General features: G+C 50.1%; 2 protein-coding genes and 1 long non-coding RNA gene across 12 annotated transcripts; 1 reads left to right on the top strand and 2 right to left on the bottom strand.

The window, feature by feature from the left end:
- Nucleotides 1-6,709: 6,709 nt before the first annotated feature.
- On the bottom strand, nucleotides 6,710-77,078 carry LOC102455565 (uncharacterized). The gene is made up of 28 exons (XM_075920042.1): nucleotides 76,695-77,078; nucleotides 72,114-72,215; nucleotides 66,792-66,890; nucleotides 58,703-58,816; nucleotides 58,376-58,480; nucleotides 56,134-56,232; nucleotides 50,781-50,882; nucleotides 49,557-49,658; nucleotides 48,448-48,546; nucleotides 46,476-46,676; nucleotides 42,276-42,377; nucleotides 42,070-42,168; nucleotides 38,419-38,547; nucleotides 37,456-37,584; nucleotides 36,578-36,694; nucleotides 34,823-34,921; nucleotides 30,192-30,392; nucleotides 27,896-27,994; nucleotides 25,572-25,778; nucleotides 24,329-24,430; nucleotides 23,437-23,535; nucleotides 21,895-22,041; nucleotides 19,081-19,188; nucleotides 17,971-18,168; nucleotides 17,376-17,582; nucleotides 14,411-15,776; nucleotides 9,651-9,803; nucleotides 6,710-7,362 (listed from the first exon to the last, which is right to left on the bottom strand). The coding sequence occupies exons 1-28, from the start codon at nucleotides 76,845-76,847 to the stop codon at nucleotides 7,154-7,156; spliced, it is 4,947 nt and encodes a 1,648-aa protein (XP_075776157.1). The 5' UTR covers nucleotides 76,848-77,078; the 3' UTR covers nucleotides 6,710-7,153.
- A 17,653-nt stretch (nucleotides 77,079-94,731) lies between these two features.
- Nucleotides 94,732-266,009, bottom strand: PTP4A3 (protein tyrosine phosphatase 4A3). Of its 9 annotated transcripts, none has more exons than XM_075920037.1 (8): nucleotides 265,853-266,008; nucleotides 257,448-257,560; nucleotides 219,522-219,645; nucleotides 142,046-142,780; nucleotides 128,655-128,747; nucleotides 108,357-108,487; nucleotides 105,835-105,909; nucleotides 94,732-102,947 (listed from the first exon to the last, which is right to left on the bottom strand). In XM_075920037.1, the coding sequence occupies exons 4-8, from the start codon at nucleotides 142,148-142,150 to the stop codon at nucleotides 102,830-102,832; spliced, it is 522 nt and encodes a 173-aa protein (XP_075776152.1). In that variant the 5' UTR covers nucleotides 142,151-142,780; nucleotides 219,522-219,645; nucleotides 257,448-257,560; nucleotides 265,853-266,008; the 3' UTR covers nucleotides 94,732-102,829. The 9 variants fall into 9 exon arrangements, with proteins under 9 accessions (XP_075776152.1, XP_075776155.1, XP_075776156.1 ...); XM_075920040.1 differs by lacking the exon at nucleotides 257,448-257,560 and adding an exon at nucleotides 145,277-145,477 and having other exon boundaries at nucleotides 265,853-266,002; XM_075920041.1 differs by lacking the exon at nucleotides 128,655-128,747 and having other exon boundaries at nucleotides 265,853-266,009.
- Nucleotides 217,396-227,688, top strand: LOC142826919 (uncharacterized). Of its 2 annotated transcripts, none has more exons than XR_012901182.1 (3): nucleotides 217,396-217,530; nucleotides 225,014-225,079; nucleotides 227,452-227,688. It is a non-coding gene; the product is annotated as an uncharacterized LOC142826919 (long non-coding RNA). The 2 variants fall into 2 exon arrangements; XR_012901183.1 differs by lacking the exon at nucleotides 217,396-217,530 and adding an exon at nucleotides 220,231-220,360.
- Nucleotides 266,010-287,760: the final 21,751 nt, after the last annotated feature.

Here is a 287,760-nt window from a genome sequence, read left to right as displayed (position 1 = left end):
GTAGTCTAGACATAGCCTGGGTGACAGGGTAACGGTACCTTCACTGGTTTTGCAGCGTACATTGGGCCCACAGCTGAGCAAGGCCTGCTGTAGCTGGTTTTCCCCGTCACACTCCAGCAAACACAACACATTCCGTGTAATTATGTAGTGATATTTCCGTTTCTTTTGCAAAGTTTAAAAATGTCACTGGCACATGGTTGTTAATTAGGGGATGTAACAGCGCCTAAGAAAGACTCACTGATTTTTTAAAAATAATGCTTATACAATGTAAGCAAAACATTATTTTTCTATTATTATTGTAAGTCTCGGTAGTTAGAAATGGCTTGGTTGCTTCCAGCAAAAGTAGTAATCAATAATAAGTCAAAGGCAGGTAAAATCCCCTTGCTGCAGGTGGGGGACAGAGAGAGTAAATGATTTGGCTAAGGTCACACAGGAAGTCTGTGGCAGAGCCAGGAATTAACCCCAGATCTCGAGTCCCCCTTCTGAGCCTCGACCCACTCAACCATCCCAGCGTACTGGGCGGTCTTGTGGTGCTGCATTCCCATGTTTCTGAAGTGGCTCTGGGCCGCGAGGTGCAGACCCACCACACACCTTGGCACGGAAGGAGCACGGCAGTGAGGTGGTGGACCCAGGCACACTTTCCTGCTTCTGCCCAAGGGCCTGACTACATCCGGCCTCCAGCATTGCCTCAGCCTGGAGCTTTCTACACATTGGAACTCCTCGTTCTGTAGCACAGTGATCTCCCCCCTTCCCCCCCCCCGTGTCTCCTCAGCAGCCCTCCAGGGTGGTAGGCAGGTGCTGTCCCGGCCACCCACAGACAGGCAGCCTAGCTGCTTGTGGGGAGGGGAGAGGAGGTTCGCTCACACAAAGGCTGCTCAGACAGACCACCAAGGGAAGGAGGCAGATTTATGGAGGCCAAAACCTCGCTACCGTTCTTTAACCTTTGCCTCAATCCTGCTGCTGCTGCCATCAATGAGGTTTTTTTTTTTTTGGCCATTAATTTCAATGAGAGTGTGGCTCTGTCCTGAAGTGCCAGCTCTCCCAGGACCTCAGAGCGCTGCAGCATTCCCAGGAGGGAGGTGCCATTGATAGATGGGGAAACTGAGGCACGGGACAGCTCCGCGGCTGGCCTAAGAGCACAGATGAAGTGTCAAAATGCTGGACCAGAGAACAGAAATCCAGATTCCCTGCCCCCTCGTGCTAACCAGGCGTCCTGGCGACCATCCGGGCTCAAGCCCTATTTTGCCAGCTAAATTGCATGGCACTTCTTCCTGCTGCAGCTGCTCACGCTGATAAGTCCCAGTCACTGGATAGATTTCAATGAAATGCCGGTTCCTGGAGGCACAACCCCTGGACTGTAGGATGCAGCTCTGCTTGGTGGGGAGGGCGGGGTCCTGAAGCACATGGGGCTGCACCTTCCACTTCTCTTTCCTGTGCTGTCGTCTCTTCGCTTTGGGCTAGACGCAGCCACGAAGCCAGAGCAACGTGGCAGCAGGGCTGCAGAGGAGAACTGCATCGCACAGGGCTGTCTCTAGGGGGGTTTCGGGTCTGAGGCAACCCTTTCCTGCCCCCCTATGCCACCAATTCCCACCCTTATTGCACCCCTTCCCTGAAGTCCCTCTCCTGAGAGACACCACCCTGGGGATTACCGGGGGGGGGGGGGGGCCCGCACTCACTGGTTGTGGTGAGAAGCGGAGTGACCCCAGCCTGCTTCCTGCTCTGCTTCCCGCCACTGTGGTACCAGCTGGGAGATGGTATTGGAGCAGAGCAGGCTGCTGGGTTGCTCTGCTTCCTTGGTAAATGCGGGGGGGGGGGGGGAGGGGTTACCAGATGGTTTAACCAAAAATACCGATGATCCCCCCCCCCCCAAAAAAAATCTGTTGAGGGGAAAAAAAGTGGGAGGGGAGACTAAAGTTGTTGAGCAAAAAGAAGAACCCCGAGAGTTAATAAGCAAAAAATAAATAAAACAGCATGGCGTGCAGAGTCAGAACAGGGATAGGAATAGAGGAGAGGTTGAGCACTAAGACCCAGGGAACACATTGCTTCCCCTTGCTTCAGGTTTTTTCTGGTGGCCATCTTGTTTTCTTGATAGAGCCAGAACACAGCTTCCCTGTGGAACCTGGTAAGCAGGGGGACGAAGGGCCCGGGGGCTGGGCCCAGTTGCTGAGTGTGTCATAGGGTTGCCAGGTGTCCGGTATTTTCACCTCCTGGCAGGAAAAAAAAACAGAAAATACCAGACATTTCAGGTGTCCAGTATTTTCTGAATTTACCACCGGAGAGAAGGTGCAAATACTGGACTGTCCGGGTCAATACTGGACACCTGGCAACCCTAACATCAGCCCCCCACTTCCAGTGTAACAACATGTTTTCCTCCTGCCAGGAGACGAAAATACTGGACACCTGGCAACCCTAAGACACACTCGGCAACAGGGCCCAGCCCCTGGCCTCCCCCGCCCCCAGTCCCCCTGCTTACCGTGGGGGGAGGGGTCGATCAAGAAAACAAAATGGCCACCAGCAAAAAGACGTGAAGCAAGGGGAAGCAATGCCTTCCCTGGGTCTTAGTGCTCAACCTCTCCCCTCTCACACTTGCTGTCATGCTGTTTCTGTTTTAATAACTCTCGGGGCCTTTTTTTTTTCGCTCAACTACTTTGGTCTTTCCCCTTTTTTCCCCCCCTCAACAGAATTTTTTCCCCGTGTCTTTTTTTTGGGGGGGGGGGCAGTGTTTGCTATTTTTGGTTTAACCATCTGGCAACCCTAGACACTGGGGACAAACAGGAAGAGGTGTGTGTGTGGGGGGGGGGGGAGGTTAGGGGATAAGTAACAAAAGGAGAAAAGGAAAGGAAAAAGAGCAAAAGAGACAGAAATGAGGAAGAGGAAAGACCTGGAAGGGAACCAACTCCAGGCCACAGTTCCAAGATCAGAGATGCCAAACCTCAGCTCTGTGACAATGACACCACGCTGAAACTGGAGTCCCCCAGATGGACCTGATCCTGACTGGCCATCAAGCCAAGTTCATGTCTCACTGAGAGTGGTGGGATGGAATCTTCTTCTTAACAGCTTGGCATGACACTATTGTACCGCAACGGAGGGTATGTCTACACTACCCTGCTAGTTCGAACTAGCGGGGTAATGTAGGCATACCGCACTTGCAAATGAAGCCCGGGATTTGAATTTCCCGGGCTTCATTTGCATAAGCGGGGCGCCGCCATTTTTAAAACCCCGCTGGTTCGAACCCCGTGCAGCGCGGCTACACGGGGCACTAACTAGGTAGTTCGAACTAGGAGGGTAGTGTAGACATACCCTCAGAGAGGATGGTGAGTAGGTGACTCCAACCTTTACAGCTAATGGCTGCTGCTCTACACTCTCGTGGCAGAGGAAGGCTTTAGACCTTCCAATATGGCTACAAGCCTTCCAATGTGGCCATATAAAAACCATATTGTTACACCAGTTAATCCCTCTGAGTGTCCTAGGCCCTGTGGGTCCCATTCATAGTATGGTTGAGGTGGCTGCTGCAAGGCCTTCCTAAACATGGGACTGGGGTGGACACCCAAACTGTCATAAGAACGGCCAGACTGGGTCAGACCAAAGGTCCATCTAGCCCAGTATCCTGTCTGCCGACAGTGGCCAATACCAGATGCCCAAGAGGGAGGTAATCCTCAGCTGATCCCTCCCCTGTCACCCACCTCCAGAGAAACAGAGGATAAGGACACCTGACTAATAGCTATCGATGGACCTAACCTCCATGAATCTATCTAGGTCTTTTTTACCCTTTTAAAGTTCTAGCCTTCACCGCATCCTCTGGCAAGGAGTTCCACAGGTTGACTGTGCTGAGTGAAGAAAAACTTCCTTTTGTTTGTTTTAAACCGACTACCTATTAATTTCATTTGGTGGCCCCTAGTTCTTATGTTATGGGAACAAGTAAATATTTTTTCCTTATTCACTTTTTCCATACCAGTCATGATTTTAAAAACCTCTCTCATTTCCCCCCTTAGTCTCCTCTTTTCTAAGATGAAAAGTCCCAGTCTTTTTCATCTCTCTTCATATGTGACATGTTCCAAACCCCTAATCAATTTTGTTGGCATTTTCTGAACCTTTTCCAATGCCAATATATCTTTTTTGAGATGAGGTGACCAGATCTGTACACAGTATTCAAGATGTGGGTGTATCATGGTTTTATACAGAGGCAATAAGATATTCTGTGTCTTATTCTCTATCCCCTTTTTAAATGATTCCTAACATTCTGTTTACTTATTTGACTGCTGCTGTACATTGGATGTTTTCAGAGAACTATCCACAGTGATTCTAAGATCTCTCTCTAGAGCAGTTGTAGCTAAATCAGTCACCATCATATTGTATAGATAGTTGGGATTATTTTTTCCAATGTGCATTACTTTACATTGATTGACATTAAATTTCATTTGCCATTTTGCTGCCCAATCATTTAGTTTGGTGAGATCTCTTTGCAGCTATTCACAGTCAGCTTTGGTATTCACTATAGTGGACTACAAGCTAAATATGAGTCAACAGTGTGACGCTGTTGCAAAAAAAGCAAATATGATTCTAGGATGCATTAGCAGGTGTGTTGTGAGCAAGACAAGATAGATTATTCTTTCGCTCTACTCTGCGCTGATTAGGCCTCAGTTTAGAGTATTGTGACCAGTTCTAGGTGCCACATTTCAAGAAAAAGAAATTGGAGAAGGTCCAGAGAGGAGCAACAAGAATGATTAAAGGTCTAGAGAACATGACCTATGAAGGAAGACTCAAATAATTGCACTTGTTTAGTTTGGAAAAGAGAAGATTGACAGGGGACATGATAGTGGTTTTCTGGTATCTAAAAGGGTGTCACAAGGAGGAGGGAGAAAGTTCTTCCTGGCCTCTCGGGATAGAACAAGAAGCAATGGGCTTAAACTGCAGCAAGGGAGGTTTAGGTTGGACATTAGGAAAAAGTTCCTAACTATCAGGGTAGTCAAACACTGGAATAAATTGCCCAGGGAGGTTGTGGAATCTCCATCTGTGGAGATATTTAAGAGTAGGTTAGATAAATGTCTATTAGGGAAGGTCTAAACAGTGCTTGGTCCTGCCATGAGGGCAGGGGCCTGGACTCGATGACCTCTCGAGGTCCCTTCCAGTTCTAGTATTCTATGATTCACTGTTTGGTATCATGTCGCTGTCCTATGGAAGGGACAGGAAACTAGCTCGGATCTCACAGCTCAGGAAGCCCCAGAGGACGGCAGATCGGAGCTGGTCCCTTTTCAAGGCGGCGTTGTGTGGAACGTCCTCCTAGCTAGCCCAGCTCTCCTCATGTCATGAGCCTCCGACAGTCCTTGTCCTCCTGTAAAGACTGTGGATGGCTGCTGGGCTTAACACAGGGGCGGGCAATAACTTTTCTATGATATTAATGGAGGTGGTGCAGGGTCTGAGAGGAAAGGTGGGGTGCAGAAAGGAGCTTGCAGTAAGGGATTGGGGTGCAGGAGGGAGTATGGGGTCTGGGAGGGAGTTTGTATGGAAGAGGCCGTGGTGACCTGGGGCAGCTAACTGGGACGCAGGAGGAGGTTGTGACTTGGGGCAGAAGCCTGGGGTGCAGGATCTGGGAGGGGGTCTGGGTTCAGGAGGGGGGCAGAGGATTTGGGTGATGTGGGGTAGGAGGGCAGGAGTGGGGAGCAAAGGGTTAGAAGAAGGGAGGGGCTGGGGTGTCAGAGACAGGCTCTGGCTGGGATACTTACCTGGGTGACTCCCGGCCAGCAGCCCAGCAGGTTTCTCAGGCAGGCTCCCTGCCTGCCATGCCCCTGCACTGGCTGCAGAGCCCATGTGGATTTGACAATAGCTGCAAACCTGAGGGGTGAGTGAGGAGTGCTTCGCTTGCTTCCTGTTCTTCAAACAGGCAGCTTGTATTGGCTGGAAACCAGCCAATGGGATTGTGCTGGGGGCGGGGGCAGCGTGTTAAACCTCTCTCCTTCCCTGGAATTGCTGATGTGCACAGACAAACAGGGCTCCACAGCCACTTTTCTGAGCAGGTGCAGGGGCAGGATAGGCAGGAAGCCTGCCTCAGGCTACCCACTGCATCCATAGGCCGGATCTGGTGGCTTGGCGGTCCGGATGTGGCCTATGGGCATTATTTTGCCCAGCCCTGGCCTAACCCCTGATCAAGGGAGCAAAAGCGTAGGGGCGGGTGGGTTTTATAGCCCTCACACTTCTGGCCACCCGGAGTGTGTGTGGAAGTAGTTTACCCCATTGCATCATGGGATGACAATGCAATTTTGTTTAGGCTACAGCTGGCAGCCTGTTAGGGCTGGTTTTTACACTGGAGAACATCTCTCTAGCCTGAGCGATCCTGCCCATCTGATTCCTGGTTATTCCTGTCCCCAAAGCCCAGTGATTCTCTCTACCACGTGCAGAACAGGCACAGTGAAACTGCCACAACCACCGAGTCGTGAGAAACCAGAAGCTAAAGCTAAACCTTCCGGGGAAACACCTTTCTCGAGGGCACGCCACGTGACTGCCACATCCTACGGGTACTGAAGAAGGTCATGTCTGATCAGCCAGACTCTCCATACTAGGTACCAATCCCCTGACATGCTGAGCCCCCTCGGCGCTGGGTTCCAGCCAGAGGTATGCTGCTCCTCTTACCAGAGACACTCCGCACCTCTCAGGATCAGGCCCCAGAGGGAAGATCACGGGAACAAAAAACCCAATGGATCTGGACATGGAAAATAATGTTTATCGTATTCCGTTTGGATATACAACACGTCATTGGTAACTCCAGAGAGGACCCATGTCACGGCAATTGCTGGGTACTGGGGAGCGGGGTACAAATAGGCTAGATCAGGTTGGCCAACCCATTAAACGAAGAGAACTGAAACAGCGGCGGAAAAAATGCGAAGAGCCACACTAGAATTGTTAAGGGGGGATGGGGAAGGGGGGCGTTGCCCCTTTAAAAAACACGGGCTTAGGCTTTTTGGCCACATCAGGCTCCCGCCAGCTGCCGCCATCCTGCGGACACCAGTTTGAATCGCTGCCGGACTGCTCCCCTGCCCTGGTGAGCACAGGGAGCTGGGGGCCATTTGGAGGGGTGCAGGGGCAGCTTTGCGAGCTGCACTTTTGGGGGGGGAATAGCCGCATGCAGCTCGTGAGCCGCGAGTTGGCCACCCCTGGGCTAGATCCTGCACATGTCCTGGCAGTTCACCAGCATATATATGGGCTGCACAGCCTTCTTCTCCTCACTGTGCATGGACAATTCCCTCTCGAGCAGTGCTTTGTCCAGACGACCTTTCAAGGAGTAATAGCGGAGAGCCACATTGCGCCAGTCTACTGCCTCCTCAATGTGCACCGGCCCTGCTGGCAAAGGGCTTCGAAGGTGCCCGCCTAAGGACAGAACAAGAGACAGTTAAGAGGGCAAGAAGAGAAAGTCACCCATGCGTACCAAAGCTCCTCTCCTTGGAGTCCCTCTACCTGAGGGAGTTGGGTCAGCGCAGGTATCCGACACCATTGCTCTCTCCTGGATGAAATCAGACTTGCTCAATTGTTTGCGATTATATTGCCTCCTGGTGCCTGGAGGACTACACGGATCTGCCCCACAATTCTGCTATAACGGAAATGAGATTTCCCATTTTGTTCCAGTGGTGGAGGTCTCAATTAACTGGCAATTACGATGTCCGCGTGTGTTTGTTTACAAAACGTCACAAACTCAGGGCCATAAAATCTATTGGTTGATATTATTTGTAGCTGAGTTCTTAACTCTCAGGCTCTCAAGATTAAAGAATCTTCTGTAAATTACTAAATTATCCAGTAAACTATGATTCTTAGAGTTACTGAGAGTTAGTGGGTTGGTGCATTATATTTTGTATTTGATATGAATTTCTGTCAGTGATTGCAGCTGATTTAATAGCATAGCTTATGGAAAAGAGGCTGCTAGCAGAATACACACTTGACACTCCGATTTAGAGAGCAGTTGTTTGGTAAGGGGAGATAGAGCCCTTCACCACTAGTTTATGGGTTCAAATCTAGCCTGTATCAGACTGAAAGCTGTCAGCGGCCATATAAATTAAGCTGGTCTTAGTCTGGTGCGGCAGCTGCTCAGAGAAAACCAGTACAAATCAAGAATAAATGTGTCTCTGGTTTTCCTCTTGCTGCGATGCCAAATGTATTCCGTCCCACCCAGCCACAGCCCCTCCTGTCTGTCTCTGTGATAAGAGCAGGCTCAGAATGGCCCGCGGCCACTTCTCTCATTCTGAACCCCGTTCCTGGTGACTGTGTAGTGAGACAGCAAGGAGTGATGGAAACACCCCATCCTCTACTGCTAAGGCAATGAAAGAGCAGGAGACGCCCACTCACCAAATATATGCCCCCTCCCCTCTCCAAAATTCACTCAATGTGCTGCGGAATTCCATTGGGCTTATCTGATTTGTCGACGTCTGGTTTCCCCTCTTCAAACTCACAGGGTTGGCCTAACCAATGGAAAAGAAACCTCCCTTCCAGGCACCTCCAACAGCTGTTCCAATAGCAGTTCCAAGCCAAGCGGAGTTAACAGCAGAGGGGGAGGAAGAATCTTTGTGGAGAGTCATGTTAACGCAATGTTGTGTTACACTGATGGACAGTTTGGCCTCTCCAGACAAAACACAAGCAGCACTCTTACTGCTTTGCAAACTGACTCCTAAAGGCCTGAACCAACAGCACTAAAGCAAAGACAGGCAACTTAACAAACCCACTCTTGGCTCATTCTGTTGTGCCTAGATATGGTAGCACATGCACAAGCTCATTCTGCAGAGCATCCTTGAGCCACAGTATTTCCCAAAAATGGACAATACTCTTAGGACGTGGAACAACAAAGGACAGCAAAGGGGGACAAAACATTCAGATGCATAGATAAGGGAGAAATCATGAACAAATACGGAGAACTAGCGTGCTGGAGGGAGAGAGGAAGGCAATTGCAGCAGACAGGAAGGCGAGGATTGCAGAGGAAAAGGAGATTTGCACCAACGGTACCGACGCTGTACAGAAATAACAGAAAGGAAACGTGGCATCAGCCCACCCACACAATCTGAGGATCCCGGCAATACAGAAAAAAAACAACAGGATCGACTGTTCACCTTCCTGAGGGAAAGATTTAGAATCGAGGAGATGGAAAAGATCCACTAGGGTATCAATGGAGGATTGTTCCATGTCTGGAGCCCTCCAGCAATGGGGTTTCTTTCCATTTCATTATCAAATATCTCTTCTGATTGGCACTCCCCTGATATTTATTCTGGCCACATCTACTCTATTGGGAAGATTGATGCCGCTGTGGTCGATCTTCTGGGTTTCGATTGAATGGGTCTCGTGAAGACCCACAAATTTGAATTGAGAGGGCGCCCCTGTTGGCACTGGTACTCCAGCTCCTCATGAGGAGTAAGGGACACTGATGGGAGCGTTTGCTCCTGTTGACCTCCCGCGATGTGGAGGGTGATTTACAATATGGCGACTCCAGCTACATAATTAATGTAGCTGGAGTTACGTACCTTAAGTCAACTTTCCTCTTTAGCGTAGTCATGCCCTCTGCATTTTCCTTTGCTCAGTCTCAGAGGCACACCCTAGTGGTCCACCCTATGTAATTTGGCCCTCTTCGGGAGGTCAATGGTGGATTTCCAGCATACAACTCAGCAAAGGGTCAGTACCTTCTGGTGATACTTGTGCCATCCTCTTGTCAGCGACCCTAATCCAACCCATGGACGTGTGAGCCAGCATATTGATGGATCGTGTGTCGGAAGCACTGTCCAGGTCTTCCTCTTCATTGATCAGATCCTGCCGTGCAGTGGAGCACAGTTTACCTGGGAGGAGCACAGAACCTCAGATGAGTAGGACTGTGTACACACATGATCAGAACCTATATAGTGAGGACTTATCTTCATGTTTTCCCATGCTTGTCTGAGTATTTTGTTTTTGACACAAATGTGCTAGCAGGTTTGTGAGATACACGTAGTTTATGCTAATAACCCCCTTCCCCATCCTTACACCGGAAATTAGTGATGGACAAACCTTGGAGATTTGAGAGGTTCAAGGGTCCCAAAGTTTGGATGTTTATTCAAGGCTTACGTGAGTCTTCTGGGCTTGGACATCTCCAAAGACTAGGCTCTCCAATGAGATTTCCACAGCTGCTTGATAAGATTTAGATGAGACTGGAAATATCTCAGCAATGACAGGACCTCAGGTCAATTTGGGCACAGGGTTGTTCCAATTATTATTGACAAATGATTAATTAACAGATGCAACAGTTATTATTATTTTCTAATTATTTTTTCACTACGGCTACGTCTACACTGGCCCCTTTTCCGGAAGGGGCATGTAAATTTCACCAGTCGTCGTAGGGAAATCCGCGGGGGATTTAAATATCCCCCGCGGCATTTAAATAAAAATGTCCGCCGCTTTTTTCCGGCTTTTAAAAAAGCCGGAAAAGAGCATCTACACTGGCCCCGATCCTCCGGAAAAAGTGCCCTTTTCCGGAGGATCTTATTCCTACTTGAAGGGCACTTTTTCCGGAGGATCGGGGCCAGTGTAGACGCTCTTTTCCGGCTTTTTTAAAAGCCGGAAAAAAGCGGCGGACATTTTTATTTAAATGCCGCGGGGGATATTTAAATCCCCCGCGGATTTCCCTATGACGACTGGTGAAATTTACATGCCCCTTCCGGAAAAGGGGCCAGTGTAGACGTAGCCTACATGTCCCCAGCTGTGGTGCTAGGCTACTAGATTATATTGGAGAGGTCACCGAGACTCAGGATTGGAATGATTGGATTATCCTTCTTCTTGACCCCAAAATAGAAAACCAATATCCATTTTTAATTTTTGTCTCTGAACAACTGTCAGATAACATCTGAGGGTTACTGTAATTTTTGGAGTCAGTTTTCAAGCCATGGTGCCTACAGTTCAGTTCATGAATATGCATTTAGGTTCCTAAAAAGAAGCTCCTATTTGGATGTCTAAATGTGGATTTTTAGGAAGTCATCTTTAGGGATCTGAGTTTGTAAATATCATAGAGCTTTATGGGAAATGCCCCCTCACTAAAAAAAATGGTTTTGGATGAAATTTAAAGAAAAATGCATTTTTTGTCAGGGTTTTGGGTTGGTTGGGGTTTTTTTTGGTCTATGAAAATGCCTCAACGTTTACAGTTTTCAAAAATGAAAAAGTTTCTGATAGGCAAAAATAGTTGGTTTTACTGAAAATTTTCCTCTGATTGACTTGAAAAATTTTTGGTTTTCAGTTACAAAACCCCTTGAATTTTTCAATTTGGCAGTGGGCATTGTTTTTTTTAAAAAAACAAAAAACAAAACAAAACAAAAAAAACAGATTTTTGAGGGGGTGAACAAGCCTTTTGTCATGGAAATCTCCAGTTTTCCCAAACAGACATTTTTCATTAAAAAGCAAAACAAAAACTTGTCCAACATCTTTCCCATTACCGCATGCCCTGTACTAACATGCTGAAGAGGAGACTAAATTCAAAATAAAAACCACATTTGCTGATTTTAACCTCCTTTCCATTTGTAAGTTGTCCGTTTTCTTGCAGTTTTCTTGAATTTAATACATTATTAGATTTTATTTGTCAGATTAGTTTTGGTGAATAATTCTTGTCCTGTAAAAGTTTAATATCTGGTCAGCTTAGGCAGGTCACAGAGCACTGATTCTGATCTTTGGCAGGCTGAGTTTAACACTTAGAACTGTGGTTACAAAATTCACGCTCCAAAAATATGTTCTCATCTTCACTTTAGCATTCGTAGCTTGTACCAACTTTCCCACTATGAACATGCTCTCTGGGTACAATTCACCCACCGAGCGAGTGAACACAGAGAAGTTAGATTTTCATTTGAGCAGCATATTTTTTCAGATGTTGTCTCTGTAGGACATTGTTCCTTTGGCGGGCCAGGGGTACTAAGCACTGGGTCACATTTCTGAACCAGACAGCTGGGAAAAACATGGAAGGGAACACAATCCATAGTTTGCTGGAAAATCACCACTTTCAATGCCAAGAGGGTCTGAAAGGACTGAGAACGGGGCCCATGCCAGTAAACGGCCCTGACACAAACCTATTTATAGTAGGTCTGTCTAGGGTGAAGTTTAGTCCATTGACTTCATTTCTCAGGATCAGGCCCTCAGTCTCCTGGGATTAAATTTCTCACAGAACCACAGAAACCGGAGATGGGAAAGATGTATAAGCTTATCTTGTCCACATAACCAGGCGAGAGTAGTGCAGTCTCTAATGGTATATTTTCAAGTGCCTAGTCCAGTTTACATTTCAATATCTCAAGCAATAGGACTGTTTGTTTTTACTATTGATGTTAGTTCTTAATGACAGCATGAAGGGGGAAAGGGAAGGAAAGAGTCCAATGTTATACTGGAAATCAGTTTAGTCTGTTCCTCAACGCTATTATAAACTAATCCAGATTGTATGGTGATTCCACAATAGTTAAGGTTGTTTGGATGCTTGGCATCCCTTAATGTAACTTGATTTCTTTCAAATTTAGCTTTAATTGAATTTCCTGTGTTGGTAATGCTTGGTTTGAGGATAATTACTACATTCCTGTAATTACCCTTAAATTATGGTCACATGCTCCACCTCAATGCCAGTTCGATATCCTTCTTATCTTATGTATCCTGGTTCCAGAGCTACTTGGGAAATACAACACTATCATGTTTATTACTTTTAAATCATGCATGCTTGGTTCTGGGTTTGGAGAGGAACTGTCCACGTCCCACGCATGTAGGACAGGGCTATATGTATATGAAAACCCCACCAGTACAATTATACCACGTTTCCTGAAACATTCCCCCTCTAATTGGTGTCCGTGGAATAACAAGGCAACAAGCCCCCAAATCTTTATTTTAAAATAAATTAAAACTGGTCTCTTTGGAGATGTAATGCAGCAGCCTCAGGCCACCTTCTACCCCATTCTCTTGTATGTCTGTGAAAAGGACCTATCTCAGAAAGAGGACCTACCTCAGAAAACCTTAGGCTTCCAGTTTCATCCTCTTTTCCCTTTAAATATAGTTCCATTAGACTTGGAAACATTTTCCCCTTACTTATCCTGCCCCTTATCTACCCCACTGAGGTCCAAGGCAGGACGATCATTGCAGAAAATGATGGGCAAAGTTGTGTCAGCATACACAACGTTCTATATCATGATAGGGGTTGGGAAAGTGGAACAGATAGACCTATGAATTTGGAAGGAAAGGCAATCCAAGGTCGGAGGGGCTAACTACCCCTCTTGACCGTAGCAAATGATGCCCCAGGGCTGAGGTAGTCTCGTTCTTGATTGGCAAGGTTTTTTGGCGTATGTGCCCAAAACCTCCGTATTGCACATGACTAGCCCACATTTTGGTGCAGATGTAGGGAAAGTGATTTGCTGCATTGCCTGAAATGCAGTACAACGTTAGTACAGTTAGTACGTACCGTGGTAACGCACATATTACTGAGAACTACACTGGAGGTTCTGAGTTCTCCAGATTAGACACCCACTGCTGGTTCGTATGGAGTGTATTTGGGCTGTTATAAACTGGTTGGAAATTTTCTGATGGAAGGAACCCTTGTTGGAAAATCCGGATTCACTGATGCACATGTCAATTTTGATGCATTTCGTATAGGGGAAGAAAAAAAGGATTTGGATTTAAACTGAAACTTTCCATTTTGACCCTGCTTACTGGAACATTTGGGGTTTTTTTCTGTTTTGAAATAATTTTTCACTTAGAAATGTATTTTAAAATATAAAAATCTCAAAATTGGAATGAAATGATTTGATTCACCTGAAATGATCCCTCCCCCTCCAAATTGATTATGTTTTTGTTCTATTTTGGAAAGGTTCTTTTTTTCAAACTCACCAAATTTCCCTCGATCCCACCCCCTTTGACCCTCAGCCCCGTCCCTCTGAGAGTGCAGAGCTGTCCCCGCAACTTTCCTGGGGGCCTGCAGACACTGTCAGCTTCGCTGGGTACAGCACAGACTGTCCCCTCAAGGAAGACCTTCATAAATCTAGATACTGCCATCTGACATGATCCCACTTTCCAAAGTTCCTCTAAAACCCCTTACAGCTGCCGATATTCAACCATGTCATTTCATTTCTGAGCTTAAACTGCAGCAAGGGAGGTTTAGGTGGGACATTAGGAAAAAATTCCTCACTGCCAGGGTGGTTAAACACTGGAATAAGTTGCCTAGGGGGGTTGTGAAATCTCCATCTCGGGAGATACTTAAGATCAGGTTAGACAGACCCCTGTCAGGGATGGTCTAGATGGTGCTTGGTCCTGCCATGAGTGCAGAGGACTGGACTCGATGACTCTCGAGGTCCCTTCCAGTTCTTCTATTCTATGATTCATCAGAACTTTGGGAACAAACGCAGGACTGCAAAGTAAAAAACATTGTGACACACATCTACATATGCATGTGCCGTCGTACCTCTGTGTTTGCAAAGTATTTTGATGTAATAGAGAAGATTTGTGAAGAGGTTGAAGGGGGAAGGTGTTCCAGACTTCCTAGTCATGTCCCTGATGAGCACGGCCCTGCCAAATTTCCACTCAGTGTCAGAATGGGCCTGTATCCTCTGGTAGGTGTCGCTCATCATGGCGATCAGCAGGTTGATCAGCACAATCAAGGTCACAATCAGGTAGACCCCAAACACAAAGCGGATGATGACGAAAGTGAACTGGGGCGTGCGGGTGAGCGAGGGAAGAGACTCCGGGTCAACGAGACCAAACAAGGAGAAGAATAACGTGACCATAATGACAACAGGATCCTGGACAGCGGTGCTCACAGTCACATTCCCATCCCCCGCTGAGAGGTTGGCCTTTGGCTCAGGGTAGACTGGCTGGTAGATGGAAGACAGCTGCATGGTGAAGGCAAGGTGAAACAAGCCTAGGATGACCGCGAACCTGGTGAGATCCTTCATGAGGTTCCGGATTATGACCGCCCAAGGGCCAAAGAGGTGGTGGAAGGTAAGGAACTCCAGGAACTGCACAAAGGAAAGCGTCATGGCCACCCCTAGGAAAATATTCCTGGCAAACAGGCAGTGCAAGCGATCTGTGTCAGTGAACATCGAGGCCAGCAAATGGCAAAGGAAAGCAACGGACGAGAAGCTCAAGACAAAGACTCTGATCCAAGCCAGGCCAGCCCTTTCTCCAGAATGGCTGACCTCCGTGACCAGTGTCCCCATCAGCCACGCTAAGAGCAACCACTCGTTCCAATATGGCACCATGTGACCTTCATAGATGGGGCTAATGGGGGGATACACGATGGTTAGGATGAAGAGGATGAGCAAGAAGATATGAGAGGCCAAGTGGCTCATGAACTTCATGATGGGAATTTTATGGAACCTGTGTTTCAGAGGCAGGGAGAAAACCAGCCACATGGGGGGACATGCTAGGAAGCAGAAGAACACGAGGGCTATCTTCCAGGAGGCCCACTTCTGGCTGCCATACCAGACTTCGGTCAGGTATTTTTGCACAGCCGGATGCGCTACTACGTCCTTTTGTTCACACTCAATTAACGAGTCCAGCATGGTAGTGCCTCTGTGGTCCACTGCCCGGAGAAGGTAGCCAGCGCTTCTACCTCCTGAGGCCAGCGTCAGGAGCTCTGTGGCCATGCTCTCGGTGTACTTGGCAGCGGTCAGCAGGTCTTTGGCACGTTCCTTCTCCTTCAGGGCAGCCATGTTGAAAGCCCGGGAAAGCTTGATGGCAGTGTCTAGTGGAGCGGAAGAGTGAAGGACAAATTCCTCAGTCACCTTGTTGTTGTTCACTTTCCCACACACCATAAGGTCAAAGATAAACTGGAAAAAACACACACAAAGATCTCAGTTAATAAGAGAAAGAGGAAGGATTGTTTCACGCATAAGGCACTGGGTTCAATTCCCAGGTCTGCTACAAGCTCGCTCTTCAACCTTGGTCAGCTCATGGAATCTCTCTGGTGTGTCAAACCTTATTCTGTAAAACGGGTATAATAATACTGTTTGTGTTGCCTATTTACAAAGTAAACTCCTCGGTGCCGGGATCATCTCTTCCTATATGTGGATTTAGCACCTGGTACTACTGTAATGCAAGTCACAAAACAATGCGTAACACTTCACAGACAGACTGACCCATAACACGTCCCTGTGTAAGGCAAAATCATCATCGCTGCTTTATCTGTGATGAAACAGAGGCAGAGATTAGGTGACTTCTTAAAACCACAGAAGGATCATCTGAGCTGGGATTAGGACTCTACAGTCTGTGCTCAGGGGTCATAACTAAACTCTGGATTTAGTAGAAAAAAAATCCAGTTTGAGATTGAGTATTCTCCCAAATGCCAGGAATATTCACATATCTTCCACCAGAGACGGAGAAGGCAGCATCATATAAAAGCTGGTTGTGTGGAACTAATGTTCAGTGATGTTTCTTTCAGCTTCTAGAAGAGTTGGATGAATAGTGGATTTCTAGATTCATTGGCAATCTTGACAAATTTTTGCACATGAAGAAATCCACTACATTTTCAATTTGGCTTGAACAAAACATTTCTTGCCAACAAAATCAAACTGTTTCGTTTCAATTTTGACTGTTTTTAACACTTCTGAAATTTTGTAAAATAAAAATGAAAGGAAATTTTAAAACCAACAGTCATTTCCAACTGAAAAATTGAAATGTTTCATTTTGAGAATGTCAAAAGGAACCATTTTGATTTTTTAAAAATTTCTCCCCCTAACCAAACAATTCAGCGAAATGGTCCCCTCACGAAACAATTAGGTGAAACAGTCCCCTCACCAAACAATTAGGGCTACATCTAGATTGCAAGCCTCTTTCGAAACAGCCTTTAGAAAAAGCCTCTTTGGAAAAAGAGTGTCTAGACTACAACCAGTATGTTAGAAAAAGCAAGCTGCTTTTTCGAAAGAGAGCACCCAGGCAGTCTGGATGCTCTCTTTCGAAAAAGCACAGTTTGCATTACATAGCGCCTTTTTTCGAAAGAGCGCTTTTGAAAAAAGGCGTTATTCTTCGTAAAACAAGGTTTACTGCGATTGAAAAAACTGCCACGTTCTTTTGATTTACTTTCGAAAGAACGCGGCAGCAGTCTAGACACAGGTAAAGTTTTTTTTTAAAAATGACCACTTTTTTTTGAAAAAAGCCTGCAGTCTAGAACCACCCTAGGTGAAACAGTTTAGTATCACTAAATCTGCATTTTTCTTCCCCCCAAAAAAGTTTTGGCTGAAAATTTTTGCCTCTCTCTAGTCTTTAGTAACCTATAACTCTAAACTCCGGGAACCACACTCTCATTGCTACCACAGATGTGACTAAGGACTCTATAAACACCTCAATTACTGGGTAGCAAGGGTAAGATTTTGCAAATAAGAGCAGGACCTATGAGGGTTTGCTCACGCCACTTTCCAGAGCTCCCCTACCTTCCTGTCCTCAATCAGTTTCAAAGTGGTGGTATTTTTTTTCAGGAGGAAGCTCACTACTTCTTGGTGGTTCTCAGCAGCTGCATACTGGACAGGGATCCTTCCCTCCTTAGACTCGAGAGTGGGTGTGGCACCGCTCTCCACCAGCAGCTGAACACTGGCCAGGAAACCCGATTTGGCAGCCAGGTGCAGTGGAGTCCAGCCTTGCTGTGGAATTAAAGGACATTCAATGAAAACGTGGCATCTACTGGCTGCAGGAGCCGGGAAGTCACATAATAGGGAGTGGCCCAGGAGGGGTGGAATCCCCTTTAACCAGAATCGCATGACACTTTCCTGCCTGGCAGGTGATGGGCATGTTAGAAATCCATTGTCTGCTAGCTGGTGTCATGTGACAGCCACGCTGCTGTCAGGAATTCAGGGCAGAGGGGTTTGGAGACACTGTATAGCATCCCTCATGACATCAGGTATTATACATGGCACTGGCCCAGACCCAGGCTTGGCGTGAGACTCTCCAGGAAAAGAGATAGCCCAGAAAGTCTGATCACCGCTCACTTTTCCAGCAGGCTGACATCTACCATGCGAGCAATCCTGGTACCTTGTCGGTGACATTGATCTCCGCTCCCTGGCCCAGCAAGGCCCGCACCATCTCAACGTGGCCATTGGCGGCTGCCAGGTGGAGGCACGTCCGCCCTCTCTTGTCTCGGAGATGCAGCTGGGCGGTGGATTTGCTCAGGAGGAGCCCAGCGACGGCAGTGTGTCCGTGCTGAGCCGCCAGGTGGAGAGGGGTAGAGCCCTACGCACAAGAGTGGGCTGGTGAGTGTTTTACAGGGTCGGGCACTGGGATGGGATGGCTCCATGGTTACGAAAGGGAACTAAAATCACTGTCGGACGCGGCAGGGAGGGCATCTCTCTCACAGCAAGGACAGAGGCTGAGAACTAGGGGTCAGGAAGAGTGAACTATCCTGCACGGCTAGAGGGGACTCCTCCAGGACAGAGCTGGGGACCACTGGCCGAAGGCTAGGTGGACAGAGCTTGCATTGCAGCAGCTTCTTCTGCAGAGAGAAAAGCTGTTTCCGGGGGTGCAACCCGGCACCGTTCGGTAGCGCTACGTTCACACAGAAACAACCTGCGTGGACGGGATGGTCTGAACCAGCCTGCGCTGGAGCAGCCCAAACGTGCATCCCATCCCAAGAGACGGATGCATCACGGTGGCCTTGCTGGCCTCATAGAGGCTAGGCCCTGAGAGTTGCCCCACAGGGCTTGGTTAGCCTCACCTTTGGGGGAGACATAGGGCAGCCACAGAAGACATGGAGTTCTGTGACACATGCCCTGGGTCTGCCCCTTTCCTCCCCACCCTTGCCCTGCGTCTCCTATCTTCTTCCCCCTCCCATCCCTGCTCTGCCCCATGGACCCTCCTCCCTGAATCCAGTCTGCCTCCTGTATCATCTCCTTCTCTCTTCCGCTTGTGGGGCTGACCCCCTCAGGGTCACCTTTCTGTCATTGCCAGTGCAGAGTCAGAGCAGCCTCTGGCGAGGGAGGTGGAAGCTCCCGGAGAGACCGTTACCCAAAGTCAAGGCTCAAAGCCGTCCGCCACCCCTGGCAGGCTGCAGCCTTCTCCCGGTCATAGCCAGCCCAGAGCAGGGTGGCCCCTCCGTGCGTATATCGGCCCCAGGCCGAGTGTGGCAGAGCTGGGCCGGTTTCTTACCTGCAGGCTGGTCTGACAATCCACCTGTATGCCGGGGTAGTTGAGCAGCAGCCGGACCAGACTCTCGTGTCCCGACTGGGCAGCCAGGTGCAGCGGTGTGAACCCTGACTGAGATAAATCACACAGACGGTGGCAGGGCCTCTCGGATGCCCTAGACTCCTGGGCACACCGTGAAGACAGGGCAGTTCCCAGACGTTTCCCCTTAGAGTCAGGAACCAGAGCAGCTGGTCCCCATTTTCTGCTACTCGTGCCTGCAGGCAGGCTGTAATGATCCGCATTCCTCTCTCTCTCAGACGCCCTGAACCTGCTGCAGCCTTCCCCATGTGTACCTCAGGACTTGTGGAGAGGTGGCTTGGTGCCGAAGGCTCATAGTGGGGGCCTTATGCTGGCTCTCCCGAAGCCCCTTGTGGACAGCTCCTGCTGTCACCTGTATGTGTTGTTGGATGCTATTTGGCCTGCCCCGGCTGACAGCAAAGCTTTCCTGCCTCTTTGCTGCTGGCCATCACCCACTCCTGTGATCGGAGCTAGGTGTGCGATGATCTGGGGGAGCAGATCAAATTTGGATCTAGAAACTACGGCTCTTCTGGCCCGTTCCTCCACTGGGGCCAGCTCACTGCAATGCCTTCCCCCGCCTCTAGAGCTGGCTGAAGGGTGGCAACTCCATTTCGTGGCCGTTTTTGAGGTTTCCAAATGTTTCTGTTCTGCGTTGGAGCAACCCTGATAACGTTGAAAGGTTTTCACGGGACCGTGCCTGACTGTGTAGCCGTGTGGCTGGGGCACTGCCGTGGGAGACCCCTGCTGTGCCTGATTCAGAGGAGCAATTTTAATCCCAGAGAACCCTAAATCAGATAGAGCAGGGGGTTGAATCTGGGGGTTGAATCTGGATCTCCCAAATTTCAGCCCAGTGACCTGGCCTTCAGCCCAAAGCCTGCCTAATGGAACTTCATGGAAACCAAAATGTTTCTGCTTCCCACAACTAGTATATTTGGGCAGGAACGTTCCAAACAGCTCTACCCACCTCCCCAGTCCTGGCACAAGAGGCCCCGTGGGAGCCAGGGTGCAGCATTGGGGTCTCTATGCCATGCAAATTCCATGTACAGCCCAGCTCTTTCAATCGGGGCCTTGGAGCTATAAGGCTGTCACCTTGTTACTTGTCCTCCCGGCCTCCAATTTCTGACCCTTCGAAAAGCCTTCCTGTGAAGCCAAATCCATGCCGTGCTCCTAACCAAGGAGAGCAGAGATGGGAAGAGGCAAAGGCAGATTTCCCAGGGTGAATACAGGGGTAAATCCGTCTCCCGGCTCCCAAGGGAGAGAGGAACCAGGGTAGCTGTGTCACACAGAGTGGAGTGACATAATGCAGGGAGTTTGAGGAGGGCTCTTCATAACCAGCCTGCCTGCCCCAGGGCTAGGGTCCTTCCATCAGAACATAGAAGAGAGTTGTGGGCCTAGAAGGGAGTAAGATTCCAGCTGATGTGGAAATTACTTGCACAATTTTGATCTACAGTAGCAGTGCCACCAGGAACCAGGACTTGGTCCCCAGCAGAAGACCCCTCTACCAAACCTGTTTATAGAGGAGAGGCCTTGCGCCTAGTGTAACCACCACCCGGCAAATTTGAACCTGGGACCTCTGAAGCAGAGTATAGGAGCCTCTACCCTCTGAGCTAAAAGCCACCTTGCTCTCAGCCCATCCCGTAGAGGTCTCTTGGTCTTAACTGTTGCTGTGATCTAGGTACCACTTGCATTGCTCAGTAACCACACTCGGGCTATATCTACACTCGAGGCTTCTTGCACGAGAAATATGCAAATGAGGCTAAGCATGGAATATCGCCAAGCCTCATTTGCGTACCTGATGAGCCGCCATTTTTGCAGAAGAGGCTCTTGCGCCAGAAGGAGCTGTCTACACTGCCCCTTCTTGCGCAAGAAAAATCCTATTGCGCAATGCCACTACGCCGATTATTTTAGGAATAAGGACATTGCGCACAAGGGTTTTCCTTGCACAAGAAGGGGTAGTGTAGACATAGCCTAGGTGTGTGGGTTACATACTTCCCCTAAAAAAGGAAGCACGTCCTGAGCTTCAGAGACCCACTTGTAACCACCACGCGACGGATTTGAACCTGGGACCTCTGAAGTGGAGTATAGGAGCCTCTACCTGCTGAGCTAAAAGCCAGCTCGTTCCTAGCTCATCCTGTAGAGGTCTCTTGGTCTTAACTACTGCTGTGGTCTAGGTACCATTGGCATTGCTCAGTAACCACACTAGGGCTATGTCTACAGTGGCGGGTTCTTGCGCAAGGGTTCTTGTGCAAGAAGTCTTGAGCAAGAAAACATCTACACTGCCATGTGTGCGCTGTGCTTTTGCTCAAGAGCTCCCATGGCAGTGTGGACACTTTCTTGCGCAAGAAAGCTCTGATGGCCATTTTAGCCATAGGGGTTCTCTTGCACAAGGAATCCCTGCCGAGCGTCTACACTGCCCTCTTGCGCAAGAGCTCCTGCGCAAGAGGGTTTACACCTGATAAAAAAGAACGTAACTCTTGCGCAAGGAGCCCTCTCTTACCACGCCGTACTGAAAATTTACTTGCGCAAGAGCAGGCGGGCAGTGTAGACGCTCTGCGGATTCTTGCGCAAGAACAGCCGTACTTGTGCAATAACCTGCCAGTGTAGACATAGCCTGCACGTGTGGGTTACACTAGCACACAGAGAAATCAAATGATTCAGTTCCACAAGCCCCCACGTTCTTTGGCTCCATGGAAATGCACAAGTAGATTTGGGACACGGTGTCTCAGCTTGTCCCTTAATCCTGGCCGGCTGCCGTAGTACCTCATTGCTTTGCTCCTTGACCTGCTGTCTGTTGGAGGTGAGTTGAGGAGGCTCGCTGCGCATGGCGGCCAACCCCCTGGCGAGCATGTCTCGGACGAAGTCCAGCTGGCCATAACGTGCTGCCACATGAAGGGCAGTAAATCCTGTCTTGGAAGGGAAAGAAAAACACAGCCACAGTTCAGGGAAAACAAATGAAGATTTGCTCTTTTAAACGAACCAGAGCGCTCCCATTTAGCATGCGATCAAAGCATAGTACGGGCTTGACAGCTGGCAGGAAGAAGGTTAAAAAGGAGAGGTCACGGAAGACATGAGAATGACAGGAACGAAAACAAAGAAGGGGAGGGGGAAGAACGAGCGAGTTGGAGGAGGAGGAGAAGGCGCTTTTGGGGTTACACAACATTTCAGGAAGCGTCCTCTGCTTCTGGCATCTGTAAGCGATACTGCAAAGGCTCTGCGCAGCATCAGGAAAAGACGGCCCCTGGCAAAGCAACAGAAAGCGAGCTCTGTGATGGGTGCCAGGGCGCTTGGGGTTCTAGGCCTTTCTCTGCCAGAGGCCAAGGTTTCAGAGCAATTTCCGGTCTCTCTGGTAGTGGGGGCTCAGCTTGATAAAATAAGCCTGATTTTGTGGAAGTCCTGAGCACCTACGCTCCGAAAATTAAGGCCCCTTTAGGGCATCCAAAAACTGAGACCCTCAAAATTCACTACAGGTTGAACCTCTCTGGTCTGGCAACATCCGTAGTCCTTGTTTCTGCACCAGAATTGTCCCGGGACCAAAGAGCCCCTGAAGTAGAGGTTGCCGGCACCTGGGAGCAGAGCCAATCTGGTCAGCTAGGAGCAGAGCCCCAGCGGCAGCCTGGGGGCAGAGAGCCCGCAGGGCTGGCTGCTGGGCGTGGAGCCCTGTCGATAGCCATGTGGGACTGTTGGCCAGGAGCAGTCAGAGAGCCCGGTCAGAGACAGGGAACATGGCCAGCAGGGGAAAACGAAGCCTGATGACCAGGCACCAGGAGGGAAGCCTGGCCAGAAGGCTGGAGCCTCCCCAGGAGAGCCTGGAGGCCTCACCTCCCTGGTTCAGAAAACTCCCTCGTTTGGGGCCAGTCAGGTCCCAGGATGCCGGACTAGGGAGGTCCAAACCTGTAGTCACCTGTGGAAATCTTGTCTTGGTCTCTCTGGGCCCCTGTTTCCCTTCCGTTCAATGGGGACACTAATGCTCCTTTTCTCCCACTCTCTGTCTGCCTGGGCTCTTTGGAAGCTCGTTGGGGCGGAGCCTGTCTCTCATAGGGGTACACACAGTGCGCGACACAGCAGGAACTAGCCATGACCAATGACTGTGTGTCCCATGCACTTCCCTGCTTTGAGGTGTGGCCCTATCTCCACTGGACACAGAACCAGGTCGCGACACTCACCAATGACCCCATCACGACAAACACCGGCTGCGTTGTGTCCACACCGTGGCTGCTTTCACGTTAAGCGCACCTGCACCGCCACACCCACGCCACAGGCGGCAGGCCCCCCGCTGGGCACAGCCAGCGACTGCTCACTTACCTTGGTGCTGGCGATGCTCAAGGAGACGCTGCCCTTTAAGGCCTCCAGCACGCTGAGGTGCCCATGTTTGGCGGCCAGGTGAATTGCCGTCATTCCTTCCTGAGGAGCAGAGGAAAAGCATCGGGGCCGAGTGCAAACCCCAGGGTGCTGTCACTGCAACGGAGGAAGTGGGAGCGAGGGGCAGAGCTTTTGAGCAGGCCTCCTAGGGTCTATCCGTATTCTCTGGGGTTCTGACACTCACATCACAGCCTGGCGCCATGCTGTGGTGATTCAGGTTGTCACCGGCTGACTGGGCAGCCAACACACCAGGCTACCCAATAGAGAGCTACCATCTTAGCCTGGAATTGTTCGAAGCGTCACGAAGGAAGAGGAGGCTGGTTGGTTACAGGTGAAACATCACAGCCCTGTCACAGTTTGGGGCAGAGGGCTTTCACCCGGCCTCCCTGAATTAAACAGCTCACCAGTCTCAACATGGCGCCCACCTGGGACTCATCTACAAGAGACAAACCGGAGGAGGGAAGAGGTATAAAGGACCAGGGCAGGGCTGCTTTTACTTGAGCATCTCAAAGAAAGGCTAGTGCTTCCCTGGAGAGGGAAAGGCTCAGATGCAGAGGCGCCCATGGAGGATAGCGGCGAGGATGCCTGTACGTTTTTTGGATGCGACTCTCCCTGCCAAAGGGAGATGCTCTTCTGAGCACGCCCCTGGAAATGAGGGAGGGGCATTTGAACCAATAGGCGAGTGGGTGTTACAGCCCCCCCCCCGTGCTGATCACAGAGTTACAAGACTTCATGCTCTTGACTCTGCCGGCCAAAGGAGACAGCCACCCCACACTGTGTTCACCCGCTCTGCCGTATGGGCTGGGATCTGCCCGGTGGAGCCCTGGGTACGTACGCCGTCCTCCTCCACGGCCGAGGCTCCTGTCTGCAGCAAGACCGTCACCACCTCGCAGTGCCCCCCGGCGGCTGCCAGGTGCAGGGGAGTGGAGTTGTTTGTCTGCAACACAAAGACAGACCGGCGGGGTAACTAGCCCTGGGCAGTGCCTCTGCTAGTGCGCACACGAGGGGTGGCACTCGTCATGCGGGGCTCACAAGAGCGGTGAGGCGAGGGCACCAGAACTTCTTCTCCAAATGCCTCACGCCTGGCTCTCTTCAATGCTACCTTGGCCTGAGGGTGCAACCTGCGATTCTTCATACAGGCCACGGAGAGCAGAGGGGCAAACAGCTGTGCCGAATCGCCTGTGGGGGGTGGGTGGATTGCTAGCAGCTATGACTGCCAGGCTTCTGCTTGGCCCAACAAGCCAGGCCCCAAGAGAGCTGCAAGCAACCTCACAGCAAAGGACACCTTGCACTACCTTGTGCAGCCAAAGCCCTTCCTACTGTAGCTACATGATCACCAAAGAAAAGGGAGAAGCTGCAGCAAATGTATTGCTGAAAATCAGCCGAGAGTTGTCGGAAGGCCTGCCCATGGCTTGGTACAAAGGGGAAGGGGAAAACATCCTTCACTAAAACCGGCACGTTCCCCTTAGGGTCTTGTCTAGACTCCTCTGTCTCCTGAAGGATGTGAGGAAGACAGAGGGGTTCCCTTATTGTGTTATCACAGCAAAGAGGCGGAGTATCAGGTCTGCGCTGTGACTGGGGTTATCCAGCTTCTCCATGTCTGGATGGTGATGTTGGAAGATGCAACTAATGTGAGTTCTGGCCTCTTTGCACCCACCCTCCGGGAGAGCTGAGTCCATAGGGGTACATCAGCTGTCCCCCGTTTTCTTGGGCAGGTCTGAGCTTGTTGCATTTCTGAGGTGGCCGCAGGGAGCAGAGCAACGACACTCCGGAGGCCTGCTGTCCGCGGAGCTAAGACTCTGATCACGTGGCCACGCCGAATCAATGATCCACCAGGTCCTAGCTGGGCACTGCATGAGCTTTCACACAGATGGGAGACAGATGGTGCAACACCCTCTTCCTCTACACAGAATCCTCCCTGGAGAGCTCTCCATTCCCCCCTGCTCACTCCTGCATGAAGGTTTAACTCCCAGCTTCCTAATCCCTCTGGGATACCAGAGCAGGCGCAGATCTAGGCCGTGGGGTCAGCCCGGTGTGACACGGCCCAGCCGGACAGGGCCACCGCCACAGGGACTCACCTTGTTGCGTGCCGTGGTCGCCCCCACCTTGTTGAACTTCAGCAGCTCCTTGATCACAGCAACGCTGCCTTTAGAGGCAGCGAGGTGGGCGCAGGTCGAGCCTTCCACGTTGGCGGAAGTCACCAGTTCTGGCCTGTGCTTCAGAAAGAACTGAACCACCTCCGAATGGTCGTTCTCCGCAGCCAGGTGCAACGGCGTCTGTCCGTGCTGAGGGGAAAACAGAACCAGGCTCTGTGAAACCCCAGCCTGTCCGGGGCTTGGCTGGGTCTCCAGTCCTCTGAGGTGCTTAGAGGCCAGGGCAAAAGAGGGGACATTTTTCAAATTCACATGTTCAGATTTGAAGGGAGAAATTTTCCCCAAATTAAAGGCTTCCCTTAGAGAGGCGGGAAATTCAGCCCTGAGCCACCTGGACTGTATCCAAAGGGTCATGTTTGGGGCTAGATCGGGCCTTTTTTTGATCAGGCAGCTGGAGACGGAAAACAAAATCAACCACTCGACTGTGAGGGTTGAATGGAAAAGTATTTTAACCTGCCAAGACAGTTGTCTGAGATCCTGCGTCCCTGCTACCACCGAAGCAGGCTCCAGGCTGTGGGGCACAAAGTCCCTGCTTTGCTTTGGGCATTCGCAAAATCAAAACCATGAGGGGAATTTTGCTTGTGTTCTCTGGCTCTTGCCACTGCTCCCTAAGGTACCTGTGAAACTGCAATATAGAACTACGGCACCGAAGAAGCTTCCTGGATTGATTCCCCATGGGCCCTCTCTAGCCTGCTGGCCAACAGCTGAACTTGCGGTGAAGATGGACTAAGGGCAGGGGTTTAGAAAGCTAGAACACCTGCTACTCAGCTGAGAGGTATAGGGGCGAGGGACATCGGCGGACGGGTGTGTGCATGCAAGGTGGAGAAGAAAGCCTGCAGGGCCACAGGGGTAACACAAGCAGTGGCAGCATGAGTCTCTGCAATCACATCTTCAGAGATGGCCGTCTGGCTCCTTTCACCAGCACTGAATTCTCACACTCACTCGCACACTCATCCGCTTGCTCGCTCTCACATGGTGTCCCTGGCCGTTCCTGCTCCCCAAGAGGTAAGACAGCTCCCCCAGCGTGCTCCCAACTGTTATGTTTAGCAGAGGAACCGACAATGAGAAAGACACAGCAATCAGCCATGGAAAGAGGCCAGCAAGTGAAATATCCGGCCGTAAAAAACAGCACGGAATGTTTGCAATAAAATATCCGTATGCAGGGGGGAAAAGCAGCAAGGGACACAAAGCAGAGCAGCAAGCGATTAAAAGTGACGTCTGGCACAGACGCAGGGAGGTGTAAGCACTCCTGCCAATTCAATAACAAGCTGTGGCCCCTCTAACTCATCTTCCACTGGAGGAGATCATATACGCCAATGTATTAAGCCCCATCAGAGCCTTGTGAACAATCCCTGACCCCAGTTTACAGATGGGGAAACGGAGGCACAAAACAGTCAAGTGATTTGCCTATGGTCACAAAGTGAGTCAGTGGCAGAGCCAACCTCCTGTCCCCCGCCGTCCGTCCCCCCAGGGGAAGTCACAGGTACTTCATGGGGTACTTCTGCCATCTGACCAGTGGCAAGCGGCTGAACACATTCAATTCAGCAATAGATTAGCAGAGCAGTGGAGCAGGATGGGTGAAAGTTACAATCCAAGGGATGTCCTGCCCTCTCTGCACTTGGAGAGAGCCAGCTGGATGGCAGTTATAGCAGCGCCCAGTGGTGAGGCTTCTTTTGGGGAGAAAGGACAATCTACGGGCTAAGGCACAGAGCAGAGATTCAGAGGACGGGAGCTACAGTCCCAATCCTTAGACAACTTGCTACCTGCCTCATTGCCTCCAAATGGGGACGATACCACTTCCCCGTGGGGCTAAACCACTCCAGGCCTGCAGGAGGGGCAGGTGGGGGGAGAGCAAAGCATCACGATCTGGGGGCGTTAGGAGATTTCTAGGGGCTGGGAACTTCGGAAGGGACATTCTGCCGACGGAACGGCAGTAAGCGGGGAAGGGGAATCTAGCACCCAGCCACCATGGCATGGGGTCCCCCTCTCCAAATGGCCTTAGCAAAGGAAAACAGCAATCAAACTGGGGTGGGGAGAGACAGTTCGGGGATGACCATGAGATTCCGTGTTGCATCCATCCAGAAAGAGCCTAAAAAGCCCAAGGAGAAAGCAACGGGTTTTGTCTTTGGCAGCAGCAGCTGAGGCGGGATGTTTTGTGCTGAGATGCACTTGTTTCCACCGGGCTTGTGAAACACCCTCCCCAGTGCCCTGCTGCAGGGCCAGGCTGGCCGCACGCGAGAGAGACTTACGATGTCGGTGGCGTTGACGTCCGCATTCATGCTCAGCAGGCTGGTGCACACGTCCAGCTGGCCGGTCAGCGCAGCGAGGTGCAGAGGGGTTCGCTTGGCCTGCCCGAGGACAAAAGCCACACACGTTTCAGTACGAGGTGCTGTCCCGCCGGCTTCCCCACAGGAGGCAACACCACCCCCGGCGAGGGGCCAGCCCTATAGGTCTCTCTTCTCAACAGGCCATCTTACAACTGTCTTCCGCAGGGGACTGCTCCCCCAGGCTGATAAGGGACTTTGGGGGCCCTTTTACATCCCTCTGACCCATCTACCAAACATGCATCCGCATGAGAAGTGAGAACCTCGCACCATGTATCCGCCTGAAAAAAGCAGCCTCATGCTGGGGTGGAATGGATACAGTCGGAGTTGAAGGGAAGTGCTGGTACGGGGTTGGAGACCACGTGGCTGGTACATTTGTTCCCAACAGCCCCTAGCATAGCAGCCTTTATTTTGGTAACCGCCTTTGAGAGAGGCTCATGTTATTGGAGCTCTAAACATATCCCAGGCACCTTAGCAATTGTCCCTTGGAAGGAAGCAGACTTGGTGGAGCAATCAAGGCCTTTCTTCCTAGTTTTTTGTGTAGCGCTGTGCCTCATCTCTGCTAGGCCGGGCCCCTGGAGCCATTGAGTTACCAGCTGCAACTTAAACATTCTTACTGACATGGAAGCTCAGATTTCAGAAGGGTGGGCAAAGGCCCTAAGGAGAGCATTTGGGCCAGCAGGGTCTAGCTGAACCCCTGCTTTTACTCGACTCCCTCAGAGGTTCACCAGGAGGTCATTTTTGTCCTTACTGCAGAAGGGTTTTGCGTCCATCCATTCTCCTCTACCCGAAGCCTCTTTGGGGCAGAATGAGAAGGCCTGTTTTGGAATCAGCACATCGGGTTTCTACTGCTTAAGAATTTGCCTTTTGTTTTTAAAAGTGCCCTGACCTCTGGCGGCGGTTGTTTGGTTTCCGTCTGCCACAGAATTCGGGCCTAGAACGCTGGCCCCGTATGGCTTCCTTTGCCACTCTTGTATTGGGTGGCGACACTAAGGCTATGTCTAGACTGCAAGCCTCTTTCGAAAGAAATTCTCTGCACGGAGAAATTTCGAAAAAGCGGCTTGCTTTTTCGAAAGAAAGCATCCAGTGAGTCTGGATGCTCTCTTTTGAAGAAACCCTATTTACATTGAAGAACGCCTTCTTTCGAAAGAGGAACTTTCGAAAGAAGGCGTTCTTCCTCGTAAATTGAGGTTTACCGCCATCGAAAGAAAAGCCGCGTTCTTTCGAATTAATTTCGAAAGAACGCGGCTTGAGTCTGGACGCAGGGGAAGTTTTTTCGGGAAAAGGCTACTTTTCCCGAAAAAACCCCTGAGTCTGGACACAGCCTTAGAGGCCTCTATCAGAGACCGGGGTGTCACTGGGCAGGGTGCTGTACACACATCTCAAAGAGATGCTCCATGGCCCAAAGATCTTACCAATCTATGCACGTGGCAAGACACACGAGGGAATAAACCTAATAAAGGAGCAAAGGACCAGGTGAGCGGTGAGTTACTAGTGGTTAGCGTAAGTAGCTACAGTCCAACACCACCAAGGGCAGTGGGGGCCCTGCAGCTCCTCCCCATCCAGCTGAGTCCCCGCCCTTCTATGCCCACCAGAGCCCAGTCCCCCTCACTGTGGCCGCTGCTGGCCCCTGCCCAGCCCTCTTCCAACATGGCTGCCGGCCCTTGCCCCGGCCACAGTGTAGCACCCCCAGCTACAGAGTGGAGGCGGGTGGTGTGGGTGCAGCCTGGTCTGACCCTGAGCTCCGATGGGCAGCACGCTCCCAGCCTCCCCCTGCTGAGTGCCAGAGAGGAGAGCCAAGAGGCGTGGCCCCAGGCCGGCCCCCTGAGTGGGAAGCCCCGCCCCCACAGCTGAGCTGCCAACTCTAGCACGGGGAGGACAGGCGGCGTGGCATGGACCCCAGCCTGCCTGCAACAGCTTCTGATACCGCAACAGCCGGCTGGGGGAGGGATCCGGGGGGCTCCAGTGGAGCACAGGTGGGATCAGGTGAGGCAGTCTGGGAAGGCAATGCCTCCCCTTGCCTATGGTACCTGCCACCCATGAATACAACCTAGTCCGATACAGTCTAAACCCTGTCTGTGCACTGGTCCAATCCCGCCGACTGTGCAGGCTGCTCACTGCGCAGCATTTCAGTCGGCCAGCGTCTCCCCTCAGAAAGCCACCTTAGTAGCCACCCTCCTACACGCGTGCAGTGGAGTCTCACCCAAAGGCCCCTCCTTACCAGGGTCATAGCATCAATGCTGGCCAGGTGCGTCTCCACGAGGCGCTTGACTAGATGGTTGTAGCCGTTCTGGGCGCTGAGGTGAAGCGGCGTCAGGCCCAGTTTGGTCTTGGCGTTGACGAAGGCCTTGTGCCACAGCAGGACGTCGGCAATCTGGTCGTGGCCGTTCTCTGCGGCCAGGTGCAAAGCGGCTTTCCCGTGCTGCGAGACAAAGCCACCAAGCCACCTGCTGCGGTCACCCAGGGAACCAGAAAATCAGAGCGACTGGCCACCGGAACCATGGACACGTCCCACCTCCCATTCACGGGGGCTTCCCACAAGTACTGTGCCACGAAACCGTTGCTGCGTGGTTCTTCTGGACCCTAGTCAAAGCCGTCAAGCAAGTTTGTGTGTCTGTGTATAGGCGTGACTGGTCAGAAGAACGGTCAAGAGGTTTGGGTGCGAGACGAGTGATCGGAAGACCTTGCTTCAAGGCCCCACTCCATCAACTGCTTCTGACTCTGGGCAAGTGACTTAACCCCACTAGTATGGCTAAGCAGAAAAAAAGAAGACCCAACACGGTGAGCCTCAGAGCCAGGGCTGTCTCTGGGCACACACGAAATACGCAGCTGTGTAGAGCACCTGGAAATTTGGAGCACCAAATTTTCAGGTGCCCCATGGCAGCCGTATTTACTTGTATGCCTAGAGTATGGCCCTGTCACCTCTGCTGCCTGGTTCCTCTCCAGCCCCTCCCCTGGCTGCTCTCTCCTGCCAGCAGTGGCAAATGGGGTGGGTGGTGAGGGGAAGCCCCAAGTGAGCACGAGCCAAATGGGAGGAGGAGAAGGATTTCCCAGAGCCTCAGCAGAAGCTGCACAGCGGACGCTGTGTGCGTGACGGGGGAGGGAAGCCCTGAGCCTCAGGCTTCGGGCAGAAACCGCATGGGACCGAGGTTAAGAAGCCCTTAGGCCCAGCAGAAGCCGTACAGTACAAGAGGGAAACTCTGAGCCCAAGCGAGGCAGGCCCTGCTCAAAGCCTGGGTCAGCTGACTTGGGCTCGTGCTGTGGAGTTACAAACAGCAGCACAGAGGTTTGGGCTCAGGCTGAAACCCAGCAAGGGGGAAGGGGCTGAAAACCTGGGCTAGAGCAGCTCCACTCTTATTTTTAGCCCAATGCTGTGAGTCCACAGGGTGATCCTGGCTTGAGTCTTGAACCCAAGGGTTTGATTTGCAGTGTAGACGTACCCTTGGCCTCTCCGTTCCCCACTGGTAAAGTGAGGATCAGAGCAGTGCCCGACTTCCAAAGGGCTCTGAGATGCTCCGATACCAGGGTGATGGGAACCATGCAAGTGTCTTAGATTGGTGCTGCTCTCCAGTGGCAGGACCACAGTGAGCATCTAGAACAGGAGTGGGGAACCCCGGATGCAGCCGCTGGCTTGCCTGCATCCAACCCCTGAGGCTCAGAGCTTTCCCCAGCTTTGGGGAGCCCACACCGGCACTGCAGCCCCCCGTCACCTCCCCATGAGGCTGGAGCACACACACAATCTACTAGCTGAGGCTGCACTAGGCTCTGGTGTGCCAGGGGAACGTGGGGAGTGTCTTTCCCCTTCTCAGTCGGGGGCCACGTCAGTGGTTTTGGATTTTTGTTTTTGACCTGTGTGCATCCCTTAATGGGTTTTGCTGTGGGTCAGCGGCCCCCAACCCAAAAAAGGTTCCCTGCCCCTGGTCTAGAACTTACTACTACTGGCAGCCAAAGGAGCTTTCTTTTAGAGCAAATGCTAGAGGCCTGCGTTTCTGGAGCTGCAAGACATGAGTTCTAGTCCCCTCTCTCCTGCTGTGGGAGTTTGCGTAGTCACTGTCTAGTGTCAGGCAGCATATGAAATTATTGTAGGATCTTTACTATGACAAGAAAGAGTTTGAACACCCTCTCTAGCCAGACACGTTACAGAGATTTGCCTGCAGACTAACAATCCCTAGATATTTCGACAGCATCCCAGGTACCCCGTGTGTTACAAACCACGTCTGGCCCCCACGAACTTCCAAACGAATTAATCCAAGAGGCCGCTTGGGAGGAGAGAGTTCTAAGGGGGGGGGCATGACCAAGCCAACACGCTACATATATTTTAACTCCGCAATACTCCCACATGCCTCTCGCCACTTTATGACCATTAAAAGGATGAGCCAGTGTGGTGTCTGGAGAACAGCAAGGACAAAGACTAAGGAATCTGCAGGTGAACTCTGCATAACCACCAGACCCAACACAACACATGGAACAGTGAAGAACACCACCGTTAAGTTATGTTAAAACAGTTAAGACCAGGTTCTGGAAGAGACTCACGGCAGATGTATGTGAATTCAGAGGGCATCGTTACCTAGTAGTTGTGGACAATTTTTCTGAGTATGTAGAAATAATGTAGCTGAAAGATGTAACATGTTGTGGAGTTATTGAGAGCAGGAGGGGAGGGGACTGGACTTGATGACCTCTTGAGGCCCCTTCCAGTTCTAGTGTTCTATGATCCAATGATTTCTGCTTTTCAGACAACTAGTGATAGACAACGGACCACAATTCACTGCAGTAGAACAGGAGTAATTCTGAATGAAATATGAGTTTGGTTATATTATTAGTCGTCCACATTCCTCACAAGTGAAGAAGAGGCTGAGAAAGAAGCACATACAGCCAAGAAAATCCTACCACATAAATATCCATTCCTTGCTCTTCTGACTTACAGATCAACACCAATAGCAACTGCTGGATATAGTCCCACACAGATCCTAGTGGGAAGACAATTAAGTACTGTTCCAAATTTGGGAAAAAAAATCTGTCTCCAAATGGGAAGACATGAAGAGAGTAGCCAAATCAGATAAAAAGGCTAAAAGGAAACAGTCGTGGGATAAGAGTAAAGGTCCTCTCATGGATCAGAAACTGGTTAAAAGACAGGAAACAAAAGGAAAGAAAGAAATAGCTGTCCCCCAAGGATCTGTACTGGGACCTATACCGTTCAATATATTTGTAAATTATCTAGAAAAAAGGGTAAACAGTGAGGTGGCAAAATTTGCAGGCAACACAAAATTACCCAATATAGTTAAGTCCAAAGCAGACCGCAAACATTTACAAAAGGATCTCACAAAAATAGATCACTGGGCAATAAAACATCAGATGAAATTCAATGTTGGTCAATGAAAAAATAATGCACATTGGAAAACATAATCTCAATTATACATACACAATGATCGGGTCAAAATTAGCGGTGACGATTCAAGAAAGAGATCTTGGAGTCATTTTGGACAGTTCTCTGAAAACATGTGCTCAGTGTGCAGCAGCAGCAGTCAAAAGAGCTAACAATGTTAGGTGCCACTAGGAAATGGATAGATAATAAAATCAAATATAATGGTGCCAATATATAAATCCATAGGACTCAGTTGGAATATTGTGTCCTGTTCTGGGCACCACATTTCAAGAAAGATGTGGAGAAACTGGAAAAGGTCCAGAGAAGAGCAACACTAATGATGAAAGGTCTAGAAAACAGGACCTCTGAGGGAAGACTAAAAGAACTGGGCTTGTTTAGTTTAGAAAAAAGAAGACCGAGGGGGGACATGATAGCGGTTTTCAAGTATCTAAAAGGGTGTTACAAGGAGGAGGGAGAAAAAAATGTTCTCCTTGGCCTCCGAGGATAGGACAAGAAGCAATGGGCTTAATTGCAGCAAGGGAGGTTTAGGTTGGACATTAGGAAAAACTTCCTGCCAGGGTGGTTAAACACTGGAATAAATTGCCTAGGAAGGTTGTGGAATCTCCATCTCTGGAGATATTTAAGAGCAGGTTGGATAGACACCTGTCAGGGATGATCTAGATGGTGTTTGGTCCTGCCGTGAGGGCAGGGGACTGGACTCGATGACCTCTCAAGGTCCCTTCCAGTTCTAGTATTCTATGGTAGTATGCTTCCACCTTGAATACAGCATGAAACTCTAGCACCGACAGCTGGAGTTTGTTCCTCAGAAAGAACAATCATCAGAGCAAACTCTACTCCTGGAGGATGAAGACCTAGAAGACAGTGACTCAAGGATTCTAGATTGATCACAGGCAGTTATTGCAAACGCAGCGTTTGAGTTTGTGTAGTTAGAAAACTGGTACATTTCAGACACTCCCCGACCTTCCAAGATAGCCTGCTAGTGCAAATATTGGAAGGGGTAGGAACGTAGAACTGAAAGGGGAAGGTGTAATGGAATACTAAACTGTCTTATGCCATGTGTCAAATACCTTCTTTAAGTTCTCCTCGGCCCTACCGGACGGTGCATCAAAGGATCTTATGCTGACCTCCTCTGGCCTGTATTTGCTCAGAAGGAAGCTCTGTACAGGAATATTGCAGCCGGCTCTCGTTCTCCTTCATTCCCTTCTGTCACTGGCTGGCACTGCTCACACCTCACTGGAGCACGCGGGTCTGGAGACAGCAGCCAACAGTGGGTTTGGCTGTGCAGCCTCTGGCCTCAAACGCTCCCCTCATACTCTGAGGTCAGTCATAGCAACTCTGGAATGAGGCCCATGCACCGGAGAGGGATCTCCCCCGCCCTCTCCCACAGCCTCGGTACGTACGCAAAGCACCGGGGCCCTGCCGAGGACCGGGATTGTCATGATGCTGAGGCGGCGCTGGCGGGTCCCTACCTCGTCGAAGACGTCGACGCGAGCATGGTGCTGGAGCAGGATCTTCACTATCGCGGTGTGTCCTTGCTCCGCCGCCACCAGCAATGGGGACCAGCCGTTCTAGGAATGGGAGGGAGAGACGGGACCTGCTTAGCTCTTTGGCTCCTTCCCTGCTATTGTCACAGCCCTGGAGAGCCAGCGCTCTCTGAGGTTCACAAATGCCGTCAGTTCAGTGGTGGGCAAAGGTGCTGGATGAACAGCCCCAGGAAAAGCTCCGTGTAGCCCCCCCGACGGGCACCGGCCGGACAATGACAGCACCAGATTCCTCACACACCTTCCCTGCCGAGGGCTGACGCGGAGGGACCCACCTCGGCCAAGCCTTATGGCACCTCAGTCTCAGCGTCCATTAAGTGCCTGCCCTCTTTTCTGAGGTGACTGTCAGCCAATGCCAGCCGTGCTGGAGGCTCTATGACGTGGCCACCCGTCTCCTCAAAAAAGGCCTGAGGCCACCAGCTCACGTCACGTCGGCCGACGAGCCAGCAGAGGGCAAGGACCCTTTGCCACTCCCCAACCCGCCTGGGGGCGAATGAGTCCTCAGCCAGTCGCCATCCCCTGGGACAATCACTCCCTTAGACCTTCCCATTTCTCTCGTCCAGCAGGCCGCAGCTCTCCTACGGGCACAGGGGAAGGATTCCTGGCCCCTAGGGAAGATGCTCTGGGCTGTGAGTGCTTTCCAAGCCAACACGGGCTTATTTCAGGGGTTAAATTGACAACACGCCAGAGGAACGCTCCAAGGGCACTCAGGGGCCGGGCTTCACACAGGCAGGCAAAAACAGAGCAGGCCTACCCTGGAGGAGATTGGGCAAGGGTGGTGCCGTTAGGGCCGAGATGGGAACCTATGGCCCAAGGGCTGAATCTGGCCCTGGCTTGCCTGGATCTGGCCCCCGAGGCTCAAGGTTCCCCCCACCAGCATTGGGGAGCTGGCACTCCAGCCCTGCCGGCCCCTTTCCGCCCAGACCTGGCACCCCCCCCACTCTGCTTCTGCACCCTCCCTCCCAGAACCCCCAACCCACTCCTACACCCTCCCTACCACACCCCATACTCCAAGCCTGCTCCCTCGCAATCCCTTCCCCCACACTGAACCCCTCATTTTTGGTCCCACTCCAGAGTGTAGGGCCCCCCCCCCCAAAATCTACTAGCCTGGGCTGCCCAGACTCTGGTATGAGGGGAATGTGTGTGTGTGTGGGGGGGGGGTTGTATCTCATCTCATTTGTGTGCAGCCCCCGACTGATTTTTCTGTGGGTCAGTGGCCCCGATCCAAAAAAGGTTCCCCGCCCCTGCATTCGGGAGCTGGACTACTGCATGCTGCCGGCAGGGGACAAGCAGGCCTCCCAGCTCTGGGTACCCAAGAACCATCCCACAGAGCTCTAGCTTAAAGAGTTGAGCCTACAAACCAGGCGTCTGTCTATCCCTGGTGTGTGGGTATTGTTCTCTCTGCAGACTGGTGCATGTGGCCTGCCACTCACCAAGGAGTTGGGAAGGGCTTTTCTTCAGCACCCCTGTCAGTTCAGCAGCCCTAGGGCACGTTGGCCGCTCACATTTCCCCGGCCATTCAAACGAAAGCTGCTGAAGGATGCAAGGTCTAGATGTTTGCACAGGCTGCCCAGAACTAGCAAGGAACTCTCCGGAGCTATCCTGTCTGCCGGTCATTGCTCCTGCTCAGAAATGCTCCCCTTGGAGACCCAGGGGAGAGGTCCCAGGACAGGACTGAAATACCTTGGCTTGCTTGTTAATGGTCTGCTGCATTTGGCTGGTGCTCATGTGCTTCAGCATCTCCAGCAGGATGTCCGAATTGCCCACCCGGGCGCAGTAATGCAGGGGGGTCTCGAGAGACTGTAACACACCAACAACCAAAGGGACTCGGAGAAACCTCTCTCCATGCACCCTGTTAGCCTGAACAACTTCACCAGCCCCCCCCCCCCCCCCCCCCCCCGTCAAGAGTAAGGAGAACTTATGGGGGACTCCTTACTAGCTAAGATCTTGCCTGTTCCGGGTAAACCTATGAAGGGAAGGGTTTGTTCTGGGGTCCTTACCCCTCATTCTGTCTTTACCACTATGGTACAGCATGTGTTGCACTGGTTGTTTCCTTTGTAGACATGTTCTGCCTTGTATATTTCCATGGCACGGTGCATACGCAATGGGGGAAGTGCTTTGGGACCCACCAGGATGCAGATAACTATAGGTCTCATATATAGGTTTTTATTTTTAACTATTTTCAGAAGTCTGACAGCTAAGCCAAGCAGTATCCAAGCCGCTGCATTGTGAGGGTTGTTTTCAAGAGAACTAAGCACATAGCTGCTTCAACAAGGACATTATTACTAATTATTATTATTAAAAATAATAATCAGTAATAATAATTTTGCAAATAATTCTCCATGCAGCCCGCTGAGTAAATGACTCTTTTACTGGGAACCTTCAGGACAAAACAGGACACAAAATTAATTCAGCTTCCTAGGTCTGGGGAAACCCATGCCCCCCACACTGCTAACTGTGGTGGAAGGTGCTTGGCAGATGGCCTTATATGCCTGTAACGCACAGTGATGTCAGGCATCCACCGAGTCCTTTGCCCCAGTGGACCCCAGGCTTGTACGTACCAGCCGAGTGGTGCGGGAGATGTCGGCATCATACTCCATGAGCATGGCGATGATCCTGGTCTCCTCCTCCTCCAAGTGCACCAGGTCCTTCTTCACGGCTGCAGCCAGGTGGAGGGGCGTCTCCCCGGTCTGCGCACGGGCACAAGCCAAAGCACAACACGTGAAGCAGCGCATGACCCCCGGAGTCCTGATCATGCTCCTGTGCAGCGCTGCTCTGTAACCACGCGGGCTTAGCACAGGGCCAGGGCAAGCCCCGGAAACCTCTCCCAGCAAGCAAGGAACCTGATTCTTCCCTGTTCAGTCACTGCTCCTGCACGTAGAGGCGACCCTCGGTTACTCCTGCACTGGGCTCCAGGCTCTCCCGTGCCAAGGATTGCGAGCCATCAACGCTCTTTTCCCATGCGAGGCCCCTGATCTCCACAGAGGGTCTCAGCAAGCGCATGTGCTTCTGTCTCAAGTCTCCCGACGAGCTCAGGAGGAAGGTGGGGACCGAACCGCAGCCCATCTGCCGTTTTAGGGTCTGATCCAAACCCCCCGGGTGTCCGGGAGAGGCTTTCAGTGACTTTGCATCAGGGCCAGAGAGAGGAGCCCGGAGCAGAGCAAGGTGAGGGGAGGAGAAGAGGCAAGAGAGGGCGGGAGGATTGCAGGGCAGTCTGGGTAGAGGTTTCTAGCACCGTCCCTGGAAAGCAGCTTTTTGCTCCAAACCTTCCAGCCTTGGAAGGAACCAAACATCCCAACGGAGGGGAGCAGTGGCAGGGGGAGGGAGCAAAGGGCCCTGCTCTGATGGCATGTGAGTGCCTCTGGCTCTCCCTGGGAGAGGGTGACAAGTTTGAAAGGTGTCTCCATGGCTTGGCTGGAGGGGTTCATTCACCCGTGCCATGTCTCCCCCCCCCCCCACATACACGTCCCTAGCACGCTCTGCCCATCTCACATACAGGCCCCTTCCTCTCCCCCCCCAGTCACCTTGTTTTCCTGGTTGACGCAGGCAGTGGCCTCTGCGTGGCCCTTCTCCGTGGCCAGGGAGTTGAGGATCTCCTCCACCACGGGCAGGTGGCAGTGCTGGACTGCGATGTGCAGGGGGCTCTCTCCAGCCTGCCAGCAGGGAAGGGGCATTGAGATGGGCGTCTGCCTCGCTTGCAGGGCAGCACCCAGGGCGGCTTACGCCATCGGCCAGCACCGTCCAAAGCAAACTCCTCCGGCCTCACCCTTGTGGCCTCTCTCCACCCGGAAACGAGTGAACTACCAGGCGCTGAGAACCATCCCTCAACCCTGACCCTAAACGCCTGCCCAGTCAGCCTCTGCACTTCTAGGTTTATCACCAAGTAAGGCTAACAGAGGATAAACCACCCCATTAGACTCCCAGTTCCCTTCAGACGCCCACTGACAGCCCAGAGAGTCAGACGGCTCAAGTGCATATCAGGACTGTGCCTGAAATTTCAGATCCTTCAAGTTTCAGGGGTATTGTCTATGGTTCCTCCCTCACCGGGATGAGCATTCAGGATATGTCTAGATTACATGGCTCCATCGACGGAACCATGTAGATGAGTTATTAGACAAAGGAAAATGAAGCAGCGATTTAAATAATCACCGCTTCATTTACATCAAAATGGCCGCCGCGTTGTGCCGATCAGCTGTTTGGCGGCACAGCGGGGCAGTCTGGACACTCCGCGGTCGACAAGGTAAGCCTTGTGAAATGAGGTTTACTGGAGCAGTCGACCACAGAGTGTCCAGGCTGCCCTGCTGTGCTGGCACAGCTGATCGGCACAGCGCGGCGGCCATTTTGATGTAAATGAAGCGGCGATTATTTAAATCGCCGCTTCATTTTCCTATGTCTAGTAAACTCATCTACACGGCTCCATCGATGGAGCCGTGTAGTCCAGACACACCCATAGTTACTGAGTCTATGCTAGGGATTTCCTGTTGGCCCCACATTCAACTTCTAAGTAGGATTCATCTCTACCACATCAGCCTTTCTAGCTGTGAGGCAGTAAAAGCGACCTGGAAAACAAACCAACCAAACAATTGGGCTAATGAGTCATTTAAAAACATGCCCCCCCTCCACTTCCCCAGCTCAACTTTGTGATGGAAAAAAGTGTCCTGAATAGTCCCCAAGCTGCCTTATTTGTTTTTTCCCACAGGATCTTCCTGCCCTTCAAGACTCTATAGTGACTGGGCAGCTAGAGAAATGGCCAGTTCACAAGAGTCGTGAGAGTAAACCTGAGCCATCGAGAGGGGAAGAGACTCCTTGGAAGTCTTTGCTGGCTGGTTTCTGACAACACCTATTTCTGGTCTATAACTAAATAACATTCTGGAGAAAGGCAGTCTCGGTTAAATTTCCACCCTTCCTTCACTTGCTCTGTTAAGTCACAGTGAACATGCTCGGAGATGCAGCAGACGTTTTGACAAGCAAAATCAAGGAGCAGCCGCACTGACATTTGTGATATTTCTAAGAACAGGCATTCAGAAAAAAAAAAGAAAAAAAAAGATTCAACCCTTTCAGGCTGCTTTTGTAACCGGAGAGAAGCCCCAAGGGCCCAAACTCAATGGCTACAAAAAAGCCTCTTTTCCCATGAGCAGGAAGCCAGACCCTGAGAAAGGCGGTCTGAGGATGCTGGCAAAAGCGGAGTCTAACAGGACAAGCAGCACCAAGCTTCCTGCCCACCCAGCTTTGCATTTCTATTACCTAACCCGGGGCCCTCCCTTCATCAGACACGGATCATCAAAACAAGTCCGACCCAGCAGTGGGGGACGGGAGCAACAGAGCTGGCTGGGAAGCGGCGGCCAGCACGTTTAAACACCTGCAACCTAATTCCTGCGTGAGCCCAGCTGTCCGGGGGGACAGCCTCACTCCATCACCTGGTTATTTTCCTTGGCCTCATAACTGGCTAAATAATGAGCAATCCGGCTTTGTTTGACAGCCTGGCCTAACCCTTTGCGCGTGTTAATGTTAAAACATAGTTTAGCTCTGGCATAAGTCCCCAGGGGAGAAGACAGAGTTTGCGGAGAGGATCGTCACTGGCCTACCGCGGGCTGGATGGTCCCTGCGGCTGGGGAGCACTGCAACAAGTGCTCAGGATTGGTGCCACTCCAGGCTACTCCAGACATAAGGGACTTGGATGAGCCAACGACTCTGCTCTGACCAGTCTTGCGTTCTGGGTCCTTCCCAGAAAGTTCCTGGGGCATTTGGCACCGCAGGCAGGTTCCTGATCCCCTGCACCCCTAGGGGAGTCCCCAGCCTCCCTACCTTCAGGGTGGCTGTCTTGTCACAAACCAGTTCTACTAGTCACATACACAGGGAGGCGTTGGAATTACAATTCCTCCGCAAGTTCAGTTCTCACTCTGATCATCATCTCCTCAGTCGGGACAATGAATGACTGGGACATTACCTACCTAACATTCAACGAAGTTTAATAGAGTTTAAAGAGAAGCTAGATAATTTCATGGAGGTTGGGTCCATAAAAGGCTATTAGCCAGGGGATAAAATCGTGTCCTTGGCCTCTGTTTGTCAGAGGCTGGAGAGGGATGGCAGGAGACAAATCGCTTGATCACTGTCTTCGGTCCACCCTCTCTGGGGCACTTGGTGCTGGCCACTGTCGGCAGACAGGATACTGGGCTAGAAAGACCTTTGGTCTGACCCAGTACGGCCGTTCTTATGTTCTTATGTTCTCCAGCCTCTGAAAAACAGAGGCCAAGGACACCATTTTATCCCCTGGCTAACCTCCATGAAATTATCTAGCTTCTCTTTAAACTCTATTAGAGTCCTAGCCTTCACAGCCTCCTCTGGCAAGGAGTTCCACAGGTTGACTACACGCTGTGTGAAGAACTTTCTTTTATTCATTTTAAATCTGCTACCCATTAATTTCATTTGGTGTCCTCCAGTTCTTCTATTTAGGGAACTAATAAATAACTTTTCTTTATCGGCCCTCTCCACACCACTCATGATTTTATAGACCTCTATCATATCCCCCCTCAGTCTCCTCTTTTCTAAACTGAAAAGTCCCAGTCACTTTAACCTCTCCTCATATGGGACCCGTTCCAAACCCCTAATAATTTTAGTTGCCCTTTTCTGAACCCTTTCCAAGGCCAAAATATCTTTTTTGAGGTGAGGAGACCACATCTGTACACAGTATTCGCTTGCTCATTGTCTTCGGTCCACCCTCTCTGGGGCACCTGGTGCTGGCCACTGTCGGTAGACAGGATACTGGGCTAGAAGGACCTTTGGTCTGACCCAGTACGGCCGTTCTTATGTTCTTATGTTCTAAGGATAATAATAAACAAATGCTAAACAAGGTCATGAGATCTACAATTAGTTTAATTACACATAATTTAAAAAAATCACATTTAATGTGTACAAAAATATTATTTTTTAAATCATAAAATGTTCTTGTAATGGAATTTTCTCATTGAACCCTTATGTTCACTTTGAGGAACCCCTGGGTTCCGCGGAACACCATTTGGGAAACACTGGTCTATACAGAGCTACCAGACCATTTGTTGTGTTACAAATGTATCCTGTACAGACTAACTTGGCTACCCCCTGAAGATTCCTTCCTGTGTTCAAGTGCTCCAGCTCTGTCCCTCCCGTGTGTGTCTTGGCTGCTTTGGGTCACCTACCTTGGACTGCGAGGTGAGCTCCCCTCCTTCTTCTATCAGGGCCTGGATCATCCGCAGGCTGCCGTGGCGAGCTGCAACATGCATGGCCGTCTCGCCGTTCTGCAGCCAAAGCGCAGCATTGAAACCTCTTACGTGCCTGCTGGACCCAGCAGCCTGGCTCATCCCCGCCCTCCGCTCCGCCCTGGAAGGTGGCCCATGTGCTTTACCTCTTGTTCCACATTGACATCGGCACCGCTCTTCAGCAGCATCTCTGCCACCTTCTCCCCATCGCGGATGCGGGCGGCCATGTGCAGGGGCGTCTCCTGGGCCTGATGGGAGACACAGACGAGGACTCAGAGCCCGGGGGAACAGCGCTGGCTTTTCTTCTGACTTCCACTCAGCTGGAGTCTCCCTGCTGTCTGGCAGCCTGTGTCATCACTCACCCCCATGCAAAGGAGGCGCAGCATGGAGGCAACATCTGCCCTTCTGGTGGGGTAGATTGCACCCCCACCTAGCACACAGGCTGCAAAGCAGGGAGACATCAGGTCTGGTATATTTCATCCACGTCTCAAAGCCCCAGGATGTCAATTTCAGTCTCTCCAGAACACTCAAGAGTCTTTTTAGCCTTTCCTACCTCCAGGATCCACTTTGAATGGCATGGACCCCTTCTGCTTAATAGCCAGGCCTGCCCCTACTCTAGGGCTGCCACCTTCAAGCTTCATCCCACGGCACAAGGTCACCGAGTCAGGGGCGTACATGCTCTAAGTTTGTACTCTGTTATGAGAAAAGTGTTTCCTGTCCCCTCCCTCCTTCCTTTTTTATCTAGCCCTTGTCATGAGCACGTCACTGAAAAATTGTAGCATCCTCACCACATCATGGTAGGATGTCACACATCGCAGACACTGCATCTGCCCGGGAGATGTGTTGGTGCAGAATCCACAGTCAAGTGCAGGGCATGGGGTTGTCACCTTGAAATCCACACTGATCCACAAGGACCAGTCAATATTTCCTTACCTTCTCCTTCGGGTTGGCGGGAAAGTCAGCACCAAGGTAGTAGGAACTCTCCCTTTTGCCTTCTCACACCCCAGGTCTGGATGCTTTGCTTTAGATTCAATAGGATTTAATGTAGCCAGAAGTCAAAGGAGAATGTATAAAGCTGTTACGTGACCTACCCAATCCAGCCAGCACTTTCTTTCCAAAATAAAATCTCATAACTAGTCACTAAATGGCAATTCTATTTTATCTGACAAGCTTTCGAACCACTCTGGCTTTCTGCCTTTGTGACAGTCAGACTTAACTGCAAGATCCCCATGGCTACCTTGCGAGGACACTGCATCTCTAGTTTCCACCTGCTTTTTATACCTTGGTTTCTGAGAGCTGCAAGGTTTAGACCAAAGAGAATCACACCAAAATCGAGGTTACAACTGAACACCATTTTTCAAATAAAACTTTTTTTTCCAAGTGAGAAAAACCTAGAGCCAGGCTGACAAACAATTCGCACATTTGTGTTGAATTTGCTTAAATGTTTGGATGGCAAAAAACACCACATTTTCTGAAAAAATGTTTTGTGGAGCTTTGTCTGAAATGAAACATTCCACCTTTTCAATCCCAAACAAATTTCATTTTGAATTTTACTTCATTTTCATTTAAGGACATTTTTTTTAAAAGGCAAAACGCCTGGAAAGCAAAGCAAAATGGAATTAGGTTTTGATTTTTCAGTGTGGCCTCTGAATCGAAAAATCAATCCCAGGTCTGTCAGAGATGGCAGAATTCTGTTTGGGCCATCGCAGGATTTGCTGCCTACAGCACATGTGTACTAGACCCAAGAGTTCCTTCCATCTCAGACATGTAAGAACCCACCTTTAAATGTCTTCCATGTACATTATTACCGACATCGTTAGAACAAGACATCCTGGAAGCACGCAAAGGCCAGTGACACCTGAGAACTTCACAAGTCATCACACAGCCATTCATTAATAATTTTGTTATACAGATAAAATTATGCCACAAAACGCTGAAACGCAGCAGCAGAGAGAGAGAGAGTGCGGTTTTTAGTCTTTCAACTCAGGCCACATTTTAGTCATGGGTATTTTTAATAAAAGTCATGGACAGATCATGGGCAGTAAACAAAAATTTATGGCCCATGACCTGTTCCTGACTTGTACTATAGACCCCGGACTAAAGGTTGGGTGCTTTGTGGCAGGGAGCAACCCAGGGGCGCTGTGGGTGTCTAGGGGCGCGGGGATTGGGGGGAAGGAGCACTAGGAGAGGGGAGGCCCGGAACTACTGCAGATGATCTGGGGGAGGGAGGAGGGAGGAGGGAGGAGGGAAGAGGTGGGCAGCAGTTAGCATCCTGGGACCCCTGCTGCTACTAAGGAGGTGCAACAGCATGCAGCCTGGGATCCTTGCTACTAATGGGGCATGTGGGGGGTACATAGGTGGCAGATTCCTGCTTCTGCTGGGGGAGGGGGGGTCAGAGGACAGTGCCCCAGGTCTGCCCCTGCAGCAGCTGGTGCAGCCATCCCTGGGCCAGCCACACTCATTGCTGCTGACGTCACAGAAATCACGGATCTGTGACTTCTACGACAGACTCACAGCCTTCATTAGGATGGATCCCTCGCCTCTCTTCCTGAGGAACCGTGGAGCATCGGTCATGATCTTTCCTATTATCCTCTTTGTTGTCATCATCGCTCGCGGCTGACATCCTGGCAGTGCCAGCCCTAAGCAGGACTACACCTCCCACGTACACCTACGAATCATTAATTGGGAGGGGTCCTAAACTATTGCTTCATTTCTTTGCGTCTGGCTCTGCATCCTGGCATCTCCCCTGTGCATTTTCACCACAGCCGGACCATGCCATCGACCCCAAGTTCCACTCTCACACACTAAGGCTCGTACGTGCGCATGAGGGGCTCCAGCCTTCTCCATGCTTCCTCACCCTGCTTATTTCCAGGTGTCCCATCGCGAACTGGCTGTTCCCTTACTGTTGGTACCATCGTCCATGAGTTACCATGGCAACTGCCATAGCGACTAGAGATTATTACAGAATTCCCCAAAATGTTAGCATCAGGCACCTGTTGGTTAGTGAGGCAGACAGAGTTGCCGGGCTCCTGGCCAAGGTGGGAGGGGGGGCAGCTCAATGGAAGGGGCGGGGCCTCTGGCGGAAGGGGCGGGGCCTCCGGCAGAAGGGGCGGGGCTGGGGCTAGCTTCCAACAGCTTCAGCACTGCCTGGAGCGCACTGTGTGGGGGGGGGGCTCCAGCGATGATTTAAAGGGCCCAGGACTACGATGTCGCCATTGCCTTTTGAATTGCTGAGACCCAGAGCAACTAACCCTTTGCCCTCCCCCCGCAACCCCAGCACGCCTGTTGGCAGTATGACCTACTACACTGTGGCACAGCGTCCAGTGATTGCTGCATGGTGTCCCGAACGACTGCCCTTACCACATCTTCTGAGATCTTACCCTTTGCCGATACTGGGTTCTCTTTCGGCCAACTAATCATGCCAACCTGCTTCAGGCCTCTCCGCTGAATATCTGACCGGCCTCTAGGCCCTGTGTCACCATACTGAATAACAGTTACATTTCACCTCTCTGTCCCAACTATACTTACTATCTTTTATTTGTGGCTATAAAGCCTCTGCCACTTCCCTTGGGCAAATATATTACATCCTCTAGATCTCGCTGTAAGGAGCTTTGCCATCACTCCGGGTTATCAATCGCTAACACCCTCCATCCCTTATAAGTATTTACATCGTGGCTGGCGGCTTTTGTGTCCCACAGAAGTGGTCCTTCACTGATCTGTACGGTGCCTTTCTATTTCTTCCTGCATCATACAGATAACGAGGAATATCTCCAACACAAAGGCCCCCTTAGCTTTATTGGGGTACACACTGATTACTCTTCTCCCCTCCCCCGGCCCGCCCCAGCCAGTGACAGTCCATTCCAGGGTGTCCCCATTTCAGACGGGTCTCCCTTTGTGTGTGTTCAGGGCTCACACATCCCGGCTGGCCAGAGAACGTGTCAGCCCGTCCCCCCAGTTCAGCATGGAGCCCAGGTGAATTTCCTCACTGTTCTTTCCTGGTGCAGAAAACGCTGTTGGCAGGTGGTGCTGTCACGCCCCCTGGTGTGCGTTTGCAACACCACCGCCACAACCACCGGGTTCAGAGGGAGCCTGGTGTTATAAAACCAACCGGTGCACAGAACGACTTCGAATTGGACACAGCAGGGCTCGGGGCCAGGGAATGAAATCCTAGCAGAGCCCACAGAGATCCTGCTCATGTGGCAGTCGGGGCTCCCTCTGTGGGGAGTACCGGGGGGAACAGGGAGTGTCTCTACAGCAGAGGGAGGAAGGAAGACGTTGATTGTGGAGGCGGGAGCGAAGATGACACAGCCCGCAAGGAAAAGTCACACCCCATGTTTCACCCCTACCTTGCCTCCCTTGAGCTGGACGTGGGCCCCAAAGCCCAGAAGAGTCTGTACCACCTGCGGCTGGCAGCGCTGGGCAGCAATGTGCAGGGCCGTGTAGTTTTCTTTGGTTCGCGCATCCACCTCTGCCCCCCTCTGCAGCAGGGCCCTCACCACGGCCGCATGGCCCCTCCCGGCTGCTGCATGCAGGCAGAGCGCCCCACTCTGAAAGAGAGCAAGCGGTGGATTCAGGGGCGGATGAGTTTTGCGGAGCCCAGGATCTATTGAAGCGCGAGGCCTGGGGCAGCACAATTTCGTGCATGCGCCACGGCCACAGCCAACAGGTGGTAGCGTGTGCACGGGGCCCAGGGCAGCCGCCCTGCTCGCCCTGCTCGCCCTGCCCTATATCTGCCGCTGGGTGGATTTGCAACACGCGCTCGCTACAGCCACTCTGAAACCTTGAAGGGTGTGTGTGCAGGGGCAGGGGGCGGATCCCGACTATGGGATCTGGGATTGCAGGGAACTTCGCCGGAGCCAGAGGCATAAACTGTGCCATAGGAGCTGGTATGGCCACTCTGCATAGCTGGGTCTGTGACAGACTCACAGCTGCCATGGATCAGGCATGAGGCGGGGGACGCAACACACGTCGAAATGGGGGGTTACGCTGACTCATTAAGAACAGCTCATATACAGCAAGCTAAGGAGGGTATGAAAGTGCCTGTCATCAAAACATGAATGAAAAGGTGTGCTGAAGTGAGAACCATGTCGGCCAGTTCACTAAACTAATCAAGTTCTGGCAAAACTGAAATATTGTTCCTGGTGCTCTCCTTGCGCATGGGAGATGCTCGGCTCAGAAAAAGGTAGGGAAATGCACAAAGAAGTGAACATTTGTCATTGGGTTTGAAATGTTCAGTGACATTTTCCTCCTCCCACCCAAATCACTTTGTTTGGGAGGCAACAGGTTCCCACCGTGGGATCTGGGATTGCAGAGAACGTCCCTGGAACTGGGGCATGCAGCTAACAAGGCGGCTGCTCCATCATCTTGAACCCTAGAGGCAGCCAAAGGTGAATATATTTCCCCAGCATCAGGCTGTTTTATGCCAGATTTATTGGGGCGGAAAACGCAGTTTTAATAATGCTGATGCAAATCGAGGCTAGGAAGAAGGCAGCTGGGAACCCGAGGCAGCAGCTAAGGCCTGGCTAATGGACGCAGTTTCATGGCTAAGTTGCACAGCGATAGCATCTTGGAACTAAGGACCTCAGCGTGTTTTGGAAGCAGTCTCTTACCCCCTTCCCTAGGAGAAAGGTAAACGTTGTCATCCCCATTTCACAGATGGGGAAAGTGAGGCAGGGAGCTATTAAATGACTCATGTGAAGCCACATAATTAAATCAGTGACAGCTGAGTGGAGACCTGTCCCGCAGTCCACAGAGCTGATATTTGTCTATCCCAGGCGTGCTCCAGTCTGGGGTGGTTTTATGAGACCACAGGTTATTAGGCTGGTGGGAAATATACACCTCATCTCAATTTTTACTTTTCCTTTTGAAAAATGAGGGTGGGAAAGCAGGGAGGAAAACTTCAACTCTCCTGTTTTTTTTCTTACAGCAAGGGGAAATAGTAAACAATTGGGGTTGAAGGGCTCCCTCTACTGAAACAATCCTTGGTGTTCCTCAATAAAAAAAATTATTGTTTGGTCTTCCTCGGTCTTCAAAAGTTTAAGAAACACGGCTGATGAGGATCTGAAGACCAGCTCTCTGCGGCTCAAAAGCGTCTCTCTCTCCCCAGTAGAAGTTGGTCCAATAAAAGATATTATCTCGCCCTTCCTGTCTCTCTCATATCCTGGGGCTGACTTTGCTACAACACTGCGCCTTCTTCCTGGACATTTCTGTTTGGGTTGAAAAGGCATTTTCCATCCCCCCAATCCCAATTTTGCACTGACATTTCGGAGCAGCTCTCCCGGCTGTCACTGGTCCGGCCTGCCCTCCGGGCGGGGTTACCTTATTGGGCATGTGCAGCAGGACTCCTTTCTTCAGGAAGGCCAGCGCAGTGTCGGGGTGTCCGTGTGCAGCGGCGACGTGCATGAGGGTGCTGCCGTCCTGCCAGGAGCAAAGATGGGCAGCAAGTAAAAGTGACGAGCATCTCTGGGTGAGGCAAGAAGCTGGGCAAAAGACCCACACGGGCAGTGGTTCGGATCAGGACCCTGCCTTCCACTCGCTTCTGCACGGCCCAGCCCCGTCTCTTCCATCTCATCAGTGTAAGATTTCTATGCCACTGCTCCCCCTTGCTTTCACCTGCCCGCTGTGCCCTAGAAAAGGGCTCTTGCTGGTACGGGGCCCTTGTGTGGCCTGTGGCTGACATTACAATGAAGGCTGGGGGCCTGCGGGCGACAGGCCCATCACAGCTACCATGGACAGAGCCAGCACTGGGGCTTTTCGCCGCTCAATGGCCAGGCACCAGGGGGCAGCCTGCGCTGTTGGTGCACGAAAGGGAAGTGTCGCCATGTGGCATTCCAGCGGGAGTCTGGGGAGCGTTGTGCCCCGAACCATGGGCAGTGGGTGACTGCATGGTCTGGGAAGGCAACCCCCCCCCACCGTGCCCGCCAGAGCCCATGCTTTGTTCCCCACTCTGTGGCCCGCTGGCCTCTGCCTAGCCTCCTCTCCCCCCCCGCCCCCGCAATGTGGCTGCTGGTCCTTGCTCCCTCCCTGCCCCGGAGTAGCACCCCCTAGCCTCCCCAAGCCCCGGAGCTCCAGAGAGCTGGCACAGGTGCAGCCCCCGCCTGCCCTGGAGCTCTGGAGAGCTGCCACAGAGCTGGACATGGGTGGGGCCAGGTGAGGGTACCCACCACCCATGCCCAGAACCCCAATATGTTTGAACAAACCAGCTCCCCACACAGAAATGCGCTTGCTCTGCCCCGACTGGGAAAGTGACTTGCTTCTGGCCTATTGCTTTGCTCTATGCTTGGTCTCCCCCGACTGTATATGAACCGGCTGCCTGAGGCTGTGTGTCTCCAAGCTAAGCCAGCAAGGGTCTGTCCTGGTCCTCCCTCTGGCCTGTACACTCAGTTGCTTTGCAGAGAAACATGGACCCGCCCCTCCCCCCCACTCACCTTGGTGCGAGCTAGCACGTTGGAGTGGAACTTCTCCGTCAGCACCTCCACCACGTGGGTGTGGCCTCTTTCTGCAGCAATGTGCAAGGGCGACCTGTCCATCTGCAACCATCAAAGAGAGAAATGCGGGCTCGGGAGGGAGGGAGGGAGCCGACGCGGAAGCCTAACCGGAATGCAGCCTACACTGGGATGCATCCACATCACCATCGGTGACTTACTGAACCTCCCAGAACACAGACCCAGGTCACCTCTAGAGCAACACAGCCACCTCCCACTGGACCAGCTGTGGACAGGGAAGGCAAATGGACAAAAATGCTGAACACCATGGGCGATCCCATCCCTGGAGAGTCAGTGCCCGCCTCTGGTGGGTTCACGTGGAACCTCTGTCTCTGCTACACTTTGTACGGCCAGAGTAAGTCTGGAGCAGAAACTATGGAAGGGCAGGGAAGCTGGCATGGCGGCTGTCTTTGGGGTACTTGCTCACTGGCTAGAAGACTTCAACCTCCAAGGCTCTTGCCTGGTACCCGCACTATTCCCCGCCTTGACATTTGTCTCCACCACCACCACAGGCCACACCACAAGAGTGAGTGACATTTGCAGCCGGCTGCACAACGGCTTGTGCCTCTTAGTTGTCATAGAGTTGCATCAGTGAAAACAACAGGCCCTTAGTGAAAAGGTTGTTATCCCAGGCTGGTTGGAATGGGCCCATGGAAGTTTCTCTTCCCTATTCCTTTCCACCTGTCTGGATGGGGGAAGGGAGGACGACATGCCATTTTTACCAGCTTCACCGGGAAGTTTAATGAATGGAGGGAAGTTCCTGGTTTGGACTGCCGCTCTCCTGGGCAGATGTATGTTTCACAGTTTCCAGGTCATTGTCGCCAGAAGCCCTGTAATCCAAGATGCCCCTCCAGGTGTGGCATTGTGTCACGGGTCTGTCTCTCCACTAGCTGCCCCCAAATGGCCCAAACAGGGCCCTCAGGATGCTCTGTAAAGGGCTATTCAGCTCTCTGGCATTTCTAAGCAGCAGGGGTCTCCACCTCGGGATGAGCCAATGGCCGTTTGCTCTCATGGAGCAGGGCTGCATGCTGTATGTTCTGTTGGTTGAAGACACCGACCCATCTCCTACAATCCTCCGTTGGGTGTGGGCATGTCAAGCAAAAGGACTGGAGAGCCCCAGTAAGCTGTCCCTGAGTCAGCCAGTTCCCTCTCCCCGCCCCCTTTTACCTTGTCTGCTAGGTCGGGATTGGCCTTGCAGTGATGGAAGAACTTCAGCAGGGCTTGATCGCCCTCCCACGCAGCGACATGGAGAGGAGTCTGGCCTTCATCCTAAAGCAAAGGGCGTTAGAAGAGCCTGGGTTATACCAGGGTAACCGAGCAGCCTAGCGGCTACACCATTCACTCAACAGACAACCTTCTGGGCAGGAGAATTTGGGTACCAGAGATGGCCACCTTGTGTGGCACTAAAACATCACTGCTCTGCCTCGAAAGCGTCTCCTCCTGGAGCGGCATCACCAGATCAGGAAATGTCACCATACCCCTCCTGGAGATAGTCCAGGTGTAGCTTCCTGTAGCTTCAGGGCTGCTGCAGTCTGGAGAGCAAAGTCCCGCCTTACAAAGCCAGCTCAGCTTTCAGAGACACAGCACTGGGTAGGCCCAGCCCCCACGCTTTGCGGCCTGAGAACGGGTTTTCCAGCAAATGGGATGTATTTGCAGCTCGGGCAGAGAAACCCCTCAGCCCTTCATGAGTCTCACCCAAAGTCCACTGAAAGATGTCTTGGTTTCAATGAGCTTTGGAGGAGGCTCTCTCGGAGGGACAGATCAGTTCTGAATTATTACTGATCATTCGTACTACACCTAGGAGCCTTGCTCTCAGATCAGGACCCTGCCATGCTACACGGCATACGAAGACGGAACAAGAAGATGATCCCGGCACACCAACCCACTATCCACTACCTAACCCCACTCCCATGGCTGCCACGGGCAACGTCCCATGTTCTCAACGCCTTGAAAGTCAGTACACGGCGACACAGAGAGAGACCAATTCATGTTAATTCCTTCCATTTCTTTCCTTTTCTTGTATTATGTACAGAATCGATGGCCCCTGCTGAGGACTTCCTGGCTCATAATTACGGATGGAATTCAGAGCATTTTGCTGCAAAGATCCTACCTCTCCGGCCAACACAGACTCTCCTTGGGCAGTGGGGGTGCTAGAGCTTCCAGCATACACCTCAGAGCACGGCCTAGTGCAGCTACATCTCCTCAGAAACCATTCCAATGAACCGTATTGAATTAGGTCACAAGTCCCCAACCTGCGTGGGGAGGTAGGTGAACAAGACTCGGCAGGTCTTGTCCACCCTCCCTTTCTTTATGACTAGACCCAGCGTTGCTTGGGTCCTTAATACGTTTTTATTTTTTCATTTAAATTATTGGGGTGTTGAACCTAAGGCCTGGGGGCCAGATGCAGCCCTCCCCTTGTCTGGATCCAACCCCACTCCCAGCTTTGAGGAGCCTGTGTTGGCTCTCCAGCCCTCCGCCGCCTCTCCGTGGGGCAGGAACACACAAAATCTACTAGGCTGGGCTCTACTAGGCTCTGGTGTACAAGGGGAGTTTGGGGAGTATCTTTCCCCCCTCTCATGTGTGTGACCCCCGACTGATTTTTCTGTGGGTCAGCCGGGCCCCCGACCCAAAAGGTTCCTCACCCCGGATTTAAATCATCATTCTGTGGGTGGGGCTGGGAATGAGGGGTTCGTATGCAGGCTGCCCCAGGTAGAGAGGACAACCCTAGCCCTCTGTCACTGCAGCAGTTTGGGGATAGGTGAGAAGCACCTGTCCATGGCAGCTGCAGTAGGCACAGATGGGGGAGGGGTTCATAGACACACAGACAAACAGACACACAAGCAGACAAGCTCTCTAAAATATACAATAGATACCTGCCCTTTCTCCACCACTTTCCCCGCCCTGTGGCCCAATGGGGTTATAGCTGTTCCAGTCCATTTCTCTGGCCTCTTCCTGCCTCCTTGTGGTCATTCTACAGTATAACTGTCCCCCCTACCAGACCTCTCCCTTTCCATTTTATGAGAAACAATCAAATTCCAGACGCATCCCATTGCCCTGACATAACCAAACCAAACCAAAAAAGAGAGATAATCAGAGAAGAAGCACAATAGGGATTGTTCTACTGATCATCTGAACCATTTCTAATTAGCCTGTTTGAAAACAGGCACCTGTCCTTCGAATCAATGTGTTCCTTTTAGAACCAGTCTCCTTACTCTGCTAAATTCTGGAAGGAAGAAGAGGATTTGGACACTAATGGGCCTTTCAATATATTTCAGCACAAAGCTGACAAGTGCTAGTGCTAAGTCTGCCCTGGTTCTGGAATGCTAGCAGACCAGATTTATCTTGGTGTTTTGCCTGACTCACTTAAGAGTCCTTTATAAATAACCCAGGACCTTTGGGACTTGCAGTTCTACAGAATTTCTGTGTTTATTTGACTGTTTAAGTTGGTCCTTATATGTTGAAAGAAAATAAACTTCTTGTCAGAGATCATTTTCTTCTGCGATCCCTGACAGGACCTTGAAAGGGTTGTGCAGCTCTTGAGAACAGGTTTTTCCTTCTTTCTGGTGCCTTTGGGTTCATTAGAGAAGATGACCGGGAAGAGAACAAATCATTTGGGGAAAGGTTAGTAGTCCCTACCTGGTTACACACTTCTTTTTACTCACAGAGCCTGCCTCCGTCCCCGACTTTGTGCCCCTGACTCTAAACCCTGCTACGTAAAACTGTACTGCCAACACCCTTTTCACAATGGTGGTGCTAGCAGAATTCAACCCATAGTGTAGCTAGAGAGAGGCCAGGTCAACACTAGACCCGGAAGGTTGCCTAAAGGTACGCAACTCCAGCGGTGCAGACTACGTATCTGGAGGTGGCTTACCTTAAGCTGAGCTTGGTGATGTTCTCACAGCAGGAGGCTGATGGGAGCAAACATTCCCATCAGCTTTCCTTACTCATGTTGGTAAGGAATTGGGCAGCTGCTGTGCTGCTAACAAACTTCTACCAACGTGCCCTTGTAGCCAAGAAAGCTAATGATATATTAGGCTGCATTAGGAGGAGCACTGCCAGTAGATCCAGAGAAGTGATTATTCCCCTTTATTCGGCACTGGTGAAGCCACATTGTGTCCAGTTCTGGGCCCCCCACTACAGAAAGAATGTGGACGCATTGGAGAGGGTCCAGTGGAGGGCGACCAAAATGATTAGGGGCTGGATCACATGACCTACAAGGAGAGGCTGAGGGATGTGGGCTTATTTAGTCTGCAGAAGAAAAGAGTGAGGGAAGATTTGATAGCACCCTTCAATTTCCTGAAGGGAGGTTTCAGAGAGGATGGAGAGAGGCTGTTCTCAGTGGTGGCGGATGGCAGATGCAGGAACAATGGTCTCAAGTTGTAATGGGGGAGGTCTAGGTTGGGTGATGAAGCACTGGAATGGGTTACCTAGGGAGGTGGTGGAAACTCCGTCCCTAGAGGTTTTTAAGTCCTGGCTTGACAAAGCCCTGGCTGGGATGATTGAGTTGAGGTTGTCCCTGCTTTGGGCAGGGGGTTGGATCTGATGACCTCCTGAGGTCTTTTCCTGCCCTAGGATTCTATGATTCTATACCGAGTGCAGCTATGGTCAAGGAAATGTGAAAATAAGTGTGAAGAAAATTAATTCAGTATTAAAGCTGCACAGATTTAAAGTCATGCAAAGGGTAGGTTTTTAAAGGGTAATTTAGACTATTATTGAGCTGGTAAACTTGGTGAGCCAAATACTTCTATGTTAAAGCTGCAAGCCTAGGAGCCTTCACAGTTTAAAAACTCCTCAGGAGAGAAGGCCAAAAAGCTGAAGAACTTGTGGTGTAAGCCTTAGAGTCAGGTATTTTAGGATCCTCTGGTAGCGCTTGTGAGAAGCTCCCACCAGGCAACAGCTCTGGATTGCTTTGGACTTCAAAAATTATATTATATTAAATTAAAATCATAGTGCAATGTGGAAATGTCTAGCAACCACACTGTGGATATCTTCTATTCCAGTTTTCTTTGTTAAAGGTAAAATGTTAAGTATTATTGACCATGTTATTTATTCAATAGACAGGAAGTACACAGCGATCAAGAGGATGTTGCTGGAACACACTTAGCCTTGGGAATGCCCTGCCTACGAACACATAATCATTCTGAATTTAATTTAATATTACAACTTGGACAGTATATGGTGGGAAGGGACAGGCAGATTCTGCTTGGCCTCTCAGATATAAACAGGAGCACTGGCTTTCCAATGACATATGGTGACCACTGACTCAGCAAATCGTTTTGGTCTTGGTCTTTCATTAGATAATTACTAATCTTCACCCAAAGTCTTTGGCTCTCCAACGTTGTAGGCTATAGAACTGAGCAAAGAATTCATAACAAACGACTGACTTCTTGAGCTTTCATTAGCACAGTGTTTCCTGATTTTATTTGACCACGGAACCCTTTTCAGATTAAAATCATTTCAAGGAACCCCTAGGGTTCCCAGAGTAAAATTTGGTAAGCAAAAAAAAAAAAAAAAAAAACCCTACCAGAGCAAAAAACCCTGCAAAATACTCTGTCTTTTTAAGAGGGGGCGGGGCAATGCCACGTTCTCGCGGAACCCTTACTTTCGCTTTGCGGAACCCTGGGGTTCCACGGAGCACCAATTAGGAAACACTGCATTAGCAGATCACAACCATCTTGAATGCCTCCTTTGATTTCCCTCATAGGGACCATTCACAATATTAAACTTTGAAATTCATGCTGTGTTGGTTGGTTACATAAATCACATGAAATTCTTTCTGTTTCGTGACTGGATGACTTGTGTAACTAACTAATACTACACCGATTTTGAATATTACTACTAGAGATGGGCAAATACATGTTTTTGCCTGAAAGCTCTTTTCAGTGAAAAAATATGGATTTGGCAACATTGAAACTTGTTGTTACTTTGTATTGATTTTACTGAACTGCCTCACTCAAAAATATTCTACATTTTTTTAGACGTTTTCAAAATGAAACTTTTCCATTTGGGGGGTTGAAATTATTTTTTATTTAAGAATTTCTTTTAATATTTTTAATAAATATTAAAACATAATGTTTCCATTTTGTCAAAATAAAATATTTCGTTTGATCTGAAACAGACTTTTTCTTTTTTCTTTTGGTCTTTTCCATTTGCTGAAAAATGCCATTAAAACTATTTTGGGTCAACCCAAAAATGATTTCCTCCCCCAGTTTTTCAGAATTGCCTATGAAATGAAAAAAAATCTATTATCCTCACAGCTCTAATTAAAGCCAAACGTATAGTTTGGCATTCATTTTTGGCAACTATTCAGGGACTGAGCATAAAACTTGCTAGTAAAACCTAATCACTCCAAGTATTTGTACAAAGCAAACACAAAGGAGTCACAGACGGAGAGAAACAACATTTGTTTTTTTCAGTTGATCAGATTTGGGAGGACTTTTCCCAGCTGTCTGCTCAGCTCCAATGATAGCAAGGCCAGACCTGTGCTCACAATACTACGCCTCGTGTATTTCATACTCACATTCTGACAATCCACCACAGCTCCACACTCCACTAGGGTTTTGGCCATTTCCACATCTCTCTTCCGACAGCTTGCATGCAGCACAGTGTCGCCGTATTTCTGGAATGAACAAGCCTGTCCGTCAATCTTAAACTGTGCAGAAAAGTACGACCGACTCCTGTATAGTCACTATCCCCAGGGACACTGACCAATGGGGAGCTATGGAATAGATGACTACGGTTAACTGAATAATAGCATTGTCTTTGGTATTTTTTTTATATTGGTCCCCCATTATCTGGGGCTCACATTGCTCCATTCACACTCCTGCCACCCAAAGGCAGAGGGAGATTTACTGGGGGCCAGGGCACAAAGAACATCTACCCCCCCACACACACACCTCCCAATGGGTGTCCCCTGATCCTCCTCACTCCCCCAACCCCGTCCCCTAAAAGAGATCCAGGGAGTCTGGGACACTGTGGGGAGCCCGGAAGCCTCCACCAACCAAGGGTGGTGTGCCCTAATGGGTCACGTAGACTGGGGCCTGCTGTTGGGCATCCCAGCACCCCACCCTGGGCAGGTGGAGGGTCCAGGGCTTCCTACAGCAACTCAAGCTTCCTGGGTGATTCTTATCAGGGCTCAGCTTTGGCTTTCAGCATGGCCAGGGGGTGGGGCCTCAAGAGGAAGAGGAGGAGCAGGAGGTGGGGCTTCAGGAGGAAGAGGAGGAGCAGGAGGTGGGGCCTCAAGAGGAAGAGGAGGAGCAGGAGGTGGGGCCTCAAGAGGAAGAGGAGGAGCAGGAGGTGGGGCTTCAGGAGGAAGAGGAGGAGCCGTGGCAGGGCCACAGTTCTGGCAGTAGTGACCCTCCCTCTCATATGTTCTGGCATTTCTGGGACCCCCAAATTTGCTGGAACCCGGTGGACAAACCCCATGGATCTGTGTATTAATCCACTATGGCACAGATTTTCATTTTGGATAACTACTTAGTATCCAGTGCAGAATATTGAAGGGTTGTCTTGTTCTGGGCAATCAAAGGGCACAGCCTGTCTCTGAGGACAGGCATTGTGCAAGCTTCATGCAGCCACAGTTCCACCAATGCATCTTACTCCTAACTTTCAGCCCCTCCACCGCCTCCAGACAGCAAGTCTCCGCACACAGCCCCGCGTGACTGCAACTCCTCTGCTATTCCATTTCCATCCTCCCCACAACCCTATCCGTCATCTCGGCCTGGGGCACTTTGACACTCCGGCTATGTCGAGACTGCAGGCTTCTTTCAGAAGAAGCTTTTCCGGAAGGGATCTTCCGAAAAAAACGTCTTCTGAAACACAGCATCTACACAGCAAGAACGCATCGAGAAAACAATCTGCTTTTTTGAAAGATAGCGTCCACACTGAATGGACGCTATCTCGCATGTCAGCTGTGATTACTATGGATGGAGCGACCACCAGGGCACCTATGCTTTTTCCTCTTTCCTCTTCTTTCGAAAGATCTCCCTCTACCCCGTCCTCGCATGCCATTTTCTGAAAGAGCTCTTTCGGAACAAGGCTTCTTCCTCGTAGAAAGAGGTTTACCAATGTCAGAAAAAACCCTCTGTTCTTTTGATTTTTTTTCGAAAGAACACGATTACAGCGTGGATGTAAGTTCAGAAAAGCTGCAGTGTAGACATACCCCAAGGCACTTAGTAGTTCTGCTAAGTTGGGGGGCTCTTTCCCCCAAAAGTTTTCTTTCTGCTCTCCACTGTATTGTTTAACACAAAGAAAATAAACTTTAATCCCCCATTAGCCCCTTAAATGTTTCTATTTGGCAAACACCAGTTCCCCCCTGAATGGGGCCCCGAATGAACACAAGCTCTTTTCCCTGTCTACTCACAGGTCTGTCCGCACCCGAACCCTGGGAACAGAGTTGGTTTGTTAGTGGATTCTTCAGAACTACCAGAGGGGGCCCAGAAGCAGGAAAGAAACATGCACCCAACATGCTGAGGGGTTTAGTTCCTCACACAGATTGTATGGGCCAGCTGGTGTAAATCAGCGTTGTTCTGCTGGTGTCAGTGGGGTTACATTGATTTCCACCAGCAGAGACTCTGGCCCCAGCTGCATCCATTGCAAGGCTGGTGGGTGGCGGATGGAGAGTGAATTGGTAGGACTCGGGCCAGCTCTTAGACAGAGTTTGATCTCCAGCCCCTGGTGATGCAGCAGTGGGGAAGACACAAAACAAAGTGCCCGGAGGACGTGCTATGGTGTCAGCGGTGGGATGGGCATGCGTCCTGTACCTTTTCCCGTGCGCTCAGCTGGGCCATGGCATGTGTGGAAAGCAGTTCCCTGCAGACTCCCAGATTCCCAGCTTCCACCGCAAGAAAGAGAGGAGTGCGGCCGTCCTGCAGAGAGGGCAGAAAGGAACCAATGCCTCAGAGGAGCTTACACGCGGGGTCCCTGAGGAACAGAAGCCTCGGGTATGAAGTTGGAGACACGGTTCAGGCTGCCCCAGTCCAGCCCCGCAGCCCGCGGCATTCACTTAGTGCTACATCTGGCCTCTAAGCCGGGCCTGTGTCGTGAGAATTTTCTACCCACACAACATATACGGAGAGGCCCCTGCTCACCTTGTCTTGGCTCAATCGAGCATCTTTGTGAGAAGCCTTCAGCAGCAGCTGCATCACACCGACGGCCCCGACGGGACGGAGAGCTGCGTAATGAAGGGGCAATTGCTCCTTGGGCTGCAATGGGGAAGGAAGGCAAGGGGCAGGTTTAGACTAACCTCCTTAGGAGGCAGAGAGGAGATTTCTCCTATAATCTCTTCTCCACCTGCAAAGCCCCACGCACACCTCTGGGGCCATAGAAATAACCGTGGAGCCTGGTGCTGACAGGGCCTGAGCCTAGGAGCAGCTGTCTCATTGCAGAACGGAGCTGCTCCTGCTCCAGGACGGCACTCCTGTTCCACAGGCAGCCTCGGGTGCAGCTGAGCTAGCAGCTGACCATCCACTCCTGAGCAAGACCAGGGAACAAGTCCTCAGGGCAACCCGGACCAGCCAGGCCTATATCCGGGGGCGCGGCTCAGCTGTTTTCATAAGGGATGTTGGCTCCATGGACACTGTTGTAAAGGCGGTTTGGCCAGCTACACCCCCCCCTCCCGTGGCACCGAGCGATGAAGGGAGACAAGGGCTAGACGTGGAGACGTTGTTTCCCCTCCCCCCACTGGCTTTTTCGGGATGTTTGCAGCGTGGAGCCAAGATACTGACAGGCCACGCTCTCGGTCACAAGGGGCATTGTCACGAGGGGCAGCCGGACAGAGGGAAAACACTTGGCCTCCTGTAGCCCCTCTGGATCTCAAAGTGTGCTCTCGGGCATGGCGTGCCGGGCCCTGCTTTGGGCATAACCACGTCCCAAGGAGCCGTCCCACGTGGAACAAAGGTGAACGCCCAACGGGAATATTAGAGACGACCTCCCCACACATCTTCCCAGGGAACTGGAACACCGTCTCCCCACTTCCCTTAGCTGCCGCTCCACGCGTGGGGTAAGGTCGGAGGGGTCCGACGACAATAGCTCAGACAGGAAGCGGCGGGGGGGGGGCGGACTTCTAGGGAACAGCAGCTTTCTGTGAGGGAAGATTAGCGCTGCGTGGGTAGCCTGCCTTCCTCCTGTCATTCACAGCCACCATTCAGAGGAGCCAGCTGGCAGGTACCAACCCTCCGCACGGCCCTTTACCAAGCTGGGCCGCTTTTCCTGCTCTCCTCACTGGCTCTTGTCCAGGGAATGGGTCCAGAATTTAACCCCATGTCCCCTCTGTGTGAGGAGGGGTCTCCACTCAGGAGCCACTTGGTCTCTGCTGGTGTCCTCCACGGGTGCCTCTTTCCCAGAGAACGCCTGACTCTCACCCACATTTCTGAGCTCTGCACAAGAGCAGCTGATGCTTCCCCCAAACGTGCAGTGGATTTAACCCCATGGGACCCAGCACATGCTGCACCACAGGCCCCTGCTTCTCACAGCGCCCTCGGTGAGGAGGTGATGGAGAGGGAAGCTGCCCATTATTCCTGCACCCTGTAAAGAGAGTGATACTGAAGCATCCTTTGGGTTGGACCCTCCCAGCCATCCTACTGCTGGAAAAGAAGCTAGAAAATTAAGGGAAAACCCAGACCTCAGCCAAGGATCAACGTCACACCCAGAAGCTGTTTAAGGGACAATCTTGCTTTGCCTTGATGATTTCAGAGGCTACCCTGAACTCAGCTTGACGTCCTGTAAACAACACTGAGGGTGCGTCTAGACTGGCAAAAAACTTGCCAGCTGTCTACACTGGCTGCTTGAATTTGCACAAGAGCACTGACTTTGTAATGTACAAAATCAGTGCTTCTTGTGCAAATATTTTCACGCTCCCGCTCGGGAAAAAGCCCTCTTGTGCAAGAATACTTGCGCAAGACGGCCAGCGTAGACAGGGAAGAACTGTTTTGAGCAAAAAAGCCCCGATGGCTAAAATGGCGATCAGGGCTTTCTTGCGCAAAATTGCATCTATACAGGCCATGGATGCTTTTGCGCAAAAGCACTTCTTGCGCAAAAGCATCCGTGCCAATCTAGATGCTCTTTTGCGGAAATACTTTTAACAGAAAAACTTTTCCGTTAAAAGTATTTCTGCAAAATCAAGTCAGTCTAGACGCAGCCTTAGGGTACACCTAGACTACATCCCTCTTTCGGCAGAAATTGCAAATGAAGCCAGGATTTGGATTTCCTGCACTTCATTTGCATAATCGCGTTGTGGCGCTCTTTCAAAAAAGTGCTATTTCAAAATAGAAACCGCAGTCTAGGCGTGGTTCTTTCGAAAAGAGAAGGCTTTTTCGAAAGAGCCTGTAAACCTCATAAATCCTGTAAATTCTCTCTTTTCAAAAATTCTCCTTTTCCTCTTATTCACAGCCCCTTTGTCCCCACGCCGCCCATGCCGAGGGGTAGACACAACGGAGCCGCTGTGCCGGCAGATTTCCCATCCCACCCTTGCAGCTTTCTCCTCATGAATCGGGCATGGCCACGGAGGGTGGTCTCAGTCTTTAAGGGCAAGGGTCTTGGTCCCAACTGGCGCTACCCGCGGGCAGCCGGAGCCAAGCACGGGAAGGGAGCCCTGAGCGGGTCAAGGCACATGGGCACCCACTTCACTAGCAGAGACCCAGGCGGGGGGCGATTCAGAACGCACCTCGAAGCAGGGCTGCCCCAGGGATCGCCTGGCTATCCAAAAGCGACACGGGGTGTTCCATTGCGGCGACTCCTCGCCCATGACCACGCCTCCCCCCACCTAGAACACACGCCTGGACCTGTGTCCCCCACCCCAACCATTGTGGCTGCCTGGGAGTTGCCTTCCCCCTCCTCTCCTCGGCTGACACCGCCCAGGCACCCGCTGAGGGAGAATGTGGGACGTTCATGCTGAACAGCAACACTGTCGATGGAAGAGGAACTCGGCGTCAGCCATCCCACCGGGGCCAGGTCAGAGGTGACCATGGGGGGCTAGGGGTGGCTTTGCCCCTCAAAACAGGTACAACATGGGTTGGATCCTGCACAGCTCCTGTAACCCCAAATGCCTCAGCCCTGGCCTGGATGGGCAGGGTAGGTCGGCCGCCATGGTCTTTGTGGAGGGCTCCAACAAGGGTATCAGTGGGGTCATAGCTTGGAAGAGGACCAAGACCTCCATGAGGTCCCCTAAGGACTGGGCGATTGCCACTGATTTTACATGGAAGGCGGTTGGATCCTGTGGCGATGGGCAGCGGAGATGGACTCCCCCCCCCCCCCAGTTGAGCCACACAAGTGGCAGGACAAATTGCAGCTGGTTAAAGGTTTGGGCCCCTCCTGGTTTAGTGAGCTGGGGTCAGGTCTCGGATCCCAGCAAGGCTGCTGTACGTAAACGTGAAGGACAGAGCAAAGGCCTGCAGCGTGAGGTGCGGCTCAAGGCCCGGACGAACACGCATCTCCCCTCTTTATTGCCACTCCCTTCCCTCAAAGGGTCACGAATACACAGAGGGAAAGGCAGAGAGCTCAGTCACATTGCCCCCCCTTCCCTTCTGCAGTGGTACAGTCGCCCCAACACCACGATGGGTCCTGGGCACAGGGAAGAGCATCTCCTCCTGGATCACCAGCTCAGCTTCCTTCTTGCGCAAAAGCCCAATGCAAATGGAGTGCAGATGAGCATGCTTCCGCACTTCATTTGCATAATTAATTAGGGGCGGGTTTTGCGCAAAAATACCCTCTTGCGCAAGAGCTGTTCTTCCTGAAAAAAGGAGGAAGAACGGCTTTTGCGCAAGAGAGGGGGTTTGCGCAAAAAGGAGCCGTCTACACAGCTCCTTTCTGAGCAAAAGCCTCTTGTGAAAAAACGGCCCCTAATTAATTATGCAAATGAAGTGTGGCAATATGCTAATTCATGCTTCATTTGCATAGGCTTTTGTGCAAGAAGGAAGCAGTATAGTCATAGCCCCCCACTTCCTGCAGGCCCTGGGAGGTCCCCCCTCTGCACCCTGACCCCAGCTAACAGCATGTGAGAGGGGGACTCTGCTCACTCTTATTCACCAGGGGGACACAAACGCGTGTTATACTGAGGTGTTTACCGGTTTGTTAAGTGCCCCGCACCAGGACACGTAGCTGCCTACCAGCTTGTAGACACCGCTGCCCATAACAGGCAACCCATCCAGACAACAGCGGAGACCAAACAACTCCTCCGCGGCCCATCCCCGGGGTCTCGCGGCACCGCTGTAGGTCAGGAGAATCGTTTCCTTTTCACGCTTGTCATCATCGCTGGCTGGCTACGCTCACAAAAGCGAGCCGGGGAATGCAGGTTCACGTAGGAAACCAGAGGAGCTCTCTGAGGAATGCAGGCGAGCGGCCAGCTCTGGGATCCGGCCTGCACAAAGCAGGCGGCGGCTCATTTCATGCTCTCTGGGAAAGGGAGGGTGGCGTTAGAGCCCTCCCGGAAAGGCACGAGGCATGGCTCCCTCGCTCGCACTCCAGAGTTAGGGACGGGGTTTTCCGCCCCTTGTCACGTTCCACTTGCGAGAAGCAGCCCGGGGGCCTCAGCGTTATTAATCTAATCACTGCTCTAATTGCGGACAGCTGGTATGCGTGGGCTTGGAACTCATGCCCGTTCAGCAAAGGCAACAGAGGCAGCCCGGCTGGAGAGCGGGGAGAAAGTCCTCTACCCTCCTGGGAGCTGCAGGGCTTCGGGGGCAACCGCAAATGTGGCTCTTGGCCTTCTAACCTCAGCCTCCCACGAACAGGCTAAACAAACCAAGAGCACGGACGTCTCCCTTCTCCCTTTCCCCCTCCAAGCGAGCCCAAGGCAGAGACAAGCTCTCGTCATTTACAGTCAACGGGAACGATGAGAAAGAAGCCTCGTGTGTGACTGAACGAGGTGAAGACTTCAGACCTTGAGTTACATTGTGATATGAATTCCTTGGAGGACTCAAGGAAGGAAGGTTTGAAAACTGTCTGTCTGACTCTGCCTTGCCCAAGAGACAGCCTTTGGCCTTACTCTTCGGGCTCGTCTGCACTGGCCCCTTTTCCGAAAGGGGCATGCTAATTTGACAGGTCGTAATAGGGAAATCCGCGGGGGATTTAAATATCCCCCGCGGCATTTAAATAAAAATGTCCGCCGCTTTTTTCCGGCTTTTAGAAAAGCCGGAAAAGAGCGTCTACACTGGCCCCGATCCTCCGGAAAAAAGCCCTTTTCCGGAGATCTCTCTCTCAAAGTAGGAATAAGAGATCCTCCGGAAAAGGGCTTTTTTCCGGAGGATCGGGGCCAGTGTAGACGCTCTTTTCCGGCTTTTCTAAAACCTGGAAAAAAGCGGCGGACATTTTTATTTAAATGCCGCGGGGGATATTTAAATCCCCCGTGGATTTCCCTATTACGACCTGTCAAATTAGCATGCCCCTTTCGGAAAAGGGGCCAGTGTAGACGTAGCCTTCGTGGTTGAAGCACTAACAAGCCAACCTAACCACTAGATATTTACAGAAAGCCAATCACTGACATAGCTATGAAATGCTGGGATGCTGCAAAAGGTGGAAAGAGAAAGCAAAATCCACCCTAGTCTGTATGAAAAGCCCCAGAGAGGGCTCGGAAAAGAATTAGAGCTGGATTTCTGTCCCACAAAATATTCCAATATTAAAAAAAATCATCTAGAACAGGGAAGAAAATTCCAAATATTTGGAAGGAAAAAAAGTTCAGTTCAGAAACCTCAAAAGAGTTCATGCCAGTCGCGTCAAAGCCATACAAAGTATGATGCCTGTAACATTAAAATATGATCATACAGAAGTCCACATAAATTGTTTGACATCATCAAAATGAAACCAAGCCCCAATCAATCATTTCAGATTTTTTCAGTCAAAAGTGTAGTGCAAATTGCTGCCTTCCGGTGGGAGGTTGAGATTTTGACATTTTCAGACAGAAAACTATTCCTCAAAGTGTGTTGCAGCCAGCTCAAACGGGGCTGCTGGAGGGTTAGGAAGTTCTCTAGTCATGCCCAGTCTGCCTCAAGAGAGAGAACAGTCCTTCCCAGAAATGGTGTGTCCGTGTGTGAATTCTAGGCTACCGTCGACTCAGGGATACACCCACTCTGTAGCCTGAGGTGCGATGGGAGCAGGATAGAAACAGCCTCTCTAGCAATGAAGAGGTGGTGACGGGGGATTCAATGAGGGTTGTACATGCCCTTTTGGGACACTCGATACATATTCAAAGGGCTCGACTATCCGGAAGCCCAGCGTCTGTGATTTAAGTGCGATTTTTACCGGGGCTGGCACAGAGGAAGCTAGAACCATTGCATCTACCCGGGCTGCACTAGCATTTCGGCTTGGAGTTGTAACCCACACACCTACGGGGTGTGGGTCACTGGTTTTTTTTTTGATCTGAGGAAGTGGGTCTGGCCCACGAAAGCTCATCATCTAATAAACCATCTTGTTAGTCTTTAAAGTGCTACATTGTCCTGCATTTTGCTTCAACTACCCCAGACTAACACGGCTACATTTCTATCACTGTTCTATCTAGTGGCACTAAGACTACGTATAGAGAGAGAGAATTAAGTGTGCTCCATAGCCTTCGCTGAGAGCCAGCTGGCTTTAGCTCCCGTGGTAGTGGCTCATCCACTGAGATCCAGAGAGAGCCTAGGTTTGGGTCTGCCAGTTGGCTTTACGCAGTAGATATAACCCTGGGCCATATCTGCAGTGACAGACCTGTGTGCAAGGCCACCATGGAAAAGAGAACACTTGGAACCGTTGAACGGAGCCAAGAAACATGCCCCGTCTCCCGGAGAAGATGCGCTAGCCAGGTCTCTGCGAGTGGGATGGGGAACCCAAAGCCCGGGGTGGGGGGATGAGGGCCTCCCCCAGCATTGGCGATACCGCACTGGCACTCCAGGCCCCCACATGGTGCCTCCCCACAGCCCCCGGTCCCCCACTGATTTTTCTGTAGGTCAGCGGCCCCCAACCCAAAAAAGTTTCCTCAGCCTTGGTCTAGCTAGTTCTTGCCTCTTTGCTTACGACTTAAAGGGGCTTGATATTATACTAATTCCCAGTAAAGGAATCGGTGCTAGGAGAGGCGCCGGCTATTGTCTGGTACGTGTATTACTCTGAGTCATAGGCAAAGAGTGAAGGTAGGGCCGGGGGAGGCATGCCCCAGTCCCACCCCTTTTGCCCAGGCCCCGCCCCCAGCACCATGGGGTGGGCAGATGTCATATGGCTCCAGCCTCCCTGGCCCCGGAGCATGGGGAGGGCGGGTGTTTGGGGTCAGCAAGGCTCTGCCCCCAGTACACCTTCAGTAGGAGTTCTGGGGGCAGAGTGTGGGCGGGGCCAGGCTGGTGGTTTGGGAAGGCAATGCCTTTCCTTGCCTAGCATATTGGCCACCCCAGCTCTGAGTCATCCCGCGCTCACCCAGAGACGGGACAAGAGAGACCCGAGGGTGAGCAGAACTCAGCCAATTTTACAGAGTGCGTTTGGGGTTTTTCTACTAGCCCCGCAGACCTTTGAGGGGGTCAAGGTAATGTAAAAAAACAGCGCAGCCCACAAAGGAATGGCGCAGTCCGCCTCTCTGGGCTGCATCTGGCAGACCTCTGACCGAACTGTAGGGGAACCACAACAGAACAGAGGAGTATCTCCCACCCTTCCCAGCGGACAGCCAATGCCGTCGAGGAGGAAAGCCCCCGTCATCTGGGAGCTGGAATCGCGCCCATGCAAACAGCAGCCGGCACCCAAGAGCCAATTGGTCTCGGATGCGTTTCCCCCATTCTTGTGGTGGCAACGATTCCCTTGCGCTCAGGTGGACGGAACTCGGCCCTCTGGGCCAGCCTGGCTCAACGAGAGCACGGATCGGCTCCAGACTGAGCGAAGTCTGAAGGGCAGGGGGAGGGAAAGGGCGGAGTCCTGGAAGGAAGAGGGGTGGGCAAGAACTTCTCCACCTGGAGCACTGCTTGGCTGTAAGACGGTTTCCCCCAAGGGAAGGGATAGGAGCCCCGTTGCTTGGGGCAGTTGAAAATAGCCTATGGGGAAGAAGCCTGGATGGAGGGGAGCACAGACGACAGCTTCTCTGAGATCCACAGTGGCTACAGAAGGTCAATTGGCCCCTTTGCCCCTCCATTGGTGGGCCTGGGTGGGGTTGGAATGACCATTCTGCTGGAGAAATGGAAGGAGACTTCAAGGGTCACTACAGTCCCCCCAACACAGCCCAGCATGAGCACGTACCCCTCCAGGGAGGTTGGGATCTGCCTTTCCAGCCAGCAGCAGCCGGACGATCTCCTCCTTCGAGTGGGCAGCGGCCACGTGTAAAGCGTTTTGGCCATGCTGGAAGAGGCCAGAGAAAGAGCGGTTAGCAACGCGCCTTAAAAACCTCCCCCCCGGCAGCCGACACCGCCAGCGTCGTTTCAACCTCAGGCTATGTCTAGACTGCAGGAATGTGTCGGCAGAGGCAAAAAAGCAGCGTGGACGGGCAAAAAATCCCTTTTGTCCAAGATCCCTTATGCCTCAAAAAAGGAGGTATACAGGATCTTGCACACCAGGGTTTTTTTGCGCAAAATGGCCCAGTCTACACTGCTTGTTTTTGCACAAAAACCTCTTCCGCAAAAAGGATCAGAAGAGACTATGCAAATGACAGCATGAGAAATGCTAATGAGCGCCTCATTTGCATTGCCTCTGCCAACAAATTCCTGCAGTCCAGACGTAGCCTCAGAGTCTTGCAGAGATGGGATCGACACAAGAGGCGTCGAAGAGGCCACCTGCAGGAAGAGCTGTGCTTATCCATTGAAAAGGTACAGCAGAGAGAGAGATCTCCCACCCAGCTCTGCTACCCTCCCTCAACGCTGGCCAGGAGCGATCGCCTGTCAGGCTCCTCTGTGCATTGACCTGGAACCGTCTCTTGCATCACGTGTTAGCTTCCTATGCTAACACCTTGGGTATGTCTAGATCAGTGGTCCCCAACGCGGTGCCCGCAGGCGCCATGGCGCCTGCCAGGGCATTTGTGTGCGCCCGCCGACAACCTGGGCCGGCCCCCGGCGCGCAGCGTCCAGATCATAAAGATGTCATCGATGTAGCATAAGTAGAGAAGGGGCAAAAGGGGACGGGAGTTGAGGAAACGTTGTTCTAGGTCAGCCATAAAGATATTAGCGTACTGTGGGGCCATGCGTGTACTCATGGCTGTGCCGCTGATCTGGAGGTATAAGTTGTTCTCAAACTGGAAATAATTGTGGGTGAGAATGAAGTTACATAGGTCTGCTACCAGGTTGGCAGTGGTGTCCTCTGGGATAGTGTTTCTAATAGCTTGTAATCCGTCTTCATGTGGGATGTTGGTGTATAGTGCTTCTACATCCATGGTGGCAAGGATGGTGTTATTGGGGAGGTTATCGATGTTTTGTAGTTTCCTTAGGAAGTCAGAAGTGTCTTGGAGATAGCTGGGGGTGTTGGTTGTGTAGGGTTTGAGGAGAGAGTCTACATAGCTGGATAGACCAGTAGTGAGTGTGCCAATACCAGAGATGATGGGGCATCCGGGATGACCAGAACAACTTTATGGCTATCTTTATGGCTGACCTAGAACAACGTTTTGTTCTCACCCATAATTATTTCCAGTTTGAGAACAACTTATACCTCCAGATCAGCGGCACAGCCATGAATACACGCATGGCCCCACAGTACGCTAATATCTTTATGGCTGACCTAGAACAACGTTTCCTCAACTCCCGTCCCCTTTTACCCCTTCTCTACTTACGCTACATCGATGACATCTTTATGATCTGGACGCATGGCCAAGAAACACTGGAGACATTCCACAGAGATTTCAACAACCTACACCCCACCATTAACCTCAGCCTGGACCATTCCACACGAGAGATCCATTTCCTGGACACCACAGTACAAATCAACAATGGAAAATTAGACACCACCCTCTACAGAAAACCCACCGACTCATACAGTTACCTACATGCTTCCAGCTCCCATCCAGAACACACCATACGATCCATCATCTATAGCCAAGCCCTTCAATACAACCGCATCTGCTCTAATCCCACAGACAGAGACCAGAAACTTCAGGATCTCTACCAAGCATTTATAAACCTCAACTACCCACCCGGAGAAATAAAAAAGCAAATTGAAAGAGCCAAACGAATACCTAGAAACCATCTACTACAAGACAGACCCAAGAAAACCAACAATAGAACACCACTTGTCATCACCTACAGCTCCCAACTTAAACCTGTCCAACACATTATCAATAGATTACAGCCTATACTGGAACAGGACACTAAACTCCAAGAAGCTCTGGGAGACAGACCCATAGTCTCCAGGGCTGTGTCCAGACTCCATGCCTCCGTCGACGGAGGCATGTAGATTAGCCAGCTCGGAAGAGGGAAATGAAGCCGCGATTAAAATAATCGCGGCTTCATTTAAATTTAAATGGCTGCCCCGATCTGCCGATCAGCTGTTTGTCGGCAGATCGGGAGAGTCTGGACGCGATGCCCCGACAAAGAAGCCTTTCTTCATCGACACAGGTAAGCCTCGTGAAACCAGGTTTACCTGTGTCGATGAAGAAAGGCTTCTTTGTCGGGGCATCGCGTCCAGACTCTCCCGATCTGCCGACAAACAGCTGATCGGCAGATCGGGGCAGCCATTTAAATTTAAATGAAGCCGCGATTATTTTAATCGCGGCTTCATTTCCCTCTTCCGAGCTGGCTAATCTACATGCCTCCGTCGACGGAGGCATGGAGTCTGGACACAGCCCTATAGACAACCACCTAACCTCAAGATGATTCTTACCAACCACCACAGGACATACCACACTAATACCAACCCTGGTACTTTCCCTTGCAACAAACCCCGCTGCCAGCTTTGTCCACATATTCACTCTGCTGACACCATTATTGGGCCTAACCAAGTGAGTTATAAGATCAAGAATACATATTCCTGCGCCTCCAGAAATATAATCTATGCTATCATGTGCCGAAAGTGTCCGTCTGCTATGTACATTGGACAAACGTCTCAGACCCTTCGCCAAAGAATCAATGCCCACAAAACAGACATTAGACAGGATCACAAAGAAAAAACAGTTGCTTGTCATTTCAACCAGAAAGGACACTGTCTGAATGACCTGCTAACCTGCATCCTACTTCAGAAGACATTCAAATCTGCACTTGAAAGGGCATTCATGCTAAAATTCGACACTCTCCGCACGGGACTTAACAAAGACCCCAGCTATCTTACCCATTACAAAGATAGCTTCCCCCATTATCACCTCTAATTCTATTAACTCACAGACATCTCCCCTTCCCCACCTCTAATATCATTAACTCACTGGCATTCACCTTCTTCCCCCCCCCCCACATCACCCTTCTGTTTTGTAATGTGATTTGTCCTTTTCATGTGTGTTCATTTTTTTTAAAATTGTATCCTTTGGTATATATGGTTGTGACTACTTTCTTCCATTATTTGATCTGAGGAAGTGGGTCTGGCCCACAAAAGCTCATCATCTAATAAACCATCTTGTTAGTCTTTAAAGTGCTACATAGTCCTGTATTTTGTTTCAGCTACCCCAGACTAACACGGCTACATTTCTACCATTAGCTAGGGGGTAGGAGTGGTGTCCCTGCCCAAGGTTTGTGGAAGGCTGGAGATGGATGGCACAAGACAAATGGCTTGGTCACTGTCTTCGGTCCATCCCCTCCAGGGTCCCTAGTGTTGGCCACTGTTGGCAGACAGGCTGCTGGGCTAGATGGACCTTTGGTCTGACCCAGGACGGCCATTGTAAGCTCAGGGCTCAGGGTCGGGGGTCTTAGTGGACCACCTTGATTTTCATGCAAACCTGCTCCTGGGTGGCCAGGCTGGCAGCTCTCCTGCCCTAGCCGGCCACGTTCCTGTGCCTAGTGCGGAGATCGTGGAAGAGGTCCACGATGTCCGCACTAGCCCAGGCGGGTGCCCGCCTCTTGCGGTCCTGGGCAAGCTCCCGGGAGCCGCCAGCCTGGTCCCGGGAAGAGGGGGAGGGCTGGGTGGCAGCGGGTGGCTGGCTCGAGCCGTGTCAGGTGCAGGGTCTGCTGGCTGGGTGCTGGCAGGCTTGCACCTGGCACGGGCACCGTAGCCAGCCCGTGCCCCTTTAAGGGGTCCGGGGCCAGGAGGGGGGCAGACGAGTTTCCCTGGTGTTGGCCAGAGTGGCCACCAGGGAAACCTGGGGAGGGCTAGCATCCCACTAGTTCGAATTAAGGGGCTACACAGCCCTTAATTCGAACTAGTAAGTTTGAACTAGGCTTAATCCTCGTGGAATGAGGATTACCTAGTTCAAACTAAACGCTCCTTTTAAATTCGAACTAACGGAGCGCTAGTGTAGCGCCTATGAAAGTTAGTTCGAACTAACATCCATTAGTTCGAACTAACTTTGTAGTGTAGACATACCCATAGACCTTAACACTGGGAAATATTTCCTGATGTTTGATGCGTCCATGTTTTGCTAAGCTCAGCTTCAATCCCTTGCTCTTTGGCATACACCTCCCTCATGTCTGTTTTGTTCACATGCTGGGACACAAAAGGATGGACCTGTTGTTAAGTCTCTGGATTGGTTCTCACAAAATGTAGGTTCCAATCTCAGCTCTGCCACAACCTTGCTGTGTGCCCTGGGGCACGTCACTCTGTGCCTCAGTCCCCCACCTTTAAAAGGGGGGTTAGCAATTCTTCCTTTGCCATGAACGTAAGAACGGCCATATTGGGCCAGTAGAAAGGTCCATCTAGCCCAACATCCTATCTTCCGACACTGGCCAGTGCCAGGTGCCCCAGAGGGAGTGAACAGACAAGGTAATCATCAAGTGATTGACAAAGTCCCTGACAAATAGAAGCCAGGGACACCATTCCTACCCATCCTGGCTAATAAGTACTGATAGACCTAACCTCCAGGAATTTATCTAGTTCTTTTTTGAACCCCGTTAAAGTCCTGGCCTTCACCACAGCAAGGAGTTCCACGGGTTGACTGTGCACTTCATGAAGAAAAACTTCCTTTTGTTTGTTTTAAACCTGCTACCTATTAATTTCATTGGCTGACCCCTAGTTCTTATGTTATGTAACTTTTCCTTACTCGTTTTCTCCATACCGGTCATGATTTTATAGACCTTTATCATATCCCCTCACCACTTAGTCTCTTCTTTTCTAAGCTGAAAAGTCCCAGTCTTTTTTATCTCTCTTTATATAGCACCCGTTCCAAACCCTTGATTATTTTTGTTGCCCTTTCCTGAACCTCTTCCAATGCCAAGGTATCTTTTATGAGATGCCAGTGTAGCTACTCATCTAGCTGGGCAGGTTTTTGTTTCTCACTAGGTGTTTGTACAGCTCCCAGCACATTGGAGCCCCGATCTCACTTTACCATGGTATGAACAATGAATGAGAATACTGGCAGCAGACAGTTATCAGATCTTCTCCTAGTGGTCATGTAGTCTATCACGCCATACTGTATGGAGTCCTCTAACATGAACCTTGCTCTTCTTGCTCTACCCACGCCCATAAGGGCTCTGGCAAGCTAGTAAGTAAGTGGTTTCTTACTTTAGTCTGGTCTGAAAGATTCACTCCCAGCTCCAGCAGCCGCTCGACAATGGACAGCCTGTTCTCTCTCACGGCGATCAGGAAGGGGGTCAGACCCGACTCCTGGAGGACACAAGACAGGCATCACCGACTGAGAGCCTAGATGTCTCAAGTTTGCCCACACAGGTGTCCGTGTCATGATGGGCTTTTGTTGCTCATTTCTTCCTTAGCAAGGTCACCTTTTAGGCAACCATCACTTTAGCAGCTGATCTTAGCTGTCATGCTGGCTCATGGGGACAGAGGCGAGAACTCAGGTAGCAAGGGCCTGATCCCACACCTTGCTGTCTACACACGATCAGTTACCCTCAGAACCCACCTTCTGGGGATCTTCCAAGAAGTGCGAAAGGAACGACTCAAGCACAGTTCTGTTTGGCCCAGTTTCCGGTTAGAGTGGAGTCTGTCAGGACCATAAGAATTACTGGGTGTGACATGTCCCAGGCATGGAGTTTGACTAGTTTGCAGCCGATTTACGGTTGAAAACTCAGCCTTGCTCTCCTCTCCCGAGGAAGCACCCTGCCTCAAGCACCTCCCAAGGATCTCTGGGGGGTTTTTCTTTTCTTCAGCCAGGTCTGTAAACCCTGGGCAATCCAGTGTGACCCAAAGCATGCCTGCATCAGTCACACCCTACCCCAGTGTTTCTTAAACTTTTTAAGACCCAGGAACACCAAACAATACTTTTTTTTTTTAACGAGGAACACCAGGGTTCAGGGAGAAAGTTATTGAGGGGAGAAAAAAAAAAAAAAAAAAGCTGCCTGCCCTTTTAAGGGAGGCCATTTTGAACTCTGTTCTCCATGGCACACCTCCGACTGCCTCATGGCATGCCAGTGTATCACTGCCCTACATACCACCAGGGGAGCTGACAGCCACACTGGGCCCCTGGGAAAGGTGTGGAGGAGGGGCTGGCTTTGCACTCCCCAAAGGGGTGGGGCCTTGGGAGGAAGGGATGGGGCCGACCAGCCCCAATACCTTAGATCAGTGGTCGCCAACCTTTTCATGCATGAGATCACTTCTTGAATTTAAGTGAAATCCAAGATCTACCTCGAAGCGAAATACCCTTGCCCCCACCTCCTTTGTGCCCCTTCTCCGAGGCTCCACCCCTGCTCACTCCATCCTCCCTCCCTCTCTCCTCCATTCTCCTTCACTTTCACCAGGCTGGGGGTGCAGGCTCCAGTCTGGAATTAAGGGGTTTGGAGTGCAAGAGGGGCTCTGACCTGATCTTGGGGCAGGCAGTTGGGATGCAGGAAGGGGTTCTAGGTGCAGGCTGGGAGGATGTTTGGATGCAGGAGTGCTTGGGGCTAGGGCAGGGATATGAGGGGCAGGAGGGGGCTCATGACTGGAGTAGGGTTTCAGGATGTGGGCTCCGACTGGGCCCTGCTTACCTCAGGTGGCTCCAGAGTGGTGGTACAGTGGGGGGAAAGCAGGCTCACCCCTGCCCTGGCTTACCACTCCCCAAAACAGCCAGCAAACTCCGTCCCAAGTCCTCTTGTGCCCCCCGCCCTGCTCTGTGGATGTAGGATACAGGGTGGGAGAGTGCTTGACATTAGTGCTCCTCTTCTCCCTCCCCTGCCCTGAACAGCAGGAGGCTCCCAGGGATGGGAGGAGGCAGCCCCAAGGCAAAGGGCAGGAGATGCGCAGCAGTAGGGAGGAGGTGCAGCTGAAGTGCTGGTACTCAATAACCTCTTGGCCAAACCAGTCAGGATCACCTGTCAGAGGCTCCAAGATCTACCAGTAGATCCTGATCCTGACCACTGCCTTAGATCCTCCTGGAGCACGCCACACGGTGCTCCAGCGGTGATTTAAAGGGCCAGGACTCTGTGCACCGCTGCTGCTGCAGTAGCAACAGCTGGGAACCCTGCACCTTCTAGAATCACTGGGCTCCGAGGCACTTGCTCCCTTCACTCCCACTTCCCCCATCCGTCGGCAGGCCTGCACCCTACTGTAATAATCTTCATACAAAATACACCTTGGGAGGCATCCACTAAAAACTAAACATGCTAGTCAATAAAATAGCATGATGAAAAGTGAGTAGGAATATTACATGTCACATTATGAATTCCCCTGTCTGATGTTATTAGTTGGTAGGTTCAAAACCAAGCAGACCCGCCTAGGCCAAAGTTGTCAAAGCAGGTTGAGCATAAACAAAGGGATGGGTGTTTACCTCAAGCTGCACAGAAGCAGCAAACAGGACACACAATACAGCAGGGGGCAGAAAGGAGGGGAGGGATAGCTCAGTGGTTTGAGCATTGGCTTGCTAAACCCAGGGTTGTGAGCTCAATCCTTGAGGAGGCCATTTGGGGCAAAAATCTGTCAGGGATGGTACTTGGCCCTGCTGTGAAGGCAGGGGACTGGACCCAACGACCTTTCAAGGTCCCTTTCAGCTCTAGGAGATAGGCATCTCCATTCATTAAATTAAACAGCAGGAAACAGAACAATCAGCATTTCCTCAAACACAAGTGGGGAAAGAAGGGCATGGAGCCTCCATGCTGCCTTCCTCCCAGCTTGGATGAGCTTTACTTTGAAGGGGGACCTTCAGAAGACTCCATTGCAAAGGTTCACCAGACTATCCAAGCAAGGGGCAGAGAACCCCATGTTCTCCCTTTCACCTCAGACGGCAAAGACACTCGCACTGTTTCAGAGGGGTAGCCATGTTAGTCCTGGGTAGCAAAATCAACAAGGAGTCCTGTGGCACCTTCAAGACTAACATGTTTATTTGGACACAAGCTCTCATGGGCCAGAGCCCACTTCGTCAGACACATCACTGTTATAACTTGCACTGGTATGTCGCTAGAAGAGAATCTGAGGAGGGGGTCCGTCCACCACCATCTTGCGGGAGGACTAGGGGTGAGAAAGGCCATCTTGACCAAAGCTTTGAACAAACACTTGCCAGATTAAGACTGAGACTTTCAGATGCAGGTTTTCACTTTCATTTGCTGGTGACCATTTCTAACTTTCTCTCTTCTTCTCTGATTCACTTAACATCCTGTCATCTTTTGTCCGTAAACTCATTTTACTGTTAATGTAAACCAGCCGCATTGGATTTGTACTCCAGCGAGTGTCTGCTCCAGCGAATGTCGCCAACGGCAAATAGGAGCAAATAAATCCTTTTCTTTCTGTGAACTGTCCTGTAACAGGCTGGACATTATAGAGCACATGGTTTGGCAACAATGCAGGACTGGGAGTGTGTTGGGGTCACCCTGCATATAGCAACCCAGGCTGGTGGAAGCCAGAGAGGGGCTGCGGACAGGCTGTGGGGGTCAGAACAGCTGCACAAAGGCCGTCCAGCAGACAGCCCTTCAGGGTGTGACCTGCATGCTTGTAGGCTAGTCGTGAGTGGGCCCAGGTTGGGAGCTACGGTTCCAGGGCAGGCAACGACACAAGGAAACAAGCGCTATGTTTGTTGATGAAGCCCAAAGCTCTGGAACCTGACTGGAAAAATGCCTTCTACGCCTAGCACCACCTGCTGTAGACTCCAAGTCTTTTCCGTGCCCTCTGTCTCCACCAGGGAGGCTCAGCTCAGATGGAGTTTATGATGCAGTTAAATGATTCCTACTCCTCTGTCCCAACGCACGGCTGGTGTTGTAGCTAAAGGCCCTAGCTTAGGGCTCAAGCAGTCCGAGTTCAGTCCCCTGCCCTCCCTCAGACCCTGTGTGTGACCTGTGTGTGACCAAGCCTCTCCCTGCCTCAGCACTCCCATTTGTAACGGGGGGCAGTCATGCTTCCTTACTACCACGTGCGTTCAGATGGCAAACTCTTCCAGGCAGGGACCGCCTCGCTGTGCGTTTGCACCACGTCGGGCACCATGGGGATGGGGGCGCTGCAAGCTACTGTAATACAGCCAGTAATGGTGAAACCATTGGCTAGAACATCCCTTTCCTCCCAAGGAGAAACCACTAAGTGCTGGGAAGGAGACTGGGAGCAGGGTGGCCAGCTAATGCGGGCACTACAGAATTTACCTGCCCATTCCAGCAAGTGGATTACTCTGGGTCCAGAGGGGGTGAATAGTAAATGGCACGGACAGAAACAACCCCTGCTCCTAAGGCACTTGGGCATTTAAGAACAGCCAAACTAGGTCAGACCAAAGGTCCATCTAGCCCAGTGTCCTATGCCAGGTGCCCCAGTGGGAGTGAACAGACACAGGGCATCATCAAGTGATCCGTCCCCTGTCCTCCATTCCCAGCCCCTCACAGAGGCTAGGGACACCCTCCCTACCCATCCTGGCTAATAAATTCATGGAGGTTAGATCCATCAATGCTTATCTGGTTCTTTTTTGAAATCCTGTGAAAGTCCTGGTCCTCACAACCTCCTTTGGCAAGGAGTTCCACAGGTTGACTGCGCTGCTTGAAGAAAAACTTCCTTTTGTTTGTGTTAAGCTTGCTACCTATTAAATTCATGCTGTCGAAAGAGCCACGATTAGCTCCGGTGACTCCTGCCCGTGCCTCCCTCACAGCCCTCCCCAGAAATCATCATGGCACCATTTATTCTTTTAGCTCTGTCATAATACCAGGTGAAGCCAAACCAGCATCCTGGCCATTGGCTACTTACTTGGTCGGTTTGGGAGAGGGCCAGGTCCCCCTTGTCAATGCCTCGCAGGGTCTGCTCCAGCACGATCCACTCCCCTTTGGTGGCCAGCCGCAGGACTCGACCGCTGGACGTTAATGATCCCGGGGGGCTAAGGGACGAACTGGACTCAGACATTTTCCTTCTCTTCCCCCAAATCCGATTCTTTCAAGGGTCAGTCCTGGTGCAGCTCCTCATAAGAATCATTTCTCTGCTCTGCTGGGCACAGGCGTCTCCGGCAGCGACTGATGCCAATTTCTCTTTCTTTTGCTCTTGCTTGGTAGGAGGCAAGAGCAGGCTGGGCAACGGATTGCCCCCCTTGGCTCTCCCTCCCACCCCCCTGCCATTCTCTATTGATTCAGACTCTTCCAATCAGAGGGACCTTTCAGCTCAGGCTCTGGGTTAAACTTTTCTAGCTCCTCCTTTGTGTCCTGGTTACCTTGACATCAGCCTCCTGCAGGGAGATGGGGGGGGGGGGGGGGGCTGTTTCTGCCCATTTAAAAGCTGCTTTGACTGGTTTTTCCTACAGGGGCTTAATTCAGTCGAGTTCACGGGCCTGTGGCAGGAAAAATGCAACTTTTTCTAACGCCACATCCAACAGGGCTGGCCCTACCATGAGGTGAACTGAGGTGGCCGCCTTAGGTGCCAGACTGTGGGGGAAGACCACTAGGACCCAGAGTGTAGAAAATTGTGTGCATGTAGCAGAGCAGCACCACGAGAGGAGTAGAACAGAAAGAAAACTTTTCAAAGTTTTGGCTCACGCGAGGGGGCATGGGGGCACCATTTGAGCGCTCTACCTCAGGTGCCAAAATGTTTTGGGCCAGCCCTGCATGGGAAGGGTTACAGCTGCGTGGCCTGTCTTGCTAGAGCCAGGCCCAAGAAACAAGATGTCATGTCACCCTCTAAGACAAGAGTGGGGGACCTCTCTTGGGTCGGGGGCTGCTGACCCACAGAAAAATCAGGCGGGGGCCACACGCACGTGAGAAGCAAAAAACAAAACCAAGCTCCTTCGTGGACGTGGGCCCACTTTCCCCTCACACACCAGAGCCGAGGGAGGCCCAAGCTAGTGGGCCACTATGCCACTGGGGGGTGGGGGGAACCCTGAGCCTCCGGGATTGGGCTCAGGCAAGCCAGGGGCTGCATCCAGCCACTGGGCCTTACGTTCCCCGCCCCTGCTCCAGGAGCTGAATTTGCCTCCATGCACTTGAGAAATGTCCCCCTGACTCGGAGCCCACCTGCCGTTTTCTTGAGGTTTTTGTGGGCGTGCTCCCAAAGCTACCATGGTCCGAAGTGAGCTAACGACGGCAGATTCCTACAGGCCTGGGAATTTTGAGGGGGGAGGGAGAAGAGAGGGGAAGGCAGGAATTCAGGCCATAGGACTGGACAGGGCATCCTGTCATATAAACGTGAATGAACGTGTTTCACACCATTGTAAAAAGCGTACCTGTGGGCCTGCCTGCAGGCAGTAAGAGCTGGGCACAGTGTGCCGTCCACCCACAGCTTTTTCACACCTGCCTTTGTTGCTCATGGCAAATAGACCCTCTGCCCCTCCCTCCAAAGGAGCAGAGAGGGCCCTGCCCGGACAGGAGCTGGCCAGTTAGCCCAGGACACGCTGCACGTATCTAGGGGGATTTATCAATCTGTGGGAGCGGCCACACTGTCAGCTGCTTTCCAGCCATACAAGGGACGCTCCTTGCCTGGAGGAGCTCATAGTCTAAGGACATATCCAAAAAAAGGATAGGGACATAATTCAAAATGACCTTAGCAAGTTAGAGAAATGGTCAGAGGTAAACAGGATGAGGTTTAATAAAGAGAAATGCAAAGTGCTCCACTTAGGAAGGAACAATCAGTTCCATACATACAAGATGGGAAGCGACTGTCTAGGAAGGAGCATGGCGGAAAGGGATCTAGGGGTCATAGTGGACCACAAGTTGAATATGAGTCAACAGTGTGATGCTGTTGCAAAAAAAGCAAATATGATTCTAGGTTGTATCAACAGGTGTGTTGTAAGCAAAACTCGTGAAGTCATTCTGCCGCTCTACTCTGCACTAGTTAGGCATCAGCTGGAGTACTGTGTCCAGTTCTGGGCGCCACATTTCAAGAAAGATGTGGAGAAATTGGAAAGGGTACAGAGAAGAGCAACAAGAATGATTAAAGGTTTAGAGAACATGACCTATGAAGCCAGGCTTCATGAACTGGGCTTGTTTAGTTTGGAAAAAAGAAGATTAAGGGGGGACATAACGGTTTTCAAATATCTAAAAGGGTGTCACAAGGAGGAAGGAGAAAATTTGTTCCTCTTGGTTTCTGAGGACAGGACAAGAAGTAATGGGCTTAAAGTGCAGCAGGGGAGGTTTAGATTGGACATTAGGAAAAAATTCCTAACTGTCAGGGTGGTCAAATATTGGAATAAATTGCCAAGGGAGGTGGTGGAATCTCCCTCTCTGGAGATATTTAAGAACAGGTTAGATAGACATCTGTCAGGGATGGTGTAGACGGAGCTTGGTCCTGCCTTGAGGGCGGGGGGCTGGACTCGATGACCTCTCGAGGTCCCTTCCAGTCCTATGATTCTATGATTCTATGACACAGATGTCTGGGAAGGGGAAGAACAAAAAGGATTGTCAATGCATGTCTAGAATCAGCACTCGTTCTCCAGCCACGTTACAGAGAAACCAGGCCATCAGCACAGTGGGCTCTCACAAATAAATTCATCCTGAGATCTATGTTCCCTCTATTTGTTTCCATCCAGGTGTGGAATAAATTTTGTTTTGTGCACTGAGGAATGGATGGATGTGCACCACCAGCAGAAACCCATGCTGGTGGCTAGGGGCACCCTGCTAATCATCTGGGTGGCATCAATTTCTCCCGGGTGGCTGTCTATGCGCACAGCTTACAGGAAACGCTGCTTGAGTTTCACGAGACATTTCCTCCTCCCAGCTTAACTTACATGAGAGATTAACCCAGCCCCAAACCCTAGAACCAACTCCCCTTGGACAGTGGTAGGGGATCAGGCACTGAGCCTCCATTCCCAATCGATTTCCACACCTCACCCACATTTCCACAAGGCCCTGGACACCCCTCCCCCCTGGGATCCCTATATCCTGGGATCCCTATATCCTGGACTTTGGGGTCATTGGGGAGAGGAAGGAAGGTTGGACGTAAGAGCCAGATTCCAAAGGGGGCATGGCACATTCTACAGCCACACCCCTTTAAGGCGGTTTGCAGACAAGCCACGCCCCCAACCCGCTAGGTGCTCCCACACAGTCAAGCTCCTGCCCCAAAGAGCTCTATGTAAGATGAGAAGCCACTAGAGAGGCAGGACGAGAGAGAGAAAAATGTAATCCAAATAGATAGACAACAAATTGAGCCAAGTGAGCCTCAACCCAGAGGACTGGCCCAGTGGTAAAAGCAGGGGCCGGAGACATGGAGACTAAGGGTCTCATGTCCCTGCTTTGCCACAGACATCCTGTGTGACTGGGGGCCAGTCACTTATTTCTTTGTGCCTCAGTTCCCCATCTATAAAATGAGAGTAATAGCTGGGCCTGCCTTGCAGGGCCGTGGGGAGACAAACACAGCAATGACTGCGAGGGGCTCAGACACTGATGTGATGAGGACCATGTAAGTACCAAAGGCAGACAGACAGAACCCAGGCCAAATGAGCTGGCTGGCATCTTGTAGGTGTCCCAGTAGAGGCGGGGCTTGAGGACGAGAGGGGCGTGGCTTTACTGGACCGGATGGTTCACGTAGAAGAAGGTTGAAGGCAGCTGTGAGAAATGGGGATCGAGACTGGCATCGTGGCCCAGCCTCACAGTGGCATTTCAGAGCAAAGCTGTGAAAGCCTTTGAAGTTGAGGGCAATCTGACCTGCTGGCAAAGAGACTGGAGCAGGGGAAGAGGAGTTCAACCCATGGGCAGGTGATCTGAGCGTTTGGAGCGGGCCAGCAGATGGCGCCCAGGTTGCAGCAGGAAGGAACACGATTGATCTCAATCGTAATAGACGGGGCTAGTCACAACATTTTTCCCATCAGAGGGTGCCCAGGGAATGTGTCTGATTTTGGAAACACCAAATTAGTCCTGTGGTGGGAAAGTCTGAGTATTTGTGAGAGGAAACAGGGCAGGATTTCACCTCCAGGGAAGAGGCTGCGGTGTCAGCTTTGCACCCTGAGTGTGTCGGGGGGAAACATTTCCAAAACATCAAAACCGTTTGCAGAAGCGAAATTCTGTTCCCCCGCCAGCTGTAGCCAGGAGCAAGGTCTGTGAGTTCGGTCTGAAGGCAAGTGAACCCGCTGGAGAGGTCAGAGACCGGCCTGAAAGGTGGGACTGACCGGAGGGGGCTGATGAGGAGAGGAGAGGAGAGCAACTTTTACATCCATTCATTCAATAATGGCGAGTTTCAGATTGATCAGGTCCAAGGGCGTGCTTAGTCACACCCCGATTTCCGGATGGTTCTTTGATATTCGCATTTCCACATCACAGGCTATGAACAGGACACATCCAGCCTGACTTAATTAGCTCCATTAACACTGGTCCTGCAATTGACAGGCAGCTGCTTTTGCTGTCAGATACCCCCCGGATTCTATCACTTCTACTCCAATTCATCTGAGGAAGTGGGTTCTACTCACGAAAGCTCCTGACCCAGTAGATTTGCCAGTCTCTCAGCTGCCCCGGAGCCGCTCGTTATTTTTAACGTTGCAGACTAACACGGCCACCCCTCAGACTGATTTCCCAATGGTTCCCTCTGCTGAAAATAACCTTTTACAGTAGTTACCTTAACAAAGAAAACGCTCCAGTGACCCCTGGTGGCATCCCTGGGAATTAGTGGACACTACAATTGATTATTGAGCCCCGCCGGCCCGTCCTCAGGCCCAGACTTGGCCAAAGCAGAAGACAGGACCAAGGGGAGGTTATGCTGAATGGCTTTATTTGAAGGGAAGTTCACAACAGGAAGCTGTGATTACGGAGGAGAATTTTAAGGCTGATTCTTTTGCTGTTTGGCGTCCATGACACACAGCCTGTGTCAACACTGGCACTTTTGGCGCTCAGGGGTGTGAAAACAACCCCCCCCCTCCCGGACAACCAAAGTTTTAGCAACAAAAAGCACTGCAGGGTTTGTTACCTGGACAGCTCTCCCCCCGGCGATGAATAGAGACCGTTTCACGAGGCATAAGGGATCGGTTGGAAAAGGCTTCCCCAGCCGACCGATCCGCGTTTAGACTACTGCGCTGTGCCAGATCAGCTGATCGTCGGCACAGCGCGGCAGCCATGTTTATTTTAATGAAGCGGGGATTATTTAAATCCCCGCTTCTTTACCTATGCCGGGTAGCCTAATCGACATGCCTCTGTCGCTAGAGGCATGGAGTCTAGACGTACCCTCTATGCTTAAAAATGAGGCAAAACAGAATCTTCTGTTCTGTCAGAAACCCCCACTGAATTGCCTTGTGAATTCATAGAATCATAGAATTCTAGAACGGGAAGGGACCCCGAGAGGTCATCGAGTCCAGTCCCCTGCCCTCACGGCAGGACCAAGCACCATCTAGAATCTAGATCATCCCTGAGTCTCTAGACAGCCCTTGGCTCAGGGCAGCATGGACTAATAGCCAGAGTCAGTATATAGCCCTCTGTTCAGAGCAGTGTGGCCTACGGGCCAGAGTCAGTACACAGCCCTTCATTCAGGGCAGTGTGGCCTAGGGGCTAGAGTTTGAGGGTTGGGGCTAGCACACTAATAGGGGGACCCAGGCCCTCCCTGCTCCACTGGATCCCAACCCAGGGCCCTGTGAGCAGCTGGACGGTCTGCCACTCCCTCGGCAGGGAATCCAGCTGAAACACGCCGGGGATGCTGGGTGGGAGAGGACTCTCCTGCACCCTCCCTGGCTTACTTCCTACCCCGTTGGCTGGGTTGGCGTTCCACGTAGCAGCCGGGTCTTCCGGTTCCCTGGCAGCAGCGCCTCCCTGGGACTCTGTGGGGTTTACATCGTGTCCGTCTCCTGGGGCTCTGGTTCCTGCTGGCTGAGCCAATGGTGGCTCCGGCTGGAGATCCTTCTCCTTCACTGGCCAGCCCAGACCAAGCTGCTCTGCTGCCTTTTATACGTCCCCAGCATTTGGAGCATGCCCAGTCTGGGAGCGGGGGCGGGGGCAGGACTTCCTCCGCCCACAGGGTTTTAACCCCCCTGCTGCAGTGCGGGGTATGCACACCCCATTACACCCTGCCACTGAGGACTTCTATGGTGATCCGCATGGTGATAATCATGAACTCCATAGCACAGGGAAGAACTCGGATTGTTTTCTGCTCCCAAAACAAGCTCCCTAACACATTACATAAGGGGAGAATCACCATTCACTGTTAGCAGTATATAGCCCATGTCACACTGTTGAGAACTCCTGATGTCATGTATGAAAAGGCAGTGTCTCAGAAGGGAAGGATGGTCCAGTGGTTACAGCACGTGTCTAGGTGAGACAGCCTGATTCAATTCCCTGCTGTGCCACAGACTTCCCGTGTGATGTTGTTACAACTTAGATGGAATGGATGAGGCCAAAGGTTTAAGACAACCGAATTACGGGTCATCATTAAACAGCGTTAATGGGCTTTGGCATCCAGAGACCTCCGCCTGCTTAGCTGCAGGGCAAATCAACCGCCGAAACCCCTTTTAACCTTTCTGTAAAGGAGGAAAAACAGTAGAAGCAGTTGGATGGAAGGTTTTTATTTGAACGGCTGTTGGTCTCTTTCTTTTGAGCAGAATGAGGTTTTTAGAAAACAGCCCCCTTGTTGAACTGTCTTTTAGAGGGTAATCATTGGCCTTTGGGGTGGGGGCAGTTTGGTGAGAGGGCTGAAGAGGTTTTAAAGTCTGACCCTGTTTCTTAAAAGAGAAAAAGAGGAGAGAAAAGAACATCGGAGACAGAAAACGCAGCTTCTGTGGCTGCTGTTGACTCTCCTTGGCAATCTCACAGCTGGGGCCGGGCTCAGGGCATGGGAATGCAGCACCCGGAGAACGTGTGCTGGGTGCCGTTGGGGAGCAGGCTTTCGGGCCGACCACCCAGTTCCCATTCCTGCCACTGGGGATCTTTGTGGTGACTGGGGAGACCTAGCAAAAAGGGGGGGGGGGGGGGGTTAATGTTTCTGTCATTCCCAGGCTGTTCCTGCAGGTGGCGCCCATACACCATAATGCTCCACATCAGAGGCAAAGGACCAGAGGGGGTGTGAAAAGCCTTGATGCTTTGGTGCAATAGAGAATTTCTCTGTCTCCTGTCCACACACTCTGTTTCTTGTCTCTATTTCGGTAGCACCTACAACTCGCAGACCAGGGCCCCACTGTACTAGGTGCTGCACAGACACACAACAAAGAGGGGCCAGCCCCAATGATCTTACAAGTGTCGTCAAAGCGAACGAGTCTTTTAGGCCACCAGGTCCATGCCAGGGAGCCAATGCGGAATTCTTCTCGGGAGCGTGTCCCTTAGTGCTTTGCCCTCACCCGTCTGGTGGGCGGTAGCAGACCCCTGGCACAAAGCGTGCCGCTGGCTCTCCTGCTGGTAAAGCAGTCTGAATTCCTTCACGGTGTGTAAGTCTCAGAGGGGCAGCCAATGCTACTCTGAAGCGGGGTTTGCCCATGGAAGTTCATGATACTTTTAATTTTTGTGAGTCTCTTAGGTGCCCCGGAACCAGTTGTTGTTTTCAAACTTTGTCATGTTTCTAGTGGCTCAGTTCAAAGATTTGGAATCAGTAGTTTTCACTGTGATTGCAATGGAATCAAAATGAACTTTTCATTGGGGGGGGGCTGTCCCTCCCTCCCCCCACACACTCTCATCCCAAAAAGAGGGGAGGAAGAAATGTTTTCATTTTGCTGGGGGTGGAGGGTTCCTATTTCATTTCACTGGAGAGTCAGAAAACTTTACCCAGGACAAACATGTTCATCAAAAAGCCATTTTAAATTCAAAGTGTCCAGGAGGTTCCCTGGCAGAGTTTCCTCTTCTCCATGTTAGTAACAGCACCCAGCCTTCACCAGATCACCATCTGCATCCACCGCTGTGCTTGGGTCAAGAGGAAGGACAGTGTCGATGCCTCAGTTCACGTGACACCGTGTGCATGTGGAGGGAGAGGTCTTGAGTTGTGTAACTTAGTTTTACTTTCACTATGTAATTAGCTGGCAATGACCCAGCCATGGTGATGAGGTTGCAACATCAGAAACGCGGCAAGGAGTTGTTAAGATACATTGTTAACCCCCTTCCTAGCCCCGTGATCCAGGCAAGGCCCAGCGTTCTGTGTAACTGGCTGAGCTGCAGCCGCAGTCCTGGCACGGGGCAGAGCAGAAGTCTCATGCGGTTCTGTTTCTAACGCTGCCACGCACCCACAGCCAGTACATGGCTGGCAGTTCGACGCCTGGCTCCACAATGACGCTGGCAGGGGCCGAACGGATTCTCCTGCTGTGGGAACAGACAACTCGGCCCGTGAGCGAGGATGTCGGCTCTTTGGGTAGGGGCTGGCTTTTTTGTTCTGTGTTTGCCGAGGGCAATGGGGGGGCCTGGTCCCTGACGGGGCCTTCCAGCTGCTTTGCTAATACCAATAGTGCATAAGAAAGGAGAAGCCCTGTTAGCAGTGCGGGGCCTCTGACACACAGCCGAGCTGTTCTGATTCCATCCAGCAGAGGGCAGTGCCACTCAGACGCTCCAGCCATCACGCTGTAACTCTTTGTCCTTCGGCGGCCCAGGAGAGCACGTCAAGCCCCTTAACAAATGTCGGGTAATGAGGCGCCCTGAGCACAGGCATAAGGGACTGAGCAGAACGAAAAGGGACGTGGGGAGGGGAAAACACACTGCAGCTCGCTCTCCTCCGGCGCACAGCAAGCTATCCCCCACCTCCATTCTGTGGTGGAGCAGCCCCAGCCACACAAGAGCCACCTCCGCTTTGTCTGCTGCGGAGACCTGGCTGCGTCCTTCAAGGCAGGAAGGGCCCAGCCCGTTTTCCTCACACGGCCATCAAGGAGAAGGGCTCTGAGGGATTCATGGGCAGTTTCCATTCTCTGTTGCGGCCTGGCATTCGAAGGGGCAAGGAGAAAACCCCACAGGAATGAGGCAGGCAACAACAACGGCAAACGCAGCACAGAGCCAAGCTCTCCCTGTGACACCGGACATTGTCCCTTTTCAAGGGGCCCAACCGGCCTTTGGAGAGGAATGATTAAACTTGCCCTTTTGCCTCCCACTCCTTCCACGGGCAGGAGCCCCCGTGCACGAGCTGGTATAAGAGCTTGACTCCTCGTTCAATTGCCCGGAGACAATAATCCAGTGTTTCTTAAACTGTGTTCCATGGCACACCGGTGTGCCGCGAGGCCATTGGAGGTGTGCCATGGAGGACAACAGAATTCAAAATATGCCACCCTTAAAGAGGCAGGCAACTTTCTTTTTTTTTTTTTGCTCAATAACTTCCCCCCAACTCTTTCCCCCCCCCTCAATAACTCCCCCCACCCACCTCCACCAACCCTTTTTGTTTTGTTTTTGCCCAACAAAAAATCCTTGGTGTTCCCCATAAAAAAAATATTGTTTGGTGTTCCTTGGTCTTACAAAGTTTAAGAAACACTGCAATAATCCCCACCCTGTTTGAACAGCTGGAGGGCCCCCCCCCTGTTTGAACAGCTGGAGGGCCCCCCCCCTCCCCCATGGGATGGAAATGACACAGCCCTGCTCTGGTTTCTGGCTGCCGTGAGGAGCGGTGAGTGTCCCTGCATTGCCCCTCTCCTGACTCAGGCAGAGCAGTGACTGAATGAGACTCGCCCGGGCAGTGAGCCTCTGACTCAGCCAGGGAAGAATCTCTGACGAGCCCTCCCTGAGGTAATGAGCGGGAAGGCGCACAGCCTGAGTGCAATTGAGTTTGGCAGCTCTTTATGGACCATCAAAGGTCAGACAGGGGGTCACTTGTTTTTCCCGTCTGTTCTGTGGCTTTTGTTCAAGGCTGCGTCCGTGAGGACACGGACCCTCTGCCCCAGTGGAGAGAGAGCACCATGGGTGGGCAAGCAGTGCTTTGCGACAGCAGCACTTAGCCTGCAAATCGCTTTGCCCTTGCACCAGCCACGGAAGGTGGAGTCCCCAGCAGAGACGTGGTGGAAACGGACAGGAGATGGAAGAGGGCTGATCCCGGCCGGCCCTGCTGCTACGCAGGATGCCTCTTTCTTGAGCTTCCCATGTTTATTATATTTGTAGGGTTCATAGGCGCCCCGGTCACGGGCGAGGTCCCAGTGTGGGAAGTGCTGTACAAACTCAGAACAAAGAGACAGTCCCAGACCCATCCAAGCTGACGTGAGAGAGAACTGGGAGATCCAGAGATCGATGGGGGGAATACAAGAAAACATGGAGACGATATTCATCCGCATGAGAGGTGATGGCCTCCGCACACACCCAGTGACCTATCAAGATTTTGGAGATATTTAATATGTTAATAACTGTGTAGCCATTTTATCTGTTGGGGCAGGGGGAGTTTCTATGAGGGAGCCTGGTTACTGTCCCACCTGCTTCATAGAATCATAGAACTGGTGGTAAATGCCTTAAAAACTGGCCAATTAACAGTTCTCAGAACACAGCCAGCAGTGGGGGCTCACCATGGAAGGGGGGTTTCTTGGGGGAGGGGAGGTTGCGCAGGGGTTAATATTAGACCCGAATGCAATTTCACATTTTCATCAAGACGTAAATATATAATCCCTGCGGCTGGCACCAAGACCGGCCGAGTGGTGCAGAGTGCGCCGGGTGAACAGTTACGCCGGTTCACGGGGTGCGTTGAGATTTTATAATGCTCCAATTTGGAACATCCCCTGCCTCAAATTCAGATGCTGTCTGGGAAACAGAGCTACTGGCTCCGGGCAATCTGCATGGGGGGCTGCCCTGGCGCTGGGGACCTTGGAAGACTGGATTGTGGAGGAGGCATGAATCTGGAAGCTTGGGAACTGGGATTCTCACTTCCTGATGGCCCACGAGCCAGGCAGCAGGGGAGGGATGGGTGAGCTGGCAGGCAATCAGGCCAGGCTCAAAAGATGCCTGATAAGCAGCGTGCGGTAGGAGAGTTTTGTCAGACTCAAACCAGCTCTGCGGAACCTTTTGATTTCGAGGCATTGACAAATTCCCACAAAAACGTTGAGTCTTTTGGCAATCCCAAAAGACACCTGTGGCCATGGAGGGACAAGAGGAAGCTTCCAGGAGCTGCTTGTTTGCAGAGAACTCCCTGACTACCAGAGCCCCCGCGCCGCTGAGGGATGGACTGTGACTGACAGCGGTAGGAACAATGGCCCCTTGGATACAAAGCAGTTTGCAGCAGCACATGGCACGCATGCGGTGTCAGCTGTGTAACACAGCAGTCCCAGAACTTCTCGCCGGTAGCTGGATGGCCAGGGTGCGAGCAGACACCCCACCCTGCTCTGGTAGAGAGAAGAGCCGGTGTGTCAGCCGGAAAGTGTCCTGGAGAAAGACTATTCCCATGGCCATTGGTGCTTGGTTGTTTAGGGAGGCCAGGAAGAGGATTCAGAGGGAGCAGTCTTGTCCCCCGCAGCTGGCACTAGCCAGAATAACGACTCTTCAGGTCTCCACGGAAGCGTCTTCCAGCCTTGCTGCTGACATGGTTTCCCTCTCCTTTGGCAATCAAAGGACGCTAATGGCCCTCGCCAACTCTTAAGCGCCCCAGGATGCAGGTGGAGAGAAGCTGCATGCCATTGCTTCTTTGGGAGTCCAGAGAGCTGGGTTCCCACCACTGACCTCAGACCTTAGAATCATAGAATTCTAGAGCTGGAAGGGATCTCGCGAGGTCATCAAGTCCAGTCCCCTGCCCTCACGGCAGGACTAAGCACCATCTAGATCATCCCTGATAAATGTCTACCCAACTTGCTCTTAAATATCTCCAGTGATGGAGATTCCACAACCCCCCTAAGGAATTTATTCCAGTGGTTAACCAACCTTGGACGAGTCGTTTCTCTGGGCCTCTTTCTCCTCCCATCCTTTGCCTGTTCAGGTTGCAAACGCTTCGAGGCAAGGGACTAATCTCTTCTGTACAGTGGGACTCTCCCAACGGGGGCCTCCAGATATTAATCGCAATACCGCCCACTGCTGCTTTGACATGTCATCTCCAGTCAGGAATCTGCATATAAAGATTTCATTCGAAGAAGCACTCCACCCCCCAAGAGGCCCTCTCCGAGCTCTAGCTGTCCTTGGCGTACTTTGCAAAGAGGCGTTCCCAACCAAAGCAGCAGCCCTGCTCTCCTTCAGGCATTCTCAAACCCCAGTTCATCGCCAGTCATGGAACTCATTGTGCTTTCTCCGCTGACCCAACGCCTGCTCACTGCGCAGCCTGCCCAGCCGGCCAACAGACGGAGGGCGCCGTGCTTACCGCCAAGGGTGGAATTCCAAAGGGACGGAGAACGCGCCGCCTGTGGAGATCACCAGAAGGTTCCAGAAGGCCTCGACCCTTCAGCGCTTCTCTTCCATTTGCGCAATACACGCACTGGCCAGGACTTGGGGTATGTGGCACTGCCCACGTGAGCCAAAGCAAAGCCCCTTTTGGGGTTACGGCGGCTGTGGGCAGCAGGAAGGGAGTGGTGGTTGCATTTGTTTTTGATTCAGCAGGAGAGACCGTGTCTCAGCTTGTAGAGGAAGAACACCCGGGATAAAAGGGAACCAGCGTTTACTAGCAATCAGGCCAGAGCCAAATAACAGTGATGGTCATAGAAACCTAGAACTGGAAGGGACCTTGAGAGGTCATTGAGTCCAGTCCCCTGCCCTCACAGCAGGCCCAAGTACCATCCCTGACAAATTTGCCCCAGACCCCTAAATGGCCCCCTCAAGGATTGAACTCACAACCCTGGGTTTAGCAGGCCAATGCTCAAACCACTGAGCTATCCCTCCCCAAGGCTCAGCTCAAGGTTAAATGGTCAAAGGGCAATGAATATGCAATTATGCAAATACAAAGTTGCCGGTCTGCCAAAGGTTTGTGAATGTGTTTGCCAGTCCCCGGCATAAGAAAGGTTGGGAACCCCTGATCTAGATCCTCCCCGACAGGTGTCTGTCTAACCTGCTCTTAAATATCTCCCATGAGAGAGGTAATGACTCTCAGCACTTATCCCTCCAAGTGCCTTGCAAAGGATGGGTTAATCATAGATTGGAAGCTCTTAGGTCCAGAGCCTGAGGTTTGTTCTGTGTTTGTACCGTGCCCAATGCAACCAAGTCCTGGGCTGTAACTAGAACCTCCTACGTGCTACAGTAACACACCGACACAAAAACTTCCTTCACAGGTGGGGAAACCGAGGCACAGAAAAGATATGTGACTTCCCAGAGGCCACCCAGCAAACCTGTGTCAAAGATGAGACTAGAACCAAGATCTCCCGATTCCAAGCGCTGGGTCACACCAACAGGCGGTACGTTTTCAAACCGCCCCCTTTCCTAGGCAGCCCTACAGACTGATGGCTGCCTGAAATGGTGTTTTCGGGCTATACGCAGTAGTGGAACACGGGAGCAGGGCTGTTCTGCGAGGTGGCGGTCAAGCCAGAGGTGCGCGTTGTATGGCCTATAATCGGAGGGGCAGGGTGGCTCCTTCAAACGCAGGCTAGGCCTGGGCGGAAGCTAAGCTCCGGTGGGTGAGTGGCAAGGTAATTGGGCCGGCCTGGTACTGCCCAGACCTGTAGGCAGCATATCTTGCAAAGGTAACATCAAATGCATGCTTCAAAGCCAGTGGTTAGATAACCATCGTAACGGCAGAGCCTAGGGCGGACTCCCTTGCTTGTGCTGCCCCAGCGCTCTGCTATCAGGAACTCTCCCTTCCTCCGAGTCAGTGAGTCACTTTGCTTCATATAAAAAGCTTCCCTGAGCGGACTGCTGGCCAACTCCAGCTTCCCTTCCTCTGCCCTGCTCACCCCCCGGCCCTGGTTGCCAGGGAAACCACCATTGGGGTGCCATCATTTTGTTCTGCGTTTGGCCCGGCACAACCAGGTCTTGGGCTGTAATGAGACTGCCGACCCGCTACGGGAACACACACAACTTCCTTCACAGGTGGGGAAACCGAGGCACAGAAAAGAAATGGGATTTGGGCTTGTCTACAGACGAGGGAGGGGGGATTCGATAGCAGCCTTCAGCAGCCTGAAGGGGGCGTCAAAGAGGCCGGAGAGAGGCTGTTCTCAGTGGTGACAGGCGGCAGAACAAGGAGCGATGGTCTTACAGTGGGGGAGGTCTAGGTTGGACAGTAGGAAACACTGTCTCACTAGGAGGGTGGTGAAGCACTGGATTGAAACAGGTCCTCTCAGAAACCGCATGGCCTGGGATCTGCTCGCCAACCACCCCCCTGGATGTCTGCCTGGCCAAGCGGCCTTGGCAAGACGGCTCTCAAGCCCGGCAGTAGCACTTGGTCAGCAGCTGCTTAACCCTGGCCCCTCCAGCAGCGACCCCTCCTGGGCCTGCCTAGCTCCAGCCCTGGGGCCCTGCTCGGTTCCTATCTCCAGCTCTCAGCCCCGGCTCCTCACTCTGATCACCAGCGCCTGCTCCATGACCGTTTGAGCAGCCCACACAAAAAGGAGGCGGCAGAGAAGAGGTGTGAGAACAGATCAGTTACCCCTTAGCCAGGAGTGGGCAGTAATTTTTACAGAGGGGCCACAATGAATGTTAGTATGTGGTCACGAGCTGACTCCAGCACCAGAAGGGGCGGGGCTTGGGGTAGAAGGGGTGGGGCTTGGGGCAGAAGGGGCGGGGCCAGGGGCAGAAGGGGCGGGGCCGGGGACTAGCCTCTCTCTGGAGTTGTCTGGGGGCAGAGGCTTTGAATTAAAAACACAGCAAAGGCCTTGGCTCCCGGCCCTGCTGCTACCAGGCTGCCTGGCAGCCACCCAGGGTTGCTGTGGCTCCTTACAGGGCTTGTGGCTCCAGCCTCTGCCGGGGTAGCGCTGCAGCTGGGAGCTGTGAGCCAGTTCAATAGGACCCTGCTGGAAATTCGGTGGCATGGGCAGCAGGCTAGAAATAGAAAGCAGCCATATGCAGTCCGTGGGCCGGATCAAAGTGTTCAGTAGGCCTTGGGCCGCATCTTGCCCAGCTCTGCCCTAAGTCCAGGGTCTCTGTCTGAGATGGCGGGGCGCCTACCGAACCTGCCCACGCCTTGCTGGTGCAGAAGGTGAACGCTGCAGGGGCAGCCCCTGCTCTGCAGGGCTGCTCCTGTCGGGAACTTAATCCCTGCCAGGCAAGTGAGGTGCCTGCAGCCTGTTCTGTGCTTTTATGAACCGGCTCCAGCTCCCAGCCCTGCTGTGCCTGCCACACAAACCAGCCATTATCTTGGCTTGGGCCTCCCCATTTCTGAGCCAGCGTGAGGGCTTGGTTCAAGCGGCGGCTGTAATTGCTGACGACCTGAGCTGGTTGCACGCAGCCGAGCTGCCACCAGAGCCGTGTGCAAGGGACACCGGCTAGTCACTATCTACACTGTGGAATTTCAGCATCCGGCAGCTGACACCGCATAGAATGTAGCTCCATGAACTTACGGCGGAACGGCTGCCCCACACCGTTAAAAGCAGCACCAGGGAGGCTGTGCCCAACCCCAACCAATCAGAGGAGGACTTTTAGAGAGAGCCAATCAGGGGAAGGCTTAGAAGCAGCCAATCAAGGCCAGCCTGGGCTTTATAAGAAGGGCTACAGAGGCATTCTCTCCCTGGCCTCTCCCTCTCGGCCTCAGAGAGATCGAAGATGAGCTTATGGGAGTAAACGCTGGCACTTATCTGGACGCCTTGATCCAGATCGGTATTAAGGGGCTGCTGACTGCCCGATGGAACGTTGCCTACAAAAGTCAACCTCCTGATTCCCACCAACCTCCCCAGGTCTGGTGCCTTCATCCCAGCCAAAGCTAAGTAGCACAAACAACTTATCCACATCTCCCCCACCTCACCCCAGGACACAGCACAAACTCCACCCCCCCCACCTGACCACAATACCAGCACCCACTCACCCCCTTTCCCCCACCTATCCTATGCTGTCTGCCTCTTACCACCCTTCCCAGCCCAGAATGGTTGAGGAGACTGCTGGGTTTCTGTTTCTGCCTCTCTCCCCACACGGGTCTCGCCAAACTCCCATCTGACTTCCCCCCAAACCAATTCATTACGCACTCAGCCCCACCAGCCACTTATTCTCTTATCTTGTGCTTACCAGCTCTGGGAGCTCCTCAGCTGAAGCACACAGCTAGCTCCATTTAGCTGTTGCTTAGAGACGCCCCACTCTCTGCCGGTCAGCTGAGCTCCCAGTCTGCGCGGGAGCTTTGAACCTTTGAGCAGGGCTCAGAAAATAGCAGCAGGGCCACGGTGCAGGCACGCAGCTTACAGGGAACTTAGGTCTGGACCCATGTTGTGTCAGACTGTGGTGTCCTCTTCAGGGCACAGCTCTCGGGCTGTGTCCCCGACTCCATTCTCCCCTCTTCCAGGGAAACTGGCAATTATTCACCCAGCCTCTGCTATTGCCTCCTTTCTCTGGGACACTTCCCTGTAGCTCCAGTCCTTACTCTGCCCTGTACCAAGGCTTCCGTTTGGCAGCCAGGCTGGCTGGAGCTCCCTCTTCTGCTCCTGCCCAGCACTGCTCTGTCCAAGGTGCTGCTCTTCAAGCAGTCAGGCTTTCTCCCACGCCCTCCAGAGACCGGCTGCTCTCCTCACCGCCCTGAAGCCCTTTTTTAGAGTCCAGCCTGGCCCTGATTGGCTGCTTCTAAGTCTTCCCCTGATTGGCTTTCTCTAGTAACACCTCCTCTGATTGGTTGGGGTGCCTCACAGCCTCCCGGGTGCTGTTTTAATCTCTCTTTACCCTCTGTGGGGCAGCTGTTCCACCAGGAGTTCATGGAGCATCGGTCCATGAATGGCTATTAGGCAAGATGGCCATGGACACTACCCCATGCTCTGGGTGCCCCAAAGCCTCTGACTATTGGGAGCTGGGACTGGATGACAGGGGGAGGGATCACCTGATAAGTTCTGTTCATTCTCTCTGCATCCTCTGGGACCTGCCACCATCAGAGCCAGGATGAACCACCGCTCCGACCCAGCGTGGCCGTTAATGGATTTTTCCTTCCCAAGCGTAGGACCATCAGTAACTACTCTGAGTACATTGTTTCCAATTAATTGTGCAGCCCCCTTATATCAATTGCCTCTGGGCCACATTTCCTGTGTTTGCCTATGAGAACATCCCATGGGACTGTGTCCAAGACCTTACTGAAAACGGAGACCTTACTGAAAACGGAGACCATACAACATGTGCTGTGCAGTAGGGATCTCCAGAGGTACTGCCTCCAATCTACAGCCTGTCAGTAGTCCTTCCTCTCATCCACCTTTCTTGGGGGCAAAAAGGGAGAGGCTGGACATCCCTTATTTTCTTCCCATTAGGCCTTATGGAAAGTTTCAGGAAGATGCCAACATGCTGACAATAACGCATCCATTCTTCGCTGTCTGCCATGAAGGACGTAGTAAGCCAGGTTCGATGGCTATAAAGGAGGGGTTGGTGGTAAGAAGTAAGAGAGGAGACAGAAGTGGGGTGGAGTGGGACCTCATAGGACAGGCCAAAAATCCATGAACTAAACCTGGATTCAATTCCTGTTTCTGCCACTGACCTTCAGTGTGATCCGGGCAAGTCGCTTCTCTCTGGGACTCTCTGTCCTTCCTCCCATGTCTATTTGGGGTAGGACCTAATTTCAATGTGTCTCTTTAGTGCCTAGTAGAATGGGGCCATGATCTCACATGGGGCTTCTATGGGTACGTCTACACAATGAGAAGTAGCGAGTCTCAGAGGCTGGCTTAACGACTTGTGCTAAAATCAGACGTGTAGACTTCGGGCTCTGAAGCGCACCCCCTTCCCCAAGCTTCAGCGACAGAGCTGCAGTCAGAGCCAGGCCTGCACAGCAATTTTGCCTGAGCCCTGCGAGCCCGAGTCTATTACCCAGTTTCTGAGACTTGCTGCTGTGTAGACATCTCCTCCACACCTGTCACACAAGCCATACCCCTGCACGGGAAGCATGTGATCTGCACAAGCGCTAAGGCTGGCAATGAAGAAAAGTCCACAACACATGGTACAAAACAGTGAACCCTTTTATTTTGCTGTTGTAGCTGGGGGCAAAACCCCCTTAATCCACTTTAGGAATTTCATAAAACTCAAAAAAGTGATTACTAAAAGGCATACGATTTTACACAAGACATAAGTAAACAGACTTTTCTTTTAAAAAAGGTTATAAAGTGTCAAGATCCTATACCTCATCTGCGTATCCCAAGTGATGCTGTCTGGTATAAAAGCACTGGATATAATAATTTAGCTATGGCTCAGACCAAAAAAGATGTTGGGCTTAATCTACATACTACTAAGATTGCCCATGGAGATTAAAAGGAAAAGTATTTGCGCTTCTTTGTTGCAGAGAAAGAAACAGGGAAATCAAGAGCTCCTTTGGGAGAATATTACCTAAAGGAAAGCAGAACACTTTAAAAAAACCCTAAGAATGTTTATTAAATGCCTGAAAATGTGATGCCCAGTATCCGGTGACCCCACACTGAGCAAAGACAGCAGGCGAATTTTTGCCTCACCAGACAGTATCCATAAGAAACCCAAAGGCAGAAGCTGCTCCTATGTAGCCAGGTGGTTAGAAGCAAATGGGATAGAAGAACTTGTAAACTGCAGTGTAAAAAAGGAACTGCCTTTTGCTACTGTGTCAATTTTGAGGAATAAAAGCAATTGACCCCGTTTTGTTTGGAGACATGAGACTCTTTGCCTCTTCCCCAATCGGCTAATAGTAAGAAGCCTGTTGTGGAAAGCTCTTTCAGCCCCCGATGGTGGCGGTGGCTTTATCTCCATGCACGATCTTTAAACAGAGACACAGAAGTTTAAAAGGTGGCCATTTACACAGGTGTTTCACGCTCCTCATCACTGATGCCCTTCACTGTCCTCTCTCTTGTTTTTGAATCACAAAGCACTGAGAGCAGAAGGGAAACATGATCATTTTAAGCCAAAACATTGTCTTACACACACAGGAAATGCCCTTCCCGGCCTCCTCCCTCCCGTAATATATCCCACCCCCCACTCAAGCTCAGACAGACAATCCCTCGCCTTCATGAGCAGCACAAAGGTTCTTCAGAGACTGGTCAGGGAGCATCTGTTTACAGTGATCCGGCTGAATGTCTGAACTACAGGCTCAGGTTTGGCGCAACGGCAGTGCTAGGAATTTAAATATTGAAGTCACTTTAAAGGTGTGGGGGGAAAAGGGTGCCTACAGCCTATGGTGTCTACAGTTCAGTTTGTGCCTTTTTTGTTGTTTTCTTATGGTAGATGGAGACATGAGGGATTCATTTCTCCTTTGCATTTAATTTGACTCCTCAGGAAAATCAATGTTTCCTCCCTTATTTAGCAAGCACAATCCAAACAAGCGGTTCAGGAACTGTCTTGATGCCATGGCCAATTCAAGTGAGGCCAATTCTTTAACGAACAGTTCTTTTCTTCCACGCGTGTGTTGTGTGTTTGAGGTAAATAAGGGCTGGCAAAACCAAACCGGAATACAAATCACTTCCACCGGCCAACAAGTCTCACTTAGGACACCTCTAACATGAGAAACCTGCTTGCTTTCCAATTGTCTGGGGAGTCCCCCAGGAAGAAAGGGTGGCCAAAGCAGGAAAAATCCCAGGATGGCAGGCCTTTCAGAATTCTTTGTGGCCAAGCTGCTCAGAAGTTGGTACTGCAACTCCTACGTCCACAAAGAAAGTGCTCAGCATCCAGCAGCTCCCACAGGAAAATCTGAACGCTTTCTCTGCTTTATCTTGTTAGCTCTCACTAGACCAGTGTTTTTTAAACTGATGTGCCGTGAGGCAGTCGGAGGTGTGCCACGGAGAACAACAGAGTTCAAAATGGCCACCCTTAAAGGGGCAGGTGACTTTTTTTTTTTTTGCTCAATAACTTTCCCCCCCAACCCTTCCTCCCCACCCCCAATCTTTTTTTTTGCTCAACAAAAAATCCTAGGTGTTCCTCATAAAACAAAATATTGTTTGGTCTTCCTCAGTCTTAAAAAGTTTAAGAAACACTGATCTAGACAATCCTAACCATAGGCATTAAACCTGCATCTTTAAGACTCCATCCCTTTTCACATTAGACACCCACATTTGGAAATCTTGGACCACGAAGCACAAAAAGGCACAAAGTTGTTTTGTCCCTTCTTTGCAGGTCACTGTGAGGATTGACTCAGCCCTGGAGCTGGGGGCAGGAGGAGGGATGTGGGGGGTGGGTAGTCACAAGCAAACATCCTCCAACTAGCCCCACGTGACTGCTGAAATGCTTCATGCACGAGGCGAGAGGCAAAGACAGTCTGGTTTGAATCAAGCCACTGAAATGATAAAGCCATGGCATGGGCGAGAAGGAGAAATGGCAGATCTCATCCGTTCCAGTGTGGAGGTGGAGAGGGAGATATTGTCAAACTGCCGCTACTAGCCAGAAATGGTGGCCAACGTTAGAAATAAACAGGAAAATCTGAGCACTTTCTCCGCTTTATTTTGTTAGCTCTATCTAGACAACTCTAGCCACAGGCATTAAACCCGCATCTTTAAGACTCCACCCCTTTTTCTGAACACGTGTTCCCCATCTCCATCTCTGCTCCACTCCATTTCTTTTACTTGCAAGTCATGAGTTTTCTTCAGAGAACTTCTTCTGGACTGACACTCCTTAACCAGCTGTGAGTCGGAGAAACAAGAACCCTCCCTGCTCCTAGACCAAAACCATTGGTGTCTCCTACACGGAGCTACACGCTTCGGCCTTGGCGACACTATTGCAGGCTGTTTACCTAAGCCACACACATGAACAATGTAGCTGAAGTTGATGTACTTAGGTCTGCTCGCTGCGGTAAGTCGACAGCTGATGCTCCTTCATCGACTCCGCTTACTCTCCTCGTTTTGGGGAGTACTGGAGCCGACGCAAGAGTGCTTGATTTATTGCATCTATACTAGATGGGATAAATTGACCCCTGATGGATCAATTGCTGCCCATCGATCCAGAGGGTCATAGAGACACGCCCTTAGCTCCGTTACAGCAGAGGTGTATCCATCTAAAACCAATCGCAGCAGCTAAGGGATGAATGGCTTTGCAGTGACCTGGAAAACGGGATACCATTTTAACACACAGAGGTCTCCAGAGGGATTACATGGTACCAGTTTTCAAAGCAAGGCGGAGACAGAGGTCTCCTCTCGCATCAGTTTCTACATGGAGGGAGCCCCATGACGTCAATGGAATCGATTCTGCTTTCTCCTGTGATTTGCCCCCTCCAAAGAATGCCCCCCACATCCAGATCACACACACAGCTAGAGATAAGAGCCCCGTTTCAGTCTCAGAACTCTGAGGGGGCTGGGGGCGCAAAGGGGCCCCCATCACTGAACCCGCTAAGCTCTCACATGCCCCCCTTGTGAACACACTAGATTTGACCCTCTGGCCGCTGTGTCCCGTGCCACCGATCAACACTGAATGTGCTAACCACGTGTGACGATGCACACTCCTCCTCAGCCTGGGCTGCAGGGCCATTACCCTGAGAGGGAGGGAGGGAGGGAGAGAAAAGGAACCTCATGCCATGAAGGTGCGGATAAAGAAACATTTCCATGCGTGCGGAGGAGCGCGCAGCATTGGCAGCATCCTCGATCTGCTGCTGGCCTGGCACCCCTGGAAAGTGGAAAGCTATGGGGTGCAGCACTCTCACCGCTCGCCCTGTGATGGAAAAGAGGGTTGATCAGCAGGGGATGCTGGTTGCACTAGGGCAGCAGCCTGCTGTGATCCGGGGGTGCACTGAGACACTCCAGGCATTTGAGTCAAGAGGAACCGGGGCTGTCTGCATGGCTGGGTCGAGTAGCCTCGCCCTGCTGTTGGACCGAAGCAGGAGTCTGCTGGCTTCTTGCCCAGGGGAAACGTACCACTGAAGTGGAGTGCAGAGGAGATGCCCAGGGTGACAGGGAGCACACAGGAGCTGGACGGGCATCCCACAGAGTGCAGGGGACGGGCTGGGTAGAGACGCGTGTACTCCTAGGGCCTGGTACAGAACTAGTGCAGAAGCCACAAGCATAGAGCAGATCCTCAGGGGTGACTGAGCACCTTTCGTTACCGCTTGCAAATAAACGCCCCGGGAGGCAATCAGAGAGAACGGGAGCATCCACGCCACCCCACCCATGATACACCCACGACAGGGTCTCTACCTGTCCTGGCCCCGACACCACACCCTATCCCTGCCGCTCCACTGATCTCTCACCTCCCCGGTAGTCAGACACACCCTGCTCTACTCTTCTGGCCCAGGTGGCTTTGTAGGACACCTGCTAATGTCAGAGGAAACCAAGATGGGGATTTCTGCGCCTTGGACTCTGAAGTCTGGGGACACTGGAGGACTCCCATGGGCACTGCTATGCAAATGTAGGGAGTTCCTTTGTGGGGAGAAGGCATCCCCTACTGGGCCGGTGAGAGAGCTCTTATGCAATGCTGGAGGGGGAATGACAAAGTTACTGGCCCTTCGAGCTGCACACAACGATCCTCAGAAGCTTGAGAGCGGGGGCTCACCGGCAGTGGCCAGGACCCGGGATGTTTGTCCCACCCCATGGTAGACGAGCCCTGCAGGGCTGAAGCCCCCAACCCTGTTGAGCAGAAGCACCTACCCCACCATCCACGCAAGGCGTGGATCCCAAACTTCTCCTGCTCCAGTCGAGTAGGTGGAGAATGGGGGCGGGAGCGTGGCGGGCTCCGTGAGCCGCACTTCAATGGTAAAAGGACGTCAGGTGGCTCGCAAGCCGCAGCTTGGCCGCTCCTGCTCTATGCTATCCCACCGGAGGGTACCTCAATGTCGTCTCCGCTCCCTCCAAAGGCGCCTTGCGGGACCTGCTTGCCAAGATCCCGAGGTGGATGGGAGAAGAAACCAGTGCACTGCAGGTCGCGCGGGGGCACCACGAAGGCGCCTGATCGCTCTGTGTGGGGCGCCCCCGAGGTCGCACGGTAGGGCAACAGCACAAGTACCAGCTGGATGAATCACGCTACAAGCCCTCCCTCTGGGTGTGGCTACAGGGCGAGCACTCGGTGAGGTGCTGCTGGTGACTCGGGAGGTGGCGTTCCAGGCGAGGTAGTGCTAGGGAGGGCTCTCGTATAAGGCAGGCAGCACGGATGCAGTAAAGCTACACTGGCTCTTTGGCAGACACTTGCAGAATCCAGAAAGCCTTGCTCAAGAGACCCGACATGAAAAAGATCCGCAGGGGGTTTCGCTCAGAATGTGAGACTTGGAATGATCCGTGGGGGGGTCGATGCTCAGCAGCCTTCGGAAGTCAAGGCCCTTGAACAGCAGCTCCGCATTGCGCCCCCCCCAAATGGAGGCGCTCAAGATGGCGCAGCATTGTTGATCATCTGGGCCCATCCACTCTGACAGGATCTGCCCTTTGTTTCTATTGACCAGGAGTAGATGAAATCAGCATCTGCGGTCCCCAGTGACGATCCTCATAGGACGTTCACTGGAGACGTGATGACGGTGTTACAGTGACAAATGACACCGAGAGGCCCCAGTCCTTTCCATGCAGGGCTTTGTGTTTCTCCAGATGAGCAGGTCCCACGCCCAGATGCTGTTTTCAGTTGTGGATGCCAGACGCATGAACCACTTGGGGTGGCTTCCTGGAAGGCAGGTTTTGCACTGGGCTGAGGATCATCTATCATAATTTCTTTGTGTTCTGCTCAGGAAGGGGACGTTTATATTCCCCTTTCCCTTCGTGGGGACTTCCAGCCCCCGTTCCTCCACAGACGAGCCGCGCCGCCCTGCGGCACTTGGGAAGAAAGCTTGACCAAGCCCTGGCTGGATTGATTGAGTTGGGGTTGGTCCTGCTTTGGGCAGGAGGCTGGACTCCATGACTCCTGAGGTCTCTTCCCCGCCCTAGGATGCTGGGACAGGCCAGAGGATCTGAGCAAGGCAAGTACGTCCCATTGTTAATTTGAATTTCCTCCTGTGCTTGCGAGCCGAAAGCCCATTTTAAAAAGCATATTGGGCCGGGTGCAGCGATAATACGTCGCCTCTGCCACTGGCGAGCCGCCCCCTCGGCACACCCCGCTGTGCTTATGAGGTATTTATCGCCATTGTTTACACCCCCACGCTCCGGCGTGTCTGCGCTACGATTGCAGGGTGTGTGGAGAGCCAATGGCCCTGCGCTGGTGTGGAGATTCCCCAGCCAGGCACTGTGGAGAGGGACTCTGGAGCAGGCCCTGGGCGTGCTTGGTGTTCTTTGGGCACCAGCGGCTCTTTCTAGACCGGAGGGCGCCCCCTTTACTCCCGGCTGCACGGCTGTGGTAGAGGTGGGCTGGGAAGAGGACTTGCTGGGCCCACCTCTGCTTTGAATGCCTGACAGGGGGCGCCTGCTCGCAGAGAGATGGGACTGGGGCCCGGCAGAGGTGCGCGCCGACACCTGCCGTCGAGGAGCAGCGCGAATGGCAGGTCTCCCCTGAACTCCAGTCGGCGGGAGGAAGGGGGAAGACAGAACAGAGGCAGCAGAGGCCCAAGCCCCGGGTCCCCTAGGAGGCTGCAAGTTCTGGGCATAAGCCAGATTCTCCGGGAGTCACCACTTCACCCACATGCCAGGCCACGGGTGCCAACGAGCCCAAGGTTTTAGCAGCAGCTGCCGTCCTTAGGAGAGCCCCCAACATCTTTTAGCCCCTTGCACGATGCACACCCCCCCCCCAGCACAGGGGTATCTAATCCCAGCAATGGGCCATGGTCGGAGGGTCACCACAGAGGGCTGTCTGCCTACGTAGGATGCTGCTGCAGAACATGCTGTACTAAGGGTGAGACTGGACCCAGCCAGAGGGAAAAAGACCACACATCCCAAGAGAAATAGCATGTCCCTGTGCTCCCTCAAGGTTCACTCGGTGTAGGAAGCTGCTCAGTCCTCCAGCGAGATGGCAGCTAGCAAGGTGGAACAAGCAGATCCTGGCAAGTTACACTGATGCGGAACCAGACGGGAAACTCCCACCAGCCAAGAACGAGGCTAAAACTTGGCACTCTCCCAGTTCACATGCACACGTCACCTCTGCGACATCAGGTTGTCTGGCTGCCTCTTCCCCCTCCCTGTCAACCCCAGCACCAACACGGTTTCGGAGTCTATTTGTCAGTTGTGAATATACTTTAGGATGCACCTGTCCAACATCTGGCTAGCGCCCACCCCTGCTAGGCCCCTCTCCTCCGAGTGAGGAGACCTTTACTGGCCCTAGCTCTGCACCCTCCTATCTCCTCCTCGCCCCAGGGTACAGCCCACTGCCCGAAATGCAGACCGCTTGATTTCAGAAGGAGAAAAGGAATTCTAGAGCCAGGTTCTTCTCAGGCAGAGGAGGGAGGGAGCCGGGAGGGGGAAGAGAACCTCTGAAATCTGATCGAACCGGGTTCTCTGTCGGAGAGTTAAGATCCCGCGGGATAGGGGATATTCAGCGCAGGCTGGAACTCAGTGACAGAGCAACACCCTGCCCCGAGGGACTGACTGGAGCCAACTCCACCGAAGCCCATTCAAGAAATAAACCAAGCCACTTGCCCGTGATCCTACAGGCCCCGCCGGCACATGGAACGTGGCTGCCCCAATGAAAAGCAGCCCAGGGAACAGGGAGGGGGAAGAATGCCTGTGATTGGCGCCAAAACCCAACCTCTGAACATGGCTTAACCCCCGATCTGGCAGACCCAGTGGAAGGCGCTGGCCCGATGCGAAGCTGTCACCGGGTCAGACTGCAGCTGTCACATGTCAGGCAGCAGGCAAGTTCTCAGCATAACCCCCCTCCCCGGGCAGCGCAGCATGGACTGATCCCTTCCTGCTGCTGGGTTCAGGCTTACGATGCTTTTCGTTCTCGGTGCATGGAGTTCAGATCAACTCACGTTACACCTGCCTGCGGGGCAAGGGGCGAGGAGGCGGAAGGGAGATTTTTGTGGTGGAAAGAATGATGGGCGAATTATTTGTCCATTAAAATCAGGAGTCAGATGCCCAACCACCTTCCCTCCTCGGCCTTAGTGGGCCACGGGGGCAGGAATTCTTTAAGGGGAGAGTGCTTCAATACCAAGGAAAGATCAGTGCTACTTTGTCCGAGCTCCCTGCCACCGTCCGACCCCGCGTGCCCACGTGTGTGTGTCTGCGCGTGTGTTTTGGCAAGAGGTTGCTGAGGTTACATGATGCAGCATTTGTTCTTGTGGTTGTGAGGGTCCTTGAATCGGAGTCTCTGCTTTGGCCGGTATTTTTCCAAGTACATGAGTTGCTTGCTGTTGATAGCTCCTCGGCGCTTCCTGGAACACAAAGAGAAAGCCATCAATGCTCCCAGGCCGGGGAGCGTCTGCACACAGCCCTGCCCTCCCCCCGACTCTCTCTGCCTTGCGCCCATAACTCAGGGTGCGTCTAGACTACAGGCTTTTGTCGACAGAGGCTTTGTCGACAGCGTCTGTCGACAAAGAGCGTCTAGACTACATCCAGTTCTGTCGACAAAGCAAGGCGCTTAGTCAACATGACAGTGTAGACGCAAAGGACAGTGTAGACGCAATAACGCCTTTTGTCGACAGAACTCTGTCGACAGAAGGCGTTATTCCTCGTAGAATGAGGTTTACCGCCGTCGACAAAACTGCCGAGTTTGTTGACAAAACCCTGTAGTCTAGACACACCCTCAGTGTCCATGCAGCAGAACCCTGACAGACTAACAGGGCCCATGGCCAGCAAGTGGCTCTAGAGGCTCTGGGGGAAACACCACATTCCTCAACAGCGGGGGGGAAGGGTAGGTTCAAAGCCAGAGGCTGCATTTCTCCCCCTTCCTGCCTCTTATGCTTAGTGATGCAGTAAATCCAGCTTTGACTTCAGCAGGCCTGTGTGCCTCCCCCACCATTAATGCTGTTACCCGGGGAGCTGGGAAATATGGGAGGGAGCAAACTCTCGCAGGCTGAGTGTAAGCAGAGAGATATTTAGATCAACAGCACGCTTGCAGGGAGGTCTATTCAGCTGTGGGTTATCTCCAGGGAAGTGGTGGGAACGAATGTTCCTTCTAGGGTTTTTTTCCACCCATGTGCAGAATAAATTTTGTTGTATGCACTGTGATGTGTGCAGATGTGCACCACCACTAGAAACAGATGCTGCTGGCTGTAGGTGCTCTTCTAATCAGCTTCATGGCATTTGAAACTCTCCCGGGTGGCTGCCCATGTGCTCAGCTTTCAGGGAACACTGGTGGGGACAGCATGTCTCAGGGGCATTTAAAAATGGACTAATAATGATAACCCAAGGATACATCTCCAGGGGAGGGAACTCCAGTCATTAGGAAAAGTTATAACGTGTTAGTAACGGGGGATTCAATCATTAGAAACATAGATAGCTGGGTTTGTGATGACCAGGAGAACTGTATGGAGCACATGGATAGGACAGAGACATCTCTTGGGGAGAGTCTATGACTAGAGATGCTCTATATTCTAGTCAGGAGGAGAGGATGGAAGTATGGGTCAGATCAGATGAAACACAATCAAATGAAAAAGAGTCTAACACATTGGGAAATGTCAGACAGATAAATAGAGACAAATTATTTAAGTGCTTATACACAAATGCTAGAAGATTAAATAATAAAATGGGTGAACTAGAGTGCCTAGTTTTAAAGGAGGATATTGATAAAATAGACACCACAGAAACTTGGTGGAATGAAGACAATCAATGGGACACAGATATACCAGGGTACACAATATATCATAAGGACAGAACAGGTTGTGCTGGTGGGGGAGTGGCACTTTATGTGAAAGAAAATGTAGAATCAAATTAAGTAAAAATCTTAAATGAGCCAAAATGTTCCACAGAATCTCTATGGATAGCAATTCCATGCTCCAATAATACGAATATAGCAGCAGGGATATAATATTGACCACCAGATCAGGACAGTGATAGTGACTATGATATGCTAAGGGAGATGAGAGAGGCTATAAAAATAAAAAAACCTCAGTAATAGTGGGGGATTTTAACTATTCCCATACTGACTGAGTACATGTCACCTCAGGATGGGATGCAGAGATAAAATTTCTTGATACCTTAAATGACTGCTTCTTGGAGCAGCTGGTTCTGGAACCCACAAGGGGAGAGGCTATTCTTGATTTAGTCCTAAGTGGACCGCTGGATCTGGTTCAAGAGGTAAATATATCTGGACCGCATGGATAACATAATTAAATGTAACATCCCGGTGATGGGAAAAACACCCCGGCAGCCCAACACTGTGGCATTTCATTTCAGAAAGGGGAACGACACAAAAATGAGGAAATGAATTAAACAGAAATTAAAAGGGACAGTGACAAAAGTAAAATCCCTGCAAGCTGCCTGGAGACTTTTCAAAGACGCCATAATAGAGGCCCAACTTCAATGTACACCCCAAATTACAGAACACAGTCAGAGAACCAAAAAAGCGCCACCATGGCTTAACAACCACCTGGACCCTCTGCAACCCTTGTTTCATTTACTGAGTAGTCGTCAATGCCGCCGCACGGAAGGCGCGGGCCTTTGCCTGGGGATCCTAGCTCTGCTCACGAACTGCTCCTCACTCCAGAACGAAGTCTGCATTAATAGGTCACTAGGAGTTTAGCAGACCAATAATTCCTTGATCCCTCTGGTCCACAACCACCCACATAGCTGGGGAAACAATAACTGATGATGAGCAGCAAAAAAGAAAAGAAAAAAAAAAAGAGGAGGGCCGGGTCTGCTCAGCCCTGGCTCCAGATCTGTATACACAGACTCCCGCGAGACTGCTACACCCATGAAACACAGGGCAGCCAGGGGGAAAGCAAAGAAAACTCTAGCGCCGGCTTTGTTTTTAAAGCTTATGTGAAGCTGGTGTCTAATACAAAGCTAGGATTATGACAGGCTTCCTTCCCTTTCTCTCTGAAGCCAACAGGCGCGTGAGACTCATTTTCTCCATCTCCCGGCAGCTGTGGGGAGGACACAGCAAGCATCTGAAGGCTGTTTCATCCTACTTGCACTCAGTCACTCAGAGTTCACGAGCTGCTCTCCAAAGTGCATGCTCTGCCGGGTGCAGCCCTGAAACAGGACCTGTCCCTTTCGTAATCACGGGTGATTTGTTCCCGGGAGCAGCAAGAGCCCCGGGCCACTCTGGATGTATGAGGCGGTCAATTTGCTGCTTGGCACACAGTGGAGGGGACTTACTGTCGGATGAACTGAATGGCGTCTTCATACTTCATCCCGCTCTCGATCAGAGCCAGGGCTACGAGAACAGGCGCTCTGAAAAGTCAATAAGAGAGGAGTCACTTCCTGCTTTAATTAAAGACATGCCAGCAGAGCCTTTACCAAAAAACACCCACATCGTCATGGACTCTTTCCAAAACCTACTGTAATCACATCAACCCCACCTCATGCTAAACCCACAGCGTCATGAACACATGCACAAAATCAATAGTGTCACGGGTGATACAGCCCACAGACACTCCTGCGTCCACGGTCTTCTACCGGATGTACCCAGAACAAAGCCCAGCAGCACAATTGTAATTGTGTGTTCATTGCTCCTTCCCACCTGCTAAACTCCGCCTTTTGGACCTTGTCATTTGGCCACAAATATTAACCTGAATTTGGAGCTCTGAGGCACAGGGTATATCCAAGCCTATAGAAATCATGCTCCTGTTAAAGCGAGGATAAAATAGAGAGGGGCCAGCTGGCTGCTCTCCCTATAAAACGCAACTTTGATTCCAGAGGAATCTGGCAAATGATTTGCAAGGAGATTAATAAAAGAAAAAAAAAAACCTACCCCAAAACAAACAAAAAACCAAACCAGATCCAAATGAACGAGATACGAAGTATCTCAAAAGTGGTTTCTAATTTTAATGGGGGAGATTTTACAGGCCACACTGACATGGCAGAGAGCTCAACTGAAATCAGTGTGACAATCCAGCATGTGAATGACACAGGATTCCAGTATCAGGGAGGTAGCCGTGTTAGTCTGGATCTGCAAAAGCAACAAGGAGTCCTGTGGCACCTTACAGACTAACAGATGTATTGGAGCATGAGCTTTCATGGGCAAAGACCCACTTCGTCAGATATATGTCATAATGCATCTGACGAAGTGGGTCTTTGCCCACGAAAGCTTATGCTCCAATACATAGGATTCCAGGCGCATATTAAAATCTGTTGCAAACAAGCATGTGACAACTTGCACTTGGATTTCTGCTCTATTTCTGGGGTGCTTTTTAAACCAAGAGAGAGACTCATTCCCAGGCAAGGAAGACAGACAAGCCCACATCATGCATCACTGCAAGGGAACGACAGGTCTCACCTCTAGACAGAGGGGAAAGGTACAAAGTTACTACTCTCTTTAGCCTGCTCAGGGTTGAGCCAGGAAGTTGATTTACATAATGCCTGAGTTATGTAGTTTCCTTATTAAAGGACTTTAATAAGTGATGGAGTGAGCAAAAGGAATGGTCTAATGCACTCCACATCAATGGGCCCTATATTTTTTCCATCCATGTGTGGAATAAATGTTGTTACGGACACTGGGCAAGTGCAGATGTGCACCACCAGTAGTAACACATGCTGCCGGCTGCAGGTGTGCTGCCAATCAGGTGGGTGGCATTTGAATCTCTCCAAGCGCTCGGCTTACCGGGAATACAACTCCACACGCTCAGACCCGCTGTTGGGCTTTGCTCTTCAACGCTGCTTCATGGATTCAGATGCCCAATTCCCATTAAAGTCAAGCGGGTGGCATTTGGGAGATGCCGTTTTATTTATTTAGCCACCCAAACTGAGGAGCCAGGCCAAGCCTCTGGGCACAGTTAAGTCCCACTGAGGGATGGCCAAGCTCGAAGAGTCTAGCAGCGACTCTATTCTGAACTCCGGCCATGAGTGATCTCTCGTCAGGTGACTTGTAGGCAGAGCTCACAAGAGTCCCGCCCACTGCCCCTACTCCAATCTGACCCCCGGGGCTGCAGCACAAGTTTAAACTCCACTGACTTCAATGGTGTGCTGAATCGGGAGCCTTATCGGCATCAGCTGAGGAGAGGAGACTGCTCATTAGCCCCTCCCCCAGTCCCCGGCCTGCCACAGCTGCTTTAGGTAACGTCCACTGAGGACCAGCGTGAGGCATAGCTTAAAGAAAGAGGCTGCCGAGTTGAAATCAAGGGCATATTACCCCCCTGATACCCCGCAAGGAGTTAAGTTCTCTTCCATTGTTGCGTGCAGGAGCCGCGCTAGACACAGGATACGAGAGAGACAAGGCAGGGGAGATCAGGTCTTTTATTCGCCCACCTGCTGTTGGGGAAAGAGACGAACTTTCAAGCTAAAGAGCTGGAGTCTCTCGAAGGTTTGTCTCTTTCTCCACCGGACGCTGATCCAGTAAAGGATCTGACCTCCCCCCTCTCGCCTTTCTAACCTGCCTTGGCTTCTCCTCCAACATCAGGACTTTTACAACCCCCTTCTCATCTTAAAAGATTGTCGTTCCCCCCCACTTTCTGGCAAGTCCCCCCCAGTCTGACAATATGCACAGCCCTGCCACCTGCTCAGAGGAGGAGCTGGGAAAAAAGAGAGAATTTCCCTTCCCTGCAGCTCATCAAGCAACAGGGGTCTCAGCGGCCACCTGGAACAGGAGATGTGTCCCTTTGACAAGCTATTTACACCTAGCTCTGCTTTCTCTGAGATCAATGTTAAAGGCAGCTCCCAGGTGCTTTTGTGCCCTTGCTTACCGGCCCAGGCCAGCCACACAATGAACTGCCACGCAGCAGCCGGGGTCTTCACAAAACTTTGTTTTCAGCAAGTTGAGCCAGTCTTCCACTATTTTGCTGGGAGGAGGAGCGCCGTCATCAAAGGGCCAGTCCTAATGGAAGGGCAGGAGGGGAGAGGGAGTTAGCAATAGACACGCAACGTTCGGACATGACAAACAAACACCGAGGGGAGGCAGGACCGTGAAGCTTTCCCCTCCCCCCAATCTCCCATTTTACCAGGGCTAGATCTCTAAAGTATGACAGACGACACCCCAGGCTCCCGAGAACAGAGCTGTTCCCACTCGAGATGTTTCACGTCGCTCCGTGACGCAGTTTGCTCAGCTGTGTTATGGACACGTCGCTATGGATTACTACGAGGCAGCGTGACTTTGTGACCAAAGCTGGGAGGCAGGAGAATGGAGTTCTATTCCTAGCTCTGCTCCTGGCCTGCTGGGTGACCCTGGGAGAGTCACCTCCTTGATTCAGTTTCCCCATCTGTAAAATGGCAACAATGACACTGAGCTCCTTTGTAAAGTGCATGCAGATCTACTCAAGGGACATGCTGGCTCAGAGCTAGCTATGATTATTTCTAGCTTCGCCAGTTGGGGCTGTGAGGCTCATATTTACATGCTTTGAGATCCTTAGGTGGGAACCTGTAAATGTTTAGCAGTAAAAGCCACACAAGTAACAAAGTGGAGCATGAGTTTCTCAGCAAGTTCAGCTATAAGGGCACCTTCCCTGCCGGAGGGAATTTTAGAGTGCTGCCCGAAGAAGGTAACAGATGTCACTTCCAAAGGTTCATTTCTAGGGTGCAGCTCCATCTCCGAGTCTCACTGCTGCAGCGAGAGACAGCGGCCAAACTCCGGCCTCCCTAAACTGGAAACACATGCAGGGTTTGGCAGATGTTGCAGTTCAGATGTTTGAGCTGAGTGTGGGTGGGAAAAGTAACTGCTGGTTCCAACGCTGCCAGCTACAGCTACAGGGAGTGGGAAATCGCAGGAAAAACAGACGTCCTTCCTGAGCCAGAAAGTTACAACTTCCGAAAGGCCCCCCTCATCCCGACCATGGAAAGAGCCTATGAGCTGGCCTATGTCCCAGAGACTGACACCAATCAAAGTGCAATTAAACAGCCGGCGGAAGGCCAGCCCTGCCTGATCTGGGAAAAGGGCGTGCAAGGTAAAAAGGACAGTAAAGCTAAGAGGCTTCTAACCACAAAGGAGCTGGATACGGAGAGCGAAACCACAATATTCCCTTGTTGAACTTGTAACAAGCTCTCCCTGTTCCTCTCCTCCACTGCCCCTTCCCGGCGAAACTAAGTTGTTGGCAGATGCAGTCTGCTTTGCAGAAGGACTCTCGGGTGCACAGGTGATGGATTCTAGAATTAGCGTGTGCATCCACAGCTGGCTTGGATGCGGAAATAAAGCCACCCAGCAGACAATGCACATGCCACAAAGCAGAGGAAGCAACAAACCCACAGCTTCCCCATTCCACCACATCCCAAGCAGCCAGTGTGCAGCTGAAAAGTCATTTGTTGACATGTCAATATTCGGTGCCCTTTAGGAGATCAGGTTACAGCAGGGGGCCAAAAGGCCACTGATTTCAGACACCCCCGCTTGACACACCTGAAAGAGGCCTGATTTTTAAGGGCCAAGGGCTCAACCCTTCCTGGAAGAGACCCCCTCTAAGATGCCTAAAGTTTGGGACCCAACACTGAGGCCAGCCAAAACTACTACTCACTTTTCATAGAATCACAAAAGAGGTGGGTTGCAAGAGACCTCAGGAAGTCCTGTTGTCCAGCCCCCAGCCCAAAGCAGGACCAACTCCAACTTAATCTTTTGGAAACCTCGTTTGAGAGATTAGGAATGGGCTGCTTATGTTGCCCAAGGGGACATCAGACTAAACCTAAGAGGTACGCTGCTAACAGTAAGGCCACGGACCATGGGGACGGCTGACTCAGGGATGTGGTCTCAGTCTCGTCTGTACCTCAGGACTGGCTGTCTTTCTAAGGCTATGTCTGCACCAGCGGTTCCCAACCTGTTCCAGATGGGGACCCATTCTGTCAATTCAGGAAAACTTGGTGACCCAAGGCAATTCAAAAACAGGAGCAGAAGCGGGGGCACAGCCACCTGGGGAGACACTTGGCGACCCATATTTGGGTCCCGACTCATCGGTTGGGAAACCTTGGTCTACACTATCACTTTTGTGAGGTGTAACTTACACGGCTCTGGGGCGTGTGTTACATTGACAGCGGTGTGCGCACAGTGCCGTCGCTGGGAGATGTTCTCCTTCGGCACAGAGCGGCCACGCAAAGGAGCTCACAGCAGCACCGCTGCGTCGGTACGACCGTGCCGCTGTAAGCGCCCGACTGTAGCCATGGCCTCAGAGCTCTGGGCCAGCTTAGTCACAAGCTGCAGGCACGGCCCAGAAAGTGGAGCGCTCCGGCCTTTATTATGCTGCAGCTCTGATGAGATCATTAGGGTTACCAGGTAGAATCCCCCCAAAATACTTGATCGTGGGCGGGGAGGGGGAAGGCGGACCAGCTGGGAGGAACGGGGGGGAGAGGTGGGGCTGGCGGGGGAAGGCACTCGGGGGTCCCAGCTACTGCCCCCGCCCCACCCGGCTTTTGCACACAACCACAGGGCTCCCGGCACCAATCGCGGCCCCACCTCCCAGTCGCTCCCCCGCCAGGCTTCCATCCAGCACCCAGCCGGAAATTCAGAAAATACCAAACATTGCACATGTCCGGTATTTTCTGCATTTTTCTACTGGACAGAGGGCGCAAATACCGGACGGTCCGGTAAAAAACTGTGTTCCGAGGCAGTTGGAGGTGTGCCACGGAGAACAGAATTCAAAATGGCCACCCTTAAAGGGGCAGGCAACTTTTTTTCTTTTGCTCAATGACTTTCCCATGACCCTTTTTTCCCACTCAATAACATTACCCTGACCCTTCAGGCCCCCCTGACATTTTTTTCCCCTCAGCAAAAAATCCTTGGTGTTTCTCGTAAAAAAAAAATGGTTTGGTCTTAAACTGCTCTGGTGAGTCAGGAGCAAGGGCTTTTAGTCTCTCAGGAAGCGGGAAGGCCAGGGCTGTTCACACAGCTCAGGGCAGGGCTGCTGCGAGGCAGGTGAAGACCTAGTGAGGGGACAGGGCAGACCCTGACCCATAGGAGCCTAGCCATGGAGCACAGGGTAGGTAGGGGTGCAGCAGCCTGGGCTACACGGGAAGCAAACCTTGTGTTACAAACTAGCCTGCTGCCTTCCCCCCGACCTTCGTAAAGGCTGGACACACAGTTCACCCTTGCAAGCGTTCACATCACCCCCAGCACTTTTGTATATAGAAAAATGGTAGGCAGGAGTGGGAGGTGGTGTCACTGCTCCGCTTGCTCACAAGCGGTCTTTGCTACTTTTCCCATCCCGGGTGTCACCCCTTCCCACCGCTTGCTTGCCTCAGCCGCCTGTTGTCTTGCAGGCTCTAGTCACACAAGTGATGTTGCATGGGCGAGTCAGCACAGCTGCACAGGATCTGAGCCCTCGTCCTTCAGGCTGGGCCCTGGCCTGGCTGAGTCCTCTAGGTACGACCCAAGCCCAGCAACCAGAGAACGTACGGCCCTGGCTTTCACTTTCGTTACTGGGGCAATGCACAATATTAGCAAGCCACAGAGGTAAGAAAGAGCATCTCCCTTGGCTTTGGCCACACACACACACACGCCCTTCAGCATGGAGCAGAGCATGGCCCAGCAGCAAGCCAGACAGCAGCGCAAGCTTATCGTACGCTACGCCCAGGATCTGTATCCGATGGGCTCCGGGGGTTGTGCTCAGAAAAACAGCTGGCCTGGGATGCGTGCGGCATGGGAACCGGCTAATTCCCGCTCTGAGTGGGCGTGGGGACAGGGAGCTGCTGGGCCAGGAAGGAGGGGAAGTTCCCAGCGGCTGAAACATGAGACCTGCTTTTCCCACCTCACTCCCATTGGGGTCCCCCAAGAATCCAACCGCGAGCTGCGAGGGCCCCGGCGGCGTGGGTGCAGCCACACAGAACAAGCAGTGTGGGGGAGGGGGAGGGATTGGCGGCCCTAGGGCTGCTCTCTAGGGAAGGGAATTGTGGAGCTGTAAGAGCAGGGTGCAGGGAGGCAGGCGGACACTGGCTCTTCTGGGGATGGAGAAAGTCCTCCCTCCTTGGGGGTGGGCCGGAAGGGTCTGATGATTGACGGGACTCGGTGCATTGGAAGTATTAACCGATCGAACTACAATGTGCTGCCCCTCCTCCCCGCAGCAGCCTCAGCCCAGAACCCTCCAGTTTGTCCTCACACAAGGGAATCGCTCACCTTGCAGCTGCTGTCGGCCAAGCTTACTGTGCATGAGGCTCCTTGCCCCCCGCCATCCTCCTCCATGTGCCTCCCGTCCCCCTCTAGTTCAGGGTCTCCCCACACTCCCCGTTCCCACAGCAGGGCTCTGAGCACCCCCGAGTCTCCCCACATCAAGGGCTCCTCCACTGGTGCCTACAACCTTCTGTGACACTTTGGAATCCGTTATAGACCGACAGCGAAACACTGTCATCACCTTAGGAGCCCTATAGAGTTATCTGCCTTGCTCAGTGAGGGCTATTTCATCTCAAGGCAGAATGGGGGCTAATCCCACAATGCTTCAGAGAGCCCCCTCCATGGCATGCACCCTTCTGATCTGTGGTCTGGGTGGTGGCGGACACACAGCGTTAGACACTGGCCTCCCCGTTAAAGCCTGTCAACTCCAGCACAGCGACCCAACATCCCCTCTCCTCACTGCTACGGGCATCCGACAACACACAACATTTGCCAGCTGGCCATTCCTCCACTGCCACTGCCTGTCCTCCTAGTTTCAGATCATGGCAGGTCCTCCTGATGGTAGAAACGCTCAGGTAGATCGGCCACGTGAGCAGGGCTGACGCCCCTATCAAAGCAGGCTGTGTGTCTCTACATGGCTCACCACATCACTTACAACCCCCTCCCATTGTGGCCAGGTCTACGCTACACCCAGGCGGTCAGCTTCAGGTACGTAAATAACGTAGCTGGAGTTGACGTACCTTAAGCAGAGCTTGGCGCCGTCCCCACAGCAGGAGGTGGACGGGAGAAACGCTCCTGTCAACATCCCTTACTCCTTGTGAAGCGAGGAGTACCGGCATCGACGGGTTCACCTTCAGCGCTCGATTTAGCAGGTCTAGTCAAGACCCACTACATCGAACACCAGAAGATCGATCTCCAGAGCGTGGATCCTCTGGGACGCGGAGACCTGGCCTGTGTCACTGCACTGCAAGAGTAACTGAATTAAAGCTTTAGGCATGTTTGAACCCTGTCTTGAGTAGAAAGATGGGTGGGGAACCTGTTTTGGGTCAGGGGCCACTGACCCACAGAAGTGGGCAGCACACAAGTGAAAAACCAACCAACCAACCACTCCCTGCATTCCCAGTGCACACCAGAAGTTGGGGGGGCCCAGGCTACTAGATTTTATGTGCTCCACCTTCATGGTAAGACAGGAGGGGGGCTGGAGTGCCAGTATAGGCTCCCCAATGCAGGGGGGCCCCTGAGCCTCCGGAGCCAGATCCAGGCAAGCTGGCAACCGGCCCCCAGCCCCGAAGTTCTCCATCCCGGTTTAGAAGCACACGTCCCGAAAGATTTACAGTACAGTCCTTCTCTGGAAAGCACCGGTGGCTGAGAACTGAAAAAACGACTAGTTATTTTTGGGCACCCAACTTGAGGCAATTTAAAGGGGCTGGGTTTTCGGAAAGTGCTGACCCTCTGGAGATCAGGCCCTGATGAAGCATCTCAAGCGGTGCACCCAAAGTGAAAGAGAAAGCTGCAGGGATGTGAAAGGCCCTGAAACCTTGACTAAGTGGTGTAGACTTGCATGAAGAAGAGAATACAATTTGATTCAGAGGCTGTCTAAACTCACCTTTGCATTGGTTCTGTTATAGGAGTGCAAACCCAGGTGGATGCTTCTTTTTGGTTCAGAACAGCTTACTTTGGTTTAGCTGAAATATGTTTCTGACCGACAAGCTAAGCTGAAATACACCTAGTTTATCCACAGTCAGAGTCCACACAAGATTTTGCACTGATTCAGGTTAAATGGGTTTAAAAGGGATTATACTTTTAGGTGGACTGTTGTAACCCTGGCGATAGACAAGCCCTCAGAGCAGTGGTGCTCAACCTTTTTTAATTCGTGACCCCCCAGAGCCGGGAAAATTTTTGTTGAGGAAAAAAAAAATTGTTGCAGCCCCTTTAATTTAAAGCACCAGTGCGCTCCCCTGCACCCACCCCCCGCCCCCGCCCCTGCCGCGCTTACGTCGGACGCCGAGCCGGGAAAGCAAAATGGTGGCCGGCCTGGTGCTGCAACCCCTCCAGGAAGACAGCCGCGACCCCCAAAGGGGTCGCGACCCACAGGTCGCGCACGGCTGCCTCACAGCCCCAAATGTGTTTTGCAAGGCTGCTGGGTGTTTCGCTTGTAAATTATTTCAAAACAATCCCTGGGACACTGCACAATGCTAGTTTGCTGAGCCGAATTTCAAAGCAGAGCCGCACTGAATCCATCACGCCAGAAGTACAGCAGGCAGGGGAATGTTATGAACACAGCACTGTGGTTTAAACTTAAACAGTTTGTGGCAGAATTTCTTAAAACATTTTGGCATCTTCCAAGTGCTATGTGGGGTTGAACTGCACCCCCTCCCACCCAGCAACTTCATGGGCCTCCAACAGTTAAAAACCCAAGCGGCACTTCCAAATAAAGACTTATCCGCAAATGTACAGACAGAATTCACAACAGATTTTACTGCAGAACAAATATTGACAGAAGCTGGTTCTGCAGTGAGCTTGACTCACAACAGCCCCACCGCTAAAGAGACTTCCCAACATGCATACAACTGTGAACTCAATGTGGCTTCTCATGCGTTTAACCTAAAAGCACGTGCACTGATGGATTTTAGTCCAGCTTCATTCACTCCCCTTTGTCATTTTCTCCCCTTTTTCTGAAGCATTTAATTCCTTCATAGAATTATAAGGTTGAAAGAGACCTCAGGAGATCGAGTCCAACCCTCTGCCCAATGCAGGGCCAATCCCAACTAAATCATCCCAGCCAGGGCTTTGTTAAGATGGGACTTAAAAACCTGTAGGGATGGAGATTCCACCCCCTCCCTAGGGAACCCATCCCAGTGCTTAGGGAAATAGTTTTTCCTAATATCCAACCTAGGCCTCCCCCACTGTAACTTGAGACCGTTGCAACATGGTCCAGTGGTAAAAATGGCCAAAGTCAGGAAATCTGGAGTCTAGTCCCAACTCTGCCAGTTACTTGCTGCATGACCTTGGGCAAGTCACTTCACCTCATTCCCCTCCATCCCATGTCTACTGTAAAAGCTCTTTGGGAAAGGGACTGTATCTTGCACAAGGGGGTCTTGATCTTGGGTGGGACCTCTAGGCGCTAGCATAATATACTTCATACCATATATTTTAGAAATGTGCATCTGTCTGTCCATCCAGCTGTGAGTGCATTTGTTCAAGGACTCTTCCTATGCTAGAACCACCAAATTTGGAATGCAGCTTCCTTTTATCATAACTTAAAGCAAGGTCAGGGTTTGGTTGTGCCTGGAATGGGACTGCTTCTCATAAAATGGAAAAGGAGTCTAGTAGCAGGGACAGTTATATTGCAGAATGACCACAGGGGGCAGCCAGGGGCCAGACACGGGGACTAGGACAGCAATAACCCCATTGGACTAGCAGCGTTGGAGAAAGGGAGCGCTATTTACTGTACATTTCAGAGAGTTTGTCTGTGTGTCTGTCTGTCAGGCACCCCTCTCCCAGCTGGGCCTGCTGCAGAGGCCATGGACAGACCCTTCTCGCCTGGCATCATGCTGCTGCAGTGACAGAGGGCTGGGGTTGTCCTCTCTCCATGGGGCAGCCTGCACACTGAACCCTCATCCCCAGCCACCCCAAAGCAATGATTTAAATGAAGAAAAACAAAACTTATTTGAGTTAAGGACTCAAGCAATGCCTAGCAAAGCTTCCAGTAGAATATACAATATCTACTTAGGGAGTTAATTATTGGACACCACGAGTTGTAATGTACGAAGAGCCCGTACTCCAAGGAGCAGCGCACAGAAACATTACTCTGCAATGATGCAACATTGCAAATGAATACACTCCAGCACAGAAGGAATGCATGTGGTCATTAACGCTTTGTGCTGAAATCACCACAGATATAAGATGAAAGAAAACCCTTGAGACTTACAAAAAACCCAAACCAATGATGCAACTTCACCAGGCACTGGCGTTCTGTGCATCAGGGAATCCTACCACCGGAACCATCCCCTCTTTTGGGAAGGGGTGCTGTGCAGTCTGAAAACTCTTTGCCTCTTCACCATGCCGCAGGAAGCTGCGGTTCAAGAATGGACAGTGACCACAATGCATAACTTACCAGGCTGCTACGCCTGACGTGATTTGGGGTCAGAACTGGTAAGTGTAAGTCACACACGCTGTATGAAACTGGCATTAGGGGACTGAAAGGCACGTATCCTATTGCAGGAATTCTGGGCATTTCCTTCATCTGTACTGCACGTGTACAACTCAGAACGTCCCTTCCCCCCCGGGAATGGGCTGTTCCCCTTGGACAGTGCGTGTACAACTCAGAACGTCCCTTCCCCCCGGGAATGGGCTGTTCCCCCTGGACAGCGCGTGTACAACTCCGAATGTCCCTTCCCTCCCCGGGAATGGGCTGTTCCCCCTGGACAGCGCGTGTACAACTCAGAACGCCCCTTCCCCCCGGGAATGGGCTGTTCCCCCGGACAGCGCGTGTACAACTCAGAACGTCCCATCCCCCCGGGAATGGGCTGTTCCCCCTGGACAGCGCGTGTACAACTCCGAATGTCCCTTCCCTCCCCGGGAATGGGCTGTTCCCCCTGGACAGCGCGTGTACAACTCAGAACGTCCCTTCCCCCCCGGGAATGGGCTGTTCCCCTTGGACAGCGCGTGTACAACTCAGAACGTCCCTTCCCCCCGGGAATGGGCTGTTCCCCCTGGACAGCGCGTGTACAACTCAGAACGTCCCTTCCCCCCGGGAATGGGCTGTTCCCCCTGGACAGCGCATGTACAACTCAGAACGTCCCTTCCCCCCGGGAATGGGCTGTTACCCCTGGACAGCGCGTGTACAACTAAGAACGTCCCTTCCCCCCGGGAATGGGCTGTTTCCCCTGGACAGTGAGTGTACAACTCAGAATATCCCTTCCCTCCCCGGGAATGGGCTGTTCCCCTTGGACAACGTGTGTACAACTCAGAATGTCCCTTCCCCCCGGGAATGGGCTGTTCCCCTTGGACAGCGCGTGTACAACTCCGAATGTCCCTTCCCCCCGGGAATGGGCTGTTCCCCCGGACAGCGCGTGTACAACTCAGAATGTCCCTTCCTCCCGGGAATGGGCTGTTCCCCCGGACAGCGCGTGTACAACTCAGAACGTCCCTTCCCCCCGGGAATGGGCTGTTCCCCCTGGACAGCGCGTATACAACTCAGAATATCCCTTCCCCCCGGGAATGGGCTGTTCCCCCTGGACAGCGCGTATACAACTCAGAATATCCCTTCCCCCCGGGAATGGGCTGTTTCCCCTGGACAGCGCGTATACAACTCAGAATATCCCTTCCCCCCGGGAATGGGCTGTTTCCCCTGGACAGCGCGTGTACAACTCCGAATGTCCCTTCCCCCCGGGAATGGGCTGTTTCCCCTGGACAGCGCGTGTACAACTCCGAATGTCCCTTCCCCCCGGGAATGGGCTGTTTCCCCTGGACAGCGCGTGTACAACTCCGAATGTCCCTTCCCCCCGGGAATGGGCTGTTCCCCCTGGACAGTGTGTGTACAACTCAGAACGTCCTTTCCCCCCGGAATCGACGGGGTTAGAACATCGTGTACGGAGCTCATACGGGGCTCGCGAAGGCCTGAGATGCACTGCCACCTTCCATCTTGCATGGCAAAAGGGTCCCAACACTCTTCTCTCCCACAGCTCTCCTCCCGAACAGAACCAAAAGCCTCTGAATCTCCGCCTGATTGCCCATAGGGCAAAGTCCCGCATGCGGGTGAGCTCGCAGAACCAAAATTTATGTGCCTTCAGCGAGACACCCACAGTCCTCTCCACACACCAGCCGGTTTTCACGGTGCCATCCCACAGTGAAGATCACCCCATTAGCGCTTATTTGAGACTGCTACGACCCCGGCACGCCCTCGAACTCGACCCATCCAAACCTGGGCATTCCCTCTCCATTTGAATGGCCAGTGCCAATCAGCACTGGGAGCGCGCTGCCGGAGCAGAAGGGCTGGAACGTACCTATAACGCAGAAGCAGGTAGATTGTGAACACTCCTCTGCACTGAACAGATCAGGGTGCAGACCCTGAGCAGATAGGCTCTCTTGCCTATAGTGGCTCATACACGGCGGGGAACAGGGGCCGAATGCTTTGCAGCAGTGGGCACCAGTCAGCAGAGCGGGATCTACTGGTAGATCTTGGTGCCTCTGACAGGGGATCCAGACTGGGTTGGCCAGGAAGCTATCAAAGTTGCCCCTCCACCTGCTGTCATGCTGCTCCTGCCCTCTGCGCTGGAGCCGCCCACCTCGGAGCTTCCTGCTTGCAGTGCAGGATGTGGGAGGGAGAAGAGGAGGGGTGCTGAGGTCAGGGTGTCCTCTCCTCCACCCGCTCCTGTACTCATCTCCACACAGAGAGGTGATGGAGGGAATGTAAATCTCTGTCTCTCACACATCCCGTGTGTGTCTGTCATTCTCTCTCTCTCTCTCTCTCTCTCTCTCTCTCTCACACACACACACACACCCCTTCCCTCTCATCTCCCGACCCAACACACGCCGGGGGGTGGGAGGCGGTTGTTGTTATTACTTCTACTGCTTGGAAAGAGGGTTAGTTTGGGTTTTTGACTGGTCTGTGGATTTCATAACGTTCATTTCTCTAACACTTAATTCTTTGAGCAGTGAGTTCTAAAATGCCCAACCTGTCACAGCTGGAGTCATAATCCCTGTGGGAATTGCTGCTCCTGGAAGCAGCTGACATGTCCCTGCAGCCCCTGAGAGAGGCAGAGCAGGGGGTCTCCACTGCTGCCCTTGCCTGCAGCTCCCATTGATGGATACCGGGGAACCGTTACCAGCAGAAGCTGTGGGCTCTGTGCCTGTAGATGAGGGCAGCACATGGTGCCATGGAGCCATTGCTGTACATGCCAGCTGCTCTGAGGAGTGGTGCAGGGCCAGGGCAGGAGAAAGCTGCCTTAACCCCACTGCTCCACCACCCGGAAGCCATCTCAGTTAAACAGTGCCCAGCCAGAGCCTGCTTCCTGAACCCTTCCCAGCCCTGAACCTCCTCCTGCCCCAGACGTGTGTCCCTCTGCTCCCAAACTCCTTCCCAGAGCTTGCACCCTGAAACTCCTCCTGGACCCCAATCCCCCACCCTGGGCTGAGCCTGGAGCCCCTCCCACACTCCCAACCCCGTGGCCCAAGACCAGAGCCTGCATCCCAACCTCCTACCCCAGCCCGGGGAAAGCGAGTGAGGATGGGGGAAAAAGAGGGGTGGAGTGAGCAGGGGCAGGGCCTCAGAGAAGGGGCGGTGAGGGAGTGGGGCCAGGCATTTGGGTTTGAGGTAAGATTTTACATGGTCCTTACACTGAAAAAAGTGGCCTTGTGGTTAAAAAGGCTGGAGATCACTGCGGCACAACAGCCTCACGGAGCACAGTGCGGATGGAGGAAAGATCAGCAGCAGCCCCAAAGAGAGTGGGCACTGCCCCTTTCCCTGACAGCTGCACGAGCGTTTAAAAGGGAAAGTTGTTTGACAAGCTGGGAGGGGGGGGGCTGAAAACAAGAGGGTTTCATGGTCATTTAAAAGGATTCCTCCCACTCCAGCCTCCTTGCAACTTATTCATTCTGCCTCTTTACGGACCACTGATAGGGGCGCCAGCTTCTCATCCTAGCCAGCTGGTTCTGTCCCCGGCTCCCTTGTCGGACTGCTCGCCAGGCAATGCGGGGATGCCTGCCTTCAGCTGGCCTGGTGCCCATGGGCTAATGCGTAAAACACACCGTTTCAAAAGCTGCTGGTGCTGCAAACTTTGTCTGCTCTCCCAGCGAGACCCACAGCCTGGATCTGCCTTTCCTAATTCAAGACTGCCGCTTTGGGGAAACAGCGTATGCATTTAAAGAGTGATAAAGGGCATCCCCAGAGACGCCTCTCTCCGTCTCCCCCAGCACCTTCTGTTTTTAACTTCATTTTGCCTTAATTCTGGTCTAGAATCTGCCTGAGTGGATGCTTCCAGGCTCCGAGTCCTGGCTCACCGCCCCCGGACAGCACACTGTATTACCAAGACGCACACAGCCCCTGTCCTGCTCTCCACAGGCCCGCCAATGGGTGGCACGTGGAGTTCTAATGCAGCCATGCTCCCCCCCCACAACCTGTGTGGATTAGGAGTCCTGGTGTGAGATGCTCCTGTCACCTGGAAGATGGAACAGATGCCCCAGGACCTGTCCTCTCCCCAGTCACACCTGAGTGCTCCCAAGAAGGCAGGGGTGGGGAACCTTTTTTGGGGCGGGGGCTGCTGACTTGCAGGCAAGTAGATTTTGTGTGCTCCAGCCCCATCGTGGGATAGGGACGGGGAGGAGGAGGAGGAGGCTGGAGTACCAGTACAGGATCCCCAATGCTAGGGGGAGCCCTGAGCCTCAGGGGTCAGATACAGGCAAGCCAGCGGCCGCAGGTTCCCTACGCCTGCAATAAGGGCAACTTGCCATCCGCTATGTTTTAAGCGAGCCAGGCATGCCATCTTCGCACTAGCAGCTATACGTTCCATGTCACGCGTGGGGAACAAAACTCGTTGCCTGGGCTCCCTCTCTCGCCTACACCCCCACTCTCTGTACCCCACGTGCATCCAGAACTCAGCGAGAGCTGGCGTGCGTTCTGGAGAGAGGACGTCCTCCTCGCTCTAATTGTTTCAAGCATCCTACCGAGAAAAGAGAATTTAACAGATTACCTGGCAAAGAGACCTGTAAGAATTCCGGAGCGTTACTCTCCCGCCTGACCTCATCCTCAATTATTTATGATTAAAGACACAGCCCAGGCATTTAGAAGAGCGAGGCCCGTTTTTTGCTGACTGGCCTGAGTACTCTCTGGCTGCATCATGCAACTGCTGAGACAGCCAAAAAAAAACAAAAAAAACAACGTAATTTTCATACCCTCTGGATGAGCTAATATTAGCGGGTAACACGAGCAGCTTCGCTTGTGTCACTCCCTGAGGAATGGAACTTTAAAACTCTGGAGACGTTATGGCTCCCCGTGGGGGTCATATTAATACCATTCACACGGCTGGATTCTGCCTTCTCCCCTTTCCCAGTTCTGAGAATGGGGGGCAGCTCTCTGGCAGGAATCGTCAGCCTGAATTTCATCTATTTCAGTAGGACTTTGGGTGTTACCAACGGTGAGCGACCGGCTCTGCCAGGCATATTGTCAATTCCAGATACAGAGGTGAACATCTGCATTTTAGAAAGGGGCCTCTCAAAGGGGCTCTCAGTTTCTGAGTTGGAAGGTGCGGTCTGCAGAGGAGACTCTGCTTTGTAGGAGAAGCGCTGGGCTTGTAGATTCAATCCTGGCACTAGGAGACTGGCAGCCACAGGATTTCCCATGATGGCCACTGACCTCTAATGGGCAGGTCTCTCTTGAAAGCCTCTCGAGAGAGAGCGGTGGAGGGAGTGAGGGTGGAACCTCGCTGTTCTGGACAGCAGTAATTGAGTAGCTGTGCACTCTGCCTCCATCACCCATCAGACAGCGAGGGTGGCCAGGCGCCTAGCAGGAAACATGCAGAAAGGCCGTTTCACGGCCCTCAAAGCTGCAGGGACTGAGCACAGCTGACTCTCAATACCCCTGGGAATCCTCACACATTGTCTGTGGGTATTAGGGCTGCCTTGAACGGCGTTTGATCAAAGCGGGTGCCAAACCAAACCGTTTTCAGCATAATGAGTTCGAGTCGGAAAAAAGGCTTGCAATAAGAACTACACCCAGAGTTGATCCAACTCCTCCCCCCAACCCCTTGCTTAAAGAGGCTGTTTCCCAAAAATCCAAGATCTGAACACACAGCATTTGGGGACAAAAAAGGACATGCAAACTTTGGCTTGCAGGTCCTTTTCTGGAGGGAATAAATAAATAAAGAAGCCATTATTTCATATGACAGCCTCTGAAAGCTGCATTCAAGACAATCCCCAGAAAGTCAAGAGGCCCGCTGCCTCCCCTTTTACAGGGTTTTTCTTTTCCCTTTAATTAAGTGCAGTTAGATCTGCTTCCAAGAACGATTCAAGGCTTTGCTTTTTCTGGAATTTCCCTCTCATTAACCCCCCCCCCCCCATGCTGTTTTGGAAGCTTGAGTTACAACTCTGACTAAGGAGATGGAATTTTCGCTTTATTGGGTGAGAAAGGATCAGCTGCCATTCCAACAGCTCCGACAGCTGCCAAAGCCACCCAACAGGGACATTAAAGCTAAATTAGAACCTGGGCCAGCTTTGAATGGCTCCACGATGCTCTTAAAAAAAAAAAAAAAAGAAGAAGAGCTAAATACGCACAGCCTAAATGAACGGTCCCTGCTGTTCCCTTGCCTCCTCTGCTTATCCAGAATGCAGACATCCTTTAGGATGTCTCTGAAAGGGGGAGTTTGCTGAGTCTCTGATCAGGACACGCTGAGGTCTGGATACAAAGCAGCACGCTGCTGTTGAAGAATCACACCGAGCTCCCCTGCAGCTGAAGACAGAGACATTAAAAGTCCCTCTTCTCTTTCCGGGAGCACGTTCGCAGTCACGCCTCCTAGCAGGCTGCCGGGCGAGAGGAGGGGAAGCTACAGAAAGAGGCTGTGGATTTCAGGATCTCCTGGGGGGGGCGGGGGTATTTGATACTGAAAAAAGAGGAGCAGAGGTGGATGCCAAGCAATCTGGAGCTCACAGGGAAATACTGGCTGGCGTGTGATAGTGCAGCTCTGACAGCGCCTCCTGACACTAGCGTGTGGCTCTCGTATAGTCGACGAGCACTGCGATGCAGAGCCGCAGCGAAGGTAGCTCCAGGAGCCGGCTCTGGAGCCAGCCATGCAGCTGCTCTGCATTTTAAATGCAGTAAGGGCCGCTGGGCTCTTGCTACATTTAAAATGAAGCGGCGCAGCGATCAGTGCAAGCCAGGACTTGTGGGGAAGAGGCAGGGCGGTGGGGGCGTTGCTCCAGACCTTCCCCCCGTCGCCCCTCACCAGTCACCTCTGGATTCAACTCTTAGAAAGGAGTGTACATATTTACTGGTGCGCCAAGTGTATTCAACCCCGTAACCCAGAGCTGGCAGACTTGGGTGGTTTCCCGATTAGGGCAGGATGGCTCCCTACTCAGTCAACTTTTCAGGGTGCATTCCAAACCATACGCAAAGCTGGAACCCTACTCAGAGCGACAAACTCCAGCATGCAGAGTTAGGCATTCCAATGAGCTGAGGCAGTGGGCAACTTCATTCCTCGTTTCCCTCTGGTGTGTTGAGAGGGTCACAGAGCCAGGTCCCCCTGCACCACTTTTGAGCAACTGGTGGGAAGGAGCCTCCGGCAGCCGTGAACTTTGGTTCCTCCCCTCTCCTCCGCTGCTAGGACTGAGGCTTGCTTGACACACACCACTTGCACTGCTGAACAGGCACATCTTTGTGTTGAGACAAGCCCTGAGCACGAAGCAGGGCATGTCTGATGAGAGCCTGGCATGATCAGCACTGAGGTAGCACTTTTCAACTTCAAAAAGCTTGATGAAAACTAACCACTTAACCCTCCAAACACCAATCCCTGGGAAGCAGAGAAGGACCCTGTGTTACAGATGGGAACACACACACCCAGGCCAAGTATTGTGCCTGAAGCCACAGAAAGAATCAAGACTCTGGGTTAGAAGTCAGAGGCCCAATGCTGCACAAACAAACCTGTGAAAACGAGGACTAACACGATCAGCGTCTAGACGTTTACTCCATAAGAACGTAAGATTGGCTGTACTTGGTCAGACCAGGGGCCCATCTAACTCAATATCCCGTCTTCTGACACTGGCTGGTATATTTCAGAAGAAATAAAGAGAACAAGGCAATTTAGTGAGTGATCCCTCATAGAATCCTAGGGCTGGAAGAGACTTCAGGAGGTCATCAAGTCCAATCCCCTGCTCAAAGCAGGACCAACCTCAACTCAATCATCCTAGCGAGGACTAGGGAACCCATCCCAGTGCTTCACCACCCTCCTAGGGAAATAGTTTTTCCTAATATCCAACCTAGACCTCCCCACAACTTGAGACCATTGCGCCTCGTTCTGTCACACTGAGGGCATGGGATTGCATCCCTGTCCATGTTGGGTAATTATAAGTGATGGGCCTGTCTTCCATGAATGTGTCTAATTTTTCTTTTGAATCCAGTTATGCCTTTGACCTTCACAACATCCTTTGGTAAATGAGTTCCACTGTTTTTATTTTATTTGGGGCACACATGCAATTTGAGCTTCTCTCATTGTGCTTTCCAGAAGTTCCTATGCAGTTTGCAGGCATTTCATTCTCCTGGTTCTTCCTTTTAATTTCTGTATAACTAGACTCATTCATGTGTCGTTCCCTTTTTTGAAGTTAAGTGGTACTGTGGTGGATTTCTTTGCTAGTTTTTCCTCTACAAAGATGTAGAATTTAATTACATGATGGTTGCTATTACTGTGCAGTTCAGTTCTATTTACCCCTGGACCAGGTCCCGTGAGCCACTTAGGACTAAATCAAGAATTGCCTCTCCGCTTATGGGCTCCAGGATTAGCTGCTCCAAAAGCCAGTTATTAATGGTGTTGAGAAATTGTCTCTTGGCAGCCTTTCCTGAAGTGATATGCACTCAGTCAATACAGAGTGGTTGAAATCACTCATCATTATGGACGTTTTTTTGGTACTTTCTCTGATTTCTCTTAGCATTTCATAATCACAGTCACCCCCCTGGTGAAGCAGTCACTCGTATATTCCTGCTGCTATGCTGCTATTATTCAAGCATAGCATTTCTATCCTGAGATTCTATGGTGCTCTTTGATTCATGTAGGACTTTTACTCTATTGGATTCTATGCTTCTTTCACACACAGCGTCCCTTTCTGACCCTGCCATTTCTATGCATTTTGTAAACTGGTGTTACAGTGTACCACTGAATCATTCTGTGATACCTATTACATCCAGAGCCTCATTTAGAACCAAGTGCTTAAGTTAGGGATGTACGCAATTAGTTGAATCTCCAATAAGCATAAGCTTATCGGATAGTCGACTAGTGATGTGACTAGTGATGTGACTAGTCGCTTCCCCCCTCCCTGCTGCCTCGATCAGAGAGGGAGCAAGGGGGAGGGAGCAGGAACTGGTGCTGGGGGGAGCCAGCTTAAAAGCCAGCACTGTCTCCGTGGGGGGCAGGGGAGGAAGAGGCACAGAGGGAAACAGCATGAACAGGGACTGAAGATGTCTCTGCTCACGCAGGTTCTGCTGTGATTCTGCTTTTGAAACGTACCAGAGATCCAGTAGGGTTCTTGCACATTTCAAAGGCTCAGGTGTGGGGCCAGTCTCCTGCTGGCCCCATGCTCCTTGCGGGGCTTCCGCTTTTAAACTGTAGCAAGAGCCTGGCAGGCTCGCTCAAGTCCCCCCACTTTTGTATTTAGACTTCTAGCATTTGTGTACAAGCACTTACAAAATCTGTCAGTATTTAGTTGCCTGCTTTCATGTGATGGAACTGAAGGGGACTCTCATTTGAATGCTTCTCTGCAGCTCCTACCTGTACTTAATCTACTCCTCATTCTCCTTTTTAATACGATCTAGGTAATAAATCCTCCCCTAAGGGTTGTGTCTTTCAGAACCGTGTGCTCCACCATACCGGTTGGCTTTCCCCCCCTCCCTCAATGTAAAAATTCCTCTGTGACCTCTTCAATGTGCCACGCCGGCGATCTAGTTCCATTTTGATTTAAGTGGAGCCCATCTCTCCTGTTCAGGCTCCTCCTATCCCAAAAGGTTCTCCCGTTCCTGATCAACCTTAATCCCCCCTCTCAACACCATCATCTCGTCAACACATTGAGACCTTGACATTTTGCCTACCTGGCCTGATGGATGGTTCTGGAAACATTTAAGAGAATGCTGCCTCCCATGGACATCCTGGACTTAGCAGCCTAAATTTGTCCTCCACCATCTTTCTGCCACTTTTCCCTGTGCCGTGACTAATGGCTCCTCCCCAACACTCCATGTAAGTCTGTCTAGATGTCTCAAGAGCTTCAAGGGGTAGCCGAGTTAGTCTGTTACAGGAAAAAAACAGCAAGCAAATGGTCTGGTAGCACTTTATAGACTAACAAAACATGTAGATGGTTCCTAATGGCATCCTTCCTGCCTTATCCATCCATTCACTTTGATCTTTATCTACTCAGGTTTAACACCCTTTCTCCTGATACTTTATGCACAGAGGTAGGGGGGTGAGCGACAGAACATCTCCCCCCCCCCCTTCCCTTCTCCTATTTATTTCCAGTTTCCTTATCCTCTAATCATAACTCCGGTCATCTAAAGAAGTGGGCTGTGCCCATGAAAGCTCATGATACCATCTACATGTTTTGTTAGTCTTTAAAGTGCTACCAGACCATTTGCTTGCTGTTTTTTTAGATGTCTCAAGAGATCTGTAATCTTTGCACTTGGCAGGCAATTCACAATGAGGTTCGCCTGGTCATCACAAACCCAGCTATTTATAGTCTAATAGTCAAATCCTCCATGATTATTATTGGTCTCTTCCTAACAACAGGGGTTCCCAAGACAAGTATCAGAGAGGTAGCCGTGTTAGTCTGAATCTGCAAAAGCAGCGAGGAGTCCTGTGGCACCTTATACGCTAACAGAAGTATTGGAGCATGAGTCTTTCTGACATGCATCTGACAAAGTGGGTCTTTGGAGCATAAGCTTTCGTGGGCAAAGACCCACTTTGTCAGATGCATGTCAGGAAGACTCATGCTCCAACACTTCAGTTAGTCTATAAGGTGCCACAGGACTCCTCACCGCTCCCCAAGAGAGAGAACCTCAGTTTGAGGAGATACCATAACACCATCTGGAAGGAGAGTCCCTACTACGGGATCCTTTCCCTTTGTTCCCACTTCATATTCTCCTTCCTCAAGGGTTTCATCTTTCTCAACAGCAGAGGCTGTCCCAGAAAGTCTCTTCTGTGTGTCCCTTCACTCCTGCTGGTCAGCCACTTTGGTCTCAAGAAGCCATATTTGGTCTCAAAAGTGGCATGAGCTGCTTGCACTGAATGAGATACAGGTCGCCTGCCGACAAAGTAGGCAACCACACATGCTGCATTAGTGCAATAAATTGTACAGCCTCCCTTCTGCTGCTCGACTTCTACTTGCATTGTTTTCACTCTTGTGGGGAGGAAGGGGGTTGTGCATTTTGGAGCTCTACGATCATAACAGGATTGAGTTCCTGGCTTTCCATCCTGTGCTCACTCCATCCATCTCTCAGAAGTGGTATGCTCCCCTGGAGGAACTTGCGCACATTACGAGATTCAAGGCGGCAGCTGGTGGCGAAACACGGGGGTTTATTCCTTTCCACTTACGGAGCTTTACTGCATTGAGTCATAAAACAACTACACACTTCATGGAAGCCATAATAACGGCCAAACTGAAGCATCAATTCCAACGGCAGTCGTTGGCGGATGAGTTACTGGAAGGGTGGGAGAGGGCAGCAAAGCAGATATTTACAGAAATGAAACCTATGGGAGAGACTGGGGCTAGTGGGTTCTATCCAAGCTTGGGCATCAGTGCCTTGGGAAGGGAAGGAACTCCCAGCGGTGGCATCTGCTCCCATCGCTCTCAGCTTAGGGTACGTATTTCAGCTGTCACTAGCTGTCTAGCCTCTCTAGTCTTTACTGTCTATCTAGACTCCCAGCTGGGCTGATGTCTTGGTGTGGCCCGCTTCTTTCAGCCCAGGTGGGAGCCAGATTGCTCTGAACCCCACGGAGTTTGGCGTGGCCGTGGCTCCGCTGTGGTTTATAGCGGCACATGTTGGAAAAGGGAAGCCAGGAAAAAGTGAAGGTGGCGCCCGAGAGAGGGCAGACAGTAACTCCAGAGAAGAACGGATCTAGCAAGTTCCCCCCGTACTGTAACAGGTCGGCTTCCGCAGGGCTTTCACACCTGAGGGAGGTTTGGAAGCCTCCCAGGGCGGCTTTGGCTCATCCCCGAAGTGTGGGACAAAAGAGGCTCCCTGGCCAGGAGCAGCAGCCCTGAAAAGGCTACATACCATAACTGTGATGCCGTCCTTCTCCAGGGGAGTCTTGTCATAGGTCACTTCGCACACCCGCACGACTGTCGTGGCGCCATACTTCTTCAGATCCTGGGAAGGGAAGGGAGACACTTGACTTACACACATCTTCTCTAAAGCACCTCTACCAGTGGGCAGACAGGCACATGACCTCGCTTCGCACCTGGGCTATGTGTGTGGCTCTCCTTCCAGGTCTAGGACTCAGCCAGGCACTGAAACATGTCTGAGCACCGGCCTAAGAGCCTGGCTGAATAAGGGCCAGTGCATGGTGACATGCACAGGGAGGGGTTCAGGGCTGCAAGAAGTCATTTCACCCTCTCTCTCCTTCTCTACATTTACATTCATTACTCCCTTCATCCTCCCACCAGCTCCTTTAACACAGCTGCCCTGACAATGAAATTCTCCACCGCATACAACTGCCCTTGTGAGGGCAGAACCCGGACGTGGTTGGAATGCAAACGCATACGCCAAAACGTCCGAGCAATTCTGGCAGAAACCAACTCTCAGAGCCCTTGGGCAAGTCTGCACCTGCGTGATGCTTTGGGGGTTCACCCTAAGGATGTTAAATATCGATGAAATTTCCATCGACTACTTGATAGGCACTTCCGCATTCCTCCTTTGAAATTTCAAAGTTGGAACTCCACATGCAGGGAAGTTCCACTGACCCCAGGCTCCATGTAGCACTGCTGCTTTGAAATGCCGTGCAGAGCCCGGGATCAGCTGGGGACTCCCCAGTTGACTCTGGGTTCCGTGGAAATGCCGCACGCAGCCTGGGGTCAGCTAGGGAGTCCCCAGCTGACCCCAGGGCCCACGTAGCACTGCCACTTTGAAACACCGCCACAGCCTTTCAAAGCAGCAGCCTGGGCTCTGTGTGATGCAGCCCCTTTGAAATGCCACCACGGCATTTCAAAGCGGCAGCACCACATGGAGACTGTACCAGGAGTCTGTGCGGCGCTGCCGCTTTGAAGTACCCCATTTCTCCCCTCTATCTGACAGAGGCAGCAGGGATGGGGGGGGGTGAACAACTAGTTGACTGATTATCCAATAAGCATTTGCTTATCGGATAGTCAACTTGTTGACTAGTCCTTAACATCCTTAGTTCACCCACCTCTATAAGGGGGTCTGTTCCTACCTGCCTGGAAATGTCAGGTGCCCATGGGCTGTGATGCTCTTGCTTCGTGAACTCACACCCAGCACCATGCCCAACAGAACAAGGTTTCACCCTGCGCTTCCATCACCCAGTTTCTCCTTTGCTGGATGACCCTAAAAGACCTTCCGATCCTGAATCTCCTCAAATCGCCTGAATCTCCTGCAGTATCCAGTCACGGCTTTGACGCTCCCCACACCGTCCCTGCATAGAACAGCTAGATCTCTCAGCTGGGTTAGACACCTCCCGTTACTACACAGTGCATTGGTCTGCAGTAAAACTAAGTTTATTAAGAACACAGAGTCAAGTGATTTCACACTAGATGGAAGGGCAGCAAACCAAACGCACACAGTGTCTAATCCTTAACTCTCGCCAGGCCGTATAGCTTCTTATTCACACCATGTTGTTAGCATTCTCCAGCATGATGGGCTGTCGCAGCCTGGATCCACCCTTCCCCGCTACGAAATGGGGATGGGGCCACATGTCTGGCAGAGGTGCTGTGAAGATTCATTCATATTTGTACAATGAGGCAGAAGAGCTACGTAACTGATAAGTACTGCAATGATGAAGCCTCCCTCTCCCTACGCAGGAAAATACTTTTCTCTCTCTCTCTCTCTCTCTCTCTCTTTCTTTCTTTATCTTGTGCTAGCAAGCACTTTGCCATGCGTAACCTTCGTGCGACTTCACTAGAAGCTCTATCTCCCTACATAAAAGCGTGTGTCAGTAACAGCAACATCTGTCAAGTCCGCCAACAATTAGTCTTGCACGGACGCAGCTCAGCTGATTAAGCAATGAGAGGCAGGGCCAGACATTCTGTTCTCTGCTTATACAGCACATAGCTGAGTGGGGCTTTGGCATACTTGGGGCTCCTACAATAACGTGTGGCAGTGTAGTTCCGTGGTTAGAGCAATAGACTGTGATTCAGGAAGACTGGGGTCCAGTCGCACCTCTGCTACTGACATGTTTCATGACCCTGAGCAAGTCACTTCACTGTTCTGTGCTCTCTTCTGGGCAGAGTGTGTGCCTTGTGCTCTGTTTGTACAGCACAATAGTCCCCTCATGTTACTGGATCTCTTTAAGCACGGTCATAGTGCAAATAAATACTTTTAGGATAGTTACCGGCGTCTAACCTAGCTCAAGGTAAGGCTACGTGACTGGCAGAATGCAGCCCCTGGCTTGCCTGGATCTGGCTCCCAAGGCTCTGGGCTCCCCACCAACACTAGGGAACACATGCTGGTGCTCCAGCCCCCCTGCTACCTCAACACTGGGCTGGAGCACACAAAATCTACTAGCCTGCTCCCCCCCCCCAGCTGCGGTGTGCAAGGGGAATATGGGGAGTGTTTCTCTCCTTCTCAGTCAAGGACAACGTCAGTGGGTTTTAGATTTTTTTGGCCATTTATGGGTTTTAGGTTTTTTTGGCTTCTCACTTCCGCACAGCCCCCAGCTGATTTTTCTGTGGGTCAGTGCGCCCCACCCATCCCTGCTCTATGGCCAAAAGGCCTGAGTCTTGCCTGGAGAGACTTGGATTAAAACCTTCATGTAAACAAGGTTTAAGAGGCCATCAAAGGTTAAATAACAGGGCAGGAAGATAGAAAACGTCATGTAGGCAAGAGTGGGATTTTTTCTGGGCTACAGCCAAAGAGGTTAGACACTTTCACTGCTCCTTCAAGTCGTAAACACAAGCAAGGACATTTATTTTGAATCCAAGGTGGTATGCAAAGCTCATCTTGTTGCCCACGAAACCAATCAACATCCACGGACAACATAGCCAATTCTAGGAAAACAGAGGGCTAAAAACAGCATGTTGGCTGCGGTCCCAAGCGCTCAATAGAGCAATACCAGAGAGGAGATAAAGGGAGTGCTCTTTAATCTGGCCTCTGCTCCAGTGTGTTTTCATCTTGTTCTGAATCACACAGGGCTTTGCCCCCAAGACTCTGGCGCGACTGCACACTGCAAAGACTTCACCAGTTTTCTCCAGCAACTGTCTGCAGCAGAAAGGAGGCAACTGGTCCTGGTCTTGGATAGGAAGTCAGAAGAGAAGTTTATTCATGACTCTGCCACTGACCTGCCAAATGACCCTGGGCAAATCCCTCTATTTCCCCTGTTACTCTTTGTCCTATCTACTTTTGGGGCAATAACATCTCTTGCTCCGGGTTTATACAGTGCTAGCAAAGTGGGGCCAGAATCTCACCGTGGGTTACTACGTGCATTATGGCAGCACCTACTTAACAATATAAATGAACTATAAAATGCCACAAGCTTCCTCCTTCCACAGGAAACTGCTGGCTGTGCACAAGAGGGTGAATTCAGACACACTGTAAAAGGGAGAGATGGAAGAGAACATCTACTGGATTAACAGAGTGTCATATGTAAGACACGGGGGGGAAAACTGGCTCACTCTATCTGGCCCTGGTGATGCCTCAGTTGGAGTACTGTATTCAGGTCTGAACACCACACTTGAGGAAAGGTGTGGAGAGTCCAGAGGAGAACAAAAACAATAGGTCAGGAGTAGGGAACTTTTTTGGATTGGGGGCTGCTGACTGACAGACAAATCAGTCGGGGGGTCACACACAAAACCAACAAAACACTGAGGTGGCCCCCAACTGAGGAGGAGAGAGACGCTCCCCACATTCCCCTTGCACACCAGGCTAGTAGATTTTCTGTGGTCCAGTCCCACAGGAGAGATGGCAGGGGCCGGGGGCTTTCCATTGCTGGGGGGAAGAGCCCTGAGCCTGGGCCGGATCCAGGAAAGCCAGTAGGGATTGGGGTCGGGGGTGTATCTGTCCCCCAAGCCTTAGGTTCCCCACCCCTGCAATAAAAGGTTTAGAAACCTGACCGATGAGAAAAGGTTACAAACTTGGGCATGTTTAGTCTAGAGGAAAGATGACTGAAGGGGTACTCCGATAACAGTCTTCCAATACATTATGAAGCTCAATTGCTCTCCATGTCCACTGAATGTAGGACAAGCAATAATGAGCTTAATCTGCAACACAGGAGATTTAGGGTGGATAGTAGGAGAAAGTTTTCTGAGCAATGTTACGCTCTGGAAGAAGCTTCCAAGGGAGGTTGTGGAATCCCCGTCACTGAAGGTAACTAAGAACAGGTTGAACAAAAGGCTGTCAGGGACGGTCTAGGGTTTTTTGGGCCTGCCTCTACATAGGGGGCTGGACTTGAAGACTCTGAGGTCCCTTCCAGCTCGCCATTTGTAGGATTCGAAATGATCCATCTTGTCTTCTGCCTGTGCAATTATTGCTTGTAGTATATTCCTCCAGGGCTCTTTCCAGTCCCATTTTTTAACTTCTCAAGCAGTGGGGCTTGAGAAACATGCAGAAATATTTGCGTATATAGATAGATGTAACACTGGGGGTGGGGAGAAAAAAAAGTCAACCTCGCTGGCATTTCAGAACACAACAGCAAGCATCTAGTAAGCACTATCCAATGCATTCTGCTTACTGTCTACTGAGCTTACACGGCGTCCATCACCCCATTACCTGTGCACCTCCCAGCTGTTAGGGTACGTCTAGACTACAGGCTTTTGTCGACAGAACTTTTGTCGACAGATCCTGTCAACAAAACTTCTGTCGACAAAGAGAGTCTAGGCTACATCCTGTTCTGTCGACAAAGCAAGCCACTTTGTCGACATGACAGTGTAGACGCAAAGGAGAGTGTAGATGCAACAACGCACTCTGCCGACAAGAGGCGTTATTCCTCATAGAATGAGGTTTACAGTCGTCGACAAAACTGCTGAGTTCTGTCGATGTTATGTTGACAGAACTCAGCGGTAGTGTAGATGCAGGTATAGTTTTGTCAGCAAAAGGTATAGGCTGATCACCATATTTGGGGTCAGGAAGGAATTTTCCTCCAGGGTTAATTAGCAGAGGCCCTGGAGGTTTTTCACCTTCCTCTGTAGCATGGGGCACAGATCACAGCTGGAGGATTCTCTGCATCTTGGGGTCTTTAAACTATTTGAAGGCTTCAATATCTGAGATATAGGTGAGAGGATTATTCCAGGAGTGGGTGGGTGAGATTCTGTGGCCTGCACTGTGCAGGGGAGCAGACTAGATGATCATAATGGTCCCTTCTGACCTTGAAGTCTATGAGTCTGCATCCTTACAGCATCCTTGGGAGGCAGGGCAGTGCTATTCTCACCATTTCATAACAGAAGAAGACAGAGACTAAGTGATCATCCCATGGTTACAGAGGATGTTTGTGGCAGAGCAGGGAACTGACCCCACCTGCTGCAAGTTCTAACCACTGGACCAAAGCTCTGTCCCTTCTGCTGTAAAAGCGTGTGACCGCCCTGTGAACATGCAATTACCCAATGTTAGGAGCTCAGAGGATGGAGTAATTTTCTTCCCCAAACGAGGGCCAAATGTATGGTTACTGTTTATGAGTTCAGCCGCTAATGCATTGCAGGTTCCTCACATCATGGCTAGGTTTTCTAACAAGCGCAGGTGACATCTCCTGTCACATTTTATTCCACATCCTGAACAGCTCATTAAAAAAAAATAAACCTGACAAACAAAGCTGGCTGCAGCCCAGGAGTCATGACAGTGGCATCAGATTTCAGGGCAGTAAGCAGTGAGCCAATCTGTGCTCACACTCCTGAATGACACATGCAACCCCACAGAGCCAGCTGGGGAGCCTGACGCTTACCCCGTTAATACACTTCTTGAACAGCTAGCTTGAAGTTATTTTTTAACCTACTATTGTTGCAAGTAACTCTGAAGATTACTACAAATAAAAAGAGAAAATAATTATTTCTTTATCCTCGGCGCATCGAACAGCCTTTTGTGTCGTCACTTTCACCGCTGTCCTTATTTTGCCGGTCAGCTGGTCCGTTTCCTGTACTGTTAGGGTGCTTGCCTTTCACACAGCAAGAGAGGAGAAAAACGCTTTTTAATGAAATAGAAAAAAGGAAGTGTAAAGCCATGGAATCTGGTTGGGGGAGGGAAGGGGGGTTTCTGTGTGGGAGTACAATCTGAAGCTACTTTAAACTCTTTTTGAAAAGGACCGGATTTAGTAGATTGCATCCTTTTGAGTGACACATGCAGAACTGGAGCGTCCTGCAACATAAAAGTGGTTATTGATACTAAGGATGTGAATGGGTAACTGGTGAACCAGTTACCTGGTAAGCATCACCTTTAATGGGTGAAACTTACCGGATACCGGTTAACTGATACCCGGGGAGCAACCCCACGGTTGCTTGGAGAAGCAGTCTCATCTGTAGACACCAGAATCTCTTCCTAACATAGTAACAAGGAAGGAGAGTGACTTGATCACTCGCTGTAAGTAACTACATGGGGAACAAATCTTTGAAAATAGCATCTTCCATCTAGCAGACAAAGGGATAACATGATCGAATGGCTAGAAGCTGAAGCCAAACACATTCAGACTGGAAACAAGTTAGCCCCCCACCCATAAACAGTGAGATTAACCACTGAAACAAGAGTCATGGTGAATTCTCCACCACAGACCATGTTTATATCAAGGCTGGATGTTTTTTAAAAAGATCTGCTCTAGGAATTATTTTGGAGATGTTCTGGGGACAATGTTCCTTCTAATTGTTCCATCCATGCATGGAATAAATTGTGTTATATGCACCAAATCATGCGTTGATGTCAGCATTTGAATGTGTCCTGGGTGACCACACCGGCACTCAGCTTACAGGGAACTGACTCGGGCCTGTGCTATACAGACCAGTGTAGATATTCACAGTGGTCTTTTCTGGCCTTAAGAGTCTACAGATCATAAAAGTTGGGAGCCAGACGGCATGGGACATGATGTGGAGGCTAACCTGTACGCTGCCCAGTTGATCCCAACTGCATTTTAGATGGTTGATCTATTTCTAAAATAAACTGCATCTAACCACCAGTGCTCCACCATGCAGGTGCAAGTCTGTAAAAGGAAGGATTTGAGATTTGTTTTTACGAAGCGGTGCAAAAATCCCCACCTCTGGTGTGAGAGATGATTCTCTTTCAGGTCTGGACCCACTACTGGTTTCAGTTTCACTCACCAATGCACTAAGGATTTTGTAAGTTACACAGGGCGTTTTGTTGCCACATCCTTCAATTTAGCTGGATGCCAGAGGCAATCAGAGACTTGGTCCACTCCCAGTATGGCTAATGGGATAGCCTGGAGCTTGGACTGACCAGCTTACACTTTATGCAAAGTCATCTGAATTGCTTCTTGCTTGAATGTGGCAAATGTATTCTCCTACCAAAATGTGTCACAAAGTTATGAGCAAGTGGAGAACCCAAGGTTAAAGGTGCTTTCTCCCCTCACACCATGTCTAAATGTTCCCTTTCCTTTTCCCTCCCACACATGGCGAATGTATCTTCCCTCCTTCAAAATCTGTGAAGCTCATACTAGTTTTGGTGGGTCCTTTGCGCCTGTGAACAGGAACTCTCTAGAGTCGTCAGGCGCTTGCTTACCAGGCTCTAACACGACTATTTTTCACATCTGGGACAAGCAGTTTCTTCTTTGGCTCAGATGGGAGCATGCGCCATCTCCTGGGCTGAGCACTGGCAGACTGTTCTTCCTAGTGCCTGGTATACTGAATGGCAAGTCATTACATCTGAGTAAGTCAGCTCCGACTCATAGACTTTAAGGTCAGAAGGGACCATTATGATCATCTAGTCTGACCCCTGCACAGTGCAGGCCACAGAATCTCACCCACCCACTCCTGGAATAACCCTCTCACCTATATCTCAGATATTTAAGTCCTCAAATGATGGTTTAAAGACCCCAAGATGCAGAGAATCCTCCAGCTGTGATCTGTGCCCCATGCTACAGAGGAAGGTGAAAAACCTCCAGGGTCTCTGCCAATCTACCCTGGAGGAAAATTCCTTCCCGACCCCAAATATGGTGATCAGCTGAACCCTGAGCGTCCTTTACAAGGATACCACCAGGACGCCTGAGAGGGTGGCACCTAACAAGTTTTAATTTTACACCATCAACATGGCTTGCGATTAACCTCCTCACTTCCAACCTGTCACAAACCAGTTGTTCGATACCCCCTGCCTCAGGCCGGCAAAGCACGTGAAGAGTTCTGTTCAAGTAAGTTCTCTTTGTGCTGCTTCCCAGCGAGCAGGGACTTGACACAGGGAGCTCATGCACAGTTGATACTAACCTCACACCAAACCCGCCCATAAAACGCTCCATGGACAGGGCAGAAGGAGGAACAGGAGGCTAGATCGCACGCCATGTGTGATCTGCTGCATATGAATACTCCACACATGGGCTTGCTTCAGATGGCGGACGAAGTCCGTTTGCATTTTAAATACCTTCGGGAATGGAAGATGCTGTACAAATTTAATGGAGGGCGCCATGTGTGAAATCAACAGTAGAACAGGTGCATGTGAGCACAGGATTCAATCGGCATTACTGCTGATGCTGGCCAGCCTCTTCGCCCAAGGCACCTCTGCAGTTTGGACGAGGGAAGGTGATTGGGAAGGTGTGAATCAGAGCAATCCTCCTTCTCTCCAGGGAGATGCCCAGCATGCTGCACACACCACAGCGTGCTTCGGGATGGACGCAAGGCGATACGGTGCGCTGCACCGGCGCAAGCGCTTCCAGAAGGAGAAATACAGACCTCTGAATGGAGAAGTCAGAGTCGCACAAACGCTGCCCGCAGGTGAAGCAAACTCAGCCCTCGACGAGGCTTCGGTCTCTGGAGGACGCAGCTTTCAGACCGACGCCTTTGGCGTTTTGCTGAGCGCCGACCGAAAACTCATCCCTTGGTGGAGGAAGGCAGCTCTTGTGGAAGCAGCACCCCCGCCTGCCTTGTGCAAGTGGGAAGCAGCAGCAGACACCAGACACACCGCTTCTAATTTTACCGCCTTGCACGCTGCAATGACTTGCTCCGCCTGTGTGATACTGAGCCTAGACAGTGAGCTCAGGAAGTCTTATCTGCGAAGCATCACCAGACAAGCACCTCCATCAGCGTGCGTCTGCTAACTTTAACGAGGCATAAGAACTTCTGCGCTGTGGTTGCAGGAATGTAATCTACAAAATACCTCAACTGAAGGGAGTGGCTGGGAAGGGAGGGCGTGCGCGTCTCGACAGAGAGGGGAGTTTAGGCTGAACGCTGTGGCAGTCAGGTGCTATTAAATAGCAGTTTTGCGCTCTTGACTCAAACATGAGCTTAAGAACGTCTCAGTTCTGCCTCCAGTAAAAGGTGAGATACAAGAGCAATGAAGTAAGGCAGAACACCCCAGCTGAGGAGTGTCTTAGGCCAGGCGGCTAAGCATGAACTGAGTGGCTTCACAGCGATCTGGAGATGGTAAACATCACGGATACCCTCCCACAACTGTGAGGTTTTGACCTGGGGTAACCGACTATCTCCCAGCTCCTCCCCTTGGGTTTCCTGCAGAAGCAGCCGCAAAAATATTCAAAGAACAAGGTAGTCAGCCAAGCGTAGTCATGGAGAATACAGACAGCAGCTTGAAAGCAGGAACCTAGGTACACCAGATTGGGAGAGACGTTCTCTACTGTGATCCCTGGGCGTATAAACCAAGAGCAGGAATGGGAAGATTTATTGCCTGCATTTGGTACTGATGGGGCGGCTGCTGGAATGCTGTGTCCAGTTCTGGTGTCCACAAGTCAAAGAAGGTTGCTGTGAAACTGAAGAGGGTTCAAAGAAAAGCCAGACTCAAGGCGCTTACTCTATTTAGCTTAATGGAGAAAAGGCTCAGGTGTGAGAGTCCTTCAACCTAGCAGACAAAGGAATAATGAGATCCAGTAGTTGGATACAGGGAGACTAGAAATACAGCACACTACAAAAAAATTACACACAAGGGAAATTAACCATGGGAAAAAGATTCGAATCACAAGGATGCTGCTAGGTAAAACCCTGGTGAATCAGTTAACCAGCTAACCTCTAGTTTTCATCAGTTAACCAATTAAGCGGGATCCAATTAAGGGGGACAGCTCCAGCATGGATGGAACAGCCCTCAGCACAGGGCTGCCAGATCCTGCTCTTGAACTCCCTGCATGCAAGGCTGCTGCTCCTGGTCCCCCGTGTGCGGGACTGCCACTCCCAGCCCCCCTGTGCATGGGGTGGTCAGCTGTTGACCCCTGCGGGGTTGGAGCAGCCCTCTGCCAGTGACTGGTCACGGACGGGGGGCTGCCCCTGGGTAGCTGGTTAACCGCTTACATCCCGACATGATGATGGATTCTCCATCAGTGGCAATTTTTAGATCCGGGTTGAATGTCTCTCTCAAGGGTCTGTCTAGTTTTGGCAGCAATTACGCCAGGGGTGTCCCATGGCCTGCGTTATGCCCGAGATCGAAGCGGTGACCTGTCACCAGCCTGTGGCTCAATGCCTTTGTTCAGATAAAGGGCCTGGGAGGGGCACAGGCTCTCCCAACGGCCGTGAAGATGGCGCTGCATGGTATGAACAGCAGCCTAGCGGCGAGCCCTCGCAACAGCCAAAGCTGCCTCCATTTCCAGACATTACAAGACACTCGCCCTCTCTGCATGGATCCGGAGCAAAACCGGTGTAAGGCCCTGCACTCAGATCTGGCCCATCATTGCCAACGAGCCCCAAACTAACTGGTAGTGAAAGGCTCTGAACTCACACACCTGCAAAGGAGGAGCATGAGAGTCTACATTACAGCACCAACTCTAGGCCATAAATGTCCGAGGACCATTTGTGCTGGGAGCTGTGTGCACACGTCGAGTGGGGCTGGCACGGCTGCCTAGCGGGCTGAATGCCCAATTCCCTTTTATTTTAAATCCCAGTCAGAGATCTGAGTTGTAGTCCAGCGAGTCACGAGAAGCCATTCTTCCGCTTTATGCTGCGCTGGTTAGGCATCAATTGGAGTATTGTGTCCAGTTTTGGGCACCGCACTTGTGAGAAATTGGAGAGGGTCCAGAGAAGAGCAACAAGAAAGATTAAAGGTCTAGAGAACATGACCTATGAAGGAAGGCTGAAAGAATTGGGCTTGTTTAGTTTAAAAAAGAGAAGATTGAGGGGGGACATGATAGCAGTTTTCAGGTATCTAAAAGGGTGTCATAAGGAGGAGGGAGAAAACTTGTTCATTTTGGCCTCTGAGAATAGAACAAGAAGCAATGGGCTTAAACTGCAGCAAGGAAGGTTTAGGTTGGACATTAGGAAAAAGTTCCTAACTGTCAGGGTGGTTAAACATGGGAATAAATTGTCCAGGGAGGTTGTGGAATCTCCATCTGTGGAGATATTTAAGAGCAGGTTAGATAAATGTCTATCAGGGATGGTCTAGACAGCATTTGGTCCTGCCATGAGGGCAGGGGACTGGACTCGATGACCTCTCGAGGTCCCTTCCAGTTCTAGTATTTTATGATTCTATGAGTCCCTGCTCCAAAGACTCTACAATCCAATCCTCACAGACAAGGCAGGGTGCAAGGAGAAGGGAGAGAGTATTACTGGCCTTATTTTCCAGACAGGCAACTGAGGCTCAGAGATATTAAATGACTTGACTTGGGCACTTGCAAAGTTTGTTGCAGGGCCAGGAACTGAACCCAGGTCTCCTGAGTCCCAGTCAAGTGATAGGCTAGACCCATGGTGTCCAATCAGTTATGAAGCAGTAGTCACTAGTGGCTACTGCAAAAGCGAACTAGCCACATTGCAGCCAGCGAAATAGCCACAAGTGGCTAGTGGCTAAAGTGTTGGGCACCATGAGGCTAGACTGAACCAGTGTCTCTGTGAGATCAAACCTCTCTATCCAACTACAGGATAATTGCCCGTCAGTACCAGGCAAATTAGTTGAAACAATAGTAAAGAATAAAATTGTCAGACACACAGAAGAACATAATTTGTTGGGCAAAAGTCAACATGGTTTCTGTAAAGGGAAATCATGTCTTACTAATCTATTAGAGTTCTTTGAAGGGATCAACAAACATGTGGACTAGGGGGAATCCAGTAGATATAGTGTACTTAGATTTCCAGAAAGCCTTTAACAAGGCCCTCACCAAAGGCTCTTGTGTAAATTAGGTTGTCATGGGCTAAGAGGGAAGATCCTTTCATGGACTGAGAACTGGTTAAAAGACAGGAAACAAAGGATAGGAATAAATGGTAAATTTTCAGAATGGAGAGGGGTAAGTAAGTAGTGGTGTTCTCCAAGGGTCAGTCCTAGGACCAATCCTATTCAACTTATTCATAAACAATCTAGAGAAAGGGGTGAGCAGTGAGGTGGCAAAGTTTGCGGACGATACTGAACTGTTCAGGATAGTCAAGACCACAGCAGACAGTGAAGAACTTCAAAAAGATCTCACCAAACTGAGTGATTGGGGGGGGGGGGGGAAGGCAAATGAAATTTAATGTGGATAAGTGTAAAGTAATGCATATTGGAAAAAATAACCCCAACTGTACATACAATATGATGGGGGCTAATTTAGCTACAGGTATTCAGGAAAGAGATCTTGGAGTTACCGTAGATAGTTCTCTGAAAACGTCTACGCAGTGTGCAGCGGCAGTCAAAAAAGCAAATAGGATGCTAGGAATTATTAAAAAAGGGATAGAAAATAAAACGAAGAATATCTTACTGTCCCTATATAAAACTACAGTACGCCCATATCTTGAATACTGTGTACAGATGTGGTCTCCTCACCTCAAAAAAGATATTTTGGCATTAGAAAAGGTTCAGAAAAGAGCAATTAAAATGATGAGGGGTTTGGAAAGGTTCCCAAAGGAGGAAAGGCTAAAGAGACTGGGACTTTTCAGTTTAGAAAAGAGGAGACTGAAGGGGATATGATAGAGGTATATAAAATCACGAGTGGTATGGAGAGGGTAATAAAGAAAAGTTATGTACTTGTTCCCATAATATAAGAACTAGAGGACACCAAATGAAATTAATGGGTACCAGGTTTAAAACTAATAAAATAAAGTTCTTCTTCACACAGCGCACAGTCAACCTGTGGAACTCCTTGCCAGAGGAGGCTGTAAAGGCTAGGACTGTAACAAAGTTTAAAAAAGAGCTAGATAAATTCATGGAGGTTAGGTCCATAAAAGGCTCTTAGTTGGGGGGTAAGGAAAGGTGCCCCTGGCCTCTGTTTGTCAAAGGCTAGAGAAGGATCATTGTCTTCGGTCCACCCCCTCTGGGGCACCTGGCACTGGCCACTGTCGGCAGACAGGCTACTGGGCTAGATGGACCTTTGGTCTGACCCAGAGTGGCCATTCTTATGTTATGTTCTAACTACTAGCTCCCTGAGCCACCCCTCCACCTTTCCTGCAGTTCCGACTTACCTCTATGAAGGTGCTGAGCGTGGCATTGGTGGGGTTGTGGGTAATCAAGAACCGCATGTTTTTGTAGCAGACCTCCACAGGTGCTGGCCGGTTCATACGGGCCATGGTGAAGGGAGAGAGATGTAAATACGAAAAAAGAAGGACGAGAAGTAAAAAAACCCCCAAAAACCCCAAAAACCACTCTGGAGTTTTGGAGGAGAAAAGGTAATTTAAAAAACACAAGTGTTGTGCAAATATTGCCAGCTCTTGGGAGTGTGTTAGATCCCCAACACACACAAAAAACCATGTGCTTGCAGCCAAATAATAATAATAAAAAATAATAATCTCCCTTTGTAGTGTCAGTCTCCTTTGGGTGTGCAATCCGGAGCCGCCACCCTCTTTCCTTCCTGTGCCAGCCTGTTTCCTGGCTCTCCTCTCTAGAAAGGCCTCTGCATCGGGGAACCTCCTCGTGTGCCCGTTTCGCTCCGTCACGTTACCCCATCTGGATAGGTGGAGTACTTGGGAGCAGTGACGGAGGCCCGAAGTGGATCAGGCTTTGGCAGCAGCCAGCAGAAATCCCTTGGCTGCGAGAGCCATGCACGGGAGATTTGAATGGTTAAACCCGAGGGTGCAGACCCAGGGGCAGCCGAGCCGGCAGAGACCCGTCTTCAGGGGGCACAATGTTGCGCGTGGCAATACTCAAAGCTGCTCCCCGGCGCCTCCATAAATCCACAGCCAGTCACCGGCAGAGAGAGGCTGAAAGGGAGAAACAAACAGGGTGAAATCACTGTGGGGATGGGACCAAGCAAACAGAGCCGCACCGGGCCACGCTGTGCCAAAATTAGTGGGGGACTGCCACAGCTTTTTCCCGCCCTGACCCCGAGGGCAACACCTCAGGAATTCTCACCTGAGGGCCAGCTAAGGTGGACGTAATGAGATCAGATCGCCTGACAGCCAACGCTTGCCACAGAAACCAAGCAGGCACCCAGCCGAGCAGAGGGCGGGTTGCCAGGATGCCTGGGCGCCGTTCCCAGTTCTGCCTGGAGCTAAGCAGGTAACCTTGGGGAAATCACTTGTCTATTCTCTGCCTCCATTTAGCAGCGAATAGGCCACCTGCCCGGGGGGGTTAGGTGGCGCTTTGAGGCTGAGCGACTGATGTGACGGTGTCGGGTGCAAGGTGTTAGAGGAACACCCCATCTGCACCAGTCGCCTTGTACTTCTTCTGCAAAGCCCGCCTGACCAGGCTCCGCAGGGAAACCTGAGCATGGCACGTCTTTGGGGAAGACCCATTTCTAATGCGGCTGGCCAGCTCCCTGGCTGTCTTGCAATGTGGTGCCAACCTCCAAATGCCCACCCTAGTCGTGAGCAGCTGTGCTCTCGCACGGTTGCTCGGGATACCCAGAAGACGGACAGGCCCCGACTGACGATCCACAGTGGAAGCTTGTCAATGAAGACAGGCCCCTTCAAACGAAGGCTCCTTCCCCTCCCTGAGCCCAGCAAAACATGCCTGAGGGCAGGACAGGGAGGAAGGGGTGCAGAATCTAACGCCCTACACCAGAAATGGCCCCCCCACTTCCAGTGCTGCTATACGAAGAGAATGTCCAGCACCCTACACGTGGCTCTGCAAAGCCAAAGTTGCGTGCTTTGAACTGTGCTGGCAGCCCGACCGTGCTTTGGAGAAGAAGCAGAGGGGCATTCTCCCCACAGTTCACAGTCCCAGACAACTGGGCATCTCCTGGGGCTTTCCTGTGACTGCCCACTGCAATTGCCTTAGCAGGTGCAAATGGAACCACACACGCTGGGGCCTACACCACTTAGGAATCTAGCAGGAAACGGGGCACGCCCCAGCTCTCTGAGCAAGCTGGGATCTGATCCGAGGATGACTGCAGCAACTCCTTGCAATGCAAGGATTGTGAGCCGTATTCCCTGTAAGCTGAGGACTTGAGCAGAGATTCAGATGCCGCCCAGTGTATTAGCAGAGCACCCGGAACTGGCAGCCTGTGTTACTACTGGTGGTGCACATCTGTGCATGCCTTGGTGCACATAACAAAATTATTCTGCACACGGGTGGAAAAAATTGGAAGGAATACTGATTGTGAAGGCATTGAAAGGGAGTGTCCGGGGAGAGGTAGAGCAGTTCATGGGAGAGGGGGCTTGTCTAAGACTAGAAGGATGGTCAGTGTGTTGCCCGTTGAAGTGAAACTGCCTAGCTTAGCTGTGAGAAGCTCACAGCAAGGGATTTCTAGCTGGCTCTGTCTGAACGCGAAGGCTTCCTTGGGAGACACACCGGCGTCTGCACTCTTATGCAAACTGTTTCTATTAAAAAACCTGAGACAGCTGCAGAGAAACCCAGCTGTCGGCTCTGCAGGGAGAAAAGCAGAGTGGATCCGTCCCAAGCGCCCTGGAAGCATGCAGGGACCACTAGCTACACCCGAGACCCAGTCTGCATCCATGGGGTGGGAGGGCAGAGGCTGCACTGGAGCCTGCAGGAGGGGGTGGGGGTTGTAAGCTCAGATGCTGGATTTCTTTAGCAGCTTTGCTCGCCAGAAAAGACCCTGATAAGGTAATAACCTGCGTTGCTGTGTAGCTTCCCCCAGCAGGAGCAGCAGCGCAGGAAGGCAGCTGTTAGGAAACCAACTCTCGCCCTGATATGATTTCTCACTTGTGTGAGTTAAAGGGGCAGCCATGAGAGCTAAACATCTAGTTTGTGCTGCTGTTTTCCCATTAAACTTCCCTGCTACCTTGGAACACTTCAGGGCTCCAGCATCGCTCTGTCCTCCGGAGCCCCACCCCGCAACAGTCCCTGGATAGACTCAATACTGGAGCAGGATTGAAACCTGGGCTTGGGTATGGCACGACAGCATCACACGGGCCCTTGTAAAAAGGCCTTCAGATTCACAGCTGCTTTCCGCTTTTCACGGACCCGAAAGCACTTTCCCAAGCGGCTAAGGGCTGGCTGACAAATGCACCAAGGCGGGGCAAGAGCTGCCCCCGGGCACCATGTGTTGGGCTAGGAATGGAATGTAACTCTCCTGGGCCCCCATGCGCTGCCTCCTCGGCTCAGCTGTGTCTGGCCTTGTCTAGAGGAGGACACCAAAAGGTGTGATGTTCACATACGTTATCTAACCTGCGCTACGTGCACCTGACACACGAGTTAGCACATGTTAACCAGCATGCGCTAGCAGTACCCCCTTCCCGCCTAGGCCAGACAGGGGTGCCGAGGTCACAGCAAAGGATGACAGAAGAACTTACCCTGCTCTCTCACCATGGACTCTAGGCTCTGCTGTCACCTCCCCGTAGATACACAGTGCAATGCCACTGGCCATTATGGGTGTATCCCCTGCCCGAGGCTAAAGCCACGGTCACGGTGAAAGCTCTGTGCCCTTTGGTCTGTGCCTGCACTGCCAGATCTGACGTGGAGGAAGTCTGCGTGCCCCAAGGCAGAAGGCCAATCTATCAAGGAAAGATGTGGGGTTACAGCTCAGGGAAAACACTGGTTGAGGGTTCACATCTCCCGGAGGTGGAAGATCTCACAGGGTGGATTATTTTAAGTGCAAAGAAGAGATCAGATTTTCTAGATCCACACGCTCCAGAGGGATCACAAAAGACCAATGAGCCCCCTGTAAGAGGAGCGGTCCTATAGCACTTTAGAGACTATCCGAAAATTAAATAGATGGTACCATGAGCTTTCATGGGCACCACCCACTTCTTCAGATGACAAATACGGCGCAAGAGGCACAGAGGTTGAATTATAAAGCAGAAGAAGAGGGGAGAGGCAGTGACTCTACGGTGCCTCAGGACCACTGTCGTTTTCCAAGGTTTTTTTTAGTTACAGATTAACACGGCGACCCCTCCGAGACGGTAAGAGGAGACTTATTCATCCCTAAATTGTACCAGCCTACTGAAGAGCATGTAAAGCCTGAAGCTTCCTTCTAAACACGCCCCTCGCGCCTTCGTCTCTGAGGCCTCACTCGCTGAGCCATTTTACCGTCACAACACCCCCAGGAGGAAAGAAGCAGCTCAGTTTTATGGGGGTGGGGGGAGGTGAAGGCAGACCGGATACATCTATGTCCCTCTTACCCACCCCCTAAAAAATCCCACCTCACGGCAGCACGTCTCAGAGCCCGGGTTAACTGACCGGGGCTGGTGTGACAGGGCTCAGACACAGTACAGTAGATATTCCCGCCCCGTCCTCTGAAACCTGGGGAGGGGCTGGGTCTCCGTGCCTGAGCGGGAACATCGGCATGGCTATTTTTCATGTCCACGGGCATGGTTACGTGCACCACTACGTGACGGGTGACGTGACATCTCCGTCTCGGCGCACATCACCGATCTCACGCCGCACGGGGTCGGGGTGTGGGGCAAGGGGCTAAGAGTGTGGGAGGGAGCTCAGGGCTGGGGGGGATGAAGGGCCTGCTGGGGGTGTGGGCTCCAGGGTGGAGCCAGAGATGCAGGGCTTGGGGTGCAGAAGGGGGTTCATGGCTGGAGAAGGGGAGGCAGACTCTGGGGTGGAGCTGGGGATGAGGGATTTGGAGGGGGGTGCGGATTACTCCTAGCCCTCCCTCATCACAGCAGCTCAGGGCCAGGCGAGAAGCACCTCTCCATGGCCTCAGCAGCTTCAGCTGGACCTGGCCGGACAGGGAGAGCACTGCCATTTCTCTCCCAGTCACGGCAGCTCCGGAATGGGGCTGGCAGGCAGAGGACACAGCAGGTCCGGGGCTTGGAGAGAGGCATCTCTCTCCACCGCAGCTCTGAGCCCCTGCGCCGGGCTTACGAGGCAGCTGCGCCGCTGCGGCAGGGCGCTTGGCTCTCACCTCAGCGTCGCTGTCTCCAAGCTCCGGGAGCGGACAGCACCTCACGGCTGGTGCTCCGTCTGGAGGGGCAGATTGTCGGCAGGTTATGCCCTGCGGGAGACTCCTCTGCCAGGGGGAGGAGCAGTCCTAGTAAGGAGGGGAGGGGGAGCAGACAGATCTGGGAACAAGAGACACTCTAGGCATCTAAGTGGGATGCCCTTTTCTACGCCCAAATTAAGACAAAGAAGAGGACGCTGCTGATTCCCCGATGGACTCGCTCCTACTTGGGCCCGAGAAGGGCCGTCATTAATAAATGCTACTTGCTTTCATTAAGGTCTCCCCTCCCTTTTACATTGTTCTGCATCTGCACCACATGGAGCACAATGAGGTCCTGGCCTGCGATAAGGGCTCCCGCAGCAACACAAATGAACAATGCCACACGCCCCTCCCACCCTGACACACCATCTCCTGGCAAAGAGTGCTTCAGGCTTCAGCTGGATATATCCTGCGCATTTCCACCATCAATACTGTATTCCACTCCAAAGTCAAACCAAACTAGGGCCGGCTTCGTTGACTCTACAAAGGAAGGTTGGTCCAGTGGTTAGGGTGCTAGCCTGGGACTGGGGAGACCGGGGTTTAATTCTCTACTCTGCCACTGACTGTGTGTGTGACCTTGGGAAAGTTACTGAGCCCCCTGTGGGCCTGAGTTTCCTCCTCTGTACAATGGGGACTAACAGCACTGCCACACTTCACACATGGGCACCATGAAGACCAATATAGTAAAGCCTGTGAGGTTCTCAGATACTTGTGATAACAAGCAACAGACCGATCACTTGGCCTCACTCACCCCCCCCCAACTCTGGCTGATCGATGCTAGTTAGAGCGAGCGCATTGGGCTGTACAGAGCTGCTTCTATGTGTTTCTAGAGGATACTAAGAAACACAGAAGATCAAAATTGTACAACATGCCTGCTGAGTGCCAGGTACTTCTGCTTCAAGATCAGCTAGGAAGGATTAGCTTGTGGTTCAGGGGGCAGTTTGCAATTAGACAGCGAGGCAGGGTAGGGGGAGAAAGAGAACAAACCACGGAGGAGGAGGATGCCTTTCAGCTGGCAGCTGATTTAGTAGGGCAAGTTTGCCGGGAAGCTGGTTTGTGACAGTCTGCTCACAAAAAGCAGGGAGGAAGAAGGGCGAGAGTAAATCTGCCTGGATTTACAGGATCGGCAGGAGATTAAAAACCACCACCGTGCGATTTAAAGAGAGCTGTCACTGCGAAGTATCAGCAGTGCTCGCGATGCAAGGTATGGCAGGAAAGCAGCTCACACTCACCCCCTTTTTATGGCTCGCGAAGCTGGACGCGAAAGCTTTCCAAAAGCGCAGTCAACAGCTGGTGCAGTGCCGCGTCCCTGCATGGCTCATGAGCTAGAAAACTAATCCCTGCCCAGCGCAGCCGCCTACTGCCCGAGACAGAAGGGAAATGGTTAAAAGCCATTTTACCCACGACACCAGGAGAACTCTGCGCTTGTCTTCCCCCATCAGTAGGGCAAATACAACAAACTAACACACAGCCAAGACAGAACAGCTGCCCAAAACATCACAGAAAAGGTGGGATTTTTCCCCCCACATACAAGTACCATCTGCTACAATTTAAGCTGACCTGAGCCAGAGATCTCAGAGGAAAACCCTTCAGCATAGTTTGCTGCTAAAGCTCTGTAACAAAACATTTGAGATTAGGGACTTTCTAGCCACGTCCGTCTATGTTTCCAAGCAACCGCTTGCAATTTATTACACACACGCATGCACGCACGGAACAAAAGAGTATCTGCAATGTCTATCCATACCTTACCTTTAAGTTGCTGGTATCCAAGCAAACACAACACGGCGCGGTAGGAAAACCACACACACTATTTCTGACCTGAATAACTCAGTCCGCTTGTAACCAGTCAGGTTGCCCTATGCAGCCACATGACCCCGACATCGCTCAATGGTTAATGTCAAGCAAATGCACCTCTAATGCTCTTAGGTCAACTAAGCTTTTCTACTCTCTTTTTTTGGTTCGGCAGCCTGCGCCTGCTCCTGAAACATGAAATCAGAGGCGCATTCCACTTAGAAACCTCCTGAGGAGCTGGAAACCTATTAATAAAGCTATTAGTACATGGGAGGGGGGGGGCGAGAGCATAGAAACGTTCCCCGCGTGTGAAAATAAATAACTGGCAGCAACAGGAAACATCCAGGTTGTAAGAAGGCGCAGGAGGAATATGCAAGGAGCAATAGCCATCCTAGGGCAATTATAACGAGAAAGAATGTAAAATCCCATTTAATTGGGTAACCGATTAAACATGATGTTTAACCGGTTAATTGATTAAAGGGGGGGATAGATGGGATGGCTACTGGGTTGGAGCAGCCCCTGTCTGTGATGTGCCTAGACCGGCTGTGGACAGGGGCTGCTCTGGCCGGGGTGGAGTGCCCCTGCCCACTTTAGGCCCTGCGAGGCTGGAGCAGCCCCCTGCCCGCGATGGGCGGGGAGCTGCTCCAACCCCCACTGGCTAACCAGTTAACCTTTCACATCCCGAACAACAAGGCTTTTCCTGTTGAAAGTTTAGCTGGTGCACGTGCACACGTGTGACGTAGTGGGGGTGCTGTCCACGCGTGTGGCCCTGGATCCACTCAGCTTTTGCATTCACTGGTTGCTGTGTTGTGCTGGGTGTGATGCCCTATGCTGCTCTGTAGTGACGCGGTGGGCGGGTGTGTGCGTGCCTCAGTTTCCCCAGGCTCTGCAGCAGTAGCTGCACGAGGAGAAACAAAATACAGGACTATGTAGCACTTTAAAGACTAACAAGATGGTTTATTAGATGATGAGGGAGGGGAGAGGAGTGTGACTCATTGAGGCCCAGGTGACAGAACATAACACCTTGGACCTGGAAGGAGGACAATGGAGGAGGCGGGGTTGCCTGGGGCAAGTGAGCAGTGGCTGGGGGGTTGAGTTAGTCTCCCCTGGGTAGGATGAAGAGAGCAGACTGGGAGCAGGAAAGGGGAGTTCAGGACCCAGGAGCCTTACCTCTTCTCCCCCAAGAAGAATAAGTCTGCCCACCCTGGCTCCTGTGCTAACCTAAGCTATGCTGAGTCTCTGTGAACCAACAAACCTTCTGTTCTACCTGCCAGCTGACAATCACATTTGGCTGGGGATGGGGTGTAGGGACGGGGGCTCCCCGACAGGCCGTCACAGCATGTATGTGATGGATGCAGGTGGCTTCGAGAATAGGAACGGATCAGACCTCTCCAATCAGCTTCAAGCGCCTAGGGGTACACGGTAAAAGGTACCCTGGAACAGCTGCACACGGGTTGTATCTGACAGCTGTAAAATCGATAGGGCGGTACAGTGAACAGCAATGGGAGACGCAGAAGGAGAAGAAAAACGGAGCTACAGATCCCTTCCACGGGGGAATTTCTGGCTGTGAAAGAATCGCCGCCCAAGGGAACTGGCAAAAGCCCCCCGTGCTTTGACCTCTTGAGTCAGACACATTTCAGGGAGAGAGAAACCGGATCCAGTGAAACACACTATTAAAAACCACCCACCTTCAATGGCCCCTCATTCAAGCCACTTCCGTGCAACAGCCCTGAACCTAGACACACCCCTGGTGTCTATTCCACGTGGAACAATTGTGACTGGTCGGGAGATTGTGAATGTGGGAAAAACAGAGGAACTCCCCACTACTTTCTAGGACATGAGGCTCTGCAACCTGCCTGGCAGGAGGAAACCCTTCCCACCACCCCAATCCAAGGCACAACCTCCCTGCCCCCATGGCATCATCCCAGTCAGCCACTAGCAGACGATGGATTTGAAAGCCTCACCTTCCCAGATCACAGGCGGCTTTGGCCGGAGACTCAAAATAGAACATAAGCCCATAAGGAACTGAAATGGGAGGCGGCAGAGCAGAGCAGCCTCTTCGTCTTGTGCTCTTGGTGTAGACGCGGCACAAAAAGCCATGGGAACTGGCACAGCACACCGCAGAACACCTGAGGGAGGAGGCTGCCACCGGCAACTTAAACTCAGCGCCGTCCTCTCCCCTTAGCGCTACGGGAGGGATGGTGCTAATGCCCCAGCAAAACCAGGGCTAGGCACAGTGTAAACCCACATTAACAGCCCATCTCCACCTTCAGAGACAAAGGGGACAAGAGGAAGGCTGGGGCAAGAGGGAGCAAGGAAGTACAATCACCCCATTTTACAGAGGGGAAACCCAAGCCCAGAAAGATGAAGGGCCAGATCAGTGTTTAGCTGTGCGCTTGGGCAGCCGCCCACCTGATTAGCAAAGCACCCACAGCGAGGTGTTTTGTTTCTACTGGTGGTGCTCATTCATACGTGCCTTGGTGCACATAAAAATTATTCTGCACCGGGATGGAAACAATCCACACGTGGCTGGAAAGAGGTTAGAGGAAACACTGGGCCAAACTGTTGAGACAGCTCTGCATGTTGGGAGACGAATGGGTCTGGAAATCTAAGCTCTCTAGAAAAAAAAAAAATCAGTCAGTTGGACTTCTGAAGTCCTAATCCCTCCTTTCCTATTTAGACTCTGTGTCGACGCAGCCAGGGCCAATTTTTCCCACTCATGGGCCTCATCCCAGGTCCCGAAATCCAAACAGACTTCCAGCTTCAACAACAGCCCTTTGAAAACTGCTGTGGTTCTCCACGGTAGGAAGTATCCTCGCCGGGCTCCCCAGTACCCCACCCACACACCAGCCTAGGAAGCCTCAAGAGGGCAGAAAAATAAACAAGACACGGAGAGACAGCAGATTTTCCTCCTCCCCTGAGCTCCTAAGAATGCCACCGCCTGTGAGCCCTGCGCACGGAAATAGCCACCAGCCACTCCTCCAGAAGGGACACAGGGCAGCAGCGCTAGAAAGGGCGACACGTACAAATGAGCGTGGGGGGAAGCGGGGGAGGGAACTGAAAGGCAATGTTTTTCCACACACTGTGAGAGGGAGTCTCTACTTGAGCTGGAGTTCTCCCAGATGGAGACACAATAGCAAAGGATCTTTGCTGATGAATCATAATTGGACAGATCCCCTCCCAAGGAGGGGAACCTCAGGGCAAGCAACTTCTGGGGTTGGCGGGTGTGCCTCGCAGCTCGTCCCGCCTCCACAGTGTGATGACACAACATAAGGAGATCCTTGCCCTGCCTTGCCTTGAAAACCCTCTGACATTTGGCATTGCACCATGACGTTAGGCAACGTGGGCCTATAAAACCGTGTTGTGCGTATGCAGCACTCGGCATGTTTAAGACACTGCCCACATCCCGACTGACAGCTCATGACACAGCTCCTATGAGCTGAGGAAGGATTTACCAATCTGTGAAATGGGGATAACAGACTCGGGTTAACTAATGGCCAATTTCCACACAGCAAGTCGGAGGCACTGAAGGGAGCAGAACCCTCCACCCCCGACTCCTCTCCCAGACCAATGGGCCACAAAGTTTCTCTCAGGCACTCGCCACAAACCCTCAGTGGAAATCTGGTTCTCTGCCTGGAAAATCTGGTTTGTGAGAATTCCTTGGTGCGAACTTAAGGTTGTTGGGAGGTTTACCCTCCAAGCGCAGCATGTGCAAACCAGACAAGACCAACTGGATACCACGCTCCATGAGAACTTTCAGCAGCCGGAAACATTCCTGCGCCATCAATGATCCCATGTCCGAACTTATCAGTGCAAAGTTAGGTGACATGTGCAGGCTATCCTCTTGCTCCCTGGAGATCCCCATTTGGAGGAACAGAAGGCGGTCTCCTTTGTCCGGCTAGTTTTCCAAATTTTCCTAACCTGGCACAGAGGAACCGCATGTTGGCAGAGGAAAAGCATTGCTGCTGCCTAGACCAATTTAGGATGGGGAGAAGCTAGAATCTATAGGGCAGCCACGTAAGCTAAGAACACATTCCATTTGCACCCTGAAAGGACACCCAGTGACTGACATTAAAAAAACCCCAAACAACAAATAACAAATCAACGCTCCGTGCTACTTAACAGAACTCTTTCCCTGCTTACTACAGAAAAGAGCCTCGCCAGAGAGACTGTGCCCTCACGTTACATCTTGGGAGATCTCCCTCTAACATATTGAGGCCCCCTGACAGATTTCAGAATGACAGTGCAGCCCATGCATCTCCAACCAATGCGGGAGAGGGGACGATTTTGTATCCGAGTCTGTAGTGAGGGGCGGCAGCTGGCTCCCTCGGAGCGGGACGCGCTGAGAGACAGCTTAAAAGCCAGCTTTGGGTGCGCACCTGCTCCCAGGCACTGGCTGCCACCCCTCACTGCGGGCTCTGTAGTATAAAGCGTATAGTGCCGAGCCCACAGCACAGCCAGGACCCCAGGAGTGGGACCGGCAGCCAGGAGCCGGACTCTGGCACACACCGGCGGCTGGCTCCGCTCCCGGGGGAGCCGGCTGCGCTGTAGGCTCTCCACTATACGCTTTGTACTACAGAGCCTGCAGCTGAGATTTTCAGCGGTGCCACGCTTACCTACTTAACCACTTTGTAATATCCCTACGGAGACCTCCTCAAGAAATGCAGAGGACCCAAGTCACTCCGCCGTTTCTATCTGAAAGCCCGCAGCCTGAGTAAATCAGCCGCGCTTTCCAGGAAGCGCCAGGAGACTCGCGCGTAGCTACTGCTTTCCACCTCATGGCCTGAAGCAAGCGGAGACGCAACTCACCTCACATCCGAGTGATGCCCCACAGCACCAGCGGGGCTCAGAGAAGCTGAATTTCTAGGCTGTAGGGGTCCCCCTACTGCCTTAAGCCTGGTGCATCGAGAGATGCCTTGCCTGCATTCGCCGTGGGGAACTCAGCAGCTGGAAATGCATCTGGTATCTACTCAAAGGGAGGAGGCTAGCCAGCTAGCGCTTGTGGTCAGGATGATAAAGTCCTTCCTTGCGCGCTGGAGGTGAGGAGACGGACACAGCGCCCTGCAGCCGAAGTTCTATGTTATTCTCTTCTCCTCTCCTTTTAAAACCTTCCCGGAGGAAGCGACCGGGTGAGGAGCAGACCCCCGCACCCCGCTGCCCTCTCGGGAAGTGAAGTAGCTGAGTAGCACGGCTGAGGGCTATTAATAACCTGTCACCTCACCCAGGCTCGCCTGAATCCCCCGTCAGGATGCAGCAGCTTTGACGGGCTTGTTTTGAAAGGAGCATCCGGTGAAAGCCCCTCTGCACTTCAGATAAGCAACGGGCACTTCTCTGTCGCTGCAGCAGACACCTGCTTTCTATATTTAAAACCCTGCATCTGCTGAATGTGTTTGGATTGGCCAAAAACAAAGCGGTAAAAGGCTACAAAGGGTTTTTTGGGGGGAGGGGCGTTCACACAGAGAGACAAAGCTGGTCATTTGCACTCGCTCCCTGCTCTTAGGAAAAGGAGAGAAATATATTCAGCCTTTTTGTGGCCACTGCATGGGGAGGAGGGGAGAGAGAGAACAAGCGAGGAGCTGGCCACCATGTAGAAGAATACTGACTATGAACAGGCAAGTGCAATTGTTATTGATGGCGGTTAATATCAAGAGTCGTCTTCTTATTAATAGATGATTATTTGCATCCTACTAGCATCCAGAGGATGGCTACACCATGCCAGGTGCTACACATGCACCTAGTAAAAACAGGCCCTAACCAAAGAATGTACAGCGTGGATTTTTCAAAAGGTGTCACCAGCGCTGACATTCCAAGGAAATGCCAATGGGATTTGGATTTGAGCTCTCTTGAAATCCCAGCCTGCTATTTTATTTATGAAAAAATGAGAGTGTGGAACAAGCAGGGAGAGGGGACAGCCTGGCAGAAACCCGGGCATGCTTTTAAAGAACCAGGGTGCATTCGCAAAGTCTGTAGGGTGCGTGTGCGCATGCACTGGGGCATGTGTTATCGAAAGCCGTAACCACCTGACTTTCTGTTATCAGCTGGCCGCAGTTTGTAGGCATCACAGTAGAAATGAGTCGTAAGAAGGGATTTGAAGGAGGATCACAGCGCGATCAAACTCTTAACAGAGACAAATCCAGATTTCAGTCACATTGAAAGCTAGAGTGACAGCGTGACCAGAATAATTTCCCCTGCACCGCACAGGTTTACTACCATGCTGCTAGCAATGGGAGTGTTCGGAATTTGACTATAAATAGAGTTTCTCATATCTGAGCACACTACAACCAGGCCCAGTTGCTCTTTTTTTAGACTAGGAGCTAGAGTACAGCACATGCTTAGTACATATTCCCTCTGTGCTGGAACAGCCCGCCGGCACAGCCCAAATGGGGCTAAGTTTCAAGAGGCAAAGGATGGTCTCATGGCTAAAGCACAGGATTGGGACTTAGGTATGTCTAGACTGCACTCTCAAATCAAAATACGATGCATCTTATTTCGATTTTATTTCAAAATTGGCTATTTCGAAACATTCCTTATTCCTCGTGGAACAAGGTTTACCGGGATGTTGAAATAACGTGTGTGTTATTTTGAAAATTATTTCACAATAGTGGACGCGTTCCTGGGATGTGGGGCAGCTATTTCGGGATACCTCCAGTATTCCGAAATAGTTTTGCAGTCTAGACGTACCCTTACATCTACATGGGAACTGCTCGACTGGATCCGTACTCCATCTAATCCAATATCTGTTTCGGACAGTGGCCAGCCTCACAGGCTGCAGAAGAAGGGGCAAGTAACCTGGTATATAGGTAGACGTGATGGGATAATCTGACCTCCTCGTTAGGTGGTCTCCTGATCTCGAATAGTTCAATATTGGTTCAAACTCTGTAGCATGAGGTTAAACGTCCCTTCCAAAATGCTAGGATTAATTATAACAACTCTAGCTTCCATTATCCATGTAAATATCCTGGCCCCTTTTTATATCTCTAAGCTTTTGGAATGAACATCTTGTTCCACAGTGCATTTCCTCTCATTGGTGCTCAATCGCCCACCTTTTAGTTTCACTGAATACCCAGTTCTTGTGTCACAAGACGGAGAATTGAAGTTCCCAGTTTACCTTCCCTGTGCTACACTGTCTATAGAATCATGCCCCTTCTTAGCCAGCTACTTTCTAAAGCGAGCAATACCAAACTTTTCCATTCCTCACACGAGAGCACCTCCTTCCACTCTATCCTGTTCACCGCCACTTTCCCATTCCAACTTCTACCACACACTTTCCAGACAAGTCACTTCACTTCCAAGTTTTCTCATCTGCAAAAATGGAGATGACGTGGTCTGACTTCACAGGGAGGCGTCAAGGCTAGATTCATGTTTGGAATGAACTTGGAAAACCCTGGATACAAGGTGCCATATCCGGACAAAATTAAATTACTGTTACACCTAATGATTAGAGGTTTTTTTTTTATGATAGCAACGATGGGTTTTGGATACCATTTTTCTACAAGGTCACGCACTCATCCTTGAGATACAATGTTCTGATTTGAGCATACTGTCTCTAATATCACCAAGGACTCTGGTTTCTGAAAACACATATGTTGGCAGGCAAATGTGGCCTAAGCTACCAATAAGGGCTGATTTCTATGATTCACCAATATTTGTGTTGCCAGCTGGTTATATGCCACTCCTGTCTTAGCATCAGCGCTCCATGAGAGCATACTGAAGAGCTGCAAGAACACACACATCCTGGTATTCTATGAGAAATTCACTGTTTTCATTCCACATCTCTTCACATTGTGATAATTAATTTCTAAGACTCTGGGGTTTGCTCTTTGCAAATTCCAAAGGAGAATTACTGCATAGTGACAGTCTCTGTTTGGAAAGCTTCAATCTGCCACCATGAAAACTACGTAAGCCTTTCTATTGGGGGACTTGACATCACTATAAATGGAGCCTTGCTATACACAGAAGCCAGGACTTGTAACTGATCAAGGTTAAAAAAAGATTCTGAGTGAAGAGTGCAAATGAATACATACATTCTGTTAAGAACAAAAGCTATCATCACCAAGAACTAAAATAAGCCATGAACGTTTTTCTCTCAGTCTCCACTGGTCTGTATGTCTGTTTCATAACTGAGATGGAAAACAGACATTTGCAAACAAAGCTGAATTTTTCTTCAGGCTAGGGATGAAATAGTCTAGTAGTCAATTAACCGATTAACCGATAAACAAAAGCTTATAGGTCAATGCTATAGACTTCACTCATTTCCCTCCTCTCCCCCTGCTGCCAGTCCATTTTCTCGCAGGCTGGCCAGCAGCACAGCGTAGCGGCAGGGGGCTCCGTGGGAGTGGGGCTGGATTGCAGTGGCTATAGACTATAGAATAGTTGAGTAAGCGATAAGAATTCATGAGTTTAATTGACTATTCAATTAACCGACATTTAGCATCCCTACTTCACGCTATACAATCCTAGGTGATGGCGTTTACTTTGATTTGATGTCTGAGACTTGTTTCTGTCCCGGTTGAATCTGGTGACGTTTCATTTTTGAAGTCACTAAGGGGCCAGGTTGCAGCCATGCCAGCCTGGGCCCCTTCTCCTCCCCCCCCCCCCCCATCCCCACTGCTCCTACAATGCCTGCCTGGCCCTCTTCTCCTTCCACCCCCACACCTAGCCCAGCCACACCAGCCTGCGTCCCTTCTCCCTCCCCCTCACCTTCTATCCCGGCTGCACCATCCTGGCCCTTACTCCTCCCCCGCCACCCCTTCTCCTTCTTCCACCCCCACTACCATGCCAGCCTGGGCCCCTTCTTCCTCCCCCCCGCCCAGCCCAGCCCCCTTCTCCCTCCCTCCCCCCCCCATGCCAGTCCGGGTCTCTTCTCGCTCCCCTGCCCAGACCCCTTTTCCCTCCCCCTTCACCACGCCAATCTCTGCCTCTTCTGTCCCCTCTGCCCCCAGCCAGCCTGGGTCCTTTCTCTCCCCCCGACCCACCTCCCACCCAAGCCAAGGCCACGGCCAGGCCCTGCTCTCCTCCCCTCCCCCGAGGGGTTGGGCCAGGCTGGGGTGAGGCCCCCTGCGCATGGGGGAAAGGGTCAAGCCACTTGGTTCGAGGCTTTCCGCCCCCAGCACGTGGGAAGGGGGAGGCCACGGGGCTGAGAGTGGAGGGAGGGGCTACGGGACGGAGTGATGCACGACGTTTCTCTGTTGTCCCACAGGAAAGTATTTTTTTAATATACAGAGAGATTTTGAAAGTATCTTTAATTTCTGCATTTCTGTGTTCCGGTCTTCATGCTTGGGGTAAAATCTGAAATAGCTTCACTCCAGACACAGAAGTGCTCCAAAAATGTACAAATATTCAGCCATGAACCACTAGGGTTTCTCACCACTATTTACTCTAGCGATTCTTCCCCTCTTGGGCGGGATCCACACCAACAGGCCACCAAAATCATGTCCTGGGGTTACCGTCTTTACAACCCACATCCATCTAGTCACTCAACTGCCACTGGGTTCTCCAGACTGTGAAAGACGCATGAAAGACAAGGAGCCGCTCACAGTCTGAATACACCAATCTTGTTTTAGAGGCTGCTACCCCAACCACCTCTGGAGCTAGAAAGATCATTAAACGTTTCGCCTGTTGAAATGCTTCATCCCCAACTGTGAGACAGCAAGCGCTTCAGTTTCTAAAGTGACACCAGAATTATAGCGGGGTGAGAAGGAAGTAAGCCGTACAAGCCTGGCAGGCGTCGTAGCGTCGGACACGTCACAACACATCCACATTCAAAGCACTTTGGAAGACCAACTGCTTTTAGGACCAGCAAAGCTTTCTAAAGGAAGGCCCTGAATGAGGAATCAGTAAGAAAACACTGAGATCCCTGATGCTTGTGTTACGCATTCCAATGCCATCGCAATATTGCCAAGACACAACTCAGACACCTAAATCATCAGAAGCTAATTCGGATTTTATCCCAAGCATTAAGAGCAGTACGCAGAGTCTCCAGGGCCCAGTCCTTGCTCTGGAAGAGCTGCCAGTTCATAGTCTTTATTTACTCCCTCCAGAGAGTGCTTTGCTGCAAAAAGATGATCTGTTTGTTGACAAAGTGTTAAGTAGCATGCTTCACATAAATCTCCCTATTTATTATCAAGGCTGCATGTCCATTCATCAGCTACCGCCGAGCGCTTTTCGAGCGCTCAGCAGCTGCTGCATTCCCCTTCAGTGTTACCACACTACTGGTGTTTATCCTTGGGCTTCCCAAAGTGCTTTGAAAAGCTCTGGCGTATAATCTACAATGGCTACCGTATATAAAACCAAGGTGACTTGTGGTTTCTCTTCAGAGCAGCGTCGTCTAGTGGATACAGCATCGACCTGGGACTCAGAAGATCCGGGATCTATCCCTAACTCTGCTGTTGGCCTGCTCGATGGGCTCATAGGTCATGTTATTTCTGTGCCTCAGCTTCTCTCCCCGTAAAACCGAGATACGATAGCGTTTCCTTCGCATCATACTCGCAGATTTACTGCTGAGATGGGCTATACAAAGAGCTAAGCAGCACTATTAGTTCTACTTCCTATGGTGATTGGCGAACCTGGAACTCAGTGCTGCTAGAAGAGGTACCTTGACCCATATCTGAATGAATAGTTTGCAATTACATAGCACTATCCAGGTAAGTACTTTAAGCCCCCACACAAGCACTGGGACAGCATCTCTGAGCGGTAGAAACACACCCACATTTTACCCGGCGGGGCAGACATTTGGGTCCTGATTTTAAAGTGTTGAGTCCCTACAGCTCCCTTTGAGCTCTGGGAAAGCTGGGGATAAGGATGCAAGCGACCAGTCGAGTAGCTGACTACCTGATCAGCATGAGCATATCCTACTAGTCACTACGCGACTAGTTGCTTTCCCCCCGCCTTGCTGCCTCCATCAGGGTGGGGGGGAGGCAGGAGCCGGTGCTGGGGGAGGAGGGAGCTTTCCCCGCAGGGGGGAGGGGACTGGGGAGTCAGAGGCGCAGCGGGGAATTAGCTGTCCCGACTTGCACCCAGTCCCAGACGTTGTGCCTTTGAAATGTATTACGAGTCTGGCGGCCCTTAACACATTTCAAAAGCAGAGGTGCAGTGACTGGGACTGAGCATGAACCGGGAAAGCTTTCTCCTGGCTCGCGCCCGATCTACCCCGCCGCACCTCTGCAGTTTCCCCCTTTATCAACTAATCGATGGAAATTCCCTAGCTATGGGTACTGCATACCTTCGAAAATCGAGTCAGCAATTCAGACTCCAACTTCAACAACCCCCATTCAACATGTCTGGCCCAAGGCCAAGCCTGGAGATATCTTCGGCTAAATCTACACTGGCACTTGACAGCGCTGTAACTTCCTGCCTCAGCGGTGTGAAAAACCACCCCCCAGGCAGCGAGTGACAGCGCTGTAACGGCCTGTGTCAGAGGCAGCAGCCGGCTCCCTGGAAGGGAGGCCAGAAGGCCGGAGCTGGTACATGCTGGGAGCCGGCTTAGAAGTGGGCTCCCAACACGCACCAGCTCCTGGGGAACCTGCTGCCACCTGATACAGAGCTAGCATTGCGGGGCAGCAGCGGATGTGCGCTGGAAGCCGGCTTGAGTGGCCCCAGGCTGCCCTGGAAGGGGCGGGGCCGGGACACGTCCATGCTCCCCCTCCCACAAACCCTCGATTGGCCTGGGTTTGGGGGAACACATGAAATCTTTGCCCACGTCCTCCACATGCCCAGAAAGAGCTGCCAGCTGTTCTGAACAGTTGACGGTTCCCTCTAGGCACCTGCCCCCTTGCAGGGCAGGAGGAGATTTCGCAAGCTGCCCCCTACCTCAGGCCAATCAGGGCTTGGGGGTGGCAGGAGTACGCAAAGTCTCCTCCCACCTTGCCCCTGCCCTGCAAGGGGTGTTTAGAGTGAAAGCGCTGTGTGCCCCTTGCAGAACGGGAGGAGACCTCACACACTTCCTGCTCCCGCCCTGCAAGGAGCACACGGCGTTTTCACTCTAGGTGCCACGCTCACCTTGCAGGGCAAGAAGAGACTCTGCATGCTTCCCCCGCCCCTAGGCCAATCAGGGCCTGGGGACAGGAGAACGGCAGGATCTCCACGGGCTGAATCAACTGCTTGACCAGCCGGCCCCGGCCCGCGGAGGCCCCTTTGCTTGACTAGCCAGATCTGCCCATGGAGGCCCCTTTCTTGACCAACGTGACCCCTTTGTTTGACCAACCTGCTTGACTGGCCAGATCTGCCCACGGAGGCCCCTTTGCTTGACCAACTTGACCCCTTTGCTTGACCAACCTGCTTGACTGGCCAGATCTGCCCACGGAGGCCCCTTTGCTTGACCAACTTGACCCCTTTGCTTGACCAACCTGCTTGACTGGCCAGATCTGCCCACGGAGGCCCCTTTGCTTGACCAACTTGACCCCTTTGCTTGACCAACCTGCTTGACTGGCCGCATCCGGCCCATGGAGGCCCCTTTGCCCACCCCTGAGCTAGAAGGTAAAGGAAATACAATTTCTTGTCCATCGGACCGGACCTGCTCCCAGAATCTCACACCTGCAGCGGAGGAAATAAGCACATTTCCTCTCGAAGGAGACATTTCTATAACCCTGCCCCCAAAGGCTGCCCCCTACTCACGGCCTATTCCTTAAAATAGCCCAGCTGGAGCAATGTGGAACGAGAGCAACTGGAGAGCTCTGAAAAGGTGTCTCGGTGCGTTATTGACATTTAAAGGTGGTGGATAGGAGACCTGCCAGTTGCAGCCGGTCTGGGCTACAGAGTAGCCAAGAATTCCACACACAGACCATCTCATTTACCCCTTCTCATTCCTGCACGATCGTCAGCACACGCGGTGGTCTAGAGTGGCGCCGTGATCGCCAGTTCTCAGCCCAGTGGCATTTCTGAACGTTAGCGTTTCAGATATTGGACAAGTGTCTCTGCTCCACCCCCCTCCTCCGCCCACTGTGCACCCTCGCTGGCCAGCCTGCAGCCAGGGAAGTCACGTAAGAGATATGGGTGGTGGGGTTTTTTTTCTCCCCAGAAATAGATCTTTTAGGGGGATCAGATGTCGCTTGGCTTTTTGGTTCATGCCAAGAACACTGGGCTCCAGATAAGCGTGGTCGAAAAGAAGGGAGCCAAGAACCCGAAGAACAAATGTTTCCCAAGAGAAAGTCGCTGGCATGCTCTCCGACAAACTGTTTTCTTTGTTTTGTTTGCTTACAGACAAGAGGCTAACGCTGAGGCCCTTTAAAGAGAGAGGGAAAACGAATCCTGCCCAGCCCTTGAATTCCTGGGTGTTGTCCCTGGTGGGGGACAACCCAGGCAAATAAATATTCCATTTCACGCAGCCTTTATTCACTCCCTTCATGCCACCCCACTGTACCTCTGATTATTTTGCAGGCTTCCAGCTTCTGACACACGTAGGGGATTTCTCGTTCTTTTATTTGCAATGCCTTCTGGCTATTTGCTCTTCACACTCCTTAATTCTCATCTTACATGGCATCTATCACAGTTTAAGTTCCTTTCTATGGCTTTGCGTGGGCTGGATTTTTCGCTCCCGAAGGATAGCTGTCTGGCTTAAACAGTCTCTGAAATCTTGGCCTCTAACCCAACTCTATTTTCCCTCTCCATTTTGCTTCCTTTTCTGTTAGGGGCACGCATGACCTGTGAGACTAGCAGTGTCGCACTCATGCTATGTCGAGCCCAAGGATTTTCATTTCCGCAGTTTGGATCCTTTGTAACTCGCTTCCTGCTTTAAAATCTTCCTTTTGAAAGTTATATGGTCAAGGGGCAGTTTCCAGGAGCATCCTTCCTCAAAGGATGCTGGGGTTCATTAGGTGGTGGTCCAAGTTAGTTGCTTAGTGCTTCAGGACTATCTTGAGCCAAACGAGGCACGTTTGTGACTCAGGATACAACCGAGAAAGGGATGGGCCAGTATTTAGGGGTGAGAATGGTTAACTGGTAAGCATCACCCTTAACGGGGGATGTTAACTGATTCTCGTTAACCGGTGGGGGCTGGAGCAGCTGCCTGCCCACTGTGGAGAGGGGTAGCTCCAGTCCAGCCGGAAAAGGCTCCACCTGCAGTGAGCCTGGTACATGGGCAGGGGCGCTTCCGCCTGGCCGGAGCACCCCCTGTCCATAAGGACAGGGGGGCCGCTCCAGCCTGCCACCCCTTTAATTGATTAACTGGTTAAATATTACGTTTAACGGACTAACCAACTAAATGGGATTTTACATCCCTACTTGTATTTAAGGCACTACATCAGTGACACGCAAACAGCACTGGGGAGCGGGCCGCATGACCCGTCGAGAGCATCCTGCGGCCTGTATTTCCACTGGGGTTCCACCTGCAGCCCGCAGGCCCCCTGCCTGCCTCATGTGCCTCATGGGCAGCTAATTCGCAGTGATCCAGCTCTGGGAGGGAGTGGGAGGAGCAGGGACAGAGCGTGACTCAGCGGATTTGCGGTGCTCCAAAAGTGCTGGGAGGGAGGGGGAGGAGAAGGAAGAGCAGGGCTCCAGCGATCATGCACAAGAGGTGAGTTGGGGGGTAGACGGGGGAGGTCTGTGGGCCGCAGGTTGCCCACCATTGCACTCCACGAAGACACGAGAGATCTGGGTTTGAGACCAGGCTCTACCACATGTTCTCTGACTGGCAAATCGCTCCTGCTCTGACTCCACTCCCAACTGTACAACGCAGTCCTCTTTCCTTTCTTTCCCCCTGGATCTCCCCCTCTTTCCCCTCTGTCTCATCGAATCACGATGCAGGGCCCCTCTCTCACCATGCACACGCCCGGGGTTCTGCACAGCAGGGCTCTGCTCTCACGAGGGGACCTCTGGCCGCTGCGGCACACCACGACACACTTGCATACTGCCCGCTTCCAAGAAGCAGTCATTTAAGGTTGTGCTGAGAAACTGCTTCCCTAAACCCTGTCCTAGCTTGACCTACAACCAGCTCACATGCTGCCAACTGGAGTCACCCCCCTTGCTGATTTATGAGACCGAGTTGCTTCTGATGTCCCTTCCCGGTGCTCACTCCATCCTCTCCCCCAGTCGTGTAACTCCGGGAGCGTATCCACTTTCCTACAACTTGGGTCTGAACCCCCCTCGCCACTCAGAAGCGAGTCGAGATTTACAAGGAAAGCAGGACGGAGGCGGCCAACGCCTCCACAGAGCTGGGCCAGTTCGCTCCCTTTATCCCTCCCAATCCTGCCCTCCCCTCGGCTCAGGCTGCCTCTTCCCGGCCAAGGACGGGAACAGAACCGCTTCCCCAGGCGCTGAGCAGTGCCCAGAGATGGAGAGCTGTCTGCAGCGCAAAAGAGCAGCCACCTCGGCCCACGCCTTCACGGAGGGGGAGGGAGTCGTGCCAACCCCGTGGCTTCAAGCAGAGGAGAGGGTGAGTAGCCCTGTTTGGCTGCCGAGTCGCAGCTGGGTGAGGCACCGCTCGGCTGCAGCACCAACAGCGGCTGGCTGGGAGCTTTGCTCTCCAACATCACTTAGCAACGGCTCCAGGTAGAGCCTTCCCCGCTGCGGGCCACCTCCCCTTCTCAACGGTTCACAGACCAGCTGGTGTCCCAGCAGCCTCCGTCCGCCGCAGCCCAGAGCGGGCGGAAGGCGGCAGCTTGGTGCAGCCCTTTGCCCGGACCCCTGAGCATGGTGCTGGCTTCCCCGACACCAACTTCATTCTCCAGCAGCGCTGACGCCTTGTGTGTTCACTGCCAACGGCACCCCCGCTATGCACGTGATCAAGGGACCCTTTGACTACGGTCCAATAGCCTCACATCCCGGGGGGAGAGGGTGTAGCCCCATTTTACAGCCAAAAAGACAGAGGAAGAAAATACCCACATTTCCCGAAGGAATCATTAATTCTGGGTCCGGGACTTAGGAAATCACCAGCCTGGTTTTCCAACAGGTTGGCACCTACCACTCCCACGGACATCCATAGAATTGCCAGCACCTCCGAATGTTAGGCCCTAGATCAGCGGTCTCCAAACTGTGCAGCAAGCCATTCTAGGGGGGCACAGAGGAATGTAATCAGGATACCCTTCTAGGGGGGCAGAGAGGAATGTCTGGGGGGGGGTGACACTAGCGGTGCATAGAAGAATGTGCCGAGGTACCCCTCTGGGGGACAGAGGAATGTGTCAGGGTACCCCTCTGGGGGGCACAGAGGAATGTCTGGGGGTGCCCTGGTAGGGGGTACAGAGGAATATCTGGGGTGTGTATAGCAGGACATGGGTCACCCACATGGGGGCAGAGAGGGAGTGCCATGAATCCAGCCCCACTCGGCCCCCAACCCAACTCCGTCCCCACTCCCAGAAGCCCAGTCTGGCTGGAGCAGCCCCACCCCCTTTAATCGGTTAACCGGATAAACAGTACATTTAACCGGTTAACTAAACAGGATTTTACATCTCTCATTTAAACCCCCTCTGGGCTCCCCTTTTAGAGGAACCACACTGGCGCTACCTGGAAGGACATCAGGGCCCCCGCTTGACTCTGCCACCGTTACGCAACAGATTGCAGGGGAAAGGAAGCGGGTGACACACGCGCGTCCATTTTGCAGCTGAAGGAGCTGGAAGTAATTCTGGCCTCACCAAACCCATCTTTAGCTGTTGAACAGTGATGGGACAAAGCCACTGAGCCATTGTCATATGCGATAAGGCAGTTCTAATCCAGCAAAGAAATGACAGCCTCTAGCCATCCGTCAGCTCATAGCCCTGTCTGTGCATCCGTCCATCCTGCGGCGTGGTCCCGTGCCATCTGCTGTCATCTTTAGCTTGCTGCCTAGCAGCACCTGGCCCCATCGTGATGTTATTCTCGTTATCCCACAGGAAAAATTAAAAAAACAACAACAAACCAACACCACAGCACAGCCGGTACTAAAAACGATACTTCCCGTCTCACACCCAGGGCTGTCATTAGGAATCAACTCTGTGCTGTCAAGCCTCAAAGTATCAGACTATAAAAAATAAAGAGGGGGACAGAAAGAGAAGAACAAGTGTGGGGTTTATGAGTAGGGTGGCCAGGTGGCCGGTTTTCTACCAGACAGTCCAGTTTGGGGCCCTCTGCCCGGTAAAAAAAAATCCAATGTCCGGTATTTCCTAGTTTTCCGGCTGGGCACCGGACAGAAGAGGGGGTGGGGGGTGGAATCGGCGCTGGGAGCCCTGGTTGCGTGTGAGGAGCAGGGGCAGCCCGGTCCATACTCCTGTGCGCTGGTCAAGAGCGTAGTGGAGCCGCAGCCGGACTGACTCGCGCAGGATGGGAGCACCCTGGGATCTGCGCAGCCCGGGTCAGTCCTGCTCCCCGCTGGCTGATTCGCTCCCCCACCCCCATCTTAGCCGGCCGGTTGGTTCCTGCTCCAGATCCTCCCCGGCCAGCCCTGCTTCCGGCGGCCAGTTCTCCCCTCTTCCTCCTCCTGAGCTCTCCCGGCCAGCTCCGCCCCCCCCCCCGCCCTCCTCCAATATCCTGCGGCCAGCCCCCTTCCGCCTGACCCCCCCCCCCCCACCGACCAGCTCTGCTTCCTGTCAGCTCCCCCATCTCCACCAGCCAGCCCCGTTGCCCCCATTAGCTCTGTTTCCTGCCACCTCCCCCACCTCCGGCCAGCACCGCTCCCCTGACTACCTGGTAACCCTATTTGTGAGGAAGGAGTGAAACTTGCTCTCTCGGCTGCTGGCATACTGGTCATCAGCTAAGTCAGAATTCATGTCCACATGCAAGAGCCTAAACCAGCATGGATTTAACAAGGAGATATGCTTAGGCATGAACTTTATACGGTTTGTGTCGAGACTGACCGATTGCCTTGTCCCATTTTAAATACAGTCTGAATAACGATTGGCAAGACACCACCCCGAGCGGCAGAGACTGACAGCATCCGAAACAACGCTGCAGCCACAGCAGCTGCTGCCAGCAGGAGTTCTAAGCAACGTCGCGCTTAATTAAAAACATCGTTTTGAAATACACTGCACAACTTCTCCATGTGGCGAGAGGTTTTGCCCACCGCAGGAGCGAGACGCCATGCAGAGCTGAACAGGCAAGCTTTCCTCCAGGCCTGAAAGGTCAGATCCAAGTTCATCCGTGCACAAGAGGTGCAAGGTATTATTAAATGGGGTATGCAAAGAATTGGGTAGTGCTGTATCATTTGTGTTAGCAACTTTCCTGAGCTTCTGGGAAACGCTATGTGAAAAAAATGGCATGGAACAGAGCTCTTTGTATGCTGTAAAGCCCAAGCCACTACTGCGTTTTCATTTGGTTGCTAGTGCCAGGTCAGAGATTTTCAAGAGTGACCACAGATTTTAGGTGTCAGTGTTTGGGTGCCCAATTACAGACATACAAAAAGGATCTGATTTTCAGAGGCTTGATTTTCAGTGCTGGCTGAAAACAGGTCCCCCTCAAGGCATCGCAAACAGAGCCCCTGAAATCTACTACTTCCCTCCTGAAGGTCAGTCCTGTGTATTAACCTGATATGCCTAGCACACCTAGCCAAGCACACCTAGCCAAGCTATTATTATTAGGAGGCAGAACCAGAGCATTATAATATTTGAGGCATTAAAAGGAGGAGTGATGCAAAAGCACTTCTTCCTTCTCGCCAACAAAACCCAACACCCCCGCTCATATTTTAGCTGGTTCCAGCTGCCCGGCAGCCAAAGCAGCAAGAAGGTAGAAAAACATACTCCAAGAGCTCTTGAGAGGCTCAAACACAGCCCTGTATAACGGTCTGAAAAACTGCAAAACAGCATTCAGAGAAATTGTATCACATCAGCTGCAGCATCACTTGAAATTCCGTTGGAGGAACAAAAAAGGGTCTTGCGAACTGCCGAGAATGAATGCTCTGCAATGCGTTTTGGGAGGCAAGGTTCACTGGGAGCTCTCTCACCATCGTCATCGGGTAGCAAATGTCAGACACGTGATCCCTATTTTATACACATTCAATATTTTTTATTGGCTTTGATCCAAGGCTGCCAGGGATCTGGATTCAGTGGGAACGGACTGCACATGAGAAAAAAACATACTAATTTCCCACAAGGTCTAATTTTCCGTGGAAGCATTTCAAGTATTTTGGCAAATCCATGTTCTGGCAATTTAGCTCTAGCCCACAAATTCTTAATGGGTTTTCAATCACAATGCATCCGGCAATACAAGCTGCAACACCGATTACCATATTAAGCATGACAGAACAATGTAAAAAGGGTTTTTCAAGCAATATTAATAACCTGTCAAGTGAATAAATATCCTTCCCACTCAAGAGCTACAGGGGATCTGGAAGCTGTGAAGGAACATGCTGTATATAACCTCGTGGAGGAGAATGGCTTCTCCGCAGCACGCAGCCCTAGGTTTCTTTGGCACAGATGCCCATCTAGCAGGGATGATTCAGACTCGTACTCTGCAAAGACCGATGCAACTACTCTATCAGATGAAGTCCAAACAAGGGAATCCAAAATGAGGGCTCTACAGGGAGCTTTGTGTGGCCTGGCAGATAGAGAACCGGACTGGGAGAAAGGAGGCCTGGTTCTAGTCCTAGATCTACTGCAGACTTCTGTTGAGTGGCCTTGGGCACTTAACCGCCCTATGCCACTGCACCTTCTCCAGCCCTTTGTCTGCCTTATCTATTTAGTTTATAAACAGTTGGAGGGCAGGGGCAGTCTCTCTCACTACATACACATCCACAGTCTCTAGCACAATGGGGCCCAGACCACTAGACACTGCTCTAACACAAACAACAACAGGAGAGCAACTGCTACGCAGGATAAGTAGCCCCCTACCACCACAGTTTTATGATTCACCATTGTCTGTAATAAAGACGAAAGAGATAAGTGACAGGCAATTGCCCCGAGCGTGCAGCAGGGAAGTAGGGATCACTGCTGAGCGAGCACTGGTCTGGAGCCGAGAGCCACCCCTCTGTGCCTCAGTTTCCCTCTCTGTCAAACCAAGATAACGCTTACCCGACCTCATTTGGAAGGATACCAAATGCCACCACGTGCAAAGCACTATTCGTAGTAACAATAATAATCACCCGGACCTAACTGGCCTCCTAGGCTAGTGCTGACTCCGGCTCCAGCAAAGGACAGGTGCTCCAGAAAGGGACACGACCACAAGCTCCGAAAAAGAACGCATCACAGAGTGAGTGGTTACAGCACACACACACACCTTTTCCCCTAGCGAAGATGCAATCCAGCATTTCATGACTGTCGGGACTGTGCCGCATTGCGACCCTTTGGCACTTCCCAGCAGCAAAGGGGGCCGAAGACAGGGCCTTCCTGGTCCATGGCTGTAGCACTTTAAGGGCTGAGCTAAAGGAAAATCTCTTTGAGCCATACGCCGTATAGCAGGGATGGCCAGAATTGTATGCTGCACCAGAATTGTTGCGGGGGGAAATGAAGAGCTCTCCATCAGCCAGAACTGTGGAGCGCCGGAGGCCATTTCTAGGGATGTGAGGGGGAGGCTTCGTGAGCCGCACTTTCAGGGGTGAAGAGCCGCACGCGGCTCGCGAGCCGAGGGTTGGCCACCACTGCCATACAGGATCTGCGACGTTGCTGAGCAAGTCTGATTTCAGCCAGCAGAGGGCAGCGCAGCAAAGGTCGCCGACAGATCCGTGCCAAGGCCCCGTGTGCCTGTCGGAAGAGGAAAGCGCCTCTTCTTTTAGTCACATACCTAGGACCATTGGCTCCACGTATGAATCCATATTTCAAAGTGAGTACATAGGCCAAAAGAGGGCGTTACTCACCAGGAACTGCCTACCACATGACCCTCCCCTTCCAAGTATAACCTGGGTATGTGTAAAAATACCACCCCCGCACATATGCACAGGATAAGCTTACAGCTAGCTGCAATCTGCCTACCTTGCTGTGCCTTGTACCCACGCAACCCTCAGCAAAGAGCACGTTCTGTTATGCGAGGCTACCGAAAGCCCCCAACCCTTGGAAAGGCCAGCGTATGTGGAGCCCGGTAGCATTATGCTAAAGAGTTTCAAACGCCAGCACAGAGGCGAGCTGGGCAGCTAAGAACAGAAGAGCAAAGCGTGGCATCCCCCACCAGTGGAACTATTCCACCATCAGACCAGGCATCCATCTAGCAGCTGGGGGCTCAGGACGGGCGTGCGGCCCCGCTAGGGCGCTCTTCTCAGCTACCCAATTTATAGGACTAGTATTAATTACCAGCTTAGATCCAGCTTTTAATCAACAGCATTATTTCAGGGCAGGGCAAAAGGGCTCAGGTGCATCACATGAGTACACAATGGCAGAGGGACAAGGGTGTGCAGGTGGGAGTCTCAAACCAAAAACACGTTCAAGCCCAATATCATTGCGAACAAGTGGCTAGGGCTAATCAGTGCCAGACTCCCCTCGGCTGTGTCTGCAGGGTTCAGAAATCCAGCCAGCAGTTTTGTCTCTCAACCAAGGCAGGCAGCCACCGAAACCTGGTCCATCAGGTTGCTTCCAGCTCACTGGCTAGTTAACATTCTGCACAGCATGATGGCTTAAGCCTGCTGCGATCTGGCTTCAACACTGGGCTTTGTTTTTAATTCACATAGGCAGCAGCCCTCATTTTCAGGTCTGTGCTGTCTGAAGCTCAGGAACACAAATGGTTCTGCCCCGCCCCAAAGGCCCCAAAAGAAACACATACCAAGCAAATTGCAATTTACATTTTGCCACAAGCATCTTTTGCTGAAACCAACTGCCAGGAATTGTAGGATACAAGAGTGAGTGATCAGCAGGCGTTACCAAGCGCGTTTATGAGGGAGCCTCGTTAACCCTTTGCTGGTCTCCTGAAGGAGCCCTGCATTACTTAAGACAAAGAACTGCATTGCTCCCACTTCTGCCTCTTGCAACTTGACCTTGAAGCAGCCAATTAACTGCTCTCTATATATCTCAATCTATCCATCTGTAAAAGGGGTACGAATGATACTTTTCTAAGAGCCAGCAGAGCTAAAAGATTTTAATGACAATTTAGCCATCAACTTTACCCTTATTTTTGTGCTGGTAATTCAACTACAAACAGATCATGAATTACTAATTTATTCTCCATTCAAAACTGGACTTATCAGCCTATCGTTTGATCACAGACAGTTTGCAGCTGCTACACGAGTTGTATGACCGGTTACCTACGTCCCATGGCTTTAAGGCTCACCACAAAATCTTTCAAAAATGTGGGACATGCACGATGGGGGGCTGGGGAAGGTGGCAAGGCCAAATCGGAGTGATGGTGAAACCCTGTACATTAGGTGACGCCACCACTCAACTTTGGCCAAGCTGCCCTGTCGTTAGCCTTCTGAAGCAATACAAGACTCATTTATTTTGTATTTGAACCATTAAGTGTAGAGCTGCCAGAGACCTGATTTAGTATGAGATGGGCTATTTTTTATTTAAATAGAGGACATCTCTTATAATATAAGACTGTTGGCAGCCCTATATGGCATCGCTCCCCAGTGGGATAACCTAACCTTTCCGGACTCATTTTGTTTCTGCCTCCAGCTGACTTTTGGTGGTAGTCATTAAACACTTTTCTTTTCTGAATTAAACCCAGGCCTGAAATCTGACATTCAAACACCTTTGCAAGAACAAAAGCTCACCCCAAGATCCGTGAGAAAGGTGACTGCAACAGAGCTAACAGAGTATGTTTCTGAAAAGCGTTATTAAATACTCCTCGTCATGCTTTGCCCAGCTCTAGCCCGAAGTATGCCTTGGGTTTCAGAGCCTCACTACAGGTTGAACTCTCCAATTCAGCACCCTCTGGACCCAACCGGTACCAAACCAGAGAATTTGCCAGACCACTGAAGGCAGCATTACCAACACTTCCTCTGCTTACTGGGCTCTTAGAAGACTTGTAGGGGTAAATTAGAGCTAAGTAACAGCACAGAAAACTGAGAGCCAGAGTTGGTGGCTGGAAACCAGTGTTTCTCAAAGCGGTCAGCGAAACCCCTTTGAGAAACCTTTTAACGGGCCACTCTAGTGTGTTTATTTACTGGTGCCGTGGCCACAGGGCAAAGGGGAGCTGCAAGAAGCGGTGTGGCTGGGCTCCCGCCCCCCGTGGCTGCAAACAGCAAATCGGAGCCAACGGGAGCCACAAGGCTCTGTGGCCATGGTGCTGGTAAATAAACACACTGAAGCGACCAGGTAAAAGGTTTCTCAAAGTGGTTTTCATGGTGCTGGTAAATAAACACACTGAAGTGACCAGTTAAAAGGTTTCTCAAAGTGGTTTTGTGGACCACATTGAGAGACACGGCTGTAAGCTAACTTTATGGAACTGCGGGAAACTTGGCCACACCCGTAAGTGGACATCGGACTAAGTAAAATCATGCTGGACCACAGGCGTTGCCCGACCAGAGAGTGCCAGACTAGAGAGTCACAAGCTACACTGCAAACTGTAAATATACTAAAAAACAGAGCTTATGAGCAAGCGAGAAACCGATGGCCTGGCCCAATTCCTTGAAGGCACATAGCAGGCGGCTGTAGCAACACAGACACAGAGCCCTTTCAGCAGAAGCTCAGTAACCTTTGTGTGTTTGTAGACACAACCCCATTGAGAAACCTGAGGGTGCACGCAGGACTGAGGCTGAAAACACAAAGCAAATCAGCGCCTTGGACGGGGCGCTGCGCTGCTTCCGACTGACGGAAACGAACAAGATTCCCATCCAGATCTGGGTGGTGAGAAAGACTCCCTGTAGAGAATGCTTCTGTGAACAGATGGGACTGGATTATACCCTTGGATGTCAACGGATTCTGGCAAGCAGAATAGGGGAAATAAAGAACTCCTGGCCAATAAAAAGATTTTTTAGTTCCAAAACCCTGAGTGTTCAAATCTGAAGTTACCAGAAAAGCAGGGGGGGAGGAAGGCTTGTTAAGTACAAGAATCCATATTACATGAGGGTTTGCAGATTTAGTCAACTGCACTGAAGCAGCGTATAGAGCAACCAGAAACATCCTCGAGATCCCCTGCACCACTAACACGGTAGGCTGTTGCTGTCGGCCCTGGCTAAAGATTTGGTGCAGTAATAGTGGAAGCTGCCCTTTGCAGCAGTTGAACCATCAATCGCCATGGGAAGGTGGGCAAGGGTGGGTGAGAGAGATTGTGCTAAAGAGAGACTGACACTCCTGGCTACTGGCCCCAACCTGACAGTAGGGCTGACCTGCTCATTAAGAACCCCTAATCTGCATGCCTCCCACAGCTCTCTGCAACGCAAGTCATTCATTTCAGACGCATCATCCCGTGTGGGGAAGACAGAACATTTAGTGCACGGCTTGTGAAAAACGAGAAGCCTCAAACAACGTGCTGCCGTTTTACAGCTTCTGAACCAAGGCGCAAGGTGAAGGGTTGTAAAAGTGCCTCCCTCCCATTTGGAAAAGGGACTTGAGACGAGGCCAGCGAAGAGGACACTGCCAAGCTCATAATGGCAGCCTGCATCAGAGCCGGGAACTGAACTCCCAGCCAACCTCCCCCCAGCCTCCGTGCACGAGACCTCGACGGGGGAACGCGCTTCCCTCAGACCCTTCGGTCTGGCAGAGTTTGGATTCATGAGCCTTCCACACAGCCTGCAAGACCCACCGTGGCGTCCCGCTATTTGGGGCGAAGGCAGTCCCTGGATATCGGGCAGGGCTCTGCACCGATGGCGGGATGCTTTGTGACAAGACTGTATGGCAAGGGTGCCCAGAATGGGATGGGAGCCTCCGGGTGAAACAGAGAGCTGCACTGTATGGATCAAAAGGCCAATTTAAGTTCACAGCTGCACTGACTGAAGAAAGGCACATGACAGAATCCTAGGGCTAGAAGGGACCTCAGGAGTCATCGAGTCCAGCCCCCTGCCCAAGGCAGGACCAATCCCAACTAAATCAACCTAGCCAGGGCTTTGTCAAGCTGGGGCTTAAAAACCTCTAGGGATGGAGATTCCACCCCCTCCCTAGGGAACCCATCCTAGGGCTTCACTACCTACATGGTAAAAAAGTTTTTCCTAATATCCAACCTAGACCTCCCCCACTGCAACTTTTTATTATAGACTCTAACTTGAGACCCTTGCTCCTTGTTCTGCCATCCATCACCACTGAGAACAGCCTCTCTCCATCCCCTTTGGAACCCCCTCATCAGGAAGTTGAAGGCTGCTATCAAATCCCCCCTCACTCTTCTCTTCTGCAGAATAAATAAGCCCAAATCCCTCAGCCTCTCCTTGCAAGTCATGTGCTCCAGCCCCCTCATCATTTTTGTTACCCTCTGCTGGACTCTTTCCAGTGTGTCCACATTGTTTCTGCAGTGGGGGGAGGGGAAGAGGGGGGAGAACTGGACACAATACTCCAGAAGTGACCTCACCAGTGCTGAATAAAGGGGAACAATCACTTCCCTAGATCTGCTGGCAATGCTCCTCCTAATGTATCCCCACATGCCGTTAGCCTTCTTGGCTACAAGGGCGCACTGTTGACTCATACAGACAGATCTGCTTCATTCTCCCAGGCACACCCGCCCCAGCGCCCGTCTCTTGGGACCCCTGGTTCCTACAGGCTCCTGCTCCTCCTGAAGATACTGAGGCCCTCTGTAAAGTGCTTTGAGATCTACTGATGAAAAGAGCTATTTGAGAAATAGACATAGTTATACATAACGAATCACATAGCCATCAGACATTAACAGCCTCCTGCCACGGCTACAGCATACCAGTCAAACTTCTGTCTCAGAGCTCTATGGATCCCCTAGCAGCCCTATCTACCCCAAATAAACAAGGAAAAAGGGGAGAGAAGCCCACAGCTCCCTAAAACTTATTCCGGAGTCCGCACACTCCCACTGGTCCGATCGTCGTGCTACATATGCCCTTAGCAAAGCGTCAATAGAGCCATTTAAGCCAAAGCTCTTGTGTAGTCTGACTCATGCTCCTTGCTGACAATCGAGTCCTTTCAGTCTGGAGTACAGTCCCCCAAAAGCCTGCCGCTACTCTGTGCAGAGTAGGTGTGGTTTTGTTCGATGCCACACATGCAAATGCAGTGTCTTTTGATAACAGAACCGCTGTACGGGGCTCTCTGAATACAACGCCCCCCTTCTCCCTGGATGAGGACCTGAATTTCTGTGTTTTCTTTTATAAAGTGAATGAACGATTATGCAAGACAGGTTCTCGCCCCATCTGGGGAAATATCTGAAGGGTCTAATTTCCATCTTAAAGCTCCCACTTCTCCAAGTTGCTAAGTTGTCCTTGGTTACCAGAGGTTTTTCAGTAGTTGAAGGATCTGCAGCTTTTTCTGTCATCTCTGAACAAACTGGATGAAGCCGGTTTTTTTCTCATCAGCAGGCTGGAAATGCCACCCCTAGCTTGGTGTGACTAGGAGGTCCCATCTATTTCCTCAGAGTTTTGCAAAGCTATCAGAGCACTCCCGTTGCAATTACAACACATCGCATACAACCATGCCCAGCCTCTTCTCTTCAAAAACAGGTATGTAAAACCTGTGCAGGGCAGAGAGACTGGAAAGAAATCTATACAGTCTTCCTTTGATAAATGAATCCATATTAAGCTATTATCACTTATTTTGGCATTGGAAAAAGTAAAGAAAAGGGCAACAAAATGATTAGGGGTCTGGAATGGCTGCCATATAAGGAGAGATTAATTAAACTGGGACTTTTCATCTTAGAAAAGAAGAGATTGGGGGGGGGGAAATACGATAGAGGTCTATAAAATCATGATTGGTGTGGAGAAAGTATGTAAAGAAAAGTTATCTACTTGTTCCCATAACACAAGAACTAAGGGTCACCAGATGAAATTAATAGGTAGCAGGTTTAAAACAAATGAACAGAAGTATTTCTTCACACAATGCAAAGTCAACTTGTGGAACTCCTTGCCAGAGGACATTGTAAAGACCAAGTCTTTAACAGGGTTCAAAAAAGAGCTAGATAAATTCAAGGAGGACCCGTTCATCAATAGCTATTAGCCAGGATGGGCAGGAATGGTGTTCCTAGGTTCTATCAGGGAAATGGGCAACAGGGGATGGATCACTTGATGATTACCTGTTCTGTTCATTCTCCCTAGGGGGCGCCTAGCATTGGCCACTGTTGGAAGACAGGATACTAGGCTAGCTGGACCTTTGGTCTGAAAAATTATGGCCGTTCTTATGCTATTGTTCTTAGAAAGGGGAGAGATTATTCCCTCACTCTGCTTTCACTTTAATTATAAAGTCCAAATGGCACAAAATTAGCACACTTCACCTTTGGACAGAGATTTTTTTTAAGAGGTTTCATAGCAAGTTATATTACAGGAGAAAATAGGTGGGGGGTTTTGTTTTTCTTTTCTGCTATCTTACTGAAGACAGCTAAAATTGAACATTACTGAGTGTAACAGATGATGGAGAACTGATCATGCCTATTCAGGTTTAGTTTTATAAAAAAAAGTCTTAAAAAAGAAAAGCATACTTATTAACCAGCTTTAAAACAAAACAAAACCTGGCTCTTTGGAGGGAATTTCTACACATGGTAATTCCACAAACATTAATTACACTGTCAACATTTTAAAAATCCTTACCTGTTTTCGTTATTTCCTTTAAAAGCCCGAAGATTTTAACTGAATTTTCATTATGCTGTTTGTTTGATTTCTGCTCCGGGTTCAGTTTATACAGCAAAAAATGACTGTTCAATTTCACTGTGTTTCCAGTCCATTTTACTTGCTGGTTTTCCAACACTAGCACTCTATATTCCTCCCGGCCTTCGCACCTACCCTCCAAGAACATTTCGATCCCCAAACTCTCAAAACTTAGTGAAACTAAAAGAATATCACAAAAATATTCCTATTCATGTTATACAAAATGCTTTCCTTTAAACGAGGCTTATATTTTAACCTTTAAAAATCTTACCAGATATAAACCCATCAGTGGTAGAGGGTCAAAGAAATGAGGGAAGAGAGGATTCTTTCCTAGGTTGTGACTGAGGATTCACCTAAAGTGTATCACCACCAATAAAAATTCTCCTGCAGAACTGAGTTTTGGAGCACAGCTCAACTGACTCAGGCTCACGCTACAGAGCTAAAAATAATCATGTAGACATTCTCGCTTCAGCTGGAGTCTGGGCTCATACCTAAGTGACGGTGGCAGGTCTCAGAAGCCCGGGTCCTGCTTGAGTGGGAATATCTACACTGCTATTTCTAGCTCTGTAGCACAAACCTGACTCAGAATCCTGACGAGGGATCTGAGACCCTCTGCCACGGGATTTATTTGCAGTGGAGACGTACCCTGAATTGCAGTGGTAGGGGAGACGACTGTTGAAAGGTGGAGTTTGGCCAAGATTTTAAAGAGCGCTTAGTAATTGTTGGTGTTCAGCTTGAAACACCTTGAATGGGACATGTTGTGCACAAATTATCCAGCACCTGGATCTCAAGTTGGGCACCCAAAAGACTGTGTCATAACTGCGAGTCACTTTTGAAAATCCAGACCATATATTTTTTCCTATCATGCAAAACAGCAGATTAAAGGAAAGGTAAAAGGTCAGCTACAGTAGAACTTAAAGCAACAGCAGCACATGGCATACCGCTCAACTAGAACAGAGGGTGTCTGGATGGATAAATATATGAATTTGTGATAGACAGGCCTGATAAATACAAAAAGTTCCAGTGCACAGACCTCATGGAATGCATCATAGTCCTCCTGCCCAGCCAGGACTCCAACGCCACTGAGAAAAATTGAATCTGACAACGGAAGAGACACTGTATTGGTCACAACCCATAATCACAGCCAAAGGAAAGAAAAGTTCAGAAATTCCCAGTGGGAGTAAGGGTGTGGAAGGAAACAGGAACTAAAGATGAAAGGGCTAGAGGAAAAAAAACAACCCAACATCTGCACACAGAGCTTTAAGTGGTGACTGGGAGGAGACTGACCCAGGTGCTGTGCTGCCAAGCAGCCGGAAAAAGCAAATCAGTGTCACCAATTGAGGCCTCGCTGTCTTTTAACAAAAGCCATGAGACACCATGCAATCTGACATTGAAGGCAGGACAGATCCATTAGTCAGTAGAGGGAAGAAAGAGATGCATGGTGTAGGTACATCTGCCTCCTAGAAGCTCCTTGAGAAATGAGTAGAACTGAATGGGAAAAGCTGTCTCACGTGCCATGACAAATTCTGAAAGATTTTTCAGTTTTTGAAAACTGGAGGTTTGGGGGGGGAGGAGGGGTGACAGAAATCTGGACATTTTTAAGAAAAATGAAAATTTCCATTTAGAATACAAGAGGTCACTTTTCATTAACACTATTAGAAAGACACTGACCAGCGCTGGCAATAAGCATGAAAGCAAGAGACAAATCCAGTCAGGCTGCTGGAGGAAAAGAAGGGTTAGGGGAGTGTCATTCAGGAACACATACAGAGCTCTAGCTCATCACAGAATATCTCCTACTCTCTCCTTTGCAAGACATGCTGGCCACATCTGTGTCACCAGCCTGAGACGCATGGAGGGATGGTGGCAAAAAGTATAGAAGTGGATGGGCCTCCCAGGATAAATGCAAAACCTACTCCGGGTTGAGAGTTCTGACCAAGACAACCAGCCTCACTCGAAAATAGACCAAGAAGCTGTGTGTCCTCCAAGGAGGAGTGCAGCTGGAGGCCCGACACTCTGTAGGAATGGTGGGGGAGACATGCAACCAGTTTCTAAATGAAAAAAAGCATGGCCCAGTGGTTAGAGCAAGAAGACTTGAAAGACCTGGGTTCAAATCCCTGCTCTTCCACAGATGACTTTGGACAAATTGCGATCCTCTTTGCATGTCAGTTTCCCCGTCTGTAATATGGAGCTAACTGCACTTCTAGATCTTACTGCTGGGAGGATTGAGGTGTTCAGACATTACAGTGGCCATATGACTACTTAAGAGAGCTACCTGCGTCCACAGTACTGGCCAGTGTCCACGCTTCCCTGTAAACTGCACGCTGAATAGGGAGAGATTAGCAGATTAGCAGAGCGCTGGTTAGCAGAGCATCCACTGATTAGCAGAGCGCCAACTGTGAGGCTTTTTGTTTCTATGGATGGTGCACATTTGCACATGCCTCAGTGCAAATAAATTATTCCGCACATTGACGCAAAAGATTAGAAGGAATATTGCTTACCAAGTCACCTGTATTTGTTAGAAACTACAGACCTCAGGCTGAATACCATCACATGATCCTGTTTTAGCCAGCTATCTGAACCATGTTTTCCCAACGGCTTCAGGCATCACAACCCACCAATGGCCAGGTCTCCTCTAATGGTCACAGCAACACACTTTACACAAGAAACTCAACTCCACTTCAAGTCTGCATCTCAGTACACAAGGTAGCAAGTGCAAGTTGTTTACCAATGGTTTTGGTCTCAGTTTACTGCACAGCTTGATTTGCAATGATGCAAAGACTTGCTTGTAATGAATTCCCCTTTCATTTAATCCACACATTGTATGAGGGGCAACAGCAGAATCTTACAATCAGTGTCTGTGTTCTGCAGGGCAGATGAAACATTAAAAAAACATAGATCAGATTTAACTAACAGTTTAGTTGCTGTGGAATGCATCCGAAGCCCAGAGAAGTTGAAAATTGTTATTAATTGCCATTTAGTTTGTTATTTCTTATTGAACTACAACAGTTTCTGCCCATAAGAGAAAGCAGAGAGCTTACCTTCATGGCCTCAGGGTTTATACTGAAGTAGCTATTCGAGGATAAGCTTCTAGATGGACACTCATATCTCAGAATAAGAACACATCCAAATGGCAACAGTGGAATACAGACTGACCTCTCTAGTACAGCACCCATGGGACCTGGCCAGTGCTGAACCAGAGAATTTGCCAGACCATGGGAGGTCAGTATTGTCTAGCAGAATTACCAACACTTCCATGGCTTACTGGGTACTTAGAAGACATTTAGGGGTAAACTGGAGCTAAGTAACAGCAGAGAACACAGAGCCAGAACTAGTGGCTGTAAACTATGGATGTTGCCGGACCAGAGAGTGCCCGATTAGAGAGGTTCAACCTCGATTTGTGTTGGAAGAGTTATTCTGGTAAGTTACCAAATGGCCACAAGCCCTTAGTTTACTACATCATGTAGAACAGCCTGTCCCTGCACAGGTTAGCTGTGCAACCAAACGCTGATGGAAGCTACACAAGTCTGGAAGCCCTGACTTGACTGCTGCATGAATCAAGAACGAGCGTAGAGAACAAGCTATCCTTGGCTGTGCTGACGCAGATGACCCTCCATGTACTGCACTTTCACAACAGTTTGTCTATCTGAGCAAGGACAGCTAATAAAAATTACCTTGACAGTAGCCTGAAGTCTAGCACATGGCTTGCCATGAACCAGACACGCAGGAAATCAAAGAAAAATTCCAAACTCGCCTATCTGCTCTGAAGAACGCACACCATTAGGATTTGTTTTATTAACGATCATGTACCTACAGGCCGCAAGGAGGAGCGGAGGCCCACTGTGATGGGTGCTGTAGAGACAGTGAGAGACAGTATAATCTAAATAGCGTATAATCTAAATAGACAAGACAGGTAGAGGGTGGGAAGGGAGAGGTTTAGCTTCCTTAATGTCATCCAGCAGGTCAATAACTACGCTGGTAACAGACTCCGGGTCTCCTGACTCTCTGTCCAATGTCCTCTGCGCAAGACCATCCTGCCGTCCCTAAGCACTGCTTGGCCAACGGATTAAATTCTGTATTTCCTTGAAGCTCACTGAGGAACATGCGACTCTAAATTAGAATCTGTCTATAGACTTCCTCCGAGAGTCACATGGCTGAGAGGCACATGACAGCTACAGAGCATTTGCCTGACTGTTACACTATGTGCATGACATGTTGAGCAACACTGCCTCAAAGGGCGGTGGCTTGGCATGAAGGAACACAGGGGAGCAGTATGCCTCCAACTCCGGAGCAGGACACCCCCCCTTCCCTCTTTACGACTCGCTTCTGAGCCTCATATACACCCCAGAATCCCTGCCACCACTCCCCATCATTAGGTGGAAGCCGAGGCTCAGAAAAGCATCAGGGGTTGGAACATGGCATGTCACAGGCCTTTGGAGGAGCTCAGCTACAAAGCAAACTCAGGGTAAGGCACCAGAGCGCTGCACTCTTGAACAGGTTTCGTCCGCACAAGGCAAAAACATCACAGCACCGAATTCAAATACTAACGATTATACAGAACCACCACAATCTCTTCGGAGGAGAAATTTCAACCCTCAGAAAGTGCTGAAGAACCGAGAGAGACCACGGCCCCGACGCAGCAAGGTACTTTACGCATGTACCTAACTCTAGTGTGACTGTTGGCGTGCTGGTTGGGCTCGTGTTTAAATATCATGCTGAGATTTCGCAGATTCGACTGTCAGACAGGACCACCGGGATTATCTAGACAGGCCTCCTGCCTAACTTTGTCCATGGCAAAAGCGATCGTTCATACTCAGAGCAGGGATATGAATGGGTAATCAATTAACTGGTTATCCGGTAAGCATCACCCTTTACCAGTGCCCTGGGGTTAGGACTGAGAGAATCCTGCTGCCGGTGGCAACAGCAGTCCCAGCACCGGGACTGGATCCCACTTACTTAAGTAAGCAGTTAAACATGAGGTTAATCAGTTAACTGATTAATTGGGATTTTACATCCCTAAATCAACAGAGTTTGCTGAGGGCCAGTAAAAGAGCCAAGAACTGAACTCAGGTGAGTATCCGAGTTCCAAGGCTACAATGAACGACAGCCTCACAATGAACAATAAGCCCCAATCCCCAGACCTTCTGCAATTTCATCTGCTAAAACTCAGGGACACCTCTGCCCAAAGCCATTCTGAGCAGCCCCAGCTGCTAAGCCCATGGCTGGCCTTGTGTAATGCCAGACTTCTGGATGTCTAGCAGTAATCCAAGTGCAGTCACTGCTTGCCTGTCCACATCCTTTATTGTATTCCTGCCTCGATTCCTGGGAACAGTCCAAGAACTACCAAATGCTCAATCTATAAGGCAACTGGGTTGGATTATCCATCTCCTCTAGGGGGAGAGGTAGCCCCGCATCTCTTGGCATGAAAGCAGGGCTCTGTTAGTCTTCACATAGCTTCCTTATTATCAAAGAAGGGCAAGAATGTTGCCCTCCCCAGATGTTGAGAGCGTGACTCTTAAAAAGAGAGAGAAACAGAAACTCAGTATCAAGCATGAAATCTGTACCAAAGAGCCAACACAAGAAGCTCTCATGACCCTGACAAATTTAGTTTTATAAAGACTGCACTCCTAGTACCAGGCATCTGGTGCAAACTCAGATGCTATCTGGGAGGCTTAATAAAGGAAATGTTTACACAGACACGGCTATGCTTTAAAAAAGCAAGGCCTTTCTGAATGTGTGTCTAAAATCCACTTCTCAGGAAGACACAGATCAGGCGAGAACTCAACAGAAATGCTCCATTTCTCATAGAAAAGGTGGGTAAGACAAGGTTGAACTACTTGGTTTCTCAAGACACAGGAAAAAAGGTTACCCCAAGGACAGCCAAAATACATTGCTAGCAGCCCCCTTTCCCTGCACTGCTGTAAATCTGGGTACTTGAGAGAATTAGCTTAAGATTTATTTACTTTTCACACTCACTGCACGCATCACATCAGCCTCTCCCACGTGGCACTGAACTACTACTCCAGCTTGAAAGAATTAGCCCCGTACGCCAGCGCAAGGAGCCGGAAAGCTTTCAGTATTTCAGGCTTTAAATGCAAAGAGAGACATGACAGCGAATACAAGATAAGAATCAGCTACCGACAACTCACTCGCGCTAGAGGCGGTGACTCCTTCTGCGTGCTCACCGGGGGCAGAATGAGCTACCCCCCGGCCTCAGCGTGAGATCCGGGTTTGACTTTCTGCAATATCCTCTCGCCAGCAGCTCGGAGCTCTCAAAGGCTGCTCCAACGTCAGAGGTTTTCCTTACTTGGATTTCAAGCAAAGCTGATAAATCTTACGGAAGAGGGGGACACCCCCCCCCCCCAGTAATACAAGCCGTACTCACTGGAAGCAATTAGTTACCCTTTGGCATGCAGCTCAGGTTGCTTCCAGACTTACCTTCAGCCTCCAGACAGCAGCAACCCCTTGCCCCCTGTTTCAGTGAACAAGAAAGCAAGCAAATCCAAGGCTTGGGGAAGAGGGGGGAATGAATCAACGTGCTCCCTGCTGTTGAGCGCTGCAATGTCTGTGTTCAATTAGTGAGCTCAAATGCCAGTTCGGCGCAAGAGGGGGGTCGCGGGGGGAAGAGAGGCCAACTCCACAGGGAATCGTAATATAATCATTTAAGCTGGCTGCCTTGCAAATCACAGAGCTCCAGTTCTGCCCTGGCGTGGCACCAAAAGCCTGAAGGGCTGTGAAAAGAGGCCTGACTGGAAAGCAGGGAAGCTAGCAAGTGTGGCTTGGATTTTCAGTGTCAGTACCAGCCCCGCAGGAAGCGGATCCTGATCAAACGAGAGGATTACATGCCAGGCTTTCAGCAGGAGAGGAAGAGGAAGGAGAATCTGAGGTAGTTTCCTATTCCCCTCCCCCCACCCCAATTATTCTCCGCTGGAATATTAAAGGTGGCGCGCTGGATCGCTGCTGGCCAAATGCTCAGCGATGAGGTAATTCAGGAAGCAAGCCAATCCCCCAGGTTACAGAAGGTTGGTGTGGTGGCCGAGGTGCGGGACCAGCCTTCATAGACCTGGGCTCAAGTCATTGTCCAGTCACAGGCTCCCTGCGTGGTCTTGGCTGCATCGCCGAAGCCCACAACGTTTAAGCTTCTCTGTTTCTCAGCCAGGGAGAACGGTACGTGCCGAACTCACAGGACCGCAGGGAGGGCTCAACCCTTCATGAAAATCTGTCATGGGCTCCGAGATCGTTGGAAGGAAGGTGCTTCGCTACAGGAAGCACAACAGTATTCTCAGGGGGTGGAAAACTGGCTACAAGGCAGGATGAAAAATACTGTGGGTGGGGGGCTGGAGCCATGATCCTTCCTGCCAGACTACCTGCCACAGTCTGAGGACTAATGGGAACTAAATGGCCAACTTGAGTGCTCTCTTGTCCCAGGTGGAGAAGCTGGTGGCTCCAAAGTAAGCTGGTGACATTAGCACTTCCTGCTGGCCCTATTCCTCAGCTTCCCTGACTTATTTCCCCATCTTCCTCCAGTCAATTCAATACTTCAATGTCTTTCTGGGTTGCTGCTCTGTTGGGAATACTAGGATTTCTACTGGGCAGCTCAACACCCATCGCTGGAGGGGAGACCAGCGAGGAGAGACAACAGCCAGGATGTTGGAGGGAACATTTCTATTTTTAGAGCATCCTCCTGCTTAGCAACCTGAGTCTGGTACCCACTGTCCCTAGCTCAGGGTGCCACGTGCTACCAGTGGCCGATGCACAAAGGGACCACAACGACAGCCACCTGTGGCGGTGGCGGAAGTGGAGGGATGTTCGCTGGACAGTGAAATGCAAATAGGTTGTGAAATAAATGATTTCATCGTGGGAGTGAATGAGAAGCTGGTTTACATAATAGCTGATCTCTAAGAGGAGATTGTTCTCCAGGGAGTTTTGAAGCAAAATCCATCCAGGGTAGAACAGTTCAAGCGTGCACAGGAGTTTTTGGGCCACCACTGTTCTTTCTCCTCATGATTTATATATACACACACAGGGCTCGCCGAGCCGCGGTGAGCCCCGCTCGCCAGCTGCGCTGTCCGGTGATCTCTGCATGCGCAGATCACCTGAATCTGGCTCTTCCAGGTTGTAATCTACTCGCCACGGACGAGTAGGTTACATAGATTGTCGAGCCCTGTGTGCCTATACACACACACACAGGGCTTGACAAACGGTTGCGAAAGCCGCTCGCCAGCCCCGCACTGCGCATGTGCAAGAACCACATTACGCATGCGCGCACCACCAGTAAACGGGTTGCACGGCTGAAATCTACTCGCCATGGGTGAGTAGATTCTATAGTTTGTCGAGCCTTGTGTGTGTGTGTGTGTATATATATGTATATATATATATATATATATATATATATATATATATATATATATATATATATATTTTGTTAGTCTCTAAGGTGCCACGGGACTATTTGTTGTTTTTAAAGTTACAGACTAACACAGCAACCCCTCCAAGACTTTGGGTACGTCTAAACTATATGGCTCCGTCGACGGAGCCATGTGATTTGTTTGTTTGGCAAAGAGAAATGAAGCCGCGATTTAAATAATCGTGGCTTCATTTAAATTTACATGGCTGCCGCGCTGAGCCGACAAACAGCTGATCAGCTGTTATCTAAGGCTGACTCTGCTTCTCGGGGGCAAGAGTCTTCTTTGGTACTTCCCTATTCTGCACCTAGCACAATGGGTCCCCACTTTTGGATTCGGGCTCTGGACCACCGTGGCCATCCAGTCCGACCTTGTGCATAGCCCAGGCTGGAGGATTTCAGCGATTCCTACTCCACCAAACAGCCTGTGGCTGAATTAGAGCATCTCCTTTAGAAAGCTGGTTAGTGATGGATTCTTAATGATAGAGCTTTAGAAAGCTCCTATTTCCATAATTCCTGCTACAATAGTTAATTACCCTCCTTGTTAATTAGCACCTTATTTCCATTTGGAATTTTGCTGATTTCAGTTTCCAGCTACTGGATCCTGTAACAGCTTTGTCAGCTCATGCCTGCTAGTATCCTAACTTCTCACTATGGTGGTAATTAAGACTACTGGGAAATACTGTATGAAGACACAGTCTCTGCCCTAGGGGAATTACAGGCCCACAGCCCCCTTCAACCACCATGCCTCCACTCTCTCACCAGTGGGTACAAGCAGCTGTGTGTGGGCTTGTTCAAATTCCTTGGCCTTTCTGCCCAGACGAACAGCAAATCCAGCTGGTCGCAGAAGTAGTTGTGAAAATCTGTTCCCTAGGAACTCGACTGTGCCCACCATACCATTTTATCTACTGTACATGTCCATCAGAGGGCAAATTTCTGCCTTGGTTGGAATTTGAACGCTCAGTCTCAAGAGAAGAGGGCTGCACTACTGTTCATGGGCTGCCCACATTTTAATAATGGGGTCCCACAAAAATCTCTCGGTCAGCCTGTGGACAGGCCCACACACACACAACCCCAAAATGCCCCTCAGACTAGTTGCACAGGCAACATCATAAAACCTGCTCTTCAGAAGCATTTTGATGAGCCTCGGATACATGTCATCTCTGGCAGGGTTTAACACAACCACAGAAGAAGGGGTGAGCTTTAGTGATAAAGGAACCAATCCAGTTTAGCAGCAGTATTTTAACAAGGAACTCACATGACACCCTAGCCCAGTGTTTCTTAAACTTTTTAAGACTGAGGAACACCAAACCATAAATATTTTTATGAGAAACACCAAGGATTTTTTGTTGAGCAAATAATTTAAAAAAAAAAAAAGTTGGAGGGGGGAGGGGAGGGAGTTATTGAGCCAAAAAAAAAAGGTCGCTTGCCCCTTTAAGGGCAGCCATTTTGAACTCTTTTGTTCTCCACAGGACACTTCCGAGCCTCGCAACAAAGTTTAAGAAACACTGCCCTAGCCCCTCCGGCTCGGTATCCCTGTCCTACAGCCTACTGTAACTTCCCTCAGTCATCAAGTTCTCCCCGCTCCCATCTGGTATTCCTGTCTATCTTTCTGCACCCTGTTGGCAAGGGTCTTCCCCACAGTCCCTATGACAGATCAGTATTTCTGAAGGGTCCAGCCTACACTAGGGCGTGACTTTTGCCATGGCAGCTGACAATGGGCCCATAGGTTTTTGTAATGCTGCAGCACAGGGATGGGGAATCTACAGTTGGGCCGGATTCAGCCCCTGGCTTGCATGGATCTGGCCCGAGACACGAGGCTCTCATCCCCAGCATCGGGGAGCTGGCATTGGTGCTCCAGCCCCCGGTCTCCCACCCCATTCCCGCACCCCCCTTCCCACACATACACACACACCTCCCACCCCCAGCCTGCTTCTGCACCCCTCTCCCACCCAGACCCTACACTCCACTTTACTCCAGCATCCTCCTCTGCCCAAACTACTCTACCCCCACTTTGCTCCTGCACCCTCTCCCGCCCACACACCCCCACTCAGCCCACTCCTGCCCCCTCCCTCCTGCCCATTTCCCACACCCCAAGTCCACTTCCCGGCAGCCCCCTCCCAGACACTGAACCCCTCATTCTGACCCCACCCCAGAGTCTAAGGGGACCCAGAAAATCTACTAGCGTGGGCCCCCATTAAGCACTGGTGTGCAAGAGGAATGTGGGGCGTATCCGTCTTAGTTGGGGGCCATGTCAGTGACGGTGGTGGTTTGTTTATTTTGGGGGGCTTTGCGCTTCTCACTTCTGTACAATTTTTCTTTTTTCTGGGGGTCAGCAGCCCTCAAGCCAAAAAAGATTCCCCACCTCTGCCCTAGCATAACAGAGGCATTAATGGATGTGTATCGCTCTCCTGCAGCCACTGTCTCTTTCTCATCACTGGCATTGAGCAGCTTTTGGAACCACCCAAAGGCTCCTCAGGATAATGTATGACACAAAATCCCAGCTTGCTGGCAGGCTGTTCCCTCTGTAGAGGCTGAGGGCGTTTACAAGAGAAGGGAAACAGGAACAGCAGGGAGCGGGTTAAGTGATTTCAGCATCAGATTAGGAGTGTGAAGTGCCTAAGCTGTAGCCACCTTAGCTGCCTCAGTTTCCCTATCTATAAAATGGGGATACCACTGGGTGAGGAGTCATTAGCTGAAGTCTGTACAACGCCAATGTGGAAAGCATCCTGTAGGCACAAATGGTCATTGTACTGCTTGGTCAAGTAGGCTACTTTTCATGGGGGAAAAGCCAAATGGCTCACCAGCTGCAATTAATCTAGCTTTTCCAGGACTGCTGGGCTCTTCCCTGGCCATGCTCACTGGACTCTGGCAAGGTCTGCACAGAGACTGCCACACTGGTTTACTCACTACCGAGACAGAAGGGGCTCACCCATCCAGACAGCTAACCCACTGGAGGTAGCCAGGCCAATAGAATACTTCCACTGACCTAGGGCAGTCTAAACTAGGGGCTGGGTCAGCTTATCTATCTCACTTGTGGGGGGCGAGGGGGGGAGAGCAGGTGGATTTTTTCACACTTCTCAGTGATGTAGCTCTGCCAACCTAATATTTTAATGTAGGCCTGGCCTGAGGGTTATAACTATTCTCATTGCTCACCAACCTTCAGAAAGACCCACAGGCATACCCATCACTGAAAAAGTCCCAGAGAGGTCTCCCTGTTAGTCTGTAACTTTAAAAACAAAGAGTAGCCCTGTGGCACACTAGAGATGAACAATATATCCTATCACACCATCCTGGAAAGTCAACCTCCTCTGAGAGGGAACACAACAGCCACTCTGTTTCAGGAATACAAAGGGTTAACCAGTAAGCATCACCCTTCCCAGGTTAACTGGTTAAATGTAATGGTCAACCGGTTAGCTTTTTAAATGGGATTTTACACCCCTAATCTGTTCACAGGAACTCTCACTCTTTAAACCCAGGATGTGAAGAATTCTGAGTGCAGGTAATCCAATATGCCCGTCTAGGGTACAAACTGTATATGTATTTAGCGGGGGGGGGGGGGGGGGGGGCAGGGGAGAAACTATGCTTAAAAAAGAACTTGATGGTCTGTGCTGGCCAGCAAGTCAAAAAACTTTGACTCCCCCTCCCTCCCACGCGCCACCAGGAAATCTCTTTCCAGTTTTCCTGCCTGCGCTAGCTGTGCTGTTTAAGACAACACCTAGACTACCACACTCGTAAATAACAGCTATCTTGCACCATATAGTATAAGGCTATCAGCTACAGCTGAGCAATACATCACAGACTAACTTGAGAGACTGCACAAGCACGGCCCTGGCCCTTGGGGAAAAATGCCAGGAGCTCTTTAAATGAACCCGTCTGGTCAAGAGCAAAAGTACTGCGCCTCATCCAGAAACTGTAAGGATGGTGTCAAAGACAAAACCCTATCTGCTCCCAGGGGCACCTGGGAGTCTGGAGGGCAGCAAGGAGTTGAGCCAGTGAGCACTCTGCTCCTCAAGCCCCACTGCCACCCGAAAGTTTAAACTCCGAGTGACAGAATCATGCGTCTCAGCCACTGTGCACAGAGCTGCATCCCAACCAGTTTTCCAATCAATCCCCCACAACACTTCCAACTCCCTGTTCTCCTTGGAGCTTACAGCTTGTCCTTTACATTATTCCACAGCGAAAACTCTGGAACTAACTCTCCCTGCTGGGCTTCCCAGTGCATCCCGTCCTCCTGTCCCAGCGGTTTTCAAACTAGGGGTTGCAACCCGCTATGTGAGGCATGGAGGCTCTTTGCTGCAGGAGGATCAGATGAGTAGTGGGAGGGATAAGGCAGCTCCCTGCCTGTCCTGGCACCGCAGACCGTGCTGTGCCCTAGAAGCGGCCGGCAGCAGGCCCAGATCCTAGATTGGGTGGGGAAAAGGGGGGAGAGCGTGCACAGGGCTTCATGCATTGCCCCGGAACTGAGCACTAGTTCCGCACTCCCATTGGCTAGGAACCTGCTGCTGGCTTCTTCTGGGGTGCAGCGTGGTCTGCGAGGCCAGGAGAGGCAAAAAGCTGCCTTGGCATCCCCACTGCACCACTGAATGGGAGCAGCTCAACATAAGCCCCTCCTGCCCCAGCCCTGACCTCCCCTAAGACGGAGTCCCCTCCTACACTCCAAAGCTCTCCTGCTCAGCCCTCACGCTCTAATCAAATTATGTTGGGTCAAGGGCATCAATTTTCTTCCATCAGGTCATGAGAAAAAAAAGTTTGAAAACTACTGGTTTACCCTGTACGTTCTTGTCTCTCTCTGGGTTGTTTGGAGGCGCCTACCACCATGGTACTGAACCTCTTCACTTTTGCACATTTTACATGTGAGGCTGCAGGCTTACAACCACTAATGTACTGCCGCACAGAAAAGAACAAGCATGACCCACCACTATGTTATCGCCGTGGCAGCAAATTCCCTCCTGGGGATATAAGAGGAAGACAGCTGCAAAGATACAGGAGATATGGAAATGCTTAATGCTTCCCCTCCCCCATACCACACCCATTATAAACAGAAATAATTACATCACCAATAGCTACTTACTGGAATTCAGGGTAGTATTTCAATCCTTTGATGCGAGTGTCTCTGCGCACAACATGCTTACCTTGATATATGCGTGTCTCCAGTCTAAGCAATCTTTACTGGCCTATCTTGTTCAGCTCTTGGGGGGAGGCTTTGCATGCTGTCCCCACCCCCATAAAATCTTTCCGCTTCTATTGGCCAACAATTGGTGGGTGGAGGCAGTGCAGCACAATTTCTCAGGTCCCATTGGCCGGTTTTCAGCCAATAGGAGCTGAGAGATTTTGTTGGGGTGCTGGGACAGTGCCCAAAGCCTCCCCACCCACAGCACAGCCAGTCAAATGGAACAGCCAGCCAGGGGCTGCTGGCAGGAAGGGAAACCTGCTTGATACCTAAGCAGCTCCTGGCCAGCAGCAGTAAGCCCAGCCCGGCCAGCCTGCCTCTGGCACCCCACCTCCTCCTGCACCCAACTCCCTCCTAGTCCCTGCATCCCTCCCTATACCCCTCGCCCAAGCCAGAATCCTCTCCTGGACCCATACGCCCTCCTGGACCCTGCACCTCAATCCCCTGCCCCAGGTCACAACCCCCTCCTTCACTAAAATTCCCTCCCATACCCCACACCCGCTCCTGCACCCCAGTGCCGTACCGCAAGCTCCCTTTTGCACCCAACCTCTGCTCTACATCCTGCACCCCCTATTGAAAAGTGTGGCCCTTGATCTGTTGCCAAAATCTTGGAGTAGCCCCCGCATCAAAAATTATTGCCCACTCCGATCTAAGGGGATGTCTACACTAACACTGCGGCTGTAATTTCCAGTTCAGGTAAACATATGTGCGAGAGTTCTGAATGACCTAGTGTACCAAAACTAGCAGCATGATTGCGGAGGTGCAGGTGACTTGACGGCTATCTGCCCCAAACATGTATCAAAGGTCCTGGACATGACGGCGTTCACAGAGGCTAACCAGTCCCACCGCCCATGCCGCCACACCTACACTGCTATTTTTAGTGCACTAGTTTAATCAAAGCTAGCACATGTACCTCTACCTGAGCTTGAAATCACATCTCCAGCTCCCGCATAGACTAGGGATATTAACTATCAGTTAATCGAATAGTCGATTAACCTCATGAATTCTTATCGGTTACCCGACTATTCTATAGTCCCCGGGGTAAGGCCAGCAGACAGTGTACTCTGGCCCCACTCTCGAGGAGCCCCCTGCCACTGCCTCTGATACAGCTTAGCTCCTAATACACTTTAAATGTGGAACCGCAGCAGGGGTAGGTCCCAGACCTGGCGCACTGGCCAGGATGCTAAAAAATGTACTGACGGGCGGGGAGAGAAGGAGGGCAGGAGAAATGAGTGTAGCCTATAGCATTAACCGCTAAGCTTTTGCTTATCGGTTAATCGACTACACTATCACATCCCTAGCACAGACACACCCTAACTAGACATGGAAAGGCATAAGATGGGAGGGGAAATAGACACATAGATAACAGGACTAGCCCAAAATCACAGCACATCAGTGGCAGGGCTGGAACAGAATCTACATGTCTTGATTTCCTGTCCCATGGGCTGTGTCTGCTAGAGGGGTCAGCAACTTTCCGAAGTGGCGTGCCAAGATTTAACCCTCTTGCCCTGGGCCACGCTGCTCTCCCAGAAGTGGGGCAGAGGCTCTCTCCACCACGCACCCCACTTAGTCTCCTGCCCTGGGCTCTGCTCCTGCTTTTCCTGCAGGGAGAGGAGGAACAGTGCGCGCGCGCGCTTCCCTGCAAGCCAGATCTAGCATGGAGCCTTAGGACTTCCTCCCCTCCCACCCACGCAGAAAGCCAGCACTGGCTCCAACCTTGCAGGGGGTGGAGGGGCATGATGCTGGATCACCAGCAAGGGCTCCTTGTTGTAGAGGGGAGCAAGGGGGAAGACTGTTCGTTGCACATGCCACTCAAGATCACCCTCTGTGCCACTTACGGCACATGTGCCGTACACTGACGACCCCTGGGCTAGACCATATGAACCTGCTGATCAGCCTGCCAAAAACACTGTAAGGTAAAGCACAGCTTTCCCTCCTCAACCAGCCCCCTCTGAGAGCCAACCTTAATACCTCAACAACAGAAAGCAAGGATAAACTGGCTATATCAACAACAACAACAAGAAAATAAAGATCAAGAAGCTAAGGACGTGGTTTGAGAGCAAGAGTTTCAAGAGTCAATTGTTTATAACTTGGTTAAAATGGGTCTTTCCTGCTGCCTATACCTGTCTGTATGGTGCATACGTAGGAGTAGTGCATCAAAACAGAGAAAGCTAACATTGAAGTTGAATTGAGGAGCGACTGCCTGGCAGACGTCCTGTAACACTGGAATAGTTTCCCAGAATAGTATGGAACATGCAACATTGGACCGGACAAGGATACACTAAGTACCTGGGTGTGTTCTCACACGCAGCACCACACCACGTATCTGAGAATTAGCACAGTTGAAACTGGAGTGTTTTACACACATTTAGCTATGAAGAAATATTTATCTACTTCCTTCCAGTTCGGACAGGACTATAGGGTGGTGAACTCACTTCAGTAGTGGTTCTCACACTAAGTCCTAGCAAGCTGCAGCTAAAATGCAGAAGTATTGGGTTGTACTGCCTGTGTAATCAATCAGGACAGCAGTAATGGATTCTTAAACTGACACGGCACATTCCCGCATTGCCCGATCACGGTCTACAAACCACAGTTCAACAACCAACTGTACTAGAGAGTCTGGTGTGGTCTGCTGAGGAGTGGGCTAAGGTGCTTCAACAAATCTGTTCCTTTACTCTATATTGAAGGTTCCCATTTATCCAGTTGCCTGACTTCCAAAAAGAAGGGTATGAGAGAGACAGCCTTTAGGCAGGTCTACACAACCACTTAAGTCAATGTAACGTATGTCGCTCAGGGCGGTGAAAAAGCCACCCCCGTCTGAGCAACACAAATGACAGCTACCTGCTGCTGTCCACACCAGCGGTCTGTTGGTGGGAGACACTCGCCTGACAATATAGTTTCCATCTCTCACGGAGGTGGAGTAATTATGCTGACGGGAGAGCCGCATTCGAGCGGCTGCTGGATGGATGTAGCGCTTCTCATGCAGGCTAGTTCTAAGGCTCTCTTCAGCAGCATATCCAGCCCAATGAGATGTGGGGTCGGCCTAATGCAGAAGCAGCCAAAAATCAGGTCCACCTCACCTGGAGGATGGGTCACATGGCAAGAATGGGGGGGGGGGGGGAAAGAGGGCAGACAAATCAGAAAAGACTTCTCCCTCCCAGAACACAGCAGGGATTCAGTCAGCCTCTTCGTGGTACACAGGGAGGTCCATGTTGACAGAAGGGAAGGCTGTCCCTCGGGAACCAGCATCCCCTGTGAGCTGTGCGCTTGCCGGGCCTCTCAGGAGAGATTCAAATGCTGCCCAGTTGATTAGCAGAGCGTCCACAGCTGGGTTCTGAGTTTCTGCGGGTGGAGTGCACTCACACATGCCTCAGTGCTCATAAAAAACGTATTATGCACATAGATGGAAAAAATCCTTAAATCGAGGGAACATCGTCAGGAACCCGGAACAGGGTCTTATGCTAGAAAGAAGTGAAATTCCTGCCTTCAGGGAGGCCAACAAGCCCTTGCAGGACCTGGGGCAAGGTGTGTGTGTAGGGGGGCTCTGTGTCTCAGGTGGAAGGGGCGGGGCTGGGGACAGGCAGCCCTCAGCGCTGCCTGGGATGTGGCACTTGGGTCCCACCACAGACCTAAGAGCCGCACGGAGCAGCACTCTAGTGGCAATTCAAAGGGGCCCAGAGCTCCAGCCGCTGCTGGGCTCTTTTGAATCACCAGACTCCGGGGCAACTGTCCCACTCTCACCCCATCGGCAGGCCCACCTCCCTTAAACCATATCTATAGCTTATGAATTGGAACCAGTTTCTCTATTGAGGGAGCACAAGAGAGCATGTGGGGGGAAGGAGAAGAGGTTTGGAGACAGAGTATTATTCACTAGGCCGGTCTCCCCTTCTGCCAGCCAATTAGCATGTCCCAGCTCTCGGCACAACAAAACGGGAACAGCTTTGGCTCCTTCCCACACCGCTGGCAACACACAGGTTTTCTCATCTCTTTCTGGGCTGTGAACCAGGAGCAGAAAGTAGGTTACTGTCTCAGCAGCTGCCACGGCACATGAGTGTTTTAAACACCATCAGCGTATCCGCACGCTGGGACTCAGCAGCACTAGTGCATGAAACCAGCTGTCGAGGCTGGCTTTCAACATTACTACGCGCGTTACTGGGAAACTGTTCAATGCCCCTGAAGAGGTTTTTATTTTAAAGCTTCTTTTCTCACCCATGAGTCGGTAGGATAATCTCTAAGAATATAAGAGCAGCCATCCTGGCCTCAGACCAATGGTCCATCTAGCCTATTATCCTGTCTTCTGACAGCAGCCAACACAAGAAGCTTCAGAGGGAATGAACAGAACAGGGCAATTAGCAAACGATCCGGCCCCTCATCCAGTCCCAGCTTCTGATCTGCTGAGGTTTAGGAACAGGCAGAACATTGACCATCTTGGTCAAAAGTCATTGATGGATCTATTGTCCACTAATTTATCTAATTCTCATTTGACTTTGTTATACTTTTGGCCTTTGACAACATCTCTAACAAATTCCACAGGTGGCGTGTGTGCTGCCTGAAGAAGTACTTCCTTAGGTTTCTTTGAAAACTGCTGCCTCTTAATTTCATTGAGTGACCCTTGGTTTGTGTTATGGGAAGAGAGAGGTAAACCACATTCCTGTAATCAGTTCCTCCACCCCATTCATGATTTTATAGATGTCTATCATGTTCCCGCTTGAGTCGTGTCTTTTCCAAGATGTACAAGATCCGCCTTTTTTAACCTCTCCTCATATGGAAGTTGTTCTGTACCCCTAATCATTTTTATTAGCCTCCTTGGTATTTTTTTTCAATTACAATGGATCTTTTTCGATGATTCTATTATATTTGTGTTCAGTTGTAAATTTTTTGAAAGAACAATCAGAACATTTTATTCAGAGTTAAAGACAACCTTCATTTCTAGGTGTTCTTAATGCTGAGATTCTTCTGTAGCCATTACTACACAAGAAAGAAATTTTGGAGTCATCATGGATAGTTCTTTGGAAACATGATCAGAACTGCATGCAGCATTCAAGGTGTAGGTGTAGCATGGAGTTATATAATGGCATGATGATATTTTCTGCCTATTATCATTTATCCCTTTCCTAATGGGCCCTAACATTATTAGTGTTTTTGACTGCTGCTGCGGCTGCAAACTAAACAAATGTTTCCAAAGAACTATCCATGATGACTCCAAGATTTCTTTCTTGTGTAGTAATGGCTACAGAAGAATCTCAGCATTAAGAACACCTAGAAATGGAGGTTGTCTTTAACTCTGAATAAAATGTTCTGATTGTTCTTTCAAAAATTTACAACTGAAAACTAATATAATACATCATCAAACTTGATTATGCAAAAAAACGCTGCTTTTAATCATCTTCATTTAAATGAACCAAGCATAGAAACACAGTTTCCTTATGCTGTCAAATCATGTTTTAAACATTCCCTTTATTTTTTAATAGTTCATGTTTAACATAATACTGCACTTGCTTTTTTGGGGGGGGGGGGGGGTCAATACTGTAATTCAGACCCCATCATTTTGTATGCAATACCTGGGATTATATTTTCCAATGTGCACTACTTTGCATTTATCAACATTCAATTCATCTGCCATTTTGTTGCCCATACTGCGAGATCCCTTTGTAACTCTTCCCTGTCTGCTTTGGACTTAATTATCTTGAGTAGTTTTGTTATCTGTAAACTTCACCGCTTCACTTATTATTGTTTTTTCCAGATCATTTGTGAATAAGCTAACCAGCATTCATCCCTCTCCAGAACCTTGGGACATTTTGCTATTCACCTCTCTACACTGTGAAAATGGACCATTTATTCTTCTTGCATCCTATATTTTAATCAGTGACAGATTCATGAGAAGTTTTCCTCACTTAATCTATGACAGCCTACTTTGCTTAAGAGCCTTCGATGAGGGAAACGGTCAAGGCTTTCTGCAAGTCCCAAGTCCACTATATCCACTGATTACCCTTCTCCATATGCTCATTGACACCCAGAAAGAATTCTAATCCATCGCTGAGGCAAAAGCCGTGTTGACTCTTCTCCCACATATGTTCATTTGTGTGTCTGATCATTCTGGTTTTTTACTGTCGTTTCAACCAATTGGTACTGAAGTTAGGCTTATGGCCTGCAGTTGCCAGGATCACTGCTGAAGCCTTTTTTCAAAAAAATCTGAGTTAACATTAGCTGTCAGTCCATTACCTGGTTCAGAGGCTGATTTAAGCATTAGGTTACATATCACAGTTAACAGTTCTACAATTTCTTACTGATGTTCTTTCAGAATTCTTGGGTGAATACCATCTGGTCCTGATAACTAATTGCTATTACATTTATTATAGACTCATAGACTTTAAGGTCAGAAGGGACCATTATAATGATCTAGTCTGACCCCCTGCACAGTGCAGGCCACAAAATCTCACCCACCCCTCCTAGAATAATCTTCTCACCTATATCTCAGATATTGAAGCCTTCAAATACTTTGAAGACCCCAAGATGCAGAGAATCCTCCAGCTGTGATCTGTGCCCCATGCTATAGAGGAAGGCAAAAAACCTCCAGAGCCTCTGCCAATCTACCCTGGAGGGAAATTCCTTCCCGACCACAAATATGGCGATCAGCTAAACCCTGAGCATGTGGGCAAGACTCATCAGCCAGACACCCAGAAAGTTCTCTATAGTAACTCCTATCATCCCTCCATTGACCTATTTCCCACTGATAATGAATAGTCAATTAGCTACCAAGATCATGTTATCTCATCAAACCATCCCCTTCATAAACCCATCTAGTTTAATCTTGAAACCAGATAGATCTTTTGCCCCCACTACTTCCCTTGGAAGGCCGTTCCAGAACCTCACTTCTCTAATGGTTAGAAACCTTCGTCTAATCTCAAGTCTAAACTTCCTACTAGCCAGCTTATATCCATTTGTTCTTGTGTCCACACTGGTATTAAGCTTAAATAATTCCTCTCCCTCCCTGGTATTTATCCCTCTAATATATTTAAAAAGTGCAATCATGTCCCCCTTCAGCCTTCTTTTGGTTAAAGTAAACAAGCCAAGCTCCTTGAGTCTCCTTTCATTTATTAATGTCTTGCAAAAGTATTTCTACTGACACCTCAAAGTGGGACAGTTCCTCACATCTGTCACCTAACAAGAATGACTTCTTGCTTTACATGCCCTGTAGGGAAGATTGGTGCACAGAATTTACTTCGCTTCTCAAGAACAGCCTTGTTCTCCTTGAGTACTCCTTTTGCACCATTTGTCTAGTGGCCTCATTGATTGCTTGGCAGGCTTCTTGTTTATGGTGTACTTAAAAATGTAGCTGTTAGTTTTTGTATCTTTTGCTAGTTACTTTTCACATTCTTTTTTGGCCCACCACATTATACTTTTCAATTGACTTGCTAGAGTTTATTTATTGACTTGCTAGAGTTTGTTTTCCTCAGGAGAATGTGACTTCCAATTTTTAAAAGATATCCCTCTCTTTTAATTGTTATTGAGCCATGGTTGCAATTTTTTTGGGGTGTGACGTAGTGGGGGTACCTGGCTGGTTTCTATGCTGCTGGCTCTGGGGGATCCCCCACTGGCTGCCGTGGGTACCACGACCCAGCAAAACAGGATGAGTCACTATGCAAACCAGTGGCCAGACACCCCCCATGGAGAGGAACAAAGGAAGGTGGAATGCTGCCTTGGCTGGGGGGCAGGGCTGGAAGTGAGGGAGTTGGTTGCTGGCTGTCGGAGGGCATGGAGGAGAGCCTAGGAGAAGGGGCTGGAGTTTAGGGGCCCAGTCTCCCCCATCTCAAGGGGGCCTGAGGCATCCTAGCCCAGTTCCTGTGACCAGACTACATCTGTGCTGCGCTGTGCTGGAGGAGCAATAAACCACCCTCAATTCCACTGGCTGGTGCAGTCTGTTTGTGCCATTTCGGGGTGCAGGAGACGGGGAACCCCCAACGCGCCGTCACACTGGTGTCAGGAGCGGGATGCACTGCACCCCGTGGATGGAGCTTCCAGCGGCAAGCGACAAGGCGCAGTAGAAGCAAGAGCCCTGGAGCCAGGCGTGCTGGAGACAGAGCGAAGCGGTTCCTGGGAATCGTGGGGCGCTGCAGCACTAGACTGGTGAGTCTGCACCGAGGGGCCCAGCGGGCAGATGGCCTACGCCCGACTCTTGAAGGCAGAGCTGGTGGGGCTGTGCAGAGAGAGGGGCTTGCCTGTGCAGAAAGCAACCAAGGCCCAGCTGATTGCCCAGCTGGAAGATAATGACCAGCCACAGGGCCAGGATCTTGTCCCCAGGGGAAGGAGCGCTGGAACCCAACGGAGAGATGAGACAGCGTCTCCCGGGAGGCCTGCAAGTAGCCCATCTAGGGCAGGGGCCAGCCCAGCGGAGCTGCGGCACCTGGAGATCCAGCTGCGGATCAGGGAATTGGAAGTAGAGGACCGAGAGAAGGACCGCCAGGACCGAGAGAGGGAGCGCCAAGATCGAGAGAGGCAGCGGCAGCATGAGCTGGCCATGGCAGAGCGGAGAACCGGCGGGGCACCGGCTGCGCCAAGTGCGGATGGGCCCCAGGGTCCCAGGACTGCCAGACGCTTGGAGAGGCTCGTGGTGGCCCAACTGAAGGACATGGGTGACATAGACGGGTTCCTCAGTGCCTTTGAGAGGGCCTGTGGACTGCAACGGGTCCCCCCAGCTGACTGGCTGCAGGAGCTCATCCCCGCACTGAACCAGGAGGCCGCTGGAGTGCTCAGTCAGCTGGAGGACCTACAGCCAGGGGATTACAACCGAGTCAAGGAGGCCCTGCTGCACAAGTTCGGGCTGACCCCCGAGATGTACAGGAAGAAGTTCCGGGGGGTACAGAAAGGGCCACGGGAGACCTATGTGGACCTGGCCTCCCGCCTGGCGCAATACTGCCGCAAGTGGGTGTCTGGAGCCGGAGCCCAGACCGCAGAGGAGCTGCTCAAGCTGGTCATGATGGAGCAGTTCTATGAAGCGTGCCCACCCAAACTGAGGCTGTGGCTCAAGGACCGGAGACCAGAGAACCCCCAGGAGGCCGGGAGACTGGCGGATGAGTTCACGGAGAGCCGGTCCGGGTGTGAACGGGAGTCCCGGAGAGAGAGGGAACCGCGCAGAGATCGGATCTCGGCTGAGCGACGGAGGGAGTCAACTACGGGGCGAGACCAAGGAACAGGTCGTCTGCGCCCCAGAGAACCAGCCAGGGCCTGGACAGAGACAGCCCAAAGCCTAACTTGCCATCGCTGTGGGCAAAAAGACCACAAGAGGGCTCAGTGCACCAGGTCCCAGGACCGGGGACTTTCCAGGGTTAACTGGCTGGGGCGGGAGGAAGGGCAGGCTGCCCCAGAGGCAGGGGCTGGCAGGCAAACCTCAGCTCAGAGAGAGGGGAAGGATGCTCAGTGCACCTCCCCTGGGAGGTCTGATTCTCAGGAGGCGGATTTCTCCGTGTACCGGGTGGGGGCAGGACGGCCCCTGCGGAGCGAGTGCCTCATACCCCTGGAGGTGGATGGTAGGAAGGTGACGGGCTTCTGGGACACGGGGGCGGAGGTGACTCTGGCCCGATCCGACATAGTGGCCCCGGAGCGGATACTACCCCACGCGCAGCTGACCCTGAAGGGCATAGATGGGTCCCCGTTTAAGGTGCCTGTAGCCCGGGTGCATCTGAAATGGGGGGCGAAGGAAGGCCTCAAGGAAGTGGGGGTGCACCCGCACTTGCCCACCGAGGTGCTGATGGGGAATGACCTAGAGGAGTGGCCCCATGAATCCCAGCGGGCTCTAGTCACTACCTGGAGCCAGAGCCAGCGGGGGGCTGACAACATGGGTCCAGGGAAGGACTCCTGGCAGCATCCTCAGGGTCCCATCCCAGTGGACACGGGGTCCAGCCAGGCTGGGACTCCGGACCTAGGCAGAGGTGGGGGACAGGTCCCGATCCCTGCCTCAGCAGCTGAATTCCAGGCTGAGGTGCAGGCAGACCCCTCCTTGCAGAGGCTGAGGGACCAGGCTGGCCTCCATGCAGCTCAGCCCCGGGGGAGAGGTGGCCAGGAGAGATTCCTGCGGGAGCGTGGGCTCCTGTTCCGTGAGTGGCTCCCCCCCAGGAAGGCGAGGGCATGGAGGGTAGAACGGCAGCTGGTCGTCCCCCGAAAGTATCGCCTCAAGCTGCTGTATTTGGCCCACGATGTCCCCGTTGGGGGCCACCGGGGGATCCGGAGCACCCGGCTGAAGCTGCTCCAGCACTTCTATTGGCCGGGAATCTTTACGGCCGTGCAGCGGTACTGCCGGTCCTGTGACTCCTGCCAGAGGGGCGGGAAGGCCCAAGACAGGAGGAAAGCGGCTTGGGGGTCTCTACCCCAGATAGAGGACCCTCTGGGCTTGCTGAGAGAGTTATGGGAGGGGAAGTCCTCCCTGGATGGAGCATCGGGGGTGGAAGCCGCCCTGGCTGTCCAGAGAAGGCTCGCTGGGCTCATGGCCCCAGCCCGAGAGACCCTGGCCAGAGATCAAGGCCAGCGGAAGGGTGGGTGTGACCCCCGAGGACAGGCCTGTGCCAGTCGCCCTGGAGCGGGGCGGCGAGTGGACAGAGGGAAGCCAATTCATGTGGGGCCTCGCCACGGCCGGCCCGAGTCAAGGGGAGCACCCATGTCCCCAGGGCGGGTTCCCACGCAGAGGACCCGAACTTCCCTAGGTCACGAGCGGAGTGACCCTGCTCAGTTCGCTCTCGGAGGGGGGAGAACTGTGACGTAGTGGGGGTACCTGGCTGGTTTCTATGCTGCTGGCTCTGGGGGATCCCCCACTGGCTGCCGTGGGTACCACGACCCAGCAAAACAGGATGAGTCACTATGCAAACCAGTGGCCAGACACCCCCCATGGAGAGGAACAAAGGAAGGTGGAATGCTGCCTTGGCTGGGGGGCAGGGCTGGAAGTGAGGGAGTTGGTTGCTGGCTGTCGGAGGGCATGGAGGAGAGCCTAGGAGAAGGGGCTGGAGTTTAGGGGCCCAGTCTCCCCCATCTCAAGGGGGCCTGAGGCATCCTAGCCCAGTTCCTGTGACCAGACTACATCTGTGCTGCGCTGTGCTGGAGGAGCAATAAACCACCCTCAATTCCACTGGCTGGTGCAGTCTGTTTGTGCCATTTCGGGGTGCAGGAGACAGGGAACCCCCAACGCGCCGTCACAGGGGTCATCTTACTTTTTATTATTAAAAGTAATAATTACTTTTATTATTATTACTTTTATTAATACAAGTAATAATATCCCTAGTATTATTAATATTAGGGATTTACATTTAGTGTAAGCCTTTGTTACAGTGTTTTTAAAAGAGTTGCCGTGCCGCTATTTCATTCCTTATTGTTCCTTTCAATTTTTGTTTAGGTAGCGGCCTCATTTTTGTGTGATTCCCTTCTTGAAGTTACAGGCAGTCCCCAGGTTACATGGATCTGACTTACATCAGATCCCTACTTACAAACGGGGTGAGGCAACCCCACACTAGCTGCTTCCCCCCAGCAGACCAGGGAGACGCGAAGCTAGCGCCCCCCCTCCCCAGCAGACCAGGGAGACGTGGAGAGGCTTTTCTCAGCAGACGCCTCAGCTTGAGAATATAGGACTGAGGGAAGTGAGGTGTGGGAGAATAAAACTGAGCTCTGGAGAAATGTTTGGCTAGAGTTTCCCCTACAATATGTACCAATTCCGACTTACATACAAATTCAACTTAGGAACAAACCTATAGACCCTATCTTGTACGTAACCCGGGGACTTCCTGTATATGCTAGTGTGAAGGACCTACCATAAATTAGCACATATAACCCGCATGTAAGTATTACCCACACCTGAGTATAACCCGCGGTTTTCCCCGATTGAGTAAAAAAAGTCTTGTATAGCCCGCAGGAGATGGACCATGGGTAATGTTAATTCAAAGCACTTGTAATCAAGTGTTAATGAGGCACTAAGCAGGCTACAACTCTTATCACTGAACCACACCTCTTTTCCATTCATTTATTCCTTCAGTGTTTTTAACTTGTATTTTAAACTTTTATTCTTTTACTAGTTGCACAGTAAACTAATGAATTTTAATGTCTTTTAATGAAGTTTGATATAATTGCCTCTATTATTTCATTAAAATATGCTGCTTTTCTCAAGTAGGAGTCAATCTTCTCTTCCTTTCAGTAAAAAAACCCTGTATTACACAGGGACAAGTATAGCCTGTGGGAGGGGGGTATGTAAAACTTTGTGTAACCCGCGGCTTATATTCGCTAAAGTACGGTACTCCTTCATTCTATATTGGCAGCATTGGTGGTGGGAGAAAGCTTTTAACTTCAGATGTTGGCACATTGCTTTTGAGGCAAGTGTTAGGACAAATTTGCCCAAAATGCAGGTTTTGCAATAGAGTTTTACATCACTTTTAAAGCTGTAAGAAATGCTGACATGATGCTATATTTACTGACAGAGATTTTAATAAAAAACCTGTTTCCACTATAGATATTGCTTTGCAGCCTGACAGTGGCATGGACTAGCCCACGGTCATTGCTCAAGCTGGGAGAAACGCAAAAGTAAACCAGATGCATAATTAATGAGACGTCAGAGTGACGACTTTCACTTTCATAGCAGATAGCATTTCTGGTACCAGTGTAATTTTTTTTAAAATAAAAACTTGAGCATGTCCCTCAATTATAATATGAAATAAAAACATTTATAGGGTTGATGAATACATTTACGATTTGAGATTGTCATGGCAACCAACTACTACTAAAAACCTGAAATTGAAGCTGAAATGATTCTGTGAAAAACAGTTGAAGCAGGAGTTCTGTGCTGCAAGCTGTAAGACCCTGTCATTCCGAATAATGGAAACTGGAAAACTTCTGAGTGACAAGACCCTCAGAGATAATTCACCTTAACTCTGCCCTCCTGTGTTCTTGACTAATCTCAGTTAACATTCTCAGAACACACTAACACTCCAAGACAAACTCCTCCTCTATACTTCCAATACAAGTAACATAGAAATACTATGGGAAAACCAGGCATGTTTGTGGCCCAGTAAGTAGTCCATTGCTCTCTTTTTCCAACAGCAGCTAGTTCTCCATGCCTCAGAGGAAGGTACAAGAAACCCCACAATTGTCCATTGGGGGCCATTATCCTACAATGCTGCATGAGGGCACCTAAATAACTACATAGGCCCACCTACAGCCCCTCTCTCATGCTAATGCCTGCCTCTCTCCCCACCAATCTGACCCTCTGGTTCATGAGACTCTACACCCACCCCATCAGAGGAATCTCAGTCCAGGGAGTTAGCCTCCCCTCACCTCAGCTCCCATCCTCCAGGTAAGTATGAGTCACTCTGCCTCCCCAGTGGCCAACTATTTTTTAAAACCAGAAACAGGGTGTGTGATTACTGACACTCAAAACGTGGTTCTGTAAGAAAACCCACATATGGAAATGTATTTCCTTTAGGTCACAAGCAGTTCTGAAATGGAGAACTCTTTAAAAAGAGCTGCTGGTTCCCAGGCAGACAACCTAGAAACATTCGCAGTTTAGCACAATCTGCTTCCACTTCTCTTCCGTAAGGTTATTTGCATGAGCACAGCGTCTGATGAAATGCAAACATTTTACACCCATGGCAGGATTTTACACACTAAATTCCCCTGAAGCGTGAGAGAGAATTGGTGGCAGTATTCTTTAGATTTCAGACCCTACCGGTTTTACAATCAAGATCAAAACTGCTACAATTCTTCCAAAATGCAGCATTCTGAAACATCACAGGGCCAGAAGCGGCAGGATTTGGGGTTATTGCGCAGTTTCTCATTTTTACTGCACTCCGTTTGGGCGACAGCACAAAAGGTTCATTTTGAGTCTCAAAGGCTTTGTCTACACTTAACAGCTTAAAGCACAACCACGGAAACACTTTAAACCGGAAGCGTGGCCACGGTGCGAGTGCTGGGAGAGCTTTCCCCGGGGTCTGTGTAAACCTATATGGGGGGGCGCGGAAGTAGCTAACAGCACTGGAAGTGCAGCTCCCAGCTCTCTAGCCTGGTTCATTCATGCTGGTGTTTACAGCGCTGTAACTTGCTGCACTTGTGGGCGGGGGAGCAGGAATTCACACCCGTGAGCCAGAAAGTTACCGCGCTATAAAGTGCTAGTGGAGACTCCGCTAAAGTCACCACCTCCCGCTAGTCTGAGCCGCTGTGGGATGGTTCCAAAGAATTCACGGAGCTGCCTGAAATCCGGTGGAATTCCTGGCAGCTGGCACGCCACAGAATCAGGCATTCTGCGGCATCACACTGACAACTGCTCATCTCAAAGGAACCATGCGCTGCAGGGCTGTCACTGCCTTACTGCTGTGGGATCACTGGACATGGAGACAAATATTTCTTATTCACTTGCCTGGTGGGAACCAGGGAATCGAGTAGTCGGCAGGCAGCCCCGCTCAGTCCCAGCTCGTGCCGGGTGCAGGACCAAACCCTGCAGTGGCTCTGCAATTTAAAACGCAGTAGGAGCCAGGGGGCAGGCTGCCCGGCTACCTGCCCAGCCAGCAGCAGCCCCTGTGTGAGGGGCTCCCAGTGTGGAGTTGGGACCTTCCATGCACAGGGGCTGATTCATGACAGCAGATCCTGCCCCATTCCCCACTGACAGAGGCAACAGCGAGGGGGGGAAGGGCTGGGAAGCGTCTTCTCTTTGCTTTCCAAGCCAACACACCTCCACCCTGCTCTCTCCTCCCTCGCCCCTTCCGTTCCTGTGACGTGGGCCTTTATACCTTCTACGTATCCCCTTATCGCCTGATACCATGGCTCTCTACGCAGCCTCTTACACTCTCATGCATCCTTCTATTTGCAACCCCCCTCCTCCCTTCAAATCCCTCCCAAATACTCAGTGGTGGATGTTTACAACTTACATTTGTGACCCCCCCCCCCCCCCCAACCAGTGAGCTGGACCGTTTCATTTCTGCCACCTGTCTCCCCTCCCCCTTCCCTTTTCATCGAGTCAAAGGAGAGAAGCCTTGCTGCAGGGGGACCAGGAGACCAGTGGGGGGAGGGGCTAAATCAGCTGCCCGCCTGTCCTGGCACCGCAGAATGCGCTGCACCCCAGAAGCAGCTGGCAGGAGGCCCAGCAACTGGGAGCGGGGAGGGAGAGCGCACAGTGCTCCGTGCACCGCCCTTGTCCCAAGCACTAGCTCCACACTCCCATTGGCTGGGGACCTGCTGCTGGCTTCCGGGGTGCAGCATGGTCTGCGGTGCCAGGAGAGGCAGGAAGATGCCTGAGCACCCCCCCTCCACCGCACCACTGGGAACTGCTCAGGGTAAACCCCTCCTGACACCCCCAAAGTTGGAGTCCCCTCCTGCACCCCAAAACTCTCCTCCTCTGCCCCACCCTGGAGCCCACACTCTAGTCAAATTATGTTCGGTCACAGGCATCAACAATTTTCTTCACTCCGGTTTGAAAACGGCTGCTCTAGTCTGACCTTCTGCAGCACACAGCGCTCCCTCGAGTGCCTATCACATTCGTAATTCGGTGCGTCTGCTCCCGAGGGCTGTGACCTGCTGGGTGTAAGGTTAAGCATCTAGAACGTTAGTAGGGTTAGAAATTAGGTTTTATTTCAATCATTCAGGTTTGGGTCATGGCTTGGCAGGCAGCCCAATCTGACATGAAGGGTCTCCTTGAACCAGCCAGTTCACAACAGTTACGGCGCTGAAGCAGCTCCAAACCCAGCATTTCCCAGAGCTCTCGCGAGGCCCCCGACCGGCTTGAGAAGGGTGCTTCTGCCTCTGGAGGGAATCCAGATGTGAGTTTGTGAACCAAGCCCACGATGGAAAGCAACAAACTGGGCAAGCATGCATCAGTTCCATTCCTCGCCACGCTCCAAAGATTCTCCCATCCTTACTGCTTAGCAAGCCCTTTGCTTCTGCCCAATGCAGGCTTGGCCCGGTCCCACCCACAGATCAGGTTCTCTGTTTGGAAAGAAAGTTCAAGGGAGAAGGGAGAGAAAACCGGCTCCTCTGGAGAGAAATAGTCTCCCACCAAGAGTGAGCTTCTGCAAGGGGCTTCTGTGCCTGCAAACACAAGTACAGTTTACCTTGGCCTGCATAAAGCAACGTTAGCTCAGCTCCCTCCTACTCTGAGTCAATTAGAGATGCAATTGAAATCTGCACAGCACTTCCCTCACGACCAGCCACCTAGCACCCACTGCACAGTACTGCCGCACACAGATCCATTATAGCACAAGAGCCTTGAGAGGAAGGGGGGAGAACACACACTCACACTGCAGCACAGCCTCCTGGAGACCACAGGACCACTCCAATCAGCTGCACTGCAGACTTGCCTCAGCCCATTACATGGTATCATGCAGCGAACTTCGGGCTCCCCAGCTGCCCTTTGGGCAGATTTACCTAGGGGAGATGATGCTCTTCCTCGCTTTAATGCTCACACAGCACCAAAGTAATCATAACCAGCGCTGTGCTGCAACCTCTCCCTGCATCGATGCCCAGCTTTGTATCTCGAAGGACGACAGGCAGCCCGATTGGTTTGTCTGAAATAGGGACGTAAGAGTGTAGCCGTTTCAACCAATGAACTCATCAGTTTCCCAAACTGTTACACGCGGCTCCCTGGGAGCAGGGCGGCAGGCGGGAGCCTGCACACGGAGGGAGTCCGCTTAGAAACCAGCTCCCAGGGGGCACTGGCTCCCGGGGAACCGCCTGCCACCCTGTGCTGCTGCCTCTGATACAGAGGCTGCAGCACAGGGGAGCAGATGGTGTGTGTGCTCAGAGCTGGCCTTGGGAGCTGGCTGTCGCCCACGTGTAACCGTGTACCTGCTGGAATTTTCAGTGATTACACGGTTAGCAAATTACACACCTTTTAACATCCCTAGTCTGAAGTGGGGATGTAAGTAGTACTTTAAAGTTAATCAGGTAAACGATATAATGTTAATAGTTTAAACTGGTTAGCCAGGGGGTCTAGACAGCCCTCTGCAGGCAGGGGATGCTCCTCCAGCCCGGCCCTCCATGGACAGTGAGGCAGCTCCAACCAGCCAGAGTGCTGCTGTGCCATGGGGCTGGTCCAGCTGGCTGGGGCCCCACTGGCCAGGCTGCAGTGGCAGGGGGGCTGTACCCCCCCCCAGCCCTTCAGTTAACCTGTGACCAGGTAATCATGCCAGTAAGACTAATGCTTGTCAGGTAACCAGTTAATCTTTTACATCCCTAGTCTGAAACAGCGCCCATCTTAACCACCAGCTCTCCTCTCCCCTATCCATTTGCTATGCCTGCTGGCAACGTGCACTGCTAACACAGCAGTTTCGCTAATGCAATGGCACTGCCATAGGTGTATATGGTTATTTACAGGCATAAGGCAGTGCCCCCGCCACCAGGAACTTAGAGGCAAAGTAACTTCTGCTCCCAGTGAAAGGCCCAGAGACAGCACACCAGACTGGGACTCTAGAGAGCTGGGTTCTATCCAAGCATCCACCTTACCTGCCCATCCCTCAGTTTCCACATCTGTGAAATGGGCTAATACTGCCAACCTTCTTTGTAAAGAGCCTTGAGGTCAGTGGGTGAGAGGTGCTCTATAAGAATGAGGCATTAGTGCCACTGATGGCCTGGGGAGCAGAATGAGGCCATAGCACAGGGGTTGGCAAAAAGGCCTCCACGGGCTAGATCCGGCCCGCCAAGCAAGTTGACCTGGCCCACAGAGCCCCTGCCTCTCCCAGGCCAATTAGGCCCTGGGGGAAGCACGTGAAGTCTCCTGCCACCCTGCCCTCGCCCTGTAAGGAGTGCACTGTACTTAGAAGTGCCACGCGCTCCTGGCAGGGCGGAAGGAGACTTTGCATGTTCCTCCAGCCCCCAAGCCCTGACTGTCCTGGGGGGCGGGGGGGGGGGGGGGAGGGCAGGGAAGCGCGTGAAGTCTCCTGCCGCCCTGCAAGGGGCATGGCGCTTCTAAGCACTGTGCATTCCTTGCAGGATGGGGCAGGGTTAGTCCAACAACTAATTCCTTCAAAGCAGGACACAAAACCCAACTCTCTTGCAGTCAAGGTCAGAGGCAACCACATAGAGCCAGTTACCAAAGTAGCTTGCCTGGCAAGTGCTTCAGGGCAGCTCAGGTTTATCTGGGCAACCACCAGCCGCAACATCCCAGCTCGTCTGGGAACCTGAACGGAAAAGAAAGTGACTAAACTCTCCAAACTCCAGCCATAAAGCAGTCACTCATGAAAGGGGTTTCTGACATTAACAGTCCTGCAATTTCACAGATATCTGCTTTATATCCGTGGCTGTCTGCATTCGCAGAGGTGCATACAGATGCCCGCATATAGATGACTCTCCTGACAATCACATCTCCTAGGCTGGGACCACGTCACCCCACAAACTAAGTAGGAGCTGGCTGGGTCAGGATTTGAACTTTCCTTGCAGGTGTCCCCTTCCAATATGAAAGGTAGCAAGAGGCAGCTAAAATTCAATGCACCAGGACAGTATTAAGCAACCACGTGCTGTCAGAGGTGCTCAGAGACACGTCAGCACTTGCGCCCTGGACAAACAGCAGCTCAGTGATGCTCTACATACCTAGCACTTGCAGCAGCACTGAGTTTCTTCACTTTGCTTCCCAAGCTGTCATGCAGCGTTGCTACTCTGCTCCTGCTATGTCGGCACTGCAGCCACTGGCTAAGCAGGGCGTTTTATGCCTTCGTAGCTATCACCCAAGACGACCCAAAGTTCATGGCGAGCCAAGGGAAGTACTTCAGGAAGCCAACTCTCTGCAATGGCATGAAGTGAAAGTTGATGCATAATGAAATAGCCCTTGGAATAAGGCAGAAAAGTAGCGCCTGTTCCCATCTGCTGACTTGCTCTGCATGTGCAGCCTCTCTCCCCTACTCCTGCCAAAAGCAAAGCGTGTCACAATGTACTGTTTCCACAGCTCAGCTCTGGAAGGGTCCAACTTTCCAAGGGGCTGTGCTCTGTAACAGGGAAGGGTCCAACTTTCCAACAGGGCTGTGCTCCGTAACTGGGGGCAGAGGCTGACCCTGGGACTGCAGCAAGGACAGAAAGCAAACTGATCTGGTGGAGAAGGGATGGGAACCCTTGTCTTGCAGGAGTCTGGTATTAAACTGGTCTCTGCCAGGAGGGATGGAATTCTCAAAGTCACCTGCAATAAGCAGCACCTATCAACGTGGCAGCCACTGGGTACTCGGCCTCCGACTGGCCCTGGGAACCCCTTCGGAAGCATGAGAACTGGGAAACAGGCTGAGCAGCTGTCCCAGGGAGACACAGCGAGTGGAGCTGGGAACAGAACCGATCCGTGCGCTAGCCATTAGACCACAATGCCCTGCCAGGCCAGTGTGGACTCTGATCAGCATGACTCGCATGTTTCTAAGAGCTCTCTCTCACTCACTCACTCACGGAATTATATAATACTAGAGCTGGAAGGGACCTCGAGAGGTCTAGTCCAGTCCCCTGCTCTCATGGCAGGACCATCTAAGACCATCCCTGATAGGTGTTTATCTAACCTGCTCTTAAATATCTCCCAAGATGGAGATTCCGCAACCTTCCTAAGCAGTGTTTCACCACCTGGCAGTTAGAAAGTTTTTCCTAATGTCCAACCTAAACCTCCCTTGCTGCAATTTAAGCCCATTGCTTTTTATCCCATCTTCAGATGTTAAGGGGAATAATTTATCTTTCTCTTCCTCCTAACACCCCTTTAGGTACTTGAATGTTGTCATGTCCCTTCTCAGTCTTCTCTTTTCTAGACTAAACAAATCCAGTTCTTTCCATCTTCCCTCATATGCCGTATTTTCTAGACCTCTGAACATTTTTAGTTGGTCTTCTCTGAACCTTTTCCAATTTGTCCACATCTTTCCTGAAATGCCCACCTGAATGCTCTACACCGGCTGCCACTAAGAGAGAAGTTCTATACACACAGGGAACCACGTGCCTGGAATATAGAAACAAATAAGCATTTCCTGCATTCCCTCCACCATATTCTCCTGACCTAAGACTCAAATTACCCCCAGGCATTAGCACTGTCTGTTACCTCTTGAGGTGTCTCTCAATGGCAGGCAGAAGAGAAACAAAAAACTAGGGGGCCGTGCCCCCTGCTCGCTACGTTCGCCAACACCCCCTCTGGGGACAGGCAGCCCCAGTCTCCCTCCCACCCCCGCCTTCTTCTGGCCACTGGGTAGGTATTACTGCCACCATCAAGGAGCACCTGCAGAGAGTAGGTAGGGTAGAGGCACCGCACCCAAGATTGAAATAGCAGAAAGGCCTCTTCACTGCTGTAGACCTGCCAAGCCCATCACCAGTCAGTCCCCTGCTCCCCCGTCATTATTGTTAAAAATCCATGGTCCTTTTCAACAAGGTCGGCGGGGAGAAAGGAGGTGGATTCACCTTCCGGCTTGAGCTTTCAAGGTGCACTTGGGGCCCACTGTTAAGCGTTTCCTGTATGATTAGGTACTGCCCTGATTAGGCCTCAGTTGGAGTATTGTGTCCAGTTCTGGGCACCACATTTCAAGACAGAAGTGGAGAAACTGAAGAGGGTCCAGAGAAGAGCAACAAAAATTATTAAAAGCTCTAGAAAACATGAGCTATGAGGGAAGGCGGAAAGAATTGGGCTTGTTTAGTTTGTGAAAGAGAAGACTGACAGGGGTCATAATAGCGATTTTCAAGGGAGAAAAATTGTTCTCCTTGGCCTCTGAGGATAGGACAAGAAGCAATGGGCTTAAATTGCAGCAAGGCAGTTTTAAGTTGGACCTTAGGAAAAACTTCCTAACTGTCAGAGTGGTTAAAAACTGGAATAAATTGCCTAGGGAAGTTGTGGAATTTCCATCTCCGGATATTTAAGAGCAGATTAGACAGACACTTGTCAGGGATGATCTAGATGGTGCTTGGTGAGGGCAGGGGACTGGAATTGATGACCTTTCGAGGTCCCTTCCAGCTCTAGTGTTCTAGGATTCCCCCCCTAAATACACATGGATAAGAAGCATCCATTTTTTGGTAAAGGAAAGCTAAGGGTCTCACTTAGTCAGTCCCCAGCCTCCAGAAGGTGGGACTTTAGACCTGTTAGAACTCATGAGAGTTAAGGGCATGAGCTTTGAATGAAGTTGCCCAGAGCTGCTGAGACACCTTTTTCAGGTAAGCGTCACTCACCTTCATTAAAAAACAAACAAACAAACAAACAAACAAACAAAAGCTAAGCAGGCTTCAACCTCGCAGGATGTTTGTGTCAGCTTTTGAGAATGTGGTATCAGAGATATCTCCACTACCTGCAACTGCCCAGCCACAACCTTGCCCCTTCTGCGTGTATGAATGGTATGGTCCTCCACTGTTTCTTGCAACACAGCAGTACATTGTTCTACACATGCATATCTATAGTCACACAACAGAGCACGGTCTCTTCCCATAGCGCACTGCTTTGCGCTGAGTTCTCACTTTACAGCCTAGTTTTCACTTCACTGTCACCCAGGCACTTATGTGCCTTGCGTCGGTAAAATCATTCAAATCGAAACACCTGCTCCCTATTACTAAGTTCAGACAAAACCCTGGGCCAACAGATAGGTCTTCTGTCTTGAGGTCTGCTCAATGCTGGGTTTGACAAGCCCCGGAAGGGAGCAGGTCACAGATAAACAAGAACCAATGAGAGGGGAGGGGGGATTAGCACTCAGGAATGGCTGTCCACAAACACAACACTTCAATGAAAAGAAAACCTCTGTTAGTGCCAATAGATCTGCAATGTTCACAAGTGATGTAGTCTTAAGCAGGCCAGCCAATAGACTTAGAGGGAGAATCACACAAGCAAGTGCAGCTACCAGAGTGCAATACACCCCACATACCTACACACATTTCCCACCAGCCTGCACAAAGTGTTCCATAGGCTGCCATTTGCCTTGGGAGTGCCTCATCCGATACTGATCAAGCCTTCTTTATTTATTGGTTTTCCTTTGGCGCTCATCACCATGGTACACAAGCACCTCGAAAACCAACAGACCTATCCTCACAGTGGTAAAGAAATATCATCATCCTCATTTTGCATACGGAGACTGCAGCACAGATATCGAGTGCCTTGACCAAGGTCGCACAGGGAGTCTGTGGCAGAGCCAGAGACTGAACAGAGGTCTCTACAATCCAATACAGTCACTTAACACAATGCCATGGTTCTGCTTTTTCTCAGCTTTTAAGTGCACCCCACTCCTCCCCAGGAGAGAAACACCAGCTGTTCAACGCAACCACCCCTGGCCTCCTTCTTGTAGGCTCCATTGGAGTGTGAATAACAACAACACAAAGTGAACTAGGCTCAAAGCTGGGCAGCTATTTGCTTTCCAGCTCTGTCCCTCCCCACACCACCACCCTTCCCTTCTGCATTTCCAGCCCCCTCCCCACATGTCCTCGTCACTAGGGATGAGAATGAGAAACAAGTAATCCTAACAAGTGATGCTTCCTGGATACTGCTTAACCATTATCCGGGAGCAGCCTGCCAAGGGGGGAAGGCTGCTCCAGCCAGGCTACGGGCTCCCAGCCCACATGGACTGGGCCATGTTCAAAGGATCACCCCCCGCAGGCCATGTGTTGAGCCCCACGTAAACCCAAACCACACTGCGGGCCACAAACAAATGGGCCACGTGCAGCCCACAGGCCACGTGCTGAGTAGCTCTGGACTGGAGCAACCTGTGGTGGTACTCATGCCCCTGTCAGAGGAGCAGAGCCTCAGCGCCTGCAGAGAAGACGGCCGGTAGTTGGGCCTAAGCAGCAGAGAACCGCTGCGAAGTGGTCACTCCCTTGCTCCTGTTTGCAAATAGGGCAGAGGAGCCGCGGGAATAGCCCTGCCCGTTTTGCCCCTATAGGGCCATGCCCCTCTACCCTACATCTGCTGCTGGCCCAAACAGCTCCGTGCCATGCTGAGCCTTGCAGGGCAGACAAGATCAGGCTTCTGATTCTGGGAAGGCCATTTGCTCTCAAGCAGCCAAAGGAGTCAGGGAGTTCCCTTGTCCCTGCTCCCAGCCTCTTTCTCAAAACCATTTATTGTTTGTATTACTCTAGTGCCTAGGAGCCCTCATCATGTTCCAGGGCTGTACACCATGTGCTAGGAGCTGTACACACCCAGAACAAAAAGACTGTCCCTGTTCCAAGGAGCCTACAATCTGAGTTTAAGGGAGGAGACAACCAAAGGATACAGGCAGACGGCGGGGGGGGGGGGGGGGGGGGGGTACTTGTAGTCATTACAGGTATTGCTTGGGGAATATTAACCACAGAAGCTGCCTTTTCAGAAATCCAGAAACGCCAAAGCATTTGAGACACCACAGCTTAGTGAGGGTGTTCCTGGAGTGACCGGAAAATGTACGTTGCACCCTCGGACACGGTGCTGAGCAGGCTGTCTTCTGAGAGCTGTCTACGTTCCCAAAACGACGACATCTGCATTCCTCAATGTGTTTGCCAAGGGTCAGGCAGCGTCAGAGCGCGTCTCTCAGCCAGGGGAAAGTCACGTAAGACGGGACACGTGGTTGTGAAACTTTCTTCCCCCCCCCCCCCCCGCCCAGAAAGGGAGTTCATAACCCAGCACGAGGAAGCCGCGATAACACACTAAATTCCAGTGTAAGCGAACCAGGAAGGGGTTAGCCCAGCAAGACCTTCACAGATCAAACATCAGGAGAGTCTCTTTGGCACACTGGGGAGGTAAGGGAGAGGCTAGCACTAGCGGAATACCTGAATGCCCGCTGAATGGAGGCACTGCAGGAAAGAGCAAGACACCTGCTTATAAAACTTAACTCCGCAGCAAGAGCCAACCCTGCTTAGGAAACCACACGCCCCGCTCGGCAGCTGTCACCTTTCGCCTGCTGCGAGGACGGGTCTTTTTACCCTTCCAAAAAGAACCATCAAAAGCAGGAGCAGAGGGAACATATTCTCCTAGCGGCTTTTACCGCTCCCTGTGGCTCTCCTCAGAAAAGGGGTGAATGCTTCTCATTCTGCGAAGGGTTGTTTTCACAAAGGGGGCTGACGGGACGAGCCGTGGTGATCTGGGCGGAGGGAAGATAGGGAAGGGGGCCGTACTGTTTCAAGCTCTGCCCCCAACCCAAGCTCTGCCCACTCCTGCCAAAACAAGCAACTCACCAGAGCACTCCGTTTTGCATATTCCGCCCCGGAATGAAAGAGTTAGCAAGGAGATATGGAAAGAGACACCAGGATTTAGAGTCAACATGCTATGGCGATGGAGGGGGAGGGGGGGGGGGGGAAGAGGACAGCTCAGCCCCTCCACTATCATTGCAGGCAGTTTGAAGAGTCAAGCAGACATCACTGCCCTGGATCTGCAAGGTGAAGAGACATCGCTGCCCTGGATCTGCAAGGTGAAGAGTCTCTGCACAGCCACAAAGGGCCCAGAGGCTCACTACTGGCTTAAAAATTAAGGCATTTGCCAGGCCACCCCAATTCAATCCGCCCCCCCCCCCCCCCGTCCCTCTCTCTCCAGGACTGGCCTTTCTTCCCCCCCCGTGTATCCTTAGGTAACAAACTGTCTGAGCAGGACAAGACATCAAAGCTGATGCATGCACAAGGGTAAGTTACAGGCTGACAAGTGGCATGGACATGGGAGAACCTACGGCTGGGGGAGGCAAGTTCCCAGCCTCGCCCCTGCCATCCATGGCCCTGTGGAAACCAAGTGCCTCCCTACTGTAGGGGCAGGCCAGCCTCCCACAGCCGGCACCGTGTGGCCCCAGCTCCCTCCACCATCTGCAGCCCAGGAGAGCGTGGGTGGCACTTCCAGCCTTCTCTGGCCCCGGCAGGAGCACAGGGGAGAGGGAGGAAGGTGGCCGAAGCATGGGGGTGGGGGAGCAGCACACGCCCACAGCCTTTCCTGGAGCAGTGAGAGGGCAGCTCTCCTGACCCTGGAGGATGGGCGCCCCCAGCCTGAGCAGGGCTGAATTCCAAACAGAAGTCTGAGGAAGAGGCGCTGAAGGGGGTGTTGGTGGGGCAGGGACGAGGGGGTAGTTTGGGAAGGCAGTAATTCCTTGCACTGCCCCTTTGCACACTCCTCTGCCTTCCGGCTACCATCCCGCCCTTCTGCCCCCTGTGCCCGGTGCTAGCATTCCAAATGACAACTACACACTGCATTTGCTTGCCTTCGCATTTGGGTGCAATAAGCACCACCCGCACCTCACAGGCCAAAGACTAAACTGCGTGCATGCGCACATCCCCTTCAAGGATGATTATGGCTGTAAAATCAAGCAGGCAGGAGTTAGGAAACTCCAGAATTAAGGAGCATGCTCACTGTGGAAGGGAATTTAGCTGCAGGTCTCCAGCAAATCTCCATGGGTAGTTTTTCATAGTTTTTTGGGGGCAGATTTTCATAGGGAAGACAAAAAGTTCATGGTTCTGGACAGAAGGACCATGACCCCCTCCACCACTTCATCAGATGATGAGCTGGGGCTTTAAAAAAAAAAACATATTATAAAACATCTTTTTCCTTAGCCTCGCCCTCTGAAACTGCTGAGCTGTTTTGGCAGGAAAAAAAAAATCAGTGAGAGGCAGACACCTGGCATGAAAGTTTCAGCCCAAACTGTTAAAGTTTGGCCAAGTTATAAGCAACTGAAAACAGAACGAGTGAACTTTAACAGATGGCAGTACCAGCTCTGCCGATTACATTTCACAGCCAGGGTAGAATATGTACTGTGCGGAAAAGGGTTAATTATTTTCTGGAAACAGAGCTTCCAGTTCACATCTGCACACGTCAATAATGCCTTTTAAAATAGCTTAAGAAACCTACATTTTTTTTTTTTTGGAAGACATACACTTACATATGTGCAGAGCAAGGCTTGTGAACTAAGGCAAGACTTTCTCAGACCCTAGCCAAGCATCTCAAGAGCTCTGGAAAAGAGCCCTAAACCGCAGAGTTTCCTATCTCCAACATATCTGAAATCCCATCAGATCCAAGAAGCCACTTTTTAACCTTGAGCCAAAAGGGTTGGCGGGGAGGGGACAGAGAGGAAGCCCAGTGAAAATAGGGCTTCTTAACGTCACCAGTGGAAAGGGAACTACTCTGGACGTTTTAAGTCTCCCAGGGACCGAGGTCATCAGGAAGTGTTTAAGATTTAAGTCCCCCTACAAGACTTATTTCAACATTCCTGTCTTTCCTGAGAATGCCCCTTCTTTTCCACTTGATGCTCCCCTCCCCGCTTCCCTATTGGAGCTGCTTTACTGTTGTGCTTTAATTACTTGCTTTGAAATTCAAATTCTCAGCAGAGTCCAGGGTGGTCTTTCCATGTCAGTTCCTATTGCAATTGTACTCATGTGCCTCTGAAATGGCACACCAGGCTGGAGTTTCAAAAGCAGGACAGATTATCCCCCTCCCTGACAGCCTCTGCACTCAAATGAAGCATTTAAAACTCTCCTTTAAAAATATTATTTAATGCATATGGGATCTGCAGGAATGGATTTGTGGAGAATATTCCGACTAGCCAATGCGAGCCTGTCATGCTGCCAATCTGGTTTAGAAGAGAAAACAAAAAACAGCTGAAGATTGTCATTTATTTATTAATCTTGAGTCATCTCCTTTAACCCTCCACAGAAGTGCAGACAATAGGACATAAGAACAGCCATACAGACTCAGACCAAAGCTCCATCTAGCTTGGTACCCGGTCTTCTGACAATAGCCAGTGTAGGGGCTTTAGCAGGAATGAACAATTATCGAGTGATCCATCTCCTGTCATCCAGTCAAAGGTTGAGAGACATCCAGATCATGGAGTTATGTCCCTGACCATTGTGACCAATAGCTAATTCTATTTGGAACCCAGTTATATTTTTTGGCCTTCGCACCATCCCCTAGTAAAGAGTTCCACAGGTTGCCCGTGCCGTGGGAAGAAGTACTTCCTTCCTCAACAGGCTTTTCTATGGTTCCATGAAACCTGCTGCCTATTTATTTCATTAAGTGACCCCCCAATTCTTGTGCTTCTTGAAGAGGCACATCAGTGCTTCCTGTTCACTTCCTACATACCAGTCATGATTTTATTAGCCTCTATCCTATCGCCCTTCAGACACCTCTTTTCTAAGATTCAGTCTTTTTCATCTCTCCTTGTGCACAAGCTCTTACATACCCCCTAATCATTTTTGTTCCTCTTTTCTATATCTTTTCCAATTGTATTGTATCAGTTTTTGAGATAGGGTGACCAGAACTGCATGTAGTATCGAAGGTATGGGTGTACCATCTCTCTATATATTTTAGAGATTTGTGTGTCTGTCTTTCTGTGAGTCTGCCTATTCAAGAACTCCTAAACAATAAATTGTTAGGACCACCAAATCTGGTGTGCAGCTTCCTTTTATGCTAACATAAATCAAGGCCGGGGTTTGGTTGTGCCAGGAAAGTGCCTAGAATTTGATTGTTTTCCATCACATGGAAAGGGAGAGGGCTACTTGGAGGGATGCTACACTCACAGGCACCACTGGGGACAGTGAGTGCAGGGAATAGCTATATCAGAGTGACACTGGGGGGCAGCCACATCACAAAGGGAGTGGCCATCTGAGGATGGGGCTTGCCACTTTGCCTGCCAGCGGTCCAGGTGAGTGGCCCCTATGTCCCAATCCCCTTCACTCTGGCCCTCAGCCCAGCGCTGGACCGGGGCCGCTGTGCACCTTCCCGCCCAGGGAGCACTGCCTGGCTATGCTGCATGGCCACAGCTAGTCGGCCTGCGTGGCCCCCACTGCACTTGGGGTGGGCCCAAGGAGCACCGGCAGGATGCTCGCTTGGCCTGCCTTGGTGCCCCCCCCCCCCCCACCCTTTGGCTCTGGCAACGCTGGGTAAGTCTTCTAGTGGATTTATACAACGGCAATATATTCTGTTATCGTTTATCCCTTTCCCAATGGTTCCTAAAATGGTGACCTATTTTGACTGCTACCGCACAGTGGGCAGATGTTTCCACAGAACGATTCATGACGATTCCAAGTTTCCTTTCTTGAGTGCTAACAGTGAAGTCAGACCTCACCATTCTGTATATATAGTTAGTATTATAAAAAAACAACAAAACACGAGTACTCCCTGTAGCACCTTATAGACTAACAAATGATTTTTAAATACACACACACACACACACACACACACACACACACACACACACACACACACACACACAGGGCTCAACAATCGCGGCGAAAACCACTCCTAAGAATTTTGGTAAGTGATCAGGAGCCACACTTCCCTATTATATTAACGGAGGAGCTGTGGGGTCTGGGAGGGCGTCTGGGTGCAGGAGAGAGCTGTAGGCAGGGACTGGGGTGCAGGAGGGGCTGTGGGGTCTGGGAGGGAGTGTGGGCACAGGAGGGAGCTGTAGGCAGGGATTGGGGTGCAGGAGAAGCTATGGGGACTAGGAGGGAGTTTGGTTCCAGGAGGGGGTTCTGACCTGGGTTTGGGGTGCGGAAGGGGGTGCTGGGTGCAGGCTCTGGCCAGGAGGCACTTACCACAGGTGGCTCCTGGCCAGGGGCACAACAGGGCACTCAGGCAAGCAGGCTGCCTGCATGCCATAGTGGCCCCATGGGGCTCAAAGCTGCCACGCTGCTGGCAAGCATGTCTGTGCGCATCCCGAGGGGGTGAGAGGGAGGCAGCACACAGAGACACGCTTGCTAGTGGCAGCCAGCCACTTGTGGGAGAGGCATAGCCGGGGCTGTGGCAGGCAGGCAGAGTGCCTGAGCACCCAGCTAGGCTGGGCTGTGGGCCATGGGAGCCCACAAGAAAACATTTGGCCTATGGGCCGCAAGTAGCCTGCCATATTTTGCCTAGGGATGCGAAAGTTAACTGGTAAACCTCACCCTTAACGAGTGAGGCTCACCAGTTACGGTTAACCTGTGGGGGAGGGGCTAAAGCAGAGGGTTTCTTCAGCTCCCCAGGGTCTGCCGCAAGTGAGGGACACTCCAGCCCGGCCGGAGCAGCCCCCACCTCCCTGGCCCTGGTGGGTAGGGGGACAGCTCTAGCCTGGCCCCCATTTAAATGGGATTTTACATCCCTAATTTTGTCCACCTCTGCCTTACAGTAATATAAACATTAGAACAGCCAGACAGGGTCAGAGCAAAGGTCCATCTAGCCCAGTATCCTGTCTGCCGACAGTGGCCAATACCAGATGCTCCAGAGGGAGGGAACACAGACAAACAGAGGCTAGGGACACCATTTCTACCCATCCTGGCTAACAGCCGTTAATGGACCTAACTTCCATGAATGTATCTATCTACTCTCCAGCTATTTTTTTGAACCCTGTTAAAGTCCTAGTCTTCACCACGTCCTCTGGCAAGGAGTTCCATAGGTTGACTGTGCACTGAGTGAAGAAAAACGTCTTTTTGTTTGTTTTAAACCTGCTGCCTATTAATTTCATTTGGTGACCCTCTAGTTCTTATATTGTGGGAATAAGTAAATAACTTTTCTTTGTTCACTTTTTCCACACCGGTCATGATTTTATAAAAGGTTTCTGGGGACAGTGTTTGTGAATTACTAGTGGAAAGGGTGCTATTTTTATAACTATCTAAACATACGTTGCCCAGTCATGTTTGCAACTCAAATATTGCAGCACCTAAAGATAAAACCAACACAAATGTGACGGTCTTCCACTATATCTAGTCCAATCTGAGAGAACTGATGGAAGTTAAGAGTATAGTTAGGGAACTAGATCAGTGTCGCATGGTTACTAAAAACAAAGAAGGTCAAGTAAGGATAAGAAGGTACAAATAAGGATGTTCTTAACCTGAAAATCCTCTTAAACAATCTTTCCATGTAACGCAGCGCAACAAGGAGATCCGTGTCCTACCTAATTCGATAGGGATGTCCTCGTAAACCCAGACAGATCCACTGCCTGTTTTCAGCAATTTCATCTCCGTTTAATGGCTCGTATTCTGGACTTGTTCTTCTCAGGCACAACCTATGATCTGTATCTGCGGAGGACAAAACCAGATCTCTCATTTATAGAGGCCCCAGACTGTGCTATAAACATTGTGACCAACAGAAGGAGAGCAGTAAATGTTTATTTGACACAGGAAAAAGCTCATCAAAGTTGTTTTATACAAAAAAATAAGTTAAGCATGGAAATTCCTCTTTCTAGGGATACCGACATCTTTTAAAATCCCCTGCTGAGCCAATTAACATTCCCGATCACTGTCACTGGAAAAGATTAGAGAAACTGGGCATAACCTCAGCCAGCTCACGTATAAAAGTTACAATTTGATTTGTCTAAACTAGGATTCAAATGTACATTAAAATTCACTTTATTCCTAGAGTAGACGTCCCCAGTCTTCCCACTTTTAGCACAAACCAAGGGAGTAATTTTACCACTCTTCCAGAGAACTATTCTCATTATCACATACTCGGGCTATTATCTCTTAGCAGTATGAGTTCATGTATCCTCCTCATTTGCTAGACATACAGCAGAATAACACCACGTTGTTGTACCTAGGTCCGCACTCAATTCCTTTGCTGTACCTAGGTCCGCACTCAATTCCTTTGCGATTATCACTGTGACTGGCAGAGTTAATGCAGCCAGCCAGGAAGCTCGGAGCCCTCAGAGGCACAACCCCCTCCTCCCGCCAAGGCGAACATTGAAAAACAGGACGGCCCGTCTTGCTTGAAGAGAGAGAACCCTACATGAGGCAGGTGCGAGTCACGGGGGTTAAAGAAAGAGGGAAAAGCTCCCGTCTCTGCCCCACTCCTCTTGCAATCCAATCGACCTTAACGGCTGCTGGTCGTGGCATTTCCGCCGTGAGTCATCCAGCGCTTAACCATGGCAGTGTCCTGGTGAACCTTTCCAAAGTATGGCCCCAGGTAGGTACCCTAGCCACTGCCTGCGTCCCCCCCACACGCTCCCCGGACAAAGGAATTCTTTATGTCCCCATTCCACAGAGACACTGAATAAAAGACCAGCTGGAGCCTGACTCTGAAACCCAGCAAGAGGGGAGGGTCTTGGAGCCAGGGCTGCAACCTGAATAGGACTGCCTACTCCGCTATTATTCATCCCACAGCTTGAGCGCCATCAGTGGTCAGCTGACCTAGACTGGGCTGAGAAACTCACTTGGTGCTTCTGGTTTTTCTTGGCAGCACAGAGATACCGAAGTGACTTTGCCCAGGTCACCTGGGAAGCAGGGACCTGAACCCAGGTTAACCAAGACCCCCCAATTAGCTCCCTGGCCACCGGACAATCTTTCCCTCTTCTACTCAACAGGACTGCTTATAGGCTTTGCTGAATCAGGGCCAGAAATGCCACCACTACAACAACATTAAGTGCACAGATCCTTTTCTGGGCCGGAGGATGCTGGCTCACAGAAAAATCAGTCGGGGGCTGCACAAAAGTGATAAGCACTACAAAAAAAACCCAACAAAGCCCACATTCCCCTTGCACTCCAGAACCTCGGGGAGCAGACTAGTATATTTTGTGGGCCCCCTATGCTCTGGGATCCAGCCAAAAATGAGGGGTTCAGTCTGTGGGAGGGAGCTGCCATGAAAGAGGTTTTGGGTGTAGATTGTGAATGGGAAGGAGGGTGCAGGAGTGGGCTGGGGGTAGAAAGGCTGGATGGGAGGTAGGGTGCAGGAGCAGAGTGGAGGTGCAGGGATGGGGCAATAGGGAGCCGCAGGGCTGGAGCACCATCTCCCCAAAGCTAAGGGGAACTCCACGCCTCAGGGGCCGAATCCAGGCAAGCCAGGGGCCGGATCCAGGCCCTGGGCCATAGGATCCCCACCTCTGGCCTATAAACATCAGACAAGACACTATGGAACATCAATAAGCCAAAGACCTTGTCGACTGCACACTCAAGACAACTCATTCCATCAGCGGGAGCTCTGGAGAAAGACAACAAAAATCCCTGTCAGGAAGAGACTGTTCTCTCTCTCTCCTGCTTGAATTTGGAGAGAAAAAGATTTCTAAGCAGAAGATCTCTGGTAACGCGTCTCTGAAACGCAGGATACATACAGCCAACACATGAATTCGCCTCCAACTGCAAGCCCCCATTCCTGGAAATTCTCCTTTCTCTTCAGAATTCATTGTGCCCCAGGCAATTTCTACTGGGGATGTAATAGTGTAGTCGATTAAGCGATAAGCAAAAGCTCCTAGGTTGATGCTATTGACTACACGCATTCCACCCCCCACCCCACCCCCGCCAGTACATTTCTTAGCAGGCTGGTCAGCAGCCTGGCTCAGTCCCGACTTGTGTCATGTCTGGGACCTATCCTTGCTGTGGCTCTGCATTTAAAGTGTATTAGGAGTGAGGAGGGCAGCCAGCCTGGCTCAGTTCCAGCTTGCGCGGGGTTCGGGAGTTCAGGCCCCCCTGGACAGGGGCTGCCACCACCCTGCACTGCTGCATCTGTATCAGAGGCAGAAGCACAGGGCAACAGGCAGTTGGTTTATGAGGGGAGTAGGTTTTTAAACTGGCTCCCCTTGTGGACCAGCTTCCAGCTGGTATACCATGCTGCTGCCTCTGATACAGAGGCAGCAGCGCGGAGTAGCAGGGAGCTCCTTGATAGTTGGGCTGCAGCACATTGGCTGCTGGCCCCACCCCCGGGGACTAGAGAATAGTTGAGTAACCAATAAGAATTCATGAGGTTAATGGACTATTCAATTAACCGATATTTAACATCCCTAATTCCTACAGACTTGTATCCCTAAAGACAAAACCCAGGAATTGTGCCAACAGCTGGTAACCCAGGCAAATTCCTTTGATGTCAGAATGCCTATAAAACACTGGTCCTTGACCTGTGCACTCCAATAAAATAAACATAACTTAACAAAATTATCACAGCCTAGTCCGGTGAATGCTCTTTCATTCTGCCCTTGGAGCTTTACCACTAACCTTATCTGCTGCCAATTTTAGCAGCTAGCAGAAGGAACTTTTACCCAGCTGTAAGATATGCTTATGCCAACTCCCAACTATAGTGCAGTTATAATACAAGCTCAAAACACACAAGGTGAACCCCCCGGATGGTACAAAGAAAATTTTTAATTTAAAAATTCAGCCTCAAGGCAGAAGCTCATGCCTCAAACATCTGTGGCAAAGACTTCTCTTTACCGTTGTGGCAACTACAAAGTTAGATGTGCAACCACCCATGCAATGCACTATATCCAATTCTTCCCTCTGGTTATCTCTTCTCTAAATCTTCTTTTAATCAGATTATCTTCCTTAAAGTGCCAATTGCCATTTTAAAAAATAGCTATCAGAATAGATAACAAAGAAGTTACAAACACCCAAACAAAAACCTATTAAACACATCACAGGAACACAATAAAAACAGGCAAGATACTCAGCTTTTGAGAGAAAATCTGTTTCACTTTTCTGTGACAGTAGGAAATAGAAATTCAAATTGTCACTATTTTAAAGACCTGCTTACTCTAGTAAAACCCTTATCTAAGTTGCCCTCTCATGCAAAAAGAATGACACCACCACAGTGGAAAACTAGTGTTTTAAAGGAGTCTAAATAGGTTGATTTGATTTTCAAGGTAAAAACTTTTCAAAGCACGGATATAGTTTTCAAAATTGCCTAAATCAGCTCAAGTCCCATTTTCAAAATTGAAGCAATTGGGAGGTTAATGAGACTCTAGTACTTGTGAAGACCATAATTCTAATCTCTAGAAATGAAATTGTTAAATTCATATTTAGGCACCTAAACAGAAGTGTGGACCATTTCCCTAGGATGCTGGATTTAAACAGACTAACTTTTAGACATCCAGGTAGATTCTTTTGAATGAGGCAACTTTCAAAAACCTGTTAAGCAGAAGTCCCTGAAATGTTCCTCTTTGGCTCTCAGCCATCTAATCAAGGTAAGTAGGCTTTCAAGCTAAGAAAATATGAAGTCAGCAAGCTAAAATCTTCATTCTTTCTTAAAAAGCAATTCAAAGCTTGTGTGGATTTAAAACATGGGCTTGTTTCTGATTCTAAACTTTAAAAAAAAGCTACTCAACCAAATTACTTCTGACTTGTTTTTAGGCTCTCTCAACGAGATCTACCAAATAAACCAAGTCTGAAGCCCAATCTGTACAAAGACATTCTAGTTTGAATCATAGTAACAGGCATATTTGTAATGACAGTGATCTGTATTTTTTAAAAGAGACACAAGGTAGGTGAAGTAACATCTTCTATTGGCGCAGCTGCTGCTGTTGCAGAAAGAGAAAAGCTTTCAAGCTCCACAGAGCGGAAAAAGACCTCTGTAGTGCTTGAAAGCTTGGTCCTTTTCACTAGGAGAAGATGGTCCCCAGAGTTCCCCCTTACTCACTTTCTCTCTGTCATATTCTGGGACCAACAGGACAACAAAAATACTGCTAAACTAGATTTGAAAAACCTACTATCAATACAAAGCAGACGGAGCTAACAAAGATTTCAATTTTAATTGTGTTTCCTGATTTTGCAGCATTTGATTTTCAGCCCTACTGTTGCATTAATGTGAGAGATTGTTCAAATAATTATGCTTAAGGGTGGCAGTAAAATGTGCAGTAAAGCTTTTCCACGGTTTACATACTCTGTTACATCAACACCCAGCTCCCGCTTCCTTATTCCACTGAACTGATTTACATTTTTTACCTGCAAAATAACTAACTTCTTGGCACTGGTTGAAACTTTGCAACCCAAAAGTTCCAAGAAAACCAAACCTCTTCATGCACCAGTTTGTTCATCAATAGTCTGTTGTTCAAGGGACCTGACCCTGCAGACAGAGAGAGAAGCACTGCAATGACAGCAATATTTTTGGTTCCTATGTGAAAGCCCCTGTAAGGCTCAGCTGCCAAGTCTTGCAAAAGTTCCCAGGAAACTAGCTAGTTCGCAGAAAGGCTGCTCCTCAGCAAATTGCAAATGGAGCATTCCCTTGCTGACTTACCACCACCTTGAAAGGAAGGTCACATCAATCGTAGTGTCTGAGAAGCTGCAAAAATATTTTAGTAGCCAGCAAAGGGCCAAATGACCCATGAAAGCTTCCCTCTATATCAAAACATTTCAGAGATTTAACTTCCAGATAATTTTCAGCTATCTGTCCAAGTACTCTACTTTTAAAGTGCTTATATAGGAAAAGTGACTATAACTTACCCCAAAACTTCCTTTCTTCTACTCAAAAAAGTTCACAAAAGCAACCTACCCAGCACAAAGATTATAGTTAGAGGAGCTAGAATTGTCTTGCCCTCTCCCCACTTTCCTCCTCCAGTAGCTGGGGTTGAAATCTGAAGGAAGCTTTTATATGAATGTATTATTTTAATAACCTATGAATTAAAGTTTACAGGACTTAGCTTTAACAAAGTAATTTTGGCAGTATGTAATACTGGCTGGGTCTCCACAGGTATGGCCTCCCCAGCCTGCCTTAATAGACAGATCTGGTTTTGCCTCCATTGAGCTCCGAGCATAGGTAAGTTCCAATGTAACACACCTGCTTTCCTTCCCTTTAGAAAAGGAAATTTCCAGTAAGTTACCATTTTCCAACTTTTTGAAGGGAAGGTCTGCAGATTCCTCACAACGGGACTCATTACCACAGCAATGTGTGTCACCGATGAGGAAAAAGAGAATGATAAAAGAGATTTATAGTAAAGATAGGCATCAATTATAGCAGAAACCAGGGTGTTCCATTGGTAGGGTTTCCCTTCCAATGATCATGCATGGAAGATGACCAAAGGTAAAGCCCAAGACTCGGTACATGGCCCAGATCTCAGCAGACCTCAGAGACCCCAATTTGTACCACAAACCAGGTGCAGAATCATGAGTTTTAGAAGGCAGCTGTAAAAGTTGTGGACCAAGACAAGTGAAGTGACAAGACAGACAAAAAGATCAGTGACTGGCTGATCACAGCAAAGATAAAGAAGAAATCGGTTATCGGTATGCACAGCCTTTCCTTCAATAGCATGGACCAATAAGTCCTCCACCTTTAATTAAGAAAACGTAGTGAAGGGAAGGAAACATCACCAGGAGGCCATGCTACATCTCTGTATGTTTCATATTAGTAGCTGAAAGCTCATGCTGTCGCACAAGTGTAAATCGCAAAGTCATGTAAAAAGAGCTAACAATGGCTAAAAACTTAAAAATTGGATGGTAACAGACTGCAAACCCCAGAGACGACTGAATCTGGTGCTTGTCTGAACAAGAACAGCTCTCAACCAGGTTTGTAGTTGCTTGTATTACTTTGCACGGACTCAGATGTGTCAGGTTTCAGAGTGGTAATCTTATTTACCCTTGAACCTCTTTAATCCAGCAAATCTGGCAAACAAGGTATGCTGGATTAAGGGTTTTGCCTTGCAGGGAGGGCACCGGGGTGGAGGGGTGAGGGGGAGGTGTGTGTGTCTGGGTGTGATGGGGATGGGATGGGGCACATGTGGCTCTGCACCCCTCCCCCCGCTCTCAGGCATGGGTCCAACCAAAGGTTTATCTACTCTAATACTCGGTCTTCCAATAGTGACTGATGCCAAGTGCTCCAGAGAGTACGAATGGGACAGGGAATCAAGTAACCCATCCCGTCACCCATTCCCAGCCCTGACAAATGGAGACTAGGGATCGAGTGATGGTTGTGAGAGTTGGATACATCTTCAAACAGTGTGGGGCCACCCGAGACTCACTGTTTTTACTATCAGAGGGGTAGCCGTGTTAGTCTGAATCTGCAAAAGCGACGAGGAGTCCTGTGGCACCTTATAGACTAACTGAAGTGTAGGAGCATAAGCTTTCGTGGGCAAAGACCCACTTCGTCAGATGCATGTGACGAAGTGGGTCTTTGCCCACGAAAGCTTATGCTCCTACACTTCAGTTAGTCTATAAGGTGCCACAGGACTCCTCGTCACTGTTTTTACTGTTTACTATGTTCTCCATGGCAATAAAGACAGATCATGGGAGAAAGTGCACTATCATAATTGAGGCCAATTCACCTCTTCATCTGGAATACAACTTCAATAGCCGTTCTTGCACAAAAACTTGCCTGCTATCTACACTGCACGCGGGTTCTTGCGCAAGTAAATTTACAGTATAGCGTTGTAAAACAGGGCTTTTTCTGGAAGACTTATTCCTCCCCTCATAAGGAATAAGCCCTCTTGCTCAAGAGCTCTTCCACAAGAGGGCAACATTAATTTCTTGCGCAAGAGGCCCCTATGGTTAAAATGGCCATGAGAGCCTTCTTGTGCAAGAGAGCGCCCACACTGCCATGGATGCTCTTGCGCAAAAGCACATGCCAGTGTAGACACTCTCTTGTGGAAGACTTTTTGCGCAAGAACTCTTCTGCAAAACAGTTCTTGTGCAAGAAGCTGCCAGTGTAGACATAGTCAAAGCGTCTTGCCCAAAGTCAAAATCTGCGGTGGATTATGGTAATGAACCCATGTGTTCAGGGTCCCAACCCACCTCCCTAACCAGTGAACCTCCTGTCCTGGCTGCTGGCTTCCAGTTCCAAACCAAAAGAGCACTTTCATAGAATCATAGAATAGTAGGACTGAAAGGGACCTCGAGAGGTCATCGAGTCCAGTCCCCTGCCCCCTTTGAAGGCAAAGGTACTCAGTAACATATCACCGCACACTGTCGCTACTTTAATTCCTAACTTTTTCTTGACACCTGTCTGACATTTGCACCTAAGGATCTCAAAGCACCTTAGAGACTGTTGAACAGCATGGATTCGCTTTGCATGCCACTGGAGTGCAGCTTTTGTTAGTGTGCAACACAGCCACCATTCCATAGAACTCACCACCACTGCATCTGGCAGAAACAGCAGGGTGGAAAATTCAGCTGATTACATTTATTTTTGCTTTGCAGAAAATAGTTACCTAGTCTGAAACACGAGCTAACCTGCTTCGCACTACAGACTGTTCTATGGGATCAGCAATAGCCACAGGTGGTCAGGACCCAGGTTTTACAGCTCCCCTGGAATGAAAAGCAGCATAGCATCCCAGCACTGCCAACTCAGAACCAGCCAAAAGAGTCTATACAAACCTCATTGCCATTCCACTCAACCACTTCCTACAGTGCCAACCCAATCACGACTGGGCTGTACACCACTTAGCTTATGAAATCGAACAGACTTGGCCTGAGCTGGTACGGACATACAATGTTCATGAAACTGGTGCAATAAATAAAAACTTAACACTCTGTCTTTCCCCTTTCATTCCTTCTATCAGCACATACACAAAAAAGGCCATGATTTGATTTTGCCTAAGAAGGATATGAGAGTGAGAAGAGGCTTCACTTTGCTTTCTCATAACTCATCACTAGTTTATGTTTCATCCCTTGAAGCAAAATAGTTATATTGGTCAAATCCTAAACATTAGTTTCACATTTTGAGTCTTTGAATAGTGCTCTGCTTTGTTTACTAATATTTAGTATTTCGGTTCAAATACATCTTCAAAGTGCAAGTTAGTCCCAACATCGGCCCTAAGAAAACAACAGCACCACAAGTAAATTTTCAAAGTTGGCTGTCTAACCAGAGACACCTAACCCCAAGATGCCTCAAACTGCATACCCAAGACAGCAGATGTGATGGGATCTCCCAGAGGTGTGCTAAGTCTTCCTAAATGCCTTCTGGAGCGCCCCACCACCTTGTCCTGTTGGGCCAGAAGCTCTGGTTTCTCCCAGACAAGGCACGGAGTTGGGGTACCAGCCTCCCCCCCCCCAAAAAAAGAGTAAGACAGGGGCTGAAACAGTTCTGCTCTGGGAGGGTTCAGTTATAAGGACTTGACAGCACGCTGGAGCACAGCCCTCAAAAGGGACCAAGCCCCCAAATAAGTTTCTCGCAGAGAAAGCTCATAAATTCGCTCTCTTTATCAATGAAAGAGAGATACTCACAGGTACTGCTGTAGCTCCCCTAACCCCCCCCCCCCACACACACACACCCCGGAAACAATTATTTACTCTGAGTTTGATAATAAACAAAAGTGTTTTATTAAATATAAAAAGTAGGATTCAAGTGACTGCAAATGAAAACAGACAGCCCATAGCAAATTACTAATCTAAAATAAACAACACACCCCAGCTAATCCTAATTCACCAAGAGAGATTGTTAGAGATCACAATTCGCACCCTAGTGCTGGTAAAATCCTTCAAGACAGAGTTGATCTTTTCTCTGGCCTGGGGTGAGCAAACTCAGGCCCAGGGGCCAGATCCGGCCCGCCAAGCATTTCTCTCTGCCCCCCACCCTCCAGCTGGTTAGCAGAGGTGCATACTTACAGCTGGCAGAGTGTGTTCAGCTACCCCCCCACCTTGCCCCTCTGCAGTGAAAGTGTTGGTAATGATGTTAGACCTCCCATGGTTCAGTAAATTCTCTGGTTTGGCACTGGTCAGGTCCCAAGGGTGCCGGACTAGAGAGGTTCAGCCTGTAGTGTATAGAGCAGAATTAACAAGCTATTGTAAGACACTTTAGTTCGTACTGACTTCACTAGTGCTTCTTAAGTAGCCAGTTGCAAAACTAGATGAATATCTAGATGAATTGATAGATCTCCTGGAAGACCTCTACATATCCCTGGGCAAGAACCACTGCTCCAAATCCTACTGTCTGAAGTCAAATGAAAACTTACAGTTTTAAAAGTTAAACAGATAAAAGCAACTGTCCATGAGTTCTGGAACTTACAGATCACACACAAAGAAAACACAGGAAAGTCACCATCCAATTATTGCAACTATGTGGGAAATGAAAGTCAAAGTCGGCAGGACTTCCAGGACACATTACAGCAGAAGAAACAATGACTGCTAGCGTCAAGGCTGCAGAATTATCTTCACCCTAACCTGGCGTCCTGTATCAAGATCACTCAACTTTCTAAAGTTTTTGCCTTTCAGACTGAAGTTTCTGCCCAAAACTGAAGGTCTCTGTCATGTTTGAGCAAAAATGTTCAGTCATTTTTGGAGCAGAGAGAAAGAGGAAAGTTCTCTTGCTATGTTGCTGAAGGCTGTCATACCATGCATGCATGCACAAACTATCTTCTACACACCCAGACGCTTACACACAAGTCCAAATTCCATTTTCCGTATCTAGGGCTGGGCATAACGGTGAGGTAAGGCACCCATAGCTTTTTAGGGCTGGTCAGATCAATAGCTTCTGTGTTACATGTCTCTCCTTTGAGGGCAACATCCGTTTCCTTTTTGTGCACCTTTGAAGTTGCATAGTAGTGTGGCTGCTAAATGATGTGGAAGAAGAGCTCTTCTCCACCCACGTGCATCTGATGTGATGCTCAAGGCGGATGTTGCCCTCAAAGGAGGGACATGTAACATAGAAGCTATTGATCTGACCAGCCCTTAAAAGCTATAGGTGCCTTACCTCACCGTTATGCCCAGCCCTAGATACGGAAAATGTTCTCCAGACCTTTAATCATTCTCATTGCTTTTCTCTGGACCCTCTCCAAATTCTCCACATCTTTCTTGAAATGCGGTGCCCAGAACTGAACATAATACTCCAACTGAGGCCTAACCAGCACAGAGTAGAGCGGAAGAAGGACTTCTCATGTCTTGCTCACAACATACCTGTTAATGCATCCCAGAATCATGTCTGCTTTCTTTGCAACAGCATCTTACACTGCTGACTCATTCAACTTGTGGTCCACTATAACCCCTAGATCCCTTTCTGCTGTAAGTTGCCATTTTGACCCACAGCCATTTACCCCCAGCCTCCAACGTTCACCAGTTTAGAAAACTGACAAAAATAGCAACAATCACAAAATGAAAAGTTTCAAGAAAGTTTATCCAAAAAGTTGTTCCGAAACTGACTTTTTTTCCCCATGAGTAATTGTTCTCAACTGAGCTTTATTTTCCCAAAGACAAACAAAATTTCAGATGAAAAGTTTCTAGCCAGCTCTAGCTTTTAGTGATCCAAGCTTCACAGCATCTTGGGAATTGGACATGACTTTTTAACTTCTATTAATTTTATTGAAGGATTACATTAGGTGAAGGGAAGCCCATTAAATAAGCACAGTTGTTTGATGAGACCTTGACCTGACCTCATACTGGGTATTCACCAGAATGGGATACTTCAGAAACTGATATTTAAAATTGTTTCATTTTAATCAAGATTGTAAATAAAATAAGTTCCTACCTTCAATTCCTTACAAACTTAAATTTTAAACCATGTAAGGATAAGGTGGCCTTATAAGTCAGTCTGTTTTTATACACATGCATTTTAAAATAAGCTTACAAATATAAAAACGTAAGTGGGGTTTTTTTGTAAAACGTTCTCATCGAAACAATCATTGTTGAAACAGATTTCCCTTCCGATTTCAGACATCTGGTCACCATATCGCAAACTTCCAGGCTATTAAAGGTATCCTTTCCACCAGTCAGTTTTAAATTACATTTAAAAAAAAAAAACACCTTTGTGATGGATTTGAGAAACCCAATAAATGATGTATTTTCATCTGTAGAAGACATCACCATTGTGAAAAGGAGTTATATTTCTATCTTAGTCTTTCTTTAACCTACGTTATAAGCAACACTTAAGGTTGTTAGAACATCTCTTCTCTCCTCTCATGTGCTTACTCTGTGCATTTGATTCACCATGTCAAGACTCAGAGCTGTGTTAGGCTGTAACTTAAAACAACAAATAGTTTGTCATTGTAGAGTCAGGCACTTCTCTATCTGTGTGGGTCCTTCATGCATCAGTACAGGTAAGTGGCAGCTGAAATTATATATAAATAAATTGGGAATAAATTGCCCAGGGAGGTTGTGGAATCCCCATCTCTGGAGATATTTAAGAGTAGGTTAGATAAATGTCTATCAGGGATGGTCTAGACAGTATTTGGTCCTGCCATGGGGGCAAGGGACTAGACTCGATGACCTCTCAGGATTCCTTCCAGTCCTAGTATTCTATGAATATTTTACTGTAAAAAATAATAATCAGAATTAGGACCCCGATGCAACAAAAGATACTACTGGTAACTGCTATTCCACAAAGGACTCAATGTCAAGAGGATGGTGTCCTTTTAAACTCTGCAACCTTAATTAACAGATTTAAGAGACGCAAGATAGTTTTGTGGCAATTCAACGTGGCGTCAGGTTCCAAATGGGATACAATGGACATTGATTTGCTGGTGAAGATGGATAAGAAGCAGTCTGTTCTCCTGGGCCCTCTCTCTCCTCCCGCCGGCCAAACAACATACACACAGAGCCTGCTGGATCTCAGAGGACTAGCGGCAGGCAGAACTCCATTGCTATTTTCCAGATATTTTTCTTTCACTGTAGAGTAGGGCTGGGCAAGATGTGGCCTGAGGGGCCGGAGCCAGCCTGCGGACGGCATCTGGCTGCTTTCTATTTACATCCTGCTACCCGGGGCCCCAAATTTCCAGGTGGTGGCTCAAGCAGCAGAATCTATTCAAGTGGCTCGTGGCTCCCAGTCGCAGCGCTACCCCAGAAGGGGCCCGAGACACAGGCCTGTTAAATAGCCACACAGTAACCCAGGCGCCAGTAACAAGTAGCAGTGCAGCTGGGAATGGCAAGCCCTCACCCTAACCCCAGACCCCGCCCATGACCAGTACCAAAATGCATTAAATACCCCCACCTCTGCCGTGAAAGTTATTGCTCGCCCTGCTCTAGAGGTTTATTTCAATTGCAATTTGAGCGCTTGGCTCATCTCTATAATCATCTTCCAATCACCTTCACTGGTCACAAACTATCAGCATTCCCGGCTCTCTCACACTTGCATCCAAACACTAGCACAGGACAGATCAAATGCTTAGAGAGCAAGGAGTAGAAGAAAAGAAGAGAATTAAATGTTCTGTTAATGGAGCTCTACAGCTGCCTCGATCTTGGATGGCCAAGTATCAGGTTTTCATCCAGAGAGGCTGGTCAAAAAAGTGACCTGGTTGTGCCTGGTCAGAGCTATTGACTGGACACTAAAGTCTAGCTACCGCAGACAGGCGAGGTAGGGAGGTGACAGATCCTCAAGAATGGTTCAAGGTCTAGAGAACATGAGCCATGAGGCAAGGCTGAAGGAATTGGGCTTGTTTAGTTTGGAAAGGAAAAGACTGGGAGGGGACATGATAGCGATTTTCAGGTACCTAAAAGCGTGTCACAAGGAGGAGGGAGACAAATTGTTCTCCTCAGCCTCTGAGGATAGGATAAGAAGCAATTAGCTTAAATTGCAGGAAGGGAGGGTTAGGTTGGATATTAGGAAAAACTTCTTAACTGTTAGGGTGGTTAAACCCTGGAATAAATTGCTTAGGGCGGTTATGGAATCTCCATCCCTGGAGATATTTAAGAGCAGGTTAGACAGACACCTGTCAGGGATGATCTAGATGGTGCTTGGTCCTGCCATGAGGGCAGGAGACTGGACTCGATGACCTCTCGAGGTCCCTTCCAGTTCTAGGATACTATGATCACCTGCACCAGCTACGAGCTTACCAGTTATTCGTTTAAACAGCTACACTTTTACATCACTAGTAAATACTTTGCTGGTCTCCGGCTGCAGTTAAAGCCATGAATTGTTTCAGCAATGAAACCCAACCCATGTATAGGCCCACAATGGGAGCCTACACCAGCAAGCCCCGCTGCACAAAGGAAAGGCAGGGACAGGTGTGCCACTATAGAGACGGCTCAGGCATTACATCACCCTGATATCTAACCACCCTCAGAGGGGGTGGATCTTAGCTAGCACAGACACATGCTTCCAGAAAAGAGGGGCAATTTCAAGAGGAAGCCAGAACAAAAACTTGGCAACTGCTTTTCACCAAAGAGGAGTCTGTAGAGGTTGACAGACTTCACACTCAATGTGAAACCAGGCAGACGCTGGGCCCTTTGCAGACTATGAGGAGTCAATCTTAGTGAGCGCCTAGTAAACGTAACCCTTTTACTATGGGCATTCAAGGCCCTTTGGTTTCGATGGTACGTGAGAGTTTGCCAGACAACAGCTGGTAAATGACATGCTGTTGCTGCCTCTTTCGCTAGGGAAGAAAACGGTGTGCATGTTTCAGCTGGTCTCTTTATGCAAAAGATCACCTCTCTCCTTCCCAGAACCAAAGAGGGAAGTTCCCATCTCAACATACTGCTGCCAAACTCCCACAGTATTCCTTATCATACTCGGGATTCACGTGTTGCACGTAAGCAATTAGCATAATCTTCCTTATTTGCTTGTGAACATGAAATACCGCCCCTTCTTCAGAAATGCTGTAGATAATCACTACCAGCGCTTCAGGGTAAAAGAAGCTGTGGCTTGCCACCTCGCCAGCATGGACATCAGGAGTATGTCTACACTGTACGACTATTTCGGGATACAGCTACCCCACATCTACACAAGACGCCTGTTATTTTGGAAGATTTTTCAAAACAACAGGTGCGCTATTTCACCATCCTGGTAAAACTTGTTGCACGAGGGATATGGGATGGCTTAAAATACAGGCAGTCCCCGGGTTATGTGGATCCGACTTATGTCGGATCCCTACTTAAGAATGGGTTGAGGGAACCCCGAACTAACTGCCCCCCCCAGCAGACCGCCGAGATGCGCCGCGGTGATCCCACCGCCCGTATCCTCCGCGGCGAGAAAAGCTGCTCCGCGTCTCCCTGGTCTGCTGGGGGAGGCCCCCAGCAGACCAGAGAAACGCGGAGCACAGTCGCGGAGGATGCGGGCAGCGACGCGTCTCGGTGGTCCTGCCACCCGCATCCTCCGTGCCGAGAAAAGCTGCTCCGCGTCAACCCAGCAGCACCCCAGCTGCTCTGTCCCAGGCGTCCAGATTCAGCCGCTGTTGAAACTGATCAGCGGCTGATTCCAGGAAGCCCAGGGCAGAGCAGCTCTGTCTCAGGCTTCCTGTAGTCAGCCGCTGGTCAGTTTCAGCAGCAGCTGACTTGGGGTCACCTGGGGCAGAGCAGCTGGGGTGCTGCCAGGTTGGTCCAGTAGTGCCGAGGAGCGGCGGTGCGGTACCAATCCAGCAGCACCCCAGCTGCTCTGCCCCAGGCGTGTCCGATTCAGCCGCTGCTGGTCAGTTTCAATGGCACTGAGGGGACCAACCTGGCAGCACCCCAGCTGTTCTACCCCAGGTGTCCCCAAGTCAGCTGCTGCTGAAACTGATCAGCAGCTGATTCCAGGAAGCCTGGGGCAAAGCAGCTCTGCCTCGGGCTTCCTGTAGTCAGCCGCTGGTCAGTTTCAGCAGCAGCTGAATCGAGGACACCTGGGGTACAATATGTACCAGTTCCAACTTACATACAAATTCAACTTAAGAACAAACCTACAGTCCCTATCTTGTACGTAACCCGGGGACTGCCTGTAGTGCGTTATTTTGAAATTTGGTACTGTGTACAGGTGCCAAACTTCAAAACAAGCTATTTCGAAATAAGATACGCAATTTGTGTAGAGCAAATAGCGTATCTTATTTTGCGTTTAGGGTGCTCTGCTGACACACCCCAGGAGAAAGCAGAAAGCGTGAGATTCCCAGTATTAACAAGAACAGGACTCGCTGCCTCATGAAGCTGCCATTTCAGTCACACCCAGAGATATCAAACATTTTCAGTTGCTCTGCCTGCCAGCCCCCTCAAGAAAGTTGCCTCAGTTTGTCCACCTGCCAGGCTCAAGAAAGATGCATCAAGTAGCTTACGCTGGGAACGTACCTCATTATGGACAGCTGTCCTGATTTCAGAGTGGTTTATTTTATCATCATAAGACATATAGTGATTTCAGAGAAAGCAGAAGAAATCCATCACACTGTTCATATAAATTTAAAAGAAAAATCAAGAATGTGTTTAAACAAGCCACAGACATCAAACATGGAAAACTTTTAATAGGGCATCTCATCCATAACCTCCTAAAGAGACTAGCTCTGCTCCCTAGAGGATATTCTCAAATGCTTTGTCCTGTCCAGTTACAGCCCCAAATCAGGGGGCTTTTGCCATTTCCCCTGCATGGCAAAAGACCATTCCAGAGCTGAAACACACAACAGAAAAGGTTAGCCTGAATATCTGGGAACATTCCCTAGGCACCCAATAACTCCTAGCTCACCCTGGGAACAGTCTGTCTAAGCCACAGCCCTCTATACATACATATATAGACTTTCCACTTCAACCATTTTCCTTCAGTCCATTATTTTTCCTTCCCTGTATTCATTCTGACTCTGAAAAAATCTTTCAGGCATTAAGTTTCCCACAGCTGCACAAAGTGTGCTCACGCCAGTGTCATGGATACAGCTATGCTCTGGCTACTGGACCAAAGTCTTTATGTTTCTGCATTTGCAGCTCAAAATTTCTCTTTTTACTCAGTTGTTGGATTGCAAGATCCTACCTAACCTGTAGTTCTGTCGCACTCTGGGCTCTTGCATGATCACTACTACCTCAATTATTCTTCCAATTAAATAGGTGCATTTGGGATTTATATATCTACACACTTCTTTACAGTGAACTCATTTTTGTGTTTTACTCATGATTCCAAGTTCTTCAGCTCCATTTGTGTTACTTTTCCCTTCCTCACTGGTCTTTGCATCATCTCCCAGTTCAGCATCCGAATTTTGTGATGTTGCTTCTTATTCCCTTTTCTAGATCGTTGACGATAATAAATAAGATAGAATTGAACCACTAACCCTATAAAAGACTTCCAACTTAACATATGGTTATTTATTCTCATTCACTTTGTTCTACCCCCTATTTTAGCCATACAAGTATGCTCACACAAGTCAATTTAGTTAATTCAGGTAAGGTTTTATGAGACATTCTTAGATGTGTCAGCAGAGTCCCAACCTTTTACTCCTTTTTCATGCACTAAATGTCTATCCTGGTTTAACTAGCTGTTGTAAGTCTGTCCCTCTATATTTTAAATATCCAATATTTGAACACACTGTTCTATTCAGTTCCTTGCACTGTGTCCACTATTACTGTATCTATTCTCTTTCCAACAGAACACGAAGTGATGGGACTAACATCTGTTGCGTGTGGTTCTTTTCCACTTCCTCTCACGAGAGAGACAAATTGCATGGGGATTTTAAAAGAATCATAGCTATGTTTAACCAGCTGAAGCAGCTCACAGAAGTACATGGGCAAAATGTGAAGACTGGGCTAGGTTTCAGGCTCAAGGCACTCCATGAAATTGGACTTGGCTCCTCTTAAGACATCCATTCCATTCCCCAAGCACTCTACAAATATTGCAGAAATAGCTGGGGAAGCACAAAACTACTTGCAGAGTGGACTGCGATTTGTGCACATGTGCTGTACAGGAAGGAAACTTGAAGAACAAGTCCCCTTTTGTAACGTAGTCTATTCTGGTGAGATGTCCATAAATTAGGATTAGCTTAAGAGGAACAGGTGGGATACAGAGCATGGAGCATTGGACTGGGAGTTGGATCTGGCTTCCATCCGTGGTTCCACCACCTGCTTCTCACGTACCCTGGGCAAGTCACATGCTCTCTGTCTCTCCTTGCCCCACCCATACCAATGGGGAATCTATTTCCCACCCTTGTTGCGGTGTTTTGACTTTGACAGAAGAAAAGCATTAAGCACTAACACCCAACACTCCTCGAGTGAGTGACAACCACGGCATGTGGTAGCGGAACAGAATTCTGCAAGTAATTAAATGGAGAAGAGATGCTAGCTGGATTGATGGGGTTACAGGGGAGGGGGCCAAATTTAAGCCACAGTTTGTGGGGAGGGAGGAGAAGTGCTCTGATGCTGGTGTTATTCTCTGACAGTCTCATTGTCAAATATATTCTCAAAGGAACAAATCATTATAATCAGTGCTGCACAAGTTGGAGGAGGTACAATGCACTAGCTGACCCAGTCAGATTTTTCTTTCTGTTATGTTTCTCCATTTGTGACTCTGAAGCATTGTGGTATTACAGCCTTCATGCCACACTTCTCTGCAGCTTCATTGTCTCTGCTGCCACTTGGCCAAGCTATGCTCACGGGTCTCTGCTCATTCCACGGATGTTATTCAGAACCCTATGGGCAGCAATGAGATGGTCAAGAATCACACCCAACTCAAGGCTGCAGTGGCCATGGAAAGTTACAAGGTGCAAGATGAGTGGCTGTGATCCAAGGGGAAGACTATGCCAAAGCAGAAGCTGTGGACAAACTGTGGAAGTCTTTCCTCCTCTCCTCATGCTAAGTGATTGGGCAACAAAATGGCAAATGAAATGTAATGTCGATCAATGTAAAGGGATGCACATTGGAAAAAATAATCCCAACTATATGCACAATATGATGGGGACTAATTTAGCTACAACCACTCAAGAGAGAGATCTTGGAGTCACTGTGGATAGTTCTCTGAAAACATCCACTCAGTGTGCAGCAGCAGTCAAGAAAGCAAACAGAATGTGAGAAGTCATTTAAAAAGGGATAGAAAATAAGACAGAAAATATGAGACGTATGTCCACACTACAAAGTTAATTCGAATTAACTTTCATAGGCACTACACATACAAACCGCTAGTTCAAACTTAATTCGAACTAGCGGAGCACTTAATTCGAACTAGGTAAACTTCATTCTACAAGGACTAAGGCCTAGTTCGAATTAAGTAGTTCAAATTAAGGGCTGTGTAGCCCCTTAATTCGAACTAGTGGGAGGCTAGCCCTCCCCAGCTTGCCCTGATGGCCACTCTGGGCACAACCAGGGAAATTCTTCTGCCCTCCTCCCGGCCCCGGAGCCCTTAAAGGGGCACAGTCTGGCTACGATGCCCGTGCCAGGTGCAAGCCTGCCAGCACCCGGCCAGCAGACCCTGCACCTGGCATGACACGAGCCAGCCACCCGCTGCCACCCAGCCCTCCGCCTCTTCCCGGGACCAGGCTGGCAGCTCCCAGGAGCCTGGCCAGGACCACAAGAGGCAGGGGCCCACCTGGTCTAGTGCGGAGATTGTGAACCTCATCGAGGTTTGGGGGGAGGCCTCCAACGTCCATGACCTCCGCACTAGGCACAGGAAAGTGGCTGTCTAGGGCAGGATAGCTGCCTGCCTGGCCAGCAAAAGCCACATGCGAACCCAGGAGCAGGTTTGCATGAAAATCAAGGTGGTTCAGTGAGACCCCCGACCCTGAGCCCTGAGCTTAGAACATAAGAACATAAGAACGGCCGTACGTGGTCAGACCAAAGGTCCATCTAGCCCAGTGGCCTGTCTGCCGACAGTGGCCAGCACCAGCTACCCCGGAGGGGATGGACCCAATGACCAAGCCATTTGTCTCGTGCCATCCATCTCCAGCCTTTCACAAACAGAGGCCAGGGACACCGTTCCTACTCCCTGGCTAATAGCACTCCATGGACCCAACCTATATGACTTTATCTAACTTCTCTTTAAACTCTGTTCTAGTTCTAGCCTTCACAGCCTCCTGTGGCAAGGAGTTCCACAGGTTGACTATTTGCTTTGTGAAGAAGAACTTTCTTTTATTAGTTTGAAGTCTGCTACCCATTCATTTCATTTGGTGTCCTCTAATCCTTCTATTATGGGAACTAATGAAAAACTTTTCTTTATTCACCCTCTCCACACCACTCATGATTTTATAGACCTCTATCATATCCCCCTTCAGTCTCCTCTTTTCCAAACTGAAAAGTCCCAGTCACTTTAGCCTCTCCTCATATGGGACCTGTTCCAAACCGCTGATCATTTTAGTTGCCCTTTTTTGAACCCTTTCCAAGGCCAAAATATCTTTTCTGGGGTGAGGAGATCACATCTGTACACAGTACTGAAGATGTGGGTGTACCATAGTTTTATACTTCCCCTCCTCCTGCTTCCCCTGGCTTCCCCCTTCCAGCTCCCTCCTCCAAGGTTATCTCCTCCCCTTGCCCACCCTTTCGCTTCCCCTCTCCCACCTCCTTTTCCGCGTCTCCCCAGAGGTTAATCCCCCCCTCACTCCCATTTTTGTTAAATAAAGAGAGTTTCTATTTTTTAACACACGTGTCCTTTATTTTTTACATCAGGCAGGGGGGCTAGGGAGGAGTAAGTGAAAGGAGGTGAGGGAGGAATGGGATACAAGCCCCCGATGGAGAGGACTGGGGTGGCTCTGCGGGCTCCTTGGGGTGGAAGCTCTCCTGCAGGGTCTCCTGGATCCTGACAGCCCCCTGATTGACCCCCCCGGATGGCAGCCTGCAGCAAGTGCAGCCGGGCTGACGGCTGAGTGCTGTGATGTGCCGAGTTTGGGCACTCAGGGCACTCCAAGACAGGACTGCTTTGCTGTCCCTCATCGAGGTAGACAAGCAAGCGGGAAACCCTGAGAACTGTCTGTCCGGGGCGGGGGTTGGGTCCCTTTAAGCACAGCCCTCAGCTAGCCTGAGACAGCAGCTCCACACTCTAAGTCGTAATCTGATGCCCTGCTGGCACTGCTTCCGGCCATCCTTAACTTCGGTTCAGGGTCCACTCAATGTGGACATGCGAGTTCGAATTAGCAAAACGCTAATTCGAACTAGTTTTTAAGTCTAGATGCGCTAGGTCGAATTAACTAATTCAAAATAAGTTAATTTCCTTATTGCCTCTGTATAAAACCATGGTACGTCCACATCTTGAATATTGCAAACAGAGGTGGTTGCCTCATCTTAAAAAAAGATATATTGGCGTTGGAAAAGGTTCAGAAAAGGGCAACAAAAATGATTACGGGTTTGAAATGGGTCCCATAGGAAGAGATTAAAAAGACTTGGACTGTTCAGCTTAGAAAAGAGGAGACTGAGGGGAGACATGAGAGTGGTCTATAAAATCATGACTGGTGTGGAAAAAGTGAACAAGGAATAGTTAATTACTTATTCCCACAATATAAGAACTAGGGGTCACCAAATGAAATTAATAGGAAGCAAGTTTAAAACAAATAAAAGGAAGTTTTTCTTCACCCAGTGCAGTCAACTCTGGAACTCCTTGCCAGAGGATGTGCTGAAGGCTAGGACTTTCACAGGGTTCAAAAAAGAGCCAGATAGGTTCATGGAAGTTAGGTCCATCAGTGGCTATTAGCCAGGATGAATATAAATGGTGTCCCTAGCCTCTGTTTGTCCAGAAATGGGTGACAGAAGAGGGATCACATGAGGATTACTGGTTGTGGTCCCTCCCTCTGGAGCATCTGGTATTGGCCACTGACCCAGTATGGCCGTTCTTCTGTTATCTTCTTATACAGCAGCTGGAAGGCTGGAGAAAGGCAGTGCAGCAAGAGACTCCAAATTTGAAAATGCAGACATCTCCCTTCTTCCAAACTTTTAACTAGCCTGAAATGAATACAGGTTAAACCTCCCAAATCAAGGAATCTCTGATCTGGCAACATCCGTGGTCTGGCAAGGCCAGGGATGTTGCTGGACCAAAAAGTCCTGGAGCAACCCAAGGCTGGGGAGCCCCAGATGGGCCAGATGGCATCTGGGGGGCCCCTGCCCTGGGCCAGAACCCCCAGCACTAATGGGGCAAGGTGGTGGCGAGGGAACCCCAGCTCTAGCCATGGAATTCCCAGCGTCAGTGGGGCGAGGAGGTGGCTAGGGAGTTCCCACTGGGACCAAGGAACCCCTGGCGTTAGCAGGGCCACATGGATGGGGAGTCTCAGCCCCGGCTGCAGTTGGGATGCTTGTGGCCGAACGGCCCTGGCCAGGAACCCCGGGAAACCCGCAGTGGCAGTAGAGCCAGGCTGACTGGACAGCCTCTGCTGGGGAACCTCCAGCGGTGGCAGGGTTGCCTGTGGCTGGGTAGCTTCAGCCAGGAACACTGAAGAGCACCCTGTGGCAGTGGGACAGATGTGCTGTTCATAACTCCTCCCAGCTGGCAGGAGTTAGGCAATTTTCCTACTTTTCCAGTGCTTTTGTGATTCTTACCCTTGCTTGCAAATGGGCAAGCACCAAGAACACCTGTTGTGATCTTCCTTGGGGTTTGCACACATGGAGCAATCTTGATTTCCTGAACTTAGGGCTAAAGACTCCTTCGGAGACAGGGTCTTGGATACCCTTATCAGTAGCGATACATTACACATGAGCACATCCTGTTCTTTGTGCTTAATCCTGAAGTGACTTAAGACGTTCTCATGGGTCTTGTGGCCCATTTCTGCTTTAAAATGCCAAACCAGAAGCTTATTGCTACCAAGAGAACTGCTACTTTTTGTAACCTAACTTGCAAGCTTTTGGAACACTGTAATTTTCTATGTTTCTGCAGCACCTAGTACAATCAGGTTCTGAGCGCTAGGTGCTACCATAAGGCAAGTGTTAAATAAATAAGTAATCCTTCCTTGCCAAGGAGTGGATGATTGGGTACTTATCCTTCTAAGAGGCTATGGTAGGTTTTTCTCTTGCTGAAATACTCTCTAGCCTAGGGCCACCTTAAAAAAAAGTCCGTGGTATGAGAATTTTCCTGAGTATGAGAAAAGGACTACATTGATCCAAAATAGTTTTAAAAAAAAAATCTTTTCATGGAGTTCTAAGACAGCAAGAGTGGCCACACAGTTTGTTTGTTTTTGTTATGTCATGTTACCAGGCAAACATGAACAAAGAAAGCAAAATGAATTTCAATATTAAAGGAAACTTAGTTTTAATATTAATGATTTTAAATCCACACAAATAAATGTCACCCAGGCACAGCAGCAAAAAAATAGTTAATGGACACTTTAATACTGAGCTACTCTAATATTATCTATACTCCACACTCAAATTCAAAACTTAAGTTACAATAATGCTACATCTTTACAAAAGATCTTCCTAGGTTAGTGGAAAGCTTGTTTCAATAAAGCTAAACATCACAGTGTCACTAGCCTGTTTTAATTTTTTTTAATTAATCAGAACTCTGGCAAGTTTCCAGGATAATTAAACCCATTCCCTCATCCCCTTCTCTCCAATGACATGGCCCAGCGTGGCAGAGGACAGAACTCCCAAAGCCAGCTCTGGAAAGTTCAAACCCTTAAATACTTGGCATCGCTTTTCCAAAGAGAGAATTTATTTTAAAAGCTGCTTTATTGGCAGCTGGGAATTGCAGAACAAAGTGCCTGCCTGGTAATCTCCCAGCTGCTGACCCTATTCACGAGAACACGGCCTGATGCATACTCCCAGCTCCAGAACAGCTATAGCAGGCCGATCTTGATCAGCCGTCTGTAACGAGCAACGTAAGCAGTGGGAATAGCTGGTTCTGCACTCCTGCAGCCCCCTTTTTTAACCATTCAGGATCCCTTTTAAAGTCACGTTCTTCTTTCTGCATTCCCTGCTAGCTAGGGTAATTGCTTGATTACTTCTAACGCTTGCTTGTCTTTCTGGTATTCACTGTCCTGCTGTACTTTGCCCAGGCATGCTGGAGAAGAGCTGATTTTAAAAGGCAAAGAGAAGACAGTCATAGGTCAGCATCTTAAATTATATTGCAAGAAGCTCGTTTTATAGACACAAGAGCACCTACGCATACCACGCACACAGAAGGCATTTACGGCTATGTAAGGGCATTCGTTTCCCTGCCCAGGAGAAGCCCTGCATAGGAACAACTGCTCCCAATGGCAGTCTCTCCTATTAGAGACTCGGTTCAATATCTTCATCAAAGATTTAGATACTGGCATAGACAGTACGCTCGTTAAGTCTGCAGACGATACCAAGCTGAGAGTGGTTGCAAGTGCTTGGAGATTAAGGTCAAAATTCAAAATGATCTGGACAAACTGGAGAAATGGTCCAAAGTAAACAGAATGAAGTTTAATAAGGACACATGCAAAGTACTTCGCTGAGGAAGGAACAATCAGTTTCACACATACAGAATGGGAAGTGACTGTCTAGGAAGGAGTACCACAGAAAGGGATCTAGGGGTCAGAGTGGACCACAAGCTAAATGAGTCAACAGCGTGACACTGTTGCAAAGACAAAAAAAACACACTACACACAACACAAAAAACACCAAACACACATCATTTTGGGATGCATTAACAGAAGTGTTGTGAGCAAGACTCAAGAAGCCATTTCTTCCACTCTACTGCGCACTGACTAGGCCTCAGTTGGAATACTGTCTCCAGTTCTGGGCACATTTCAAAAAACATGTGGAGAAATGGGAGAAAGTCCAAAGAAAGGCAACAAAAATGATTAAAGGTCTAGAAAACATGAGCTATGAGACAAGGCTGAAGGAATTGGGCTTGTTTAGTTTAGAAAAGAGAAGATTGAGAGGGGACATGATAGCAGTTCTCAAGTATCTAAAAGGGTGTTACAAGGAGGAGGGAGAAAACTTGTTCTCCTTGGCCTCTGAGGATAGGACAAGAAGCAATGGGCATTAAACTGCAACAAGGGAGGTTTAGGTTGGACATTAGGAAAAACTTCCTAACTGTCAGGATAGTCAAACACTGGAATAAACTGCCCAGGGAATTTGTGGAATTTCCATCACTGGAGATATTTAAGAACAGGTTAGACAGACACCTGTCAAGGATGAACTAGATGACGCTTGGTCCTGCTGTGGAGGGACCTTGATGATTTCTCGAGGTCCCTTCCGGTTCTAGCGTTCTATGATTCTAGAGCAGCACTGCACCACCCACGTGGAGGGGACCAAAGTGGCTCAAGGAGAGGCTGAACAGCATGTGACACTTGCCCCCAAGAACAAAAAGCCAACAAAGAAAGAGAGATCACTGAGGGCTGTTTATCCTGTGCTGACCCATCATAGAATCCTAGAGCTGGACGAGACCTCAGGAGGTCATCAAGTCCAGCCCCCTGCCCAAGGCAGGACCAAGCCCAAATAAATCAACCCAGCCAGGGCTTTGTCAAGCCGAGATTTAAACACCTCTAGGGATGGAGATTCCACCTCCTCCCTAGGGAACCCATCCCAGTGCTTCCCCACCCTCCTAGGAAAATAGTTTTTCCTAATATCCAACCTGGACCTCTCCCACTGTAACTTGAGACCATTGCTCCTTGTTCTGCCATCCATCACTACTGAGAACAGCCTTTCTCCAGCCTCTTTGGAACCTCCCCTCAGAAAGTTAAAGGCTGCTATCAAATCCCCCCTCACTCTTCTGCAGACTAAACAAAACAAAATCCCTGTCTCTCCTCATAGGTCATATGCTCCAGCCCCCTCATCATTTTGGTTGCCCTCCGCTGGACCCTCTCCAATGCGTCCACATCCCTTCCCTATAGTGCAGGGGTCTCCAAACTTTTCAGCCCGAGGGCCGCATTAACTATCAAACAGCAGTTCAGGGGCCGACTACACACTTGAGGTCCAAATAAAAAACAATCAAAACATGGATGTTGTTTTTAATTATTTATTTAATATTATTTTATTCAGTTATTATTTAATAACACATTGATACACTACTAAAAAGTAAGCAGCGAATAAGGTTTTGCAATGTAATGATCGGTTGGAAAACATAACGCACTACTGCGTGCCTCTATTTTAATTCGGTAAAAACATAACATCCACGTAAGCGGCGGCTGATCTTGGCAGGATACACGTAAATTTCCGTAATTTTTTTTCCGTAGACAAAAAGGTCTCCATGGGCCGGATGAGAGGGCCTCGCGGGCCGCATCCGGCCCGCGGGCCGTAGTTTGGAGACCCCTGCTATAGTGTACTCCAGATGTGGCCTCACTAGAGCCAAATAAAGGGGACTAATCACGTCTCTGGATCTGCTGGCAATGCTCCTCTTAATGCAACCTAATATGCCATTAGCCTTCTTGGTTACAAGGGCACACTGTTGACTCATATACATATGTTGACTCATATGTTGACTCATATTCTTCCGTCCCAAGTGCAGGACTCGACACTTGTCCTTGTTGAACCTCATCAGATTTCTTGTGGCCCAATCCTCCAATTTGTCTAGGTCACTCTGGACCCTATCCCTGCCCTCCAGCATATCTACCTCTCCCCCTAGCTTAGTGTCATCTGCAAACTTGGTGAGGGTGCAATCCATCCCCTCATCCAGGTCATTAATAAAGATATTGAACAAAACTGATCCTAGAACCAATCCTTGGGGCACTCCGCTAGAAACTGACTGCCATCCTGACATCAATCCGTTGATCACTACCCTCTGGGCCCAACATCTAGCCAGCTTTCTATCCATCTTACAGTCCATTTATCCAATCCATACTCCCTTAACTTGATGGCAAGAATATTGTGGGAGACCATATCAAAAGCTTTGCTAAAGTCAAGGTATATCATATCCACTGACTTCCCCATGTCCACAGAGCCAGTTACGTCATCCTCTCCCTTCCCCCTGGCATTCAGGGGTTCTGAAACTTTATCTCAGCATAAAGCATCTTGGCAGAGATCAGCTTTGCCATTTGCAATCATGCAACACGCCTCCTTACGTATTAATGGTTAAATAAATGCGTTAAATAAAAACCGGTGCACGGCAGGAAGCATTCTGCCGCTGTTAAGGAATATTAATTACCCTCCTCTTTTAGTGCCTCTTTTCAGAGCTTCCCCCCATTTGTTCTACTCCTGTCATCCTTCCTCCAACACACCCGGTACCCTACTTCTCCACATCTTTCTGGCACATACTACTTTCCCACAGGTGGTGGCTGAAGGCCCAAAACCCCGCTCCTTGCCCTCCAAAGCCAACACTGTGGCTGCTAGTCCCTGCCTTGTGTCCCCACTCTTCTTCATTGTGGCTGCTGCTCCTGCCTCCCACCGAAGGCTAGTGTATCCCACCCTCCCCCAAGCATTGGCCAGCCTCAGCGCCTCCTCCTGTCCCTGCTCCAGTTCTCTGGACAGCCGGGCAGTCACACAGCTCCAGCTCCCAAAGCAGCCACATGGCCCCAACTCCTCCACAGGAACTGGGCAGCCCAAGCCCCACCCTTCCCAGCTGGCCAGAGCAGGGCCACCCTGGCCTATACCATACACCACCCTTGCCTATACCATGCACCACCCATGTTCTTTCCCCTTCCCCCTCCCTTCCTGCTGTCGTGACTTCAGACTCGCAGGCTCCTATACAGCAACAGGACGGCGGGGGCGGGAAATCAGACTGACTCCTTGTTAGCCACCGAGCCAATAGGAAGCCCACTTGGATGCAGACACCACTGGCAATCTTGTCATGTTATCTGCCGACGCCCAACAGGCGCACCACACCTGGAGACGGAACTGCCTTTCCTCATCTTCCCAGGGTTCCCACCAGCCCAAAGAAGCCCGGGTCTCATCTCTTCTATTGCCCCTTCCACGCAGCCATTTCCCCCACCACTGCCTCAGTCAGAGTAGATTGTCCCACACCTTCGGCACAGGGCAGCTGCCTCCACTTGGAGGAGAATGGGGCCTTTGGATCCACGGAGCCACAGAGCAGCAGGTCTGTTGGCCTGCCAGGCAGCTCCCCACCCTGGTAAGTCAGGGCACAACAGTAACACCTTCCATGTGTCCATGGATTAAACACACTTTAGTAGCTATAAGAGAGGGGCAGGCCGGTATCTCTGATGCCACTAGGAATGTGAATGTAGAATCAATTTACCGGAGGGGGCTGGAGCCTGCCATGGACAGGGGCTGCTCCAGCCAGGATGCCGGAGCGCCCACCACAGGCAGGGGCAGCTTCAAGTTAGCTGGTGCAGTCCCCTGTCTGGGATATGGGGGCTGCTTTTGTCCGGCTGGAGTGGCTCCCCCTCAACCACCCCCATTTTAATTGGTTAACCAGTTAAACAAAATGTTTAACCAGTTAACTAATTAAATGTGATTTTACATCCCTAGATGCAACCCAGGAGAGAAAGCTTAACGGCTTAAAGGCAGGCACCCTGGTGACCTTGAGGGCCAAACCCTCCCTCCTACTACGACGTCCATGGGAGAGAGGGGCAGTTTGGTTAGTTTCCCCTTTTGGTTCTTTTTTAAAAGGTCACCCTAAGGAAAGATATTCTAGGATCCGCTAGAGCAGTTCACGGACCACATGCGGCCCGCCAGGACCACGTGGGGCCCACGACACATTTTGTTTACGGTTGTCCACGCGCCGCGTTGCCAGATTCCGCTGGTTTCCACCTGCATCATGATTTGCTTCCTGGTATTACCTATGTGACACACACGTAAAGCCAGGACACGGGAAGGGAGGTGCATGCTGATTGCACACCACACTGACTGAGAGCCATGCGCTCCCTCTGCATCCGATCACAGCGCTGCTACGGTTCAGTCGGCACCCCCTGCACATTCTAGGCACTCGAGTACAGTGAGCAAAACTACCCTCTATCCTGACAGACTGTCTTGGCTACGACAATCTTGCAGTCCAGTGAGATGGAGGGCCACCCATGTGGCCTACTCACTAGCCTTGGTGGCCTACCGCTGAACTAGAGGGAACACATAGGATTCCCTCCCCCGGTTCCAAACTGCTTCCCTCCCCACTCCTCTTCTATTGGCCAGACTCCAATCCACCATCTTTTATGTCAGGTTTCTTTCTACAGGTTAATCCACTAGTAAGAGCATTTGCTTTCAATGCAAACTTGCCTGCCTTGCCCACAACCACGGTTTACTTTCTAATATCTATGCAAGGTTGCAACAGTAAATAGCAACGGCCAGTCTAGGGGAATCAGCATCACAGCCAGAGAGGAGACAAACATTAGCTTTGTTAATCAGCATGTCAGGGTTCTGCTTGCAAGCTCAGAGGGATGCAAGCATCTCGCATCCCGTTCCATGCAGTGTTAACTCGGAAGCTGATGGCTAGTTACCTCAGTGTGTCCTCTTCTTTCACTAATATTTTCGTAGTAACATTTAGATAACGAAGGTTTGTGCTTTGTGGCTTGATGCAAACAGCAGCTATTCTAACGGAGAGCATGCCAAAGGAGCGGAAGCTCTTTAGTCATCTTGTAGCTGCATCTGTCTCATGCAACGGAATGGTGATTTCACCCTGTGGGTCTACCTTGGTAGCATCTCTGGAGAGAAGAGACGAGACTGAAGGATCATTTGGAGGCAATGCCAGAGCAAGCAACCTTACTAGCTCTATCCTGCTCTCCTTGGGGAGCACTCAACCCTGTGTGAACAGGGTGGGACAGAAAAAGAGGCCGGACTGTGCCCCCCAGACACACAGGACAATCCAAGAGAATATCAACAGGTTCTGTTTGGTTACAGAAAGAGAAGAGGAAAACCTGTCTAGCTCAGAAGGGCAAGATTAAGAGAGACTATGTAGGAATGAGGACTGACGGCTGTTTTAAAATCCTCTTTGTTTTAAGGAGGCTGCCGGTCACTATCATCACAGGCTTCTATCGGGAGCAGAGGCAAGTGTGTGGAACCTAGCTGGGCTTGCAGTATGGTCAGAGGCTGGTATACAAGGGATGATGGACCCAGGTTCTGGTCTGAGTGTGGTAAGTTTATCTCCCTCACAACAGGAAAAGGCAGGGCGCTGCCCTCCGGAGAGGGTGCACTCCGAGAACAGAAGGGGGGCAAAGATGCAGCTCGGCCTGTAACCGCAATGGAAGCCTGGCTGTTTCTGGAGGCCTCTCCTCTCAGAGTCCCAGAGAGCCTGCCCCTCCTCCAGAAAGCCACCACAGATGCCCCCGCCTGAGTGCAAAGGTGGCTTTTCCATGCCTCTCACTTTCCACGGATCCGCCATCTTGGCTGCCAGTAAACGATGGCTCTCCAGAGGACAGGAAGGATCACAGCATGCTGCTGGGGAAACAAGAGGAGACGGAGGAAGATGGCAGCACAGGAAAAGAATCCGAGCCGGAAGGGTGGGCTTGGAACATGGACACAGCCACTCTCTTGCAGAGCTGGGTGCAGGGAGACCGTGCCTCCGCAAAGGCAGTGCAGAGTAGGCAGGAAGCCAACAAGCAGCTGCTTTCACTCAGCTCCCGCTTGCCTGGAAGCGCTAGCTGTCTCCTATGAACATGCTAAACTCACCCGTATCAGACTGCCTCCCCAGAGAGCCGCTCCTGACTCATTCATAACCGGGCCTTCCTCAAGTCACCTAGAGGGACACCAATATGGGGTTGATATCTAGCAGACTTCTGAGGCCTGCATCTCTTTCTCTCACACACACCTGCTGTATTATCTTAAAAAAAAAGTGTAAAGTTACAGAAAAATGGCGAGAACAGGAGGAGAAATCTTGACAAACAGAATTTTACTAAAAAACAAATAAAACTTGCCTCTGAGGAAAGGGGGCTTGACACCCACCGAAAGGCAGAGGCATTCCTGTTTTGTACCCAACTCCTCTGCGTTCCCTCCAAAGCCTATGTCTAGACTATGTAGAATTTTCGAAAGAGGATATGCAAATTCTACAGGAATTTGTTTATCTTCTTCCGATCTCACTTTCGAAAGAGGATCTTTCGAAAGTTAAAGTGGTCTGGATGCGTTTTTTTCTGGAAAACAAACAAACTCTTTTTTGGAAAAAAAATGCTCTTCCTTAAAAAAGGAGGTTTACGTGGTTTTTTTCGAAAAAGGGATTTTTTTTCCACCAAAAAAACCCACGTCCAGACTACGTTCATTTTCAAAAGATCCTGTGGAATTTGCATATCCTCTTAAAAAAAAAACCACCCATGAAGTTTAGACGTGCCCCAAGTGTTTATTGATCAAGTCCTGTATTTTCTTCTCGGCAAGCTAGCCTGGTAAATTGTTGCCAGGAGGGACATGAGCTGCCTTGGGAGCCACACACGCTGAGGCTGGAACTCTGTGGTGGAACGTCACACCGCAACACACAAGGCACTCAGGGAACCAACTCAACTTGGGCCATTTTACACTGGCCAGTTCTATTGCCTTGACAGCAGATTTCTGATGCTACTACAACCGTTTGCCCATGCATAGCAAGACAAGCAATATGTTAATTAGCCACCTAAGGGCAAAGCCCAGAGCTCCAAATATGGTCCGGACCCCATTGTGTTAGGCCTTGTATAGACCCACACAAATTGACACTTCCCTGAACAGCTTATTATGTTAAAAACCAAGCAGAAGGCGGGGAGGGAAAACTGAGCCATACAGAAGGGGAAGTCACTTGCCCACGGTCACCCAGCAGATCCATGGGAGATGGGACCAGAAAGTGCTCTACCCACTGGGCCATGCTGCCTCTCAGCAAGCTGAGTGTGTCCCACAATCTGATCAAGAATACTCAACCCCTATACTGGCTCCTAGTTCTTCAAACCCCTCTCTCTCTACCAGTAGCCTCTGTAACAGGGAGAGGAGGAAACCCCTTTTCCCCCCATGTTTATTCCTGGGCCATGTGCAGGTTGTTATGACAGAAGGAGAGAACAGCTACTGACGGTGGGAAGCACAAATATATTATTTCCTTCCCAATAAAAGCCAGCCATTTCTTGCTCTCAGGAGTCCCTTGCCACGGCAGCTTCAAATCTGTAACCTACAGAATGTTTCAATGGTGTTAAAAATACTGGGCTGGCTTCACAGTGTCAGCTGGAGTGATCTGGTCTCATGACTCAGCTGGGGGGTGGGGTGGGAGCAGTTCTTGGCCCCCATGGTCTGTCACTCCAGAATCCCAGGTCTGCCAAGGACGTGCAGTGTGACCTCAGGCCAGATGTGTGATACTATCTGTAAAGATGGGCAGCAAGAGCGAGTTGCATCTCCAGCGAGGCTGGGACGATGAAGTGTCAGTCATGCACTTGGAATAATAAATAAAGCTGTGTGAGGTACAAAGCAGGATCTGGTTCCCGGTTTGGGGGGGGTTGTTTTTTTTTCAATTCCCTCCCCCCACACACGCTGCTTTACAAAGGAAGAAAAGACTGCTAGCTGAAGGTTTCTGCAGCTGGCTTTCCAGACCCAGACAGGACTAGCCCGCCTATGAACTAAGAATGTGTCTTTTGATCACAAGTGCTCAGCTCACAGACGCACACGCAAGCAGACTGTAGCAATACAAAAGCGAGAGAGATCTTTTATAATTGCAAAGTACGTCCCTCTAAGCAGATAACAAGACCTGTATGCAGCTCTGGTGCAAGAGCAGGAGCTGTGCCCCTGAGGACATCTCAAAACATTTTATCCCCATGTGGGGAGGTGGCACTACACAAAGATGCTAAATGATCTGTCCATTTGCAGAATGATTCCTCCCCCCTTCATTTCTGCTAGACTAAAGTGACCTCCAGCTAGCTCGCTAGAGTTTCCATTTTGGTTCGGCCACTCTACTCTTCCTCTAAGCTTGGCTCTATTATGAAAGCACTTGCAGGGGTGACTCGATAGCACGGCAATTCTGGTGAGGTGGCAGGGCCAGAAATCCCCCTTTTCCCACCGTAATGACTGAATCGAGACTTCGTATCTGACAACACTTCAGAGGGCAAATGAGTTTTCTTTCTCTGCTTGCTTTTGCTAGAGAAACATTTCAAGAGTCTCCTTTTTGTAGATTCCGCATCCCCTTCTCACGTTTCTTTCATCTCCTCTAGTCTACAGATTCTCAGCAGAGTAGGAAGTTACAGAAGGTCTGAGGATGGGGAAAGGCTGCTACCACATTCCTTTTCTTTATGGCTAATGCAACTTTCTCTGTCACTCGATCTTCAACCACTTCCCCACAAATATGCACTCTCTGTGATTACTACCCAAATCAGAAATCAGGGTAAGTTCCCTCCTGCCCACCACCACCTTCCCTTTCTGATCCCTGGTCCAGGACACCACCGAGTGCACTGGGTCAGAGAAAAATGCATCTAGTCTCCACAGTCTGCAGTATCAGATGACCCCAAGACCACAGGTGCTCACTAGCTTCCAGGAAGCCTCAAAAAAGTGAAGCACAAAAAAGAAGAGCAAGATAAAATATAGGATCTGCCATATCTCCAGATCAGATCATTTACCCATCAAGTTTGATACAATGCCTTCTGCAACAATCAACAGCTGACAGTTTAGAGAAAGGAAGTAAAACCAGTCAACCACGTTCTTTATGATTATATAATCAATGCATTGAGTAGGAATGTGAACAACTAGTCGACTATCTGATAAGCAAATGCTTATCAGATAGTCAACACACTAGTCAACTAGTCGCTTCTCTCCCTCCCACCCCAAAGAGGTAGCCAGGGGAGGGAGAAAGAGGTGTGTTTCAAAGCGGCAGCGCTGCATGAAGCCCAGGGTCAGCTGAGGACCCTGCTAATCCTGGGCTCCATGTGGCACTGCCACTTTGAAAAGCCACACGGAGCCTGACACCAGGCTCGCTGCAGCGTTTCAAAGCAGGCAGCACCACATGGAGCCAGTGGGGACTTGGAGTCCCCAGTTGACCCTGGGGCTGTTGTTACACTTCAAAGGTGGAGGCGCCCTTATCAACTAATTAAATAGTCAATGCAAATTGCATCGACTATTCGATTATCCAATTAATCTAAATTTACTATCCCTAGCATAGAGAGGGAATTCCCTTCCTGATCTCTGCAATCAGCTGATGTCCTGATGAATGAGAATGTAGCTTAGCTACTGGCAGGAAGAAAAGGGAACAGACTGTGTCATGTCAGGTTGCTCAAGGCTAAAATATCTAGTTTGACTCCCGACCTGACATTTTCCCTAAAACATGCAGGCGAGCTCAACTAGAAAGACTTTGAGTCAACCTTCCAAAGCATACAGTACTATGCATGAGAACTGCTCTTTCCCAGTTTCTTCCCACCCCACTGGCAACAGGACAACATATAAAAACTGCTTTCAGCTCCCAAGTTAAGCATCCTGCGAACTTCAGTGACGTACAGAAGAAATGATCAGGCAATATGAAAAAGCTGAGATACATCAAATTCGCCACTGATCAGAAGAGATACCAAAGCACAAAGACTTAAGAGATAAAATGGATCCCTTACCCCAGGCCTTTCTAATCACCCAATGTCATGGGAAACTAAACCTGACATCCAAACAGTAAAGATATAAGAGACTAAGAGGAAAAAAAATATTTCTAAGATAAAAACTTGCCTTCAAGGAAAACAGTTGGCTACAGACACTGCACAGCTGCAGACACCCCCTCTCAATCCCATGCCTCCTGCATAGACTTGGAATTCGAAGGGAGGAGATAATGCAGCTGATTTCTGCAAGCTGCTCTTAGCAAAGTGGCCCAGTAATCTTGAAATTCAGACAGTTCCTAGGAACTTGTCTGCAGACTCCACACAACTCTTACGTAAAGTGCACACACAGCAATTCATTACATCAGTATCTCTTCTCCAATTGTTTTTCCTGCCTCAAACTCACATACTCTCCAAACACTTTCTATGGGAGAGGAATAAAATCCTACACTATCTGACCGGAAAATCCTGCTTACCCTCAAGATACCAACACTACTACCTTTGGTGGTGTTAATCAAGACCTCAATGCCCTTTATGTCATTTATGAGTGCATAAGACATCTGTAGGATGAATAAACTGGTACAGAGAGATTTCTTTGACTGGGGAACAAGTCTTGCAGATCTGGGGAAGTGGTAGATGTGGTATACCTTGATTTTAGTAAGGCTTCTAATACTGTCTTGCATTACCTTCTCATAAACAAACTAGTGAAATGCAACCTAGATAGAGCTACGATGAAGTGGGTACTGAACTGGTGGGAAAACGATTTCCAGAGAGTAATTATCAGTGGTTCATAGCCAAGCTGGAAAGAGCATATTCAGTGGTGTTCTGTAGCAATTAGTTCTGGGTCTAGCTCTTCAATATCTTCTTCGATGATTTAGATAATAGCATAGAGAATACATTGATACAGTTTGCGGAGGATACCAAGCTGAGAAGTGCTTTGGAGAATAGGGTCATAATTCAAAATGATTTAGACAAACTGGAGAAATGGCCTGAAGTAAACAGGACGACGTTCAATAAGGACAAATGCAAAGTACTTCACTTAGAAAGGAGCAATTAGTTGCACACATACAGAATGGGAAATGACTGCCTAGGAAGCAGTACTGTGGAAAGGGAACAGGATCAACCAGGCAGGAGGAGTCACCATGGAACACAAAACAAATATGAGCCAAAAGTGTTAACATGGTGGGAAAATAAAAGCAAACATAATTCTGGGATGCATTAACAGGAGTGTTGTGAGCAAGACATGAGAAGTGATTTTGATGCTCTACTCTGCACTGATTAGGCCTCAGCTGGAGTACTGTGTCCAGTTCTGGGCACCCCATTTCAGGACAGATGCGGACAAACTGGAGAAAGTCCATAGAAGAGCAACAAAAATGATTCATGGTCTAGAAGACATGACCTATGGGGGAAGATTGAAAAAAAATGAATTTGTTTTAGTCGGGAGAAGAGGAGACCAAGAGGGGACATGGTAACAGTTTTCAAGTATATAAATCACTGTCACAAGGAGGAGAGCAAAGTTATTCTCTTTAACCTCTGAGAAAAGGACAAAACGTAATGAGCTTAAATTACAGGAAGGGTGGCTTAGGCCTGCAGTCCCAACTGAAACTCTCACCCCCTGCACCCCAACACTCTGTCCCAACTCTGAGCCCCCTTCCACATCCCAAACCCCTCATCCCTGGCCCCAGCCCCATCCCAGAATCTGCACCCCAAACCAGAGCCTTCATTTCCCCACACCCCAACACTCTGCCCCATCCCTGAACCCCAAGCCCCCTCCCACACTCCAAACCCTTTGGTCCCACTTGCACCACACATCACCTCCATGTGTGTGCAAAAGAAAACGGATTCCGCACATGGACACAAAAAATTATACGGAACACTGGTTGTAACAATGGGGGAGGCGAGGTGTCCAACCAAAAGGAGGTTGTGGGAGATCACAAAGCTGTTGTAGAGAGCAGGGGGCATCACCAGACTGTCACCCCCACTTCTGGTTCCTGCAGCTGAGAGAGGTTCTAGGAGGTGGCTCTAATGTGCCAAAAGCAGTTGTGCAGGGGAAGTGGTCTTCCTGGCTCTCCCGAGCCCCGCTGACTAGCAGCTGGAGCTCAGCCTATGCCCCCATCCTGGCCCTCTCCCTCCCCTTCAGTAGCTAGATTTCACAGGGCAGGTCTGACGTCATGGTCTGTGGCATGTTTTTCCATGTCCATAAAACGGGATATTCATCATCAGGGTCAGTGTTGCAGCAACGGCTCCCAATAAAGATAACAAGCTTTATCAGCAGCTAGCTGTGCAGCAGTGATAGTAACTTCAGAATTTGCTTTGGTTTTTTAATCCCTGAAGAAGTGTGTCCACAAATAACTCTTCCCCCCCCCCCCCCCCCACCGACTCCCCGTCCCTCCCAGGGCAGTTCAGAACTGTATTTAGATCACTCATTGTCTTGTTCCAGTCTGTCCCCAACCATCTAATACGGATCTCCTCTGGGCCCTCCTAGAATCTAGTTTTGTTTGGCAAGAGCAGGCTTTTTTGACATTCCCATCCTCCTGAACAGACTTCTGGTAGCCATTGTCTTTCCATCTTCTTTCAAACACATCCTCTAATCTATATCTGGACCACTTCATGTTGCTTGTGCCACATGGGACCCAAGATCTAGGATCTCTAAAATGTTTACAGAAATCAGAGACCAGCAGAACAATGTCAACGAAACACAGGCATTTTAGAAGGAGCACTTAGAAAAACATCCCCTTGCAACTCATACTGTAGCCCTGAGCTAGAACTTGAAAGAAATTAGCACCAACTATTAGCATCTGTCCAAAGCGAAGAGAAACACAAAGGAACACACACACACACACACACACACACACACACACACACACACACACACACACACACACACACACACACACACACACACACACACACAGCAATACTTGTTTTAAATAAAGTACTTTTAGTTTTAAGCTCGCATGCATTTGTTTTAAATAAAGTACTTTTGGTTTTAAGCTCGCATGCATTTTATTAACAACAGGTAAGGTTATTTTTTAAAAAGGGGCTATGATTTTAAACGGGGTGCTTCTTTAATTCATAAACTCAAAAGGCTGAGAGCGTGGAAGAGGGGGAGAGCGATCCCTTCCCCACCAGTGGTCCTTCTGTTTATGTCCATGTGTGGAATGCATTTTATGATGTGTACCAAACACGATGAGCAACACACCCCTTCCATATTGGTACACAGAACAAAATTCATTCTGCACATGGACGATCTGAGGCAAGGGTGGTGCTGAGGGGTTTGGGTGTGGGAGGGGGCTCAGGGTTGGGGGGAAGAGAGCTCCGGCCGGGTGTGCAGGCTCTGGGATGGGGCTGGGAATGAAGCATTTGGAGTGCAGGAGGGGAACCCAAGCTGGGGTAACAGGCTGGGAGTGCAGGAGTGAGCTCAGAGCAGAGGGGTGGGGTGCCATGTCTGGGCAGGAGTAGGGTGCAGGAGGGGGCTCAGGGTTCGGACGTGGGATCTAGAGTAGTGGAAGGGGCTCAGGGCTGGGACAGGAGATTGATGTGTGGGGCCCTTACCCGAGGCAGCCCCCATTAATGGGGGGAGGGTGGGAAACAGGTGGCGCCGTGCTGCCCTACTCTTACCTGTAGGCACCACCCCCCACACTCCCATTGATCGTGATTCCAGGCAGGGAGCTGCCATGACTGGAGGAGACACGCACTCCTCCGGCCACAGCAGGGCAAGCGGGCAGCTCGACCTCTCTCCCAGACATGGGAGCTCAGCACATCACAACCCTGAGTCGCTACACAGGGCTTATTAGGCAGCGGCGCAGCTTAGAGGTAACCTTGGGGCCCAGACCTGACCCCATGTCAGATTGACATACAGCATAATGTTGTCTGAGTGTTTTAACCAGATAAACAAACCAGCTCTGCAGGGTTAACACCCAATACAGCAGGGATCTCAAACTTCCAGACCATGTGCCAGCCCTAGCCGGAGCAATTACACGATCTGGCCCGGGACTCTCAGCAGGACAAGAGAGGGGAGGACCTGTCTGTTACCATCGCACAAGCCCGTTAAGGGTGAGGTTTACCAGTGAACCAGTTAAAAATTCACATCCCTACATAGTATAAGAATTTTTCTTTTTAAAAAAATCAGTGAATCTTTCTAGGGTGCTGTTAGATCACCTAATTATCAGCCATGTGCCAGTGACATTTTTAAACTTTGCAAACATCACAGAAATATCACTAAACAATTAAACGGAATGTATTCTGTTTGCTGGAGTGTGGCCATGAGGACCACCTACAACAGGTCTTGCTCAGGTATGGGCCCAAAAAACTTCTCAATGGATGGCTGATTATTAATCAGAGGGCTGTTACCTGTTCTCAAAGCACCAACTGGTTCATGGCGCTGCATTTACTCATGCTTCCTCTCAGGTGCAGTAAATTCTCAGCAGAAGGTAACATGCAACATCCCCAAGAGATGGCACTGCCTAGAATAAAATGAAGAAATAGGCACTTGTAACTGAGAATTGGTCGTTGCTGAAAATGACCCTAAAAATATACCCTAAAAATGATCGGTTAGATCAGCGCTACTCAACATGCAGCCCACGGCGTGGTTTGGGTTTACAGTGCAGTTTGGGTTGATATGTGTTTGAGCAGTTAAATTCCTGGACTGTTGTGAAGACAAAACAAAAAACAAAAATCAGTCAATATAATGGTCTTCTGTTGATATGCATTTTAGTTAAATTCCTGGACTGTCTTTGCTCATTAAAAGTGCTGTCATAGGGGTGGATATCGGGTAAATCTTGCATTTTATTAGTATCAGCAGAACTGACTTAAACCGGGCCTGTGTGTTGTGTAGTCTTGCCTTAATCTTTGTATTCATGCCCGTCAGCGTGAAAGAAGCTGTTTGCATATATATTTGCATGTATGTGCAACCACACTTACGTTGCAGCCTTCAGCATGTGCTGTGAGTATCATTGTGGCCCCTGGGGCTTCCAAAGTTAAGTAGCCATGGGGTAGATGTTAATTTTTTCTGCATTATCTTTAGAGGAGAATAACACAGCAAGCTCTCATATCTGAGAGCTGTCACCTACTGGGGGGTTGTGCCCACTGCTCGCTAGGCTCGCCTACCCCTTCTCTCGGGGCAGGTATCTGGCTAGGAGCGGGCTGATGCTGCAGGGTCTCGACAGAAGGGGTGAGGGAGTGGAGCCTGGATGGTAGAGGGGACCCAGTGCAGCCCAAAGTGAGGGCTTGGGCTCAGATAGCGGAGGGGACCCAGGCTCAGCACCTCCCGCCTAGCGGCACAGCCCCCCAGGCATGAAGCAGGAGCCAAAACTGGAGCAACCCATGCGCAGAAGGGATGGCGCCAGGGCTGGCCACAGCAAGCGGCTGAAAACAGAGGCGGAGACGTGAGGACACAGATGACATGATATCACTGTCGTCCCACCGGAAAACATTTTATCTATCTATCTATAAAGACATAACCATAAAGCTGTGTACAGATTGTTCAAGATCCAAACCACTTCCCACTGAAGTCAATGGAAGACTTTCTGATGGCCAACATCCTCGTTTTGTGGAAGGTACGTCTTCATAAAGCTATCCTGAGTAATTACATTGAATTTACACTGAACTCCTGCACGTGAAAACCCTCATGCTCAGTGTGATGGCACATCGGGGAGCCCCCGACCCTACACTCCTGTCTGCAGCCAGATGTGACTCAGTCAGGCCGTAGAACAGAAGGGTTATTTGCTTCTCACAGATACAGCACAGCACAGGCTAGACATTGCCACAGGAGCCAGGGCAGATAGCCTTAGTTCCCTTGCGGGGGAGGGGTTCACAGGCCCTTGAACCCCCCCTGTCTGGACTTAGTCTGCTTCCTTCATGCTTGTCTCCCCCAAGACTAAAGCAATCCCCAGCAACTGGTCCCTGAGCCCCCACGCAGCTCTGCCTGCTCCATTGTCCTGCTCCCAGACCAAAGGTGATAAATGTCTATCAGGGATAGTCTAGACAGTATTTGGTCCTGTCATGAGGGCAGGGGACTGGACTCGATCACCTCTCAAGGTCCCTTCCAGTCCTAGTATTCTACAATTCTAAGGTGAATCTTTTGTCACCTGGTCCCCAGGAAGTGAGACACTAACATACTTCCACAATGAGTCATGTCTGGCCGCCCCCCCGCCATGCAGAGAGACCTGGGGGGGACCTAATGTACACCCACACACACTATACCCCCCCCCACTAAGTGACACTCAGCCCCACCCAAGGGCCTGCACACCCCAACTGGTACCCGCACCCCAACCTGCACCTCAACCCCCAGGAATGCTCACAAAATCGGCCCTCCAAACAATTTCCATAACGAGATGTGGCCCTCAGGCCAAAATGTTTGCCCCCCCTTCTCTATGGTACTACAAATAATAAGAGCGAAAACAAGCCGCATGAGAAAGAGAATCTGTTCACATATCCTAGCATTTAAATAGTCACAACAAGGCTTTGTCACACACCTCACGTAAATGAGCAGGGTGGTAGTAGGGTGAGTTCACAGCTTTGCTGTTGATCTGGTTTAGCTGGAGACTTTTTTTAAAAAAGTTTTGCAAGTCTAGGTTATCAGGACAACAGCAGAACACCTGGGAAAGCAATGGAGAAGGGCAGCAGCAACAGAACTAGGCAGACTTCAGTTCCTGTCTACACATAAAGCTGTACCAGTTTAACAAAAAGTATGTATTTTTTAACCCCACACATACAACCAGTTCTGTTCTGCATTGGTAAGGGACCTCTTTAAACTAAGTCAATATAAACCAGGTTTAAATTCAAGAATGTCCACATTCAGGTTGCACCAGCTTAAATAAACCGTTTTTTAAAACAATGCCGCTTGCTATGAGGATCAGCACTTGCATTGTTGGGATGTCTGTGCTGTGTGAGTTCTAATGAAACATTTACACTCTCCCTCCTGCAAATTACCTTAGCTGTGCCAGCCTCACCCTCCTGCCGCAAAAATCCTGTGTCATGGGGCACAAAGAAAGTAGAGCTTCATTGGGAATTGTCAAAGATAACAAATGCCCATGCTCACTAGTGATTTTTCAGTCATAGAGATAGATGATTGTTTAACTTTCCCTCTCCAAGGACCAATTCCTCAGCAAGTGCTATTCTGTAGGTTTCTTTAATCACCTGTTTGGGTAATTGATGAGCATGGGGTCTTGAGATGCTATGTTCACCCACACACTCTTGCCAGTAAAATAGCTAAAGGAACTTTCCATCTAACTTGGAAAAAAACAAACACTCCCAACTGAGAATTTTACAAAATAATAAGCAAGTGAAAACAAATGAAGTTTTAGCTTTGCAGACACAGAGTAAAGATATGGAAAGATTACTATGATGGAGAACAAGTGATTAAGCAGCTGTTGGCTCTCAGTTGTACGCCAGAATTTAACATTTAAATTTTTTTTAATTAAATGTCTAATCCTTATGGTTGAGAAACAAACCTTCCAAACCAACCAAATTTAGCTTGATGCAGCTGGTCTTTCTGAACTGCAAGCACACAGCTTGAAACAGTAGCTCAAAAGAGCATGAATTACCACATTCTTCTCCGCTGGTTAATGATGCACTGCCAGGTGCTGCCAAAAGTTGCTAAAGTGCAAATACATCTGTATTAAGCATTTGTGAAATACAGCATAGAGTCCCAACTCAGTAAAATCTCACAGTTCTGAATTTAATTCCAGCTGTTGCAGAATACAACACGCGTGACACAAATCAAGGTGCCGTACTGAAGATTTTAAACCTAGTTGGCTGCAAAGTAAGGGATATTATTAGGGGAGTCAGTTACACACATGAGGTATCAGCTTCCACTGATGTGTGGTGTGTAACTGCCCCGGCCATCAATAACTGCATCCCTATAAGCCTACGTTTAAAGTAGGAGCCCTTTACCACTCGGGGAATAGCTGTATACTCTACCGACAAAGAACTCTTAGCTTAGACACAGTTATACTGGTCACCACACTAGGGGCTTCTGCTAGCACAGCTGTATTGAACATGAATTGTGTCTTTTCTCACCCCTGACTGTCACAGCGGGGCTGACAGAAGTCTGTAGTGTGGACCAAGTCTACAGCTTGTATTCTCGCTGAACAAGTTTACCAAAGACAGACGCACAAAAATACCCCATTCATTCCCCTTAAATCTCAGTTCTTCTGAAGTGGGTCTGGCCCACAAAAGCTCATCACCTAATAAATCATCTTGTTAGTCTTTATAGTGCTACATAGTCCTGTTTTTTGTTTCAGTTACACCAGACTAACACGGCTACATTTCTATTACTATTCCTCTGAGTGGGAAGTTAAAATTGATTTAGAAGCTGACAGTAATATAAACCCCAAGATCTGAGCTAATTGCAGGGATTAGTAATTCTGGTTGGACAAGATATACACACCACACGCATTTTGAAATAAGACACCAACATCTAGACCTAATGTCTCACAAGGGTCTGACCGACAATGCTAACAATTTGAATCTACCTAGGACCCAAAATGATGGTCACACGAAGGAAGAATTGTACACTGTACACATGTGCGCGCATGTGCTCCAAGACATAGACACAGCCCCAAAGAACCAGAAAAGAAACAAAGGCAGATGGGCAAAGCATTCCTACATAAGTGACTTGACAAATGTCATAGCTGTTCAGTGGCAGAAGCGAAATCGGAACTCAGGACTCCTGATTTCAACCCCAAACTTGTCCACTACACCATATTCCTTTACCATTTTCCTTGGCAATAAACTCAAGGCATTCAAATGTAAACAGTCTGTAATAATTTAAGTAAAATGCACGGCTTGGGAGGGAAACTGAGGGCTTGTCTACATGTAGAGCGATGCAGCCATGGCACTGTAGTGAAAACACTACTACACCAACAAGAAAGCTTCTCCTGTTAGTGCAGGTCAGAGGTGGGGAGCCTGCAGTCCATGGGCCACATCCAGCTCACTGCTTCATTTCTTCCAGCTCACACAAGCCTCTGCACCGCGGACAGGAAGCCCCAAGCCTCAGCACACACCCACCCCTTCCTGCAGGGCTGGAGCCATAAGCACTGGCTTGCTAACATGTCCCTGCAGCCCCTAAGCAGAGGAGGGAAATCAGGGAAGTTCGGAATGCTGCCCTTGATCTCAGAGCGACTCCCCAGCTCCCGCTGACTGGAAACCACAGCCAACGGGAGCTGCAGGGTGGTGCCTATGGGTGCACACAGAGCCTTCTAGCCCCTCCACCCAGGGACTGGACATGGCAGCAGCTTCCAGGAGCATTGCAGAGTGCGGGGCAGACAGGTTAGCCCCGCTGAGCTGCCAACTGGGAGCTACCAGAGGTACGTGCTACTCAACCAGAGCCTTGACGTCTTTCCTGCACACTAACGCTCTGACCCTGGTCAGAACCACCTCCTGCACCCGAACTCCCTCCTAGACCCTGCACACCCACCCACACTCCCTCCCAGAGCCCATACTCTGAACCTCCTCCTGCACCCCAACCTGTCCTAGCCCTGTCGTCACCCCTACCCCAGCCCTGAGTCTCCTCCTACACCCCAAACTCCTCATCCTAAATCCCCACCTCAAAGCTGGAGCCTTCACCTCAAGCGCCTGCCCTAGCTCAAAGCTCCATCCTGCACACGGAAGCCCTGATTTCTGGCCCCAAACCTCCAACTCCCCCCAGCAATATGTGGCCCCCAACTAATTTTGCCTGTGGCCCCTGACAGAAAAAAGGTTCCCTACCCCTCGTGTAGTTAATCCACCTCTGCAGGAGGCAGTAGCAATAACACAGTGCTAACTACAAAGGGGGAAGGGGGGAGGTTAGGTTCGTATAACTATTGCTCAGGGAGATGGATTATTCATAACCCAGACAATGTAGATAACAATGTAGATGTTAGGGATGTACAAAACCTTTTTAAAAAGTAACCACATAATTTAAAAATCTGAGACGTTAAACACGCTCCGGGCTCCCCAGGAGCAGGGCTGGTAGCCAGAGCCGGTAGCCAGAGCCAGCATGCACCAGAAACTGGCTTATAGTATAGGGATGTGAACGAGTACTCAAGTAGCCAATAAGCCTAGGCTTATCGGTTAATCTTCTTGACTACTCAATTTCACCTCCCCCTTGCTGCCTCTGCACCAGAGGCAGCGGGGGGGGGGGGGGGGGGGTAGAAGAGGAAGAGTGAAAGCAGAAATCAGTGCTGGGGGAAGCTGTCTAAAAAAATGGTTTCTCCCAGCAATGGCTCTGCAGTGCCACCTGGCCTACAGGTGTTCCGCATCCCACAGAGCAGCCTCTGTCTAACTCTATGGCAAGCCTGGGCCAGCTGCAGACAGATGCTGCTTGCAGCAGCCTCCCCCGCTCCTTCCCAGTAGCCTCTGTCCACAGGGAGACAGGGACTGCTGCCATCCCGCACTGCTGCCTCTGTATCAGAGGCAGCAGCACGGGGTGCCAGGTGGGAGCCAGTCTGCAAGGGGAGCTGGGTTTTAAACTGGCTTCCCTCACAGACCAACTCCCGCCTGTCATCCTGGGCTGCTGCCTCTGATACAGTTTGATACAGAGGCAGCAGCAGCGCAGGGTGGCAGAGGGCTCCCTGAAAATGGGGCAGGAGTGCACTGGCTTCCAGCCCCACCCTCGGGGACTATAGACAAATCAACTAACCACTAAGAATTCATGCAGTTAGTTGACCTTTCTATGACCTTTCCATAAGAAATTTCTATTTCTTATACCATCCCTAGTATACGTTTGTAGTGCAGACCTGGCCAAAGAAACGTGTCTCTAACATTTAAACACACATTCTCATGATGGCAATTGGATGACAACTGAGAGATGCTGGGGACTTTTACCAGCCTAGTCTTTGTTTGTTTAAAAATTAAACTAATGTCAAGGAAAAAGCCAACAAAATATACTCAAGCAAACTAGAACCTTGACAGTTATGTGTAGCCATTGCTACTTTTACCATGCAGCACCTACTCATGTGCCACTGCAAATCAGGTACTGTATACAGCAGTGGTCCCCAACATTTTGGGGCTGCCGAGCGCCTGGGGGCGGGGCCGCTCACGCGCTACGTGTACAGGGGTGGGGCCGCTCACAGGCCACGTGACTGGGGGTGGGGCCAAGCATGTGCAGCATGCCCGGGGCCGGCACTGGCATGTGCCATGACCCCGGGCAGGGGCTTCCCAGGTGCCGCCCAGGTGCCGCGCGCCTGGGGCCGGCCATGCGCCCGGGCCTGGCACCTGCTGCACGCCTGGGGGAGGGGCCAGCCCAGATTGCTCCGCAGGCACACAAATGGCCCAGCGGGCACTATGGCGTCCGCGGGCACCGCGTTGGGGACCACTGGTATACAGCCCCATATCCCATCCCATATACATTAAGAACACAAAAATGGACATACTGGGTCAGATCATCTAGCCTAATACACAGTCTCCTGACGATGCTAATGTCAGATGCTTCAGAGGGAACAAACAGGGCAATTATTGTGTGATAATAATTGTTGTCCAGTCCCAGGTTCTAGCAGTCAAAGGCTTAGGGACAATCCAGAGCAGAAAATTACATCCCTGACTGCTTTGGCTAATTGTCATCAAAGGGGGAGGGGACAGAAAATCAAGTCAGTTATGCTGTTGACCTTTACAATATCTCCTGGCAACAATTTCTACCAGTTGACTTTGCATTGTGCGAAGAAGTATTTCCCTGTTTGTGTTACACCTGATGCTTAATTATTTCATCAGGTGACCCTGATTCTTGTGTTATGTGAAAGGATACATTACACTTCCTTAGCCACTTTCTTCACACTAGTCATGAGTCTATAATCCCCCCCACCTTAATCATCTCTGTTCTAAGATACATGGTCCCCATCGTTTCTGTCACTCCTCATATGAAAGTTGTTCCAAACCCCTAGTAATTGTTTGCCCTTTTCTGTATTTTTTCCAATTCTTTTTTAAAAATGAGGAGACCAGAACGGCATGCAGTATTCTATCTTTACTGTCTCATTACCTACCCCTTTCCTAATGGTTCCTAACATTGTTAGCCTTGTTTGTTTCTTTTGGCCTGCCACTACACACTGAGTGGATGTATCCAGCAAACTATCTATGGTGACTCCAACATCCTGACTCCATCATTTTGGATGCAGAGCTGAAATTATATCCCAATGTGCATGATTTTACACGTATTGCTGATAAGTTCCATCAGCCATTTTGCCGCCTGATCACTCACTTTTGCGAGATCTCTTTGCAGGCAGCTTTGGACTTCACCAAGTCATTCTGTATCCTCTGCAAACGCTGCCACCACCCGGCCTGCCCCGTTTTCCAGGTTATCGGTGAACAAGCTGAAGAGCCCGGGGCCGGTCCAGCTCCTGGAGGTGCTCTGCTATTTACCGCTCGCCAGGCGGAAAACGGACCGTTTATTCCTACGCTTTGTTTGCTGAAAGGGCAGCGAGGCATCCTGCTTGGGGCGGCTGCAGCCCCACCGACTTCCTCCAAGCGCAAACACGTTCGGCGGGACGCTACCTCGCGCAGGATGCTCCTCGCCCGGGCGCACACCAGGACACCTCCCTCCCAGGGAGCCACTGGGCCAGCGGCAGGACGGGGGCTGCAGCGCGCCCCCCTTGCCGGCGACTCGCCCCGTTGCACGGCGCCCTGTGCACGGCGTGCCCAACTGGAGAGCGGGGCAGGGCGCGCTGCGGGGAGCAGAGGGGCGCCCACGCCCGGGGAGGGGGGCTCGTTCCCAGCGTGCACACGACGCGCCCCCCAAGTCCCGCACCCGGGGGTCCCCCGCCCCATTGTGGCCCCCCCCTCACCTGCTTGCGCCGCGCCGACCCTGCCAGGGCGCTGCCGCAGCAGCAGCAGCAGCGGCTCGCGCACTCCCGCCCCGCGCCGCACGCGCTCGCTCCCTGGACCGCTGACGGAGCTCCGGCGCGCGCTCGCGCTCCCACGCGCCTGGGCCCCAGTCCCTCTGCGGCGCGCTCCACCCCCTCCCCGCTGGTTCGGAGGCGGGTGGGCGCAGGGGAGGGGGGCAGATGGCGTCACGTGGGAGGGGGAGGGGGAGAGTGAGAGCAGGAGGGGGAGGGGCAAAAGGAGAGTAAGAGGGGGAGGGGCAAGGGGGAAGAAGAATAAAAGGGAGAGGGGGCAGGGACAAGGAGTAGGAGTGAGAAGGGAGCAAAAGGCAGGAGCAGAAAGGGAGAAGAGAAGAGAAGAGAAGAGAAGAGAAGAGAAGAGAAGAGAAGATGAAGGGGGAAGGGGGAAGGGGGACAGAAGGTGCTGAGGTTGCAAAGAAGGCATGGAGGTGAGGAGGCCTTGTGTAACTGCAAGATAGGCCCAGTTTCTACAGGCTAGTTTTGCTGTTGCCAACATTCAGTTTTTATCCCAAGTGTTACCTATGGTGCTCCCCCCCCCCCCCCCAAGTTCAAGGAGCATTTCTGTAAGCTGTTATCAGGCTAGTAACACAATGGTTAACTCATACACTAACCTGCAAATTCAGTGCCTTGGAGGAAGAAGTTAGGGAATCTGTGAGAAATCCCAGATGGGGTTAAACTGCATCACACGTTGGAAAATGATTGTACAGCGTAATGTCACGCGCGCATTTCTCAAAACGGGACTATCCCTACAAATACACCCAGAGCTTGGAATTAACTATTGAATTAACTAATGTATAAGTTCAGCACTACCCTCTGCTGGAGGGAATCTGGACTGTCCAACTGTGTGTCACAGGTTCTATACAAAAAGCACCTGAAGGTGACTCACGCTTAGCACAAGTAGAAAAGGCATCATTCAAAGCCCACTGACTTTTGAAAGATTTGAGTTCTAGCCCTGCTAGCAGACGCCAAGTGGGCATGCTGGCAGCATGTTGACAACAGTAGGTAGGTAAGGGTTTGTATGTAATGGCCTGACATAAATGATCTTTCTTCTGGAGTACAGTGGTCAACTCACTTTAAACTGAGATGAAATGTTCAGAGATATACAACAAAGATGACTGGAGGTACTTACACATTGTGTGAGATTCCAAAAGCTATGTATAGGAAGGAAAAGAATTAAAATATGAAGAAGAGTCACTTGACTGATGTGTTCATTGATGAGAAAGGGTAGTGTTACCTGATTTCACTGGAGAACAACCCAGGGTTACACTAATAGGCTGTGTCTAGACTGGCCAGTTTTTCCAGAAAATCAGCCGCTTTTCCAGAAAAACTTGCCAGCTGTCTACACTGGCCGCTTGAATTTCTGCAACAAAACTGACGATCTCATGTAAGAAATACGGAAATAGTTTTCAGTTAAAAGCATTTTCCGAACAGAGCGTCTAGATTGGCACAGAGACTTTTCCGCAAAAGCACTTTTTGCGGAAAAGCGTCCGTGCCAACCTAGACGAGCTTTTCCGCAAAAAAAGCCCCGATCGCCATTTTCGTGATTGGGGCTTTTTTGCGCAAAACAAATCTGAGCTATCTACGCTGGCCCTTTTGCGCAAAACTTTTGCGCAAAAGGACTTTTGCCCAAATGGGAGCAGCATAGTATTTCCGCAAAAGGCACTGATTTCTTACAGTAGGAAGTCAGTGCTTTTGCGGAAATTCAAGCGGCCAGTGTAGACAGCTGGCAAGTTTTTCCGGAAAAGCGGCTGATTTTCCGGAAAAACTGGCCAGTCTAGACACAGTCTGAGTTATCAGAGTCTGTGTCCATCACCGAGAAGCCCGCCCAGACCTCATTTTCCTCATGGATATTACTTCCTTCTTCTCATCTTTGCTGCACCTCCATTTTTTGCCTATCTCATGTGCAAGCAAAGATTACCTCAAACCCACCTAGCCTCTGGCTCCTCCCTGTAGCCTCATGGCTCTTCTCCACAAAGGCACAAACATTACACTATTCACACCACTTACACACACCCACACACTTCCTTGTCACAGGATAGTGTTACAGACCTTAAAGATTGTACAAGTGAAGTTACAAAGCTTGCAAGAAGTTGCAGAACTTGAAACATTACATGAAAGTTACATGGCTTACAATAAGAGAGTTGCAACTCTCTGGCTGTCTCTACACTGGTATGAATTTCTGGAACTGCTTAAAACGGAATACTATTCCGTTTTCAGTTTTTCCGGAAAAGGAGCGTCTACATTGGCAGGCTGCTTTTCTGGAAAAGCCCTTTTTCCGGAAAAGCGTCTGTGGCCAATGTAGATGCGCTTTTCCAGAAAAGAGCCCCGATCGCCATTTTCGCGATCAGGGCTTTTTTCCGGAAAAGACTACTGGGCTATCTACACTGGCCCTTTTCCGGAACAGTGTTCCGGAATAAGGACTTATGCCTGAGCGGGAGCAGAATAGTTTTTCCAGAATAGCGGCTGATTTTGTACAGTAGAGCGTCGTTGCTTTTCCGGAAATTCAAGGGCCAGTGTAGACAGCTCTCAGCTTATTCCGGAAAAGCGGTTGATTTTCTGGAATAAGTGGCCCAGTGTAGACACAGCCACCGTGTCTGAAACTGACAACTTAGAACAACTGAGGGTGTGGGTAGACTACAGGGTTTTTTCCAAAAAAGTGGCCTTTTTTCAAAAAAACCTTCTCCTGCATCTAGACTGCCCCTGTGTTCTTTCAAAATTAAATTGAAAGAACGTAGCAGTTTTTTTGACCGTGGTAAATCTCATTTTACAAGGAAGAAAAAGGAAGAATGCCTTTTTTTTAACTGTTCATTTTTTTTAACTGTATCCTTTGGTATATATGGTTGTGACTATTTTCTTCCACTATTTGATCTGAGGAAGTGGGTCTGGCCCACGAAAGCTCATCATCTAATAAACCATCTTGTTAGTCTTGAAAGTGCTACATAGTCCTGTATTTTTTTTGAAAGTGCTCTTTCAAAAAAAGGTGTTCTTGACTGCAAACAGGGCTTTTTTGAAAGAGAGTATCAAGACCGCCTGGGTGCTCTCTTTCGAAAAGCAGCTCGCTTTTTCGAAAGAAGTCGTTGCAGTCTAGACACTTTCTTTCAAAAGAGGCTTTTTCGAAAGATTCTTTTGAAAAAGCCTCTTTCGAAAGAATCTTGTAGTCTAGACATAGCCTGAGAGTTACATATCTTACAACAGAGCCACCCCACTCACAATGGCTGATAATGACATGATTTATAATACTAAAAGTTATATGTCTTACATTCACATTATACCGGGTTGGGCGGAGGTTTTACACAACATTTTGCAAAAAAACAGAAAAATCCTTTCCTGCTTACACCATATCTCCATAATTCTACAACAATGAGTTACTTGAAATTAACAACAGATTAATTTGAGACAAGCATATGGAAATATTTTTCACACAGTGGTCAGCCAGCTTGTCGAACGGCTATAAAGTTAGCTGAACTTAAAAGAAGACTGGAGAATTTCCTAAACAATATAAACAACAAATTTAATATGATGCAACTCACAGTAGAAAAGCCAGATGCTCTCTAGATATAATGAGATTACATCAGTGGTCACTACCCTGGAGATGTGGGTGATTTAAAAGCTGCAAATGTTTAGCTGTTCAGGACAGGGGTCTTGTCTTAGGCAGTCAATAGGTTACTTTTTTATTATAAATCTCCATGTATATCTAGGGTGCTATTTAAATACCATAAAATGGAAGAAATGAGACCAAAGCACCAGTCTTCAGCACTAGCTGCCTTTCTTAATTTATTTGTGATGGATAGTTTTTTATGGCACTTGTCACTATAGCATCTGAGTGCCTCCCAGACATTAAAGAAGTATTATGGTCTCTTTTTTACAGAGATGAAGTGAGGCACCAAGACGGATTAAGTGCCTTACCTGAAGTTATATAGAAAATCTGTAGTAAATCTACTAATAAAGTCATACAAAAGTAAAGATATAAAGGACTTCAAGAGGTCATCTAGCCTAACCCTTGCCCTCTCTTCCTGCATACTCACTAAGTACTAAGTGTAGCTAGATCATCCTTGACAGATGTTTGTTCTTAAAAACCTCCAAAGACAAGGATTCCACAACCGCCTTTGAATGTCTCTTCTAGTACTTAACTAACCTTATAGTTAGAAAGATTTTTTTCTAATATCTAATGCAACCAGATTAAAGTAGTTCTCAGTTCCAGAGACATGCTTTACACACCTTCTAGACTACCCTCGGCTTCCAAAAGATATGCAAATTCGGGGTGAATTTGCATATCTTCTTCCGATCTCTTTTTTGGAAGAGTTTTTTTTTAAAAGCAGTCTAGATGGGGTTTTTCATGCAATCCCCCCCCCCTTTTCGAAAGAACCCTGTAAACCTCATTTTTGAGAAATACGGGTTCTTTCAAAAAAAAGGGGGGGGTGCTTTTTTTTCCGAAAAAACTTCTTCCGAAAAAGGGATTGGAAGAAGATATGTAAATTCACACCAAATTGGGTTCTACAAATGAAGGACAGAGTACATCCACACAGCAAATCAAAGGTGTGATTGAAGAGCAGGTTAGATAGCAATGAAAACATGACAGCATGCACTTCAGTGTGGGCTACCAACCCAAGCACATACCTACATCCTTGGCAAGATTGTACAGTGGTAGCTAGCCTCTGCCAAAGCCCATGCGTCTGTATTTTCGTTACTGTTATTGCACACACCAGCTAGATTAAAGCTAGCACACAGGTATGTGTCTACCAGTGACTCCATCTTCATATGCTGACTAAGTGGGCTGTGCCCATGAAAGCTCTTGTTCTCAACTGCATGTTTTATTAGTCTTTAAAGTGCCACTAGACTATTTGTTGTTTTTTTAGTTTTTTTTTGTTTTTTGTTTTGTATCCTGAGAATCACAGAAATCTGCTCAAGGTTACATTATACATCTTTATCATTTTGAGATAAAGCTGCCTTCAAGGTTTCTCCTGTTCTATAATATCTATCAATGTGCTCCCTGATCATTTTCATTGTTTCTCTGTTTAAATATTGAACTTTTTGGAGCAGAGATAATGCCTTTTGATCTGTTTTGTGCAGCATTAAGCACACTATTGGTGCTTAGCAAGTAGCAATGTCTATGGCTAGACCAGGTATAAACTCTAGGATGCCTATCACCGTACAATATGCAAAGGAGGATCCAGTTCGTGGTCTATGGAGCTTACAATCGAAACAGAGTGTACACACATACAATGCCTGGGATGATCAGAGGCAGGTTTTGTATCACAGTGTTGCAAGATTAGAGATGACTAAGAAAAGAGGAGACTAAGGGGGGATATGATAGAGGTCTATAAAATCATGAGTGGTGTGGCCAAAATAAATAAGGAATTGTTATTTATTCCTTCTCATAACACAAGAACTAGGGGTCACCAAATGAAATTAATAGGCAGCTGGTTTAAAACAAACAAAACTCTGCCAGAGAATGTTGTGAAGGCCAAGACTATAACAGGGTTCAAAAAGAACTAGATGAGTTCATGGACGATAAGTCCTTCAATAGCTATTCGCTAGGATTAGCAGGGATGCAAAATCAGGCTCTGAAATTTCCCTAGCTTCTTTTTAGCCGGAAGCTGGGAACAAGCACCAGGGGATGGATCACTTAATTATTTTCTGTTCATTCCCACTGAAGCACCTGGCATTGGCCATTATGGGAAGACAGGATATAGGATTAGGTAGACCAGGGCTACTCAACATGTGGTCCATGGGCCACATGCGGCCCACGCCTGTTTGCTTGCAGCCCGTGGTGCAGTTTGAGTTTATGCAGGGCTTGACATAGGTGGGATCTTTTGAATATGGCCTCCACTGGGAACACGCTCCACAATGGCGAGGCATCGCCCAGGCAGTCTGAGCGCTGAAAGATGCAAGTGGACGGACTGACTGGAACAGACAGGTACAAGGTGTCGGCATTTCTAACCTTCAGCGAGGAGGTGCCGGCCCGCCGGGGCATTGTGGGAAGTGCTTTGTATTCATGCCCGTCAGTGTGAAAGAATCTATTTGCATATATAGTTGCATGTATAAGCCACCACACTTAAGTTGCGGCCCTCGTCAAGTGCTGTGAGTATCACTGTGGCCCCCAGGACTTCCAGAGTTGAGTAGTCCTGAGGTAGACCATTGGCCTGATCCAGCCAGTTCTTATGTTGCATATGTTCTTTCTTGTTCTTCTATGATAACATGTGACAATACTGGTTATGTAACTGGCTTCACACCAGTTGGCTTTGCAGAATGTGTGTGTTCAAAGGAGAACCACGCACGTGAAGACAGATTAATTGAAAAAGGAAATGATTGTTATTCTAAATGTGTAGAACCTTTGGGGGACTGTGAGGGGTTATTATTAGAGAAGGGGTTAAAAGCCAGTTAATGCATGCGTGATTTGACTGATTGATTGATTGATTGATTGCCATTTGGCCAGAAGGAGTGAAGTTATGTATAGCTCATTTTAGGCCCTTGGGCCTTATAAGAATCTAGAAACAACTGAGGAAAGAGACTTCTTGCTGAGGAGACAGGATTTTCCCATTGAGAGCAGGTCAGGTTCCTGTAGGGGTGACCCTGAGATAGAGTGGGGCCAGTAAAACCACTTAAGTGGAGCCTAAGAGGTATGGAAGACATATGAGTTCAGTAGTGAATGGAGGCTGTGTTAAGCACAGGCAGTGGGAAGCAATACAAGGGGGCGTAGCAATAGGAAGCAGCCCAGAAAAACAGTAGCAAGTCCGAAGAAGCAGACCTAGCTGCCTGGTAGCGGGGTAGAAGCCACAAACTAGAACAGATGGTGGGCATGGCTTCCTGAAGAAAGAGAACACAAGTCAAATGTAAGGAATATGAAGCCCAGCATGACCCCAAAAGCTGGGGTAAGGAATAGCTCAAACAAGTCCTCAGGTGAAACCAGATTTGACATGCATATTATTTCCATGGTAAAAAATCAAACCAGGCCTGTACGCGGGGTGTGTGTGTGTGTGTGTGTGTGCGCGCGCGCGCAAAGGGTGCTAACCCGCTCCTCCATGGTCCTCCAAGTAAGTGTGAGGCTGGGGTGACACGTTGCCCCAGCCTCCCCACACCCCTGTGCTCCGGTTGGCCAGGACACAGAAGTGGCGAGTTGCCCCAGCCTGCCTCCCCTGTGCTCTCACGTGCCAAATTTTGCCTGTTGAATGAGTTGGCCTAACCAGTTCATGTCTTTATTCAAACCTTGATTAATGGTGACAAAATCTGACACCTTTAATCAAGGTTTGAACAAAGACATGAACTGGATAGGCTGCTACATTCAACACCTTAATGACATCAAAAGTTAGGTACCCAATACTTAACGTACAGCACTTACAGCCCACTCTATTAGCCTCATTTAGCATGGACACTCTAATTGACAAGATTTTTTTCCTTCTCTTTCCCTCTCCTGTTCCCCTCTTTTTCTGTCATTTATTTGTAATTCCGGACCCCCATGCTCCATTCATTTGAAGATGTGGGTTGTGCCCATAAAAGCTCATGATATGATCTACATGTTTTGTGAGTCTCTAAGGTGCTGTAGGGCTATTTGTTGTTTTTAAATTTTTTTTTTAAGAATTGGATTTGTTTCGTTTAGAAAAAAAAAAGACTAAGGCTATGTCTACAGTGCAGGCTTCTTTCAGAAAAAGCTTTTTTTGGAAGAGATCGTCTGAAAAAACTTCTTCTGAAAGACAGCGTCCACACTGCAAAAGTGCATCAAAAAAGCTATTTGCTTTTTTGAAAGAGAGTGTGCAGACTGAATGGATGCTCTCTCGCATGTAAGCTGTCATTGCTATGGACATAATGGCCACCAAGGCACCTGTGCTTTTTCCTCTTTCCTCTTCTTCCAAAAGAACTCCCTCTTCCCCGTCCACACACGCCTGTTTATGAAAGACCTCTTTTGCAAAAAGGCTTCTTCCTCGTAGAATGAGGATTACCAATGCTGGAAAAACCCTTTTGTTCTTTCGATTTTCTTGCAGAAGAATGCAATTGCAGTGTGACATTCCTCAAGATTTGCTGGAAAATGGGCTGCTTTTCTGACAAAACTCTGTAGTGTAGACATACCCCAAGAGGGGACAGGATAGCTGTTTTCAGGTATCTAAAAAGGTGTCACAGGGAGGAGGAGGGGAAATTGTTTTCCTTGGCCTCGGAGGATAGGACAAGAAGCAATGGGCTTAAATTTCGGCAAGGCAGTTTTAAGTTGGTGTGATGGGGTGCAGGTTCCTGCCTCCCAGGAGCTCACGGCACCCCGCACTCCCAGGCACGCGAGGGGCAAGGGAGGTGCCGGCGGGGACGCCGCAGGATCAGCCGCAGCGGCAGAAGGCGCTGGGAGCCGGGGACATGGCCGCACGCGTGCGGCGCCCCAGCTCACATGCCCCGCCTTCACGGGGGTCGCCAGGGGTCTAGACGTCATCAACGAGGGACCCCCCGCCGAAGACGTCATTAGCCGGCGCCCGGTTGTGAGGGGCGGGGCCACGCTAGTTGGGCCCTTCAAAAGACGCCTGGAAAGGGCAGAAGGGGGGAGACTCTGCTCCGGCAGAGGGGGATCAGCCTGGCATGGTTGGAGCAGAACCAGCGGCATGGAAGGTGACTCTACCCGCCGAGGGCGGAATGAGACCGGCAAGGAGGAGGAAGTGACCCAGGACGGGGGCAGGAGGCAGCATCAGCACCTCAATCAAGCCCAGAGGGTTGGTGAGTTACGGGGGAATCCCCACCAACCAGACAGCCTCAGTGCACTGCTGCCTTTAGGGTCCTGGGTCGGGACCCGGAGTGAGGGTGGGCCTGAGTCCCCCTCCTCTTTCACTTCAGATCACTAACAACTAGGGAGACACGGACCCAGTGGACTCCTAGTCGGGCCACGGACTTTACGTGAAACTCGTAACCGACCTTAGGGAAACACGGGTGGGGGGAAGGTGCGTGGGCAGGCAACCCCAATGATGACAGGGCTGTAAGCCTGAGGGGGGGCCCAACCCGTGACAGTTGGACATTAGGAAAAACTCCTAACTGTCAGGGTGGTTAAGCACTGGAATAAATGGCCCAGGGAGGTTGTGGAATTTCCAGCACTGGAGATATTTAATGTCAGATTTGATAGACATCTATCAGGGATGATCTAGATCTGGGTTGGCAATCGATGGCTCTCAGCTAGAGTTCAGCTCCCTCTCACTTACCCTCCCCCCGCAAAGGGGGGACAACCCTGGTGATCCATCCTTGTACCCCCCGCAAGATTGGAGCCAGCACCTGTTTCTTGCAGGAGGTGCGAGGAGAGTGGAGGAAGCCCGAAGCCTCACTGTGCAATCAGGGAAGAAGCGGAGCCACAAACGGCTCTATGAACATGTACTCACACTCTCCTTTCCCTTCCCCCTCCCCCAGCTGGGGGAACAGCAGCACACAGATGCACTGCCTGGAGGCTTTTCCCACTGCTTCATTGGCCAGAATCCAGTAAATGGAGCAGCGGGAAGCCATGCCTGGGACAGGGAGTCTGAAAGCAGTGTGAGACACAAAATCAAGTAAATGCCACCCAGATCCTGCGCCCCCCGCTTCCTCCGTGCCCAGACCCTGCACCCCCAGTCCCTGTTCCCTCTCCCAGCCAGACACTCACCTGCACTCTGCTCCTGCACCCTCCCTCTGGCCAGACACCCACCCGCACCCTGCTCCTGCACCCTTCCCCCTGGTCCCTTCTTTCATTCTTTCTTCATAGATCATGTTTTCTAGACCTTTAATCGTTTTTGTTGCTCTTCTCTTGACCTTTTCCAATTTCTCCACATCTTTCTTGAAATGTGGTGCCCAGAACTGGACACAATATTCCAACTTAATATGCCTAATCATCACAGAGCAGAGCAGAAGAATGACTTCTCATGTCTTGCTCACAACACTCCTGTTAATGCATCCCAGAATCATGTTTGCTTTTTTTGCAACAGTGTCACACTGTGGACTCATATTTAGCTTGTGGTCCACTATGACCCCCAGAACCTTTCAGCAGTACTTCATCCTAGACAGTCACTTCCTATTCTGCATGTGTGAAACTGACTGTTCCTTCTTAAATGAAGTACTTTGCATTTGTCCGTATTAAACTTCATCGGCTGTGTCTACACTGGGCTACTTATTCCGGAAAAGCAATCGCTTTTCCGGAATAACTTGCCAGCTGTCTACACTGGCCGCTTGCTTTTCCAGAAAAGCAATGACGATCTACTGTAAAATTGTCAGTGTTTTTCCGGAAAAAATATGCTGCTCCCATTCGGGCAAAAATCCTTTTCCGGAAAAACTGTTCTGGAAAAGGGCCAGTGTAGACAGCACAGTAGTCTTTACCACAAAAATCCCCAATCGCGAAAATGGGCTTTTTTCCGGAAAAGCGCATCTACATTGGCCACGGACACTTTTCCAGAAAAAGTGCTTTTCCGGAAAAGCGTCCTGCCAATCTAGATGCGCTGTTTCTGGAAATACTTATAACGGAAAACGGTTACATTTTAAGCATTTCCGGAAAAGGGTGCCAGTGTAGATGTAGCCCATCCTGTTTACCTCAGACCATTTCTCTAGTTTGTCCAGATCATATTGAAGTATAACCTTATCCTCCAAAGCACTCGCAACCCCTCCCAGCTTGGTATCATCTGCAAACTTAATAAGCGTACTTTTTATGCCATCAACTAAATCGTTGATGAAGATATTGAACAGAATCGGTCCCAAAACAGATCCCTGAGGAACCCCACTTGTTAAGCCTTTCCAGCAGGATTGTGAACCATTAATAACTACTCTCTGAGAAGGGTTATCCAGCCAGTTATGCACCCACCTTATAGTAGCCCCATCTAAGTTGAATTTCCCTAGTTTATTGATAAGGAGGTCATGTGAGACGGTTGCAAATGCCTTACTAAAGTCTAAGTATACTGCCTCTCCCCTTTCCACAAGGCTTGATATCCTATCAACGAAAGCTATCAGATTGGTTTGACATGATTTGTTCTTTACAAATCCATGCTGGCTGTTCCCTATCACCTTATTATCGTCCAGATGTTTGCAGATGAAATCCTTAATTACTTACTCCATTATTGTCCCTGGTACAGAAGTTAAACTGACTGGCCTGTAGTTTCCTGGGTTGTTGTTATTTTTTTTTATATAGATGGGCACTATATTTGCCCTTTTCCAGTCTTCTGGAATCTCTCCTGACTTCCATGATTTTTAAAAAATGTTAGCTAAAGGCTCAGATACCTCCTCTATCAGCTCCTTGTGTATTCTAGGATGCATTTCAGCAGGCCCCGGTGACTTGAAGACATCTAACATTTCTAAGTAATTTTTAACTTGTTCTTTTTTTATTTTAACTTCTAAACCTCCCCCATTTCCACTAGCATTCATTATGTTAGGCATTCCATCACCATCAAACTTCTTGGTGAACACCAAAACAAGGAAGTCATTAAGCATCTCTGTCATTTCCAAATTTCCTATTATTGTTTTTCCCTCTTCACTGAGCAATGGGCCTTCCCTGTCCTTGGTCTTCCTCTTGCTTCTCATATATTTGTAGAAGGTCTTCTTGTTCCCCTTTATGTCTCTAGCTAGACTGAGCTCGTTTTGTGCCTTTGCTTTTCTAATCTTGCCCCTGCATGCCTGTGTTGTTTGCTTATATTCATCCTTGGTAATCTGACCCATTTTTATATGACTCCTTTTTGATTTTTAGATGATGTAAGAACTCCTGGTTGATCCAAGGTGGTCTCCTGCCATACTTTCTATCTTTCCTACACAGTGGAATAGTTTGCTTTTGGGCCCTTAATAATGTCTCTTTGAAAAAACTGCCAACTCGCTTCAGTTGGCAGAGACGGATTTTAAGTATTTTTAAGTTGGGGGTCCCCACAGCTCCCACTAGCCACAGTTCATCATTCCCAGCTGGTGTGAGCTGTGGGAAGCATTGGCCAGCATGTCCCTGCATCACATACTGCTTCCCACAGCTCCCATTGACTTGGAACAGTGAGCCACAGCCAGTAGGAACTGAAGAGGACCATGCCTGCAGATGCTTAGTGTAAACACACTGGATTACCCTGATAGACCATGTGCAGCTCTATGGCCATAGTTTGCCCACCAGTGATCTTCTCCTGTTCAGTGTAACCCACCTTGAGAGTGGATAAAGGTAGATCCAAACAAGCACATTCACAACCATCTCCCTAAACTCTCATCAGTGGGCAGAATTTGGCCCTGATGATTTTAATCCTCAAAGCCCTTTACAAACATTAGCTGGCCTTACAACGCCCTTGGGGGTCAGAGGGCAGGTAACTCATCTTTGGGCTGGGCAGAATTCAGTGTATATATTTAAGCGTTTGTTCCAGTTGTTACTGATTTCAATTTCCATCCTTGCAAGGAACGGGGGGAGGGCATCACATAATAATTATTTAGTGACTGTAGATGTTGCTATTCAAATATTAAAGCGTTATGACCGTTATAACACAAATTGTCAACATCATGCTGAAATAAACAAAGTAAATACCCTTACATCACATTCTTCAGTTTTCAAGGAACATTTTTCTTACTTTTGCCTGTCTGTACATTTTGATTATTATCAATGTTTTGTGGGGATGGTGAAAGTGACGTTTCCTGACACTAACAAAAAACCTTCCAAGCCTCCTTCTTTTTCAGCTGGGAAATGTGCGGCAGAGAGGTTAGAGCGACTTGATTGAAGTCCCACCATGACTCACTGCTTGAACAAAGATTATGACCAAAGAATTCATGGAGTGCTGGCCTGTTCTCTCACCTCTTAAGTTTTTGGCCCCCATTCCCATAGCTCCTCAAACTAATGTATTTATCCTCACAACACTCCTCTGAGGCAGAGAAGTGCTATTGTTATTCCCATTGTACAGAGAGACTAAGACCTTGATCCTCAAAGGTGTTGAGGTCTCTTTGATTTCAGTGGGATCCTTGGAAGTCTGGGCTTATGTGACTTGACCAGGGTTACTCAGAACAACTGTAGTGGAGCAGGAAATTAAACCCAGGCTAGCCACTGAATCATCCTTCTTCCCAAAACAGCCGGCAGGAGTGGGCAGAGCTGCCACAACAGAAAAGTGATTTGCTCTGTCATGATTATGAGGGTTAGCCAGCAGCCTGGGGATTAAGGGGTTAACTACACCTAGCCAGGTGGAGTGACCAATAGGAATGTAGGTGGGACTTTTCAAACTGGGACAAAGGAATTTGGGTTTTTTTTCTTTTCTCCTTTTGTCTCTAGGGGTGTGTCTAGACTACATGCCTCCTTCGACGGAGGCATGTAGATTAGCCAGATCGGAAGAGGGAAATGAAGCCGCGATTAAAATAATCGCGGCTTCATTTAAATTTAAATGGCTGCCCCGATCTGCCGATCAGCTGTTTGTCGGCAGATCGGGGGAGTCTGGACGCGATGCCCCGACAAAGAAGCCTTTCTTCATCGACACAGGTAAGCCTCGTGAAACCAGGCTTACCTGTGTCGATGAAGAAAGGCTTCTTTGTCGGGGCATCGCGTCCAGACTCCCCCGATCTGCCGACAAACAGCTGATCGGCAGATCGGGGCAGCCATTTAAATTTAAATGAAGCCGCGATTATTTTAATCGCGGCTTCATTTCCCTCTGCCGATCTGGCTAATCTACATGCCTCCGTCGAAGGAGGCATGTAGTCTAGACACACCCTAGGAGAGTTCTCTGCAGCTACAGAGAGGGACAAGCATGTCTCTCTCTCTCTCTCTCTCCAAGACACCATTCTTCATTTTCTGTAAGTAGGGTAAAGTTTAGGTAGTTTCATTAGGTTTTATTGTGTTATGGATTGGGTATGGGATCTGAGATCTAGGTTTTTAAGATCTTGGGGGAAGTTTTATACCAAAGCCTGGTAGATAAGGCTTTGGGGTACACTTGCTGACCCCCACTTCTGCATTTATCATGCCAGAGTGGGGAAGGAGTCATGACATGCTCAAAGGCGAGTAGCAGAATCAGGATTAGGATGCAAATCTCCTGACTCTCAGTCGTTTATCCTGGCTGCTAGACCCCCATGAACTTCCCCTCTAGTGTTTAAGAGTCCAGAGGCGAATTATGAAAATATCACTTGATAGTAATCCCAACTGAACTTGATTGTACTTGCACAAGCAAGCCGGAGAGGGAGATAATTCTGGTTCTGTCTCTTTCAGGAGAAACTCCACCCACTGAAATTTCCCAGCAGGAAATTGAATTGTAAACATTGCACGACCAGAATAAATTTTCATATGCTGATACTACCCTGGGGATAGGGCACTTTTTTTAAAGACACATGTTGAAGCAAAAACATTATCTGTCTTAACCCTTCTGTGAATATTGTGTGTCATGCATCGCATTTCCAACCTTCATCCACGTTTTGAAGGTGATAACTGAAGTTTAGGATTTTCTAGGCCAGTTTGTAATATATAAAGAAGTCCCAAAAGGTTCTGCCTTTTGAGATTTTTTTTTTGCTTTTTTTTTTATATCCAGAAATGTAAATCTCATCTCATTTTTGAAATATTCTATAATGAAAGTGGAGAACCGGTGGCTTACAAAGGTGGAGAAACCATGTAAGTGAAACCTTATTAACCAAAGGGGAAGTGATTTTTATGCAGACTTTTAAAACTCATTGGTCTTTCTTAACACCTACTGAATTCTGATATTTGAGAAGCTGTTGGGAGAAAAACTCTCAGGTTTAAAATTCCCAAACCTGCCTCTTAAGTTAAGGACTAAGAAAGAACACAACCCACATGTTGAAAGTCTCTAATGTACCTTAGGGATAATAAGACTTGATGTTGCTAATATCAACCATTTAAAAAAAACTAGAAGAAAACCCCAATTGTATTGCTTTCTTTATATGTAACTAGAATACTTACCCAGCATTGCTTGGGTGCTTAACTCAAATAATTTTTATCTTCATTTGAATCATTGCTCTGTGGTGGGGTTGGGGAGGAGGGGTTCAGGATGCAGGCTGACGTGGGGAGAGAGGACAACCCCAGCTTTCTCTCAACACAGCAGCTTGGAGCCAAGTGAGAAGTGCATATCCATGGCCACTGCAGCGGCAGTGGGCACAGCAATGGGAGGGGTCACCTCAAAAAAGATATTTTGGCCTTGGAAAGGGATCAGAAAAGGGCAACTAAAATGATTAGGGATTTGGAACGGGTCCCATATGAAGAGAGGCTAAAGAGACTGGGACTTTTCAGTTTAGAAAAGAGGAGACTGAGGGGGGATATGATAGAGGTCTATAAAATCATGAGTGGTGTGGAGAGGGCTGATAAAGAAAAGTTGTTTATTAGTTCCCATAATAGAAGAACTAGAGGACACCAAATGAAATTAATGGGTAGCAGGTTTAAAACTAAAAAAAGGAAGTTCTTCTTCACACAGCGTGTTGTCAACCTGTGGAACTCCTTGCCAGAGGAGGCGGTGAAGGCTAGGACTATAATAGAGTTTAAAGAGAAGCTGGATAAATTCATGGAGGTTAGGTCCATAAAAGGCTATTAGCCAGGGGATAAAATGGCGTCCTTGGCCTCTGTTTGTCAGAGGCTGGAGAGGGATGGCAGGAGACAAATCGCTTGATCATTGTCTTCGGTCCACCCTCTCTGGGGCACCTAGTGCTGGCCACTGTTGGCAGACAGGATACTGGGCTAGATGGACCTTTGGTCTGACCCAGTACAGCCGTTCTTATGTTCTTATGTTCTTATGTCTATGTCCCCTGGCTAGGGGACAGACAGACACACACTGACAGACACACAAACAAACTCTCTCAGATATGTATAGTAGATAGATAGCTTTCCCTTTCTCCACCCCATCCCCTGCTGCCCTGATGAAGTGATAGCTGTCTCAGTCCCTATCTTTTGCTGACCCCTTGTGGTCATTATACAGTATAACACTCCCTGCTAGCATAGCCCTCCCTTTCCATTTTATGAGAAACAATCACATTCCAGAAACATCCCATTGTTCTGGCTCAACCAAACCCTGACCTTGCTTTACGTTTTGATAAGAGGAAGCTGCATATCCAATTTGGTGTTCTTAGGTCTTACTGTGTAGGAGGAATTCTTGAACAGACAGACACAGTCAGTCACTCACTCTCTCACAGACAAACTCAGTTAAATATACAGTAGATAAATCAGCAACAAGAGAGTATAACCCATTTTTCCTCTTCAGGTTAGCATAAAAACAGATGAATGTTTGAAGTTCAGATGGAAAGATGGTAGCAATATGTGGATGGGTGACTTGATGACAGCAATACTATCTCTTCCCAAATTACAAGGGCTGTTGGGCTTGTTATTGAGAGAGAGAGAAAAATAATACTTTAGCGGCTGATTGCAGTAGCGTATGTGTGTTTTTGTGTTTCCTTCTAGGGCGGGTCTCACTGGCTGCGTCTAGACTGGCAAGTTTTTCCGCAAAAACAGCCGCTTTTGCAGAAAAACTTGCCAGCTGTCTACATTGGCCGCTTGAATTTGTGCAAGAACACTGACGATCTAATGTAAGATTGTCAGTGTTCTTGCACAAATACTATGATGCTCCCGCTCAGGGATAAGCCCTCTTGCGCAAATGCTTTTGCGCAAGAGGGCCAGTGTAGACAAGTAAGAACTGTTTTGCGCAAAGAAGCCCCGATGGCGAAAATGGCGATCGGGGTTTTTCTTGCGCAAAACCGCGTCTAGATTGGCATGGACGCTTTTAAGCAAAAAGTGCTTTTGCGCAAAAGCATCCGTGCCAATCTAGATGCTCTTTTCCTCAAAGGCTTTTAATGGAAAAACTTTTCCGTTAAAAGCATTTGCTGAAAATCATGCCAGTCTAGACACAGCCACTGAGTATATGGCCTACTCTTATCCTGAATCTGAAGGGGTTCTTTGCTAGTTCAAGTGGCGGGCTTGCTATTTTGATGCTGAAGACCACAGGTTTGATCCCCATAGATGATTATTGTATGTTTGTACATGACTACAATTCGTTGCATATGCTTCTTGTTGCTGTTGCCACTAGACCACTTCTGCTCCTGCCCAGTGAGAGGGAAGAGGGGCAGAGCAACAAAAGGGAAATATAAATAGATTTCCTCTACAAGCCCGTTAAAAAGAAATGGGCCTGGGGGGGGAGGGAAGAGAGAGCTGTGTTTCCATGGTAACTGCCAATGGTTTATTTAAGAAAGGCAAGGAAACAAAACAGGTAAAGCCAAGTGGGAACGAAGATCATTTCAAAACCCCATGAATATATTGATGCCCTTGTATTTATAGCGACACTCCCTGTAAGAACAACTATCTGTTACAAATGGAGTGCTTAAAAAATTCATACCACTCTCCCTATTCTGAATACAGCCTTGAAATGTTATTTTTAAATATCCATTTCTGTGATGGGAATAAGGGTGAACGGAGGAAAGGCGCCATCGCCAACGTCAGTGTGATGAAATAATCACAAGCGGAGCCACAACTCTAGTGACCTCGTCAGAACACACATGGGCATGAGGTCAGCTGGCATCCTTCTTCATAAGGACTTCAAAAAATTCGGCAGTGGAGGCCATTCCATTGGGGTGAGTGGGGGGTGGGGTGAGGGTTGTTCCATTGGACAGATGGGGTATGTCTAGACTACATGGCTCTGTCGACGGAGCCATGTAGATGAGTTTACTAGACATAGGAAAATGAAGCGGCAATTTAAATAATCGCCGCTTCATTTACATCAAAATGGCTTCCGTGCTGTGCCGATCAGCTGTTTGGCGGCACAGCACGGTAGTCCGGATGCTCCGCGGTTGACAACGTAAGCCTTTGTCGACCACTCTGGTAAACCTCATTCCACGAGGCATAATGGAGCAGTTGACAAAGGCTTCCATAGTCAACCGCAGAGCGTCTAGAGTACCAAGCTGTGCCACCAAACAGCTGATCGGCACAGCACAGCGGCCATTTTTATGTAAATGAAGTGGCGATTATTTAAATCGCTGCTTCATTTTCCTATGTCTAGTAAACTCATCTACATGGCTCCGTCGACAGAGCCATGTAGTCTAGACATACCCATGCAGTACTATTGGCCTTATGGCTTCTGCATGGCACGGCCCACATTCAGCCTTGGCAAAAGTGGGTACAACCCTTATTGACCTTCGTGATTTTAGCTCCACTGGGACCACGGAATGGGAAGATTTTGCAGCTCTCAGTGGCTCTCCCATCTTGATGGCCCACATCAGGACTTCCCAACCACTGATAAAGTCACAGTACTATTGGGACCTCTGACTTATGTCATTGTTTGTTTTAGGCTTCCGCTCCTTTCTGCAATGCTAAACATCAGGACTAAGACTTACTCTGTGGCTATTTCCTGCTTTCCATTCAACAGTGCACACCCCCTACTCCACCACATTCATTCCAGACCGAAAGTTCAGCCAGGAGAGCAGCCCAGTCACAGCAGGGTGCAGAATGAAGTCATTCGTCTAGTAATATACATATTATTTCCCCGTGACTCAAAGTATAGGGTCATGGTCATAGGAGAGTTTACTTTCCTCTGGGCCTTCCAACTGGAGGGAGGTGGGGATAATAAAATGTACTCGTTAGACTGTGTACATCACCACAGCCTTTCCACTGGATGTCACGTGGCCGTTCAAACACAGGTACGGTTGGATGGCTGCAGCTGACAGAGATAACTTCTACCATTGCGACAGCCAACTGAAATTCCCCTTTCGCTTGCCTATGACTCTGGAACAGAAGCTCCCGAGTTACATCCCCCCCCAAGGACAGTCAAGTTCATGAAGCTCTGGAGTCTGGAATGAGCCAGGAATGAAATCTCTGTGGCCGTGGGATTATTACAGCCCCACAAGATATTGATTCTCTGTGAGTAGCGGAAGTCTCTGGACCCCTGTCCTACACTCTTGTGCTAAATTTCTGTCAGTGGTTAGATGGGCAGCTCTAGGGTATGTCTACACTACCCTCCTAGTTCGAACTAGGAGGGTAATGTAGGCATACCGCACTTGCAACTGAAGCCCGGGATTTGAATTTCCCGGGCTTCATTTGCATAAGCGGGGAGCCGCCATTTTTAAATCCCCGCTGGTTCGAACCCCGTGCAGCGCGGCTACACGGGGCTCGAACTAGGTAGTTCGGACTAGGTTCCTATTCCGAACTACCGTTACTCCTCGTGAAATGAGGTGTACCGGTAGTTCGGAATAGGCACCCTAGTCCGAACTACCTAGTTCGAGCCCCGTGTAGCCGCGCTACACGGGGTTCGAAGCAGCGGGGATTTAAAAATGGCGGCTCCCCGCTTATGCAAATGAAGCCCGGGAAATTCAGATCCCGGGCTTCATTTGCAAGTGCGGTATGCCTACATTACCCTCCTAGTTCGAACTAGCAGGGTAGTGTAGACATACCCCTAGGGAGGCTGGGCTGGGCCAAGCCGGGGCGGGGCACTTCTCTCCAACTGCAGCAGCTCCAGCAGTACTGGGCCAACTGGGGGCCATCTTGCCCCTGTTGTTGTACCTCTGGCTCAGCTAGGCTGAGAGAGGGGTGCCTCTCCCTAGCCATCGCAGCTCCAGTAGGGCTGGGCTTGATTGGACTGGAGAAGGGCACCTCCCCTTGCTTGTCGGGCCCTTAATAGCCTGTTTTGCGGCCGCACAGATTAGAGGGAACTTAGGTAATGTGCAGTAGCATCTAAGATTTCCATTGTGCACGGTGCTGTACAAACACAGAACAAAGACAGCCCCTGCCCTGGAATGATTCCCATCTACCGGCTCTTCTGACTGTAAAGCTTCCGACAGGCTGCACGCAGAGCATTGTAAAGCAGCTATGCCGGTCAGCTCCTGTATTCCAGCTTTCAAGATGGGCTACAGCAGACTGCATTCTCCCTTTTGTGGGAATTTTTTCTCCTGGAAGCAGAAGCACAGGAACCTGGACTTTTAGGGTGCATCGACACTGCACCGTAGCTCGAAATAAGAGACGCAGTTTGAGCTATGAAAATTGCGTATCTTATTTCGAAATAATCTGCTATTCCAAAACGTCCCTAACTGCTCATGGAATGAGGTTTACAGGGATGTCGGAAGAGGATCCCGTTATATTTCGCAATAACGGGCTTGCTGTGAAGACGCGGGATAGCTATTTCGGGATACTCCAGTCTCCCGAAATAGAGTTGCAGTGTAGATGTAGCCTTAGAAATGAGGAAAAACCTAGCAGGGCAACTAGTCTACCCTGGGCCAGCGCAGAGTGGTTCTGTCAGGTAGATTTCCTGGTGGTAGATCACAGGCGGCATGTGTAACGGTGCGTACGAACATTTCTCTGCAGGCTGCACGGAGACATATGGGGCCCCCGGAGATGCAGAGCAAGATGAAATGGCTCCAGAGACAGACCCGCGCAGCTCTCGTCGCGGCGTCCCGTTGGAAGTTCATTGCACAGAGGCTGTAACACTAAACTGATCTGGCATATCTCTTGTGGGATCTCAAGCAGTGTTATTGCTACAGCAGGAAACGGCTGCCTCAGAGGGGTTAAAAATAGCAATTACCCTTTCAACTAGAGGACAGGTCTGAACTACTGATGGCAGCTGTTGGAGATTGTGATGCGATCGCTTCGTTACAACGAGTCATTTGCACAATTGGATGCCGGGAAGGTCTTGGGGTGGAGACGTGGATCAGCAAAGATCTGGGTTCTATGTGTGCCGTGCTCTTGGCTCTTTCACTTTGTATCTCTGTGCCTCCATTCCCCGTCAGCGGGGACAGTTGTATTTTTCTCTTCCCCTCCCTCGGCAGGAGTGTTTGGGCTGTAAGCTCTTTGAGACAGCTCTTACTTGTCCAGTGCCTAGCACGACAGGCCCCTCCGCTGAGTGGAGGCTGCTCAGTGCCACCACGATGCAAAGAAAGAATCCTAGTTCAGAATATGAATGGGTGAAATACACTCTTGTGTCACCCCTTTTGAGGGCTCTATTGGGACATGCGCAACGCTGGGAGCGGCCCGTTCACTTTGTTGACCTCGGAGGAGCTCTGTTGGCAGAGGCGCCTGCATTAATTCAGGAATAAATGTCAAAAGCTTTGCAAATGCTGGCAACCCTGCACGTTGCTGGTGACCGAATGTCACCTTGCACTCGAATGGTTTTGGTTAGGTCTCATAGCCTTCTCTTTGCAAGGGGTGAAAAAAGTCTTGGTAACAGTGTCACCAAGTTGCCAGCTGCCCCAAATCTGTTGTCTACACATAACTAAGAGCAGACTAGTCCCTTGGGGATAGGGATTGTGACTTAGCCCTTGTCTGCATGTAAAGCTGACAGATCATAGTAGTGGGCAGGAGGGGTTGAACCTGCGACCTTAGGAGCTAAAAAACAGCTGCCTCTCAACTAAGACTGTACATGAGCCTTCATGTGCATTGTCAGTGTTTTAGTGCCTCTGGGCTACAAACACTTACAATCTAGACTGATATAGCTACATTGATCATGGGTGTTAAAAATTAAGCCACACCTAACCCCTGCTGTAGATGTGGCTAGTGAATTCTACCACTATGGGAGGAGGTGAATTACCTATACTGATGGAAAAACCCCATCCATCGATACAGGCAACATCTATGCCATGAGAACATAAGAATGGCTGTACCGGGTCAGACCAAAGGTCCATCTAGCCCAGTAGCCTCTTTGCCAAAAGTGGCCAGCACCAGGTGCCCCGTAGGGGGTGGACCAAAGACAATGATCAAGCGATTTGTCTCCAGCCTCTGACAAACAGAGGCCAGGGACACCATTCCTACTCCCTGGCTAATAGCCTTTTATGGACCTAGCCTCCATGAATGTATCTAGCTTCTCTTTAAACTCTGTTATAGTCCTAGCCTTCACAGCCTCCTCTGGCAAGGAGTTCCACAGGTTGACTACGCACTGTGTGAAGAAGAACAATGGGCATGCCATTTCAACATGCCCTTCCTCTGTGTCCATACAGTGCTGAACACAATAGGGCTCTTTTCCTGCTTGCATGCTCCC

This window comes from Pelodiscus sinensis, chromosome 2, assembly GCF_049634645.1.
Source record: "Pelodiscus sinensis isolate JC-2024 chromosome 2, ASM4963464v1, whole genome shotgun sequence".
Classification (NCBI taxonomy): Eukaryota; Metazoa; Chordata; order Testudines; family Trionychidae; genus Pelodiscus; species Pelodiscus sinensis.
Note: the sequence above shows the minus strand (reverse complement) of the source record. Positions and strands in the feature narration are given on the sequence as shown.

Coding starts and splice junctions, on each gene's coding strand:
- LOC102455565 (XM_075920042.1), bottom strand. CDS start 76,847: ATGTCTGAGTCCAGTTCGTCCCTTAGCCCCCCGGGATCATTAACGTCC. Junction 38,548..42,069: donor AGCTCACCTCGCAGTCCAAG/GTAGGTGACCCA, acceptor CCCTGCTGGCAG/GCTGGAGAGAGCCCCCTGCA. Junction 22,042..23,436: donor TGAGCATCGCCAGCACCAAG/GTAAGTGAGCAG, acceptor TTCCCTTCCAAG/ACAGGATTTACTGCCCTTCA.
- PTP4A3 (XM_075920037.1), bottom strand. CDS start 142,150: ATGGCCCGTATGAACCGGCCAGCACCTGTGGAGGTCTGCTACAAAAAC. Junction 108,488..128,654: donor AGGACGGCATCACAGTTATG/GTATGTAGCCTT, acceptor CCCTTCCATTAG/GACTGGCCCTTTGATGACGG. Junction 102,948..105,834: donor GCCATTCAGTTCATCCGACA/GTAAGTCCCCTC, acceptor TTTGTGTTCCAG/GAAGCGCCGAGGAGCTATCA.